Source organism: Callionymus lyra, chromosome 10, assembly GCF_982586985.1.
Source record: "Callionymus lyra chromosome 10, fCalLyr1.hap1.1, whole genome shotgun sequence".
NCBI classification, from domain to species: domain Eukaryota; kingdom Metazoa; phylum Chordata; class Actinopteri; order Syngnathiformes; family Callionymidae; genus Callionymus; species Callionymus lyra.
This window is the reverse complement of record NC_141827.1, coordinates 28,844,641-29,132,998: the sequence shown is the minus strand read 5'-3', so window position 1 is coordinate 29,132,998 and position 288,358 is coordinate 28,844,641. Positions and strand designations below refer to the sequence as shown.

Here is a 288,358-nt window from a genome sequence, read left to right as displayed (position 1 = left end):
TACCAGGAAAAATATAAAACTATATTTATTTATGTTTATAATAGAATAGTTTACTTGAAAGGGTATTTTGGAAAATACAAAAAAATACCCTAATCTGTACCATGTTACTTAAAAAAAATGTCAGAAAATGAGAATGAAATAATTTGCAACAATCTTTTTTGTTTGTTTGTTTTTATATTGACAAACTTTTTTAAAAGGATCATATTCTATAGAGAGACAACTACGAAAACGGGAACCGGACAAGCCTGTGATTGGTGCTAAGGCCATATCCACAGATTTAGGAGGTGATGATAATCTGGTGTTTAACATTAATTACCTCAAGCTTACGCGAAAGACTAATAAATCCCCTTGTAATCCACTTTTTCCGTGGTATAAAGCTACCACCTGAGCCAGAGCGTGTTGTACAGAGTCTTGATAACTCTAAGCCACTGTTCACGCTTGCAAAAATGGAGAACGGAACCGAAGGCAAGAACTTCTACATCCCCATGAACAACAGGACTGGACTGGTCCGGAGTCCCTTTGAGTACCCGCAGTACTACCTGGGGGACCCATGGCAGTTCAAGCTGCTGGCTTTCTACATGTTCTTCCTCATCTGCACCGGGTTCCCCATCAACGCCCTGACTCTGGTGGTCACCGCTCAGAACAAGAAGCTCCGACAACCTCTTAACTTTATCTTGGTCAACCTGGCCGTAGCTGGACTCATCATGGTTTGCTTTGGCTTCACCATAACATTCACTACGGCTATTAACGGCTACTTCATTTTTGGGCCAATGGGCTGTGCTATTGAGGGATTCATGGCCACACTTGGAGGTAAGAGTTAAAGGGTTTGTTTGTTTTGGAACATTTAGTGACTGTTCTGTGGTCTCCCTACAGGTCAAGTGGCCCTCTGGTCTTTGGTGGTTCTGGCTGTTGAGAGGTACATTGTGGTCTGCAAACCCATGGGAAGCTTCAAATTCACTGGCACCCATGCAGGTGTTGGCGTTTTATTCACCTGGATCATGGCTTTAGCCTGTGCTGCCCCACCACTTGGTGGATGGTCCAGGTAAGAATATATGGGACAAAACAAATGCTAACAAATGTACCTCAAAATGTAGAATAGTTCTAGATCCTCTTTAGCTACAGGATATGAGCAAGTTTAAAAATATACCTGTAAAACCGGGAACTCCCTTAACTCAGACACAGATTCTACGTTTGTGCAGCGGACTTACACAATTTACTCGGGGAGAAAAACTAACAGAAAGTAAAAGTGTAAAGGAGCTGACCAGGCAGAGGATAAATCCACTTAAAGTCAAGGAGGTCAAGAAGACACAGCATCTTTTCACTTTCAATTAAGAGTCATCGGCTTTGTGTTAAAACAACAAGGTGTTATTTTTTATTTGATACACGGCACAGATAAATAAGTGACCAGCATGAGCAACATGGTTCCGGACTCTCCTCACAGATACATCCCCGAGGGTTTGCAGTGTTCCTGCGGACCGGACTACTACACCCTGGCTCCAGGATTCAACAACGAGTCCTACGTCATATACATGTTCATCTGCCACTTCTGCTTCCCAGTTTTCACCATCTTCTTCACCTACGGAAGTCTTGTGCTGACAGTCAAAGCAGTGCGTTTGTTCTCTTCTTCTTTATTCCCTCATTATTTTTTATTTCCGAAATGTAACTGACTTATAGAGAGATTGCCGCCTCGTTCGAAAAAGGAGTCTTTACTAGAAGGCTTTTATTTCCATCAGATGCATAAGTCCCGTTTAAAAATAACTTAGAGGTCAAGTTTATTTCTCGGGTTCTTTGCAGTTCCACAGAACAGCCTGCGATACAGATACAGAGAGTTAGAATAAATAGATTTTTTTTGTCTATGTTGGACTTGGATGAACTTGTCATCATCATGTCAGTTTTGTTAGTGTTTTGTTATCGTTCAACTACTTTTTTTGGATCAATACTTCAATAAATCAATTTTATCCGTTGTCTCTCCTAGGCAGCTGCTCAGCAACAGGAGTCCGAATCCACCCAGAAAGCGGAGAGAGAGGTGACACGCATGTGCTTCCTGATGGTGCTGGGATTCCTGACGGCTTGGACACCATATGCCAGCTTTGCTGCCTGGATCTTCTTCAACAAAGGAGCCGCGTTCTCAGCCACTGCCATGGCCATCCCTGCTTTCTTCTCCAAGAGCTCGAGCTTGTTCAACCCCGTCATTTACGTGCTCATGAACAAACAGGTGTGTTTTCTGACAAAATATGAGAAATCTTGACTCCTTCACCTCCGTCTACACAGCGAAATAGGGCTGTAGCGATCGCTTATCTCACCTTAATTCGATATGATATAATCAGCTCGTGATATAATTGGATACAACATATTGTGCTCTTGATATGATAGATTTCGCTACACTTCATTTTCGGAAGAATTTTAAGGAACACTGAATTTAACTGACATCCATAAGTTTGAATATTTACATGTTAATTCTAACTAAATAAATCGAATTACAAAAAAACCCAAACTTAATAATAATAAAATATATATACATTTTAAAATTTAAAATCCATACAGTGCTGTTGAATAGACAAAAATATATTGCTTTTTTTGTGTGTAAATTAAACCCCTACAGCAAAACTAAAAATTATTCAACTAGAGTATCCTCAAAATTTCCCCCCAAAACACTAACACAACAATACTTTTTTTTTCTTCAATAAATCTTTCATTTTAATGTTTTTAAGATTATAATTTGTATGTGTGCTTTTCCCTAATTTTCTGGGACTCCTGTGTGTGTCTTATACATCTTGGCCTTTAAAAGTATATATTTTAACTGTGTATTGCTTTTGATTGTTAAAGCTCTTTGTGACCCTGCTCTAGAACGGCGCTTTACAAATAACCTTTACTTACTTACTCAATTTAAGAATTTATTTTTACATATTCCATGGTTTTCTTGGTCTATACTACAAAAGTATACACGCAGGAGTTACAATGAACAAACAAGTCTCATCTTTGTTTACATTAAGTTCTTAGTATTAGTCAGTGAAAACAAACTACCATCACTACTCCAATACATCTACATCTTATCTTTTTTTCTGATGCTACAATTGGTTTTGAATACTTTCTTTTTTTTTCCATCATCCAGTTCCGTAACTGCATGCTCAGCACAGTTGGAATGGGCGGGATGGTTGATGATGAGTCATCAGTATCAGCCAGCAAGACAGAAGTCTCTTCCGTCTCTCAAGGATGATTTCTCCATTGCTCCAGAGGTCTTTCCCATCCCAATTATCCTCTTTCTGACGGATTAAATCACGGCTCACAGCGACTAACCAAAAGAGTGAATGGAACAACATCAGCAGCTACTCACAGGATCCTTCATGAACTCATCCTGACACATTCCTCAGTGTTCTTGAACGAATCATGACGCTCGTCATGTGTTGGGATAACCGTTTGTACAAGAATTATATTTGTATATTAATGACATGGGAGGATCAATGTCTCTGTCATAATATTCTGTATATATTTTATAAACAAAAGGAAACTAGATACTATTAAATGCATGCATAAAAATGTTCAGTGTCGCCTGATATTTGATCTTAAGGTAATTTAGGGTTATTCTTTGAGAAAAAACTCCATTGAAAATGTATGTAAAAGAAGGTAACTGAAAAGCATATGATGCAACAATCCCTGAAAGTACATCTTTTTTAATAACAGTGTTTTTGACTCCCCCTTGTGCCGTTATAGTATATCAGAAAAAAATATATATATCTATTTTTGTTGTTTCTAATTAGTACAACAAGAAACTGTCTTGTTGAGTCAGTTTATCATTTGATCTGCATGGCAAGTTTAAAAAATCCCTCAGTACTACTTATGAAAACACCGTCTCAGTTTCATGGACACTTACAGACTCGCCCACACAAAGTTGTGTTGCAGCCTTTTGGGTTTGATATCTTATTAAAGCAAAGTAAGATTTTAACTTTAAAAAAAAATTTTTTTTTCTATAATGATAACTTTCAGGCCAGTGAGGACTCAGCGGAACTCTCTAGCTAAACAGTGTTTTCAATCAAAGTACTTTTTGAAGTTAAACAGTAAAATGACCCAACAAGCAACTTTCTCTTGTCTTTTACACAAATGTATACTCCGTGTCATGCAATCGCGCAACAAGGATTGAAGACATTGAAGTTTAAATGATAGTTCACTCAAAATTCAATGTAGATGAAGGGTTGCTATGATTTTCGGAGTAATCTGTCATAGACAAAAATGTTTGTTTATTTGAATGTGGCGAATGATCAGAGCGTCGACGAGAGAAATTATTATGTTATATATATAGTACTTTCTGTCTGTATCGCATATAATATTTTAAGACTTCTGCTACAACCGGCCTAAAATACAGTATCGTTAACATTTTCCGGAACAATTTCTCATGCCAAAGGCTTCAATACAAGATGGATGTTACAGACAGGCAGTGCAGAGGTATTTGGATGTTTTAAAGTGTCTTTTTGGACGAAGATGAAGACAACTGAGCATCAGTCGCTACATTAAAATGAACCCTTAGTCGACATGAGGGCGAGTAGAAAAAAGGTTGCAATCTTGGGTGAACTATGGTTTTAAGCCAGAAACAATAATTACAAACTTAAGTATTGGTGCTTTTAGGATAACAAAATATTCATAAATCTTTGATATTGTTTGTTTTTTAAGTACTGTACATACAAATGATCAAATACTCAAAGTTTTCTAAGAAAAACAGGAGACAGATGTGCCATCACTAAGAAAGTGTTTAAATAAACATGGAAATCAAACTGGATACAAATTACAGGGTTTAAAAAAAAATACTTACTGTCTCACATCCCACTAATGTTTAAATTCTATCACACAAAAAAGAACAGTAAACAGTTGTTCTTCATTAAATCCTTATAATGGAAAGAACTTGACAGTCATTGAGTCAGTCAGTTGTTACTTGACAGTCATTGAGTTAGTCAGTTGTTTATTTTTGTATTTAGGAACTGAAAGAGGAAACATGTAAAATGAAATGTAGGAATGAAACAACACATCATTTCCAATGGGTATAAAAAACACAATTTCATATTTTGTAATCTAACCATCTAAAGATATATGAAGTCTTATTACTGGATTACATTTTCAATAAAATACCTAATTTATTGAGTGAATATAATTAAATTACCCATGATATTTTCACATTATTATGGCACTCCTGGCTTTTCATGAGGTTTGATGGAACAATGAGGAAAATAATCCTTTAAAAAAAATGGTGGTTATTCGACACTTTACTCACTCTGCTGGCTGACTTTGAGAAAGACCAGCCGGTGTGTGTTGAATTCCTCCACCAGCTCTGGTTAGACTTTCTGTACCGAAGGTGACAAATAATCTGCTCACAGACGCAAGACTGAGTTCACCGGTACCTACGTGATGACTTCACACGCTGCATATGCGAACGACTATTAAAAATATTTTTTATGGGTTAAAGAAATAGCAAGAAATGTTAGAATATTTCCCTTTCAATAACTCATTTTACCTGTCTGTAGTTCGGATTATAAACACCTCAGTATTTATTTAGTTTTCATTTCATTTTTATATATAATGTTAAGAGAACAAATCACAATAATATCATGAAAATTAGAAAATGTTTATTGCCAGTAGTGTTAGAAAAACACACGATTTTTTTGTTGTTGTTGTAGTGCATACATTATACACATGGAACACATTAAATAAAAATAAAATGACTCGTCCAATAAAGTGGGCATTTATACATTTAATAATTGATTTAAATCTGGGAAAAATCGAAATGAAAACTTAATGAATAGGTAGAATGAGTTATAGAAAGGGGAATATTTTAACATTTTTGTTATTTGAAATCATCCCGTAGGAAACCGAAATTGTAGAGGAGACCGAAATTGTACCTACACCGGCATGACCCGTTTCTGCCCTCTAGCGGTATTTCCGAAGTGTTGATCACGTGGATCTGCGCGGCCAATAGGAGGCGCTGTACCCAGAGCGACAGCAGCGTGAGCGCTTACATGGACGAGCTCGAAGATATTTCCTCGAGGATATCAGTCGAAATAAATATTATATCTGTAAAAGCATTACTGCGAGAAGGTCGTAGGTTCTATAACAGCCCTATAAGATGCGTTTTTTCTAAAATTAATAGTACCATAAAGACTGGTCTTTATGATCAATAACTTTATAACAATAATTTATAACTTTCCATCATTTCCACGTGTTTTTTCAATTTTAATTTACTTTATGAAATCCTTTTTTTTAATTTCATTCGCCTTTGATGGAGTCTACTGACTCCTTCAGGAAACATCTTAAGACTTTCTTATTCGTGTAGGCTTTTCCCTGTTTATCTGGGACACCTGTGTTTTTCTTGGGGTTATCTCGATCTTTTTAGTATATATTATTTTAGTTGTTTTTTATTTATTGTTTAAGTGCTTTGTGACCTTGGTCTAGAAAAGCGCTCTATAAATATAAATTACTTCCTTACTTACTTCCTTACTTTAATTCTAACTACAGTCTGTATGTTTTTCCGCATGGTGGCGCTATTGAACATTGCACAATGTTCCCTCTTTTTTTAGGCACGTGGATCATGCTGTTGAAATGCTACTGTGAGTCTAAATTAAGAGTTTAATTCGGTAGGATGTGATCTTTTCACTAAAGGATTATTTTATGACAGGCGCTGTTTAGTTTACATTATTTGGTCAAGGGTCCTTGAAAGGCAGGTTGTAAGTAAGTAAGTACGTTGTGTTATCTTATGGAAATGTGTGCTGCAATACCAGCATGTACTCTTGCAACAGATAATTTTTTTGAGACTTCATCACGATTAAAAAAAACAAGACAGATTTCCTCATATGATTTAAAAAACCTGACAAATGTCAATGAATATACAGTAACGTTGCCTGCCAGTGTTCTCGTTGTTTTCAAAGTGTCAAATCTTTTCGATGGTTGAGACCATATGCACACATTTTATGTCTAATTTTCATCCCAGGAATAGTTGTGATAAGGCCATTAGCTGTCCAGCTCACCGTTATCCCCGTGACCTCCCCCCTCCTGTGCAGGAGAGAATCTCTTGATGTAAGTCACTTTGTGGAGTGTGACCAGTCCAGCTCATGAGAAAATGAGATTATACACCTTCTGACGTACACAAAGTTTTAAACATTTAGGCACAATTAGCGAGTGTAAGAGCTTTTGAATGAGTGTTCTTTTCCAAGAAGGTGACAGATTAGTGCAGCTCAGCGAGATGTTTTATATTCACCCACAAGGGCGTGCATTTCATCGTTTTTGCTTTCGTTTATGAGCCACATACGGTGATATTTCTTTACTTTTTGTGTGAAACCTGATTTATTTTTCATAAATATTTGTTTATTCATTTATTGTATATGTTTTAATGAACATGAAAAAACTAGTTGAAATGTATTATTTCCTGCAGCTATTTTATTTAAATAATTATTTCTTCTGTGTAGAATCAGATGCTGCTGCTCCCTTTCGTCTCCCTGTGGCAACTGTAGCAGGTACTACAAAACTCATTTCAAGAGTATGACATCTAATTTTCTTAAATATATATATATAATAAAATAATTTCTAAATCTTAATAACTACAATAATTATTTAGGGGAAGTTATAAGTGTAGAATTTAAAGACATTTTCTGCTTCATTAGCTGCTACGCTAATATTTGTCAAAGCAATCCACTTTGCTGCTTAAGTGACAACATTTTCAACGAAATATAGGTTTGTATTATCAAGCCCAGACTTTCACAGAGACACCTCTAAGCTGGCCATACGGTTAACCAGCGTGGCCGTCACCTAGTAAGATTTACAGGCTTCTTCTTAGCCCAATCCTGTCTGCCTAAGTGGATTGAGGGGGTGGACCGATATCACCTTCCGGGGTGAGCGGAATCAAGAGCACCAATGATCACATAACAGGGTCGCGGTTTTTGTGTACAGTGTGTTGTTCGAAAAGGTATTTCAGTCCTTGTAAAGTTGAATATGTGTTAGATTACCCACCGTTTTCAATTCTAATGAAAAGACTTTCTAACCATAATAACTAAAATCCTTAAAACTCTCCTATATAGATGGACTAAAAGGAAAACTCTTTAGCATTACTCTTGTGTCTACGCTACTACGGTTGGTATCTGGGTCCAGATTTACAATTGTTACCCGTTCCTTTTCCTAGTGTTTATCCCTGAGCAAGTGTAAATTAATACGTATTTTATTTTGACAGTGTATAGTTTGCTTCATTTTCTATTGAAAGATACTATGTTTGTGTTATTTATTTACTTAATTACTCGGTATTATTATGAGGATAAAGTATGTTCACGATGTCATGAAGAGTCTCAACAGGTGAAGTCAGGTTTGGAGATAAAATTGGTGCTTCATATATCTGATTGGGATTTTACTCTTTTTGAATGTCAGTATTTCCGATCAATATTTTCCTCAGGATTAATGGAAGTCCAGAATGCAATACTATTACGGCACCTAATGGTACCTGTAATCCGTACCCCATCTCTACTCACGGGAGCCAAAGATAAGACAGATCTTCATTAATTTAGATGACTTATACTGGTTAATAGGTTTTTAAGCGCCTTGTTGGATTGTTTGGACACCAATCAATATTGCTTCCATTTTTGCCGTGTTAATGTGAAGCAACATTTAAAAAAGGTTAACACAGACTTGAACAAATCACGAGTATGAAGTAAATACAGATTCAAAAGCGTTTCTTTATGCATGCATTTATTAATCTATCTTATATACAATGTTTTCAGCTCATTTGATGACTTTGTCCTGGTTCAAAGAAGAGTACAAAATATTTTTCAAAGCATTTTCTGGATGGACAGAATGGATTTTCTGATGTGAACAAACAAAATGAATGACAGTTGTTATCCAGGCTTGAGATGAATGGTCCTGAGCTCCGACCATGCGTGGTGGGTTAGGGTTAGGGTTAAACACGTAAACCTAACCCTAACCCTCAATTATGGGTCCCATCTTCTGTGGATAAAATCATGCCTCTGATCTTCTGAGACATCCTGCTGAATTCTTCCTTCATCCACTCAACAAAGGAGAACTGTCCAGGTATATGAAAATATATACATCTTAAGAGACAGAAGAGACTTCTGTCTTGCTGGCAGACACTGAGCTCTCATCTTCCACCATGCCGCCCATTCCAATAGTGCTCAACATGCAGTTACGGAACTGGGAAAGAGAAAAAGAAAGAAGATTTAAACAAGTGTTAAATTACAGATTATTGGGTTCTGCTGAGTCAACCTACCTGTTTGTTCATCAGAACGTAGATGACTGGGTTGTACAGAGCTGAGCTTTTTGCAAAGAAAGCGGGAAGAGCAGCAGTCATTGCAGTGAAGGAAGCTCCCTTGTTCATGAAGATCCAGCCGGCAAAGGAGGCATATGGCACCCAGGCCACCAGGAATCCAAGAACCATGAGGAAACACATACGGGTCACTTCCCTCTCAGCCTTCTGGGTGGATTCAGACTCCTGTTGCTGAGCAGCTGCCTAAAAATGTTTGACCAAACAAGGATCAGACTTCTGCTATGCCTTCAACCCAATGGTGACGTTGCCGCACTTACAGCTTTGACTGTCAGCACGAGACTTCCGTAGGTGAAGAAGATGAGGAAGACCGGGATGAAGAAATGGACGATGAACATGTAGATGACGTATGACTCGTTGTTGAATCCTGGAGCCAGAGTGTAGTAGTCTGGTCCGCAGGAGCACTGCATGCCCTCAGGGAGGTATCTGTGTCAGACACCAAATGTATAAACATCCTCAATATATAACGAAGAATGCTTGGGAAAGAATGGTTTCTTTACCTAGACCAGCCAAACAGAGGAGGTCCAGCACATGCGAAGGCCATGATCCAGGTGAAGATCACGCCAGCCGCTGCATGAGTTCCTGTGAATTTGAAGCTTCCCATGGGTTTGCAGACGACGACGTACCTCTCAATAGCCAGAACAACCAAAGACCAGAGCGCCACTTCACCTGGAGACACAAAATGTGCATATGAGTGACTCCGTCAGTTTCACAACCGAACAGCAAGATCATTTCCCTACCTCCAAGTGTGGCCATGAATCCCTCCACCGCGCAGGCTGTAGCTCCGAGAATGAAGTAGCCGTTGAGGGCGGATGTGATGGTGATTGTGAATCCGAAGGCGCACATGATGAGACCGGCCACGGCCAGGTTGACCAGGATGTAGTTGAGCGGTTGCCTGAGTTTCTTGTTCTGGGCCGTCACCAGCAAAGTAAGACCGTTGATGGGAGTCCCCGTGCAGATCAGGAAAAACATGTAGAAAGCCAGCAGCTTGTAGATCATCGGGTCCACCATGTAATACTGCGGGTATTCAAAAGGACTTCTGACGACCCCGGTCCTGTTGGACATGGGGATGTAGAAGTTCTTGCCTTCTGTGCCATTGGGCTCGATTCCTCCGTCCCAAACCATTCTGAGCCTTGTGATTGAAAGAGTTCTTTTGACTGAAAACCGACTGATCAATGGGTGTGGACTTATTTATACTGCTGTCCTTCACTGATCCACATTATGTCAATTGGGATTAAAGGATTTTGCCAAGTCAAAGGGTGGAAGAGGTCACCAATTATTTTAACCGGATGACAGTAATAATGCTCCACCCGCCAGCCAAGATGATCTTAATCCCGATGAAAGAATTGAAATCAGGTAGTCTTAGCACCTTGGAGGATTTTATCTTGTAAAGGCAACGGATCCGGATCCATAAGACCATTTTGATGTGTGAAAAGTGTTGATCTAGACTCTTAAGGTAATTTAAAGCTCAAAGATTTAGTTTCCCTCTTCAGTTTACCGGTACAGATACAAGGTTTCAGGTTAGAGACACATTCGGGTAACCATAGGAGATTTAATTATGTGACACAGGTTTTCGAAGGAATAAGGTGACCTTTCTTAACGCTCAATTAGGATTTTTCCGGAAGAAGATTTGAGTTAATTATATTTGTTGTTTGTTCGAAACCAGTTAAATAGTATTTACAGTATGTTTTCAGTGCTTTATAATTTGAAAAGACTCAAAACACCAAATCAGTTTGATTCGGGAACCTCTGTTGTCCGGCTTGATACGTCACATTTAGCAAACCCGAATCTCTCCACGCATACCTAAGTGTGTCAAGTTCTGCCTTACATGAAACCAGGAGGACTTAAGAGTGCATTCGGTGTTAAGATCATTAAGAAACCTCGGTTTATCTGAGGCCCTCCTGAAACACTTGTGTCCCCAACCTGCAGCTTTTGTGTCTATTACAAGGGGATAATTTAATTATCCTGGAGTTTCACATTCACGTTTTGAAGCATTTTAAAGACATCAGGAGCTCCTTATCATTGGAAGCAGCAAAATGTTATTTTAATGCCTTGATAATTTCACATGTTTTGTACTGCTTGTAATCATGGTCCCAAGCGAAAGCCACAGTTTTAAACTCACTTAGATCTTTGCACAGCCAGGCCTTACAAATCCTTGATCAAAACCTTGGCGTTACCACCATTGCTTCATCAAATCTTGAGCTTTGACAACTTGATAAGGTTCTCCAATATCCGTCTTGTACATAAAGCCCTGCATAATGCGTACAAACGGCCTCAGACAAACCTCCGTCAGACTAAACCGTCTCAGGCTTTAGCGAAGGGTTACCATAAACAAGTACTTATTGTATTGCTATGAACTGTTCACCCACTTGTTTATTTTTACCATTAAAGAGAATCCCTCAATGTTTTAAGATAAAACTTTTTGCAAATGAGTGTTTATTGGTATAAGATCCTGAACAGTTTACCAAACAGACACTGGAACACTGAGCACACAATATCTTTGCAGTGTCATTCTTCGTATCTGAGTAAAACCATGCCAATATAATGCTTAAATATGAGACACCTTCAACAGTAGTTATCATCTGATGTATTCATTTTTGCATTGCTGTGAAGATTCATTTAGATGTTAACGACACATATATATTAATGACATTATTGAAAGACACAGTGGCACTGTTCATAAAACTTTATTTACATAAAACATCCACACAACAAAAAGTTAAATAATAAACATGTTAAGTAGAACCCGAATTTTAAATACTTACAACCATATCTCACCATCAGTATGAAGACTCCACAGTCAAGCCCACCAATTTGTTGTGGAGTGTGCTATATAAATATATATTAAAAATTATATAATATAGGTAAATGATGTGAGCTTTACCACACTTTTTTTTTTTTTGCCAAACCTTGTTTCACATCAGCTGCCAGGACATACTTTGGATGTCATCTTACTGCAAATATAACAGATGAATTTGTTAGCATTGTATAAAAAGGGCCATTGTATTTTTAGTACTGAACACACACCAAAGAGTATTAATACTGAATACATTTTTCTGTTATTCAACATGTTTTAAAGATACACACATCCATGCAAAATGCAACCATGACAGCTGTAATACAACACAATACGGAAAATGGACGTGAGGTTCTGGTCTGATGCCCACATCTGTGAATCGTTTCATCTGTCAAACATAAAAATGTAAACGGTTAGACTTTTATGATGCAGCATATGAGGAACTAACTAAAGATATACTGTACACACCTCCATGATGATTGCCTTTCTGAAGTGGCTTTGTATGTGCTGTTCAATTTTGTCCATCCGTGCTGGTCTGAATTTGGTGACCTCTCATAAAGGGCAGTGATAGAACAAGCAACACTTGTTGCATTTCTCAATGGTCATTTGGTTGTTCTCCATTTGTATTGAGATGTGTAACTGAATGGATTTAAAGATAGTAAACACAAATTAGGAAAATTAAAAAAACATACAACAGTAAGAAAGTAAGTAAGTTATTAGTATTTTTACAGAGATTTTCTAGACCAGGATCACACACAGTGAAGTAATAATAATAATTATTAAACGTTTCGTCTATGCTTATTTGGTGTGTGTATATATATCTATATATATATCTATATATATAGATAGATAGATAGATAGATAGATAGATAGATAGATAGATAGATAGATAGATAGATAGATAGATAGATAGATAGATAGATAGATAGATAGATAGATAGATAGATAGATAGATAGATAGATAGATAGATAGATAGATAGATAGATAGATAGATAGATAGATAGATAGATAGATAGATAGATAGATAGATGGATAGATAGATAGATAGATAGATATTGCTTGAACCTCAATTGCTTTACAAATAATAATAACTCACTAACTTGCTAATTAATAAACATAAAACAAAGTTAACAGAAGCATTGCTGAAACTACGTGGAAACGTTATGACATTAAATGACAGTAAACATTTAAAAGAAATGTAAAAATTGTCATTTGTTTATTTTACCGTGTTTTCCGCCATGGTTGTCACAGTTTTAACTATTTTTGTGTCTTGTAAAAATTCTTTGTACAGTTCACGAAATAAAAAAAGGCGTAGTTAGTCTGAGGCCACTTCCTGAATTGGCCACGCCCCCAACGCTCGTCTAAACCGACTTCATGTCTGAATCGACGTCGGTCTGAATCGGGCTTCAAAATAAAAGTCACCAGACAAAACAACATCAGATAGCATCTGGAAAAAAATTAACGAACCGGTTTATTTCAATTGAAAACGTAAATGCACGCGATTACGGCGTGATTTAGACACGGAATTCTTCCTTCATCCACTCAACAAAGGAGAACTGTCCAGGTATATGAAAATATATACATCTTAAGAGACAGAAGAGACTTCTGTCTTGCTGGCAGACACTGAGCTCTCATCTTCCACCATGCCGCCCATTCCAATAGTGCTCAACATGCAGTTACGGAACTGGGAAAGAGAAAAAGAAAGAAGATTTAAACAAGTGTTAAATTACAGATTATTGGGTTCTGCTGAGTCAACCTACCTGTTTGTTCATCAGAACGTAGATGACTGGGTTGTACAGAGCTGAGCTTTTTGCAAAGAAAGCGGGAAGAGCAGCAGTCATTGCAGTGAAGGAAGCTCCCTTGTTCATGAAGATCCAGCCGGCAAAGGAGGCATATGGCACCCAGGCCACCAGGAATCCAAGAACCATGAGGAAACACATACGGGTCACTTCCCTCTCAGCCTTCTGGGTGGATTCAGACTCCTGTTGCTGAGCAGCTGCCTAAAGATGTTTGACCAAACAAGGATCAGACTTCTGCTACGCCTTCAACCCAATGGTGACGTTGCCGCACTTACAGCTTTGACTGTCAGCACGAGACTTCCGTAGGTGAAGAAGATGAGGAAGACCGGGATGAAGAAATGGACGATGAACATGTAGATGACGTATGACTCGTTGTTGAATCCTGGAGCCAGAGTGTAGTAGTCTGGTCCGCAGGAGCACTGCATGCCCTCAGGGAGGTATCTGTGTCAGACACCAAATGTATAAACATCCTCAATATATAACGAAGAATGCTTGGGAAAGAATGGTTTCTTTACCTAGACCAGCCAAACAGAGGAGGTCCAGCACATGCGAAGGCCATGATCCAGGTGAAGATCACGCCAGCCGCTGCATGAGTTCCTGTGAATTTGAAGCTTCCCATGGGTTTACAGACGACGACGTACCTCTCAATAGCCAGAACAACCAAAGACCAGAGCGCCACTTCACCTGGAGACACAAAATGTGCATATGAGTGACTCCGTCAGTTTCACAACCGAACAGCAAGATCATTTCCCTACCTCCAAGTGTGGCCATGAATCCCTCCACCGCGCAGGCTGTAGCTCCGAGAATGAAGTAGCCGTTGAGGGCGGATGTGATGGTGATTGTGAATCCGAAGGCGCACATGATGAGACCGGCCACGGCCAGGTTGACCAGGATGTAGTTGAGCGGTTGCCTGAGTTTCTTGTTCTGGGCCGTCACCAGCAAAGTAAGACCGTTGATGGGAGTCCCCGTGCAGATCAGGAAAAACATGTAGAAAGCCAGCAGCTTGTAGATCATCGGGTCCACCATGTAATACTGCGGGTATTCAAAAGGACTTCTGACGACCCCGGTCCTGTTGGACATGGGGATGTAGAAGTTCTTGCCTTCTGTGCCATTGGGCTCAATTCCTCCGTCCCAAACCATTCTGAGCCTTGTGATTGAAAGAGTTCTTTTGACTGAAAACCGACTGATCAATGGGTGTGGACTTATTTATACTGCTGTCCTTCACTGATCCACAATTGGGATTAAAGGATTTTGCCAAGTCAAAGGGTGGAAGAGGTCACCAATTATTTTAACCGGATGACAGTAATAATGCTCCACCCGCCAGCCAAGATGATCTTAATCCCGATGAAAGAATTGAAATCAGGTAGTCTTAGCACCTTGGAGGATTTTATCTTGTAAAGGCAACGGATCCGGATCCATAAGACCATTTTGATGTGTGAAAAGTGTTGATCTAGACTCTTAAGGTAATTTAAAGCTCAAAGATTTAGTTTCCCTCTTCAGTTTACCGGTACAGATACAAGGTTTCAGGTTAGAGACACATTCGGGTAACCATAGGAGATTTAATTATGTGACGCAGGTTTTCGAAGGAATAAGGTGACCTTTCTTAACGCTCAATTAGGATTTTTCCGGAAGAAGATTTGAGTTAATTATATTTGTTGTTTGTTCGAAACCAGTTAAATAGTATTTACAGTATGTTTTCAGTGCTTTATAATTTGAAAAGACTCAAAACACCAAATCAGTTTGATTCGGGAACCTCTGTTGTCCGGCTTGATATGTCACATTTAGCAAACCCTAATCTCTCCACGCAAACCTAAGTGTGTCAAGTTCTGCCTTACATGAAACCAGGAGGACTTAAGAGTGCATTCGGTGTTAAGATCATTAACAAACCTCGGTTTATCTAAGGCCCTCCTGAAACACTTGTGTCCCCAACCTGCAGCTTTTGTGTCTATTACAAGGGGATAATTTAATTATCCTGGAGTTTCACATTCACGTTTTGAAGCATTTTAAAGACATCAGGAGCTCCTTATCATTGGAAGCAGCAAAATGTTATTTTAATGCCTTGATAATTTCACATGTTTTGTACTGCTTGTCGTCATGGTCCCAAGCGAAAGCCACAGTTTTTCCACACTTGGCGTTACCACCATTGCTTCATCAAATCTTGAGCTTTGACAGCTTGATAAGGTTCTCCAATATCCGTCTTGTACATAAAGCCCTGCATAATGCAGCACACAATATCTTTGCAGTGTCATTCTTCGTATCTGAGTAAAACCATGCCAATATAATGCTTAAATATGAGACACCTTCAACAGTAGTTATCATCTGATGTATTCATTTTTGCATTGCTGTGAAGATTCATTTAGATGTTAATTCATTTAGATATATTAATGACATTATTGAAAGACACAGTGGCACTGTTCATAAAACTTTATTTACATAAAACATCCACACAACAAAAAGTTAAATGATAAACATGTTAAGTAGAACCCGAATTTTAAATACTTACAACCATATCTCACCATCAGTATGAAGACTCCACAGTCAAGCCCACCAATTTGTTGTGGAGTGTGCTATATAAATATATATTAAAAATTATATAATATAGGTAAATGATGTGAGCTTTACCACATTTTTTTTTTTTTTGCCAAACCTTGTTTCACATCAGCTGCCAGGACATACTTTGGATGTCATCTTACTGCAAATATAACAGATGAATTTGTTAGCTTTGTATAAAAAGGGCCATTGTATTTTTAGTACTGAACACACACCAAAGAGTATTAATACTGAATACATTTTTCTGTTATTCAACATGTTTTAAAGATACACACATCCATGCAAAATGCAACCATGACAGCTGTAATACAACACAATACGGAAAATGGACGTGAGGTTCTGGTCTGATGCCCACATCTGTGAATCGTTTCATCTGTCAAACATAAAAATGTAAACGGTTAGACTTTTATGATGCAGCATATGAGGAACTAACTAAAGATATACTGTACACACCTCCATGATGATTGCCTTTCTGAAGTGGCTTTGTATGTGCTGTTCAATTTTGTCCATCCGTGCTGGTCTGAATTTGGTGACCTCTCATAAAGGGCAGTGATAGAACAAGCAACACTTGTTGCATTTCTCAATGGTCATTTGGTTGTTCTCCATTTGTATTGAGATGTATAACTGAATGGATTTAAAGATAGTAAACACAAATTAGGAAAATTAAAAAAACATACAACAGTAAGAAAGTAAGTAAGTTATTAGTATTTTTACAGATATTTTCTAGACCAGGATCACACACAGTGAAGTAATAATAATAATTATTAAACGTTTCGTCTATGCTTATTTAGTGTGTGTGTATATATATATATCTATATATATATATAGATATATATATATAGATAGATAGATAGATATTGCTTGAACCTCAATTGCTTTACAAATAATAATAACTCACTAACTTGCTAATTAATAAACATAAAACAAAGTTAACAGAAGCATTGCTGAAACTACGTGGAAACGTTATGACATTAAATGACAGTAAACGTTTAAAAGAAATGTAAAAATTGTCATTTGTTTATTTTACCGTGTTTTCCGCCATGGTTGTCACAGTTTTAACTATTTTTGTGTCTTGTACAAATTCCTTGTACAGTTCACGAAATAAAAAAAAGGCGTAGTTAGTCTGAGGCCACTTCCTGAATTGGCCACGCCCCCAACGCTCGTCTAAACCGACTTCATGTCTGAATCGACGTCGGTCTGAATCGGGCTTCAGAATAAAAGTCACCAGACAAAACAACATCAGATAGCATCTGGAAAAAAATTAACGAACCGGTTTATTTCAATTGAAAACGTAAATGCACGCGATTACGGCGTGATTTAGACAAAACGACATCGTATAGCATCTGGAAAGAAAACAACTAAACGAACCGTTTTATTTCGAAGAAAACCGGAAATACATGTGATGTTATGTGATGATTATGCGATTTTATTGTGAAGCGACCTTTGGTTTCTTGAAAGGCGCCTTTAAATAACATTTATTATTGTTGTTAAACCTGTCAAATCGCGCCACGGTTTTTGAGTTCGTTGACGCCACATATATTTCCGGTTTTCTTCAAAATAAAATGGTTCGTTTACATTCCCAAAATTAGCAAAACTTTGTATTCTTGCTTAAAAATTTTGAACGGACTGATTTTGCAACATTCTGTCGGAGACATTTGTAAGTAAAGAAATGGTCTCACAGATTCTTCTTGGAAGGTAACAGAACCTGAAAAAAAAAATCTGTTTCTAATTTTTTAATAATGATTTTTATTAATTCTTAACCATAATACTTAAAGTAACCCCAAAAAACAAGCTTTTAAAGTAAGCCGCGCACATTGCTAGATTTAAAATTAAGTTAAAAATATAATTTAAAAATGTCAACTATTAAGTGTTAATCTGATTCTATCCTTTTTGTGTGTGTGCGTCCATTGTATAATCTGCTGGATTTGTAACTCCAACGGTACTAATGGGATGGATTTAAACCAGAACTTGGAGTTGTGATGCCACGGCAATTCCCCCTCTGCCTTGCACCCTGGGTACCTGGGATGCTCAGCAGCCATTATAGCGGAATTGGAAGTTGAAGAATCTGTGTGAAAATCTGAAATGTAAATGATTAATAATTGTGTAATAATAATAATAATAATAATTTAAAATGGGTCAAGACTCAAGATGTTTCTTTGAGAGCAGCACTCTCATGGCAATGATAAAGCTAGTTTAAAGGGGCACCTAATGTGCTGATTTAAGTGTCTCTTACATTGTTCTAGGACCTCTATTATACTAATCAGTATGTCTATTTTTGCACAAAACTCACATTTAATAAAGATATTTACATTAGAAAATACGCTTAAGCCCCGCTCACTTAAAATGCACTGTTTTGGCTGAGAAGAAGTCTCGTCTAAGCAACCATGCCCACTCTGCTCTGATTGGTCACAAAAACACGAGTTGCATTAAAGAACGCATGTTAATTTCAAACTCAGCTCTGAAACTCCCATTTTGTACATTAAAAAGGAATAATAAAAAATAAGGTTTGCTGCTTAATGTACACATTACAAAAACACCTAAAGGCAGAAGTAACTCTCACCATGTCTATATAAATATTTATTTTGTTTAAGATTAACATGTAGGTACTAAACTGATTTAGGGCTTCTAGGGGAGGACACCTTCACCAGAGTGACTTCAGAATGTTTAATCTAAAACGTAATCTCAGTTGGCGAGATTTGGTGAGAGAACTTTATTAAATAATAAATTCAATACAGTGCAACGTCATGATGAATGATCTACTGCATTTTGAAGAAGATGACTTGAACACTTAGAACATTTGAATAAGTCAGGAGAGTTGGGTTTTCACATTAGGTGCCCTTTAAGGATCCATGCCATTTCTTTCTTTTTAATGTTCTCTTATTTTATTTGTTGTTTATAAAAAAAAGATAAAAAAAGGAAAGTAATTTTTTTAAATATGTATGTCTCTGTATTTAAAATACATTTAAAACCACATAATATATTTAAATATATATAATCAGTATTATATATATATATAATTCTGATACTATTATTTTATTGATTATAAACTAGCTAGTGATGAGGTGGATTTAATATATATATATATATATATATGTATGTATATATCCCTTTCTATCCATATTTCCTTTCATCCATTTGTTTTTATTGAATCATTTATTTTTTGTATGATTTTTTCTAAACGTTACAATTCATATTCAGAGAAGTCCCAAGAATGTTGCACTTTGACAATAAAGACATTTTCTTTCTCTAAAAATGTTTTCTACATGTGCATTTTTTTAATTGAATATAAAATTTGTAAAACCAAAATAGATACGCACTGAATATTGTAATATAATAAGGTTCTTTTGAGTAGGAAAAAAATGGAAAATGTTGCAAATATATACTTGATTTTATTAACATAGTTTGTGACAAAGGCTCATTCTGATTTGACAACTTATCAATTGCTATCGTCAATAGTTTGTATAAATAAAGGTGTACAGTAATGTTCTTCTTTTTTCCAGGTGCTAATTACCATCAGAAGTGATGCAGAAAAACGAGGACTCTTCTCTCCGATCTACCAACCGTGACAATCCAAGCAGCAATTGAACTGGACTGACAACTGACTCGTAACACAGCAGTGTGTGAAACCATCAATATCTCTTGCCAGTCAAGACTCTGAAACAAGCCTCAACATAATTTAGTTTTAATGTTTGCCGTCTGAATAAACATGGCTTTAGTCACCAGACGCGCTTCATTGAGTCCTACAGTGATATGACCCGTATTTAACCTACTTGAGCTCTTGAAAAGCTAAGCTATAACAAACTGTCTGTTTGAGATTCAGAAAAAAACAAAACAAAACTTGACTGGTGTCTGCGTCAACGAAGACATGATCCTATGAGGGATGGCGTCGTTTCATCCACAGGCCAATATATATCCAGGCTAATTGTGCGGGAAAGATAAGAATCAGGTGTGGGTTCGAGCTGAGACTAAAGCTCCATTATCCCTCAGGGTGGCTGGAAGCTCCCATTACTAATCTAGTCGGGAAACCTAATACGAAAGAGGTGTGATCATAAATGAATGAAGGATTTTTGTTTTTTTTACTAATGTACCTTTTTTTGTGTGTTGTGTCATTTTATTAATGGGAAAGCAAGAAAAGGTGGGATACAATTATTAGTAGGTTGTATGATGAAAAATGAGGATAAAAAAAGAGAGGTTGTTACATCTTGTGATCAATATTCCATCCTTATTCAACAGAGAAAGATGTGCGACTCCGTAACGCAGAAATGATCTAAGTCAGGGGTCTCAGGGGTGGTGTAGGTTTTTGTTCTAACCGATCAAGCATGTACAGTTAAACCAATGAGGTTTCAGCTTAAACAAGCAACACCAGACTGACAATCTACCGATTACACTGTGAAGACTCCTGATTGGGTTAAAGGGGTTGCTCTTGATTGGTTGGAACAACAACCTGCACCACCCCTTTGAGGTCCGGTTTGGAGACCCCTGACCTAAGTCAATTATCAATGATCCTGAAACTTTCTTTTGATCCGCTCCTAATCTAATTTTGCCAATTTAAGGATAACCCGAGAAGAGGTATATAACGACACCGTAGGTGCTGATAAGCCGTTCATCTCCTGGAGCATTAACCCTCAGAGCGTTGGCGTTGCTCCTCAGAGACAGAAACCATGGTTTGGGACGGAGGTATCGAGCCCAATGGCACAGAAGGCAAGAACTTCTACATCCCCATGTCCAACAGGACAGGGATCGTCAGGAGTCCCTACGAGTACCCGCAGTACTACCTGGCAGACCCAATTTTCTTCAAGCTGCTGGCTTTCTACATGTTCTTCCTGATCTGCACGGGGACTCCCATCAACGGTCTTACTTTGCTGGTGACAGCCCAGAACAAGAAACTCAGGCAACCGCTCAACTACATCCTTGTCAACCTGGCCGTGGCCGGTCTCATCATGTGCGCATTCGGCTTCACCATCACCATCACATCCGCCCTCAACGGCTACTTCATTCTCGGAGCTACCGCCTGCGCGGTGGAGGGATTCATGGCCACACTAGGAGGCGAGAGGAGAGACATATTCGGGATCATTAGATTGAAAGTCTGACTTCTTTCTTCTTGGTGCAGGTGAAGTGGCGCTCTGGTCTCTGGTGGTTCTCGCCGTGGAGAGGTACATCGTCGTCTGCAAACCCATGGGAAGCTTCAAATTCAGCGGAGCTCACGCTGGGGCTGGCGTGGTCTTCACCTGGATCATGGCCTTCGCATGTGCTGGACCTCCTCTGTTTGGCTGGTCCAGGTAAAGAAACCATTCAATCACAAACTTTCTTTGTTATATTGAGGATGTTTATACATTTGGTGTCTGACACAGATACCTCCCTGAGGGCATGCAGTGCTCCTGCGGACCAGACTACTACACTCTGGCTCCAGGATTCAACAACGAGTCATACGTCATCTACATGTTCATCGTCCATTTCTTCACCCCGGTCTTCCTCATCTTCTTCACCTACGGAAGTCTCGTGCTGACAGTCAAAGCTGTAAGTGCGGCAACATTACCATCTATGTTGAAGGCGCAGCAGAAGTCTGATCCTTGTTTGGTCAAACATCTTTAGGCAGCTGCTCAGCAACAGGAGTCTGAATCCACCCAGAAGGCTGAGAGGGAAGTGACCCGCATGTGTGTCCTCATGGTCTTCGGGTTCCTGATGGCCTGGGTGCCATATGCCTCCTTTGCCGGCTGGATCTTCATGAACAAGGGAGCTTCCTTCACTGCTCTGACTGCTGCCATCCCAGCTTTCTTTGCAAAAAGCTCAGCTCTTTACAACCCAGTCATCTATGTTCTGTTGAACAAACAGGTGAGAGCCAAATGTTATCTTTTTAAAGTGTATTTTCAACATTATTTCAGACACTTTCTATCAAAATAAGACTTAATTCAGGAAATGGAAAACAAACTCAACTATAAGAAGAATCCCTTTTCAGACTGTTGACCACTTCTGTTTCTTACAATTTCTTTCTTTTTCTCTTTCCCAGTTCCGTAACTGCATGTTGAGCACTATTGGAATGGGCGGCATGGTGGAAGATGAGAGCTCAGTGTCTGCCAGCAAGACAGAAGTCTCTTCTGTCTCTTAAGATGTATATATTTTCATATACCTGGACAGTTCTCCTTTGTTGAGTGGATGAAGGAAGAATTCAGCAGGATGTCTCAGAAGATCAGAGGCATGATTTTATCCACAGAAGATGGGACCCATAATTGAGGGTTAGGGTTAGGTTTACGTGTTTAACCCTAACCCTAACCCACCACGCATGGTCGGAGCTCAGGACCATTCATCTCAAGCCTGGATAATAACTGTCATTCATTTTGTTTGTTCACATCAGAAAATTCATTCTGTCCATCCAGAAAATGCTTTGAAAAATATTTTGTACTCTTCTTTGAACCAGGACAAAGTCATCAAATGAGCTGAAAACATTGTATATAAGATAGATTAATAAATGCATGCATAAAGAAATGCTTTTGAATCTGTATTTACTTCATATTAGTGGTGTGTTCAGGTCTGTGTTAACCTTTTTTAAATGTTGCTTCACATTAACACGGCAAAAATGGAAGCAAGATTGATTGGTGTTCAAAAAATCCAACAAGGTGCATAAAAACCTATTAACCAGTATAAGTCATCTAAATTAATGAAAATCTGTCTTATCTTTGGCTCCCGTGAGTAGAGATGGGGTACGGATTACAGGTACCATTACTGACATTCAATAGTATGTCGCTAAAAGATTAATATCCCAATCAGATATTTGAAGCACCAATTTTATCTCCAAACCTGACTTCACCTTCATGAGACCCTTCGTGCCAACGTCAACATACTTTATCCTCATAATACTACGGAGTAATTAAGTTAATAAATAACACAAACATAGTCTGATATAATAGAAAATCAGGCAAACTATACTTTGTCGAAATACAATATGTATTCATTTACACTTGCTCAGGGATAAACACTAGGAAAAGGAACGGGTAAAAATTATAAATCTGGACCCAGATACCAACCGTAGTAGCGTAGACACAAGAGTGATGCTAAAGAGTTTTCCTTTTAGTCCATCTATATAGGAGAGTTTTATTTTTTGGCCCAATAATTTAAGAATTTTAGGGTGAAGACAGCAATTTTCTCTGGGTTTCTAGCAATGAATAATAAAGGAATAGAAAATCGGTTGGTTTTTTTTTGGAGTCTGGAAGAGATGAAGGGATAATTGGAAGGAAGAGAACTGTTGGCACTAGGATTAGTGAGGTAGGTGTTGGAATGTTGAATTCAATTTCTTCCTTATTTGTCTCTGTCCCAGTTCCGTAACTGCATGTTGAACACAATTGGAATGGGCGGCATGGTGGAAGATGAGAGCTCAGTGTCTGCCAGCAAGACAGAAGTCTCTTCTGACTCTTAAATGGAAGACTCAGAGGAATATTATGGACACATTTAATAATTACCTCCTCATTTTTAAAGAATTCACTGAAAAATGTTTTTTTGTTTTTTTTCAACGTTTGCCAAAAAATGAGTTTGGAAAAAAAAAAGGAATACACATTCAAACACACAAATAAAAGTTGGACTTTGTGCCGGACCGAAGGTGAAAAGTACGACGACGGTCATCTTAAAACAAAACAAAGATTTAAAAGATGAAAAAACTGTAGATAATAAATGCATACATAAATATACATACTTGTTTGGTAGTTATTTTCTCACTTTGAACCACACACAACACACAAGCAATGGAGCAGAGGTATGAAGATCTAGGAAAATACATAAACTTCTCAACCCTTGCGTTATCTCAGGGTCAAGGTGACCCGGAGGCTGGGAATAAAATGTGTTTGTGATATCCCTTGATGCGTCTCTGGGTCAAGGTGAACGACCTCCCTGGCTTCCAGAAAATACATGACCAGACAACACTAGGGATACCACAAACACATTTCTTTTTTGGTCTCAGGGGTTAAGGAGGGCCAAGGCTGTTTTGATTGGACGTCAAGAAAAAGGGCTTTAAAATAAATACAACAGTAAAAAAAGTAAAGAAAGACAAAATAAAAAAGACAATTTTATACCTCCATAAGGATGTACCGCAATATAGATTTTCAGAGAATAACTTTCAACATGCTACGGAAACTACTTATATCTTCTCCCACTTTACTTTGAAAGTTTGTTGGCTTGAACATTTCAGTAGTGGATACCAATACTAGTACATTTTTTGACACTTTGATATAATTAATTTACTATGATTAAAGAAATAACCCTGTACTTTGATGAAAACTACTTATATAACTTAATATATTATTATATTATTATATACTTAATAAATAACAAAAAAACAACAATCTGATGAGCACTTTAAGTATAAAAAAGAGAAAACGTTAGTCTAAAAAAAAGTCCAAATAATGTCATGGAAATTATATTATATTATCATCATCTTCTGCTGTGTCACCCGACAGATCCTTTAAAGAAATATGGACAAATAAAGTTTTGTTTTGAATAAGCTCAGAAATACTCATAAAAACATCTCATAGTGTTCGATTACATAAAGGTATCGTCTCATTAAGTTAAGCATCAATGCAAAGAATTAGAAAATGTAATGTATAAAGAAAATAAATATTGAACTGAAATCAACTCACCTTGAACTGGTTGAACAAGTCCGGATCAATTAAACTGAACGGCTTCCATGATGCCTAGTTTTGACCAATCACAACTGTCAATCACTAAACTATTTACCCATTAACAGGGTTAAACCACAGAGAAGCTGTGTGTTGAAACTCTTCTAAAAAAAAGAGGCTAAACATTTTTTTTTAAAAAAGGTTCCAAATAAAAAAGTATAAACCCTTGTTTGTTTAATTAGTAATTTTATCTTTCAAACGAGCCAAAGGTAGAACCACCCCGTGGTGCTATATCGCCATCTAGTGCACATCTAAAAACGCCAATATATATTTCCCCCCTTCACTGTACCCTATTGCAGTTTATCAAAAATATGATTCAACTGTTCAAGACTATTTCAAATTTTTTTTTTTTAAGTGTAAATTACAAATATAAAACAAATAATAAACGGTCGCTTATGTTAAAGATAATGTGGTGGATGATGCCCCCTGCTGGATCGTTCAGTAGTGCAGAAGTTGAAAATAGAATCCACAGATGCACCAAAGAACCTTCAACAACAGGATATTAAGAAACCTTAAAGGCTCCATTAACCTCACGCCCCCTCGTGTTCCCGCCCACTAGATGACTGTAATCGTCCCCCTCTTCTCTGCCAGCCCATAATTTCCTCAAGAGGATCTGCAGAAGCAGCTGCTGAGGCTCAGTGTGTGAGTCAGGGGGCAGATGAGGGTTCTGTCAGGGCCTCCATTGTGCGTCTGGGGGTCTCGATAACAAATCAGCTCAGGGGTCTTCAACTGTGTTGGCTCTGCAGTGGTCGGTGGACTCAATTAAACACCAATATTTGTTTCTTAAGTTTCTTAAGATAATTTTCCAACTCAGCGTCATAAAGGCATGTCTTTACATCATGGTGCTTAGTTCAAAATAAATAACTTTATTTTAAAAGATATTGATTCAAAAAACAATTCACACAGTTACAAATTAATAAAAAAAATAAACATATAGTTAATGTTCGCGTGTATAATCAACCTTACAGGAATTATAAAACAATGCTTAATTTGTTAAATGGGTTTTGTTCAACTTTAAACCTTTTTTCAAATGCAATATTGTTCACTTCTTGGCAAATAATAATAAAAAAATATTTTCATTTTCTTTTGCCCCTTTGTTATTGTCTCTGCTCAGATTAATAAGACCGGATTGTTTCATTTTGTTCAATTCAATCGATTTTAAATCAGATTTTGTTACAAAAAACATCTTGAAATCATTTCTTTTTAAAGGAACTAAATCAATTACTTATTCGTAATAAAATGATTTAATTGTAACACAACCGTTATTAATTGAGTCACATGACCTTGATCAATATATTTATAGATGGATCAAAGAAATGAATGAAAGCGCCATCTTTCCTCCACTCACACGTCGGTGTGACTGGCGAGTCGAGCGGTGTTTGGGATCAGATGTCGCTCGCCAGGATTATCCAATTTACCTTTGAGTTAATCTGGTGGAGCGCTGAGATAAACAAATAAACACAAATAAACAAACACACTTTTTTATATAGATTTTACATTCGCACAATCAGCAAAAAGAACCCTCTTTTTGTGAACACACGTCACTCTAAACAATATAAATCAAATCTCCAGTGGCAACAACAGCAAGAAAACAATGATAGTATAAAAAAAAGCTACTTAAAAAGGATCATTATACTTATAATTTCAATTTTAATCTTTAATCAGCTGGAAATATAAATTCAAAACAAACACCATGGATTCAAGTAGTATTATTTCCTAATCACGTAATTTCTCCATACATTTCAAGAATTTTCATTCCATGGATGTGTTTATAATCACATATACTAGCTACAGTTCATTATATGTATTTATATACTAATAATAATACAAAAAATACTAATTATTTTAGAGTTTATTTTGTTTATAGTCACTAATACTAACTGTATACACACCACAGTCAATTAAATTTAAAAAAATTACATTTATAAATAACAATATTTGATCATTAGTTTTAGAATCTGTATGCACACAACAGTTCATGGTTTTTAAACACAACCAAACACAAATATTAAAGGAGCTCACACAGTCTCCATCTTGATTTTCATAGTGATGTATCTAAGGATATAAACTGGATTAAAAAAAGTTACTTTGTGTGTGTGTGGGTACGACTTTGTGTGCACATTCATCAAAGTTGACTTAGCAAATGAAATTTATGATGAAAAACAAATAAACAAATTTAAAAATCTGATCCTAGATTTTTTTCAGATCGTGTTTTAAAAACGTTACTTTATACAAAATACAGTTTTTAATATTTACAAATGTATTCTTTGTGTAACATATTTGTTTGCAACTATCTTCAGTTAATTATCATGTATATATTTATATATATTTATTTTAAAACATTTTGTCACAGTATTGATAAATACATATTGCGTATTTAACTTTTAAAACTTTCCATTTTCTTAAAGTCTACATTTATTTTAATTCATTTAATGATTTTTTCTTCTGAAAATGTCCAACACACAGTTTTACTGAAGGTCCTGTTGAATTCAAAGGATAACAATGTGAACAATAATGATTGTGTAACTGTTGATCAGTTTAATTTCAAGACCATTTGACTAATAGAATCAAAACTAGTTTCTATTTTTTCAAAAATAATTATTTGAATTGGTTTTCAATTAAATAATCCAATTATATTTGTGTTAAATGTTGAATCGACTTCACAATGTATGGGAACTGGTTCTTATTTAAGCTCTTTACATTAAGTCGACCGTGCACACAAGGATGGGAGTAGGCTGCGAATCAGCTTTTAAAGTGTCTTGCTCAGGGACATGATCGTATCTGGAGCTGGTATTGAACCCGCAACTCTTTCGCCATCCTTGGCTATATTGAGTTTAGTTTCTTCATAGCTTTATTTTGAAGGACCGTTGTGTTTGAGGGCTTCCTCTTCCTATTTTAAGTAGGTTTTCTTTTAAATATATTTAATGTGTCACTGTGTTCTGAGTCAACTGTGGGAGGATGAACTCTCTTATATCTCATCTTACATTCTGTGCTGGTGTCTAAGGTCAAGCTTCGTGGACCAGGATGGTGGGTCCGCTCTGAGCCGGTGTCGGGCCGAGGTACGTCTGCGGTAAGCTGAAGCTCACCTGCGACTTGTTAAGGCTGCCTTGTCTGAACACCTGCTGAGCAAATCCTGTTGCCGGCTCGTTAAAACTGTACTGCCTGGTCAGATTAGGATAAAGACTCTCGTCTGGAAGGTCGAAGCTGCTCTCCGTGTAGAGCCGCTGCCTCATGTCCCTGGAGCGCTTCCTGGACGAGGTCCGCCGGGTCGGGTACCTCTGACCCGTCTTGTACCAGCCGGTCTCTTTGAAGACGAACCAGATGTTGCCGACCCACAGAACCACGTTGACGAAACCAAAGACCTGGAACAGATGGGTCTTTTTTTATCAGGTCTTGGTTGGATTTTCGGGATTTTCGGAAGACTCACCACGGACGAGTTGAGACGAGACCAGAGCGGCCCCTGAGTGGCCGAACATTTGTTCTCTGGAGCTCTGCAGGCCGAGATCAGCAGCAGAACCGAGGTCGGGTCCGTGGCCTTCTTGATCTCGTGGAGGGTTTTGGCCCAAGAACAACTGCCGACGATCCACAGGGTCGAGAATACGACTGTGACGAAGAAGTCCTGCTCAGATCAGAGCAGGGCGAGAAAGAAAAACCCCGTGAAAAATGATGTAGTCAGCACTTTTTTTTTTTTTTTAATCGGTCGCAAGTACACGTGTGTTACCGACCACAGTCGGACCTCGGTTGTTCTTCAGGTACTTGTTCTGGTAGAAGATGTAGACCACGGTAGCCAGCAGAGAGTACAAGAACGCGAAGACGCCCACGGAGACAAAGAACTGCGGGACGAAAGAGAAGTCTCCGTCCAGGAAGAGAATCTCGTCTCTTTTGGTCTCACACAGAGGGACCTTGAAGTGGACCTGGTGGAGTCTGAAACACAAGTCCAGGTTTAGAATGTGTATAAATGAATATCATTGTTTTTCTTTTTAACACAAGTGTTATCTAGGGGTCAAGGTGACCCAGTGGCCCGAAAAACAAACAATACCCGTTTGAGGTATCCCTTTGTTGTCGCTAAGTCATGTGGGTGTAAAAAACTAATCAATTTAGGAAAATATTTGATTAAATCTTTTCCTAATCCTAACCTTTCAATATACCTTTTTTAATTCAAAGTTACAACATTTTTAAATGATAAAAACGACCATTCAATATTCTGATTGCACTGATTTACTTTGATAAAACCACAGTGTTTATTTCCAGTTTCTTTCAGGATCAACTTTAAAATTCTTGTTCTTACTTTCAGAGCTATTCACGGTCAGGCTCCTCCTTACATCACTGTTCTGATCCAGCCTTACACCCCAGCTCGGGCTCTGAGGTCTGTGGATCAGAATCTACTTATGGTTCCTCGCACAAGCTTCAGGACCAGAGGAGACAAATCCTTGCAGGCTGTTGCTCCTAAGCTTTGGAACGATCTTCCTCTCTCTTTGCGCTTGATGGAGTCTACTGACTCCTTTAAGAAACATCTTAAGACATTTTTATTTGTTCAGGCTTTTCCTTGATTTTCTGGAACTCATGTTGTGTTATCAGTTTTATCTTGCCCTTTAAAGTATATACTTTATTGAATATTGTTTTGATTGTTTAAGCGCTTTGTGACCCTGGTCTGGAAAAGCGCTATACAAATAAAAATGACTTACTTACTTACTTACTAATTCATGACGTGAAAATGTCATCACGTATTATTGTGTTGCTGTTTTTTTTAAAGGTTGTAACCATGTGAGCTTTCACTAATTCTGCCCTTTAGTGACAGATTCTTTATGACAAATAGTGTAGTAAAAATTATAATAATAAATCAGATAAAGCTTTCCTCAGAAAAGTAGTTACATTTTAAGTTAGTAAAATTGTTAGATTTTTAAATAAAAGTTTACTGATTGGAAAACTTCTGCACTAATCAAGTTTATTTACCACAAATAATATTATTATAATGGTATCACTGCTACGGTCTTCTTCACTGCTTTTGTGAGAAAAATGCTAATGACGCTGTGCAAGGTACAATCTTTGAGGATCTTATTCAATTTGTGTTTGGTTGAAAACTTTGCATTAAGAATTAACAGCTTGTGAAAACGTGACAAAGATATAACAACGAACTAAAGTCTCTGTGCTTCAGCAAGGATTCAAATTGATCCTCTTTTTTTCCCTGTACAAGTAAAATGTGCGATTCTAAACCAAATCAGATTAATGTTCCATGTTTAAGTAAAAGCGTCAGATTCCTATTTATTTATTATTTTCAGTTTTAGTTGCCCGCTTTTATTAACAAGTCACTATGTACAATTTTATTTTGTTTTGTATTAAGACAAAGCTTCATTAAGTTTCATCAAACTCTACTGTAAAAATACAATTTCAACCGAGGAACAAAGGTGGAGATTAAAGGAGCTCTTGTACCTGAAGGGATATCCGAACTCTACGTTGATGCTTTGGTTGCTCGGCCGCGTGTCGCCACAATCCATCTTAACCCGGAGGAGACCAGAGTAGCCTCCACATGTTGCAAAAGCACAAATGGCAAAAATCTGTAAAATAATTTGAAAGATAAATAAAAGGACGATGCTATATTTGTAGAATACCTGACGTGTCTCATGAATAACAAGAGTAAATAACAAGTGGAGTAAAAAAAACAAAGCCTGAATAATTGAAATGTCGGAAGACAACTAAGAGACTCTGACTGTGCACCGGAGGAGGGTCTCAGCAGTCATGCAAATAATAGATCATTTAAAGACCTCCACAGTGTTTGCTTGTTTTAAAAAAAACACCTAAATATATTAAATTCTTCATGTAAGAGTCCAAAAAGTGAAAACAGAAGTTCCTTCTTTGATGAGTAATTTAAAGAAATGGAACTTACCGGAGCGAAGATGACCATACACATTGATACCCGAGAAAGTCCAACTCAGGAGGCTCTGGTCGGTGAGTTTGACAAAAGGCTGAGAGGAAGAGCGTCTTTTCTAGTGGAGCGAGGGAGGGAGGAGCAGTGAGGAGGAGGAGGAGGAGCAGTTCTTCCATCGATCAACTGATCAATGTCCACGTTTGAAAAGGCGACAGAGTTAAATCACCGGTCGGAATGACTAGCAGAGGCTTTTGTGTCGTCTTCTCAGGAGCATGTGCGCTTGAATGAAGATGAATACTGTACTTTTGTCAAGTTTGTCTCTAAAAATATCAAAGTGGGTCAATGTTTTGTCTGTCGAGAGCAGACGTTTCAAAGGATTCTTGTCTGTCCAGCCAGGAAAAATAAATTAATGTAAGGAATCATCAATCGACAGACGACAGAAATAAAAATGTAATTCATGAAACAAATGATTTTATCCATGAGTCAAAGTAGATCAAAAGTAGGGGTTTGTATTGCATCTGGCAAACGTATCATGACACAAAGGCAACGATAGGCTATATTGCATTACTATAGTAATAAGGATATATTTGTAGTATTGTCGAGTACTTGATTCTGGTGTTGCAGAATTTACAGACCACATGACTCTTGATGAAGTCATAACTGCTTTAATTTTAAACTAAAATATTTCCAAATATAATCTTAAAAAATCTGCTGGAGACGACTGTATCCTCTCGTCCACGGTCATCTCATTCCCTTAGCTCTGGACGACATAATGACTGCTGCCATCTAGCGACCGTTTAATTGCAAGACGCAAATGAACATGGTGTAAATATTAGCAGATCAATTGCAAATTCAAAAAATAGAATAATTTTATTTTATACACACTTGAGTGAAATAATAACCATAACAGAACTATAGTAGACAATAAAATATGTTGATACAGTATCATTGAAAATAATATTGCGATATATATATATATATATATATATATATATATATAGCTCTGAAAAAAATTAAGAGACCGCTGCAAAATGATCAGTTTCTCTGATTTTACTACTTATAGGTATGTGTTTGAGTAAAACTAACATTTTAACTATAAACTACTGACAACATTTCTGCCATATTCCAAATAAAAATATTGTCATTAGGGCATTTATTTGCAGAAAATGACAAATGGTCAAAATAACAAATAAGATGCAATGTTTTCAGACCTGAAATAATGCGAAGAAAATAAGATCATATTCATTTTAAAACAACACAATGCTAATGTTTTAACTTAGGAAGAGTTCACAAATCAATATTTGGTGGGATAACCCTGATTTACTGGCTGAGGGATACAGTAAGTGTCAGGGTCCTTCCATCCTTAACATTTCTAAGACAGCGGTTCATAAGAACATGGTCAAGCAGCAGACACTGGGGACAACAAAGCTACAGACTGGAAACGACTCTCCACTGACGGGGATGACCGTCAATGTAATCGAATGTCATTTAGAAACTGTAGGATGACATCAAGTGACCTACAAAAAGGATGGCAAATGGCAGCTGGGGTGAAGTGCACAGCAAGAACGGTTCGAAACAGTCTCCTAGGGGCTCAAGTTGGGTAAAGCTAGAAAAACGCCCTTCATCAATGAGAAGCAAAGAACAGCCAGGCTGAAGTTTGCAAAAGACCATAAGGATTGGACCGTCGAGGACTGGAGGTCATCTTCTCTGATGAGTTCAATTTTCAGCTTTGCCCAACACCTTCAGCAAGGCTGGAATTAGACAGATTAGTCTTTGCGAAGGACGCAAAGTTGTCTTGGAATAAAACTTTCTTCATTCTGCTCTGACAGTGTTCCCCAAATCTGAAGATTGTTTTTTCCAGCAGGACAATGCTCCATGCCAAACAGCTAGGTCAATCAAGGAGTGGATGAAGGACCACCAGATCAAAACCCTGTCATGGCCAGCCCAATCTCCAGACCTGAACCCCATTGAAAACCTCTGGAATGTGATCAAGAGGAAGATGGATGGTCACAAGCCATTAAAAAAGCTGAGCAACTTTAATTCTTACGCCAGGAGTGGAATAAAGTCACCAAAGAACAATGTATAAAACTGGTGGAGAGTATACCAAGACGCATGACAGCTGTGATTAAAAATCAGGGTTATACCACCAAATATTGATTTGTGAACTCTTCCTAGGTTAAAACATTAGTATTGTGTTGTATAAAATGAATATGATCTTGTTTTCTTAGCATTATTTCAGGTCTGAAAACATTGCATCTTATTTGTTATTTTGAACATTTGTCATGTTCTGCAAATAAATGCCCTAAATGACAATATTTTTATTTGGAATGGCAGAAATGTTGTCAGTACGTTATAGAATGGAAAAAAAATGTTAATTTTACTCAAACACATACCTATAAGTAGTAAAATCAGAGAAACTGATCATTTTTCAGCTGTCTCTTAATGTTTTCCAGATCTGTATATATATTGCTATCATCATCAATAACATCCGGCTATGTGCCTCAGATTTTTAAAGTTGCAGTAATTAAACCTCTGCTTAAAAAACCCACTCTCGATCCAGAGGTCCTCACTAACTATAGGCCTATCTCTAATCTAGTATTCATTTCAAAACTTCTGGAAAAAGTGGTAACGAGTCAGCTCTGTGATTATCTCCAGGACAATGATCAATTTGAGGTGTTTCAGTCTGGTTTTAGGGAACACCACAGCACAGAGACCGCCCTGGTAAAAGTAAACAACCTACTGATGGCCTCTGATCAGGGCCATGTTTCAGTTCTTGTTCTTCTAGATCTCAGTGCTGCATTTGACACTGTCGACCACCAAATCCTTCTACAGAGGCTAGAAAACCATATAGGCATTTGTGGAACTGCTCTTAACTGGTTTAAATCTTACCTGTCGGATAGAACGCACTATGTACATGTCAACCACCTCTCATCGACACACACTAAGGTCAGCTATGGTGTCCCACAAGGTTCTGTTCTTGGTCCAATACTATTCACAATCTATATGCTCCCACTAGGGGACTTGATTAGAAGACACTCTATAAACTTTCACTGTTATGCTGATGACACCCAACTTTACTTGTCCATGAAGCCAGATGAAAGAAATCAGCTAACACATTTACAGTCTTGTATTACAGATATCAAGTCATGGATGACCAAAAACTCCTACTGAACTCGGAAAAGACTGAGGTTTTACTAGTTGGTCCGCAACATCTCAGACAATCATTAACTAATGATCTAGCTTTACAAAATGGACTTGCTCCTGCTACTAGCACCACTGTAAAGAATCTGGGTGTATGCTTTGACGAGGACTTATCATTTAACTCACACATAAAACAAATCTCACAGACTGCTTACTTCCACCTTCGTAACATTTCAAAAATTAGGCACTTCCTTCCTTTAGATGCTGCTGAGAAGCTCATCCATGCTTTTGTAACCTCCAGGCTGGACTATTGAAACTCTCTTCTCTCAGGATGTTCTAAAAAATCTCTCAGAACTCTTCAGCTCATTCAGAACTCTGCAGCTTGTGTCCTGACTAAGACACATTTCCCCTGTACTGTCTTCCCTACATTGGCTTCCTGTAGAATTTAGAATACAATTTAAAATCCTTATCCTAACCTATAAAGCCTTACATGGTCTAGCACCAACATACATTAAAGATTTAATCCAAACTTACCAACCCTCAAGGACCTTACGATCCTTAAACTCTGATCTATTAGTTATACCACAAATCTCTAAATGTAGATTCGGAGCCAGGGCCTTCAGTTTTCAAGCCCCTCTGCTGTGGAACAAACTACCGGCTTCAGTCCGGAGGGCAGACACCCTCTCTATGTTTAAAAACAATCTTAAAACCTTACTTTTCGATAAAGCCTATAATTAACTTGACTGTTTATCTTTAGCTGTCATAACTAACACAACTGTTTATCTTAGCTGCTATAGGCTGAGAATGCTGGAGGAGTTTTACGTGTGTGATGGGCGGGGCCTCTGCACCTTAGAGACCGTGGACCGCCCATGAAATACTGCTGGCCCCCCAAACTTCCCTCATGACATGGGGGAGGTGGGCTGTGGCTGTTGGGGACGGTCTACAGTTCAAAGATTGGGGGCCGTTCCCGGACGGCTGCAGCCCCATTACCCCCGCCCTGCCCGCACAACCGTGGCTCCCTGTGACCCGGGGGACTCTCACCGGAGGACCTGAGCCGGTGCCTGGCCGTTGCTCTCCCGGGCTCATGCGGTGGCACTCGACCCGGCTACTGGCCGTGTCCGCAGGGTATTGGGGGGGGCTCCGCTGCCGCTGCTGTGGTGGATCCCTATCTCCTTGGCTCGATCCCCTGCTATGGACTTGGTGGCAGCCTGACGGTCTGGGGGTCTTCCGTGGCCCGGCCTGGCCCCGGGGCTCTATCCCCTGACTGGTTCTTCTGGCTGTCCCTCTGCCTCCGTGCCTGCGCCTGGTGCCTCCCCCTCTTTGCTTCCTCGGTCGTCCTCGCCTGTGCTTGCCCCCTCGCGCCCCCGGTGGTGGTCCGCCTTCTCGCTGGTGTTTGGGGTCGGCTCTGGTGGTTATCTCGCCTGCCGGGTCCTGGTCTCCCGCGGGTTCCTGCCGCGGCTTGGGCCCCTGTGTCTGGATCCTGCTGTGCTAGGTATGTGCCCTCTGGCCTGGCTATTTCAACCCCCCCCCCCCCTCTCCCCTCTATATATCTTCACCCGTCACCGGAGTCTGTATACCTGTGTATTGTATACATTTGTCCCAAACCCACACCTTTTTATTTCTCTCCCGGAGCCCCAGGGATCCACCTCCAGAGCTGCTGCTGATCCAGGATCTTCACCACGTCATCAGATCCCGAGTTCTCTCCAGCACCCCCATGGACTCTCCTACACTCTCCTCTTTTCTCTCACTATATCCTCCCTCACTCCTCTCCTTATCCATCTGTCAACCCCCCCATCCTTCCTCCCAGCCGGTCAAAGCGGCAGGCCGTCAACAATGAGTCTGGTTCCGCTCGAGGTTTCTGCCTTCTAAAAGGAAGTTTTTCCTCGCCATTGCTCACTGTACAGCTCACTGTACAGTGTTTTGTTTCTTGCTCTTTGTTGAATTGCTGGGATCTATTTTTCCTTAATCAACTGTAGTCTTATTTCAACTGTATAGTGTCTTGAGATAACTTTGTTATGATAAGACACTTTAAATAAAATTGAATTGAATTGAATTGAATGGTGTGAACGGAGAAACCCAGGCGCAGAGGTAATTTGCAAAGACTTGGTTTTATTCCGTGGGGAAGGCAGAGGCGTAGTCAGACAGTCCAGTAATCGGCAACAAAAGGCAAGGGTAAGGCAAACTCTGCGTCAAGGGGCAGAAACAGGTCGAATAGCACAACAGGTAGAGAAGAGTCTTGGTTGGGACAAATGTAAGAGACAGGGTAGGAATACTTAGCTGCAGGATATAGGTACTAGAAAATTGTGATGACAAGACAAGTAAGTAACTGACCCATTTCTAAGCTCCCTTTCTTGTCCAAGATCTTGGAGAAGGTGCTGTCTGAGCAGCTGTCTTTGTTCCTGGATCAGAGCGACATCCATGAGAAGTTTCAGTCTGGCTTCCGTAAACATCACTCTACGGAGACAGCTTCATTGAAATTGTCCAGTGACATCATGATGTCGGCTGACTCTGGTCAATTCACTGTTCTGGTTCTCTTGGATCTGTCCTCAGCCTTTGACACAGTTGATCACCGGATCCTGCTAAATAGACTAAGGGCGCCTTTCTGGGCGCAGTTTTAGTGTATCTGCCAATCAAATGAGGTCCGAATCGGCAGATCTGATGTGTGGAGTCCCTCAAGGTTCTGTTCTGGGTCCTTTATTGTTTTTGCTGTACTTGATTTCCCTTGGTAAAATCAATTCAGAGATTTCCTGATCTTTCTTATCACATTTTTGCTGATGACATCCAGCTCTACTGCTCTTTTGATCCAACTGAGCCCCAGAGACTGAACAGCTTAGTCAATTGTTTGCTAGAAATCAAACAATGGCAATAACTGTGGACAAAACTGAAACTCTGGTGATTTCTCCTGATGATAAGGTTCCAGGGTTGAGTCAGTACTTGGGTGACGTAGGTCAGTCTGTCAAACTGAGCCTGAGAAACCTGGGTGTTGTATTTGATAAAGACATGTCTCTTGTTCAACACTGTAGAAAACTGACCAGAAACTGTTTCCTTCAACTGAGAAAAATCTCTAAACTTAGGAAAATGTTGTTGGAACATGATCTGGAGCTTGTAATCCATGCGTTTGTTACTTCTCGTCTGGACTATTGTAACAGTTTGTTTTCATGTCTTAACAAGCAGGACCTATCTCGCCTGCAGTTGATTCAGAACTCTGCAGCGAAAATTCTAACCTTCTCAAGTAGAAGAACTCACATTTCTCCGATCCTTAAAACTCTTCACTGGCTTCGAGTTTCTTTCAGGACGAACTTTAAAATTCTGGTTCTTACTTTCAGAGCTATTCATGGTCAGGCTCCTCCTTACATCAGTGTTCTGATCCAGCCTTACACCCCAGCTCGGGCTCTGAGGTCTGTGGATCAGAATCTACTGATGGTTCCACTCACACGGTTCAGGACCAGAGGAGAGAAATCTTTTCAGGCTGTTGCTCCTAAGCTTTGGAACAATCTTCCTCTCTCTTTGCGCTTGATGGAGTCTACTGACTCCTTTAAGAAACATCTTAAGATTTGTTCAGGCTTTTCCTTGATTTTCTGGAACTCCTGTTGTGTTATCAGTTTTATCTTGATCTTTAAAATATATACTTTATTGAATATTGTTTTGATTGTTTAAGCGTTTTGTGACACTGGTCTGGAAAAGCGCTATACAAATAAAAATGACTTACTTACTTACTTACTTACTTACAAGGACGTGACAGAGAGTGGAGGCTTAAGAAGACAGGGGAGCAATCAGCAGCAGCTGGGGGCGGGACTAACGAGACACGGCTGGGAACAATTACTACTCAGACATGGGGAAGTAAGATTAGCACAGACACAGAAGGGAGCGGATTTCACAATAAAACCGGAAACACAAGGAGGAACATGTAGACCCATGACAATCGGCATACAAATATTTTCTAACACTCCTAACGAAGATTATATTAATATATTTAAAAATATATAAATAAAGTAGTAACATTTTGAATATTATTCACGTACATTTTACATTAAAAAAAATTAGATATTATTAAGATTCTAAATATCACTTGCTTTCTCATTTAATGTCCCATTAACTTACATTCGCCCATTTTCATTCATTTAACATTTCATTGGAATTGAATTCCCTTCAAAAATAAATAAATAACTTTATTATTTTGAGGGAAATTGCTTTTTTATGGCGAATATTTTCAACTTTAGCGGAAAGTTGCGAAAAAATATTGATTTATCATGACAATCTTTGATTAAATCTATAATAATCTGAGCAATTAATAACCAAAAAAACATTTGAATAGTGTCGCTTCTTCTTAATAACTTCTTCTGGAATATTATTGCCCACCTTCACCAAACCGCAATGGTGATAATCAGTGACCTTGAGATGGAACATGCAATTCAATAACTAACCAGCAGAGGGAAGTGCTTGCCTCGTTTAGAATGCGAGCTGTAGCAGCAGCACAGAAAAGGAAAGTCTTCACATTCCTGATTCTTTTTATCTCTTGATTCCTCTGTTCAACCATTATCTGCACTCTTTCATTTAGATTCCAACCGCTCGAGCGCTCCGTCGTTTCAATCTCGAGCAGAAAAACCAGAGCAAGTGTTGGATTTATCAAGGCAGTCCATATCCTTCTTCTCGCTGCATAATTAATGAATCTTATTTTGGCATCAACTCTAGCACACAAACTGTGGCAGGAACAGACAAACACACTTTTGGTGGCTTCGTTAGCGACTTTCCCTGATCATGTACATGTACCACGACCAACTCAAAACCTGCATATGAATAACATAAAAGTGCATTACTACTGTGTCAGTGTGTGTAGCTTGTTGTGTGCGTTATGTTTTTGTGTCTCTGGGGAAAAATAGGATTCAATCCATTTTTCTTTTCTTTATTTATAATTTACATTTATATTTTGATTTAAGTTTGTCTTAAATAGAAGTTGTGACTCTATTGTATCATCAGTGTCTGTTTGTAAAAAACTCTCTTTTCATTGAAATATTGACATTAGAAAATGATCTTTAGCCCCGCCCACTGAAAAAGCTATGTTTTTATGGAGATTAAATCTTGTTTACTATAACCAAACCCACTCTGCTGTGATTGGTCAAGCATCGAGGTTTGTCACTGGGCGTCATCAATGCCAGAAATCTCCACCTCCAAGGAACTCGTTGTGTAAACAAAGCGGGGTGTGACTACAGCTGGCTGGAGGAGGAGTGAAGCCATTATTATGTCGTAACGGACTCCGCTCTCGTAACCTCTCGTAACCTCTGGTTCGCCCAGATTTCAGACGTATTGCCAGATCTGCATTAACTTTTTTCAGCCCTAACACAGAACCCTCCCAACCTTCAAACACAACATCCATTGAGCCGAAGACTCAACCTTGAGTTACCTTACCAGAACACCTTTATTTAAGATATTTATTATTTCACTTATTTTGTTTAAGTAACGTGACTTTAAAGGTGGCAATAAGGCCGATGAAGCTTCACAAAGCATTTTTTTAGAAGCCACACAATGGCGCTCTTTGACCTTGATCGTCTATCCAAATGAAACAACAAATTTGCTGCTTTGTGAAGCTTCATCTCCAAAGTTTTCTGTTAAATTACAAATTTTTCATCAATTTTAACAGGTTCCACCAACTTTTTCTGTTTGATTCAGGCATTGTATTTATGGACCGATTTCAAAAATAAATTATATCGAGTTTGTGTTTCACTCATTTTCACCAGTTTACAGGTTAATTTTTTTGAGAAAACTCGAATGAAACGATAAACTAGTCACAAACTAATGTTAAGCGAAAATACCATCTTTTAAAAAAAAACAAAAAAACAAACAACTTTCTGACAGAAATAATCAATAGATCAAGATGATGTCATCTTTTTTATTTGGGCCCAGTTACAAATGCCTCATGGACCGGTACCAGTAACCAGACCGGGAGTTGTGAACCACAGCTTTATGATGAAGATGTGTTGACCTTCTACCTGGGGAGGTCAGGAGAAGCAGGTTTAGCAGCAAAATTTCAGCGTCGAGATAAAACACTCTGTCTCTGCTGCTGCTGTGATGTCAACACTGACCTTATTCCATCAATCTTACATTAAGAAAACTGCTCTCAACATTTAAATATTTCAAAGACCAGCGAACAAGCTCAGAGTGTGTGTGTGTGTGTGTGTAGGTGTGTGAAGTCTACACTTCCCTGCTTCTGAGTGTGCTTTAAGTAAAATCAACGTTTCTAGCACACTAGCTCACAGAAGGCGAACTGAACAAATACATTCAGTTTTAACCATAAAATGATGGTTAAAAAGAAGAGAATTTGCCGAAGAAATCCATGATTATATTTAAGTATTTGAATGATATTCCCGCCGTGTTTAAGGTCAACCTTAATCTTAATTCAACGTTGAAATCTTCCAGGTGTGTTTCTAGGGCAGGTCTGCTCCGATTGTCCTTGAAATCAATAATGTATTATCTTCCAAGAGGTCGCGTTCAGTTCACGATGATGGCAGAATCACAGCGAGAAGTCATTACGCTCGATCGGTGAGTCACAAATGTGACTTGACAACACGTGACTTCACCTTTCAACGAGTCGTCATTATCCGAAGGACGAGTGTTCCGTAACCTGGCGCTGACACACCAGTTATCATCCTCGCTTACACTCACACTGAAGGTCAGAGTTTCAGTTTCTTTGTTTGTTCATGTTTGTATCATAGCAGAATTAGCATTAGCATTAGCAAACATAGTTAAGTGTAGCAGTGTTAGCATAACATATATAAGTAGTAGTCGAAAACAAACGCATTTTCGGGCCTTCCTGTGGGTCATCTTGACCCTGACACAAGCGAAAAGTGTGACACTTCATAGCAGTACTAGCATTAGCATGAGCAAATATTGTTTTTTTTTATCAGGTGTTGATATGTGCTACCAGAACGTAAAGTAAAGGAAGGAAAGTGCTAATGCTAATGCTGTTGCAGTTATACTAGTAGTAATGTTGGTAGAACTAGCAACAGCAGTATTACCATCAGAAACAGGGGTTGGAATAGTAATTGCAGTAGCTAGAGTAGAAGTAGTAGTCTCAGTAGTCTTATTGGCCGAGTAGTCACATTATCAAAAGTAATAAATGTAGTGTGAGTAAAAATAGACGTAGCAGCCGTTGTATAATAATACTATCACTAATTTTAGTGAAAAACTAGATAAAACTACTATATATATTTTAGAGCAAGGGGATTCGAACTCAACTGGCTGGGGGGGGCACTGGAGACGGGGCCCCAGACTGGGGGAACTTTCAGAGTTTTTTTTGCTGAACGTTGTTTATCCATTTGATTAATACTTTGTTGTTTAATTTTTAGTTGTATCGTGGCCCGCTCTTCCATCTTAACTTCATTATCAAAGCTATATAAACGATAACATAGGATATGATGATCTTTAATCCTTAAACATCTGACATTAAAAATAGAAATAAGCATGATATCTGGGAAATGATCTTTTGTCCCAGTCAGCCATGACTGTTTAAATAATATGAATTTAAAGTAAATCATGATAGGAAATATGAGGAATAAAACTTACTTAGTGCTGCTTTAATAATAAAAGTGATAGAAAAAGTAGAGGTTTTAGTATCGGCTCACAAATAACCCTTAACAGTCCAATTAAGATGAATTAAATGTTATTTTTCTGTATTTGTCCGTCCGTCGATTTGTTCTATGTGACAACAATAATATCGTGGAGACTTTTTCATACTCATAAGTCGAGGGACGGTGCTAATGAAAGTAGCTTACGATAACTGCGGTTCCAATGAATTGTCAGGAAGTTGAAAATTAATTTGTGCTCCAGTGATGAAAACATTCTAATTGAATTCTGCCCACAGTCGGTGAACAGAAAAAGCTCGACATGGGCCTCGGTGTTGTTCAGCCCTTGAAGAACATCAAGATTTAATACGTACACACTCCTGCCGAAGCATAGAAGTAGCCTGAAAACATTGGTCAATTATTCATGTCTGAAGGCATCGGAGAGAGGGAGCCGGACATCTCTGGAGAGAGAAGAAGAAGCGAGTGAACAGAACCGTCTCTCTCATTATTCGCCCGCCATGACTGCGAGCGTCCCAGACCGAGCTCCTGTCGTGACACACAACCACTGCCGAACTCTTTTCCCAAATATTCCAGGTCGCAGCAACCGGGATTCCGGCGAGCTTGAGTTAGGAACGAGTGGTTCTTAAAAGCCCCGTCACCTGCAGGGGGGTCCGCTGGGCGGCAAAGCAGAGCTTTCACGCTGAATATCATCTGCACGAACATGAATCCGGGTCGGCTCTTCGTTTCACAGTGCGAAACGCTCTCAAGTGTGCGCCGCACTCGCGGTGATGTAACATGCTGGAGGGTCGAAGGCCGAGGAAAACAAAAACAGCCGAAGAAAACATCAAGTTATCTTTTCTTTTTCTATTTTTTTCACACAATGACTTGACAAAAGTAGTTCATATCAAATGTTAATCTCTTGTTGTCATCTTAAGAATTCTTGCCTAACAGAAAATTACTTACGCAATGTGACTTTTAAAAGAAAAAAAATTCTTAAACCCATAAGAAAGTTACAGTGTTTCCACCGAGCTCACATCATTAAGAATATCCTAAACCTTTTTTTTTTTTTAAAGGTCAACTCCAACTCCACTGAATCACATGTTTGAAATATTAAAGTCTTCCTCTCCAAGATACTAAATCCCTAATCATGATCGTGTTTTGAACTTGTTATAAAGTTCTCCCCCGTCTGAAATCTGGGCGAACGAGAGGTTACAAGAGCGGTGTCCGTTATGACGTAATAATGGCTTCATTCCTCCTCCAGCCGGCTTTCACCACGCCTGCTTTGTTTATACAACGAGTCTCTTCGATGTGGTTTTACCAATCACAGCGGAGTTGGTGTGGTTATGGTTTATCTCCAGAGAAACAAAGCATATTCAGTGGGCATGGCTTAAGATCATTTTCTAATGTCAATATTTCAGTGAAAAGAGAGTTTTGTACAAACACATACTGATGATACAATAGAGTAACAACATCTAGTAAGTTGACCTAAATATCAATTTTATTTATACTAAATAATTTTCTGAATAAGGTCGCAAAGAAAGAAGCCCAGACTTCTTTCTGTTCCAGGAAGGTTTTTTTGTATTTTTATATATATTTGTATTATCACATTCACTCATTTTTACTAAGAATACCATTTCCGATGTTTGAAAGTCCAACATAGAAAAAGGAAATAACAATATCGATCAATCACTAAACGTTTAATGAATTCATTAATTAAAATTATGCCCTGGATAGTTTCTTTCTTAAAAAATAAATAAAATGTAAAGATAATTTCTTATGTTAAAGTCATAACTTATATCCGCCCTGACGATTTATATATCGACCTGTAATGTTTATGCATTATGTCTCAAGTGTAAGATATGGTTGATAAACATGAATTTATTGAATTGAATTGAATTATTGTTTTTGTAATCTGAACCGAAAAAAGTGACTTCTTGTATCAAAGGTCACACAGTAGATTACTTTGCAGAAAATGGGATATGTTTTTAAAATTAAAAAAAACTTTTAGACTGTAGTAAATACAATTATTTTCTTTTTTTTCCGAAGGTAAATAAATTCATAAATATTTAAATAAAAAGAGTTTTGTACAAACAGACTCATACTGGTGATACAATAGAGTCCAACATCTACACACACTTAAATCAACACATTAGTTGAACTTTTAGCCCACAAAACACTTGTAACAAACAAGTAAAAAAAAGAAAAGTTAAGCAAGTACACTGGTTAAGCATGTACTAATACGACGCCCTTAAATTTGATGTTCCTTAACCCTTGTGTTGTCTCTTGGTCAAGGTGCCCCGAAGGCCCAAAAACAAACGTGTTTGTGGTATTCCTTGTGTTGACTCCGGTTTAAAGTGGCTTCCATAGACACATATGCGGTGAAGTGTGAAATGTTAGAAAATGACTGTTTTGAATCAAGTCTTTTAAAAATACGAGTCCACTACTGTGCCAGACCCGGAAACCAGTGTCCATCTCGGATGGGGGGAAAAGATGATTATTCATTAAGGGAGAGAACTTACTTAGATCATTTAAGTTAAAATGTTTCCAAGTTGAATCCAAATCTTAAAAAAAATATTCACAACAGGATTGGAGATCTGGTACTCGCCTATTGGTAGTGTAGCACTTAGCAGAGAAATGGCATTATTATTATTTATTTCCAAATTAGCCCAAAATGGAACTCGTTTTTCCCGCCATGCACCAACCCAAAATGCAAATTTGCACTTTGCTGCCCAGTAATAGAACATAAAGTTAGGTAGACCAAGTCCTCTCTCCAACCTTGACATTTCCAGAAAACATTTTTTCTTTCTTGGCACAGATCGGTTCCATATAAATGCAGAAATTAAACTGTCTAGTTCCTTAAAGACAGATCTGGGTAAATAATAAGGAATCATTTGAAATAAAGAAGGAAACGGGGAAGAACTAAAACATGAGACATTCTAAAGATTAATCAATCATTCCGGTGAGTTCTGGAAGACGCAGCGATCTAAATAAAGTAGAATGATTGGACTGGTGGGTGGAGAACTGGTTTCAGCACTAGATTTAGTGGGCAGAGCAGAAGGGAACCAGTCACACCCAGGAACACATGCTGAGGCACAAACAGGAAACAGAAGGGAAGAAAAAAGGGGGCGGGACAATCATGAGTAACAACATGATGTGGAAACTTGGAACTCCCGTGACCGGTTTTAAATGGTCATCTTGTGTTCCGGTACATCTTGAATTTTCCTTCTGAGGGATCTCAACGTTCTCCTCGAGTCAGTGAAAAACCCCTGAGGTCGCTCACCTGTCATCTTTATCTGCCCACGACAGCTTCCTGTCACTTCAATCAGGTCAAAAGGTTCCCATGTTTGGGGTCAACTCTGGTGTGACTCATCGACACTTTACAACGTCGTCTCTGATCGCGGTGGAACTGTAGCCTGAAAAGTGACTTTGAAATGAATGTTCATGTTGATATGGTGACTTATAAAGATGTCGGTTTAAGATAAGATAAGGGACAGAAAACAAGGATGTCAACAATTAGATTAAAACTGATGTAAAGGATTATTTTGGTGGAGGACAAAAAAGAGATATTTAAGATGAATTGAGACTTAAATAAGACTCCTACTTCCTGTTGTATATTTTGTTTGGCTCTCGACTTAGAATGTTTAAATATTTTGGCCCCTTGTGTGATTGAGTTTGACACCGATGCTCTACAGGGACTGACTCAGGTCAGTCCTACCTGCCAAAACAACGGGGTGAGGGGAATATTGTTCATTTGTTTTCACTTGAAAGCCTAGAGGATTCTTAAGGATGTGGTTTACAAGGACACTTCCCAAGAAGACATGATTATGTGTGAAGTTCTATCTGAGCTCACTCAGTTTTATTTTTTGGAACAATCATGCAATTAGTTGACTATTGGTGAAACAAAAATGAAACATTTTCAGTACCCATGAAAAATCTAGTAAAGAGAGAGAAATCTGGCTATTTGTTAGTTGAATAGACTGTAGAAAGAAACTGCTGATGGGAATAAAAATTGTATGATAGTTTGTTTTAATCCCTTTAATCTTAAATTATATCCAATTATCTAGTATGATAAAATAAAATGTATTAATTAATAAAAGAGAAAAAAATGAATAGAAATAAATAAATAATAATAATAAAACAATAATAATAAAATAAAAAAATTATAAAAATTACAAAAGCCAGACCAACAACAATAATAACTATTAATATAAAAGCATGATTATCTAATTAAAATAATTACAATAACAGCAACAATAATAATAATAATAACTATATATTTATATATATAAAACTGTGATTATATAACTATTATAATAATAACAATAATTATAATAGAAACAATAATAATAACTATATATAAAACTATGATAATATAACTGTGATAATAATAACAATTAATAATAACAATAATAATAACAGCAACAATAATAACAACAATATTAACTCTATATAAAACCATGATTATATAAATATGATAATAGTCACAATAATAATAAAAGCAACAATAATAATAACTATATATAAAACTATGATTATATAACTATAATAATGATGATAACAACAATAACAGCAATAATAGTAATAACTATATATAAAACTATGTTTATATAACTATAATAATAATAACAATAGCAGAAACAAAAACTACAACAACAACAACAACAATAACTATATACAGTATATTAAACTATGATTATTTAACTATAATAATAATAACAATTAATAATAACAATAATATTAACAGCAACAAAAATTATATCAACAATAACTATATACGTTAAACCATGATTATGTAACTACAATAATAATAGTAATAATAATGATAACAACAAATATAATAATGTTACTTTCAGAGGTGTCCTCTCTCTTAGTGCGTACTTGGAACAGGAACCAACGACTGATCCGATAACTAAGGCGAGGAGGTTCCTACTTGACAGTTGTGTACTTGCCAAATGGTGAAAGGCTCTTCTTCAGGTGTACTTCCACCGCGCCCTCATAAAGGATTAAGTTTCACGGAAAATGAGTGATGGCATTTTTTTTTTGAAGGCTCATGAAATGGACCGGGACCAGAACAGCTCCTTCCACCATAGTGTTGCCCTCTCCAACCCACGTCAATCTCCCCATTTCCCAGCGACAAAAACCCACAGGAAAAAGAGTGGCAGCCATTTTAGGTGCAGCTGCTGCAGGGACGTGTGTGTGAGCTCCAGGAGCGGCTTCTGATCCAGGACCCCGGACAGCTTCTCGCGTCCTGCACCCGACAGCGAGTCCGTCCACTTCCACACACACACACACACACACACACACACACCCCCCCCCCCCCCACACACACACACACACACACACACACACACACACACCCCCACACACACACACACACACACACACACACACACACACCCCCACACACACACATCTATAGCAACCCCCCGTCCCCTCCCCCGTCCCTCTCCTCACCCCCTCCTCGCATCCGCAGCAGCGATCAGCCAATCAGAAGCGAGGCTCCACGTCAGCGTCGACGCGTTCCTCGGCGCAGGCGGAGGATGCTCAGTGTGAAGCAGACCCCTCTCTCTGCTCGCATCACCCACCACCTGGCTCCTTTATTATTCACCTCCAGGTACATGCAGGAGTGAGGAGAAGATCCGCGGCGTCAAACGGTGCGTTCAAAAAAGATTTAAATCTAAAAAAAGAGGAAAGAAATCGCTGTTTCTAGCTCAAGATGTTAGACCCGTCGTCCAGCGAGGAGGAATCGGACGGGATAGTGGAGGAGGAGAGCAAGGAGGTGATGGCACCCCAGGCCGGATCCCGCATCTCGCCCAGCCGGACCAGCGACAGCTCGGGCGGGCTCGCGCCCAGCAGCAGCAGCCGCGGCAGCGCCCGGCCGACCAGCCCGAGCCCGTCCGCCGCCAGCGAGGAGAAGGAGGACCTGGAGAAGATGCAGCGGGAGGAGGAGGACCGTAAGAAGAAGCTGCAGCTCTATGTGTTCGTCATGCGGTGCATCGCGTATCCCTTCAACGCCAAGCAGCCCACGGACATGGCGAGGCGACAGCAGAAGGTAAGGCCGCTCGTTGAGAAGCACATGAGGAAAAAAAACAACCTTCCTTTCACATCGCAGATGTTGTCATTGATGACCTACATAGGATGGAACACAAGGGGGGGGGGGGGGGGGGTGCCACTAGGCCTATCCGGTAGCGACAATTCTAGCCCACTTCCCGTGAAGGCATCTTGGATTTTGACGCAAAAAAAAAATGCAGGAATGTTCCCAGCATGACAGGAGCTCACACTGGAGTGTGTAGTGGAGAGACACATGGCACTGCAGAGCTGCAGCGGGTTCACTGCAAAGAAGAAAAAAAATCTCATTCACAAGTGAGATCATTAATGGAAGGAGATTGAACGAGACATTGTCATTGACCTTGTTGGTCAAAAAAAGAAAAGTCCAGCTTGTTACCACTAACGCGGTTTTTGACCTCCTTGTTGGATCCTTTTTGCACCATCATTTATCCTGTCAAATTGGCCTCCCAAGGTGACTCTTATGCACAGACCTCTTGAGGGAGAGGAGGCTTTAATAGCTTCTTTTCTGCAGATGCTACTCAGGGAAAAAGGAGGAACATGTTCGCTTTTAACAAATGTCTGCACAAAGAAATCATCAGCATTTTTTAAATGAATGCTGTTTATGTGAGGGAGGTTCAGGCCCTCAGCCCGGTACCGTGATACATTGATTGTGGAGTCAGTTGTGGGTTGTCATGCTGTTGTTGTGTATTGGATCTGACTTTCCAAACCTCGTTTGAGTCCACGGTGCTCCCTTTATCGCTTCATTACTGGCTTTAAGACTTATTAGTCTTGAATGAAAATACAATAATAACCATATTTATTAGTATTTTAGCCAAAATACTTTTTAGTTAGGAAGTCATGAATGTCAAGATTGGAAATTATTACGATCATGTTAAATTCAAATGATGAAAGCAACATTTTGTTTGATTTAAAAAAAAGTGAAATCTGTTATTTAAGGAAATTTATAGATGCAGATGATTGGTAAAAAGAGAAGAAGTGAAATTTATTTGTTTAGTCAATTTCATGTATAATTTCATGACCACGATAGTCAAAATTTTGGCATCTTTTTATTTTCGATTTAATACCTCGTCAGACACGAATTGTTTTTTTTTTTGATGATTTAGTAGGTTATTATCTGTAGAAGAAATTAAAGAAAATAGTTGAGAGCCAAATGTTAAGATGTGTTTTTTAAATGACTTATTGACCTTTAACTTCCCTTTTTCTTCTACAATTTCAGTAATTTTCAATGTATCTAGAAACCATTGACAGACAGCAAACCTCTTGTATTATGTACATATGAGAATTAAAACAATTACTACGACCAGCATCGAAATCTGAACTGGTTAACTAGTTAGCATAGAATCCAATAGAATCTGTAGTTGAACGTCCTCTGTCAGCCATTGACCCGTCCGTCTCTTCCGGACGCCGTTGAGCAACATACACATTTTTCTGCTGACTCATCGTCTCAGCTCCATGTGGGAGTTTGACACCAGTGTTTCTATCTAGTAGTTAGTTGGTTGTGGCGGTAGTGAATACATGTCTCGGACGGTCTGCTGCCTTCTGAGAGAGTCAGTCATTTTATCTGCCTACTGTCTGACTCCAGAGTTGGACCTGGTCCAGATGTGTTGCGTGTGGACCTTTGAAAAGAAAATTGACCGTGAAAAAATAGTGCAATGATGCATTAAGAGGATATTCATCAGGTTTTGTCAGATATAGTTGGATTAAAAAAAAGAATAAATACAGGTATATTATAGGTATACATTTATTAATTTATGTTATATAATTATATATATATATATATATATATATCATTTTTATTCTTTTTTGTATCCAACTATATCTCACACTAAATATAAATATAAATATGTATTCATTTATTGTGAGATATAGTTTGATTTAAACCTAAATCAATGTATTTATTATATATACTGTATATATTAAAATATATCTCACAAAACATGATTAAGACATATTTTTAAGGTATTTTCACTCATTGAAAAGCAAAGAAAATATTTAGAATAATTGCAAGAAAAGAAAAGTGTATATTTTTTACATAAATTATCAAAAATGTATTCTCGAGTTTTCTCATTTTTTACTTTTCTTTAAGCCTCAGTTTATTGAAATACTTCTAAATATAAGATAAATCATTATTTAGTTCAAAAGAAAAATCCACTTTTCTAATCCAATACTGTTACATGATTTTTTTTCCCGTGTTGGGAGGAAGTCTGAGTGAAAATAGAGGACACAAACCACACCCAAATTAGAGCTTCCTCAAGCTATAAGCAAACCAAAGATCTTTATGAATTAAAAAAGTGTTTTATTTCATGTTAAAATGAAATAGAAACATTATTTTTAACCTCTCTATTGTGAGTTAAGATCCCCTCTCTGTGTTGTATCACTACGAGTGAAGATGGTCAGGTCCACGACCGAAAGAATGACGGCCGCGGACGATCAACCTTGAGTCGAAAGGTCAATCTAGTCTCATCACCGTGTATCCTCTCACACATGACCTACCAGGATGAAGCTTCAAATTACACATCATCCACGAGCCTGAGTCAACCAAGACCATTTGTATTATTTGTGGAAGGCAAAAAAAAAAAAAAAATTGTTGCTACTTAAAGGCCAGAGCGAAACATGTGCAGCCGCTCCACGATAATCCGCTATTAGAAGCTCTGGCACCAGCAGCAGTTATGGGCTATCACACAGTCACAGGCTCTGCTGCAATATGGAAGCTCCATCCTTCAAATGTGCCGCTCTAACCTTGTGCGGAGGGTAAACACAAAAGCAGCAGTTATTGGCTTCCAGTTGAAAAGAACAACAGAAGCAGGTCTCTGTTGAGAAGCATGTTTTTAAAGCTGTTTGATTGTACACGTTAAGCCCACCTGACACGTGACGTACGCGCTAATTGTCTCAGGGCGCTCTCACGCTAATTGCGCCATCCCGGAGAATTTGATTGGAGTAAATTGTTTCAGGTGATTGACGGATCGTGTTGTTTATGGGATGGCGCCCGTCTTTGTTACGAGTGCTGGGCGGCGACTAACGGCGCTAAGCTGCCTGAGTGCACACCGGGATTAAACCTTCAGTACCGTTCGTATGACCTATTGATCGGAGAGTGTTCCGCTCATATCGTATTAAAACTGTTTACAAAACGACTTGAACGCACCTCGACTGCTCTTTCATTCTGTCAAGCGGCTCAAGTCTAGTATAGTGATGGCGACAGTTCTGTCATGTAGCTTGTACAATGTACAAATTGTAGGCTTTAGGTAAATTTTTTTGAAGCACTTGAAACATTTAATAAAAAAAAAAGAAGTTTTTGTTTGCAGGTGTAACAGAAGAGGTTACACAACGGAGATTTCGGATGTCCGATATGCCATTTTTTCCATCGCAGTTTCCCTATACAACCACTAGAAAATTCTGTTTACATTCAAGCACGTCCGACTTAATCCCATTACAGCAAAGCCCTTCCAGTAGTAAAACAGAAAAAAAAAATACAAATTCTAGTAGACTCATTTTAAATAGGTACTTAATTATAGCCGACATAACAGAGAAATCACACAACATAATTTACTGTATTTTTCTGACTATAATGTGCATCAATAATCCTCTAATTTTCTTAAATATTAAGAGTGCATACTGTATTAGCTTTTGAGTATATCCCGGTTCTCGTATTGACGGATTTTATGCTGTACACAGTGCTCAGAAATCTGTCAAAATGTTGATTAACTACGAAGCCACACCACAAGTTACTCTGAAAGTGACCAAAGTATAACTCTGCGAGTCACTGATGTATTACTCTGCGATTCACTGTAGTATTACTCCATGAGTCACCGTAGTATTACTCCTTGAGTCACCGAAGTATTACTCCACGAGTCACCGTAGCATTACTCCTTGAGTCACCGTAGTATTACTCCGCAAGTCTCGGTAGTATTACTCCACGAGTCACCGTAGCATTACTCCTTGAGTCACCTTAGTATTACTCCACAAGTCACTGTAGTATAAGTTCCTGAGTCACCGTAGAAAAACTCCACGAGTCACTGTAGTATTACTCCTCGAGTTACTGCGATATCACTACGTGGGTCACCGTAGTATTAATCTGTGAGTCACTGTAGTATTACTCCACGAGTCACTGCGGTATCACTATGCGAGTCACTGTAGTAATACTCCGCGAGTCACTGTAGTATAAGTTCCTGAGTCACCGTAGAAAAACTCCAAGTGTCACTGTAGTATTACTTTGTGAGTCACTGTACATTTACTCCGTGAGTCACCGTAGTATTAATCCACAAGTATCCATAGTACAACTCCACAAGTCACAGTTGTATTACTCCAGAAGTCACCAAAGTATTTCTCCACAAGTCACCGTAGTATTACTCCGCAAGTATCCGTAGTATGACTTAACAAGTCACAATAGTATTTCCCCACAAGTCACCCTAGGATAACTCTGCAAGTCACCTTAGTATTACTCCATAAGTCAGTATAGTTGTTCTCCACAAGTCACGGTAGTATAACCCTGTGAGTCAGTGCAAAGTCAATACTGGTTCATGTGTGATAACAAATAAAAAGCAGTAACCTGTCAGACGTCAGCCAATCAGGAACAGTTGTCTGACTAGGAAGTGACAAAAAGAACAGAAGCTTATAAACCAAATTAATATAATTAAAATGGTCCTTTAATACTTAATTTGAATTATCCTTAACACAAAACAAAATCCAATTGTAACCTGAAGCTGTGACATCACTAGGTGACAGCCCTTAAAAGCTCTGTATGTCTGACACTCTCAGTAACTACAACTGTTAAGTTGATGAAAAATCAACGTATTAACCCCTTAACGCCGAGTGTCGCGTATTCGCGACATACCGCTTCCATTAAGAATGCGCCAGAGATCGTGCGCGAGTTTCCCTAATGTTGGTTCATGCCTCTTCGATAGGAACCTAGGAAGGTTTTGCAATCACTAGTTTCTCGTAGGACCAATAACATTTAAAACCACGTCCGGTTACGATCGTGTTTTCTTCCTGGTGTTGCGCAACCCATTCAAAGTTGGAAGCGCGAAAGGATCGTCTTGTTTGAGGTAAGTTACCGTAAAAAAAAATACACGTCTGCTTATTGTTTGTCTGTGGAACTAGGAAAAGTAAAATAAAGTCGTTTTGAATGTAATTTTTGAAGATATTTCAAGTTTTCGGTTTGTCGCGAATTCGCGATATTCGTCCATAAGGGCTAAATTAATCAGTATGGCCAGATGCGCAATGGCGCAGTACACACTAATATATTCAAATGGATTTTAGCCGTCACACGCTTTCTATAGCAAAAACAATTCTTGTAACAATCTGTAATCATGTAGGATGTTTTATGAATTAAATTATTGACGTTTATTTTTCCTCAGGAATGTTTTATGGTAAGCGAACTCCTGTAGAAACCAGAGTTCACCAGCTGAGAGTGAGGACATCTGTCTCAGTGAGAGTGGAGAAGTTGATGAGGAATACACACCTGCACAAGGTGGTGAAAATAGCAGTAATAATGCTATAATATTGTATTGTACAGACTTTCAGCTTTTGTGTTGTAAGCCACATATTTAGGGCGTCGCTTTGAGAGCAGGTTGTATAAAGTTCTACCTAACCTTACCTTAATAGAATAGTCTGCACTTTTCAATGGTGTTTTTTTTTTTAAAACACCAGGTGACAGCAGTGAGGAAAGCTTCACTGCTGAAGAGGATGGTGAGCTTCCTAGTGTAGCTACTCCTGAACAAAAAGACAGAGTAGAGTGGGAAGAAATACAACATTACATCCATTTCAATGACAACATGGCACCAAACAATGACAGAATTTTCAAAATAAGGCTACTGATTGATGCACTTCTTCCCAAATTTCAGGCTCTTCTACAAGAGCAAATGCTCTGTGTTGACGAGCCATTGGTTCCTTTCAAAGGAAAATCAAGTTTAAAACAATATGTCCCCAAGAAGCCACATAAATGAGGATACAAAATATTTGTGCTTTGTGACACAAAAGGGCTGGTGCATTCCTTTGATGTATTTGAAAGGAAAACTGACTGTATTCAAGTGTTCTAAGTGCAATGTTCACTTGTGCCTGAACAAAAATAACAATTGCTTCAGGGAGTTTCATGAGTAAGGCACCCCACAATTGAAACAGCTCAGTTATCGTTGTTATAGTAGTTGTTGTTATAGTATTAGTTGTTGTCGTTGTTGTTGTTGAATATTCAGGTACTGCATATCATGGTGTTAGCTTTTACTCAGTGCACCTGACACCTGGGGATTCCTCGCAGCAGAGAACAAACTGTGGGACCAGAAACGACCAGCTTATTAGTGACATGTCTGCAGCACGTCAGGTGACGCTTCTGAGGAAGACTTGAGTCACTTTTTTTTTTTTATTGTTGTTTTCTTACCACTGTAATGTATATGTTGACATTAAAAAATAAAATTTCATGCCTAAGATGGGAAATGTGTTTTTATTATTTTTTGATCCTCGAATGCCTGTTGTCGCTAATTTGCGACATACCCAATTTTACAATAATTTTCTTCACTTAATTTAGTCTCTGCTTGAAAGCAAAAACACACATAATTATTTTTTTTGAACAATTGCAAATAAATTCAGGCGTCAAGGGGTTAAGATTATTTTTAGTTTTAAAAACAAGAAGTTTACGCACACTCTCATTTCCCCCCCAAAATAATACTGACAGAATATCTATTTTTGTTTTGGAAACAAAGGCAAAGAAGCACTAAAGGAAAACATTTTCAATTCTGAATAAAGAGGTTTGACACTGATATCAGATACAACCTAAAAAATCCTGCAATCTTGATGTCAGAACATAAAACATTAGCTTTAAAACATAAAAAACACCACATTCGAGGTGGAAAGTGAAAGACAATATTTGTTCTTTCTCACTGGAATGTTGTTTATCTGATGAAATGATAATCTCTAGTGTAATAGTGAGTGTGTTTCCATTATCGTGTTGATGGTTTGACGTGTTATAACCTCGGGAGATGCTGGAGTTACTCAGGATTTACTCTTAATGCGTCGTACTTCCATCATGACAGAGTGGATTTCCCCACAGATTAATTCTGGACGACATTGAGAGAAGGATCATCACACTCATTAAACCTGAGGCCTTAACAGTATAAAATACGTGGACATGAATGTTCCCATCATGTTCCACCATTTCAATTTCTCATAATGTACTGCAACAGTAATCAGGTCCAGTCACAAAACATTTTTTACATTTTTTTATTCCTGCTAAATTCTAATCTCAGTCATTATTTTTGTCTCTTTATAACTCCACCAGTCACGGTAGTATCACTCCGTGAGTTTCCCTAGTATTGCTCCATAAAGGTACTCATGGAGTAATACATTACTAATGGAGTAATAAAAAATCTTTAGAAAACAACTCAACCATTACATAATGTACTGCAACAGTTATAGGATATCCATAGTGACCAAAATCTTAATCAGATTTTTATTCCTGCTAAATTCTGAAGATTTAAAACATTCATTTTTAGTATTTTACTTGTTTATTTCTATTTATGACTAGTAATAATTCATTATTATGAATGTTTGTTTTAAGCCATGAATATTTCCATATATTTAACAAGTGTAAAAGCAAGAAAAGTGTATTTGATGTGTTGTCACGTTGGTATGTGTGTAACTGTAGCAGGATTCCTCTGCGTTTAACCTCTAGTGATTCATCCTCACGGGGGCTGCTGAGGTCACATGACCCCCCCTGGTCCAGACAAGAACTTGGTCTCAAAACCAGAGGCGGTCGAGTGTCACCAGAATGTCTTTAATTGCTGTGGTCGGAACGAGGCGCCACTCTCTTGATTGGCAGGAGTTTTTTTATTCCGACATATGTTGTCTTTCATTGTAAGAGCAGTCGACAGGGAGACGCTGCAGGACGTTTGACTTCTGCTTCAGCAGATTTATTTCTCTCAGTTTAGAATGTTTACCAAGCAAAAACACCTCAAATATTGTCTGACAATGGTCCAGGCATGAGCTGAACTGAAAACTGAAAAGTATATTTATTATATTTTAATTTGAAATGAGGTTGAAAACAGGAAGTAGTATAAACATTTCAGATTCCAACATCAATATTAAAAGATATTGCTTATGTAACTTCCTGTTTGTGTGAATATGGAGCTTTATTAAAAAACACAGGCACGAGTAATAATAATAAGTAGATTCAAAATTTCAAACATTTTTATAGAAATGTAATGTTTAATACGTTTTATAAAAACTGTACAATTATGAACCTAAATGTTAAACTAATAAAAAAATAATAATTAAACCGATTATTTAAATTAAAAGTATTATTCGATTAAAGTAAATTTGAAAAATACTTCATATCCCAGAATGCTTTGCTACTTTTATGCATTAAATGACTTTAAAAGTACTTTAACTTTTCTTATAAAGTGTAATATATAAACCATCAAATTCTTCTGATAAACTAAATTTATTAAATTAATTAATAAGAATTATAACTGTTAAGAATCATAGTTTCAAGTGAAGGAAAAATGTCTTAGTTGTTGTATTTTCCCTTTTATTTTCACCACTTAAATCTCAGATGTTTTATTTGTCTCTGTCTCTAAATCCAAGAAAGTCAATTCAATTCAATTCAATTCAATTCAATTCAATTCAATTCAATTCAATTCAATTCAATTTTATTTAAAGTGTCTTATCAAACAAAGTTATCTCAAGACACTATACAGTTGAAATACGACTATAGTTGATTAAGGAAAAATAGATCCCAGCAATTCAACAAAGAGCAAAAAGCGAAACACTGTACAGTGAGCTATGGCGAGGAAAAACTTCCTTTTAGAAACCTCGAGCGGAACCTGACTCATTGTTGACGGCCTGCCGCTTTGACCGGCTGGGAGGAAGGATGAGGTAGACAGATGGATAAGGAGAGACAATAAGTAAATTATTCAATAAGTCAATTTATATTGTTTCATATTTTCCTGAAAAGTATATTGATTGTATCAAAAAATATTATAAACATTATATTTCTTGGTAACATGAGCAGCACGATGATCCACTCATAGATGATCATTTGAAAAAAGGTGTTAATATAAATTGCAGTTTTAAAAGATAAGGAGGTTCATTTATAAAGGAGCCATGAGTCCAGGGATGATTAGTTTGGTTTAGTCATTAGACAGTTGCCTGGAGCGACTGATCTGCATGATTTCTTAATAGACTCTTGACTCAGTGTCCATCCATCCATCCATCCATCCATCCATCCATCCATCCATCCATCCATCCATCCATCCATCCATCCATCCATCCATCCATCCATCCATCCATCCATCCATCCATCCATCCATCCATCCATCCATCCATCCATCCATCCATCCATCCATCCATCCATCCATCCATCCATCCATCCATCCATCCATCCATCCATCCATCCATCCATCCATCCATCCATCCATCCATCCATCCATCCATCCATCCATCCATCCATCCATCCATCCATCCATCCATCCATCCATCCATCCATCCATCCATCCATCCATCCATCCATCCATCCATCCATCCATCCATCCATCCATCCCATCCATCCATCCATCCCTTCTCTCTTTAACTATTCTTAATATAATATAATGACTCCCAATATTAGTTAAAAGCTTTATGTTACACAAAACAAAAAAAATACAAAAACCTTTTTTTCTTTTTTTGTAGTCTTCTATTCAACATGTTCCTGCTGCAGAATTCACCTTCAGGAAGATAAAAACATCAAATAAGAGAAATGGAACTTTAAGGAAATGGAACTTTTATGAAAAATAGCAGAGAAGCTCCAGATTTGGTAATTTGAGATATTTTCCGAGGGTTAAGCTCTAACTGGATACAAACAATCTTAAAGATTTCACCTCATTCTTGACTATGAAAACCTGAGTATGCTTTGAGTTATTTGACGGACAGGATTGTTTTAACCAGAGTTTTGGTTTGGGAACTGTAATCTGTGGTTTCTCGACCGTGCTGAGATTTTAATCTGACTTCAATCTTGTGTCGTTTATCTCCGCAAACAGTAATCTCTTGATCTTAGAGCACGTTTGCTATTCAGGGATGACGAGAGAGAGAGAGAGAGAGAGAGAGTGTGTGTGTGTGAGAGAGAGAGAGAGAGAGAGAGAGAGAAAGAGATAGAGAGAGAGAGATGCCTATGAATATCCCAATCTTGTCCATCATGAGTCGCATCACAGCGTCATCATGATCAACGGCGGCTCCAGATGTTGCTGTCAATGAAACAAACAAAATGGCTGTAACTAAGCCTTGTTTGAATCAGACCTAAGCCATATGTTTCTCTTTTATCCAGCTCAGTGTCCGACTGTCCTCGCCAGAAATACTCCAGAACTATTTCCACGTCTTCGCATCCCTGCTGCTCCTGATTCATCGCGTTATTCCTGTAGTTGCCTTTCATTTCTTTTTAATTAAACAAATATATTCACCTTTATCTATTAAGAAGCTCTCTTTAACATACGAGGGCTCTTTCATTTGTATGTCTTTGTGTAAAATCTGAAATGAAATATTCTGTCTGAATTAAAATAAATGGAAAATCACATTTAATTAACAAAATAAAATAATAGCAGAATAATATTTCCTGTCTTGCAAACATGTTGAATCATTACATAATGTCTGTGTTTTATAACTATTTTAGAATAATAATAATTTATAATATTGTACCTTTTGACGAATGTAAATATTTATTCTGTATTAATTGTTCCCACATGTTTTATAATTGAAACTTCTCTTTTTTTTACTGGTAAAATAGATCTTTAATATTAGTATTTTATTTTTTAATTATTAATTTCTATTTTAATAAATATAGTTACACATGTAAGGCAGTCACAATAGTTTACATGTATTTTTCTGTGTAATTAATCTTTTTTTTTATTATTATTTTATCAAAATATAAGATGCATTTTTTTTTCTCTTTTACTTATTTCACTGTGTCCTTAGTTTCAACGAATGATGGTTTGATGAAGCTTCATGAAGCAGTGTCATCCTTATTTTCAAAGTCCACTAGATGGCGTCTTTGCACTATTTTCCTTTGTTTTGAACATGTTCTAATGAAACATTATTTTTAAACTAACACTTTTCTTAGAAAGCTTTTATTATATTTCATTCATTGCCGACTTAAACTGAGGTCCCCATGTTGCAAAAGCTTTTATTTTCCGCCCTCTAAAAGCTTTTTCTCATTACTTACCCTCGCGATCTTCCCAAGAATTGGACTTTTCTCTGAATCACAGAACCCCAAAGCGATAATAACCGATCTATGAAATGTAATTTGTTGACTGATTACCACTGAGATTGCTGAATTACCACACAATTATTCTCTGTCCTGCAGGTTAGAACGCCGCTCGTAAATATTCTCCATCATTTCAAGGACAGAGTATTGAGGAGAGAAAGATCTGCTGCGCGACTGCAACTAAAAAAATAATCTTAAAAAAAAAAGGATAAATTGTAATGATTTTCAACATTAAAAGAGAGAAGACAGAAGTCTGATTTATGGCCAGATCATTACTGCTCTACGCCTCTCGCGCCTGATGACTCTCTGAGGCATAGAATTTACAAACAGCAGCAGAGAGAAGATCTCATTTAGGAGGAGAGTCGTCTTTTACTAGTCTTTTAATGTCACTCTCTCATTCTGTGCAAAAACACAAACTCTGAAGGTTTGCAGCACCTAACAGTTTGTTGGTCTGTGTGTTCGTACGCAACATAACCCTAGAATTGTGAATGTAGTTCACGGGACTGGTAGAAATCTGATTTTTTTAAGGTAGTTCCATCTGGTTTTAAGAAGGTTTTGAAGGTTTTGTAAATCACTTGTAAGGCTTGTAAAACAAAAACAGAAAACGAATAATACATTTACAGCCTGAAACTTGTCTTAATAATACACATTGTATAATAAAATAAATAAACTTTTACAGGGCTGTAGCGACAAAACATGGACCTTAGGTTTATCTGACGCACCTCTTGAACATCAGTGTTTTAACAAGACATTAGCTCCTTGGCAGAGGTATTTGCTGTTTCAGCACTATTTACACTAACGATCAAAAACAAATACAAGAGTTTCAGAAAATCAGGGAAAAAGCCTACACAAAAAAATGTCTTAAGATATTTCTTGAAGGAGTCAGTAGATCCACCAAACACAGAGGTGAGAGGAAGATTGTTCCAAAGCTTAGGAGCAACAGCCTGGAAGGATTTCTCTCGTCTGGTCCTGAACCGTGTGAGTGGAACCGTCAGTAGATTCTGAACAACAGACCTCAGAGCCCGAGCTGGGGTGTAAGGTGGATCAGATCACTGATGTAAGGAGGAACCTGACCATGAATAGATCTGAAAGTAAGAACCAGAATTTAAAAAATTGATCCTGAAAGAAACTGGCAGCCAGTGAAGAGATTGAAGGATCGGAGAAAGCAAGTAGACGTTACCCTGCGATAAATTACGTACTTGTTTACTCACAAGATGAAACTAAAACGAACAATTAGATTAAATATCTGCCTCCGTGATATGTCATAATCTTTTTTTTAACTTTTGTAGAGGATTCTAATAAATTATTCTTTAGATATTCAGATCTTAAGTCGTCTTTTTCACGTTTGATTAACAAACTCATGATGGTTCTTTGATCCTAAACACCAACAAAGATGTTTTATGGGCAGCATTTATGGGGGTTGAGTCTGTGGTGTTTTTAACAAATGGCTTTTACAGCCCCGGGGCTGTACCCACGATCCACGCCGACAAAGACTGGATCCACGAAACATGAGCCTCCCTGTTTGCCGAGCATACATCGGCCTGTTGACCAACTTTTCTTTGTGTCAGACAGCAGCTTTTCAAACGACTGAGTGCTGTGTTTGTTCAGATGTGGGCGGGCGATGACATCTGCAAGACTGATAGAGACAAGCTTTGTCTGGTGAGAGCATCCTCTCATACCGTGTTTGCCGTGAGCCAACAGCGCCGGGAAGCTGCTCTCCGTGATCGCCGTGATATTCACGTTTGTGTTTCACGCCTATGATCACATGAAAGAATCAGAATCTATCAAGTGAAAACAGAGTAAATTGCACTCAGAGCTACTTATTACATTTGTTTCATCATGATTTAAGAAAGGTTCTTCCAGGGTGATTATATGAAATAACCATAAGTTCTTCGATAGATACTGAATTTTCTTTATCTTCGTGTTTTAAAGTGATCGACAGATAGAATTTTTTACTCATTATTCTTCATCTTATTTTTTGTTGCCACAGTAGGCTGTGGATTGCATTCCTAATCCCAAGCAAATTTATAACTGGCTACATGCCGGCTCTTGGGACACCATGGAAAGGTGGCGTTGTACAAACAACCCATCACACCTGAAGACGATTCAAACATCACAAACACTCTAGGATCTCCTGAAATGGACATGTCCCAAAAATAAGTTTTGAACTTGAATCAGAAGAATAGAGAATGTTTATCATCACAACTGGACTAAACAAAAAAGACAATAACAAAAAAAAAATCGACAAAAACGACAGCATATTAGAGAAAAACATCAATAACAGCAAAAACTCAACATTAGGATCAACTATACAAAAATAATAATATCAGAAACAGAAGTGACACGATGACAACTAACAAAAATATTGCAGACAAAAACAGTAACAACAACATAATTATCAAAGTTTAAATAACATGCAGGAAAAAACAATATCTTGATGATTTTTAATGATTTTAATCTCACCATTATTTTTATATTTTTACAAAATCAAGCCAGACAAGGATTTATTTTTAAACAATTCTAGTTTTTTTTGCTTCTTCAAATATTCCTGATTTTCTGCTTCATCGCAAGATTACAGGGAGTTGCCACGTACATATAACAAGGAACGCTATTGGCTAAGAAACGAGGGTCAACCATTCGGAGCATGAGCTCTGTATCCTGGTTGCTGATTGGTTAATAGATCTCACTTCGCTTCAACAAAGTTTGTAGTGAGTTTTGAGGTTTTCTTAATCGCGATCATTACATTGCAGAGGAAATATTCATCACAGTCTCCCATGTTGAGTAGAACAATTGTTTTCATAACAAGGTGTTTGTCATTTAAAATATAAGTTTGCTTCTCTGTCTATTCTCACTTCTTGCGGATGTTCCTGGAACGTTACCCTGCGATAAATGACGTACTTGTTTAAACTAAAACGAACAATTAGATTAAATTAAAATGTCTTTGATCAAGATCCGCTCAAATCTCCAAATAAAATCCATCCATTGGTGAGAGATAAAAATGTTACAAATACAGAAACGTTTTGGCTGAATTGAAAGAAAAGAAGATCCTTTATCTGCTGAAGGAGAAATAGTTTTTTGAAGGGTGAAAGTCAAGAGAACTCAATTTCAAGGCTGCTGGAGTTCTCGAATAGTTTCCGGTGACTCACGGATATTTCTCTCTGGAGTCAGATCCATAGTCATTTTGAAGCGTAGCGAAGTCGCTGCACTTTATTCCGATGCAATGTGCATATGCCTTTATTGATATGTGACGCTTGATTAATGCCAGGGGCTGCTTTACTGCAAGCAAATAAATCACCTTGTTAGACTGCAATCTTGATAAGAGCCAAAGAAGGAAGATCAATAGCGAGCAAAGCAGAAAAATATGTCTGGGTTTTCTGGCAGGAGTGACGGGGACCGAGGCATTTCCTCTGGATCATCAATTAAGTTGCTAATCACGAGAGTTCTCCGAGCCACGATTGGCGGCCAAACAAGTAAATTAGGAAGATGCAGGAATGATCTTTTTTTGACTCACTGCAGGGCTGTCACTCACTTTCGTTAATACACTGACTACAAGTGTGTCACGAATGTCGATAAATCTCTAACGGAGGAAGTAAAACAGGTGAAGCATCCAAACTTCAGTATGGCCGTTAGCTAGGATAGCATTGCTGCTCATCGCAGGTACATTTGTTTATTCATACATTTATTAAGGGGTTAGGGTTAGGATTAGGGTTAGGGTGAGGGTGAGGGTGAGGGTGAGGGTGAGGGTGAGGGTGAGGGTGAGGGTGAGGGTCAGGGTCAGGGTTATGGTTAAGGTTAAGGTAAGGTTAGGTATACGGATAGGGATAGGGATAGCATTAGTTTTAAGGTTAGGGTAAAGATTAGGGCTAGGAATAGGAATAGGAATAGGAATAGGAATAGGAATAGGAATAGCAATAGGAATGGGAATAGGAATAGGACAATAGATAGGGTTAGGGTTAGCATAGCATGCTGCTCATCGAAGGACCATTCGTTCATTCATTAATCTATTAACCTTCCTTGATTTTTGGTGCCAGGGCCAGTACTTACAATTTTGAATATTCCAGGGAAAAGAAGAGCAAGAAAAGTCACTGGATGCAGTAAACGAAGAGAGGGAAAGAAGTAGAAAAAGACTCGGGAATTCTTACTCCAAGTATTCAAGAGGTTTTGGAATCCTGGTTTGTTATTGGTGGGTGTAGAAATAATGGGATTGTATAAGAAGAGCCTACAGGAGAGTGTACTTAGTGGACTGTGAGAGCACTAAAGCTTGAATCTGTACTTGTCTCTCGTCTGTAAAAGGTTGTTTGTGACTGGGAGAACAGAATTCTGTACACTGAACAAGATGTTTCTGGTACATTGTGGGTCTTCTGTAGAGAGCCAGAGCTCTATATTGCTGGTCTTTAGCGCTGTTGTCATCTCTACCTGGTCTGAAAAAGTGCTCTATAAATACAAATTACTAATTTACTTACTTACTGTTTTGTCCCTGACGAATTAGGGGGGAAACAACATCTCAATTCAAAGGACACAATAAAGAACACTTGAACTATATGGCTTTTTGGTGTTTATCGCATCACTTACGTGGCCGAGGAAAGTGTCAGATATTGATGCTCTTATGTGCCACGACATGATGAGACCAGCCAAAAACCACAATACCAATGAAAACCAGCCATGAGTGCTTAAGGTCTTAACCATAGTTGGCTGTGATAGTCTTTCTTTTTTACATGATTATGTAGCATTTTTGACCACTAATGGAGGGTGTTGGGATGGAATGATGGGCTTGCAGATGGTGTCGAAATTGCCTCACAGGCACGATATGTTGTACTTTTCTATCGCACTCCTACACGACAGACTGTCACTTGGAATGTGTGACTGAATGTACAGAGACACAAATGTAACCAGCATGTCCCCGGGCCTCATTCATATACACAACAGCTTGAACTGTGGATCGATAGCTGTTCATCGGGGTGGGCCGGAATGTCAGTCTTGTTAATCTTATCTCACTGACTCTGCTGAGAAGTCAGCTGATGACCCTGGTGAGCGAGGGCCAGAGTCACTTCTGGCCTTTTGCCATTAATGTTCAGAAAGCAGAAGATCAAGGGCTCACATCACTCCAGTCACTAACTCAGATCATAGCAATGCCAGAATGCTGCAGGTCTGAATCCCCTGTTAGACCACATTTCAATGACCCTTTGATGAAGAGAAAAGGCTTTTAGCGTATACCTTAGGTACCGTTTGAATGTTTTGTGTTCAGTGCTGCCCCTGTCTATTATACTTGACAGGGTTAGGGTAAAAGATAGGGATAGGCCTTAACGGTAGGGTTTAGGTATAGGGGTCCAGGACGAGTGTTAGGGGTATGGGTTAGGGCTTGGGCTAGGGCTAGGGCTAGGGCTAGGGCTAGGGCTAGGGCTACGGCTAAGGCTAGGGCTAGGGCTACGGCTAAGGCTAGGGCTAGGGCTAGGGCTAGGGCTAGGGCTAGGGCTAGGGCTAGGGCTAGGGCTAGGGCTAGGGCTAGGGCTAGGGATAAAGATAGAGATAGGGCTAGGGCTAGGGCTAGGGCTAAGGTTACTGTCAAGGTTAACTGTTAGGGTTAGGGTGAGTGTTAGGGTTCGGGTTCAGGTTAGGTATAGGGATTAGGGGCAATGATTATTCAGCAAAGCGAGCCAACTAGTAGGCTCTGAAATTAACGATGATGCTTCATAAATTAGGTATCGGTTCGGTTGACAACCCTAGGTTCTCTGAAAACCTAAATAAATTTTCACCCGAGATTATCAAGAGTAATTATCCACCGTGTTTGTTTGAATTATTCAAAAAAAGTTTGCTTGATGCTGGGAGCTTTAGATAAACTAGATCTAAATTCACTGGAGGAATTTGTAGCTCAGTGTTTAGAGGAGAATTTAGGTGTCTTTGGTTTTTATTCATGAGCAGTGATAAAAGGGGAATTGTAAGATTGACTGCTGTTTACTGGCATCACTGTTTTTCCTGGGGCGAGCTGAGACGGTGGGATGCGGTTTGAACAATCCATCTAGTGTCACATTTTGACAAACTGTGTACATTAAACATGTCTTTTATTTATGTTGAGAAGGAGACCAGTGCCGATTGAAACATCCCCCTCCAGTGAATCAAGTGAACAATATTTAAAATGTAATCTAATATTGTGTCCCTCAGCATGTTTTAAAACTTTGTCTCCACTTTTAAAAGGGTAATATAACAATACAATTACAATTTCATGGTTAAGGTCTCAATTTAAACCCATCAAACTAATGAATAACAGTGCAGCTTCTACTTCCTGTCGTTGATCTTGTCATCACTTTCAACACAATTTTGTACTCATAGTGTGACATGTGTTTGACAACAAGCCTTCTGGCAGCATCGTTTCGGGGGCGAAACACTAAAAAGAATTTCATCATTGGCACCGTGCAGATTTGAGACCACCAGTGGGAATAGAACTCCCATCTGGCGCGGGAGTATTTGTGTTCCCCTCAGGTGGGGAGATGTTTGGGTTTCTCGGTTGTTGTAGCAAATGTGAACTTAACCAGAAAAATTGAAGCAGAGGGAATCTTCTGCGTTTAAAAATATGAGGTAAATATGTTTGGCTTTAATACTGATGTGTCCGCTCGTTGCCCTTCTTTCCCTACCCAGATATCCAAGCAGCAGCTCCAGCAGACCAAGGATCGCTTCCAGGCCTTTCTCAACGGAGACACACAAATCGTGGCGGACGAAGCGTTCATCAATGCCGTGCAGAGTTACTATGAGGTACGTAATGAGCCCAGAGCGTTTTTTTCTCATCATATAATGAGTCATTATTGTTGAAATTAAATTAATATGACAATAAAAATACATTTCAAGATTTAATTAAAGAGTCATTTTCTTTAATTTGAATTCCATCTGCATTTGTGTTTGTGTGAATATAGTTAAAAAACAGTCATGACTGGATACTATTTTTACAAGAATATACTAATTATAAATCCATAAAATATATTGCAAAACACAATAAAAGAAGTACAAATTAAAAAAGGGATTTTTTTTTTGTAAAAAATACAAAGACGTAAAATAGGGAGCAAAAGGACTGCTTCAATGATAATACATTAAAATGGCGAATAAAAAAAAATTTACAAGTCATATAAAATATATTAGAGGAACAAAAAAACTGGGGGTATAATAATAATTAAAAAACATGTTTTATCTGCAGTTTGTTGTTGTTGATTTAATAAAATAGTGTATTTGAGGGGGTAAAAATAGATAGATATTTTTAAAAGATAAAGATCAATAGAATATTCTGAAGAAAAGCAGGAAAAAAATAATATTTTCTGTAGAGAAATGCATAAAATAAAAATATAAAAGCAAAATAATTAAAAAAAACTTTATTTAAAAAATATGAATAAATACAATATAATAATATTAAAAAAGGGTAAAATAAGTTTTTGATTACATTTTATATGCAATTTAGTTATTGTTGATTTAAATAAAAGTCTATATAGGCAAAAGCTCAGATGTATTATTTTTAGAAAAATTTACAAATCCATTACACAACATAAAATAGAATATCTTGAAAATATGAGAAAAATGGAAACATTTTCTGAACAAATTATAATATTAAAAACAGCTGAGGGAATGTGTCAATGACAATAAACTTAAATATGTTTTTAAAGATGCATAGATTAAATGTAATGATTTTTGATGTTAAAAAAGTGTATTTTGAAAAGAAAAACAAACCAAAAACCATATCTGGATAATATTATTATTTTTTTTTACAAAAACATGCTTGATATGAATCCATTACGCCATGTAAAAAGATCAATAGTTTATCCTGAGAAAATGGGAAAACATATTTAAATTTATGTAAAAGGAATACATAGAATGCACAAGAGAAAAAGTATTAGCAGTAAGAGAGAAATCTCATTAATAATACGCAAAAATGTAAATATCTTTTAATATAAAACGTGTTGAAACTACATTAAAATGAGTGAAACATGAGACTGAACAGTAGCTGAATCGCAGTAAAATAAAACCTCACAAAGAGCCGATACAAGGCAGCTGTGGCAGGAAAAAATAAAAAACTGACTTTTTCATTTTGGGGAAGAAACCCTGACTCTGAATCAAGGAGAGAACACAGAGATGGAATAGCGAGGAAATCTGAGGGGACGACAGTCACTTTTTAAGACACGTATTTCAATGATCAATGAAGGTATGAAGATATTCTCTGCCTCTTTCAGGATTCCATCTCAGAATGTTTGGTTACAGGCGGCCGTGTGCTAAAATGGTGGCGGAGGCTTTGTCATTTCTCAGATTATGAGTCAGAGCGTGTGGCTGACAAAGCCTTTTTCCAACTCCAGCGTTCAATCTGCAGATGGAAACGTGGTTATTAACGTCCAGGACAGATAGAAGCGCATGTTAGAGGCCGGTGCTGGAAGCTCTCGGCGGCTCGTGGATACAGTAGAGAGTGGAGGTTATTCACCAGACGTTTGTGGCAGACACCCACCGACATATATCAACGCGTTTACGCTGATGAGTTCATTTCAAATTAGCGCTAGAGAAAGACATCCTGTCAGCAAAGAAGGGCCGCTTGCGATAAAATGTCCGGATAATTAAAAAACACCATTTGATCTTTCAGCATATTCTTAAGTTCCCTTCATCCTTGACAGTTAGATGGACTTTTATAATTAAGAATGAATGATTGAGACGACGCCGGAGACGAGTAAACACCGTTTTTATCCGTGAACGTCAGTGTAAGAGTCAAGAGAAACATATTGAACTACAACTGTTTGTTTTTGAAAATTCAAAAATGTATTTTAATATAAGTCATAAATCTATAATTAACACTCCAGACAACATGATCTGATCTTTTCTTTCATGTTTTTCCTGTTGGATCTCTGTCGTCATGGAACATTTATATATAAAAAAAAAAATACTGTCAGACTGCTCACTCAGACTGTGAGATGAACCAAAAGAAAATCAATAAGGACAGTTAGCAGTGAGAGGACATGAGAGTGAGTGAAGAGGCGGAAAGGAAAACAAAATTAACTCTATCTTCTATTCTGAAATCTAAAGTGTTTAATGATTATATTATATATGATTTAGAAAAAAACAGCATTTGACTAAATCAAACCATAAAAAAACGAAAAAAAAATGAAATTATTACGTTATATTTTATATTATATATTAGGTAGCAAGTAGGCAACATTATTTATTAGAAATCAGAAACCTTTTACTGCTAGTGTTGTTTTGTGGTGACAATAAAATAATGAAATGGTAAAAATTAATTAAAATGAGATAACTTATATATGTTACTTATATAAACTTATATGAATAATGAATTAACACAATTAAAATAAAACACATTTAACTAAATAATTAACTATAATGCACATTTTGTATCTGGTAGTAAAGGTTCCATGACCTTGCAGTTATACAGTCCTAGCACTGGGAGGAGCCGAAAATAAAATGGTAACTTATTCAATTGACTACTTGTTATTTAATTTTACACTTGATGACTTCTAGATAAACAAAGAGAGACCCTCGTTCTGCCATATAATACATTTTTTTTAGTGGTTTCAGAGAGATAAAGACAACAACAAAACAAAACAAAAAAATGTGTATTCAAATTAGCAACGAAAATGCTTAGGTACTAGCAAGGACCACAGCGTATGTCCCAGCTAGTTGGGTAAATGAGTTTCATTAAATCATCTTTTAACTCAATTGAAACATTCACATCTTTACGGGTCATCAACACGAACATTAATCTACTTATATTTTCTGGCGGGCACCATTGAAATGACTTGGCGGCCTGGATTTGGCCCGTGGACCATGAGTTTGTAGTTTTCTTAAGCGACCTGACCGTCTCGTCTTCCGATCGCAGGTCTTCTTGAAAAGCGACCGAGTGGCGAAGATGGTCCAGAGCGGCGGCTTCTCGGCCTCCGACTGCAGGGACGTCTTCAAACGACACATCGAGAAGCGCGTGCGGAGTTTGCCGGAGATCGACGGCCTGAGCAAGGAGACGGTGCTCAGCTCCTGGATGGCCAAGTTCGACACCATCTACCGCGGCGACGAGGATCCGCGCAAGGCCCAGCAGCGCATGACGGCAAGCGCCGCCTCCGAGCTCATCCTCAGCAAAGACCAGCTGTACGAGATGTTCCAGAACATTCTGGGCATCAAGAAGTTCGAGCACCAGCTGCTTTACCAAGCTTGTCAGGTAACTCGGCTTGTTACAATTAGGAATTTGAGTTTGAAAATAATGTAGCAGCACAATGTCTTGAATAGAAATAATATTAATTTATATTATGTTAATATGTTCATAAACAAATGACATATACAAATAAAAATACATTTAAGATATAAATTCAACAAAAAAATAATATATCTATCACTGTATGTATTATTTTCCATTCAAACAAAAGAAATGCTAAAGAAAATCAAATTCCAATTTTATTCGATATTTATGTGTTCAGCATATTTGACAAGATATATAAATGTACTACCTATACATGTATATATCTTATTAAATATACAGAACACATAGAACGCAAGAGCAACACTAGAAATCCAATGATGTAGAAATTACGTACATTTAACCTTCTTATATTTAAAGCAGCAATATGTAAGATTGAGTGTATTGTTTTTGGCTCCTCCCAGTGTTTAGACTGTGTAACTGCAATATATTTGTTTGAGTTACAATACTATTTCACAATAGATAAAAGAATGAATAGAGGAAATAAAACAACAGACCTATCACTTTTATAATCTAATAAACAATTAAATGATGAATTATTAATGGAGAGGCTTTTGGAAACATGAATTTGAAGTTTGTAGTTTAACTCTGAATGAGTTATTAGTGCTCACGATTAGCGTTCACTCCTTCCGAAGATCTGCATTTGCCACATTCCTCTCAGAAGAAGTGATTAAAAATACCAGTGATACTAATATTAGAACATGAGTAGTTGGTAAATATGGAAACATAATATTATTAAACAGGTCATAATCTGTCCCTCGAAACGCACTATGCTGAGGTTTGTGCGATAGTGTAAAGTAAGAATACAATTACACACAATCTGAAGCTAAAAAAAAGACAATAAGACGTCAACAACAGAGGTCACTGAGACCTTTTTTTAAACTCGATCCTTCGAGAAACCAGACACCTCAGAGAGCTTGAAGTCAGTCACTGCTGTGGTTGGAGGAAGGAGTTGTGGACGACACACAGCTGAGAAAACATTAGATGTTAACAAAAAAAAAACAGTTGTGAGGGGCCAAAAAGAAAGAAGGGTCAAGAGTAAAAACATAAGTGACGAAGACAAATGGAAAAAAAAAGACGGTAATTTTATTTATTCTAAAAAATACAATTTATGATCCACCTATAACACGCTTTCTTCCAATTAACTACATTTACATTTATTGTTATTTACATTATTATTATGAATAAATGTAGTTTAGCTACAATTAATGAATCTATTTTATTAATTTTCCATTATGCACGAATAAAAAAAGGTGGAAAAAAGTAATACTTAACAAATAAGACCTTTCTTTCTACATGTATTGTATGTATCAATACATACAATACAAATTAACAAAATCATAATCTAATTTTATCTAAATTGTCCCAAAAGAAATACTCAAAGTATAAAGAAAAAAAAACATTGTGAGATTTCTACGTGAGCAGAATTCACTCTTGATGACCTTGAGATAAATTGAAAGGGCCACATATGCCCCCTGGATCAGCCATATAGTATCTAGAAATATTTTTATTTTTATTTGTATTTTTTTTACAGTAGATCCAAAGAAATAAAAGAAAAAAACATGTTGCTAACTTTTTCCCGGGGAGTGCCAGGAAAAGCGAAATCAAACCAAGAATTGTCTCATTCAAAACCAAATTAAAGCTCCTATATCTTCTTCAGGTTCAACACAACATTGAAGCACACAGGAAAATCATTTTCAGAATTCTGACATGTCTGTTCAAGCCATTCACACAAGTGTGATTCCAAATCTATGGATAGTCAATCACAGATGGTTGTCCATTCAGCGCCGGTACTTGTTCTGTTACGGCGATATTGCGAAACATGATAAGACGTTGGAGCCTCCGAACTTAACTGGCATATCCATCGAAATAATGAGTTCACTGAATCATCTCGTCCCTACTTACCGCGCCTTTCTCAAAAATTCCCCCGCCGACATATTTCATTGTAGTGGAGATTGCGGGCGGATAATAGTAGACACCAGGGTGCTGGTGTCGGACATAACTCTCCCTCCGTCTCTGGCTGTAGCGCTTTAGTGCTCACCGTGAGAATGCTGAAGACAGCACTAATGTATTCTCTCTCCACGAGCCTGATTAGAAGTCATATCATGGCACCAATCGGAGCAGGGCGCTGACACATTTACATTTGCTTAGTGTTTAATGTGTGGAAAACATACTTGTTCATTAATGGCGGCCCCCTCTGAATGAACGCTCCGAGCTGCCAATTCTTCACGTCATCCCCTTCGTATACGTCTGTTTGCTGTTTAACAAATGATCTCGGTTTTCAAATGTGTCCGTCGGCAGAGATCAATATAGGCTCCGTCCTGTGGTGTTCATTAGCTTTTCCTGCTGAATGTCATGCATCACATTAACCTCCGAATCCTCTGTGAATTTCTTTTTTTTTCTTCTTCCTTTGAAGATCCTTGACCTACTTTTTTGTTGGCAGTGGTGCTCATGTTAGGCTCAGGAAATAATCCGAACTCAAACCATTAGTTCTTAGAATTCAGATGAACTGTGGATTCATTTTGATTAATCATGATTATATTTGGGGAAATCATGTTTTCTTTTGCAAGATTCAAGATTCAATGATTTGTTTGCGCAATAATTGTGTTTTTTTTTTGTTTAGTTTTTTTTTTTAGAATCCCTTATTAGTCCCGCGAGGGGAAATTCAACCATTCACACATACTGATGGGAGTAGGCATGCACACTTGCGCCAAGTTCACCATCAGGAGCAATCAGGGTGAAGTGTCTGGAGCTGGGATTGAACCTGCAACCTTTTGGACTGCAGGCAACCACTCTACCATCTGAGCTATGTCGCCCCTTAAAAAATTATATATTTTTTGGAAAATATTCTTTCACTTCTCCCAATACATTTTGATTGAGAAAGTAAGATTTATATACAAATTTAAGATTTTTGATTTGTGAAATCTTCTAAACCAGGGATCCTGCAAAGCGTTGCTATTATTCCACGAGGTGCCTTGGTATCATTTCAAAAGGCGGCATAGTATTACTCGGCTAAGCACCTAGGTATAATTCTGCCAAGCACTGTGGTATTGTTACCCGAGGTGTTGTGGTATTACTCTGCGAAGCGACTTTGTATTATCCCCTAAATTGCGTGGTATTACTCCACAATGCGCCCAGGTATCATTCCGTGAAGCGCCGTGATATTACTCTGCGATGCAATGTGGTATTACTCCGCAATGTGCCGTGATATTACTCCGCAAAGCACAGTGGTATTACTCCGCGAAGCACTGTGGTATTGCTCTGCGAAGTGCTGTGGTATTACTCCACAAATCGCGTGATATTACTCCGCGAAGCACTGTGGTATTGCTCTGCGAAGCACTGTGGTATTGCTCTGCGAAGCACTGTGGTATTACTCCGCGAAGCACTGTGGTATTGCTCTGCGAAGCACTGTGGTATTGCTCCGCGAAGCGCTGTGGTATTAATCCGCAAAGTGCCATGGTATGAATCCACAATGTGCCGTGGTATCGTTCCACAAAGCATTGTGGTATTACTTTGCAAATCGTTGTGGTATTACTCCACGAAGCACCGTAGTATTATTCTACGTAGGGCTGTGGTATAGCAAGACTCTTGTAAATATAAGTAATTTATGCTTTGGATGAGGCTGTTTATAATTAACACTCTTTTCTCACACTTTTCTTTCTCTTTGCACATGAAAACCATTGCAAACCTCAACTGTACACACTCTTATAATAGATCATCTAATATTTGACGACACAAACTATTCCTGGGTCAATGCAGGCTAAAATGAGACACCGCGCTTATGCGCCTCATTAGGTATGCTATACATATATAATATTTATATATAATTGATTTATAATCCAGTGCACCTTGAAATATATTCAAAGCTATGTTATGAGTTGATGCATAATTATTAATGCATAATCAATATTATTCTTTAACTAATCCTTGACATGCAAAACAAGAATGTGTTAATAAATAATCAGATTAACGGTAGAGATGATTTCATCTGAAGAGAAATGTTCATCTGATCACAACTACGAACAGGTTCATCTGAGTTTTCTCACCCAAAAATGCTCTGAGTTTAATATGTTTCTCTCAACAGAGCTCAGGCCCGTGAAGTGGAATGAGCCGGATGTAATTTAAAAATAATACTGTGCACTCCGAGAGCGATTTAAAGTCACATGCTAGCTTTGCTCATCTGAATGTAAACACCGAATTAGCATACTGGAATTCTGTTTTCCAGCTGCTTAGCCAGCTATTTTTGAAGTCTGCTCTTATTTTATTTGCCGCTGTAATGAATATATTAGGCGGCGCTAATGGTGATGCTCGGCAGATTCTCAGTAGGTGACCAGCAGCCACGTACCCGACTCACTTAAATGATAAAATCCTCAGTGAGAAGCCAGGCAGTCGGCGTGGCTCGGAGCTGCCGGGATTTAATGAAGGGTTTTTCATGGATCGGCTCGGATTCCGAGTCTATCAAATTCTTCGTACGTACGGCAGGGATTTACTTTGCTTCGCAGTCGTCTACAAATAAGAAAAGTGTTGGTGAACGTCTGTATCGTGCTGAAGTTTGAGCTGAAGGTAAAAAAGAAGCTCGATTCAGATACAATTTAAATTTAAAAACATTTAAACGCTTCATGGCAGCAGTCCAAACTGACAAAAAACTGTTTTTTTTTCAGGTTAATTAAAGAGAAAATAATCCTAATGACCTCCTTATGTCTTCTGTCTATTTCATTTAATACGGTAATTTGGCACCGATGAGCACAGGACAAATATTATTTCACAGTTTAATAATCATCTGAGCAGATTATCTCATCGCCCAACGCTGCTCTGCCAAATGGTTTGCTCTGAATTTTGAACGACTCATGTTTCTGTTCACTTCTGTGAGATTAAAAAATGAACATTTGGTAATTTAATATTGACAAGACTTGTAATTTAACTCTTAAAGTAGGGTAGGTGTTTTTCAAAACATTTCAGATTTTCAAAAGTCAAGTATTTATTTTTTTAAGAATAAGAAAATATATCCTACATTACCTCTTATTGTGAAAGAGAAGCCTTATTAGGACTTGAAATTGATAAAAAAAAAAACATACTTCAGCCAACGAGCTCATATTACATGACTTAATAAAAAATACAAAATCTAATTTATTCAATACAATATGCAGTATTTATGAGCAGTTATATCTTCTTCCACGGCCTCAAGGTGCATTTTCTACATTTGAATGTTTAAATATATTGTAGCAAACGGTCACAAACACATGATTTATATAAACAGCAGATACACTTAAACCACAGAATCCTCTGGAACACATCAACTTTACTCCCATGATGCCTTTCTACTCACTTTCAGTGACAGCTTTCTGGTCACTATTAAACTGTATTTAGGTTATACAGTATCTATGTTGCTATGTCAAAAGTTATCTGTGATTGGTTGGCTGGGCGGCAAAGCATTGTGGAAGTTGCTCAGGTCACTGTTACTAAGAGGGTTGTTGAGTGGGATGGCAATTCATATGCAATGTTTAGTTTGAAAATCCAACCCCGTCAATAAACGAGGGACCACAGTTAAGTGATAGTATAGAGACACCCAAACAATTAAAGACATATTTTGACCAAACTATTAAATTAGATAACTGTCAAGCCCTGAAGAAAACACGATGGATACAGGTGAAAGAAATATCTTGTCAAATGATCACCATTTTCATAAAATCTTATTGGAATGTGTAAAAAATGTCTGAAAGACCAATGAGAAGGTTAAAAAAAATCATAATGTTCTTGTTGAAAGGGTAAAAAAAATGTTCCATTTTGGTTTTGGCGTCACGATTATTTTAGTTTTCACCAACATTGTCGTGGTCTATTGACTCATAATGCTGCAATCAACATGACAATGGACCTCCTCACACCCCTTTTAAACACACAAGAACACCGTCACACACCGCGGGTCTAAATATAGAGCAGCTGGTTCCATCGCTCTCGGTCTGATTCAGCTGTCGCTTCGTTCTACAAGAGCGAGTCGGGATATAAATCTGCTGCAAGTGTCCCGGCGTCCACCTGGGGATCCATCATTAGTCATGCTGTTGACCGACCACCTGCCCGCGCTCACCTCCGACCCGCTGTCAGTTCGGCTGAAGCACGAGCACCTTTATGAAGCTCAGTTCCTGCCGTCAGCTCCAGTCAGACGAGAGGAACTAAACATTTAGCCACTTTTATTTTCCATGAGAGGTCCTGTCGGGATGAGTCGCTGTTTTGGACGCATAACAAGGTTGACCTTTTTCAAGCTGCAGGTCTAATTAGACCGGTGTGTTGTGGCACACAGCTGGGGGGTTAGACCTCTGGTCAGGACCACCTCAGTCGACACCAAGACACTCGTGATAGGCTGATGAAGCTTTGTGAAGCCTCGCCCTGATTTTGATGTGCTACACAGACAAAGAATAAAGTCATTAAAGACCCTATCCACAGTGTTTTTTTTAAAGGTGCTTCTAGCTCCCCCTAGTGTTTGAGTAGTGTTTTTCTGAATTTGTTTACTTATCATGAGAAAAGGTTTCTTGTTGCGTCAGTTTTCTAATTTTATCTTTCTGGTAATGTCAAAAGTACCAGGGGTAATACTACAAAGGCCTCACAGAGTCATATTAAATAGGCTCTCATAGTACTACTACAGAACCTTACAGTCATACTACAGAGCCTCTCAGAATACTAAGATATAGAGCAGCTGTTTCCATCGCTCTCGGTCTGATTGTCAGTGACGTCATCGGTGCTGAATGTGGGACTTCTTAATGTTCGCTCCATTACTAATAAATCCTTTATTCTTAATGATCTTTTCTCATGAGTTAATTTGGATTTATTGTGTCTTTCTGAGACTTGGCAGAGAGAGGAAGAGTTTATTCATCTAAACGAACACTGTCCAGTAGGGAGCACTGTCCTGGGGAAGCCTCGCCTCTCTGGTCGTGGGGGAGGTCTTGCTACTGTTTTTAAGGAGAATTGTTCTTGCAAAGTGATTCAGACTCAGTATTTCACTTCTTTTGAGTCTCAGATGATCTTGGTTGGTTCCACAAGACCTTTCTATTGTGTGTCAATCTACCGCCCGCCTGGTCCTGCGGCGGTGTTCTTGAAAGACTTTAGTGACTAAGCTTTGGAACGATCTTCCTCTCTCTTTGCGTTTGATGGAGTCTACTGACTCCTTTAAGAAACATCTTAAGACGTTTCTATTTGTTCAGGCTTTTCCTTGAATTTCTGGAACTCCTGTGTTGTTCTCAGTATTATCTTGATCTTTAAAGTATGTACTTTTTTGAGTGTTGTTTTGATTGTTTGAGCGCTTTGTGACCCTGGTCTCGAAAAGCGCTATATAAATAAATATTACTTACTTACTTACTTACTTCTTATCTTCCATTATTCAAATGGAATCTTTTCTTATTCTTGGAGACTTTAATCTTCATGTTGATGACGTCACATCTTGTTCTGCTAAAGAACTTTTAACTTTAACAGAAGACTTTAATTTTGAGCAACATGTTTCTGAACCCACTCATCAAAAAGGCCACACTTTAGACTTAGTTTTTACTCTTGGCCTGGACATTTCTAATGTATCTGTACATGATGTCCTTCTGAGTGTTCATTCTCTTGTCTTGTTTAACCTGGACTTCATCCCTGAACCTAAGCCTTTGAAAGTTAGGTCTCAGAGACGTGTCATCTCAGCTGATACTGCAGACAGTTTTTCTGCTATGTTTGACACTCTTTCCTTTGATGACTGCCCAGACGTGGACAGTTTGATTCACTGTTTCACTGATCATTGTGTTGAAATACTGGATCAAGTGGCACCTGTTAAATCGAACTTGAAAATTCAGAAAAAACGGTGCCTTTGAACAAATGAAGATCTCCTGAGTCTGAAGAGACTTTGTCGAAAGACTGAGCGTCTCTGGAAGTCCACTAAACTTGAGGTGCACAGACTTCACCTCAGGGATCTGATGTCTTCTTACAATGAGATGGTAGAAACTGCAAGATCTGATTACATCAGAAAACTGGTAGCAGCAAATAAGAAAAACCCCAAAGTTTTGTTTGACACAATTAATTCACTCGTGTCTCCTGCTCCTCAAATCATGCCTGTCTTCTGTGAAGCTGACAGCAATGCATTGTTGAGATTTTTCATTGACAAAATGAAATTGATCAAAGAGAAAATCTCTCCCCCTTTATTTGGAACCCCTACTGTGTCTGAGCCCTTCTCCTCCTCTTGGTCCTCCTTCACTGCTGTATCTTTGGGTGATATTTCAGCATTAGTGAACAAGATGAAACCCTCCTCTTGCTCAGATGACGTCCTTCTTTGTAGGCTTTTTATCAAAGTATTTGATGTAATTGGCCCCTGGGTTACCAATATGGTGAACCTCTCCCTTTCCACAGGGGTTTTTCCCAATGCATTTAAACATGCCATTGTGGAGCCTCTGCTCAAAAAAACAGGCTTAGACCCAACTGACCTCAGTAAATTCAGGCCTATTTCTAAGCTCCCTTTCTTGTCCAAGATCTTGGAGAAGGTGGTGTCTGAGCAGCTGTCCTGTTCCTGGATCAGAGCGACATCCATGAGAAGTTTCAGTCTGGCTTCCGTAAACATCACTCTATGGAGACAGCTTTATTGAAAGTGTCCAGTGACATCATGATGTCGGCTGACTCTGGTAAATCCACTGTTCTGGTTCTCTTGGATCTGTCCCCAGCCTAGTAGACTGAGGGATGAAGTGGAACTGTCTGGGTCTGTGTTAGAATGGTTCTCATCTTACCTTTCTGGGTGCAGTTTTAGTGTATCTGCCAATCAAATGAGGTCTGAATCGGCTGATCTGTTGTGTGTAGTCCCTCAAGGTTCTATTCTGGGTCCTTTATTGTTTTTGCTGTACTTGATTCCTCTCGGTAAAATCATTCAGAGATTTCCTGATGTTTCTTATCACATTTTTGCTGATGACATCCAGCTCTACTGCTCTTTTGATCCAACTGAGCCCCAGAGGCTTAACAGCTTAGTCAATTGTTTGCTATAAATCAAACAATGGCTGAGTGAAAACACTCTACAGCTAAATGTGGACAAAACTGAAACTCTGGTGATGCTCATGATGATAAGGTTCCAGGGTTGAGTCAGTACTTGGGTGACTTAGGTCAGTCTGTCAAACTGAGCCCGAGAAACCTGGGTCTTGTATTTGATAAAGACATGTCTCTTGTTCAACACTGCAGAAAACTGACCAGAAACTGTTTCCTTCAACTGAGAAAAATCTCTAAACTTAGGAAAATGTTGTCACAACGTGATCTGGAGCTTGTAATCCATGTGTTTGTTTCTTCTCGTCTGGACTATTGTAACAGTTTGTTTTCATGTCTTAACAAGAAGGAGCTTAGCTGTCTCGCCTGCAGTTGATTCAGAACTTTGCAGCGAGAATTCTAACCCGCTCAAGTAGAAGAACTCACATTTCTCCGATCCTTAAAACTCTTCACTGGCTTCCAGTTTCTTTTAGGATCAACTTTAAAATTCTGGTTCTTACTTTCAGAGCTACTCATGGTCAGGCTCCTCCTTACATCACTGATCTGATCCAGCCTTACACCCCAGCTCGGGCTCTGAGGTCTGTGGATCAGAATCTACTTATGGTTCCTCGCACACGGTTCAGGACCAGAGGAGACAAATCTTTTCAGGCTGTTGCTCCTAAGCTTTAGAACCATCTTCCTCTCTCTTTGCGCTTGATGGAGTCTACTGACTCCTTTAAGAAACATCTTAAGACTTTTCTATTTGTTCAGGCTTTTCCTTGATTTTCTGGAACTCCTGTTGTGTAATCAGTTTTATATTGATCTTTAAAATATATACTTTATTGAATATTGTTTTGATTGTTTAAGCGCTTTGTGACACTGGTCTAGAAAAGCGCTATACAAATTAGAATTACTTACCTACTTACTTACTTACTAAGACAGCGCCTCACTGAGTCATACTACAGTGCCTCTCAGAGTACTACTACAGAGCCTCACAGAGTCATACTACAGGGCCTCTCAGAGTACTATGACAGAGCCTCACTGAGTCATAATACAGAGCCTCTAAGAGTACTACTAACGAGCCTCTCATAGTACTACTACAGAGCATCTCAGAGTACTACTACAGGGGCTCTGAGAGTAATGCTAAGGAGCCTTTCTGAGTAATACTATGGGGCCTCACAGAGTATACCTAAGAAGCCTCACTGAGTTATACCACAAAGCCTTGCATGGTAATACTACAATGTCTTGCGGAGTAATACTACGGAGCCTAGCAGAGTATTACCACAAAGCCTAGTGTAGTTATGCTATGAAGCATCTGGAGTAATATTACAAGCCTTGTAGGGTGCTAATACATAACCTCAGGAATTAATACTACAGAGCCAAGCGGAGTAATACTACAAAACATTGCAGTGTGATACTTTAGAGCTGTTGACTAATATAACATCACGGTATAATATTGAAAAGCTCTACAGTACAACCATAAATAATACATAAGGTGCACTTTTTGAGAACATTTTAGTTCGCCTTATTGTCCTAAAATGAATTAATAAAAAATATTGATGTTACATATTGCTGCTTTAAAGGAAGTTTAATTTTTTTACTTCATCACTAAATTATTTGTTAGCTACAGCTTTAACCAAGAACACTAACAAGTAGTTCTGGGCTTATGTCGAGAACCACAAGTCATTCTGAATCTTGCTTCATCGGTGAAACCGACTGCACATCTCTACCTTCAACCCACAGCTATTTTTTCCTGTCACTGCCGGCACAGGAGATTTCAGAGTAATCGAAGAAACAGCTCCCATCCCCCCTACGTTAACCCTCTCAGCCACTCCCCTCGTGGTGGCCATTTTGCCTTTGAACTATTGTTCGCACACTAGTTCAATCACACAATGAGTCGAGTATGGGTCACTTATCTGAATTGACAGATTTGGGATTAAGCATTACCTGATGGAGAACTTACACTCTTCCATTATCACCACCAGGATCAGGATAGTTTTAAACACTCTGTCTTTTTGTGTAATTTAAAAAAAAAAAAATGTATTTACCGTGGCGGTACTAAAGGTTTTTCTGCACCGTTCTTCCATCAGTGTATCACAGGACGGGACTCAGAAAGTGCTGCAAGTGCAGACATTTTGCTGCAGCTGGTGGCAATATCTGATTATGTGCTCTACTAACCAAGAACTCTCGGTTGTGTTGGAACGGTGGCTGTTCAGCGGCCAGCACTGGTAACACACTAGTTTTGACACTTCACACTCACTCCATCTGGCACATATCGCTTCATAATGTGCACATCAGCAAACAGAATTAATGAGAAACAGAAAAAAACAAAACCTCGTCTGCTGCGACATTTAAATGTATATGAATGAAAAAATGTATAAGGAAACATAATAACCACAGATCCGAATGTTGCTCTCACCAATATCCTGCCCCCCGCCCCAGCCCCCCACATACACTCTCTGCACCGCTATTTCTCCTCTGTTAAAAGGAATTGCTGGAAGGGGCAGAGAATCAATATGTTAAGACCTGAAAGACAAGGCCTGTTAATGTAATAAGAGTTGGTGAAATACCATACGGCAGCGAGAGGTCAGCGCTGGCATGAATCCCAGCCGGAGACAAGATGCTCTGAAGCGCCGACAAAAACAAGGAAGAGAGGAAATACACGTCGTCACAACTGGTTTGTTGTGGGAAGGATCGTGTTTCCTAATTGTAAGGTTTACATGATGTTAAACCGGATCCTAAGAAGCTTTTTAAAACTTTTATTCTTAGTGTCTCTTTGGTGGTGTTTGTTTCTAAGTAGAGACGTATCTAAACAAACTTGAATATTTAACCAACTCCAATAATTAACATGTTTTCAAGTAAATACTACAAAGAATTGCGGAGTGATACTACAAAGCCGCATGGAGTATAACTAAGGAGCCTCACGGAGTAATACTACAAAGAATTGCGGAGTAATAATACGGAGCTTCCTGGAGTAACATTTGAACAGATGTTTTAGCGCTGTGTGACTCATTAAATCATTAAATGATCTGTTTTTGAATGACAACAAAAATAAATATTTGTGGACAACAAAAATGTGTCTGACCCTCTAGCGATATTTACTGTCACAAAATTTATGCCAGAGTTAGCATAATAATGTCGGCATACTTCACAAAAAAACGCTTGCAGGATTAATATGTCACTTGTACCTGCACAAATCTTGAATTCTTAAATAAGGGGGTCACTTGTTGTTCTTCACTTTTATTGGACTTTAGTTGAGTTGTTGTGGCGTTCGCGTTAGTTCTCCCTTTCCATGCCACCATACCTGATTTCAGCCAATGAATTAAACATTAACAGGACAATAACAAAACATTTCAATTGCAAGCAGTTTGGACGGACCAACCAAACATTCAGTAATAAACACAGATAGAGGTGTAAGTTCCTCATTACGCATACTCTAGTCACACACACTAGTTTGTCTACTGCTGGCGAGCACAGCCACACAACCTCCACAGTTTCTTTAGGTTGTACTGTATTGTATTTATACACCATTTCCTTTTTTTTTGCGTTGTGAAGACGCTGAGACTCCCCAGGTGCTGCTGTGTTACCGATTTGTCTCAATTAGTTGTCTGTGCTGTTGAAGGAATTGGTGTCGACTGGTGAGTCACAACATCGGATTTGACAAGAATGTGCTGTCCTGTCAGGAGAACAACGGAAGTCTCAGAAAAAGGAAAGAAAGAAAGAGGAGACGGCTCCCTCCTTTATTTTCCCGTGTCAGCTGATATAAAACCTGCATTAATTATTGATGCGAGCGAGCCATGAATTTATTAGCGTTTCATTTCTTCTGGCGATACAGCAGCGGAAATATGACTCGCTGTTACGTAAAGCTGTGAACATACAATGGTCCACGTGTTTGGATAAGATTCATAGATGTGTCAATAGTACATTAAATATTACTTCATTTTTTTTTTCTTCTTTAATTTTCGCTAGCGATCAATTCTAAACTGGTATCTGCTTATTATACTCACTAATGTGTGCACGGAGATCGATATTAACAATATTTTTAACAACTCAAATAATGGACCATTTATTTGATGCTGTTTGTACGAGTAATGTGTTTTTTTTTTTCATTTTCATTATCAGCATGTTGTCATCGAAGGACATCTTCAGACTGAACAAAATGATACTGAAAACCATTGGAATTGATTTAGAGTTAGATTTTGGGAAATGCTTGAGATAATAGAGCAGATTAAAGACTCTCTCCGCTCGATTAGGAACTGTCGGTGCTAATCTTAATACATTCTTTCCAAAGTACCAGAAGGCAGAGAAATAATTCCGTCTTCAGTCATGGTGCAAAAGAATAATGTAAATTAAAAGCTAAGGTTCATTCAAGTTAACCGTCTATGCCATGTGATATTAACCTTTGTAAGACCGGTCACGACATTCTTAACATGTTCATCTCTTTCCATCAATAGCTGGACAACCTGGACGAGCAAGCTGCCCAGATTAGACGAGAGCTGGACGGTCGTCTTCAGATGGCTGACCAGATTGCCAGGGTGAGTGAAACACTGCAGGGGGTTTTACTGTAGCGTCAATAAATCAACAACTTTTGGACTTAAAATCTGAGCTTCTTGTATTCTGTTGTCTAATGAGTTGCCATCGTTATATAGATGGATAGTGAATGGATGCAAACATGGATAGATGGATGGATGGGTTAATAAAGGGTGGATGGATGATGGATGGATTTATAAATGGATGGATTAATGATTGGTTGGATGGATGATGGATAGTTTGGTGGATGATAGATAGATGATAGAAGAACAGAAGGGTGGATGGACAGATTAATGGATTGATAGATGATGGATGGATGAGTGGTTGGACGGATGAATTAAAGATGGACGAATGGTTGAATGATTGGATGGGTGGATGGACGGAAAGATAGATGGATGGATAGAAAACAATTTCCAGAAGGAGACCTCCAGAGGGATCAATAAAGTTTTATCTATCTATCTAAAATGGATGGATGGATATATGGATGGGTAGATGAGTGATTGGATGGATTGATCTAAAGATGGATGAATGAGTGAATGGATAGATAGATGAACGAATGATGGATGGATGGATGGATGGATGGATGGATGGATGGATGGATGGATGGATGGATGGATGGATGGATGGATGGATGGATGGATGGATGGATGGATGAATAAATGGATAGTTGGAAGGGCGGATGGATGGATGGATGGATAATTGGTTGGATGTATGTATATCCAGATTTATGGATAAATAATTAGATGGGTGGATGACAGAAAGATGATTGGATGGAAGAATGGCTGGATGGATGAATAAATAGATGGATGGAGAGACAATGGATGGATGATGAGTGACTGGATGTATGTATGTAAAAATGAATAGATTGGATGGTTGAAGATTGAAGGATGGATGGATGGTTGATGGGTTGATTGATAAATAGGTAATGGGTGGCTGGATGAAAGGATGGATGGAGGAATGAATAGATGGAAGGATGGAGAAACAATGGACGAATGGATGAGTGATTAGATGGGTGTATGGAAAAATGGATAGATGAATGGATGGATGGATTGATGACTGGATGGATGACTGAATGGATGGATGATGGCTTGATGGATAAAGAGATGTATAGACCATGGGTGGATGTATTGTATTGCAGGGATGAATTAATGATTTGATGGATAGATAAGTAATGGATGAACGTTTGGATGGATGAAAGAATGGATGGATGCATAAAGAGATATCCCGACACTTATTCAACGTGTATTTTGTCTTGGACAGGGTGGGAAGTTTCCCAAGTTCGTGTCCAAAGACATGGAGGCCATGTACATCGAGGAGCTGAAGTCGTCCGTCAACCAGCTGATGGCCAACCTGGAGAGCATGCCGGTGTCCAAGGGCGGGGAGTTCAAACTGCAGAAGCTGAAGCGAGGACACAACACCTCCATCATCGACATGGGCCAGGAGGACGAAAACACGCTGTCCAAGTCGGACGTGGTTCTGTCCTTCACTCTGGAGGTGACCGATCATGTGACCTGTTTGAGAGCAAACGTCATGTGAATAACAGCCCGTCACAAAAAGAGCTCTTACCTGCTCTTTTGCAGAGACTGTGAGTCATCTGTTTATCGTCTGAGACGAGCGGCGAGGATTCACACCTCAATCCTCGTCTTATTGTGCTATTTCAGAGGCAGGAAGTGAACGATGTGTGGAGAGACAGCTCCGAATCCCTGAACGCACCAGGCTCTTCTCAATGAGAACAAGAGTCACTTTTTTTCTTCGGTCTTTGCCACAACAACACTAAAAATATGTTTAATTAAATAAAAAAATAATATGTTTTAAAACACTTAATATTAAAGAAAAAATGTTATATTTTGTATTTTTTTTAAAATCTTTTCATATCACTCTAGTCCAGAAATAGCCGTCAAGCCTGATGGATTTTTGTCATCCCCTCGTTCCGTCTGTCCTCCGTGACCTCATTAAAGTAATGAACAACTGCTCCTCCGTTAACCTTGACCTCATATGTGTGTTCGTGCAGGTGGTGATCGTGGAGGTGCAGGGGCTGAAGTCCTTGGCTCCCAACAGGATCGTCTACTGCACCATGGAGGTGGAGGGAGGAGAGAAATTGCAGACGGACCAGGCGGAGGCATCCAAACCAACGTAAGTGACTGAAGATTCACTTTGAAAAAAAAAAAAAAAAAAGATAAAAACACAAAGTTTGCCGACTCGTAACTTTATTTTTGAGATGTTTGGAGATATTGTGGTGACACAACTATTGGATAATAAATTTAACATATTTGTCAATTTGCATCAACAACATTTTTTGTTATTATCATGTTTTTCTTCATCTTGATGTAAACAATAATGCACAGTCCTATCTTTTCATCATGAATACTTCTTTCAAATTTTATTTTTTCCTTCATTCTAGTTCAATCACTAAGTATTTCAGGATAATGTCTACTTTATGCGTCGAGCCGGGGGGCCAAATTTGGCCGGCCAACTCATTTTGGGTGGCCCTCAAGAGCTTAAAACTGAATTGGTTGAAAGCAAATTAATGTCGGAGCTTTATGGCGTCAAAAAAAAAAAGTGTTGTTTGAAAAGAAAACTATTTTTGAAACTTATTTTTAATACATTTTCAATGTATTAGAAGCTAATTAATGCTAATAATATAAATAGGGTACAAAGTGTAAGTATAAAGAACAAGGATACAAAGATTAACATAGAATAGAATAACATCACTTTCACTCCACTCCTGCCCCCAAACTCAGAATTATACAATCCAATAGCACGATGAATGAATGTGTCCCTGAGTCTATTAGTGTTGCACCATGGGAGGAGCATTCGTGCACTGTTTATTCACCGTTTCATTCACGATTGAACATGTATAATTATTTTTGTATAAAGACTTGAATAGAGTTTTTAAATATTGGCCCCCAGACTCACCGACACCCCTGATATTAACGATTGATAACCTGGTCTTTTAAAGACACTGTAGAACATGAGATCAAAGATCATGTATTGAATGATACATAAATTGAATAATTGGACTTAGAACATTAAACTGCATATGAAAAAAATGAGATCCAAGATCATGTAGAAACCAACTAGTGTATTCAGAATTATTATTTATTTACCCTTTTTTACTTTTTGCTGCTTTATTTTGCCCCTCATAACAGCCACTGTATAAAAGTGCTCTCGACAAAAACACTAGAAACTAAAAGTTACTATTTTTTAATCGACTTAAATCATATTCAGCTGACGCAGTAACAACTTTTCTCACAAAAAGGAGATTATTCATAATTTCAGGAGGGAAATATTACATATATACATTCTATTTTTAATTTTGTTATAGGTAAAATAATACCTGCAAAACGAAAAATAAAAAAATAAAGAGAAAAGTGTTTCTTTTTTTGTCCTGTAGAAACGTCACATGAGCTCCAGTCGAAGTCTGACCTTGAAAGATTTATGGCTACACCAGATATTTTAAGATCTTAATGTCTTCCTCATTCAAGAAGCGCCGCTACATGACGGGAGTGATGGTGGACATAAATGAGAGAAAGGATTAGAGACCCTTTCTGCCTTTATACACCTGACCTTGATCGTCAAGGTCGTTCAGCACGTTGACACAAAGTCCTCTTGTCTCCATTTTGGAGGCTTCAACTCGCCAATCAATTCATGAACAAGAGCATAATATATGTTCACGAGATAAATAAAATAAACTACAACCTTAAGTGTGTAGCTATGGAAGCTCAGAACTGCCAAAAAGGAAAGAAAAAATTGAATTTAAATCCTGTTATCACGGAAATGATCACCCGATAAACTCATAATTTCACAAGTTGAGGCCTTTTTTTTCTTTCCCAGATGGCAGTTGTAAAATTCCGTACCTGATTAAAGTCTTGTAGCATATTTTAAGACTAGTGGATTAGGAATATTTGTTGCTCTTTAGCAGAGACACGTGGAGATATTTGGTACTACATCAAATGTACTTTATATATGTACAAATGTACTTAGTACTCAATATATTTAATTAATTAATTTAAGATGCTGTGGGTTTCTACTTTTAGATGATAGGTTGATGGATGTATTGATGAATGGATGAATGAATAGATGGATGGATGGCTGGATTGAAGGATGGAGGGATTGATACATGAATGGATGGATAGATGGTGGATGGTTAAATGGTCTGATGGATGGATGTGGAGATGGATGAATGAGTTGATGACTGGATAGATGGCTGAATGGAAGGATATATGAATAAATAGATATATGGATGGTAAATGGTTGGATGGATGTATAGATGGATGGATGACTGATATATGGCTGAATAGACCGATGGATGGAGAGACAATGGACGGATGGATGAGTGATTGGATGGTTGATGGATGCAAGATGAATGGATGGATGGATGGATTGATACATAAATGGATGGGTAGATCGGTGGATGGTTAAATGGTTGGAAGGATGGATCGATAGATGGATGAATGAATGGATGACTGGACGGATGGCAGAATGGAAGAATGATGATGGGTTGATGGATAAAGAGATGGATAGTTTTTTTTAGCCTTTTAGATTCAATATAAAAATGTTAGTATGTCAGTTCCAACGTTTTTAAACTGAGGCTTAAAGGCTATTAATGAAATAATATAGTCATTAAATATTCTTACAGCACTAATATACTTCCAAATTACACTTGAAATGATACATAAAGATGACAAATAATTGAAATAAGGAAAGAAAAATTGTGAGCAATGAATCATGACATTTGTTGAAGTCGATGAAGCGTGGATTCAGGTGTGCGACCGTTTGTGTTCAAAGCGGGGTTTTTTTAAACAACTCTCAGCTCCCGATTGCTAATTTCACATGCTCCAGTGATGTCGGGGAGGGAGTCACCCTGGTGTACTGTCATGGCAGCGCTAACCTCTGGAGGATCTTCTTCTCTGCGTTTCAGCTGGGGAACCCAAGGGGACTTCACAACCACACACCCACTGCCGGCTGTCAAGGTGAAACTGTTTACAGAGAGCACTGGAGTGCTGGCCCTGGAGGACAAAGAGCTGGGCAGGGTAACACTTTTTTTTTTATTTGAACGATTTATTTGAACCTTTGGAGGCGGGATTTTTGTTGGGAAATCCTGAAGTGAGGGGTGATGGACTTTTAGGAACATCTTAGTTTTAAATTGGGGATTTGGTCTTAAGTAGGTTGTGAGTTCAAGTTCATAAATCAAGTAGGAGGTGAAAACATTTTAACCTTCTACCCTTTTCACCTCACAGTGGACGAGTAAGTAAGTAACTAATTAAGTAAGTAATTTATATTTATAGAGCGCTTTTCCAGACCAGGGTCACAAAGAACTTAAACAATCAAACCAAACTCAATATATATATATATATATAGTTAAAAGGTCAAGATAACACAGAGAACAACACAGGAGTCTAGAAAATGTCTTAATTGTCTTAATCTCACTTCTAGAGCGCCGTTAATTTTAATCACACAAGTCCCTCAGAGCGTAAAAAAAACCCACGTTGAAATGAGATGTTTTATTTTCTAATACTAATTACACGCATGGATACATGAGCTCTTATAACATACAATTACTAGACCATATATTGTGCGAAGAGGAGGAACTGGTAAGATTCGTGAGAAACAAATCATTTTGGTTTAAAAAATATATAAAAGGGTCTAAAAAAGAACAAATTCATTGACACATTTTCGGAGCCTGTGAAAAAAAAAAAATCATTGAATGGTTTTACAATTTAAAAAAACATGTCTAAGAAGATACCCTGTATAGATTTTGATGTAGTCCCCTGTGCATCGGTGAGTTTACTCCGGCTACTCCAGTTTCCTCCCAAAGTCCTAAAAACAAGGACGTTGATTGAGGACAACGACCGACAATTGGGCCTCAAAAAATGAAAATAAAATCTCAAAATCAGATTTCCTGTTTTAATTAATTAGATTTCACTTCATTATCACCAATCCTCAATTATGGATTGAATTTTCCTTTGTTTCATTCTTTATTGAATCCGTTGTGTTGGTCATAATGTTTCAGCTACAGAGTCCATCGGGCTGGAGCCGATTCAGGAACATAGAAAATATAGCGAATACAGCAGGAATCAATAACAACCCAATACAAAAGTTTTAACAACCGCAGCGCAACTTCAGGAAGTGAAAATAAGGCACACGACTCCCTCTGCCACTTAGCAAAACTTCCCTTCTGTTGTGGCAGAGCTGCTTATCAGTGTTTCTGGTAATCTTGCTTCTCTGGAAGTGAAGTGAAGTCCTGATAGTCGCCTGTTGGTCTCCGAGGGCCTGGCGTTGAGTCAGTCTGTCTGTCTAGATAAGTCTGGGCTGTCTGAGTGAATACAAATATGTCTGACTCTAAACTCATTATGATGCCACTCTTTTCTTATTACGGTCCACATCTGTGCAAGAATCTCACCGACGGTTTAGAAAAGCTGATTCAACCACTTCTTTTTTTTCCTGAATATATTTGATATTACTTTGTTATTCAATTTTCTTGCTTCCCTTTTTCATGCACAATTCATTTTATTTGATTACCAAAAGCTTACTGGTGTATTGAGCCAATATGATTTAGTTTATATTGAGTATAAATATAACAGTTTTTATTATTGTTTATTTCAGTGACATCGTGGCCAGTACGTTCCATATAATTGCATGTTTTAAGCCAGTTTTAACAGTTTTTATACTTTATTTCAAACACATTTCTTTCTGTTACCCGTGTTTTTTATGGAAGAATATAAGTGCCATCAGGATATTGAAAGATTGAATTTAATACAAATGTTGAAACTGCTAAAATTATTTAAATTAAACTTAAATGCAAATTTAGGCAGTATTATCCCAAAATTTTTATATTGAATTTAAAAGTATACAAATCAAAGAATATTCAATTTTTGAATTATTAGTATGAGACTATAAACACGGTCTAAAAATGCATTATTTTTATAATTAAATTAGTGAAAAAAACAAAACATATTCAACCTTTCAATATACAAATTATTGAATTCAATTATTCAATATTCCAATCTGGAAAGTTTTTCGTTTAATTAGAGCTTGTGTGTGAAAGTAAAAAACAAGAACACACGATCATTGTGGTTATTTGGCTCCTTTGTCTATTGATGACCTTGATGGTCCTAAGGTTTTCTTAATTTGGCATTGAAAGATCTTTAATTCAGCCAATAAGAGATCAGAATTCCTTACTGGGATGTTCTGTTGCTCTGGCCTGATGGTTCTTATACTGAGAATAATCACTGGTTCCGTTCACAAACCACTGGATCAGATCAGTCATTTCTCCCCCGGAGCACAACCAACACACCAGTTTGACTTATCGCCATCTTTCTTTTTTTTTCACGCAGGTTGTTCTCCATCCGACTCCAAACAGCCCGAAGCAATCCGAGCTGCACAAGATGACTGTGACCAAGGCCTGTCCTGACCAAGATCTAAGGATCAAACTGGCCATTCGCATGGACAAACCACAGAACATGAAGCACTGCGGGTAGGACTGGCTTTGATGCTCCTCACACATGTGTCTCCATATACTCCATGTGTTTGCTGACTTGGCCTCATTTCTTGTCACGTGCAAAACAAATGCAGAAAAGCAATAACTCCCCCTGGTGGAACAGAAAGGGAACTATAAAGTCTTCTGCAGCAGCACAAACAAATCTTGGGGAAACTTTTTACAATTTTTCTAAATAACAGCGTTTATTTATCGACTATAATTCCACCATTAAATATTATTTTAATGTCCCACTTTCACCAGACTATATCTTTGTTTATATATATGGTTATAGGGAAAAATTTATGTCCATATTTGTCCAAATAACATCAAAATACCACCCTTATGTATAGACACCTCAACAATAAAAATAGTCCTTAACATGTTTTACAAGTCTACATTTCAAGCTTGTTTGTAGCAGAAGATAAAATGCTAACATGCTAAGACTCTGAACAATAAATTGAACCCTGTTCTGATTGTGCAATTAGAAGAAATGTGTTGTTTCTTTTGAAATCTATAGAATAAATTCATTATATTTTATTCTTAAAAAATAATGTAAATATTTTACATGCATTTTAGACCATGGTTCTCAGTTGATAAAAAGGTGTCCTGGTGGAGGCCCAATCCCATGTTCCCCCTTTACCCTGAATCTTAACCTTCAAGATCAAAATACACAGTCCTTTCAAGTACTAGTGACGTCCCAATGCTCTAAAGGAATGAGCTTCAGGGTTGAGATGGTATTGGACCTTAAGCCATTTTAGGTCTTTTTGATGATTGAAAAAATACTTATCCATCGGCCTGTCTTGGTAAAGAAAATGAGCTGAGCCTAAATACGTGCTGAGCCAAACTACGTGCCCACTGGTAGCTTTGGTCTTACGGTAGTGGATGATAGAACAATATTGCGGATACAAGCCTGAATCAAAACCTGCATATTAACGCATGCTTATGTTTGTGTTTTCTTTAGGTACCTATGGGCATTTGGAAAGAATGTCTGGAAACGCTGGAAGAAGCGTTTCTTTGTCCTTGTCCAGGTAAGTAGTTTACACTGATGACAAAACAAATGATTAAAAATCTTATACCAAAGGTTTGATTTAATTGTGTGCAGGTGAGTCAGTACACATTTGCCATGTGCAGCTATCGAGAGAAGAAGTCTGAACCGCAAGAGCTCCTCCAACTGGACGGCTACACTGTGGATTACAGTGACCCACAACCAGGTCAGTCAAGTCTTAAGGATGCGTGACACAACTATAGACACATGGAAAGAATACTGTGATGCCATCAGCTTTAAAAGCTGCTTGAGAATGTATCCTCTCGTCCTCAGTTCTCTCGCGGTATATCAATGTCCATTTAGCTACGGAGAATGTATGGACTGCTGCCATCTAGCGATCAGAGGTTTAATTTCAACAGAGAAAAGAAAAACGATGCAAAGTTTAGAAGTAAAGAAGATGCCTGCACAAATAAAAATGTCTTAAGATGTTTCTTGAAGGAGTCAGTAGATCATCTAACACAGAGGGAGAGGAAGATCGTTCCGAAGTTTAGGAGCAACCGCCTGGAAGGATTTCTCTCCTCTGGTCCTGAAGCGTGTTCAGGGACCATCAGTAGATTCTGATCCACAGACCTCAGAGCCGTAGCTGGCTCAGATCACTGATTTAAGGAGGAGCCTGATCATAAATAGCTCTGAAAGTAAGAACCAGAATTTTTAAATGGATCCTGAAAGAAACTGGTAGCCTATGCAAGGATTGGGGAAATTTGAGTTCTCCTACTAGAATACAGAATTCTTGCTCAATAGTTTTGTATTAACTGCAGGCGAGAATTAGTTAAGGAATTGGACAAGAGCGAGAGAGAGAGAGAGCGCCAATAAACTTTTTTCAATCAATCATTTTATCGTTTCCATTTTTTAATAATACAAATAACATGATATTTTTAACAACCACATCACCCCAATTTTTGTCAACCACTATTTTGACTATTTTGATTTTTTATTATAAATGACATTCCTTCCAGACAAGCAATAAAGGTTCTGAAATGCTGGTTGTCATATGTTTAACTTTGCACAGTGTTAAACTCCAAATTCAGTGTATTATTTTAGTGGTATTATTTATTTTCTTTTTTTTTTCTAAGATAAATCAATGAATACACTTTTAAAACACCGACACAGTGTAGCCTCTGGGATGATAAAGCATCTGGTGGTGAAGGCCCAAAATTAAATTTTGCTTAGGGCCCCATAATGGGCCGGCTCTGCCTCAACATCATTTCTCCCTACGGTTGAAGTTCTGAGCTATCATTAATCTGACGTCTCATTTCTGCTTTGCGATCCAGGCTTGGATGGCGGCCGGGCTTTTTTCAATGCAGTGAAGGAAGGAGACACTGTGATCTTTGCCAGTGACGACGAACAGGATCGCATCCTGTGGGTACAGGCCATGTATCGGGCCACCGGCCAGTCCCATAAGCCGGTCCCGCCCACTCAGGTCCAGAAACTGAATTCCAAAGGGGGTGCTTCAGCCCAAATGGATGCTCCCATATCCCAGTTCTGTAAGTAGCCTGAAACACATCATGGTCACTAAACCGAGAAGGCAGTTTCATCCACGAAGCAGCAAACAGCTCATAACTATCTCACGCCATGCGCTCCACAGTCCGGTCACAAATGCGCTGCTAGAAACTCACACACAAGCACGCACACACATGCCTTGATCTCTCACAGATCCCTCCAGCATCTGATGGACTCCCACTCATTGTCACATCTCCAACAGTGTTTAAAGGTGCGATATCATGCTACTCCATCAGTTCTCAAGGAACAACCAACCAGAAAGACTTTGAAGATTTTGTAGGTCGCAACATGAAAGACTCAAACATTCAAGCCTGCTGGGGTTGAACTCGAGCAGACAGTCCCCAACGTGTGCTGCTTTCCTCCATCTTTTTTTGAAATTTAGAAGCGCAGAAAAAGCTCTGAGACCTTTCCTAGACAAACGTTGGCCAAACAACCAACTATTTAGTACGCTTGCATCTCTAGGTCAGATAGACAAGTCAAGGTAAGACTACAGTAAGACTGTCTACAGTCTTGTGGGTTTTTTTTATCACGTTTTGTCACAACTTTCTTGTCTCCCACTTCTATAATGACTTTTGCATGTAATGCTAAACATCAACTCCAAACATAGCAACACCTACTTTTCTAGCTGTACTGTGAATAATAATAGATCCTGCTATTCAGTCTCATTTTTTGATGCGTGCAATTTCCCAATAGAAGAACGTATTTTTTCCAGGTGAATTGGCCAGTCATATTGAAATATAAATATCCAGCTCAAGCTCCTCATCTTACGATCTTCGTGAGGAAACAAAATGGACATGAATTTGGAAACAAGATCACAGAAATTCTATGTTGTTTCTTCATCGGTTTCTTTGTCCACGATGTGATTGTTCTTGTGGTTAGTTGACTCCTCTGATGCCAACTGTTGCCATTCAAAGCCTCCTCACATTGGCACAGACCTCTTCCCCCACCCTCCCCCCTGAAACATTGTGGCACACCACACATACATGTTTCACCCCATGGTGGTCTTGAATGGCACTGGTACCATGACATAAATAACTCTCCTGACTCTGCTGCAGTGCTTGCTGGGAAATCTGAGACTCTTTCACTCAAGACAGTGGTTCCCAAAATGCGCAACGATAAGGGAGTCTGGGTGCAAACATTGGGGCAAGTTGGGGGGAGGGGGTTGGCAAATAAAAAATAAATCCAGGGAGAGATGGAAAGCAAATATGCTAAATTTTATGAACGAAGCAATGATTTTTCTTTTACCAGTTTTACATCAAAATATTCAAAGTGTGTCTTTAATCAAAATTGTTTTTCTGCATTTAGCAGCTAGACATTTTGAAAACACAGATAAAGAATTATCTTTATCTTTGATATGTCAATGAAGTATGACTTGTTTTTTTGCTAGGTGTCTTTGAACGCAGCACACATCAAAAACTTTACAATTTTTCTTCTTAACAAACTTTTTTTTCTGGAAGTATTTTTGCTACATATAACATATGTGTTTTTGACCTGGGCATAAATCCAACTTGTACCAAAGGGTAGGGCTGGGTAACGATTAGAAATTGTTGAAATATTGGTACTAAAAGCGATACCTTCCCTTCCATGGTAGTACCTGCACAATACTTTAAACCACTTTTATGAGATCAACTCGAAGAAAACGAAAATGACGAGTTTTATTTCTCAGCTTTAGTAAATTTCCCCTTTTTTTCCCTACTGAGAAAATGAATAAACTAACTTTCAGTGCAAAATAACACTTTCTAATAAGAGAGAAATCTGTCTTATGATTTTTTCAGAAAAAATCCACACATGATCAAGTTTGTCACGTTTGGTACCGACACTTGGCAATTGGCAACTTTTATTAAATTAAGTTAAAAAAAGAGACCTGAATTGCTTGTATGAGTAAAATAAACTATTTTATCGCATTGAATTTTTTTTTTTTTTTTTAATTTTTTTACCATAATCAGTAATTCTGGCTTTTTACTTAAAATACATTTTTACTTAAAATACAACATAAACAATTTCAGTTCTTGCAGTGTATTTAAGTTAAGTCGCAAAAAAAACCTTCATATTCCGACAAGTTGATTTCCTCTCATAATGTTGTGCTTTACAACATCACCTCGATACCTTTTGAAAGCTTTCACTGTGATTAGTCGGAGTGACTACTTAAGTGCAATGGACTGCAGTGGAGTGAGGAGGATTGTAATTCTTCGTTTCTGTCTCTCTCTCTCTTTCTCTGGCTTCTTTCCTTCACTCTAAAATATGCCTCAGCATCTGTTTCCTCACATGGACTCACACTCCACCGCCCACAAACTCTTGTGTCGGTAGACGTTGTTGTTTTTGTTTTTAAGTTGTGTTTCGTTGTTCATGCTTTGCTTGTACCCTTTTTTTAAGTGATGCAGCTGCTAGGTCAGGGTCACTCGTGATTGCTCTCCTCCAGCCTTGTTGCTAGTCTTTATGTTATTCTGGTTTGTCCCTTCTTACCCTGCTGTCTTCTAGCTGGACTCAAGGGTAAGTGCTTCCCAGTAGCCGGCACAGCTCAGATAATCCCCGACGATTATCTGACAAATGCAACGTTCTCTCTCTCTTCTATTCTCCCTCCTTCCCCCCCTTTTTCACTTCTCACCTTCATGTTTTAGGTTATAGCTGACTTTTTTTATTTTTCTAAGACCTCAGATTGAGGTTCAGAGATAATATGAATCCATCCGTGCCGGATTAGGATGCATGTTTTCTTTTTGAAAACCTTTTTTATTACATGGAAGTTGATGAATTTTAAAGAGTTCTTACTGCATAATTGCCTTCTCTCTTTTTGTCACTATTGGTGTCAGGACCCCTCGTTGTGAAGCAAATACTCAAAGATTTTGATGCTTTTTATTTTGCCTTCTGTTTTAAAGGAATCATTATTTCTTTCCGGTTCACAAAAGAGGGCTCAATTTCATAGCTGATGTTCAAGACGTTTTCTGAGAGTTGGCAAATATGCACACGGAGTATTCTGAATGCCAAAGACAAGGAGTAGCTTCTGCCGCCCCTTCTTATTTTAAAATACTCCGCCCACCCCCCCCTCCCTCCCGCAAGAGTAGATAGGCCTGTAGATGGAACCAGGCAGTGCTTCACCTCCAGATAGGACCGATTTCATTCCAGAACAACTTCTGAATCCTCTAGATTTGCTTGAATAGGAGAACACCTGTGTCATGTGAACATACCTTTTTTGTCCAAATACAGGAGTATTATCCATTCTCCCACCCCTCACCCCCCCATCTCCCAGAGAATGACACGGTTCTGCCTCTGTCGGCTTCATGCTGTTTACCCATGCACCAAACTGAATTGCTACCCTACTAGTTTTCTCCGGTAGTCATTTGCCTGTTAGTTTGCTGTGTAGCCATCATGAATACACTGCAACATATCCGAGAATTGTCAACTTGCAAATGCATAAAGAATAAAAAAAAAAAGGAATGCAAACAAGAGATAACAAATGAAATGGGTCTGCAGATGTGCATGACATTTAAAAGCTCAATGAAAAGTCACACTTTTCTCACGCATGTGATAATTTCTAAATGTATATTTTGTGCTTTCTAACTAACTGCTTTCGTTCAAACAAGATATGTAATAGAAACCAGGATTTACTCATAAGATATTTCTCAACTTAGGAAACATAGACTCTTTAAACATGTTTAAACTCCATGTTCCTTCTGTTTACTCTCTTTACTGTGGATATACCTCCTCATTCTATTAACACGTTTCTGCCCAATATCACGTTGTTTTCTACCGGTATATTCCCTCGGCATAGTCTACACTTACATCGGCATCTGTTGCATCTCAGACTATTTTAGGATCTTAGATACAGTGACATCTTTGAAAGATGGGCTTCACAGCTGACTTATAATAGCAGATAGGCCTGGGCGATACGGTTAAAATTATTGTCAGTAAATATCAGCAAATATCAAAGAGACAACGAGTCACTATTTTTTTTAATCGTAAATAGACAGACAGGTAAGATATCCATGTAAGTGTAGCTTGTGTTTATTTAACTGCACGGTTCCTCCATTCAGAGTTTCATCTTTATATACAATTAGCTCCAGTTTGTTCCTCATATTCAACCTTAGGCTCCTCTAAGTTTTTCTTGGATTGCATTAGATTCATTTTTCCCCAAACCTTAGAGATTCACCTCTACCACGGATGTACAATAGTTCCTGTATAATAGCTTCCTTTCCTTCATTCTTTCCATCCTAGAGATTGATGGATGTCAGATGTGTTTTTATCTAGTAAGAGTGGACCCTTCCTGGACACATCCCGCTCACTCCCACCCTACTGGTCATCATCACTCTTGTCAGTGTCCCATAGACATGACACCTGTCACTCACACTTAAGCAACGACTGCATCTTCAATTGTAGTTTACATTTTGTGTGTCTATCACGTTGTCTCTTACGAGTAAAAAATAAACAAACACTGATATATTCAGAAAATCAAGTTTAATGATGGTTTAACATGTAGGTTAAATAAAACCCTTATTATATAATTCCTCAAAAATAATAATCTTTTGACCACATTTTCTATCACAAATGTGAATGGCAGAATCTATTGAGATTAATTTAAAAAAAAATACAATTTTATATTACCTGTATTACCTCAGGGAATGAAAAAGGAAAACATACATGCATGCACATGAAGTTAAAGCACGCACCCTTTTGATCTCATTAAAGATCAATAGAAGCTCATCCACCTGATACATACTAACTTTTGAGGCTGGCCGACACAATGCAAGTTGACAATGTGAGCTGTACTTGTTTATAATTTGCCAGTAGCTAGAGCAACCAAGATCCCTAATGTGTGATGAAAGTTTGGAGTTGACCTCACTTATGTCCTCTCTTCTGAACCATGTGCTTCTCCCTGTGCCGTCTGGCCCCGATAGATGCTGACAGAGCTCAAAAACATGGCATGGATGAGTTTATCTCCGCTAACCCCTGTAGCTATGACCACGCCTCGCTTTTTGAGATGGTGCAGCGGCTCACGTTGGACCACAGGCTCAATGACACCTTCTGCTGTCTGGTGAGTGTGACCGGTATCATTGCCGTGCTAATGCTTAGTAGCTAGTTAGCATGGTCAATGAGATAAACAAATCTGTGAGCCGCAAAGTAAGCTAAGAAATCATCCATATTCTCTCCTTCCTTGATAAGGCGGTCTTCATTCTTGTTGTAGAACTGGCCATTTGCAACCTTAGAAAAGTTTTAGGAGGACTTTAGGGATGGGGTAAAAACCGGTAACTACTGTGAAGATATTTGGCCCCTGTTAATGCTAAAGTTCAGCACAGAATCACTATCTAGGTCCAACAACACAAACAAGATATAGCTATGCATCTCACTGCCACTAATGCTAACGAGCCGACGCTGGTCTACAGAACATCCAGCCTATAAGTAGAGATGTGAAGATTGTCGAATTGACGACACCCATGCATCTCCATAAACCTTTCCCTCGTCAATTGTCAGCAAACTTCAGGAAGAAGAGAGCAGGACAGGAAGAAACAAAGCAAAATGAAATGACCACATATTGCAATATCGATTTATATTTCCCACCCCAAGAAGATGTATATGTCATAACTTTTTTATTTCAGCGTCTGATGCTTTTTCATTATTTTGGGCAGGGATGGTTCAGTCCTGGCCAAGTGTTTGTCCTGGACGAGTACTGCGCCAGGAATGGGGTTCGAGGTTGCCACAGACATCTGGGTTACCTGCGTGATCTCCTGGAAAGAGCAGAAAATGGTGCCATTATCGACCCCACTCTTCTCCACTACAGCTTTGCTTTCTGTGCCTCTCATGTCCATGGGAACAGGTGTGACCCTAAATGTGCAATTGTTTACAATAGCGTAATATAGAACAGGATCATTTAGTTTGACCACAGTTGAAGACAGAAACTCATTAAACAACTATTATTTCATTTTATGTTTGTCATGTTTATGTTGTCCATCGTTTTATTATTTCTGTTAACTTTTAACTGCATTTTTCTACATATGTTTTTGTTTCTACCATTTTCTGTTCTTCTTTTTCTCTGTCCTTTGTTGCCATAGTCTCTTACTGTCCATATTATTCATCCTCCCATGCATCTAAAAAAGTCAGAGAGGGATGCAATTACTGGGGGCCGCTGGGCTATGAGCCCCTTCTTTCCCCAAAGAGTTCCCAGGGCCTGAATCCAGACTCTGCTAAACGAGCATGCATTTTCAAGTTTAGAAAGAAAAGAGAGTCCAAAAACCTGCTATTACAAGGCCCCAAAAGGTGAGCTGTTGTCATTTACTATGTCTTTAACAGAAAGGGAAGTCATTTAAAGAGACATTGGAATTTGAAATTTTTCTGTCGTCCTTGTTTGTTGGAAGATTCCGTCCTCTCGTACATATTGGTTTTGGCGACGCGGAAGTGTTAAATCTCTCATGTGCGGTTCCCACAGGCCAGACGGTCTGAGCACGGTGAAAGTGGACGAGAAGGAAAGATTTGAAGATATCAAAGAGAGATTGCGAGTTATATTGGAAAACCAGATTGTTAATTTCAGGTAACGTCACCTTCACAACATTTATTTATTTTATTTTGTTAACTTGTGTGTTCTTTTTTCCTCGACAGATATTGTTTCCCCTTCGGCCGCCCAGAGGGAGCACTTAAAGCTACTTTATCTTTGCTGGAAAGGGTTTGTATAAATTACCTACTTCAAAGGGCGAAGCAGGGGAATTATTTTTGATTCATCTTCAAACATAGAAACGAGAGGATCAGTCATTTATGCTATATTCAAGTGTCTTTAAGGCTTCCTTTGTAATTTCCCTCCATCAGTCAGGAAATAATTACAAAAAGAAACTTGTTGGTAGGAAGCAACATGCTTTTGCCAAATTATGAAGCTAACAATGTTTCTTTGTCCGTTGATATGTGCTAACTCATCAAAAATCTATGGCAGCTTTCCAACAAAGTTCTATTTCTCAGGTTCTGATGAAGGATATTGTGACACCAGTCCCACCGGAGGAGGTCAAAGGAGTGATTCGTAAATGTTTGGAACAGGCGGCCCAGCTCAACTATCAGCGGATCAAAGAGTACGCCAAAATTGAAGGTAAAAACCACAAAGAAGAGCTGACAATGAAAAGTGTATCTAAGGAATTGTCGATGCCGGTGACTTTGTTTGATTCCAGGTTGCTCACCAGTGAGTGAAGAATATATTTATGACTAACTGCATGTGTTTGATCAAACAATATTATGTGTGACACTTTTGTGGGTCACTTTCTGTCTGTCGGTCCAATAACTCTCTGCTTCGTTCCAGGCCTGCTTTAGCTCTATGCCGTTCTGTAGCTTAAGTTATGTGTAGATGTGTGTGAGTAAAAATGCATTCAACTCCAAAGCCCTGAAATCTGTCAACGTGCTGATCTTTCACTTTTTGCCTGGAGGGCTGAAGTGCTTTTGCTTTCCAGTCTCCTGATATTTTGGATGGAATTCAGCCTAACTGAATGTCCTATCCCCCTTGAAGTTTTGAGATGATGCACACTCTTCCTACCCCCTTCTGTCATAGCCTATGATTTCTTCCGTTGACACTGGTAACTCCCTTTTTAAAACTCCTGCCTGATCCACAAGTAGTTCTTCTCAGTCTGTCACTGGAAATCATTCTATAGCCCCTTTTAAAAAATGTCAAACAAGTGGAATAAGTAAGCCAACGAGATAATATGCATGGTATGAAACGGTCAAATGACTGCAATGAACCTCTGGGTTTATTGACTAAACCGTGGTCTCAGTGGTGAGGAATTGCCTCCCACTTTCACCAATGAATTCCGTAAGGTCTACACCGTTGTACGCCCCTGTCATAATCCGATTTTGTCAAATTAATGTTTATGCTTTCGAGTCGAACATCGGTCCAGATGAAAGTTTGAGATTCAGTGTGAATATATGGCTTAATGCTAACACACTGTCGAGCAAATACTGTCAGTTGGAACATCAAATTGTTTTCGGATAGCTAAGTATGGGCGTCATTAAATCCATTACACAACAGCAATTTAAATAACCACGAATATTGATACACAACAATATTAGTAAACACAACAATTTTTCTTTGTCATTACCCTTTCTTGCATTGGGAAGCAGAGATAGCAAGAATAGTAGGAGGCAGCCAAGCAGCCACTCAGCTCGTGTAGAGGATCTGCATTATCCGACGTTTTGCTTTATTATGTTGAGTGCCTTAAAATGAAGGAATCATCTTGGTGTGAAAGAGGTGCTAGTCTGCCTATCCTGCTTCTTCCTTTCTCCTACAGTTTGCAACACCTATCTTTACCTTTAGGTGTGTCACAACTGAAATGTATGCTGGAATTGACCTCATGTGCCTCAGCATCAACCACCCTGCATGTGCTGTGAATAAAAACATGGGCTTTCTTTACTGGCATACCGACACTTTATGTGCACAAAGTAAAGCGTCGGGTATGCCATAAAGAAACACCGAGTGTAAAAGATACTCAAGGGTTTTAGTATCTTTTCATGCCGTGACCCTCCTCTGTCCTTGTGAGGCAACTGTTACAAAACAAGCCTGAGATAAAATTGAGCAAAGATATGATGTTCACATGGACAGCCCTATTCCCATCTGACCTTTAGCATTCCCTCCTCTGATCCCAGCCTCTTGCATGCGCCAATCCTATTTTTTTCATAGGGAAAAGGAGAGAAATGTATGAGCACCCTGTCTTCTGCTTGGCGTCTCAAGTGATGGATTTAACCATCCGTGAGTACCTTCATCATCCCTCCCCAGTGGCTAACACTTTTTTTTTTTTCCTTCTCAAAGCCCTTTCACTTCATCCTTCCTTTTGCCTTCAAAAAAAATAATTTCCGGCACCATGCTTTGTCTTCTCTGTGCTCTGTGAGTGAGTTGAAAGATCCAGGGGGAAAAAAACAAAGTTTTATCTGTGATGGAGATGAATGAGCTGCTGTGTCAGCTTTTTATTTTATTTTTTATTTTGGACGCTCATTCCTATGAATTGAATGCATTTTTACATCGCTTACATTGTTATCTTCCTCAGTCTTTGGTCTGTGTCAGTTGTGTGAACAGGTAGGATGTCTTTTACCCCTGAAACATCAGAGATAGCAACACGATGGAAGCGCCTCGTGCATTAAACAGTTCCGCGTTGGTGAAGGTTCAAAGCCGTGATGCTCTGACTCAACATCTCGTGATCAGTCTGTGATCTGTTTGTCTCTCCCTGTATAGTCTGAGCTTTCTCTGTTTGTTAACCAAACATCTCGTCACTTTATAATTTACAGTTTTTCCTCAAGGTTTCAACGTGTCGAATTTTTGACTGTGTTTGTTACGTTGTGTCTTTTGTCGTCTTAATCCCTGCAGCACGGTGGCGAAGAACAAGCTTGTAGTCCCAGTAAAGATAAAATAGATATTTTTTAATTCACAATATGTCTTCTATCTTCTCTCTCCCCCTTTTTTTTATTGCTGAAGTTGAAAAAGGGCAAAAGGATCAGAAGGATCCAGGTGAACTTAATGTTTAGCTTGTGACCTACTTTAATTTAACACAAACACACACAATCACACACTGTACCTATAATGCATATATGTTTTATATACAACTGTATTATATATGGAATATAACATGTATTATATGAAAATGTATATGCATAACATGCATGCAAGTCTGACGTTGAACTAGTATCAGAAAAAAAAAACCTTTACTAAACAAAGAATCAGTGAGACTGAATTTCTCTATATTTAACCCAAATACAAACCTTAATTCTAAACAAACCATTGTTCATTTAAAAAACAAACATCTGTTTGGTATGGAAGTCTCTGTGTTATCTTTTTATGACTTTCAATTATATTTGTGGCAAAAATATTTGTTATAAAGATGCTTATAGAGCAACACAGTCTCACTGTTGTTTCACAAATATCATCCAATACTTACCTAGTATTCTGTCGTTGTATATACTATACAAAGGGGGGTGGTACATTTTATCTTTATACTTTGTGGTAAGTTGAGGCACAGCAACATTATTTCCTCAAACGATGATCAATATAGTTTTATTAAAATTCGGGTTAAGTCTGAAGATAGTATTTGTGTTTAACTAATTATCTATATGTTGTAGTAGAAACCAACGTTGAAATAATGATGGCTGCACAATGGCAAAAAAAAAAATCACGTTCAACACAGAAAAACAGCAATTCATGAACCATAAATTTTAGCTTTTTCTGAAAAACAAGAATCACATGAGTTTAAAACCCCTATTTTTTTATATTTGTTGTGCAAATTTACCAACTTATATTTTTCATTTAAGTCAAGAATTTTTAGCTCCTCCCATTGATTTGACCGACAACAGCGACTATAGATGTTAATGCAGAGTGTTGGTTTTTCTGTCGTAGTCGCGTATTTATGTCCCTTTTTTTGATTTCAGATTTATGTAGCCATTCAGCATTTGCGTTCAAAATGATATGCATAACCATTCCACATGGCTGTGCTGCTTGTCCGAAGACATTTCATGACATTTAACCGTTTCATCCATTTGTTTGCAAAAGACGGTATCATTGGATGATTGCTCTGTGTGTTAGCTCAATACACACTATAATATAAAACAGGAAATATATATTTTATCAAAGCAATAAGTGATTAAATCAAAATCCTGATTATTTCACACTAATACTGAGGCCACTGAGTAGGTGGGTGTATCTTAGCAGGTCTGATACGCATGTTCATCTTCATCGCACATCCTTCTATGTCTGTGTCTATTTCTGTGCTCGCCGTTTTCTCTCTCGCATCTTGTTCTCCTGCAACAAACCTTCTGTCACTCTGTGTCATGTGGCCCTGAAAAATGCATATAAACTTATTTGAACTTGTTACGTGGAATACCATCACGGAGCGTCACAGTGTAGCCACTTGTGATTGTCGCTCAGTCCAAAAAAAAAAAAAAAGTATTATTAGAATATCATAAGAAAGAAGAATCCCCCTTGGACTCCTGCTCTGTGCTTGACTAACCACTCATCCCTCCGCCTCATCCTTTTGTCTCAGAGAACGTAGGCCGCTTAGTCACACCGGCCAAAAAGCTGGAGGAAACAATTCGCCTGGCGGAGTTAGTCATAGAAGTCCTCCAGCAGAACCAGGAACACCACGCAGAGGTGAGTGAGAACCCTATCCTCCTCTATACCCCCCCTCCACCACCACCCCTCGACCCTTATCTCACTCCGCCTGACAACAGGGATTTTGTCTTATTACCTCAAAATAAAGCGGCCTTCTTTTTTGGGCTACATTAAAAAAAAAATGGGCGAAATTAAAATGTACTGTTGTAATTGGAGGTCGCCCGAGCGTGGCAACATGATTGAGCAAAGAATGCAAATTAAGCAGGAACTGAGGAAGTTGTTTTTTTTTTCACTTTTTGTGGAACCACAGCTCAGGGTCAGGGTCAGATTAGAATACACTTTTTAATTAAATCCTGGACATTATTTAGACACTTGACACAATTAGATGTTTGAATCCCACCCTCCTCTCTTTAGACCTGGAATTCAAATGTCTTGAACTGATGTTCATGGATGTTGTCGGACAGAAACGTGTGCGACTAGATTCAATTCAATTTTTATTCAAAGTGTCTAATCATAACGAAGTTACCTCAAGACACTTTACAATGTAAGTAAGACTTTATTGGAGAAAAGAAAAACAGATCTTAGCAACTCATCAATGTCTCTCATTGTTTGGCAGTGGCGAGGAAAAACTTTTAGAAGGCAGAAACCTCGGGCAGAACCAGACTCAGTGTTGAGACTTGAGAGGATAATCAAGAGAGGTGAAGGAAGGTGATGAGAAAAATAGACAAAGATATAGTTTCCTGCACGAATAGTAGTTGTGTTAACGCAGGCATATAGTATAAACAGTATATATATATAATAGTGATGAACTTGTGAAGCTTCATGAAGCATTGTCCTTATTTACAGATCTCTTTGTTATACAATTTTAACAGTTTTTTTTAAACTATTTTAACTGTTGATCACCTTAAAACAAAAACAACGCTTCATGAAGCTTCATTTGCATTTGTGACAGATTTTACATTAAATAAAAATGTGATCTAGGGTCGGCTAATGAAGCCTCATGAAGCATCTAGGACATCTAGATGGATCTCTTTCTTATATATATATTTTTTTATTTAGCAATTATTATATGCAACATCATTTTACAAGAAAGGTGGCAAACTGTCATTCTCTAAAAGTGAGGACAATGCTTCATGAAGCTTCATCAGCACATCACTGCAATAATAAAACATCCGTTAGAAACATTTAAGTGTGTCTGTGACAGATTTAAATTAAAGAATAACGTGGTATATTAGCATTGTTCGTTTTGCTTCGTGAAGCATTGCCTTTTTAGAGGCCACTAGATGCCACTACTTGCTGTGAAATATTTGGCTTTGAGCAACATTTTTTTATTTAACGTCAAATCAGTCAAGTCGAGGGCACCACCTACACAGCGCTGAGAATGATGCTTCATAATGCTTCTAACTCCATGAAAAAGTAACTTATTTTCTTGAGTTATAAAAACTTTAAAAATTACAAAATGAGAAGTGGTTTATGTTGTTTTTTCGATTTGTTAAATTCTGTGCATGTGAAGCTTCATGAAGCATTGTTCTCATTTTCACAGCCAACTAGATGGCACTACTGTATAATACTGGCTCCGCCAAAGATTTTTTTCATTTAACGTCAGAGGATTATTAAGTTAAGATCAAACTGCTCTAAAAATAGAGAACGATGCTTCATGATGCTTCACCTCTAAATAAACCTGACATCAATTGTAACAGCTTCAACTCAGTTATACAATACCCAACTTTAAAAATACGAATATTATGAGGAAGTACAATTACAAAATGAGAAATTGGTTATGTTGGTGTTTTCATTTGTTTAAATCTGGGGTGGTAAAGCTTCATGAAGCGTTGTTCTCGTTTTCAAGTATTTTAACTGCATCATGAAGCTTCACCACCATCTATTAGACATTAACTCTATAGGATGTGTTTGAACAATGAGTACAATCTTTGCCCTAAAAATATGTAACATCATTAGTTGGAACAGTGAAAGGTAGAATGACATGTGTCTAAGAAAGTTTTAGAAGGATGTAAATGCAGTATTTGAGGCAGCAAATAATTCAACATTCTTTCACATTTCAATTCCAGGTGTAAAGAACAACTCGGTTATTTCTACTTCCTTCCCCTGAATACTGAGCTGATATCAAAGCATGATGTGTTGGGAAGATACTCCGTTTGTCAGTAGATAAAGCAGATTTATTGTATCTCTTTGAATATGCTCGACAGGCGGCAGTCACAAGTTCTGGAGATCAATCGGTACAGTATTTTGGTTTCTTTTCCCCCCCTTTTTCAGTCCCCATCACGACACCCTGTCTGGCATGTCTGCCGCTATGGCAAGAGGCTCCCACTTAGAAAATATACTCCTACGTAGTGACGGGCGGGTTTGATGGCCGACCTGTGTGTTTAAATGAAAGTTAATCAAGTCATGAAGCATGTCCATCAGACGAGGCCTCGTCCTCTCCAAGCATGCTATACCAGAACAGGCTCCTGAAGTATGCTCCATGTAAACCTCTGTAGATCCTCCATGAGTACTTTTGTTTCTCCACCATCCAGCGATTATTTCCACAGTCGGCACTGGCTCGAGCATTTCTTCCCAGCTTCTTCTTCCATTCCTCTCCACTGTCTATTCTTACGAACCTCCAAACTAAGTACATGACTGCTCACCTTTTCTGTGTTTCCACTATCATATTTAAATATTCTCGGTGACTGTCCGAGCAGGGAAAAGAGGTATGTAGTTTGTCGAATGAGGGGGATTTTGATCTTTGCATGTAGTACGGTGCTGTTCTATTGAGACGGAACTGCATCGACTGAATGAGCTTGCGGTTGATTGACCATCAGATATGCTTGACGAAAACAATTATCTTTGGGTAGCTCGGCAGCTTTCCTTCATACTTGAAAATATTTACAGAGGAATGTGATGCGAAAATTTTATTTGCCTGCTTTAATGAGTTTTAAAACCTATATATGGGTAAGTTAAGGTAAGTGTGGTGTTGACCGTCACAGATGATCAGATAAAAAGGTAAAGAGATTGAAGCATGCGACAGCTTCTGAACGGCCTTAAAAGCCAAGACTCCTAGCAAAGCATCGTTGTTCATTTGTTGTTACTCAAAGCAAAGTCCTGACTGAGTTTCAAAATAAAAGCTCAGTTAACAACTGATCTAATTGGACCAGGCGTGTTGCAACATTAGAGATGCTGTTTGCTGCGGTTGTTGGCCTTCCGAGTCAAAAACGCTAACACGCATGAGTCGTATTCACATCTCCTAAGCGTTTTTGTCGGCGATGTGAATCGTGGGAGCGCTCGTCTCCTGGCTTCAGAGGAAAGCATGCAAGTGAGTTCCACTGGTGCATGTGCACACGTAAGAAATATTAATAGACTTTCTTTGCAGATCTGAGAAATCAGAAAATTATCAGTATTTTACAATTATGTAATTATATGAGAAGATAACAAATTAAATAAATTAAACAGTCACTACTGTTTAAATTTAATGCAAATGTTATCAGAACATAACCCCCCGCATTAAAAAAATAACCACTGCTCAATAGTTTTAGTCAAAAGTGCGAAATATCAATATTGATTTGTAAACCAAATATATACGATGGGCTGGTAAAGCTTCATGAAGCCTCGCCTCGGTTCTGAGAACCCCCTAGATGGCGCCACCTACTGAGCCCTGAAAATGAAGACACTGCATCATGAAGCTTCGTCCACCCAACAATACTAAATATGCAACAACAACAACCACAAAGTATGGATAACATTTTGGTTCTTTAGGAATTTGCAAAAATGAGTCAGATAAAAGTACTTTTTCCCAAATACAAACAAAAATAAATTCTCCGCCTGAAAACAAAGTGGTTACAAAAATGGTGCATCAACATGGGAATATTTATAAAATAGTGTTTTTAGCGTTTTTTATCATCTTTCCTGCCTTTTCTCCTGATGTCTCTGTAGGCGTTCGCTTGGTGGACGGATCTCATGGTTGAACATGCAGAGAACTTTCTCGCCCTTTATGCCATCGACATGGACGCAGCTCTGGAGATCCAGTCCCCGGAGAGCTGGGACAGTTTCCCCCTCTTTCAGCTCCTGAACGATTTTCTCCGAACAGACTGTAGGTATCTGGTCCCACCGATGCCACTCGCTAACAGAGACCCCTGACGCTCTCCTCTTTACCCACACAGATCACTTGTGCAATGGGAAGTTTCACAAACATCTTCAAGATCTTTACGCCCCTCTGGTGGTTAGATATGTGGATCTGATGGAGTCCTCCATCGCCCAGTCAATTCACAAGGGCTTTGAGCGCGAGTCCTGGGAGCCCGTCAAGTAAGAAAGTCGGCAACGTTTGAGAATATCTGGAAAGTTCAGATCCGTAAGGACAAGGACTTTGACAATCTGGAAGCTGCTCGATCTGGAGCTCACGATTATGCTTCAACGTCATCGTTTTTACATTTGTTTCTCTGTGAATATGATTGAGTCAAACACACTATCACGTCATTTGTTTCTCAAACTAACCTTCATAGTAGGACTGCTCAATTATCCCTGTTACAACCTCACAAAACAACAAAAATGTAGAAATGTTTTTTTCTTCTGAAATTCACCAGAAACTATTAAAGATTATATGATATGTGCAAAAAAAGATTAAAAATGTATTTGAAGAGTCAAACTTAAATCGCTTATATCATAGGTCTGCAATACAATAAAAAAGAAAAAAGTTTGTCATAGAAAATTAGTCCAATTACATCTACTCTTTGTGACTTATGTCAATTTAATGAAAGTTGTAAGTTAATTTCTTTAAAAAATATGTGTTTTGACAGTTTTGTGCTTCGTGGTTAAATCAATTTAGGTTAGGTGGAATTTTATTGATTGTTTTTTTTTAAGCTTTAATTTGTGATTAATTTAATTTGTGAATAGTTCTTCTCCATCAGAATACATTTTAAATTATATTTTTATATGAAAAATGTGTTACAATTGTGTATCCAAAGAAATACTGGATTTAACTTTATATTTATTATTTTAACACATTTGTAATTAGTTGTTTAATGATGTTAATGAAGTATTCTGGATTACCATTATCCTTGCGTCTAGATATAATACAAAGCCGTCTATTAATAATCTTTGAGATATGTATATCTCAAAGATAAATCATTCTAAACAAGTAGAAGCTTTCTCGCCTGTAGGAGAACTCACATTTCCCCGATCCTTAAAACTGCATTGGCTGCCAGTTTCTTCCAGGATCAATTTTAAAATTCTGGTTCTTACTTTCAGACCCTGGTCTAGAAAAGTGCTTTACAAATAACTATACATACATACATACATACATAGATATATAATTGAGTAGTTCTACGTCATAACATGTGCTCTGCCAGTTAAAACCAAATATGTGTCTATCTAGCTCATTTTGCAACAATTCATATTTAAGTTATGTATTCGACAAAGATCAATACTTCTCTGTAATCATTTACTATCTAAATTGTGCCTCCATTCCACCGTACAGGTGTCCATCCTACAGTCTACCTCTGAAATGTTTTTTCTGTTTTTAAATGTACATCTTTGAAGATCGTTTTGTTTTCTAAGTGCTTCTGTTGAGTTCTGGTTTATTTAACGATGAATGTCACATGGCTTTTTTCTTGCTGCTGTCACGCCACTGTTATGGATTCTTTTTTTTTTCTTTTTGTCTGTCTTTTCTGCAGGAGTTTAACAAGTAATCTGCCCAATGTGAATCTACCAAATGTCAACCTCCAAATTCCCAAAGTACCAAATCTGCCCGTGCCAGTAGCAGGACTATCAGTTAACCTTCCAACAATGCCTAGCTTTTCTACCCCATCATGGATGGCTGCTATATATGACTCTGAGTGTGTATTCACTTGGTTAATTCTAGACCTACCCAGAATGCAGACGTTGCCTTGGTATGAGGATGTGGTGTATAATCCATGAAAAAAAATCCAGTTTGGCCTCTAAAAAAAAAAAAAAAAACGTTAAAAAAAAAATGACGAGTCATCAAATAATCGGTCATGTTCATGCCAAGGAAACTGAGCAAGTTGTCAAGAGTAGAAAGGCCTCAGCGATCTGAAATGAGAAGCTTCAAATACAAAAAGGCTTCCCATTTGTTTGGTCTCAACATGCATGTTGTTGAGCGAGGTGGAGATGTAGGCCTTCCCAAATTATCCCGTGGATATATAGACACTGGTGTCAATGTGTCCATATATACACCAGTTCACTTGCATGACGAGTTTTTCTTTCTCTCTATCCGGGCCTTCACCTCATCTCTGACCTCGACTTCCTGCTTGTAATCTGATTGGGGCGCGTAGATGTTTTGCTTTTAAAAACATGAGATAGATTCCCGTTTACCCACTTTCAACCTCACGTCTTTCCCCGCAGAATCAGAATTAGAATCCTTTATTTGTCCCGCGAGAACTTTTCCTCTCCCGATTAGCTCCCGGCCAGATTGACCCGGGGTCTGCATGGTCCGACCGATTTTCTTCTTCCTCAAGGTCCCTCGATCCGTGATTCGTTCAATAATCAATTGAGAATCAAAGTATAAGTTGAGATGAAAAGTTGAGAAGAAAAGTTGAGAATCCGACGCCTCAAAAATCAAAAGATCAATGGTGAATCTTTAGAGATTTCTGGTCGACCTTAATCAACTTTTAGATCAATAATTCAGATTTTCTGTGAGAAATGGAAAATTATCTCAGCTAAGGAGTAAACTCAGATACATAGATATAAATAAATAATTAAAAAGTTGCCAAAAAAACGTAAAAGTTCATGTCAAGCATAACATAGAGATCTGTTGTAGCATCTTATGGCAGAAGGAACAAAGGACACTGGCCTGAGGGCCAAACATGGATCGCCAAGTGATCGCATTTGGACAAAAACTTTTTTAAAAGAAATAAAATCCTCCTACAGTTATTACCCAAGAACTTCCAAGTATTTAATCAAAAGTTTTTAAGAAGAGTTTTCTAGTGAGGTGGACGTAGGTTTTTAATTTTAGATACGGTTGCAGAGGCAATAATAATAATTTAAAACTCTGCGGTTGCTTAAAACAAAAAAGGTTAACATGTTAAAACTTTGTGATTTTTTTTTTTTTTAATGTTTTGCTTTTCAAAATTAAAGCATACCATTTGCGGTGCAAAGGTATTTACTAGTAAGAGACTTTCTCTTAAGTCCTGATAGTTATTTTTTTTTACGATTAATAAAAAAAAAAAAATCATACAACTTTTAGCTAAACATCTTTTCATCCCAATTTCTTTAAACATTCATCATATTTTAGTAAATACAAGCAAATACTGCACAACAACAATTCTAAACAAAAGCAGCATTTTGTTACTGAGAGAACCAGTTTAAATGGTTTAAATCTGCATTTTATTTTCCCAATAATAGCCTTTGCTTATTATACTTTTCATTTAATCGATCAAATCAGCTTTTTATACATTTGTTCTTGTCAAATCAAGTGTTTTACAAAAAATATGAATGTAACTTTTGATTCTGATTTCATTATTGAAAGAATGAGTGATGCACAGAGCTGTCTCTGGGACGAATGAGACCGACTTCTGTTTATCTCTGACCTGCAGCGACTTGACCTGCATGCCCGCCCCCCCCCCACACCCCCCCATCAATAATCATACTGTCCAGCATGGTTATTGATGAGTCACAGCTCAACCTCCCACCCATGCACTGACTTTCACCAACACGAGAAGACGTCAATGTGTACAGGCAAGTCAGTGCATGGTGATCCACAAACACTTGTGTTTAGACGACTAGTCAACCCTCTTGCACCTCCCACAATCCCCCCCCCCAATCTTGTGACAAGTTTTTGACTGATGTCTCTTTCTGGGCCGATGTCAGTAACGGCTCCGGGACGTCGGAGGACCTCTTCTGGAAGCTGGACGCTCTCCAGACGTTCATCAGGGACCTGCACTGGCCAGAGGACGAGTTTGCCAAACACCTGGAGAGTCGCATCCAGCTCATGTCCAGCAACATGATCGAGAACTGCGTGAAGCGGTGACTGAACTTCTCCTCCGTTCACCTTCTACCGTGATGTTTGACTGAACTCATGTTTGTTTTTAAAGCACCAGGATGGCGTTTGAGTCCAAGCTGACCAAGAGCAGCAAATCCACAGATTTCCGTATTTCACCGACATTATGCACCATGTTCAATGTGATGGTGGATGCCAAGGACCAGTCGGCCAAATTGTGCGCCATGGAGATGGGACAGGAGGTAAGCATGGACCGAACAACATATAGAGTCGGTGTCTGTGACGTTACCGAACAACAGATTGGACAGTATACATTAGGATTGGGTGATGAAACCAGACACATTTAGATGAGGTTGACTTGTTTGTTTTTTTGCTGGGTGTGTACAGTACGTGACTTCCTCCATTTCAACAGAGAGTTGCTTTGATAGTCTTGACAGGCACTTTTATGAAATTATATCAGTGTCATTAGAATATTACCTGTTTGAATTTAACATTTTCAAATGTTGAAACTTAACTTAAATTCTTTATTTTTGAGCATTTTAATATTTTATTGCAATATTTTCTTACTTTAATAATTTGTATAGTGACATTTTCGTACAGCTTTATTTTTTTAGCCCATAAAAATGTTAATAGTGCCAATGTACCATCATTTTATGTTGAATTTAAAAGGAAATTATTTTAATATATGTATATATATACATACATACATATAATATTTATATTTGCTATAAACATTTATATGAATAAAATATTTATTTATATTTATATTATTTTGGGGCTAAATGTCAACTCTATTGTACATATAACTAAAGATCTTGAAAAACTCTTTTTCCCAATTTTTTCATCCTTTAAATGGGTATTTCTTAAAAACAAAGTCTTAACACTTGTTTGCATTTAGTTTATTTTATATGTTATATTTTAATATGTATAAAAATGTGCACCTCTTTAGAATCTTTAATTAAAAAAAAAAAAAAAGTTTATTCAGAAAATAACAATATTTCAACATTCTGATAAAGAAAATATCAAATTCAATTATTTAAAGGATTTTTGATGCTTAGAAAACAAAAGCATTTTATTAAAAAGTGATTGAATATTCTGATGGCACTAATATATAGTTCCATACACATAACTCTTCAATTTGAACAATTCTACTTCATGCATGTACTGTACAACCAATATCGCTTTCACATTGAACAATATCTTGTTTCTTCTCCAATCTTGTTAAAAAAAAACTAAAAAAAACAAACACCTAAAATATTTATCAGCCATTTTTATAAACCAAAAAAAAACCTTTTGCTGTTCAGCAGCTATTTTAATGAAACCTCACATCATTTTTGAGCTAAGAGCGCCACCTATAGATACATCATTGAGCTTCATCATTACTAGGCAACTGATGAATTTAAGTGTTGACTTGTTTTATTCTGGTTTTTGGAAGATTAGAAAAGCCAAATATAAAACATGTGTTTTACCAATTTTTCTGCCAACACTTTGACATTTGCTTCTCATTATTATGAACTCTGAAGGAACACATTTTGAAAAGAAAGATGAGACATGATATGCAAAAAGTGACAAAAACAGGGAATTGACTTCACAAAAGAGAAATGAACAAAATCTATAAGGTTAAAAACATCACGTGATAATTTCTTTTGCAGAAACAGTTTCACACCCAGATCGATGAACTCATCGAGGAAAGCGTGAAAGACATGATCCAGCTACTAGTCGCCAAGGTTAGACGTTTAAAAATATATAATTATAACTTGTATTTTACTCACTTTTTAAATTGTGATGTTTGCATCTTCCCTCAGTTTGTTGCCATTCTGGACGGAGTTTTGGCCAAAATCTCCAGATACGATGAAGGAACTCTATTCTCCTCATTCCTGTCTTTCACGGTGAGATCGAGCTTGAAGGAAAATTGAATTGAAAATGAATAATGTTTGATTCTGACGTGGGTTTGAAGAGTTATAGAGTTAGATAATAAAATAAAATAAAAATAAAACGATCTTAAAAATATACAAATTATTTACAGTAATAGAGAATTAGCACTATTAACAGAATAAAATAAAGTAAAATATAAAATAAAATAAAATAAAATAAAATAAAATAAAATAAAATAAAATAAAATAAAATAAAATAAAATAAAATAAAGTAAAATAAAAACAAAAAATAAAAACACTTGAGAAGAAAAACACACTACGGATTAGCATCAGGATATTTAGAGAGTAGAGAGTTAAATATCCTGACACCAGTTGGGATGAAGGACCTTCTATAACGCTCCGTCCTACACTGGGGGTGCCTGAGCCTGTCACTGAAGGAGCTGGCCAGCTCCTCCACAGTCAGGTGCAGTGGGTGGAGAGTGTTGTCCCTGATGGAGGATAGTCTGGAGAGTGTCCTCCTCTCTCCCACCTCCTCCACCGAGTCCAGCGAGCGGCCCAGGACAGAGCCGGCCCTCGTGACCAGCCTGTTCAGTCTCTTCCTGTCCCGGTCCGTGCTGCCTGCTCCCCAGCAGACCACAGCGTAGTGGATAGCAGAGGCTACCACGGAGTCATAGAAGGTCCTTAATAGTGGTCTGCACACTCCGAAAGACCTCAGTCTCCCCAGGAGGTGGAGGCGACTTCGGCCCTTCTTGTACACGGCGTTGATATGTGTAGACCAGTTCAGTTTATTGTTGAGGTGAACACCCAGGTATTTGAAGCTGTCCACCAGCTCAATGTCCGAGCCCTGGATGCTCACCGGTTGATGTGGTGGGGAATTTTTCCTGAAGTCAATCACCATCTCCCTTGTCTTACCGGTGTTTAAGCACAGGTAGTTGCTCTCACACCAGTCTACAAAGTCCTTGATGACTGACCTGTACTCCAGCTCGCTCCCCCCAGACACGCAGCCCACAATGGCCGAGTCGTCAGAAAACTTCTGGACTTTTATACTTACTGGACCCGAATGTGCGTAGTGACTTAAGGCAGAGAAAGTCAACACAAGAAAGGAGTTTGTGTTCAAGAGTTTAATAATAAATACACAATTAAATAACACAATGAGAACAATGAATGAAAAGAAAACAAAAAGGAATGAAAAGTTTACCAGCAGAGGCGATCAGAGGCAGCAGAATAGACCAGGAAGCAGCTGACTGTAGATCAGTTTAAGCTGGTGTCAGACAGAAAGAAACAACAAAATAAAAGCATGACAGACTTTATTTGGTATTTTATATTTGAAGATCCGCTTTATTAATCAATATATATTTTATATTTTAGGGTTTTTATACGTGCAGTTATATATAAATATAATTATTAAAAAAAGATTTTATTATTTCTATTAATACACCAATTTAGAACAGTTTCAAATACCGGTAATGAAGAACATATTTTTTTTAATTAGTTGTATGAAATATATATGTTGGAAAAGGTGGAAAAATATTTAGGATTAAAATAGTAATTAAAATATGGCAAAAAAAGTAAGAAAACTATTAACAGTCAGAGTAAATAAAGGGTTTGTGCTTAATCTGGGGTCACATTACAGGCATCGTTGACTCATAATGCACTGCAACGCCCGAATATTTAAAAAAAAACAATTTACTTTTATTTAAAGTGACATTAAATACACCTTACAGTTTGAACTACACAGAGAAAAAATATCAAGATTGGCGACAGTGGCGACGAAGACTTCCTTTTAACAGGCAGAAACCTTGAGCAGCACAAGACTAGATGGATGGAGGGACGGAGGGAGGGAGGGAGGGATGGATAGCTAATAACACTAAGAAAGGGGGAAGGACGGGAAAGACTGAGGATGAAGGTGTCACGAACGAAATGATGTTGAAATAGAGAATAAATCCTGGATTATAACACACGTCTGTTCCTTTTGATTTCAGGTTAAAGCTGCATCAAAATATGTGGATGTCCCTGTAAGTAAAACCAACCGCTCGACAGACTCTTCCCGCAGATATCATGGATTTATTTACTTTATCCTCACAAATTAATCTTAAAAAAACACACCGACACTGCTTGCACTGAAGGTTTAGCTGTTACTCCTTCACCTCTGTACTCTCTGTGTTTTTACAGAAACCAGGGATGGATGTCGCCGACGGCTACGTGACCTTTGTCCGCCACTCTCAAGACATGCTCCGTGATAAGGTCAATGAGGAGGTGTATATAGAAAGGTTATTTGATGTAAGTAGGATGCCGTCTCCTCCTTCGTAAGAAGGGAGGGCCTTCGAAAATGTGGCAAAACAACAGGGCAGAGAGGGATAAGTCCCATTTTTTGAGTCCAGGAGTGGTAATTCCTCCTGGCGGAAGAGGCTTTTCTAGTCCTCTTTTTCCATTTTTTGTTCTTCTTTCTCTCTGTCTCTTCTCTCTGTGAGCCTGAGCTGCTGCCCTGTGCATTCTGGTGTGCATTGCCACAGTGCTTATGGGCCTTTGTGTGCTAAAAAAAAGGAAACTTTTATTTACAAAGAGTCCATAAAAGCATATTTCCAAATGGATTATCCTAAGCAGTGCTCTCTGGAGAATAATAGTCTATCACAATCTATTTTTTTTTAGCTCTCGTGCCAACACGATGCATGTGGACCCTGAATGACCTCAGTTTACTATGAAACACATGGTTTTTTGTGTCTTCATGTGAGCAGAGTCTCTGTGGAACTGATCTCAGACATGCATGTGAACGTGTTTTACACCGTCTATCACAGGGGAGGGTAGTTCAATATCCTAGGGGCCCGTGTTATTTACTGTGGCTGTCGTGAGGGGCCGTCAAGCCAAATTCAAAAGATAAAAAAATAATTTAAAAAAAATCAACAAAATAAAACCCAAGTATTGCAATAAAATACCAATAAATAATTTATTTTAGAATTATATGAAATATATGATCTCAATATTCAGTCGAATATTAACTAAAGGACAAGGAAAAAAGTTTTCAGAAAACTATAGAGTTAATACGATAATAAGTATGAAAAACTGATCAGTTTTACTCTTTGTCGACAACAGTATTCACCAAAATTGGTCTGTAACCTGTATATTTGAGTTCTTTAAGTTTGAAGGTTATTAAAAGTAAAATATAAAAAGAACACTTGTGTTTAACCTATGAGCTTGTGCTATCAGCTAGCTTCTCCATTATAATTACTAATTTAAAGAAATTAATTTTATTATGTCAGCATATCAATTACCAAAACAAGTAGAATTATCAAAAGCTAGTCATTTTTTCACATCCATAGAAAATAAAAATAAAATATTACAAAGAAATTAAGGTTTGAGTTTGGCCAATTAGCTTGAGCTAACAGCTAGCTTCTTTACTTATGGAACAATGCAGATCAAAGGAAAAGAGAGAAACACTTCAGAAAACACATATTGCGTATAAAAAAACGACGTATTTCTGTGTATTATAAAGCGTATTACTGAGTTGTTTATCGATATAAAGCCTTTATTAGCATATTTTTGGACGCCAACTAAGAGTCACTTCTAACAACACTGATTATAAAACAACTATGACCTTGTTAAAAGCTAGGAATTGTTTCACATTAATAAAATAAGACTGCCTAAAAGGTTACCGTTTGAGTTTGGCCAAATAGCTTAATTATATTCATATAAATATATAATATAAAATCCGAAAACGAAATAAATAAATATATTCCTTAAGCTATCTTAAGGAATCCTGCAGACAAAAGAAAAAAAAAAAAAAAAGTAAAACACATGTTGCGTATAACTATTTATGCATGTGTATTATAAAGCATACAACCCAGTTATTTATATATATAACGCTGGTATTAGCATCTTGCTAATGCTAACAAAAACACAACTGAAAGACGCTCACAAAAAACAAACAGTGTAGCATGTATTAAATATAAATAACATCTACTATATAAGGTCAGCGTATCAATTATAAAAAAAACACATTGTTAAAAGCTAGTCATCGTTGCCATGCCGATGGAGAGAGCACTGTCTTACACCAACATAATCCTCACTGGATACATCGACAGCGATGTGTCCTCCATATGTGACACCAACGACACATAACGCTGTGATGTGTGTGCTTCATGTCATTCAAAAACAATGTGTGTTGCGACTCGTGTCTCTGCAGGCCGTTGCCGACCGTCAAGAGGGTCCCCCCCCCCCCCCCCAAAAAAAAAACAACAAAAAACGTCTCTATATTTGTGTTGGCCGATGAAAAAGAAAAGTCCTGTGCTGATCATTTTTTGTGTCGTCGTACGAGGAGAAATGTTGTGACGAGGGCCACACAATGTTCCCTCCTGTGTCGTCAGTTCTTATAGTGAGACAGGTTCATCCCTAAACAACTTTTTTATTTTTAATCGCTTCATGTCAATGTTCCTTTCATTTCCATCCGTCGACCTGCATGTGAAGAAACATTCCTGGATGTTGCATAGGCTCTACTTGACCTCTCTTTCTTTCACTTTAACTGATTTGTTTTCTGATTAACACCATTTCCTGCTGCCTCCTCTCTTGAGAAAAAAAAAGAAAAGAAAAAAAAAAGTGGCACTTATCTCTAGTGTTGCGTTGCGTTGTTTTATCACATTATGTTGGTTGGCATGATTTTAGAGTCAAATAATCTTCCTGTGTACATCTTCTAGCATGACCCTCTTCCTCAGAGTTCTGCCTCATCTTGCACTTAGGGCAGCTTTTTCCTCCGCACGTGTTCTCTGCCTTTCGCCCGCCAGGTCTGCATGCACTGCACGCTCAACTCGACTGTGACGTGGACAGGCATCCGCATATCTTTCTAAAAACCTTTATTTTAAACCCCCCTTCCCAAAAATATACAGTGCTGTGTCTCAAATCGTGCACTTCTCTAGGTGCACTGCACTGTAAGACAGTGCACTTACTTGCGCAGTGCTCAAATTTAGACAGGGTAGTACCGTCCAAAATCCAACACTGTACTAACCGGAAATGACTCGACAGCTTCTTCTTCTACTACTTTTTAATAGTGTTTGCAACGAGCCATTAGATCCATATCGCCGACACTTGGCAGCGAAGTTGTGTTTTTTGTTAAAATGAGTGTTTTCTCAAGACATTTACATCGGTATCTGCTCCAAAGCGTCGCTTCTGTTTAGTGTCATCTATGTCACTAAGTCGGCAGCCGTTAAGGGTGGAAAGTTTCATCGATCCATACTCAAATTTCTGGCTGTTTGAGTGCGCCAATTGAGTGCACTACAGTTTTTGCAATCTGCTCATCGGAACCCACTTGTGCACTCAATATTAAGTATAAGTTCAAAAGTGTGCGATTTGAGACTTAATATTTCAAGCACATAAGTGCGTCCCGGAGAGCAGTGTACGAAAATGTAGTGCACAAAAAAATGGCCAGAAAATTGAGTGTGGATCGATGGACACTTTGCACCCTTATCGGCGGCCATCTTAGTGACGTGAAAGACGCTAAATGGAAGCTACGTCGCTGGCGACGCATCTTTTAGGCGTAAATGTCTCGATAAATAACACTTATTTTACCACAAAACAACACAACAACAATAATAAAATACAATAAAAAAATAGTGTCGGGATGGTGTTCAAACAGCTGGTTGCGATCATCCTTAAAAAGTAGTAGAAGAAGAAGCTGTCGAGTCATTTCAGGTAAGTGTGTAGCAGCAGTGTTTTTTGAAAGTACTACCTGTCGAAATTTGAGCACTGCGCATGAAAGTGTACTCTAGTGTACTGTAAAGCAGTGCACTCAGAGAAGTGCGTGATATGGAACACAGCCCAAGTGAATACTCGAAAATTGGAGCCATTGCTGCGTTCCTGCCTCCTCACATGTTACAAGTTGATTTAAAAAGTGGATCTAAACATCTAAACTTCTCTATGATGTGTGCCTGCTGTTCTCTTGTGACTTCCAATCTGAGGCCGAACGGAAATGCGAGACAACAGCAGCTGCTGCACCTGCCTGCCCAGCCATTAACTCACTCATTCTCCTGAGTTTTTCAATTATAATTTGTTATTTGTTATTATTATTTATTTCAGGTAGTTTCACTCATTTTTTACAGCAAACACTTTAATAATATCAAGTAACAATTGATTTTCTTTTAAATTATTTAAAATATATTTGTTTTATTATGAGTTAAAAGCAGATACTTTTGTCAACACTTTAAGTTCTCTCACAGACACGTTTCACATTTTCAAAAGTGCTTTCTATGCAGTTTGGCGTGGATGTAAAAAGTGTGTGTCTACATGTGTCTGTGACAAAGAAGGACATTTAAATCCGTATCAGCACTAAAGATTTTACGGGAATAATGTCATTTAATCAGATGTTTATCAATATAATGCTGGGTTAGCAACTTTTTAAATGCTTAGGATTTTTTAAGGGTCAATTAACATACTAAAACAAAAACCCTTTCGTCATATTTAAAGACCAGTAAAGATAAAATAATTATCAGGGTAAATTTAAGAGGGAGGCATTTTTAAAGGGTATCTTTGTAACATTTGGACCAAAAGATTCACTGCTAAGTTAAAAGTTTTGTCCTCTTGAATAAAGACGTTTACACCTGCATTAGGTGAAATACCAGATTTCGAAGCAAAATGATGTGTAGACAGAAATCTAAATCACATTGAAGATCATTTAAAACACACAAAAGTAAATTAAATATCATGGCGGGTCAATCCAAAAGATTGAAAATCAAACAACTGAGCTAAGCCTAAAAGCTAAGATCTGAAGTTGTTTTTTGAAGACGAATAGAGTGAGTGAGTGAAGCCAACTGGTTGAAAAAGGAGGTCTAGCTCCTCTCAGTCAAGGATTATCCACCATTTTTGCACCAAAGACCTCAATAACTTGGACCATCATTTTCACAGACCGTCCTTCAAAGTGAGGTTAATAAATAGGCTCCTCTTCGTGTTACTTACTCTGACTTTCTTTAAAAGGCATCTCTCCAAGAAAGACCTTTTTTTTTTTACTACGATCCACTTGTTTGACGTCTTATTTTATGACTATCATGACCAGTTATGTGTCTTGACTGAAGCAAATCACATCACAACATTAAAAGAGATTTAATTGAAAAAAAGTAATTTACATTATAAATCCTATGTTGTTTAAGCCTCATGGTTTTGGACCACTGCACCAGAGGCTCGGTACCAGAGCACCAGTCTTGAAAGGGTTAGGCCAGTGAAACGAGTTTAAAACTATTGTTGACTGGGAGAATTTGGGCAGTATTGTGGGTGTATGTCTGGGCCCTGTGCCACCTAGTGGATTAGAAGCGCCTTCACTTGTGCAACATGGACATGTCTAATAACGGCATCGGGCCCGGATGTTTAGGAAAGGGCATAGAATATTGGAGGGTCAAACCCAAGTCAAGGTGCTGGATGAAATTGTAGTTACTTCAAGTTTAAACGAATGTCTAAACCACCAAACACGATATACGTGGCCAAAGCTATTAAGTTTAATGTCAACGTAGAGCTGCGACAACATGCTGCGATATAGGATTAAAAAAACTAAACAACCATTTTAACATTCCACTAGCATTAGACCAACCCGAAAGAAGTACCTGGTTAAAACCTGACAAGCTATCTGCTATCACTAATCTTGACAAGTGGTTACCCGCCATCATCCAACACTATGACCCACACATGCTAAAGAGATGAAGAGGCGTAGTCACAAAAGGGCCCAGTTTGAAGAAAGGGCTGGACCATGGATGGAGAGTGATTGACTAAGATTCTGTGAGCAAATGGAAATAGGTGCAAAGTTGTAGATACGCGTCTATTTGAACCATCGTGTACATGTCACATGGTTAGACGCAAGCGTAAATGGAGATTTACCTGATAGGATAAGAGGTTTCGGTCCGTTAAGCAGAATTAATATTTATAAAAACACATCAAGACACAAGATTAAGGACCTAAAATAACTGGAAATATCAACTGACGCTGAACTTTGTCATCGCAAATTCACACAAGGATTGAAGATGCACTTACTGTGTGTGAAAGTGACTTTCACAGATGTGACATCCTCTTTTCTACTACAATCACTGCAGCCATGGCTGCACAATTACACATACACACAATTCTCTGAAAACATGATTATATTCTGCATTTATTTTTTCCCCAAATTGCAGCAAATGTTCCAGTACTTTTTCAAGTTTGACAGACATAATTTTAATGAAAAAAAAGTGTTCATGACACCTTGACTTTTTATTAAAAGGTCTCGGTTTTTTCACGTTTTATGATTCAAAAAGTTAGAAGAAGAAGTTAAAGCTAGACTTTTGTTAGCACTTGTAGGTTCTTAAATATGTTATTCAAAGAGACACCAATATACCGAATATCATTCCTTTATTTTTTCTTAAACAAATGGCCAGAAAATACACAAAACGACAACAATTTGCGAACGTCAAAAAAGGTGCTAGTAGCTGTAGGATCACTAGATGGAGACAGAGATGTTTTAAAATGCATGTATAAACAATCTACTGCCCTGAGATACCGACAGCTCGTCAGAACCTTCCATGTCGTCAGTCGTGTGTTTTCCTCCGTCCAGCCTGCACTTGTCTCGAGTCCATGTGTGTGAGTGTGTGTTTTGCTGGAGAGCGTTGTGTCTCTGTGTTTCAGCAATGGTACACTGCCACCATGAACCTGCTGGGCACCTGGCTGACCGAGCGCATGGACCAGCAGCTGCACGTCTACCAGCTCAAGATCCTGATCAGGATCACCAAGGTCTGGAACCACGATCCTGGACGTCCTTGGATGCGATTACTGATACTTTTTTTCTGTCTGTGGCGTAGAAAAAGTACCGGGACTTCCGTCTACAGGGTGTGCTGGACTCCACCCTGAACAGCAAGATGTACGACACGGTGCGAAACCGGCTGACGCTGGAGGAGGCCACCGCCTCAGTGAGGGAAGGAGGAATGCAGGGCATCTCCATGAAGGACAGCGACGAGGAAGACGAAGAGGACGACTAGAGCACCTTCATCCCGTCCACACTTTTGACTTTAGCCTGGTTACCAATGCATGTACCAACTCAGATAGCCACTCTAGGACCTCTTGTCAGCTCGAAAAATGCCTATGATGGATCTATTAACTTAAAAAAAAAAGAAAAAAAAAAAGAAGAAGTAATAATAAAAAATAGTATACTTATTCCGAGGAAATAAAATGTTTAAAAAAGATTGGCAGATTTAGCTGTGATATGATACAGATAGCACCGATCTTCATTTTTAAATTCATTTCTATGTGTTACTAAGCAATATGGAGAACCATTTGTTTGACGATGTTGAGTGAGATTATTAGGTGTGTCCCTGTCCAATGCAAACCTATATGGCGCTTCTTTGTCGTAACCTACATTCATTAATGGTACATTGTTGTGATGACGAGCGTGTGGACCCTTCTTTTCTTTCTGTCTTGTCTGTTTTTAAGTGAATGCCAACTGCTTGGGAAAAATAAAAACCTCTGTATTTGTTTACGGCTGTTGCGGATACAGATCTCCTGCGTTTGTAACCATGTGTCGAGGCTACGTGATGTCACTTCCTGTGAATAAACTTCGGACACGGGTTTCGGCGCGGACTTTCAAAGTGAGAGATGCAATATGCTCCATTTTAGCTCCTTTTTGATAACTCGGGAGATTCTATTTTTATTTCAACATTACGAAAAAGAAAAGCTTGAAACAGGTTCTATTTTAATTGAGTTGCACTTTTACACGAAAAAAAAAAAGTTTTTTTATTCGAGAACAAAAAGAAAAAAAAAAAAAAAGTTGGTTTGTCTTTGTTCCGTAACTGTAGAATGAGATGTCTGGCATTCGTTTGGGTCTCACTGTTGTTCTGTATATATGATATAAATATATATATATAAATATAAAAATGCTGTACATTGCATTCTGAGCCATTGCTGCATGCTCATGGGTTCCCACCCTCCCCAACGCTTTCTGTTTTCTGTGTCGATTAGCTGGTGGTTTAATTCTTGCTTTTGCCTTATGAACGCCAACAGTTGTAATATGCAAGAGCTGTGGCCTCGAAATAAAAATTACTGTACATGTGCATTATTTCTCGTGTGGAACAGAAACTCCTCTTCTGGGAAACGATCATCTGATGACGCTTCATGAAGCTTCGTCCATATTTTCAGAGCCACTGGAAAGGACGAATAAAAGAAGATTTAAATTCTTGGAAAAGCTTAATATATATATAAAACATAGAAAAAAGACATAAGAAAGGCTTAATCTTTATTTTGATTGTATATATAATATTTTAATATTCATTTAATTTATGTGATGACATCATACGTCAAATCTGAATAAGATATTTTATTATGTGGTATTTACAGACATGGAAAGCATCCCCCCAAAAATGGACAAACTAAAAGAAAAAAAAATTCTAAAAGATCTTTAGTAATTATATAATATATCGTTTTTGGTGGTTAGTTCAACAGGGAATATATACTGTATAGATGGATGGATGGCAGGAAGGAAAGATGGATGGATATATGGATGGATGGATGGATGGATGGATGGATGGATGGATGGATGGAAGGATAGTTTGATGGATGGATGGATGGATGGATGGATATATATAAATATATATACATTATAAAAAGGTAAAAATGTAATTTGATTGTATATTATGTACTTTTCTATTCATGTATTTCAAAAATCCTTAAGAAATTCTATCATTTTTATATTATTATTATTATATTTATAAAACACTGTTTTCAAAAGCACCGCCCCTCAAAAATAAAAGACATGTAAAAGAAACAAAAATAATATTTTTTTTATCCTAAAACTAAGATCTTTTATTACCTAAATTAGTTAAATAAGATTTTGAATTTTAAATCGTTCAATTTAGAATTATGACATAAAACACTCTTTTTTAAAGTATTTCTCCAATTAAGGTACAGGTCCAATGATGGATAAAACAACGAAAATATAAAATATAAACACTATATATATATTTAAGTACTTAAATAAAGATATTTAAATTTTTATTTATTTTTAATTAATTTTTATTTTGAATTTTAATTCGTTCAAATTATAATTATGACATAAAACACAACATTTTTAATTCCGTTATTGAAGGACGGATAAAGGAATAAAAATACATGTTAAAACTCTTTGTTGATAATACAATTGTTCACCATCAGAAAAATGTACCAATTATGATTTTTGTAGTTTAAAGTTATGCAATGACGTCATAAAATATATCTAAACTAGCTATTTTTGTTGGGTAACACTTGATTCTAAACACATTTAACTTTACAATATGAATATTTGCCCAAAAAAAGGATGGAGAAAAAAAAAGTCCTTGAATTAATTCAATATTACAATTTTTCGCCATCAGAATCTAATAATAATATTATTGTACTAGTTTTACTTATGAATAAATACAGTCAGAGAGTAGAGTCACCTACTGAAAGTGATGCTTCACAAAGCTTTCGTCAGACAGACGGACCAGAAGGAATCATCATTTAGAAATCCAGAATTTATTGGATGTATAGAATACAATATAGCTATTAAATAACACCATTACACTACAGTAAGATATATGAAAGCATCTTGGGAATCGTCCACCCAGACACCGTCGGTAAAATAAGTGAGATGAGGGAGTTAAAATCACCAGTTTCCTTCATTCCCACCACAAACTAGTGTCCTGGAGGTGAACAGGTCCAGAGTCTTCTCAACATCCATCAAGTCAAACACCAGTGCGGAGCTCAGATAAATTAAAAAGTCTCTACCTGGTGATAAGATGATTTTTTTCTTCTTTTTTTTGTTTAAAGAGGGCACTTTACAAACCTCATCTTCGTAGGAAAATATAAACCTTTACAGTATATCTTCACGAGCTGCTCGTGCTCCAGAGTCCAACAAAAAAAACCATCAACAATGAAGCAAATTAAAAGCAAAAATAACTTTGTGTGGCACAAACTTCACACGGTGGACATGTCTCCAAATGTTGGAGGGTTTCATCAAGAATAAGCAAAACTCCTCTTCACCGAGAAGTTACAACAAAAAGAAAATAAATGAGTCAAAGAGTCGGGAGTCTGGAATGTTGAAGCAGTACAAAGGTTTGGTCATTGAAATCAAATCTAAAATGTGTGGATTTTAGTGATTCCTGAGGACGGATTAAAAACAAGCGGTTTGATTGACTCAACTTCAGAAAAAAAAACAAAAAAAAACACATCTTTGGTTGTAAATAAAGCGTAAAACACTCGACAAACCGTACATCCCTTACTTTGATTTCCTTGTCATGACAGAAAATTAAATGTCAAAGCTTTTACTAAAAATATACATTTAGTTTTCTAGTAAAAATTAACAAAAACTTAAATTATATTAAATGTAATTGTGTTGGAAAAAAAACCACCTTGTCAAGTTTTCTATTATTTGTTGAATTTTTGTATTTGTATGAATAAATATAACAAGAAACAAGTTAATTTCCTTAAATATAAAATAGTTTTTTATCTAATTCTAGTGATAATTTGGATCATAAAATAGAAAGAATAAAAAAAAAAAGTTTTTTAATAACAGATCTTTTTGAATTATTATAACAAAATATGTACATTTAGGAACTTTAATTAGATTAAAGTTCTCGCTTCGACAATTTAATTTCTGTTGAGTTAAAAAAAAAAAAGAAGACAGAAAGTGTTAAACTATTCAGTCGTCTGCTTAAACACAAGTTGTTTATTATCAGTAAAAACAGCGTGATAAAAAAAATAAGTAAATAAAGCATGTTTGTGCACGTTAAAACAATATCAATACACGTGAGTCGACTGCAGGGGGCGCTGGACAAGCGTAAATCAAACAAAAACAGCGGGACATTGTGAGATCGCAGTAACAGTAACAAGAGAAATCTTCACACTTTACTTTACAATTCCACCCCCTGAAAAGAAACGTTTATCAGCAGCAGTGGGATCGTGGACGCCGTGGTGAAGCCGCAGTGGTCAGTGGTCCTCGTTTCCTGTGGTGAGAAGAAAATCCTCCATGACTGGATTCGGGCAATAACACTGATAGAGAACTGGACGAAACTGCTGCTGCTTCCTTCAGTCAAGAATGGGTGCAAACACTCGGCAGGATCGAAACAAAAAAAATGGACGAAAACTTAAATAAAAAAAAAAAGTATAAAAAAAAGTTATTCTTTTGATCAAGTCTGGCTGAAAAAAAGGCCTCAGGATAGTTTCTTTTTACAAACTAAGTGCTGGGCGGACTCAGACCAGAGACTCCATGCTCTCGGCCGGGTCCGACTCATCCGACATGGCGGCGCCGTTCGTGTCCGTGTGGGCCGGACTCGGGCCGCTTTCTTTGTTCCCGACCAGGCTCAGCATGGCTTTGTAAAGGTACTGGTACTGATCCTGCAGAAAGAAAACCACATAGATAATATATTAGTTACATTAAAATGACATTTTTCAACTTCAAATTTTATAAAATGTAACATTTAACCCCTTGACGCCTGAATTTATTTGCAATTGTTCAAAAAAAATAATTATGTGTGTTTTTGCTTTCAAGCAGAGACTAAATTAAGTGAAGATAATTTTTTTTACTGTAGAACATAACATTATTGTAAAATTGCAAATTAGCGACAACAGGCATTCGAGGATCAAAAAATAATAAAAACACATTTCCCATCTTAGGCATGAAATTTTATTTTTTAATGTCAACATATACATTACAGTGGTAAGAAAACAACAATAAAAAAAAAGTGACTCAAGTCTTCCTCAGAAGCGTCACCTGACGTGCTGCAGACGTGTCACTAATAAGCTGGTCGTTTCTGGTCCCACAGTTTGTTCTCTGGTGCGAGGAATCCCCAGGTGAACATTGCACTTAGAACACTTGAACACAGGGTCAGTTTTCCTTTCAAAGACATCAAAGGAATGCACCAGCCCTTTTGTGTCACAAAGCACAAATATTTTGTATCCTCATTTATGTGGCTTCTTGGGGACATATTGTTTTAAACTTGATTTTCCTTTGAAAGGAACCATTTGCTCGTCAACACAGAGCATTTGCTCTTGTAGAAGAGCCTGAAATTTGGGAAGAAGTGCATCAATCAGTGGCCTTATTTTGAAAATTCTGTCATTGTTTGGTGCCATGTTGTCATTGAAATGGATGTAATGTTGTATTTCTTCCCACTCTACTCTGTCTTTTTGTTCAGGAGTAGCTACACTAGGAAGCTCACCATCCTCTTCAGCAGTGAAGCTTTCCTCACTGCTGTCACCTGGTGTTTTAAAAAAAAAAAACACCATTGAAAAGTGCAGACTATTCTATTTAGGTTAGGTTAGGTAGAACTTTACACAACCTGCTCTCAAAGCGACGTCCTCAAATATGTGGCTTACAACACAAAAGCTGAAAGTCTGTACAATACAATATTATAGCATTATACTGCTATTTTCACCACCTTGTGCAGGTGTGTATTCCTCATCAACTTCTCCACTCTCACTGAGACAGATGTCCTCACTCTCAGCTGGTGGAACTCTGGTTTCTACAGGAGTTCGCTTACCATAAAACATTCCTGAGGAAAAATAAACGTCAATAATTTAATTCATAAAACATCCTACATGATTACAGATTGTTACAAGAATTGTTTTTGCTATAGAAAGCGTGTGACGGCTAAAATCCATCTGAATATATTATTGTGTACTGCGCCATTGCGCATCTGGCCATACTGATTAATTTAGCCCTTATGGACGAATGTCGCAAATTCGCGATAAACCGAAAACTTGAAATATCTTCAAAAATTACGTTCAAAACTACTTTATTTTACTTTTCCTAGTTCCACAGACAAACAATAAGCAGACGTGTATTTTTTTTTTACGGTAACTTACCTCAAACAAGACGATCCTTTTGCGCTTCCAACTTTGAATGGGTTGCGCAACACCAGGAAGAAAACGCGATCGTAAACCGGACGTGGTTTTAAATGTTATTGGTCCTACGAGAAACTAGTGATTGCAAAACGTTCCTAGGTTCCTATCGAAGAGGCATGAACCAACATTAGGGAAACTCGCGCACGATCTCTGGCGCATTCTTAATGGAAGCGGTATGTCGCGAATTCGCGACACTCAGCATTACGGGGTTAAAAGTATTTTTTACAAAAAAAATATAACATATTAATTCAAAATTTTCATTAAAATGTTTCATCTTTAAGAAAAAACTTTCTTTATAAATCTTTATGAAAATAAAATTCGTTTTTTTGAATAAAAAAAGAATGTAACATAGAAATCACCTGTAACACTTACATGTTTATTCTATTATGAAGACACTGTTTCATTAAGCCAAGGTCTTGAGCAGGCAAGTTCCCACCCAATTTGATTTTTTTTCCCGTTCATTTTAAACATAAATATATGTAACATTTAAAAGCTGTTTTTTTTTTACCAAAAAATATAAAATATCTATTTAAATTTCTAATAAAAAATGTTCCAACTTAGAAAATGTTTTAATTATTTAATTATCTCAATTAAAATAAAAGTTATTTTTTTGTATTATTTTAAAAACTTTTTTTGTGGAATAAGACGGGAATTTATCACACAACAAAATCACCTGTAACACAGGCTATTACAAAATGTCATTGAGTAACACCGATAGCAGATGACATCACTCAAACCCCTGGCAGGAGCCAGTGTCTTAAGCAGGAAAGTTCCCACCCAATTTCATTCATTTACACAGATGATGTTTTCAACTGTTTCATTTAAACCGAAGGACATTTAAAAATGAATGCTATACATGTTAGCTTAGCTTGTGGCTAACACTACCACCCCGTAACATTTAGAAAATTAACAGAATTAAGATTCAGGAAATCGTTAAATGTATATTATGGGTTCATATGCATTCTAAATGTCTTAAAGGTAACAAAAAGTGCTTTCCAGAGTTTCCACGGAGGACTCCCGCCTCACCATTTCAGTGAAGACGCCGGGCCTCATGAGGTTGATCATCTTGGCCACCTGATAAATGTCCACCACGCCTTCGCTCTCCAGCTGCTGGGACAGCGTGGTGAGAGCGCAGAGCATCCCGGCGGACACGCCGCCGTACCTGCGCACAAACACCTGTCAGGTACATGCTGATGACCCACTGCCCGCAGCTAGAGGGCAGTGTTTAGGCGTCGGTGTCCAAAAACAGGAAGAAGATTTGATGTAGAAATTATATAAATAAATAAATCGAAAGTTACGTATGTAACTACGGTTCTATGAGTCCCGGATGACCGCCAGAGGCGTTGCTTCAAGCACTGAATGTATCCATCTTGCGCATGCGCAGTTCGAGTTTAATACCAACAAAGTCACCTGTGACCCCTGATGACCCCGGAAGGGGTATAACTTCCGGTGACATCAGAGGATCTGTTCCTGCAGAATCTTCTCGCGAAAACACAATGATTCTGAGTGACAGAACGCTCTGGCGGTCATCCGGGACTCATAGAACCGTAGTTACATACGTAACTTTCGTTCTATTTCGTCCCTACTGACCGCCAGAGGCGGTCATCCGGGACTCATAGAACCGTAGTTACATACGTAACTTTCGTTCTATTTCGTCCCTACTGACCGCCAGAGGCGGTCATCCGGGACTCATAGAACCGTAGTTACATACGTAACTTTCGTTCTATTTCGTCCCTACTGACCGCCAGAGGCGGTCATCCGGGACTCATAGAAACGTAGTTACATACGTAACTTTCGTTCTATTTCGTCCCTACTGACCGCCAGAGGCGGTGCTTCAAGCACTGGATGACCCATAACAACAAGGTCACAAAGAATCCCAGTACATACCTCATTGAGGGGAAGCAACAGAGTCGGGCAACAGGACCACACCTAATGGATGAGGAGTGGTGACGTTCACCCGATAGAACCTGAAAAAAGTGCTTGGTGAGGCCCATGATGCTGCCTCACAGATGTCCTCCAGGGGTACCCCGCGTAGGGCTGCCCATGATGTAGACATCGCTCTGGTAGAGTGGCACCTCACCCCGAATGGCAGGGGGTGACCACTTCCTTTATATGCATGGGTAATCACATCCACGATCCAGTGAGACAGTCGCTGTTTGGAAAGAGCACAGCCTTTCCTAGGGCCACCATAGCAAATGAAGAGCTGGTCCGACCGTCTTAAACTTGCGGTTGCAGCTACATAGGTTCTTAGAGCCCGCACAGGGCACAGCAGTTCCAACCTGTCTTCCCCTTCCGGGGGAATAAATTGTGCCACTTGAATGGGACGGTTGAGGCTCGATAATGACAGAACCTTTGGGAGAAAAGCCATATTTGGCCAGAGGGTAACCCCTGAGCCGTCTGAGCTCCACCGCAGACATGACTCACTCACAGACAGGGCATGTAGTTCCCCAACACGCTTCGCTGAAGCGATGGCAAGGAGAAAAGCAGTCTTAGCAGAAACCCACTTCAGCTCTGTCTGAGCCAGGGGTTCAAAGGGAGACAGACACAAAGCGTCGAGCACCAGGTGCAAATCCCATGCTGGGGCACGCTGTGTGCGTGGGGGGCGTAATCGCCATGCGCCCTTTAGAAAGAGGGACACCAGTCTGTGGGACCCCACTGTGTTATCATCTACCCGAGCATGTTGCTCGGGTAGAATGGCTGCTGCGTATACCCTCAGTGTGGCAGGAGACCGGCCACTGTCCAATAGTGACTGGAGGAACTCCAGAATCTTTGGGACTGAACAGTGCACAGGGTCCTCACCCCTGTCTGAACACCATGCAGTAAACAGTTGCCACCTATTTGCATACTGCAGCCGTGTAGAAGGCGCCTTGGCGTTTAGTATAGTGTCGCAGACAGCATCTGAACACTGCGTCAGATGCGGGTTGGGCCCTGCAGCGGCCAGACCCATAGTTGCAGGTGAAGAGGGTCGGGATGCCAAATCTGGCCCTCTAGCTGAGACAGGAGATCGTTCCTGTCGGGGAGGCGCCATGGTGAGCTGCGGCAGAGCCTGCGCAGCAGTGGAAACCATGTTCTCCCTGGCCAGAAGGGGGCTACCAACAGCAGCCTGTGACCCTGCTGGAGGACCCTCTGCAGTGTTGAGAATATCAGAGGTATTGGGGGAAAAGCGTAGAGGAGACCTTCTGGCCAGTCGTGCGCAAGAGCATCCTGGCCCAGAGGACTGCTTTCCTCCTTCAGGGAGAACCAGAGGGGACAATGGGTCGACTCCCTTGTGGCAAACAGATCTACCTCTGCTCTGCCGAATGTGTCCCAGATATTGAGCACCACCTCTGGGTGAAGCCGCCACTCCCCCGATGGGGGCTTGCCCCGAGAGAGCAGGTCTGCGACCTGATTCCGGTCCCCGGGCAAATACATTGCTCTTAGGCTGGCCAGGCGTGGAGCCGCCCACAGCAGGAGGTCCCGGGATGCTTGCAAAAGCTGTGCAGACCGGGTGCCCCCCTGGTGGTTTATATGCGATACGGTCGACACATTGTCTGACCACACAAGCACATGTCGCCCTCTCAGGAAGGGAAGAAAGTATTGCAGGGCCATATACACAGCTCGTAGCTCTAGAACATTGATGTGCTCCGAGCAGTCTCGAGCAGACCACAGCCCCTGGGCTGTACGGTTTTGCCACACTGCACCCCACCCTGAGAGGGAGGCGTCTGTTGTGATGGCCTCTCGGCGGAATGCAACCAAACCCATCTGCACGCCTTGGAGGAGAACACCTCTTTCTCTCCACGGAGCCAGAGCAAGAAGGCAACGGTGTGAGACCTTGAGTCTCCTGTGCCGGTGCCACCTGACATCCAAATGAAAGTCGTTCAGCCACCTCTGAAGGGGGCGTAGCGACAACAGCCCCAAAGGGACCACGGTGGCGGCAGCCGTCAGTTTGCCTAGGAGTCGTAGGAACTCCACGTATTGAACCACGTGCCCCTGCAAAAGAGGGGAAGGAGGCGGACGATGTCGTCCACCCGCTGTGGTGAAGGCCAGGCCTTCATTGAAACTGTATCGAGAGTTATCCCGAGAAAAATTGTCCTCTGTGAGGGAACTAGGCAACTCTTTGTAGAGTTCACCCTGAGACCTAGTCGAGACACATGGGAAAGGAGGCTTGTGGTGTCCAGGGTCGCCCGAGACCGGGACAAAGCACAGATGAGCCAATCGTCTAGGTAGGGCAGGATCTTCATGCCCTGCGACTGCAGGGGCGAAAGGGCTGCCATTACAACCCTGGTAAATACCCGTGGCGAAAGGGAGAGGCCGAACGGGAGCACCCTGAACTGAAAATGACGTCCCTGAAAGGCGAACCTCAGGAACCGTCTGTGGTGTTGTGCTATGGGCACATGAAAGTAAGCATCCTTCAGGTCTATTGAAGTAAACCACTCCTGCCTGGAGACAGTGCGCAGAACCTCTGCAGGGCTGAGCATGTGGAATCTCAAGACTTTCAGGAACTTGTTGACTTCCCTTAGGTCGAGGATAGGGCGGAGTCCGCCATCTCTCTTTGTAACCAGAAAATAAGTCGAGTAGACCCCTCCTGGCTGTAACAGGGGATCTAATTGCTCGATTGCACCCTTGTCCAGGAGGACGGACAACTCCTGGGTGAGGGTTTGGGCTTTTGCCGGGTCGCATATGATGGTCATCTTGACCCGGCCAATGGTTGGGGGCCGGCGTCGGAACTGAAGCTTGTACCCGTTGGTCAAGGTGGAGAGCACCCAAGGGTCCCGGGTGGAAGCAGCCCAATAGCTGAGCTGCTGTTGGGAAAAACAGCCGACCGCTGACCCCAATGCCTCAGCGCTGGGTCCCCCGGCCTCGAAAGGCTCTGGGGGTACGACGGACCGTATGTGGGGCCTGAGGTTGCCTAGAGGGCAGGCTGTGGGCTTGGGCGCTGAGACCTGAGGTAGCCTCTGGGGTAAGCCTGTGGCTGAGAACGGCGCTGGGGGGGAGCTGAAGATCCCCTAGGTCTGCCCGGAGGAGGCCGACTCCTGCGAAGCCCGGACAGCTGCTGTTGAGTTTGTCTGGCTTGGACAGTTCGTTCAAGTGCCTCTAGCGCTGCAGGTCCAAACAGTTCCCCCGGTTCCACTGGAACACTGCGGAGGGTTCTCCTGCATGCCTCTGTCAGAGGTCGTCATAGGTTTTGGAGAGCAGGTCATCTGTCACCCGACACTGGGAACGAGGACACCTCACATCCGGTCTCAGCGCCTCATCAGGTGAGACAATTAACGCAGCTATTGCCGGCTCGACCGCTGGTATGCGGCCCAACCCAAACTTGGGTGCATCCTGCATGGCTGCCAGGGTCCGGGCGTCTGAGTTTGCACGAGAGAGGGCTCTTGAGTCCCTCCAGCATGCATGCAACTCCCTCAAATATTCGTTAGATGGAGGCACAGTAAAGTTGACGGGAGCTGATCCGCATCTGAAAAAGGCACTGGCCGAAGCTGGCTGAGCCTGCGGGATATCCAACTGCAGGCGAGCCAGGGCCGTACGAATGATGGCCCCCATAGAGCCGTCTCCAGAACCGACAGTAGAGCTGTGGGCTGAAGAACGGGAGGCCGCTGCAGAGGCGTGGGAGGCTACACGCTGTGGTACCACCTCCTCTCCATATTCGGCGAACTCAGTGGCTGAAGCTGCCATGGAGATTATATCTTCCTCCGGTTCCAAGATGGCTGGAGGAGGAGCAAGATCACCCAACTCTCTTTCACCAGTCCCAGACTTGAAGGCCAGGAAGAAGGATCTCATTTGATCAACTTCCTCCGTTAATTGGTCCACCTTGGAAGCAAGTCCGGACTCTCTAACCTTCTTCCTAGAGGTGGGGCCTCTAGTCTCAGCAGCCCGCCGTTTAGATCGGCGGGATTGAGCTGGAGTCTGCCGCTGGGCTGAGGTTAACTGCTCGGGCAACGAAACGAGGCCCAACAGTTGCTCTACCTCAGCAAGTCTGGCAGCCCTTATTCCCTGGGGCATGAAGCTGCAGTTCATGCAGGGATCTTCTGAAAGACCTTCCCTCAGATGTTCGAGACCAAGGCATGAGGGACACATATCGTGGCCATCTTCGGGCTGCAGAGAAGCCATACAGACTGAGCAGGAGTGGCCGCCAAGCATGTTAGCAACGGGCGAAGGCCACACAGAGAAAAACAACAAACGCTGGGAGCGGGGGCGAAAGCACAGCCTTCACCATCGAGTGTTTACATATATGAGAGGAGTATACAAACGCTGGGAGCGGTTGCGAAAACACAGCCTTCACCAACGAGTGTTTACATGTATGAGAGGAGTATACAAACGCTGGGAGCGGGTGCGAAAACACAGCCTTCACCAACGAGTGTTTACACATATGGGATAGAAGTAGCACAAATGCTGGGATAGGAAGCGAATACGCAGTCGTCCCCAACAAATATAAAGGAATCCACTTTGGTAGCTGAAAAGGCAGCAGTACAAATGTTGGAAGAGGGAGCGAAAACACTGCCGTGACCAACAAATGTTAGGAACCAAGAGTGAAAAAGTTGCACCGGCACTCAAGGGCAGGTTGTACTGATATATAAACAAAGAATACAAAGCCGGGAGAGGGAGCGAACACACTTCGTCACCGAAAGAAATCAAACTACAACCAATGGCGAGTACAACAGGTTGCACTGATATTCAAAGATATATAATAAAGAGTACAAGTCGGGAGAGGGAGCGAACCCACTTCGTCACCGAAATAAATCAAATACAACCAATGGCGAGTACAGCAGGTTGTACTGATATTCAAAAATATATAATAAAGAGTACAAGTCGGGAGAGGGAGCGAACCCACTTCGTCACCGAAATAAATCAAATACAACCAATGGCGAGTACAGCAGGTTGTACTGATATTCAAAGATATATAATAAAGAGTACAAAGTCGGGAGAGGGAGCGAACCCACTTCGTCACTGAAATAAATCAAATACAACCAATGGCGAGTACAGCAGGTTGTACTGATATTCAAAAATATATAATAAAGAGTACAAGTCGGGAGAGGGAGCGAACCCACTTCGTCACCGAAATAAATCAAATACAACCAATGGCGAGTACAGCAGGTTGTACTGATATTCAAAGATATATAATAAAGAGCACAAAGTCGGGAGAGGGAGCGAACCCACTTCGTCACCGAAATAAATCAAATACAACCAATGGCGAGTACAGCAGGTTGTACTGATATTCAAAGATATATAATAAAGAGTACAAGTCGGGAGAGGGAGCGAACCCACTTCGTCACCGAAATAAATCAAAATACAACCAATGGCGAGCACAACAGGTTGTAATGATATTCAATGAAAAGAAAATTGGTACTCAGCCAAACGAAGACGATCTCCGGACGTTTCCACGGCGAACCGCTACAACTTCTCCGGGTCGAGAGTTCGTTGCAGTCTCTGGAGGGCGAAAGTTTCGCAGCTCCGACAGAAGTCGCGTGACTACCGGCAACGAAAGAGCTAGTCCTTGAGCTAGCTCGGTGACATGCTACTTGCGCAGCGAGAAGATGAAAAGGAACAGATCCTCTGATGTCACCGGAAGTTATACCCCTTCCGGGGTCATCAGGGGTCACAGGTGACTTTGTTGGTATTAAACTCGAACTGCGCATGCGCGAGATGGATACATTCAGTGCTTGAAGCACCACCTCTGGCGGTTAGTAGGGACGAAATAGAACAAGATGTTGAAGTCAATATATGTTTGTGTTGTTCAGGATGTCAAATAATATCGAAATATTAACAATAAATATATATATACTGTATATATTTTTTTTTAATGAAATAAAGTAACCAATAAATATGAATCATAGTTTATATTTGAAATAAATATTTAACAATATAGATTCTTTTTTTTTTTTTTAGCAATTTTGGATTCAAGAAAAAAAAAAAAAAATTAGTGGTGATGACAAGAAAAGATAAGAATAAACAGTAGTTTGTAAAATAAAAAAACAAAACACTGATTCATTAAAATATCTAAAACATTTTTAACGAAAATACACACGAATAATGCTAATAAAAAACATAAATATTTCTGATCTGGTTCATGAGGGCCACATTGGGGCCCCTGAGCACTGCTAAGGTCTACATTCTTGAATGCATTATTCCACTCTTCCATTCCTCCCTCCATCATGAATCTCCACTCACTCGTCGTGGACGATGGTCGGGCCATCGCGGGTCAACGCCTCCTCCTTTATGACCCGGATGAGCTCGAAGGCGCTGCTGAGAGGGGCGTCGGGGTTCGGCCATTTGGGGCACTGAAAGTGTCTGACCTCCAGCACGTAGTCATCCTGTCACGCACCAGTGCAACAAATGGGGTCACGGCACCGTCTTGGGCGTCACACGGGGATGAGAGGACACTTACCTGAGTCGCCTCCAGGATGAAGTCGTGGATGATGATCTGCTCCTCATTGGACAGACAAAGTCGGTCTTTGCTGATGAGCGTGACGGTGAAGGCGATGCAGTTCATGGCCTCCTCTCGACTCGGCCAGTAGACAAACTCATCCTCCGCCTAATAAAATACACAGTTTTAGGTTAAAATAGATATAGATATAGATAGACATATAGTTTATGTCTCCCTCCAGTGTCTGAACAGTGTAACTGCAATGTAGTGAAACCTCTGTTGCCAAATACAGCATGTGCAAAATTAGGAACAGACCCTTGGTGGGTCGGTTTTAACCTCATGGTGACTTGGGTCTTCATTAAAGACATTTATAGACTCTGTGCTGGTTGCTAAGGCAACACTGTGTAGTTTAAGAGCATCTTAATATTATAGCCTGAGAGTTCTACGGAGACTTCATGTAAATCAAACCAATAATTACAATTTTTTTATTGTGGCCATGAAATACTAATTTGTGGTCACAAAATACTTAAAACTGTAACAAAATACTTAAAAGTGGTCACATAATACTAATCTGTATTTACAAAATGCTAAATATTTGCTAGAAATACCTATTTGTGTCTAAAAAATGCTTAATCATAATAACAACATATTTAATTGGGGTAAAGGAATACTTAACCAAGGCCATGAAAGACTCATTTGTGGTCACAAATACTTCATTGTGATCACAATATATTCAATCTGGGTCACAAAATACTTAATTGGGGGCCCAATATTTTTGTGGTCACTTAATACTTAATCGAAACTATGAAATACTAAATTGTGATTGCTAAATACTTTATCAAGGACACTACATTTTGGTAACAAAATAATTAATCGTGGTCGTTAAATACTAATTTGTGGTCACAAAATACTTGTGAATCCCTTTTTTTTTACCATGTCATGTCCAGGGTCCTGTACAATACTGATGTTTTGTAGAAAGAATATCCTAATGTTATCTGAGAAAAAAGAGCCTTTCAATCCCTGAGGTGAACAGCAGGGGGCGGTGTAACATTTCTCTACATACGTGTTCAGCTGTTATGAGAGCAAAGATTAATCCACATTAAACAGAACAAGGAGACCCTCACCAAGCCCTGGTTGTCTGGCAACATGACAATAATCTGAGCGTTATGATCCCAAATCATTCTCCAGAAATCTGTGGTGGTGTGCGGCAAAGGATGCTGGGTAATGATGAACTCGTTGCTCCTGTAGTAGCCCTGCCAATCACAGAAGACCAGTTTTAGGATTTCAATCTATTCCTGTACGAAGGTTGGATTTAAAACCCGTCCATAACGGTACCATGATGTAGGACGCGTTGATGTAGTCGGTTCCCTTCATGCCGGGCAGGGTTGCGAGTCCGACTCTGGCTCGTTCGGCTGCGAATGGAAAGATGGAAGAGACTCAAGAACAGAAGCTCATTATTTAAGTCGAGATAAAACACGCTACGTATTCTGTTTCCATGGCAACTGGCTTCTGCACAGCAGGATTAATTTATCAGAAGATGGAAATGGGTTTTTATAGAAGTCTCAGTGTGAATATTCCAACTATTCTGATCCAAAAATGTATATTTTTTTATTATAACTCACAGGGAACCACGGATGAGTTGCGGTTCTTTTCCTTGTTGCTGTCCTTGTGTGCACTGAAACACTCCACGAAGCGAGTGTTGCACTGAGTCAGCAGCTGAGAGAGAAGAAGAGACGGTTTAGGAATGTTTTTGATTCCAGTTCAGCACCTTTAGAAACCACCATCAGACGCCAAACAAAAGTGGATCGCTTGTGCTCACTGCTGCCGCCTACAGTCCAGCAAGTGTATCGCAAGCCACTTTATCTTATTTTTAAAGATGAAAATCGACAAAGACATGTGAACTCACCCTGAACTGCTTCTCCAGTCGCGTGTTACTGGCGGGGTTGGGCGTGAGGATGCTGCTGACGTAGGTGTGAAGCTGCCAGGCAGGAACCTCCGTCTCCCGACTGGAGATGGCTTCCACCAGAGCGTCGTGGATGAAGACGTACTGCTCCTACGAACGATACATCGCGTTGAAATATGACAATTTTTTTGGACATTTCTTATTGCAGATTGTTTGAAATTGAGCTAAGATCCTACTGGAGCACAACTTTAGATTCAACACTACAGTAGGAAATTATTTATGATGGTTTTGTGTCTTAAAGTATTCGATAATCCCGTCGCTACATTGTTGTTAATACCCGGAGGCTGTTGAGAAAACTCAAAACGTTTCATCGAAGAAAACTGGATCTTTTTAGCTAAAATAACTGCTGATACAGTAAAAAAAAGAAAAATTAGTCAATGCCCGCAGCTAAGTTCAATGAGAGGGAGTGAGATTGCAAACCCTTCAAGTTAGAGTTGGAAAATGAGTCTCCTTTGAGAGACTAATAAAGGAATTTTGTCTCATTGTACTTTAGCTTGAGTTAAATAGTTAGCCACAAATGCTAGTCTCAACAATTAAAAAAAAAAGAAGATTATTTTCCGTTCAGTTCAGTATCAGATTTAGGTGCTAACAAACAAGCTCAAAAAGACCTGGATGTTGTGCTTATCATTTGGTAGAAAAGTGACTAAAAAGACACTGGTTATGTTTGGTTGGTTTGAAATATTAAAAATAGTAAATCAACTCATCGCTTTTTAAATGAAGTTTAACTTATTGAACATTAACATTGTCAAAAGTTTAAGTGATGTTGACACTATTTCGACACATCAGGAAGTTTATTTTTCATGATATAGTATCAATATTAAACAGTCCTGTTATAATTTTTAAATTCTTATAATAGTTATATTATGGTTTATATTTCAAAAAAGTGTGTATGAAATGAAATAATTCGATTTTTTTTTACTATTAACATGCAAATATTTATTGCCTTTTTTAGTTTTTGTGTTGCAATTACACTTCAGGCCACTAGTCAATAGATCCTCCGCAGCTAAATGGACAATGAAAATCGCGAGACATCTTGGCGATGGACTGAGGACGACAGGATACAGTGAGTCTAGCAGCTTTCAAAACCTGATCTTTGGACATCTTTTGGTTTAAAGACAAATTAAAGCAGTTACGACTTCGTCAAGAGTCATGTGGTCAGTAAATTCTGCAACACCAGAGTCAAGTACTCGACAATACTACATATATCTTGGTTCCTACTGTATCGCAATATATCAAATTATATCGTTTCCACTGTATCGTGATACGTATCGTATCGCCAGATTCTTGACAATACACAACCCTAGTTGACACTTCCTGAAATTGAAAGTAATCAAATTAAAAAAGTAGAAAAAAAACTGAGGAATAGAACATTTTTAAAACATTTGACAGTCGTTAAGTCAAAATAAATCCAGGCGCCACATGTATGTAAATATAATCAAACCTGTTTAAGATTTTAGTATCTTCTGTTGAGAGTCTGAAGTTGTGTTCATTTTCGAGTATATGTCTAAATACAGTTGTTTAAAATATTAATTTCAAGTCCTACTTCTGTCTGGACCAGGTAGTTGCGCTGAGTGCGGATGTGTTTGAGGAAGTCCAGGATGCTGACGGTGCTCTTGTCCTTGATCTGCTGCAGCATGCTGTCGATGACGATGTAGGTCCCTGTGCGACCCACGCCGGCGCTGAGGAACTCAACGTTAGACCATCTGAACCCATTCGGGAGCGAGACGTGGTTCCGTACCTGCAGTGAACCAGCACGGGCCCCATGTTAGCGGCTCGGGCCGCCGACGACCGGTTGATGAAGGTGAGGACAGGAAGTGTGTACTCGGGAACTCCCATGTCGGGCCACTGGGTGTAGTGGTACTGGACCACGATGCGCTCGTTCAGCTTCCCTTTTGGATTCCCCTTCTGACCCTGAAACATTAAGAAACGTATTTAATAACATGAATTTACCTTCAATAAAATTTAATTTTTACCTTTTTTACTTTTGTATTGCGGATGAAAAAGTGTCTAAGTGTGTAGCAGGCGTGCACTTTGGTGCTTTTCAGTGTCACCACGATGTTTCCGTACTGCTCACTGTTCTCCATCGGCCAGTATTGGTCACACTTTCTCTGTGAACGATGACGCAGAACTATTGACTTTATTATCCTTACCAAAACGCTTTACGTTTCCTAAACAATGGCCGCCGTAAGCATCTTAGCACGTGCTAGTGAAAACCCACCCGTCCTTTCTCCACAAGGTTGGTGATCATGACGATGATCCTGGTGTTCTGCTCCCACATCATCCTCCAGAAGTCTTCGAAGGTGGACTTCAGCGGACCCTGAGCTGCGATGTACGCTCTCGGACGATTATAACCCTGAGAAGAAAGAACATTAGAAACACCATGTTGAGGTTAAGTGTGTCTTACATGTTGGACTCTACTGTATCATCAGTCTGTTTGTACAAAACTCTCTTTTCATTGAAATAGTTCCATTAAAAAATGTTCTTAAGCCCCGCCCACTGAAAACATCAAGGTTTGTCACCACGCGTCACCAATCCCGGAAGTCTCCAGCTCCAAGGGACTCGTTGTATAAACAAAGTGGGGTGTGATTAGAGCAGGCTGGAGGAGGAGTGAAGCCATTAACACATCATAATGGACTCCGCTCTCGTAACCGCTCGTTCGCCCAGATTTCAGAGCAACTTTATAAAGTAATACGTTCAAAACATGGTCACTTTATGAGGGATTTACTGCATCTTGGAGAGAAAGACTTCAACATTTGAAACATGTGAGTGAGTTTTCACAGTAGTTGACCTTACAATGAGATGGTGGAAACTGCTAGATCTGATTACATCAGAAAAGTAGTAGGAGCAATAAGAAAAACCTCAAAGTTCTCTCGTGTCTCCTGCTCCTCAAATCACGTCTGTCGTCTGTGAAGCTGATAGCAATGCACTGTTGATATTTTTCATTGACAAAATTAAATTGATCTAAGAGAAATTCCCTCCCCCTTTGTTTGGAACCCCTACTGTCTCTGAGCCCCTCTCCTCCTCTTGGTCTTCCTTCAGTGCTGTATCTTTGGTTGATATTTCGGCACTAGTGAACAAAATGAAACCCTCCTCTTGCTCAGATGATGCCTTCCTTGTAGGCTTTTTATCAAAGTATTTCATGTAATTGGCCCCTGGGTTACCAATATGGTGAACCACTCCCTTTCCACAGAGCTTTTTCCCAATGCATTTAAACATGCCTTTTTGGAGCCTCTGCTCAAAAAACCAGGCTTAGACCTAACTGACCTCAGTAATTTCAGGCCTATTTCTAAGCTCCCTTTCTTGTCCAAGATCTTGGAGAAGGTGGTGTCTGAGCAGCTGTCTTTGTTCCTGGATCAGAGCGACGTCCATGAGAAGTTTCAGTCTGGGTTCCGCAAACATCACTCTACGGAGACAGCTTTATTGAAAGTGTCCAGTGACATCATGATGTCGGCTGACTCGGGTAAATTCACTGTTCTGGTACTCTTGGATCTGTCCTCAGCCTTTGACACAGTTGATCACCAGATCCTGCTGAGAAGACTTGGGGATGAAGTGGGATTGTCTGGGTCTGTGTTAGAATGGTTCTCATCATACCTTTCTGGGCGCAGTTTTAGTGTATCTGCCAATCAAATGAGGTCTGAATCGGCAGATCTGTTGTTTTGAGTCCCTCAAGGTTCTGTTCTGGGTCCTTGTTTTTGACTATACCTGATTCCCCTGGGTAAAATCATTCAGAGATTTCCTGATGTTTCTTATCACATTTTTGCTGATGACATCCAGCTCTACTGCTCTTTTGATCCAACTGAGCCCCAGAGGCTGAACAGCTTGGTCAATTGTTTGCTATAAATCAAACAATGGCTGAGTGAAAACACTTGACAGCTAAATCTGGACAAAACTGTAACTCTGGTGATAGATCCTGATGATAAGATTCCAGGGTTGAGTCAGTACTTGGGTGTTTTTGGTCAGTCTGTCAAACTGAGCCTGCAGTTGATTCAGAACTCTGCAGCGAGAATTCTGACCCCCTCAAGTAGAAGAACTCACATTTCTTCGATCCTTAAAACTCTTCACTGGCTTCCGGTTTCTTTCAGGATCAACTTTAAAATTCTGGTTCTTACTTTCAGAGCTATTCATGGTCAGGCTCCTTCTTGTATCAGTGATCTGATCCAGCCTTACACCCCAGCTCGGGCTCTGAGGTCTGTGGATCAGAATCTACTGATGGTTCCACGCACACGGTTCAGGACCAGAGGAGAGAAATCTTTTCAGGCTGTTGATGATTTGATGGAGTCTACTGACTCCTTTAAGAAACATCTTAAGATGGTTTTATTTGTTCAGGCTTTTCCTTGATTTTCTGGAACTCCTGTTGTGTTATCAGTTTTATCTTGACCTTTAAAGTATATACTTTATTGAATATTGTTTTGATTGTTTAATCGGTTTGTGACCCTGGTGTGGAAAAGCTCTATATAAATAAAAAATACTTACTCACTTACTTACTTATATTTAGTTTAAGGTTATGATACATATAAAAACAAACATATTCTCTCTCTCTCGCTCTTGAAAACAAAACTGAAACAGTACATGGGTCTCGCAAAGATAAATTCCCACAAGCTTCTTACACATCTATTTAAAAGAATAAGATCAGTGATTAAATTAAATTAAATTTCGGGGGGTTTTCCAAGTTGATATTAGATCCTAGTAGAGAATTATGAAAAAAAAATGTTTGTGATAAAAACTATCATAAAATAGTCTAGACATTGAAGGCAGGGTTGAAAAACAACACCAACTTAATTTAAAAAAAACTTTTATTTTGTGTCATTTTTATTAAAATGCATGTAACACCTGGTTTTTGCCTTAACTCATGCTTATTTAACAGATGTTAATTGTTCTGCATTCTGATTATTTTTCTAGTTTCTAGTTATATTGTGTACTTTTAAAATATTAAAATAAATAGAAAAAAAAGAAACAGCAGAGATCACAGTTTTCTCTCAAACTATTTTCAATTTAAGAGATTCATTTTCTTCAAATACGGCTACTTTGTTGCAAAAGCTCAAAGATCCAGTTGAGATCGACGAGCAGTGAAGTTGTACCCTTTGTTTTATCTCAGGGTCAAGGTGACCCGAAGGCTTAAAAAAAACATTATAATTATTGTGTTTAAAAACTGAAAAAAACAACTTTCTTTTTTTACAACAATTTTCTTGTTGAAATAACTGGAAAATATGTTGTCTTAGTGTTGACAGTTAAAGTTGTTCTCATTACAAAGTCTAGACTGTATCAGAAAACTTTAACCTTGTTTCACTTCCTGGCAGGATGCAGTCAAATATTCATTTGCTGCAGTTTTTAAATTAATAAACTCATCTTCTAAAGTACAGAGAAATCTTCCAAGAATCCGGGTGATACCAGAAGAACCTGTGTCGTGTCCTGGTTTGGCTCCAGAGAACTCATCTCTGAGGTCGATGATGGATCTGGTCTGAGCCTCTCCCTGATGTCTACTCTACTCTCTCTCTTGGCCGCCCAGAAGGGGAAGCTAACATGGGCCGAGAGTATCTGGGATCTTGTTTATTTTTTCACTCTCGTGACCACATGTGAGGGTAAGAATGTGGATCGACCTGAAAATCCACTTTTTCATTTTGGTTTCTTTGTTTTTTTTCCACAACCACACTGTGTTTATGACTACACAGACTAGTTTTGTATAGTACTGCAATAAGCATCTAGACCAGACTTGAGCACTGAGGCGTAAAGCCAAAAGAAGGAAAAGACAAACACATGATAGAAAAAAATAAAACAGTATTAATTTTATTTGATTTCGCTTTTTAAATCAATTTAATTTAAATAATCTAAAGACCAGAAGCATTTCATATATTTTACAAAAAAATGGTATTTTGCCATAAAATTAATTGTGTAATATTTTATTTTCAAAATTATTTAATTTTACATGATATAAAACATAAACCAATACCCATGAAAAGGGATAAATAGAAGAGGCTTCAATCAAATAGACAGTAGTTTCATTAAAAACAAGAACAAAGTTCAAAAAAGCAAAAACAAAGTGCAAAGAATGACAAAGTGCAAATATTAACAACATAGATCAAAGGAAGTAACGCAAATAAAGTAATACTTAATACTTACATTATTAAATAAACATAGAAAACATTTCTAAATCATCCATTTTATTGTATTATTTTGATCATGTGGTTCGCATAGATGGAGTCAGAGGACCTTTCTGATCCAGACCGTCCATTACTCTGACAATGACCTCATTTCATATGAAATTTAAATGACAGTTTACCGCCAAAAATGAAACAATATCCACCAACAATTTTAAAACCTAGACCAGAAACATTTAGTAAGGAACATGAATGAAAAACCTCTTAGTACTGTTTCTGTCGTATTGATATTCAAGCCTTGTAAGATTTTTTTCAGATTTTTTTTCATTTTGCTTTTCTAACCGACAAACGCATAACCTTGTCGTCAAAAGTAATAAAAGAAGCAAGACTCACGTCCACATAGTTGGCGTTGATATAATCTGAATGTTTGGCGTCTTTTCCTGCCAGAGCTCGGAGTTTGACTCTGCTGTGGTCGTCTGGACGAAAAAAAACAACTAAGAAACATATTTAAAACAACATCGAAGAAAAAATATTGCCTTTGTGTGAAACGTACACGCCACGATGTTGATGTATCTGTTCTTGTGCTTGTTGTCAGGATGGTTGGAATGTTCCCACGTGATCTTCAGGTCGCTGGTGGAACGCTGGACTTCCTGGAGACACATTCAGTTTCACAATAGTAAGAAAACCCCAAAAAAAGAAAAGTAGAAAAGAAGGATCCACTGTGTCGACTTCGTGAAGCTTCAATATTAAGAAAATATTAAGGCAAAACCTCATGTTATTTGTGGGCCATGAACGCCCACTACTGAGCTCTGACAATAAAAGGGATTTATTAAATGCTTCATGAAGCGTCATCAGGAGTTTTTTTTATTTGATCAAAGAAAAAAATGATACACTTGTATTCATAACTCGACTCTAATCAGATTTTTTGTGTCGCAGTTAAAAATACCAACAAAAAGTGTACCTCGAATTCCTCAGAGAAGCCTTGAAGGTTGTTCTTGTACAGCTCCATGATGTGTTTGACAAACTGCTTGACGGGGATGGCTTCCATGTCGTCTAACAGACACAACGAGAGGACTTTAGTTTACGATCAGAACATTCCGAACATAACAAACGGATGGTTTTGGTTTTTTTTTTTGCAACAAAAGGGTCTCGTCGTTCAGCTCTTTGTGTGATTTGAAAATCCCACCCTAGGGACGAGTCTGGTCACCAGCACCAACAGTAGAGTCTCAGCTGTGAGAGCATGAACCTCACGTCGTCTCCAGCTGCGTCTCATCCTCACCTGCTTCCACAGAGTCCAGCGGATTTTTACACCACGTTCAGCAGGAAATTCATTTTGCCACATGAACCCAGAGAACGAGTCGTTTAACGTTTTGAGTTATAATGTTATTTTAAACCGTGTGATACAAACCTTTAAGACAAACATGTTGCATTATTCCCCATCATTTTTGTGATTATTGGTTAAATTAAACAGTAAAATAAAAATAAAGAAATGAAGGCGAAAAAAGGGAAATAGTTACTTAATTTCATATGATCTAGTTTTATAGTATATTTATTTAGAATATGCAATATTAATGCATTTCATTTTAATGTATTTTCAAATCATTTTCAGGGACCAGAAAGAAAAACAAAATACAAAAAAAAGAAAAAGGAAAAATACCAAAAAAAAAAAAAAAAAAATTAATAAGAATAAAATAAAAAAGGTTTTAGTTAAATATATATGTAGTTAATATATATATAGGAACAAAGCTAAATAAACGTTTCGTATCAATTACTTGATAATAATAATAGTAATACATTTAATTTATGCAACGCTTTTTCGACACTGTACAAAAAAAGACTAAAGCATAATAATAATAATAATTCTAAACAGCTGTAGGAAGTTTTGAACGTGTGAATTGTTGATCTTTTCTCGACGCAGATAAATAAACAACAGTCAGAAGAAGTAAAAATTGTAGCAGTATGTAAGTGTGTATAGTATAGTAAGTAAGTAAGTAAGTAATTTTTATTTGTATAGTGCTTTTCCAGACCAGGTTCACAAAGCGCTTAAACAATCAAAACAATACTCAATAAAGTATATATTTTAAAGATCAAGATAAAACTGATAACACAACAGGAGTTCCAGAAAATCAAGGAAAAGCCTGAACAAATAAAAACGTCTTGAAGATGTTTCTTAAAGGAGTCAGTAGACTCCATCAAACGCAAAGAGAGAGGAAGATGTATCCAAAGCCTGGAAGGATTTCTCTCCTCTGGTCCTGAACCGTGTGCGTGGAACCATCAGTAGATTCTGATCCACAGATCTCAGAGCCCGAGCTGGGGTGTAAGGCTGGATCAGATCAGTGATGTAAGGAGGAGCCTGACCATGAATAGCTCTGAAAGTAAGAACCAGAATTTTAAAGTTAATCCTGAAAGAAACTGGAAGCCAGTGAAGAGTTTCAAGGATCGGAGAAATGTGAGTTCTTCTAGTGGAGCAAGTCAGAATTCTCGCTGCAGAGTTCTGAATCAACTGCAGGTGAGACAGCTCCTTCTTGTTAAGACATGAAAACAAACTGTTACAATAGTACAGGCGAGAAGACACAAACGCATGGATTACAAGCTCCAGATCATGTTCCGACAACATTTTCCTAAGTTTAGAGATGTTTCTCAGTTGAAGGAAACCGTTTCTGGTCAGTTTTCTGCAGTGTTGAACAAGAGACATGTCTTTGTCAAATACAACACCCAGGTTTCTCAGGCTCAGTTTGACAGACTGACTTAAGTCACCCAAGTACTGACTCAACCCTGGAATCTTATCATCAGGAGCAATCACCAGAGTTTCAGCTTTGTCCACATTAAGCTGTAAAGTGTTTTCACTCAGCCATTGTTTGATTTCTATCAAACAATTCACTAAGCTGTACAGCCTCTTGGGCTCAGTTGGATCAAAAGAGCAGTAGAGCTGGATGTCATCAGCAAAAATGTGATAAGAAACATCAGGAAATCTCTGAATGATTTTACCAAGGGGAATCAAGTACAGCAAAAACAATAAAGGACCCAGAACAGAACCTTGAGGAACTCCACACAACAGATCTGCTAATTCAGACCTCATTTGATTTGCAGATACACTAAAACTGCGCCCAGAAAGGTAAAATGAGAACCATTCTAACACAGACCCAGACAGTCCCACTTCATCCCTCAGTCAGGACAGATCCAAGAGAATCAGAACAGTGAATTTACCCGAGTCAGCCGACATCATGATGTCACTGGACACTTTCAATAAACCTGTCTCCGTAGAGTGATGTTTATGGAAGCCAGACTGAAACTTTTCATGAATGTCGCTCTGATCCAGGAACAAAGACAGCTGCTCAGACACCACCTTCAACAACATCTTGGACAAGAAAGGGAGCTTAGAAATAGGCCTGAAATGACTGAGGTCAGTTGGGTCTAAGCCTGTTTTTTTGAGCAGAGGCTCCACAATGGCATGTTTAAATGCATTGGGAAAAACCCCTGTGGAAAGGGAGAGGTTCACCATATTGGTAACCGAGGGGCCAATTACATCAAATACTTTGATAAATAGCCTACAAGGAAGGACGTCATCTGAGCAAGAGGAGGGTTTCATCTTGTTCACTAGTGCCGAAATATCACCCAAAGATACAGCAGTGAAGGAAGACCAAGAGGAGGGGCTCAGAGACAGTAGGGGGTTCCAAACAAAGGGGGAGAGATTTTCTCTTTGATCAATTTAATTTTGTCAATGAAAAATCTCAACAATGCATTGCTGTCAGCTTCACAGAAGACAGGCGAGATTTGAGGAGCAGGAGACACAAGAGAATTTAGTATTGGAAAAATAGTAATTGTTAGGGTAGTAGTAATTATTATTAGTATTTGTAAGAGTAGAAATAGTAGTATAATGTAATAGTATTCAGGATAACTAATGTATTAGAAGTATTAGTACAAATAGAACTAGCAGAAAGAATAGTAGTACCAGTAGTGGCCGAGGTAGTAAAAATGACTAGCTAATTATTTGTATTTTTGGTACCAATAATAGTACCTGTAGTGAGTAAAGTAAGTAAGTATTTTATTATTGTTGTTTTTTTCCAAATATGTTTATAAAAGACAAAAGTACTAAAAACAAGAATAGTTATGCGTAGTGACTAGTAATAAATACTAGGATACTATGCATACTAGGTAAAAGACTAGACGATTCCCCGCCGGGGAATGGCGAGAGTGGGCTGTGCGCTTCACCCCGTGCTGGTAAAACCATGAAAGCTACAAAAGAATCAAACCCCACGTTGATAATTTGGACTTTTATCTAAATTTTTAAGTTTTGACGTTGTTTCCACGTGAATGTATGCCCGAGCAGTAGATGTTTGGGGAAAAGCTTCATAGATTTGCGACTTTTCGGGCCTCGTCCCAGTTTTTTGCAACTTACGTCGCTAAAAATGTATATTCTTGCGAGAAAAACTCTAGCAGCGCGAGTCCAATCGAGCCTCACGTTTTGATGTATTTTGTGTTTGTATGCGTTCAACGGTGCAGGGTGTGAAAAGTTCCAAAAAAGAAGCAGGACGAATAATAAGAAGATATAACAATATTAATTAATAATAATAACACAAATGAATCAAAAATAATTGTTGGTCTTTACATGATCTTTCCACGTGAACATTTTGGCGATGAAAGAACTCACCTGGAATGGGGATGAACGGAATGCTCTCATTGGCCACGACTCTGGGAGAGTTGCTCTCCTCCACGTAGAAGTGAGCCGTCTGGAAGAACCTCCTGCAGGGACACAGAAAGAAACCCTGTGAGCAGGAAGTGGGCTTCAAGGAAGAGACCCGACCGGCTGAGGTGGGATCCGGATCGACGACATTTACGTCCTTGAGACCAAAACACAGAGTCTCCAGTAAAACGACAAACCTCTCAGATCTAAAGACACTTTGACAAAACTTTTACACACATGAACACACACCTGAGGCCTCACCTGTACTTGATGCAGAGCAGTGAGCAGGTCATTGTCACTCAAACTCTAAACACATTTCAAATGTGGAGGTGAGACAGACAGGGGGGGAGGGGAGGTAACCTCATGACAACGTCACCTCAGAGCACCAATCACAGCCCTCCAGAGGAGATGATGAGTTAACAGCTTCTGGAGTGAAACCAACAACCTTTAGAAATGATCAACGATGAGCTTCATGAGGCTTTGTCCTTATTCTCTAATGAAACCTTTTAATGCCAAGATCGCCACCTTCTGACTGCATGGACAGAAAAAATGATGCTTTACTTACTTACTTACTTATTGGAATTATTTTTGAAATTAAACGTTTTATTCTGACACTTATTTATGACATTTTCTAATAAATTCACATTACACACTCGGATTTCTGGCATTAAAGTGAGATTTTTTTTTTTTTTTTCCATATGGTGAACTGTAATTCTGAGGATTTTAACTTTGAATTTAGAATTCTCACTTAATAACGATAAATATTGTGGCCTGGATCAAGAATCTTAATTTAATTTAAGAATAATTCAATTTAATTTAATATATTTTATTAATTCATTCTGAAGTAAAAATGAAAAGAAAGAAATGCTGTTAATTATAAATAAAATAATAATTAAAAAAAACATAAAAGATAACAATGATATAAATAAATTACGATTAATTTTAAATATAAATAATAAAATACTACTTTTAGTAGTAGTGTACATTATATATATATATATATATATATATATATATATATATATATATATATATATATATATATATGTAGAGGTAGTAAAAGGACTATTAGTATTATTAGTACTAGTAGTAGCTATAGTGGTATTAATAGTTTTTGTAGTAGTAGTAGTAGGAGGAGCACTAGTCATAGCAGTAGTACTAGAGGTAGTAGTAGTAGTAGTAGTAGTAGTAGTAGTAGTGGTGTTGGTGATAGAAGTAATAGTATTAGTAGTACTAGCAGTGGTAATAGTTGTAGTGGTACTAGTTAAAGGCGCTTTACAATAAAACCTTGCTTACTAACTTACTAGGGGTGGTAAAAAGTAGTACTAGTAGTGGTAATAGTAGTCGTAGAAAGGGTAGTAGAAGAGATATTTTATTGTACCTTTATACCAGTATATATGACAGTTACCTAGTTTTCTTCTTATATTTTTTGACATTAGAAAGTACTTTGGTTTTAAAATGGAGGCTCCAGTAGTTCAGGAACATGTTACATCACAAGGCCTCAAAAGTTTGTACTCAACGGTGTATTTCATAAACCTCTGTTGTTCTTTTGTCCTTCAGAAAGAATATTTTGGGTTGTTTGAGCCGGTCATAATCCACGTGACAAGTCCTGCCAAAGCAGGCCCAGAGAAAGTCAGAGCTCGACACAGAGCTGCTCGGTTCCACCGACATCACGGCTTCGCCCCCGCGGGAGAGAATACTGTCCGGAAATTGTTGCCACAACAACAGCTGGGATAATCGCGTCCGCTGCTCTGCCGCGTGAATTCCAAACTCTCAGAGAGTCTGAAAGTTCAGCCGAGGAGAGAAGAACTCTGTGTTCCGGTTTGAAGTCATCAATGTTTCACTGACGTTTCATCTCAGAGCAGATTCGACATCAGAGAGTTTTTCACAGCTTCAGACGTCACTTGGTTTCTACGCATCTGTGTTTACAGCACTTCATTTCATACTTCCTCAAGAAAATACTATATTAGTTATGTATGAGCCTTCCTGTGCCAGCTAGACAGGGTGAGAGGCAGCACTAGTAACATCTGCTACCACTACAAGTAGCAGCTGTACTAACACTATTACTAGCATCAATCATAGGTTATGGAGAAAATACTATTAGATGTACTATTAGAGAAGTTTTAGATGTAAAAGTTAATTAGTAATATAAAATTAATAATAATAATAGTAGCTATCAGCAGTACTAGTAAGTATGGATTTTATAGTAGTTGTAATAATGTAACAGTATTTTTAGTGATACAAGTAGTAGAACAATTAGTACAAATAGTATTAGGAGAAAGAATAGTATTACTAGTAGTAGGTCTAGTAGTGGTAGAGGTGGTAGGAGGACTATTAGTATTATAAGTACCAATAATAGTACTATTAGTAGTGGTAGTGGTAGTAATAGTTCTACTAATAGTAGGAGGAGAAAGAGCGAGAGTAGAAAGAGTACTAGGAGTACTTATAGTGGTACTACGATATTTGGTAGTTGTAGAAGTACAATTAGTGGAACTAGAAGTATTGTTTTGATTCTTTAAGCGCTTTGTGACCCTGGTCTGGAAAAGCGCTATACAAATAAAAATTACTTACCTACTTACTTACTTAGTATTAGTAGTGGTACTACTACTAATACTACTAGTAGTCATAGTCATAGTAGCAGCACGGGTAGTGTTAGGTAGTAGCAGCACTAGTACTAGTAGTAGTACTAGAGATAGTATTAGAATAAGTAATAGAGGTAAAGGCAGTAGTAGAACTAGAAGTGGTAATATTTGTAGTGGTACTAGTGAAAGGCCCTTTTCCAAATACATCTTAATTACTTACTCACTATTGGTAGTAGCAGTACTAGTAGTGGTAATAGTGATAGTAGAAATATGGGTCATCATGATAGTTTTCAATAAAAACGTATTTTAGGAAGATAATGTATTTAATTGTTATTATCAGTTTAGTTATTGTACCTTGAGACATTTAAATCTAAATATTAGTAGTACATTTTGGCAGTGACCTAGTTTTGTACATATATTTTTGAGTATTTGAAGTACTTTGATATCAAAATGGAGGCTTCAGTAGTTCAGGGACATGTTTTGACAGTAGGTTCACAGATAAAGCTTCTGTTAAATAAAGTCTTCAAAGTCCTGACATAGAGCGACCAGCTGGTGACACTCAGAGATGTTTGTTACTCATTAACCAGCCCACATGTGACGTGTAATTACTGGGGGGCATGAAATGACACAGCTGAGACCCTGAGATTTGTCTCTGGGGGAGTCTCCGTCCTCTCACCTAAACACCAGACTGTTAGCATAGCAGCGAGTCTGCTCCACTAGCTAACCAACGATCCCTAGGGAGAGCGTCTGGTTCCACCTCGAACCAACATGTTTTGATTACTGTGGAACAAAGGAGTCGGCCATCTTGACTCCTCGTCTTCCTCACCTCCAGTAGACCATCACGATCAGCAGCATTATGAGGCAGAGAAGTGTAAGAGCCGACACGACCACCAGGGGGACGATCCACACCATCCTGCCCATCCCAGCGTGAGGGGTTCTGGTCACGTTGGACAAAGTGGTCCGGTCTGAAACACAAAATATATATATAAGTGAGGCGAAAAATGTTGTCCGCTTGTGACATCAGCTCCTGCGCAGGTTTAAGTAAGGTAAAACTAGTGAGCGTTACAGGGTGCTATGGGAAAGTTACGAGCCATGATTTGTATCCTTAGAAACCATTTTATATTATTTTAAAAAGACTTTCAAATACTTAAAATAGTACAAATTGTCGTTAAATTATCTGCAGGTCTTTTCCAATATTGTTATAACGAAAAATGTCCATGTTTATACTTGCTTTATACTTACTTATAAATTGCTACTGTTGAAAGATTTAAATTGTAAAAAGGAACATTTTTTAAATACTTTTGTTATTTTTGTCCCATTTTGATTAACTTTTTGATGTATTGTATTTTTTTTAATCTTTGGTTCGATTACTTTCTATGAACTCAATAATAAACTCATCATACAAGTTGGATTTTATTTAACTTTGTGATCCAAGCATCGTTCCCTGAGGCACACACACACTTCCTAACACTTTTAAATGAGTTTACTAGTGTGTTTTAGTACCAAGATTAATTTAACAATAAAAATTGTTTTTATTTTTTGGGTCATTTAAACGTTGTTGTTAATTTTTTGTGTGACTTTTCGGATTAGTACAAACTATTACTAATATTACTAGTAGTAGTAAAAAAAAAGTGCCTTTGTCTCAGATTTAAGTCATATATATTCAAATAAAAGATTAACTAAAGCATATAAAGCTTGATTTCATTACTTTATTTTATACTTTTCGCTTTTTAATTTTTGCTCTTTGGCCCCTCGCAACAGCCGCTGTATAAAACGTAGCCCCCGAAAAAAATAAAATTGCCGACCACTGGTATAAACAGAGAAATGAGTTGTTCAAAATCAAAGACATTTGTTGTTAAAGAAGCTACTTTCTTATTGAACCTTGCATTTTAAGCGTCGGCCCCTGAGGGCCACACACTCCCAGTGGTGTTGTGACACATTTAAATCAGTTGGTTTTTCTTAATTATCACCTTTATCCGAGCAGACCTCAAGTCGCCCTTTTAAAAAAATGTCTCACCCGTGTGGACGGAGAAGGGCCACAGACGTTTGCCGTCGCCGCCGATCTTGGGCGACACCGTCGAGCTGTGGGGGATCTGGATCTCGGCGCTGTCGTTCCCAGGCTCCTGGGTCGAGACCACGCTTACCACGTCGGTGGGTTTCGATGTGGGTTTCGATGTGGGTTTCTTGTCGGTGGTGCTCGAGGGCACCGCGGTAGTGTTGACCCCGCCGCTCTCCTCCAGTTTCTCTTGGGCCGACGGCGCGGGAGTGGGCGCTGAAGGATCCTTGCCCGCCGTGGTATTGGTCGGCGCATCGTGGTTCTTGGTCTTGTCCTTCTTTTTCTTTTCCTCCTGTCCGTCCTTCTGCTCGTCCTCCGTCTCGGCTTCTTCGTCATCCTTCTCGCCCTCGCCCGCCGCCGCCACCTGCCCGTCTTTGGACTCAGCTCCCGTCTCCGGCGCCGCTTGCTCCGGGTTGGACTTTGCATGGGTAGGTTTCTGCGTGGCCTGAGGCTTCTGAGTGGGCCAGATGGAGCCCGGTAGAGTAGAGATGACCCCTCCGCCCACGCCCAGGCCTGCCAACAAAGTGCTGGTGACCACGGACGACATCGTGGTCTGACTGCCACTGGAGGAGGGGCCAGTTCCCGTCGCTATGGACACCAAAGAGAAGTGGATGCCGGAGGACGTCCAGGTGGAGGAGCCGGAGCTTATCGGAGCCATGTCCGCTGACGACACCGGCGATATCGTGGGCTGAGAAATTAATAAAACAAAAAAGTATTTTTTACTCATACATGGACCACAAATATAACCGTGTCAAGACTCACCATCCCAGTCTTGACGATACGTGAACCTTCGAAGATTCTGGTCGTATTCGCTGCAAAAGAAAACCTCTCTTGAGCGACACTAACATACCGAGTCCCGGAGGTGACATGAACGTAATAGTTTATGTTGTGATATCAGTACCTCGAATATATTCTGATCTCTTGATATTCATATACCATAATATTTATATCTTGTGATATTCCCATCTCGTTACATTCATATCTCTTGGTACCTTTATTTTGTGATATTCCCATCTCATGATATTCCTTTTTGGTGATATTTGTATCTCGTTTTATTCTTATCTAGATATCTTGTGATATTCCTATTTTGTGATGTTATAATCTTGTGATATTTGTATCTTGTTATATTCGTATCTTGTGATATTAGTATCTTGTGATATTCTTATCGAGATATTCCAATCTCATAACATTCCTTTCTTGAGATTATCATGTATTCTGATATTCCCATTTTGTGAATTTACCATTTCACAATTTCTCTCTGTGTTTTGTATCTTGTGATATTTATGTCTTGTGATATTCCCATCTCGTTACATTCATATCTCTTGGTACCTTTATTTTGTGATATTCCCATCTCATGATATTCCTTTTTGGTGATATTTGTATCTCGTTTTATTCTTATCTAGATATCTTGTAATATTCCTATTTTGTGATGTTATAATCTTGTGATATTCAAATCTTGTGATATTCGTATCTTGTGATATTTGTATCTTGTTATATTCGTATCTTGTGATATTTGTATCTTGTGATATTCTTATCGAGATATTACCATCTCATAACATTCCTTTCTTGAGATTATCATGTATTCTGATATTCCCATTTTGTGAATTTACCATTTCACAATTTCTCTCTGTGTTTTGTATCTTGTGATATTTTTATCTTGTAATATTCCCATCTCATGATATTACTTTCTTGCTATGGTCTTATCTCTTGATATCCATATATTGTGATATATTCATCTCATGCCATTTGTTTTAGGGAATATTCATATCTTGTGATATTCCAATCTTGTGATATTCCAATCTTGCAATAGTCCTTTTTTTTTAGATTACCGTAATGAAGCTTGAGGTATGATTTTCTCACAATATTCCTCTGTGTGTGTGTGTGTATTTTGTAGTATCTGTATCTTATGATATTTCTTTCCCTTGTGTTCCCATCTGGTGATATTTGTATCGTTTGATATTTCTTTCCCTTGATACTCCCATCTGGTAATATTTGTCTCTTGTGATATGCCTATTTCATGATATTCCCATCTTGTTACATATCTTCTGACATTCAAATCTTCCCATCTCATGATATTAATTTTTGGTGATGTTTGTATCTTGTGATATTCGTATCTTTTGATATTCGTATCTTGTGATATTCTTATCTAGATATTCCAATCTTGTAATATTCCTTTCTTGAGATTATCGTGTCTTCTGATGTTCCTATCTTCTGATATTACCATCTCACATCTCTCTGTGTTTCATATCTTGTAGTATCTCTATCTTTCCCTTGATATTCCCATCTGGTGATATTTGAATCTCATGATATTCCCATCTCATGATATTCCTTTTTGGTGATATCTAGTTGCATTCTTACCAAAATATTCTTATAATATTCCTTCCTTGAGATTATTGTATCTTGTGATATTCCCATCTCATGATTATCATCTTGTGATATTTGTACTTGTGGTATTCGCATCTGATGTTGTTTTCGAAGCGCCAGTTCATACTTAACCAGATCAGTGATATTCTCCAGTCGGGATGACAAACAGTTATTTTTCAGTGACATCATCTTTTTCCGAGTCATGCATTAAATGTTCATAACGGTAGTTCTTCAGTTTAGCCACTAGGAGGAACATCTCAGTCTTACAGGATTTGATGGAACTCAAAATAATACCATCAATAATACCATACGAATATCACAAGGTACGAATATCAAAACATATGTATACCAAGAGATATGAATCTTCAGATACTCGTAACCTTAAAAAAATGACATTAATGTCTCCTCTGGGGCTTCGTACAGACACAATGAAAAAAAGAAACAGCTTTTGTGTTTTTACCGTTGAACAACAAAGTTTGGCTGAAGTCACTGCGCATGTCTCGCTGGCACACCGCCTGCACTCGGAAGAGGTACAAGACATCGGGCGAGACGTTGGTGATGACGGCTTTCTGCAAGAGACACAAACAAATTGGAGCTTAAGTGGTATTTACGCGGCGCCGGGACGCAATATTGTCAAAGCATCCAAGCACGACCGTTTAATAACCGGAGGGGTTGCCGGGCCAGAAATCTTTTAAGGAAACACGTCTGGCCGTGCCAGGATCTTGCGATGCATCCGAGTGCTGCTGAAGGACACGTTTGGAAACTTAAATCAAACAGAGCTGAACCAACAACTTATCATTTCAATTCTCATGACAGAAACTGCCTTTTTTATACCTTGTAATGTTGCTGAGTCTAAGTCAAGGGCCAAAATAAATCCTAGCTTTAACGGTCTGTAACAGGAAGGATTTTCTGTATGTTTTGTGTACTTTTTAGTGTGAGAAATAAAAAATAAAAATTGGTTCTCTTGCAAAACACAAGTCTTTTAAATCTGGAAACTTCCATCAAATTCCAAATCAAATTGATTTTTTACTTAAGTAGCAGTCGTTACCTCCTCCATAGCTAAAGGAGCAATGAAATCCCGGCAATGACTGAGGACGAGAGGATACAGTCGACTCCAGCAGCTTTTAAAGCTAAAGGTAAGACATATTTTGGTTTCAAATCAAACGAAAGCAGTTATGACCTCTTCAAGAGACATGTTGTCTGTAAATTTTGCAACACCAGATTGAAGTACTCGACAATACTACAAATATATACCTGTATCTGCAGTATCACTTTATCATATTGTTGTCTTTCTATCATGATGTCTTATTTGTGAACAAGTATAGAAGAGATTTCAAATTACAGTTAAATCAGATCTTATTTGCAGCGGCTACGCTAATTGCTAGCAAAACAACAAAAGCAGTTTGAGATGGAAAGCCGATGTTTTGAACTTCAAAATGAGATCAACATGTTCCCGACTCTAGAGTTAATGTCAAATGATGTTGAACATTTCACATATGCATTCAGCTCGCTCGAAGCTTTTTCAGGCCACATGACCTTCAGATAGAAGATTTTTCCAAGACAAAACACAAAAGCTGCAAGAGAATTTCTGTAGTAAAAGGATCTGTTGAAACATTATAAAAAAAAAAGAAGTTTTCACCTCATTTATCGTGGCTCGTCTTTTGAAATTCAATTTTTTCACATTGGTATAACTCTTAATTAAACTTTCTTTTGTCCTTTTTGTGAATATTTATTCCACCTTTATACATAATTTGAGTAAATATTAAGATCCTATTTAGATAAATATATATTCTTTTTTTTAGGAAAGGTTTACATAGTAATTGTTTGGCATATTTAGGTTTATATTAAGTTGATATTTTTTACTCTTGTTACTTGCTTTTTCTTCCATCATATTTAAGCTTCTATTTTGGGTGAAAATGGAAAACAGTCAGAGTATATAATGTGGCCCCTGAGCAAATGTAATTGGCTGCCCCTGATATACACCCTTTAATAGAGCACTAAAATAAGTTTTATCACCTGGTGGATTTAATGGGATATAGGGTGAGTCATTAGAGGAAATTAATTCCCTTTTAATTTGAGATAATAAACTTCTTCTTGCTCCTCTTGAGAGGATTATTAAAGAAAAGTTATTTGATGAAGAGTAACAAGAACAATTGATAGAAAAAAGGAAACAGAGAGAGATAAATAAGAATAAAAAAAGTATAATAATAAATTAATATCACATATCAAGAGAAAATAATATCTTGAAGGAAATGCATCAAAATGTGAACATGTTTCCTACAACTGAATGTTAAAATTGTTGTTTGAATAAGTTAAATATTAGTTTAAAAAAAGGACACTCACATAAGAGATTGAAGAGCAGATCTATTTGTGTAAATTGAAAAAAGCTTCAAGTTAACATAGGTAGTCAATGTTATTTTCTCTGAGCCAATCAGCAGGCAGGATACTGAACAGTGTCACATTTTCCAACTGCACAGAAAAAAAAAATTCAAACTATTTTTGTTCTCTATATAATTACTGTCCTAAATGTCTTATTTTGATTTGACAGATTTTATCTGTAATAAATTCATCATCTGATTCTTGAAATGTAAAGACGCTTGTTTAAGTGAAATTTTCAGAAAAAAAAGGTTAACGTTAGTCAGTTAAAGTTAAAATAAGTAAAACAATAAATTCCACCATCTTGTTGCAGAGAAAACAGTCATTAGCTTTTTCTGACTTAGCATTATACAGATATGTATTTTTCAATACTATATACTATTTATTTTAGCAGTTAGTGTAAATTTATTTTACTTTTTAATCCTCTGAAAATATATATGTAATATAAAATAAATATGAATAGATTGCAAGTCCACCGTGCAAAAAAAAAATGCTTTCAAATCTCTCCATTAGTCACAATTAGATCATTTTGGTATCTGTAATAATGTATTTTTGTCGTGTAACAGGAACACGATGAGTTTATTTCCCGTCGACTCCGTGTTCAGAAATAACACCGACGGTTACGAACTCTGGTTGAAGGCAGAGAGGTGAAGATATCAGAGGTGACAAAGAGTCTCACGATGTCGAACAGCTCCGTGTCTCAGAATAGCAGCTTAGAAAACAGCCAATCGGATCATTCACCTGAAACCCATTAATTGATTTGTGAGGAACATTCCTGGAGGCTGTGACGCCAACACAAACTATGGTTTCTATAGAACTTATTTATAATTAGACAAGATCAAAAAGATGTAATAAAAGTGCAACAACCAACTTAAACCCCAGGAGATTGTTGTTTTTTTCCCCGACGTTCGAGTGAAAACAATCTGTTTCTCACTCAACACTTCAGCCACAGCTCTGCATAATAAATAGAGGCAGGGAGCAAACTTGGATATTAATAGTTGAAGTGTACTTGTAAACTCACACCCACACAAACACATACACGATGAGCACGAGTTCCTATGATTTCAAGTCCAGAATAAGTGAGATAGAAAATCCTCCGTCGAGTCATTTTGCAAGAGCTGAAGCTTCGCGAAGCATCGTTTTCACAGCCCACTAGATGGCGCTCTTTCATTCACAGTGTCTATATTTTAAATGAAACCACACAATATTTTATGTACTATTCAAAATTATAGTAGTGTGTCGCATTTGTAGTAATTTTCTTTTTTTTTGGGGGGGGGGGGGTTCTCTCAAAATATAAGCAGCATTTTTATTTTTGCATTTTTATTTATTTTCTGTCCGAATTATTTTGGGTTTAATTTTTTTTTTCCTCTGATGGTGTCTGTCAAAATTATTCTGGGGCTTAATTTTGTGCGTGTGTTGTGTTGTTTAAGTTCAGAGAAGACTCTTTTTTTTAAAAATATATGCTTAATGTTTATATTTTTACATTTTATCAATGGCAGGACCAGCAGAAACCCAACATTAAATTCCATAAAATACTTTTAAAATAAAACACAACTCAGAAAGAAATAATCAATTCAAAGAAATTAAATATATTTTTTCTTTCAGGGGAAACTGGTAACAAATGCCTTGTGGACTGGTACTGGGTCCCGGCCTGGTGATTTTGGGATCACTGTTTAATCTAAAGATTTTTACGAGAAAAAATTAAAATTAAACTACATAATGTATGTCCCTTTCTGTCTTCCTTACTTCCATTTATATCACAACTATCAGTACCAATCGCCACTCACCTTCAACTGCTCCTTAATATTTATCAGTCTGATGTCAGAACCATTTGCCAAAAGCGATCACCAAAATACTTGACCTCATTTGCTTGCAAGATGTTGACTCTCTACAGGGACCTTCACCTCAATTTAGACCAGGGATGTCAAAAATCAAACACACAAATCATCGTGTAGTCCAAGTCATGAGTCATAAAAAAAAAAAAAGCTTATTTACCAATCTGTCTGTCACTGAGCCTGTCTCCAGCCTGTGGTCCTCCTTGAACCCTGTGACTGATTTATCGTCACTGGTACGCAAGATGAAACCTCTCCTAATCTTCTGGGACTCCTGTGCTTGTTTTAAGTTGTCTTGGCCTTTTACAGTTTTTCAATTTGTCGGTTTTTTAACTTTGTATTGTTTTTGATTGTTCAAGCTCTTTGTGACCCTGGTCTAGAAAGGCACTTTACAAATAACTATACCTTACTTACTTAAAAAGGTAACCATAATAAACTGAACATTTATTTCTACTTACCCTCATGTTGATTAAGGGTTGAAATAATTTTTGGAGTTATCTGTTTCTTTTTGGAGTTACAGGCAAAACAAATGATGTCCTTATTGTAACGCCCCACAACATTAGAATTTTTTTCCGAAAAATCTGTGTTTTAAGCATGATAGTAGCAGAAACTAAAAGGCTAACTTGTTACCTGTCTGTGTAGCATGTTAGCAATTTAGCTTCTGCTACAAACAAGCCTAAAAATAGACTTATTTAAGTTTTTTCTGAACCATTTTCTCTTGTCGAGGCTTTAAATCAAGATGTACGTTGCAGACCAGCAGTATGGAGGTATTTGGAAATTTTTAAATGTCTTCTGGAAGAAGAGAAGTGGGCGACTATAACTCTAAAAAGAAACGGATTACTCTGAAAATAATCCCAACCCTTACTCGACATGAGGGCGAGTAGAATAAGAGTGAAATTTGAATATATTGATTTAACATACTCTTATTTACAGCCACAAAAAATGGCCCTGAGTTTGACACATCTTGACACTTTTGGCACCTTTAAGCTCTCGTGGTAGAAAAAGTGTCAACATGGATTTGAAGCCAGCTGGAGTCAGCAGCTTGTTACGGAAACACTCAGCAGGAACTTTGGGTGGAAAACTGGCATCTGAGAGTGTGAAGTGTAAACTCGGAGCGACTCTATTATCTGTGAGCGGATGTAGTGGAAAGAGCAGAAGGATGATGGAGATCGTCTCCATGTGTCGCCGTGGATACCAGCTCTGCCGAGGTCTCATTTTTCTACCTGACTTAATGGCCTGGTCGTGTGTAAAAATACTTCTTATTTTAAGAAGCCTCAGGATGAAACTCACCGTGCTTTGATCGCCCGTCTTGGTGAAGGTGTTCTCGTCGGCGACGCCCCGGCGCTCCCAGCTGTAGGAGACCATGTAGCCGGTGATGGGCGGGTGGTAGACGGTCAGGGGTCGCTCCCAGCTCACAGTCAGCACCGTCTGGTTCAGAAGCTGGACCTTGATGTTCGGCGGGGCGCTGCTGCAGACTGGAGACGAGTGACAAAAATAAACGTTCATTACTGGAAGCATTCAAGTCTGTTGAGTGACGGGATCAAGAAAAATCTAACAAAACAGGGGAAAAAATTATACAGATAACATATGTTTTATTGTTTTTTAATGAATTAATCTATCCCTATTTTACTTCAGGGATATTATCTATTTTTAAGGCTCGTTTATTTATTTCATTTTTAATTATTTATCTTCTACATTCATTTAATAATATTCTGTATTTATTAATGCATTATTTTCATTTAAAGATTTCATTTTTCATTCATGTGCATTTTCAGTTTTTTTAATTTAATTTATAATAGAAATTGTTCCTGTAAACAATTCCAAAAAACATATTAAATTGATCATTATTTATTAGCTTTATGCATGAATTAAACATTAACAAATTTAAAGTTATTTTTAACATGTTGGACCACAGTTTTTTATTCCATTTTCTTTTCCCCACCGGCCATTACTAGAAATAATAATGTTTATATTTAAATAATATGCTTCAAAGATGATTTTTTTTAATCATATTTATTTTTATTGATAAAATAACTTTATTATCATGAATGAGTTATATGTAAAATATTATCCAGATTTTGTTTTTATAAAAATATCCTTCCTTAGCTCTAGTCAAAATGCAGCCCGGGGGCCCCACATGGCCCTTTAGCTCCATCTATGTGGCCCACATGATGTCAAAATAATACTATAAAACTCAAAAAATAGAATCAATAGCTATCTAACAACCCAACTCTTCTTGTTCAAGAACTTTGGAGTACTTTTTCTCCTCTTTTCTCCCTTTAATTTGTCCGTTTTATGGGTATTGGTTTTAAGATTTGTTTGTTTGTATAAATTAATATTACATATACAATTACAATATTTTATGACAAAACAACACTTTTTGGAATTTTGAAGTTAAAATATAAATATATAAATGAACAATTTAAGTCATATTTTAGAATCTCATTTAAATATAATTTTTTCATAATATGTTAAGTGATTTATTCCGCATTCTTTTTGCTTGATGGCCCCGTTTAACAGTCACATAAATCATAGTACTAAATTCTTGTTTTTCTACTCTTGTATATGATAAAAATCTATTTAATATAAGAGATTAAAATGAACTCTAAACATTTCGGAAGAAAAAATTCTAGTTTAAAATAAGTCAGATATTCACTATTACTCATTTTTAAAACGTCATAACATGATTTTTGTCAGTCGTCGGATATGGCATTTTTAAAAAAGGATCTTGAATTTCCCTTTTTATTTTTATTGTTTACCATATGACTATTTTAATTTTTTTTTAAAAATGACTGGATTGGATTTAAATAATTTTTTTTTGGAAGGATTATTGAATAATTTTTAATTTCCCGACCATGTCTTTTTTTTTTTTAAACGATTAAATCAAGACAAAGAAAGTGGAGCGTCTCGAAGAGCCTCTAGGTGGCAGTAGAGGATGCCTTTTTCGCCACTTCCCTTCCCTGTGAGGTGCATTGTGGGAGAAGCTCATCAGGGAACCGACAGTCAACAAGAAATGTGAAATGATTACGGGCTCACAGAAAACTTGTCAAATTGAAATTGTCACCATCGTTTTATTAGCAGAGTCGAACTGCAGCGGCAATTATTCACCATGATTGGTGAAACGGAGACGGGAGGGGAAGTAATAAGTCCTGGGCTGGAGGGGGGGCACTGGGGAAAAAACAAGAGCAGGAAAAAAAAAAATCCCAGGGTGTTGATGAGGTGAGAGAGGGGTGAAATGCATCATAAACCGATCGGATGTTTGTTGTCAACTTAGGCGACTCAACAGCAGTTGTTTAATGAAAGCTGAAGACTTCATGATGGTTTTATGCGTCTGCCTAACAGTTATGGTCGGAATCGCACTCGTCAGCTGCTGGAAAATGAATATAAATCTGAGGCGTGATTAACACGTGCCGTAAAAAAAAACAACATCCCAGTATCTCACCCGACAACTCTCACGCGTTCAAACTCCCGTGCGTGCTCATTGATTAGCACTAAAATGGCCGACTGATGGCGTCATCAACGCGCGACTCATTACAGTTTACGACCGTTAGGAGAAGATTCACGGCTCCATCACAGGAAGGAAAAACAAGCCCTAAATCATCCTCAAATGTTTTACAGGATCTGATGGTTCCCCGATATATCGTCTTTTTTTATTGGTAATTGGATGACGACGCCTGAGTCGCCTTTTACAGATGGTATTAAAACTTAACAGGCGTTGGTTTCTCTGGTCGGCAGACAGGAAAGAAAGTGCTTATTAGACGTAAATGAGCGGATTTAGAAGCAATCCAGATCACAGTTTGCAAAAAATGTTGACACCAAGAGATGCCTGGAAGAACGTGGAATTCTGGGATCTCAACCAGAGCCTGGAAAAAAACGGCCAATCAAAGTGGCTCATTCTGTATTTACAACTTTTCTGATTTTTTTAATGAAAATTTTGATACACGTAAATATCAAGTGCTTTTTTTCCACAATACTGTATCCACTCAACAGCCATTTACCATTTTTTTGGCTTTAAAATCATGTCTTGATGGCGTTATTAACGGCTTTTGTTAATTTTTTTCTGTTGCAATTACACATCCGTCAGCTAGATGGCAGCAGTCGTTACGTCCTCCGCAGCTAAAGGAGCAATGAAATGCAGTTGAATCCTGTCAGTACACCATCCGGGAATTACTGCGCCATCCGGGGACCGCATGCGGAGTGACGTGTTACGATCCTCCATGTTTGTACGGCAACTAAATTAGGACGTATAAATATAACATGTAACACGATCTGGGAAATCAGTGATTCCTGTGCGTTGCATTCAAAATACACAACTTTAATTATATAGCTGCTGAAATAACGTCTCTTCGAGTCTCAAATTCGATTTTTATTTAAGATAAGTTGTATAAAAAAAATGTATATTTGATTTCCTTTCATCTTTTAAGTCAATGTTTTGAGACTCAATGAGACGATACATTCTAAGCTATATAAATAAAATTATGTTTTTATTTTTTTACATATACTCTGAAACATCAGGAATTTTTCTACGAGTCCAAGATCGGTTGAAATATGCCAAAATATTTAGCCTGCGATAAACCAGGAGCTTCCAAAATAAACCACTGTTTTGCACGGAAAAATGTTTTTAACTATGATCATCGACATAAACAAACAACTTAAATGGACGTGCTGGCCAATAAAAAACTGGAATGTGTTAATAGTTGATAATATCTTGATTTTAACCAGTAGGTAGTATATACACGATAAATTAGTTTCCTCTTATATTTAATAAAATGGATTCTTTGAGCAAATGAATCGCTGATCGTGTTCCATGCTATATTTTTGTCCTAATTTAGTTGCCGTCAAACATGGATGATCGCAATATGTCATTGTGCATGGGTTCCCAGATCGTGTACCAACATACCCCAGCGATGACTGAGAACAAGAGGATACAGTTGACCTCGAGCAGCTTTTAAAGCAGATGACTATATTTTGGTTTCGGAACAAACGGTTAGAAGTGGATGATGGTTTCGGGCAAAACTGGTTTTGGACGGGTGATAAGTGTGGTCATCCGTGAGGGGCCAGGATGATGCTGCGGGGACTCTGTCTCACACCTCAGGGTACCTCGCTAAGAGCTGGATCATCAAGTCACAGCTGCAGTGATCTGACTATGGATAAACGACGATGACATTTTTGTTTGTTTTTCAGCCTGAAATATCATTTAATGCTAGAAAGAACCAGGACAACAAACCAGTCCTATGAACAAGCTCTAGCAAAACCATGGATCTTCAAGATCCGACTCCCTTAAATGAACCAACCATCCCATCTCCACAGTGCTACTCTCCCTCGTCTTCACTTTAAAAGAAATAATCCACTTTTTTCTTTCTTGATAAAAAAGCCTGACTCAACTTAAATCGGGAGCACCAGCGTCGCTCCGTGATTTTCTCCTGTACACTAGGAGGTTTTTTTTTTCTTAAATAAACTTCCACAGCGCTCCACGGGGGGTCCAGCGCGATTTTTTAAAAGCCTCTTTAAGGTTTCCTGGTTCCATCCTTATGAAGGTCCCGACCGCATCCGACCCCCATCACAGTGGAGAGGCAGTTTTCAAACTTTAACTCCCAGAAGAATGACCGAACCTCCACGTCCTACATTTGGGGCAAACACCCCCCCCTTTAAAAAAGCGCTGATTGCTACCACTTGTGTCCTTGACCTTATTCTTTCAGCCACGGCCCACACAGAGTTTTGGACGACAGATAAGGAGGGACTCAGGAATTAATTTGAAAATGCTAAGTTTCTCCTTACAATGGTGCGAAGTAGTGAATGTAGTCAATTTCATAGCCCATTGCTCCCACGCTTCAAAGACCCCGAGATAGAGGACACACTTAACAGGACTGTATTAGATATGTCACCATTATTATTTCATTAGGTCCACTACCACCGGCACGTCGATAAATAGCGTGTCCACGATCAAAAGTCCCATGATGCACTGCAGCGAATAAGGCTTAAATGGAAAAGCCAGTCAATTTTGGAAAAAAAATACTATAATTCACAATTCATACAATTAGAATTTACTGCTCGAAAACAAATGCATTCGTGGTATCCCTTGTGTTATCTCAGGGTCAAGGTGACCCAAAGGCGCGTAAAACAAATGTGGGTGTTATCCATTGTGTTTCCTTTTTTTTGAACGACCTTTGCCACCGTGTAAGTATTTCTGGAAGCCAGGAAGGTCTTTGACTTTAACCCAGAGGCAACACAAGGGATACCACAAAGACATTTGTTTTCGAGCCTTTGGGTCACCTCGACCCAGAGACAACACAAGGGATACTAGAAAAACATCTGTTTTCGGGCTTTTAAGTCACCTCTACCCAGAGGCAACACAAGGTATACCACAAACACATTTTTTTCCGGGCCTTCGGGTCACCTTGACCCAGAGACAACACAAGGGATACCACAAACACATTTGTTTTCGGGCCTTCGGGTCACCTTGACCCTGAATTAACACAAGGGTTCATTTTACGGACAAGATGCACTTCCTTACAAAACTAATACCAAATTTAAATTCAAAAGAATTGTGTCATAATTGATTTTCTTACATTACTCATGTTAATTTGACGTTAGAAGTTGTGATGGTTGATGGCGCCTCATAAAACAACTTTATAGTGAAGTCACTGTATTATGACGCTGGTATTATTTACCACTAGACAGCACTTTCAGTTTGAAAACAATGTTTTTTAGTAAATAAAAATATCAAAGCCAAATATAAGAGAGCAAATAGTGCCATCTAGCGGCCTTTTAAAAGAAGACCCTGTGTCATGATAAGTGTCTTCACTACATAGCTGTTTCATGAGGCCTCATCAACCCGTCACGAATTATACGATTTGTTTTTGTTATAAAATCAAACTAAATATCTACTACTACACAAAAATGAACAGCTAAGCTAGCAGCCCTAACTTTATTTCTGTTTAAAAATAAAAAAATATAGCAATGTTCTTACGAAGCTTCGTGAAACGGTATCGTTGTTTTTAGTAGGTGGGTTGACTTAAATGTAAATTTCATTTATATAGTAACTCACAGATAGTTTATAGCTTAATATAGTGGACTATGAAAGTGAAGCTTCATGAAGCTTTGTCACTCAGTATGTGAGCAAAGATAATTTTGACAATTGATGCTTATTGTTAATATTAAAAATGACTCATTTTTTATCTAAAATAAATAATTTTCTTGATTTGAGAACTCAATAAAGTTCCATAGAGCAGTTTTAAACTTGTTTCTTTTCATAAATCCTGACTCACAAAGATGCCGTCATAGAATAAAGGCGTTTCGACTACAGTCTGAAGCAACAATGTTACACAAATAAAGAGTCCAGCCTCTGCGTAATTAGTCTGGTCGACGCGGAGGAAGAGATTAAAAAATTCCATCAGCTCTGTTCGCATCCGACGTTTTCCTGCTTAGAATCCCACAATTTCATTTGTATGAATGTAGTTTTGGCTGCACCACATATTAATGATGATTGCTTATCACCAGCGTTGGAGTGCTCCAACTTCATCACAAGCATGGCTAATCAATTTCTCCGGAAGACAAAGAACTAGCGCCACTTTAACCAGCCGCCGTTTTCCCATTAGTCGCCATCGCCGCTTCTGTTTTCACAACGCATTAGTGAAAAATAAAAAGAGACAAATGCAGAAAAAGCCCGGAGACAGTGTCTGAGCCAGTGTGACGTCTCTGTTTTTCCTGGACCTTTTTCTTTATTGATCATTTCCATCTTGGAAACTGTTCTTTTCTAAGAATAATGATTTCACATCAAATAAAGATTTAACTGATTTTCACACATTTATTTAGATTATGATTGTGGTTGAAAATCAAAGTGCATTATGGTGCTTGTATTACGAGTGGTGAGACAGGACTCAGAAATAGAAAATTGTTTTTTCATCTAGATATTATTACTTCCTATCCTTTCAAAATATTTTTCTTCAATAAAACATCTTAAATCAAAGAAAGAGTTCCGACTACTTCCTGAGTCGTGGCTTGTCACTGGAGTTTGAAAAGGTCAGAATCCCCATAAGGATCCCGTCCTTTCCATTTTTGACATTTTGACCAATCATAAAGATGAGAAAAATCTGTCAAAATCCATTAGAGAAAATTAATTTGTATTTCATAAAAAAAAGTTTTATCTTTGGAGGAACTTACTACTTAACTATAACGCTACCAGGTAATTACAACACACGAAAACTTTGGATGGGATTAACTTCCCTCATGACATGGGGGAGGTGGGCTGCGGCTGTTGGGGACGGTCTACAGTTCAAAGATTGGGGGCCGTTCCCGGACGGCTGCAGCCCCATTGCCCCCGCCCTGCCCGCACAACCGTGGCCCCCCTGTGACCCGGGGGACCTGGGCCGGTGTCTGGCCATTGCTCCCCCGGGCTCATGCGGTGGCACTCGACCCGGCTACTGGCCGTGTCCGCAGGCTATTGGGGGGGGCTCCACCGCCGCTGCTGTGGTGGATCCCTATCTCCTTGACTCGGTCCCCTGCTATGGACTTGGTGGCAGCCTGACGGTCTGGGGGTCCTCCGTGGCCCGGCCTGGCCCCGGGGCTCTATCCCCTGACTGGTTCTTCTGGCTGCCCCTCTGCCCCGGTGCCTGCGCCTGGTGCCTCCCCCTCTCTGCTTCCTCAGTCCTCGCCTGTGCTTGCCCTCTCGCGCCCCCGGTGGTGGTCCGCCTTCTCGCTGGTGTTTGGGGTCGGCTCTGGTGGTTATCTCGCCTGCCGGGTCCTGGTCTCCCGCGGGTTCCTGCCGCGGCTTGGGCCCCTGTGTCTGGATCTGCTGTGCTAGGTATGTGCCCTCTGGCCTGGCTATTTCAACCCCCCCCCCCCCCCTCTCCCCTCTATATATCTTCACCCGTCACCGGATTCTGTATACCTGTGTATTGTATACATTTGTCCCAAACCAACACCTTTTTATTTCTCTCCCGGAGCCCCAGGGATCCACCTCCAGAGCTGCTGCTGATCCAGGGATCCACCTCCAGAGCTGCTGCTGATCCAGGATCTTCACCACGTCATCAGATCCCGAGTTCTCTCCAGCACCCCCATGGACCCTCCTACACTCTCCTCTTTTCTCTCACTATATCCTCCCTCACTCCTCTCCTTATCCATCTGTCTACCCCCCCATCCTTCCTCCCAGCCGGTCAAAGCGGCAGGCCGTCAACAATGAGTCTGGTTCCGCTCGAGGTTTCTGCCTTCTAAAAGGAAGTTTTTCCTCACCATTGCTCACTGTACAGCTCACTGTACAGTGTTTTGTTTCTTGCTCTTTGTTGAATTGCTGGGATCTATTTTTCCTTAATCAACTGTAGTCTTATTTCAACTGTATAGTGTCTTGAGATAACTTTGTTATGATAAGACACTTTAAATAAAATTGAATTGAATTGAATTGAATTACTGTATTTTTCTCAACTAAAAAAAAACAACACATGCAAACATTTCAATCAACCCATTGAAGATTGTGGGTTGGACGTTGATATTACTATCATACTCATCACTTTCCTCACGATGCTACATATGTCTGTAATTTGGAGGCGTGGCTTCAGGGGAGAATCTGAAGAAAGGGGGTTTGACATTTGAATTCAAAAGGATAAACTTAACAGGAATCCATTAGATATGTCTTTATTATTATTAGATTATATCCACTTTCTTTAGCGTGTCGTTAAATAGCATTTCTATGATCAAAAGTCCCATGATCCATTGCAGCTTATTAGGCTTCCATGGTTTGCACTATGAACCGCTGTTTAATTTCCAAGAATAATGTAGGACAAACCTTTATATATTATAATTGACAATATGAACTCTATTAGAGACATAGAGCAACATTCAAGTACATGGGTTCAGGGGAGTCTGAAGAAAGGGAGTTTTACTTTTGAATTCAAAATGCAGCTCTCGCCCAAACCCTTTCCCAAAACGTTCAGCCTTTATTTCACAGCATTTAAGTAAACATTAATTCTCAACACTTTGAATACTAGCATGATTAGCTTGTATTTTTAAAAGAATATTTCACCAAATATTCAAACAATGTCTCTCAATTTCAACTCAACCTCAAGTTAATTAAGGTTTCGGGATTATTTTCAGTTACAGAGTAATCTGTTTTTGTTTAGACTGGAGGCTCCCGCGATATTTACCCGGAGAGTTTCATGTCTGTGTAGCATGTTAGCCTTTTGGCTAACATCTTAAAACAAGCTTAAAATATAGACTTGTTTATTTTTTTAAAACAATTATTTTTGTAGAGGCTTCAATACAAGAGGGACGATACAGACGAGCATTGCGGAGGTATTTAGATGTTTTTAGTCTTTTTGGATGAAGATGAAGACGAAGACACGTTAGCATCGGTCACTTACATTAGCATGGACATACATTTTTGGCCTAGAACTTTAAAAACATCTTCACGATAGACTTTCTCCTCATACAAATGTACAGTGTATTGACTGAAAGGAATCGGTCCCAGGAACCGATTAGAAGAACCCAACAAATGAAAAAAAAATAGACGCGGTGATTCTTTTGGAATCGGAAATTTGAATCGGGTCGTGGATGGCCCTTGTCATGATACGCCGCGGACGAGAACTTATTTATTAAAAAAGGAATCTAATTAAACTTGACTCCGACTTTAATTAGCTTCATGGCACTTTAAGCTGGAGGAGCACGAACACCACCCTCCGGGTGTTGCATTGTGTCGAGTCTTCGCTCACTTACCAGATGGAAGCCATACAGTTATGAAGCGAGTATATGTTAAAAAGGTGTCAAATCGGAACATAAATGTAGCTTATGATTATAAAACCATTGTGAGTCATGTGACCAGGTCGACACCACTTCCTGGACTTGTGTCACATTTCTAGAGAATCTATTGCTCATCCTCAACCCTTGCGCTACCTCTGGGTCAAGACCCGGTGGTCCGAAAAAACAAATGTGTTTGAGGTAATCAGGGGTCACTCGAACCCATTTTTGTTTCACCCAGAGATAACACAAGGGTTAAAAAACGCTGGGGGATGTATTTGTCTCGCAAAAGCAAAGTAAATGAAAGAAAAACAAATAAAAATATTTCAAAAATGTCGAGACAAGAAATATGATTGCATGTTATGAATAGCAAATGGGTCCAAAAAACATTTGAGGGTTCAGCAGCAAAATCTCCTTGATATTTTTTTACTGTGTCTGTTGTAAATATGATATTTTTGGAATGCTAAATGGGTTATTCAGATAATATTAATAAATAATAATGGGTTGAGTAAGAATGACAAGTGAACGAGCTGCTTGGCAGAGGTCTACTTTCTTAATTCTGTTCTCGATTATATGGTTAATGTTGTATATAAATGCATATTTACAGAGCAAAAATATGTTGTTTTCTTTTACAAATGATGTTGAGTTTCAAAATATACTTGTTTACTTTTTTTGCTGCGCGTGTTGTTTTCATAATATTTTTCAAATGCTAAAAATGTCACACGTTATTCCGATAATTCAAATAAAGAATAATGGGTTGAGTCAAGTAAACGAGCTGCTTGGCAGAGGTCTACTTTCTAAATTCTGTTCTCGATTATACATACAAACACAACTAAAACATGTTTTGTTTTGTTTTTTACAAAGAGCTTCAGTTTCAAAATACAAATATTTACTATATTTATATTTCACGTCACATCATTCCAGTGACAAATTCAGAACATTTGTTGGTTTTAATCACCGCTAACAATGGTAATCACAATGGTAATTTACAGCAAAAATGACTAATTCAGCTGAGTTATTGAAACTGGAGAAATAATTACAGGGTTTGTCAGGTTAGGCCAATTAGAGTCTCAGTGAAGTGCAAAGCATTTGATGTTTTTTCCAGAGAAAAATAACTCAGCTTACTCTTTGAAGCCTCGGTGCCCTGAGTGCCTTGATTCTCGGTCAAATCTCTCTCCCATGCGTCTTTCACCGCCGACTTAAAGATTTTTCTGCCGTCGAGGCTCTGCCGGGGACGGAAGTTGTTCCACAGATACTCGACGGACTTGACGTGGTCCTGCTGCTCGGTGGTGAAGATGGAGTAAAAAGCCTCCAGCTGCAAGAAGAGACAAAAATAGCTATAAACAGAATAATAATCACGTCGGCGCCAGTTTACGCCACGACTTCTGCTGCTTTTCGTTCGCCACCGGTCCTTTTAGGCGAGGAAACCTTCGCCGTCACGCCAGGAAACGGACGAGGACTCAACTGGGTTAATTTGTGGCCATTGATTGCCGGGAACGATCCCCTGCCCCGCGCCGTAATGACTGCACATTATGGATAGTGTGAAATCAACGTGTCCTTTGGTTGCTTGGAGAAATTAATTACGGCTTCATAAAAGACAATTTGTGAGTGCGGCCGATGCGGGAGGACAGGTCAATAATAATAGGGCAGATGTCATCGTCAGAGTTAAGATTTGTGACCTTGCGAGAGGAGGAAAGTCTGTTGTCATGTCTGCTGCTTCATGTGGAGGATTTTTTACTCAACGGAAGCTCATCAGAACTTGAGTTTTCATATTATGACGACAAATAGTGGAATTGTGACACATTTCTCACACAAGACACATTTTTACTTATTTATTTTTAACACGTATAGTTTAATATCCTAATTCCAATCATTCCAAAATAAATTGTCTTGGTACTTTGGACATGTATGTAGTGGATGGACACACATCTCTAAAGTGTATATGTTGTTTATCTGAAATAAAAAAAAATGTAAATGCACAGAAAATTAGGAAGAAGGCTTGTGTATCGTTGCATGTCAACAAACCTTTTTTTTATTTTTTTATTTCTAACTTTTAACTTTATGACTTTTTATCATTTTCTTGTGAACCCTCAAATGTTATATTCATATCGAAATGTTTTTCCATACTTTTTTTTAATAATCAAATTCATTCAATTCTATGTTGAAGATTACATTAAGGTTAAATCAATTTTGATTTAATATTTAATAACTTTTTGTTTTTATTAATTAAAAAAATATTTAAAAGAAATGTCACATAGTTTAATTTTCTAATTCCAATAGTCAGTAAATATATATATTTGCCAAGTTCAATTTTTTTCATTTATATATATATTTTTAATTCAATATAAAAATGTCAGTATCATTTTGTTAACGTTTTATATTGAATATAACAGACTAAGAATTAAAATATATTGAATTTAGAATGTATATTTTCAAACTATTGGACCTAAACTCTATGTGTAAAAAAAGGAATTAATTGAAACATTTATTCAATTTAATTGCACCTGATCACTGTGTTATGATAATGTGTCTTAATGTTTTTAATTCTGTTCTATCCTCCATCAGGGACAACACTCTCCACCCACTGCACCTGACCGTGGAGGAGCTGGCCAGCTCCTTCAGTGGCAGGCTCAGGCACCCCCAGTGTAGGACGGAGCGTTATAGAAGGTCCTTCATCCCAATTGGTGTCAGGATATTTAACTCTCTACTCTCTAAATATCCTGATGCTAATCCGTAGTGTTTTTCTTCTCGTGTGTTTTTATGTTTTGTTTTTATTTTATTTTATTTTATTTTTTATTTTACTTTATTTTATTCTGTTAATAGTGCTAATTTTTCTAATACTGTAAACAATTTGTATATTTTTAAGATCGTTTTATTTTATTTTATTTTATTATCTCTTTTACTATTTCTTTTTTTCCATGCACTTTATTTTCATTGTCCTGCTGCTGCTGTTGTAAAAGTGTGTTTCCCCTCTGGGGATGAATAAACGTTTTCTATTCTATTCTATTCTATTCTATTCTATTCTATTCAATGCTTGGCTTTTTTAATTTCATGTAAGGCGTCCTTGAGTGCCAAGAAAGGCACCTCTAAATAAAATGAATTATTATTATTATTATTAATTCAATCTTGCAGGAAAAAAAAATAATTAAAAAAAACAAAAAAAAAAACTAGTACTAACAAAGCAAACAAGTAATATTTAACCCTTGTGTTGCCTCTGGAAATAAAGAATAAAAGAAAAAAGCAAAACGACTTTTAGATTTTTGACATTCAAACAAAAAAAACAAGAAAACTTTATTTTCTACATTTAATTAAATCGACTCTTTACGGAATCTTCCCTGAAACTTCAAAAGATGCATCAATACCAACTTCCTCCCAACACAGAGAGGAGAGCGGGAGAAATTGGGTTTGATCAACAGGTGACAATCATCTTAAAATTAAAATTTAGAGTTTGTATTTCACAAATGACTCAAATGATTCATTTTCGTTCTAAAACCTTCAACCAAAGTTTGAAAAATAATTTAATTAATACAGTACAAGTATCTTCTAACCTTCTTTTAATAGAAAATACTGCTTTAAAACTTTTCATTTTAAACGTCCTACATTAAGATCTTATTGTGTAAATATTCAGCTTCATTATCTTTCATTAATTTAGTAATAAATTACTTTAATAATATAATTTACATTGAAAAAAGAAATGTACTTTCATTAACTGACGAGAATCCCTCAAATAGTAAAACAGGATGTTGACGCTTGAAGCACTTTTTTTTTCCAAAACTCTATTGTGAGAGGCACCAGCTCACCTGGGTGTGGGACAGATACACAGGTTTGGAGAAGACGATCCACTCGACCACTTTGCTGCACGGCGGGGTGGTCAGAGAACCCGTGTATCGGTAGTAACTGTCCACCGACGACGGCAGCAGATCCCTCAGGACGAACGAGCGGATGTTGGTCTCCTTTTCTAAGAGTCGAAAAGATTTTTGTTAAGAACGTGCATCACAGGAGCTCAAGCTCTTCTTCTGGAAAACATCACCGTGGAGGATATAATCACTATTTGAATCACAGGGGAGACGCAGCTGCTGGGTTTTGTTGAAAAGAGAAAGACAATAATTTAGTTATTAGTCGTTCAAATCCGAAACGTACCCGGCGTACATTTGCTAAATTGATGGACCAAACTTCATTTTCCCTGGATTAACTCAAAGTGCTCCACATATATAGGACGCCGGCCCCTGAATCAACGCACAGCTGGGAGAGCCAGGAGGGCACATGGTGTCCATTAGGCTTGTAGCCACGCTCCGACAACGTCATCCAAACGGTGTCTATAGATGCGACTTCCACGACAAAAACGAAGCAGGAGGAGCTTCAGCGTTCTTGCTCTTCCTCATGTTCTATTCTGATCCTAGAAGCTGTTCAATTAAATATCTCCAGAATTAAATAACCATCTGTCCTCATGTGTCATGACAAGAAGAAATAAAGGGGGTCGCCTCATGGAACCTTTCTTTAAAGGGCGACGAAGTTAAGTGTGTCTCAAATAGATCTTGTAAAACTCTCTTTTCATTGAAATATTTACATTGGAAAATTATCTTAAGCCCCACCCACTTAAAACACTTTTTCACAACTTTTTCTGGAGATAAAATCTTTTTTTACCATAACCACACCCACTCAGCTGTGATTGGTCATGTATGAATGTTTGTCAACACCAGGAAGTCTTCTCGTCCAAGGGACTTTTTGTATAAACAAAACCGGGGCGTGATCACAGCTGACTGGAGTAGGAGTGAAGCCATTATAACGTCATAATGGACTCGCTCTCGTAACCTCTTGTTCGCCCAGATTTCTTATCAAGTAATTCATTCAAATCATGATCATGATGAGGGACTTACTGCATCTTGGAGAGGATGACTTCAACATTTGAAACATGTGAGTCAGGAGAGTTGGATTTTCACATTCGTTAACCTCTAAAGACGGGTGTCAAATAAGAGCTCGGGACACCCTGGAATTCAAATTCCATTAAATATACAGGATGTCCAAAAAGTTTCCTTAAAAATAAAAATGTTAAAAAGCAAATTGATGACATCTTAACTCAAATGTACATGTTTTAGTTTTGTTTGAAGAAGAAAAGTCTGATTAGATTGATTTTTAAATGACCTCGAATTACAAAAAAAAAGACACTTGCTTGTAAAACGTAAAAAAAAATAATCTTTTAATTAAGTGAGAAAAACACTTTTAAAAGACAATGTGGGTTTTTTTTATCCATTGGCCTATTTCTTTTAATATCAACAAGTTATTAAGGTGATATTGTAACATCTTTAAATAAGACCTATCTTATCTGGAATCATCAGGTGAATTTATTTTATCATTGGGTCAAAAAAAGATGAAGATTTCTATTAAGATGAGACGTAAAAACATACTTACATTTCAAATGTATTTATGATAGAGTAATTTATCAATTTACTCTGAGAACATAGTGTTCAAAACATCTGCATTAAAGTGACACAAATAATGACCAAAGAAACTTTTAGACTTAGATAAAATGTTTCTGCTGCTGAAGCAACAAGTAGTTGATTTTCCATGGTTGTCGGCCCTCATGCTGCCACACGGCTTGGATGTTATCCAGCAGTGTTCGGAGAGAGGAACACAGCGACACAAGTCAATAACGCTGGCCTGAGCGGGTCCCCGAACAACAGCACGCCGCCAGACACAACCTGAAATCGTGATTCGTGCTGCATGGAAATGCTCCAATAGACTCCACAACTCCCGACCCAAGTCGTGAACAGTTTTGGTAAAAAAGAGGAAAATGAACTTTTCTCTGCGTCCGTCAGGGAGTCGCACAAGTTTCAACACCTCCCGTCCCAAATCAAAACAGCGTGTAAACGGTCCGGCTCGGAGCGCGTCGGGTTTCAACGCCGTTTGCTTGTTAGCGTTGACTTGCCGAACCCCTATGACTTCTGGGGGGAAACAATCATTTGCTTCACGTGGCGCGGCTTTTATGAAATCCCACAGAGACGTCTAGTCAATCTGCTCGGGTCGACTCCTTTATTTCCATTCCCAGTCTAGAGTCCGTGATTCTGTCTTTACATCCTTTTACTTTGGACTCGCAAAAATCACCTGTTGAGAATCTTAAAATAAGAAGCTAATGGTTTGTGTTCATTTAAAACAGTCATGAATGCATCAAATCTTTTATTTTGTATTCATTTATTTTATTCATGATAAGTCTCTAAATATGATTACATTTGTAGTACTGACTGACCATTAAAGCATTAAATACAACAAAATATTGGAAAAAAAAATGCTAAAATGCCTGATTTTAAATGTTATAAAATACAATGTTATAATTATTTTTGCATATTTAGCTTGATTTTATTCCATGATTTGTTAGTGGTTTTGAGGTCACAAAATCCACTGTATTTAATCAGTTAAAGAAGAAGAAAGTGTTAACATGTCTCTTTCCTGTTCAGATTACAAGAGCAAACTTGACAGTTTTACTATAAAAAACTTGTAATTAACTTGTAATTGAACTACATCTCGACGCACAGCACTTAGTGAAGAAACTTTGTTGAATGCATTCCATAAAAGATTCTTCAGTAAGTAAAAATACTCCCGATCGAAGTCAGTGACGAGAAAAACATTTTTACTTTATTATTATTTTAAAGCATTCAGTTTCACGGCCAAACCACCGAGTGTATCATGTCTTACTCAATATGGTGACTTTTACATGGTACAGATAAGAACGTGAAGAATTTAAACAGAAATTCAACAGTATTCTAGCTGCAGTTCTCAATACTTTTTTTTTATGATATCGATTTAACGGAAAACCCCTCAAAAAAACAAAAAACTAAATGTTTGGTGAAAGTATAATAAAATGGGTGTTTGAATCTAAATTGAGGTAGTAGTTATTGTATCTTCTTTTTGTAGTTAATTCCCTATAGATGTACTGTGTATCTATCTATCTCTCTCTCTATATATATATATATATAAAGAAAGAAATAGTATAGTATTAGTATTCAAAGTAAAAATGTATTGAAACAGTTGAAATGATGGCATAAAGAAGAAAGACTGATATGAAAACATTGAAATGAAGTGAAAAAGGTTGAGAAGAGAGGGAAAAAAAGCATAATTTGTGGTAGAAGTAGAAGAAGTAGTAGTGGGAGTAGAACAAGTAGTCAAATTAGTAGTAGAAGTAGTAAAGTTATTATTAGAAGTAGTAGTAGAAGTAGTATAAGAATTAGTAGTAAAAGTAAAAGTAATGAGAGTAGAAGAAGAAGAAGTAGTAATAGAATAATTAGTAGTAGATGTAGTTTCAGAATTACAACTACTCTCTTGTCTTAGTGTCAAACAGAGTGTGAAAAAAGGGTTGCGGTCGTAGAATTAGTAGTAGAAGTAGTAGTAGAAGTAGAAGTAGAAGTACTAGTAAAATTAGTAGTAGAAGACGTAGTAGTAGAACTAGTAGTGGGAGTAGAAGAAGTATTAGGATTAGTAGTAGAAGTAGAAGAAGTAGTTGAATTAGAAGTAGAAATAGTAGAGTTATTAGTAGAAGTAGTAGTAGAAGTAGAATATGTAGTAGTAGTAGTAGTAGTACAAGAAGAGTTAGTAGAAAAAGTAAAAGTAATGAGAGAAGAAGACAGAAGTAGAAGTAGTAGTAGAAGTATAATTAGTAAAAGCAGCAGTAGTATTACAATTATCATTCACACTATTAAACAATCATAGCTTGTTCTCAGAACAATAACTTGAAACTCAAGTATTTTTTTTTAAGTCTTATCTTGTGTGGTACAAATAAATTATTCTTGCACAACACAGTCCTTTTCTTCCTATCACCCTGAGACATAATTGCTGGAGTTGATTCTGTGTATCTTACAAGGGTCACAAATATTGTACCCATTCCGTACAAGCCATTCTGGTCATTACATTATGTGTTAAGGTATCCTGGAGGCTCCTCCGGCAGGAGAGGCAGCGGCCAGACTTAAATGGATTGTTATCACCGCCGCCAGATCTCTGCTCCCACACAAGCAAAGGGAAAAGGAAAGGGGGCGGGAGGCGAGGAGGGGAGGCGTCTGATAAAAACGGCTGGCGCTGACAGCCGATCTCGGGGCCCGCGCGGTGGCCTCCGACTGCTGCGAGGGGGCCACGAGGACCAAGATGGATCCCAATGATTAGCGGCTCCGTTGTGGCAGATAAGAATCAAGCAAGGTCGTGTAAAGCAAACAGTAAACACAAATCCATCCGTGTTACAAAAGAAGATCCATTTAGTGGTACAGAAATCACTGGGATTTAGCTCCTCTTGGCCCGACAAGACATAATAAATAGAAAAGCGTTATCGCCAAGTGGATGTCAACGCTCGTCCGGTGTGTGTGAGTCAGTGGATGAGTTCATGCCTCATCTGTACTTGGCATCCAGCTTCAAAAACGCTTCTTTTTTTTCTCGAGTTCAGACTGCGTACGTGCCCCGTCGCCCATGTGCCGCTCATGGATGCTGATGGATGGACGACCGCGGGATAACGAGCTTGTGGAAAAACCAAGCAGCATAACAGGGAGGTGCAGAGAATTAAGCAGCCCGTCAGGAAAAGGGAACACGGAGAAAGGGAAGCGGCGCTACGCTCCATCTTACCTCCGACATGATAGATCACAGGATGTTCAAGCGTCGAGTCAGAATGCTAATACCTTCAGTTTGTTGGTATATGAGCGGTTTATTTGCTTCTGAACGGGAATATAAATGATGTAGATACATTCCATGTCATGGATCAGAAGAGTTGCTCATCTTTGTGGGTTTCACATGGTTCAGAAATATACATCTTTACATCAAGTGTTGACATTTATTTATCTTGATTATATAGTTATAGTTAGATATATAGTAATGAAAACGCATCAAATAAGACAAAAATGTCATAAATACACAGTAAAACAAAACTACAGCCTACAAAATAAAAAAGCGTATTTTGAATTCAAAGAATAAAGCATAATGTACCTCTGGCGGCCTCTAGAGGTGTGTATTGGAAAGAATACCATATATATCACGATACAGGGACAACTTTAACCTATTTTCTGATATACTATGATACTGCAGTATCATGGATATATTTGTAAAATTGTAAAGTACTTGACTCTGGTGTTGCAGAATCTACAGACCACATGACTGACAACTGCTTTCATTCGTTTTGAAACCAAAATATGTCCAAACATCAGCTGCCGGAGTCTACTGTATCCTCTCGTCCTGAGTCGTCCTCGAGGGATTTCACCGTTACTTTAGCAGCGGAGGATGTTTTGACTGCTGCCATCTAGTGGCCGGAGATTTAATCGCAACATACTTTTATGTAGCTTGATTATATAGTTAAAAAGAAAATGCATCAAATTAGACAAAATGTTCTAAATTCACAGTTCGACAAAAATCCAACCTACAAAATAAAAATCATATTTTGAGCAAGGGAAAAAAACCTGTTGCACGGTCTCAACAAAACATTTACATCTGATTTAATCCTTCCCAGCTACACAGGGTCAAAGAAGGAAGACTCAACCGTTTCGAATCTTCATGTATCGCAGTGATCGCTCTAAAAAAAACAAAAACACTGTGGACCACTGCTGGTTTTTGAAGGTCCATATTTCTTGGTTCGGGGCAATCTGTTCAGAGCTCGGGCACTGGGACTTGAAAATACCCAAATAGAACATGAGTCCAATTATTCAGTCTATGCATGAGTCACGGTGTCGCGGGAGGTTATCAGTCCATTCAGTGTCTCAGTGCTGCTGTTTCAGCCGCCAAAATAATACATTTATTGAAGCTGGTTGTTTTTATTGACACCAAAAATCATTCACCACATAATATGTTTTTGGAGCCTTCAGAAATACTTTGAAGGAATGTTGAGTTACACACTGACGTGTGATGAAAATTGAGTCCTCGCATATAACGAAAGAACTGTACAATGACATCTAAAACCCTTGAGAATATATATTTTTTGTTCCTTGGCAAGATGAAAAAAAAAAAGAAACCCAACAAATACTCACCACATCTCTTGTGATCAAAAGACTGAAAACCACCAGGTGACAAAACCCTTCATACAACAACAATAATGACTCTCCGGCTTGAAGCCCGGCTCGTCTCAAACATCCAGCCGTTCATTATTTCCCGTCACCGTGTGTGTTGTTTGTGTCCTTGGTGTCGACTTATCTGAGAAAAGTAGCGCGCAGAAAGACGGCGGCCGGAGCTGCGTCTGAAGCACTCGTCCATATAGACGTTCTTGTTCTTGGTGTGGAGCTACAGCTGTGAATGACTCTTGTGTTTGTGTCGAGCTAACAGCTGCTGTGAAGGATGACACTCTTTTCTTTGTCGAGAACATCTGTTTATACGAGTGTGGGGGGGAAGACGGAAGTAAGTTTGATGACAAATCTATTCACGGATGATCTAAAGCAATCTCTCAACTGGTTTGAAACAAACAAAAAAGACTTTTTAAAAACCAAACTCCAAATCTTATTAATTTAAAGTGCAACAAATGGGTTGATTTAAGTAAGTAAGTAAGTAATATTTATTTATATAGCGCTTTTCGAGACCAGGGTCACAAAGCGCTTAAACAATCAAAACAATACTCAAAAAAAGTGTATCTTAAGTAAATGTGTGACTCTATTGTATCATCAGTTTGTGTGACTTTGTCTTTTCACTGAAATATTGACATTATAAAAAATATCTTAGGCCCCGCCCACTGAAAAAACTTCCTGGACATTAAATCTTGTTTGCCATAACCGCAATCACTAGGCTGTGATTAGCGTCATACAAAGCGTCATCAATCCCAGAAGTCTCCACCTCCAAGGGACTCGTTTTATAAACAAAACGGGGCATGAGTACAGCTGGCTGGAGGAAGAGTGAAGCAATTATAACGTCATGATTGACTACGCTCTCGTAACCTCTCGTTCGCCCAGATTTTAGACCAACTTGATAAAGTAATAAGTTCAAAAGATGGTCATGATGAGGGACTTACTTCATCTTGGAGAGGAAGACTTCAACATTTGAAACATGAGTCAGGAGAGTTGGGTTTTCACATTAGTTGACCTTTAAGTATATTTAAGACATAAAGTTGCGTAAATGAGAATCATCAGTCAAGCTCACCATGATGTACGACGCCTTTCAACCCCTGGATGATGGGCTCCACGGCCGAGTTGTCTTTTGTCCCCAACTACAACAAGGAAACAACAACAAAAAATCAGAAAAAAGATGAAAAAATACGACCTGTGTATTGTGGGGTTTCTTAGCTGCAATTAAACCATAACGTATGTGTTCTTGGTAAGAAACGAATCAATATCAATATTTAAATACATTTTGCGATTTATATAATTGTACGTATTCTTTTTAAGTCATTGCTTGTTATTATTTAGTGTCGTTTTTTTTATATGTTTTAGGCCTTTTTTAGGGTTTTAAAGCCCGATTTAAAAAAACAAATGTGTTTGTGGTATCCCTTGTGTTGATTCTGGCTAAAGATGAACAACCTCTCAAAAAGACCTTAAACAAAAGGCAACACACGGGACACTACAAGCACATTTGTTTGAGGGCCATCAGGTCCCCTTGAGATAATACAAGGGTTAAACATTTTTTAAGAGAAATAATAAATATATATTTTTTAATAAATATATGAACTTTGAAGTTTTGTTCATTCAGAAACATTTACAGAGCTTTTTGTCTGGAACATAATGTTACTTTCACATGTTACTTTATCTGATGCGTCCTCATAAATCACATGACGTGTTTTATGAGGACACACACAGGCCTGGCATATGTACTACATCATTTTCCCAGGGACCCTGAAATCTCCTTATTTATAAAGAGCATTGCTAGGGAAGAAAGATCTGCGGACGAGCCTACGTCGATGCCGTCTTTATCTATTCGCTAATTTGCGCGACACACTTTAGCGACAAATCGCGCAATATTACCGATGTCCTATTTAAAGACGAAGAAAAAAAAAAAAGAGTGTTGGGACACAGGGAACAATATTCCTTTGGCAAACATTTATTCCAGTCGGTAAAGTGGAGAATAATTTTGGGCGTGAATGCTGAATGTGGATAATACTCACACCTTAGAGGCCATTAACGGGCCTGTGGGGAACACAGCGGACTCCTCATTGATTAGAAATGGTAAATCTTGGCCGCTGTGTTTTAAGAGTAAACTGCTCTTCAGTAGACTGTGTACGCCGGCGTAATTGCGGTAAGCAATCGGACTGTCGGAACCCTGCCGAGGCGTTTAGTCGAGTCTACGCACACACTTCGTCATTGTCAGCAAGAAGACCTACATTAAAAACACCTGTGTCCCCATTCCTACCTACCCACCCCCCCGTCTGGAAGCTGACCCCCACATATATACTATTAAGCAGAATGTTAGCACACATTGATCACCTGTCATCAATTGTAAAAATACTGCTAATAGAAAATTAGGGTGTAAAACTGGAACAGCGCCCGGGGCTGTCTCGGCTGCTATGTGCTTTTCATGGGGCATAAATCTCTGGGGGGCTTTTATAGTTAACATAAATTAGGGTCCCTCTTTTGTACATTAGACGCGTTCACGCTCAGCCCTTCAGGCTATGATTTAGAGCGGCGGCTGCGAACACTGGTCATAGAGGGTGTCACGGCACGTCCACTAATGGATCACGCCGAGCGGTCTTTCGGCACAATGACAAAGATATTCAGCCCAGAACGGCTGGAAGAGTAGATTAGTGTTTTTAATGGCAACAACTGCAAATCATCAGATTTGTTGGATGTGGTTCGCAGTTGCTTCCTCCGGGACTCTTGTCATTTCAATGAAGCTCTTCAACTTCCATAGAGTGTTTGTGAAGAAGCTTCTCGTGCGTTACTGTGAAGAATAAATCTACACATGTCAAACACATAACATTGTTACAGCGACAGCAAATTCCAATAGATATTTACATTGTTAAGCACGTATGAATAAGGATGGGTACCGTACTTTGGTACCGACTATCGAAACATGCTTCGTCTTTCTATACAAAACTTGATAACGTGTGGATTTTTCTGAAGAAAAACTAATAATGTTATGTAAATCTTTGTATCCTTTCCCCTTTCCCCTCCTTTCCAATTAAAAAATACAATGAAGATCAAATTGATATGTTAGCAAGTGTTTTTTTCACTGGAAACTATTGGTAATTTTTTTTATATATATAAACAGCCTTGAGTGGAAATTTAACAAGGATGAAAAAAAATAATTCAATATTTTTACTGTGTTTAATTTCATTTTCTTGTTTGAGTTGATCCTTTAAAATTGGTATCACAAAAAGTATTGTTCAGGAACTGGTATCGAAGTGGAAGTATCACTATTGGCACTCGTATCGGAAAACCTTCTGTTTTCATTTTAACAAAAACTGGTGATATTTTATTAATAAGACTCACCCGCACTGAAGGAAGGAGAGATTTCGCCGCAACTCCAACTTTTTTTTGTCTATTACTTTTTGTTTTTTATCAATACTTTATTTATTATTGGATATATTTAATCATTTTATTTTTTATTATCATTAATATTACTATTGTTGGGTATTTATTATTATTTCAAAGGTTTTATTGTCTTTATTATTATGAGTTAATTTGTGTGTTATCATTTTTAATACATGTACTGTAAGTCTAAATATAATGTGTACGGTTAATCATTGTATACTGAGCTGCTTTTACAACCTCCATTTCCCCAATGTGTGAAGAATAAAAAAGGCAACAACAAGATATGGATTTGCAATATAAACTAAATAAACTGAATCTATATTAATTATACTGTATACTGATGCAGTACATAGTTTATATCGATGTAACTGGATATTTTAAAGAAAATTCAAATAAATTAATGTTTACAGACACGTTTAACTTTGTGAAAATTTGTGAAACTATTATAGTTATATAGTTATATATGGAATAAGTCTTCTGAGCCCATATAAAGGAGAAAAACAAATGCATTCACCAACTTATTTGAATATTAACTTCATATAGCGGAACATTTACTAACAGTCAACATGAGTCATAATTTCATGGGCTACAAATAACAGTAAAAAACATTAAAAAACATGGAGCTATGAGGCCGTAAATGTGATTTTAATGCAGGAGTTATCGCTGGAATAAAAGAGTCTGTTTTCTGTTTGTTTTGACACTTCTCTGATGTAAGGAGATCAGAGCGAGGAACCATCTTCTAATAAGTCCAACAACTTCAACATTTATCACGGAGTAAATTTTCATAATTTTTCAAGTCTTTTCACATCTTTTCATGATTGACTCTTTTAATAGCTCGACTACATTTTAAAACCCATCAATATTTGTATCAACTGAGATGAAAAACCATCATCAAAACGAAGCTGAACTTGTAAACATAATAATTAATAACAGCATGTGTCAAACTAAATAACATGAGTGACTTAAACACTATATATACTAAAACACTGTAACTGGCTCTTCTGTAACAAGAGTTAAGAATCCCAATTAAAGAGAAGTTGTTGATGCTGTATTCTTATTAAAAGCTAATTATAGCATAAAAGAATCTCTGTGGTTTAATTTCGCTGAAAATTCTACTGCTTCAGCTTTTGACACAAGGGACTCTGGTTTCCTCCCTTCAAGCACAAACATTACATCCGCCTTTCCATCTTTCATCATCCATTTGAAGTCATTTTCCTTGTGGATTCCAGGTTATATGTTGACTACTTAAGTTTTAGCTCCTTAGGTCAAAATCGAAGTAGATGAATGTTGATGTATTGACCTATAAATATGTGAGTGTTGAAGATAAGATAAGGAATCGAGATTATGGATGTCAACAATAAAAGTAAAACTAATGTTTAAGTAAATTAATTTGTTCGGTGTAAGAGGACAAACGCTAACATAATATAGATTATGTTTGGCCCCTTCATTGAGTTTGTATATACTCTAGGTGGACTAGTTCACTTTAACTTAGTCTGATTCTAAGCCGCCTCTATTTATGAGGTAATTAGTTTATTAGTGAAGTAATGATGTTATTCTATGTTAACCTTTTTATCCTTTTTTAATCAATTTAAGTTATATTTGCACTTTGTTGTCCCTTTTTACTTTCTTCTCTTTATTGGCACTTTCTTGTCCCTTTGCTCTTTGTTCTTTTTATTTGTACTTTGTGGTCCCATCGCACTTTCTTCTCTTCATTGGCACTTTCTTGTCCCTTTGCACTTTGTTCTTTTTATTTGCGCTTTTTTTTCCCCTTTGCACTTTGTTTTTGCTTTTATAAAACTTCTGTTCCTTCTACCTAAGATGTGGCCCAATTGACTTTTCTTAAAATAAACAAATCAATTGACACAATGTAAACATATTTTGTATAATAAAGGATTTCATGAATGTTTGTCAAAACTATAAACATACAATTTAAATACGAAATAACTATTTATACATTAAATTAATGAATATGCAACCGTCAGAGTTAAATTAACTTATTTTACATAAAATGAAGCTATTTTATATTCAATGACTGTCTTCGTTGTATAGAGAGGACCTGGATACTTTTATCAAATAATTGATATTTGATCTATGTTCTTTATATTTTGATCTTTTCTTTATATTTGCACTTTTTTTTAATTGTGCTTTGTTCTTGTTTTTATGAAACTATAGTCTGTTGTTTAAATGGAAACCCAATTTCAAGAAGGAGACCTCCAGAGGGATTAACGAAGTAATAGAGTTAATTTTGTCCTTTTTGTGAGTATTTATTTTTCCTCAAATTAAGTTGTTTTAGAAAAACATGCCAATTCTAATATTTTATATATATATAAACGTTTTATTATTAATATAGTTCATAAACTTTGCTATAAAAATGTCATGGATTATTAACCGTTTTATTTCATTTTTTATTACAACCCACATATAATATGGCCCCTAGTGAAATTTAGAATTCCTTAAGAAATAAAATGGAAAGTGGAAAGTGTGGTTTGTAAATTCTTAAAAGCATTTAAGTTTTGAATGAAAAAAACAAACAAGAAGCTTAAAGAAGCTGGAGTGTTTTTAAACTTCTGGTTGTTTACCTCAAAGAAAACTGTCATGGCGGCGATGATGCGTCTCTCCTTGATGGCGACGCTGAGGCTGTCGAAGTCGTCAGAGTTGTACAGGTAGATCTGCATCTGCGAGGGAAACGGCAGCATCAGCAGTGGACGGACAGAATGAAAAACCATGAATCAAGCGCTCGCGGAGCTGATGAAAAGATTTTTTTTCTTCTTCTTCTCTGTATTTACCATTCCCATAAATCATCCATAATCTGCGTCACTCCTTCTTTGTCTTCTGTCACATCTGAAGGATACTTGAAATATAACATGTCATACCTCAGGGCTAGCGTCCTGGCGGGGAAGGAGCGAGAGGGACGAAGAGGAGTGTGAGCGAGCACTCATCTGGGTTGAAAGATCTGAAGGAATAAAGGCCTTCTAATCATTGCTAACGAATACCTTAAATCACCCACAACACAGTGGTGGATGCTAAACGTGAAGCGCTCATGAAACGCGTAGCTTCAAACACGGCTGTGATGTCATCGCCGCGTGACACTGATCGAACTTTAAAACCGTTGAAATAACAGAAGCGTGAGGAGAAACATGTGTGAGATGTTCCTCGGAACGTTTTCACGACCTCATCATCGCCGCCTGGTTTGATCTTTTTAGAGAATCTCTAAATTGAACCTAAATCACATTTTATTCATCGATTTTCTGCCGCCTGTGCTGGTGCGAGGCCTGCGGGCGGGGCTGACATCTGAGCCCGGTACATAGTGGGAGAGGTGGGTCCCAATCCATCACCGGCACATGTAGCAGGACAGGCACTCAACACTAGTTTTAAGAGTCATCAATTAACCCGTGTGTTTCTGAGCAATGCTACCAAACTCCCCGGAGACACACAGAGGAAGAAACTCTGACCAGGGTTTGTGCCTCGAAAAAAAAATGGTCAAAAGTATTTACATTAGTACTCGGAAAATATTAAGGTGTGTACGGGAAAGGCTAATCTGAACTCACACCTAGTTTTTTTGTAAGAAATACCTTGCGTCACATGGCCGTGACAATGCTGATTGGATCTTACTGAGAGGAAACGAGTTATAGAAGTAAAGTGCACACTGTGAATTTACAAAAACAAACATGAATTAACAGGAGTTACATTGCTTTAAACTCATAACAAAACTGCATGTAACAACTCATCAAAACATTTTACTAGTTTAAAGTTCAACTAAATTATTGATTTAAGTGTGTCTTAAATAGATGTGAGACTCTATAGTATGTTTCGGTTTTTACACAAATGTCTTTTTATTTAAATATTTAAATTAGAAAAGTATCTTAAGCCCCGCCCACTGAAAACACTTTTCTGGAGATAAAATCCTGTTTACCATAAACACATCTACTCTGTGGTAATTGATCATGCTGGGGAGGAGTGAAGCGCCACAATGGACTCCGCTCCTGTACCTTCTCGTTCACCCAGATTTCATACAAACTTTATAAAGTAATAATTAAAAAAAATATATATTTTTTGCGATATCTTTATTCATATTTACCATCACTGTATCGATTTAAATGATTATTGTTGTCATTATTATTTTCTTTCAAATCATTTACATTTTTTTTTTATCATAGTCCTTTTGTGGTTAATATTTTAATAAGTGTATTTGAATAAAATATATATTTTTATACAATTAACAAGCAAATATCCACAGCGTTCATTTTGTGTCGCAGTTAAACTTCCTGCTGCTAGATGGCAGCAGTCATTACGTCTTCTGAAGCTATAGAAACAATGAAGATCCCGGTGATGACTGAGGACGAGAGGATACAGTCGACTCCAGCAGCTTTTAACGCTGATGTTTGGACATATTTTGGTTTCAAAAAAAATTAAAGCAGTTACGACTTCATCAAGAATCATGTGGTCTGTAAATTCTACAACACCAGAGTCAAGTACTTGACAATACTACACATACTGTATATCCTTGTTGTGACTGCGTGGATTAAAGAAATGTGCAGTCTCATCCCTCTCTAGTAAATTAAATGCGAGGTGTTGAAGGCGTCTTCTGCTAACCTCGTCTTCTTTGAGCGCGAGTCCTGTCTCAGACTTTTGGGGCCCGAGATTGAGGTCAAACGAAGCTCAACTTTAATTAACACACAAGTATGTTTTAGCACAAATATGCCCTGGAAGGTGAGGAAGAGACTTCAGAGTTAAGTGCAGTCTTTTCTCAGGATGACAGTTCTGTTGGTTTAATGTCTTGTGGTGTGTTTAGCAACACTTAACCAGGCCAAGGTCAACAGCAGTCTGCAATAAAATCAAAGTTACTTTTATGATGCTCAAGTATGAGAAGGAAAACTATTTTAAAAAAAAAAAGGTTTATTGATTGGTTAGATCAAAAATAAAACCTGTAGAAAAATGATAGTTTTCTCCAATTACATATTTTTATTGAAATAAAACACAATAATTAGACAGTCTAAAATAACTTTTTGATCAGTTTTTTTAAAACCATTACCTTAATTATTTGATATCTATACTCATGGATTAATAATGGATTTTAATGGATTATTTTCCATTTTTACAATAACAATATTGCTATTCTTCTGCTGATCCTTTTTGTTTTGCCGGCCTCACACAAATGTTGATGGCAAATACATAAAATTGTTGTAGTTTTTGTAGTTTAAAAACTAACCACAGTAATGCTATGGCTAATGCTAAGGCTAATGCTAAAAATAAACCTCCAAACGTGTTTTTTTGTTGTTTTGTTAGGATCTGTTGCAGTGCATTATGGGACTGAAGAACATTTCTAATATAATAGTTAGAAATTAAGAAAATATATATCAGATACCATTACATCTGTGGTTAAGACGCATATATAACGAAAATGTACTTTTCTGGTATTTTGGTTTGAATTTATGATCTTTGGTACTTCAGCATAAGGAATAAAAATTTAATATGACAATAAAATAATACTACTAATAACAATGACAATCTTAATTAAAAATAAAATAATTAAAAAATATATAATGCAAGCAATCTGCTGGTTTTTACCGTGTTATGACATGATAGCATTAATGACGAAAAATTAGCTAATTAGGGCATTAAATAAATAACTATCGATGCAGCAACAACAAGTTCAATGAGGCACAAATTGACTCAATGCTGATCATTTAAGTTAATCACTTTCACTCCGAGCTGATTCCACAGTTGCCTTTAATGGAACTAATTTGTTGTCTGAGATCTCGGCAAAGACCAAGCCGCGGCCATTCATCAGCCGTCAGCTGTTATTAACTACATCAACCAATTAAGGTCCCAGTGGACTTCATTTACTCGCCAAGAGCTGCCATTTTGACCCGCTCTTGTTTACAGAGGCTCTTTGAAAAATGTGCTGTTTAATTATCAAATTTCCTTTAAATAGCCAATAAAAATAAATGTTGCCCAGAGCCGTTTGAATCACTTGACTTCACGCTTGGTTTCACTGGGTTTTTAAAGATCTTGCAAAGAATTAGCGCAGTTAATAGGAAGCCACATCCGTTTTTTTATGCCAAGTGTTCAATTAAAGCGGGAACGACAGGTTCTTGGAACAATTCTGAATCTCTTTAAAGGCATGCACATGCCTTCATGTGTACTTCTTTACATTGCTACTAGATTTATGAGCATTTAGGAACTGCTGGATACAGAAATAAAGATGATTTCTACAAGACAAACTTCCCATTCTTCTCTTCTTTCCTCATCCTCTTTGTTCCATTATGTGCTTCTTTTTCAGGCATTCAGCACAATAGTCAAGAGATCTTCCATTTTATCAGAAGGTTGAAAAACATTCCTGCTATGCATCATTTCCCAAGATAGAAAGATGACTGTGATGCAACACGATGGAGCGGAGTGACTGATGCCTGGATCAAAAGTTTGGGTATCGTGTAGTGACGGACCACTCGCAAACAAATACACACTCCAAGTAAATGATACCGAGTACGCGGTTCTGAAAATAGATTGTGGATCTGCAGTTTCATTTGAAAGCAGCATGTATGAAAGAACTACATGATGTACAGTACAAGATGTTTTTTTTCCCTAGAGTAAACATTGTCACTACAAATACAAATTAAGTCTCAATCAGTGTCATGATGAAATTAAATTTGAGAAGTATACATTGAATGATTGTGTCACTCCCAAGCAGGTATATGAATGAAGTACGTATATATATATATATATATATGAATCTCAAGAGTCAAATTAAACACCACAAAGAGAAGTGTTGATGCTAGTTTCTAAATACTGAAACTTACAGTTGTTGAATATGAAGAAGCTTTTATTTTGCATAACTCAAGGTGTGATGTCACCGTTTATATTTGGCCTTGCTCACTTTCATAAAACATCAAATATTAAACATTTATTTAAAAATAATTATGATTATGTTATAAATATGTTTCATATAAAAGCTAGGCTATTTTTTAGCTATTGGTTAGCATAGTGTTTACCTTTTCTGCTGAAACACAAATAATATACTGTATGTTTCAATATATATATATTTTTTGAGATGAAGCAGCAAGTATGTTTAAAAATATATTGAATATGTTAAAAAAAATATCAGTCCAATTATCTAGTTTATTGTCCGGCCACAATCACTGTTTGGTACTCTGCTGCAACAATGTGATTTTGTGAGAATGGTTTTGAACTCTGACAAACAATAGATACTCTTGTACGTTTCATTGTTGTTGACAACTAGACTATATCCATGTTGCATAAGAAGTGTTTATGAGATTATCAAAACACATAAATTAAGTTTTGTTTATGTTTGACCTCCCGATCAAGCTTTTAAAAAGTTTAGTCTGTTCCAATCTTTTAACGAAAATTCAAACCAAAAATAGTATCTGTGACGGCACATGTTTAGGCAGGCTGAATTATGATTGAGCGATGAAGCTGTGCCAATTAGCGTAAAGTCCACTGCACAATCCCTTATTTTAAATATTCAGGAAAACTGATTTAGTATAAAACCAAAAGTAAATTGTTAAAAAAAAGACGGCTCGTGAAACTGGGATGAAGATATAACAGCGACCTAACAGCCCTGTTTCAGAATTCAGACACACATGTAAACTCTGTGTTGTTCTCCTTGTATACAAGTAAAACGTCTGGCTTTAAACCAGATCTGACTTCTATTCTTTGTTCAAGTAAGTAAAAGCGTTGAGTCATAATCCTAACCTGACAGTACCTTTGTTCTTTTTTATTTAAACCACCATGTTTTTTGATTTAGATAAAAGCTTCTACCATTGTATTGAAATGTAACGTTCACGCTACGTGTCTTCCGAACACAATAATGTGGCGTCTTCCTCTTTGCCTCAATTATAAACTGTGAGAAAAAACAACATTAATGTTAAAGATGACATTTCGAAAGCTTTTTTTTTTCTAACTCAGTCCTCACTCGTTCAACAATAACTATTTTACAGGGAGGAGCTGCTCAGCGCCTATAAAACACATTCAGGAGGGCGAGCAAAGAAGTTCCATTCTCAAGCTGTGATTTGTAATATCCATGTATAATTAATCCAACTCCTGTGACAACCCAATATATTATTTGAAAAGATCTCCCTACAGTACCCTGGAGGAGAAAAACATCTAGACCTTCATTTTTCATTTCGCTCTTTGAGGGAACAGGTGGTCCATCCATCGATTTCCCTACTTCACTCTCACAAAAAAAAAAAAGGAAAAAAAGGGCTGCGCTTAGATTAATGTCAAGATCTGGAGCCAGAAGCCGAGAAGCCTTTTGGTTGTATTAGAGCAGCAGTGCACTCGCCTTCCTCTGTGCATATTTACAAATTTGTGTTTAAGCTCAAAGGCAGGTCTATACTGTCTTTTTTTCACTTCGCCATCTGTAGGAGAGGCCACTTTCCAAAGGCCCACAGCTGTGTGTGTTGTGTGTGTGTGTGTGTGAGTCATTCTGGAAACAGAGCTAATTGGACATCAGGTTGAAGAAAAAAAACTGTCTTGGCTCAGCGGACATAAACAAACCTAAAGCTAAACCTTCAAGGTCAAGCAGAATCTGTACACAGGACCAGCACATATGCAAAACCAGCTCTCAGCCTGAGTAACAGATGACAGAGAACATCAATCACGCGGTCATAAGCATGTGGGGTCCCCGCCGCACATGCTGCTGCATGAAACATGAAGGCTGATTTACTCCAGCTTCGCAGGTGCTAAAACATGAGCAAACCCATTGCTCATACTCGTGATTTATCAGGAGAGCGCAAGATTGGTTTAGCGTTCTTCAAAGGTGCAACTATTGGACGCCCCGGTATGTGTGGTGCAAAGATTTGGCTTCTCTGGTAGACTTTTTTTTTTCTTTTAGCAATTTTCAAAGTGGGTTCCATAAGTTGCCATGACGTTGATTAATGACATTTTATTCTTTATTAAGTTCTGTTTTTCATTTACACAGCTAGCATACTTGAATATCATGTACCGTATTTTCCACACTATAAGGTGCACCGGATTATAAGGCTCAAGTGCAATGACTGGCCTATTTAAGAACTGTTTTCATAAATAGGGCACATAGAATAAAAGATACAGTCAAACGTTTGACTGGGATTGCTTTATGAATATATATATATAATATAAAGCTGTGCTAAAGGGAATGTCAACAAACCAGTCAGATAAAGTCAAACTTTATTAAGCGTTCTGAAAACTCCATTCACTCCCATGATAACGATGTTCAAATGATGTTTAAAAGGCTTCAAGCAGCAGCTCGTGAGACTGGTGTTGTGAGCAGACAGTGAAGTTGAGCGCGTGTATGACAGCTAGAATGCGTGTGTATGACATGTTGAACGCACATGTATGACTGGTTGAGCGCGCAGCAAGACACACGCTTAAACCGGTGGCAGTAATATCACGCCATAGACGTCCGCCATGATGTGACGTGGGTCGTAAATCCCAACCCGTGATGACGCAATGACGTAATCCCGCCAACGGCGTGTCGGCTCAGTTGGCGCGGAGTCATGAAAGTGTTTGTAAACAAGTCACCCTCCAGGTTGTTCATATATAAAGCACTCCGGATTTGAGGTGCACTATTGTTTTTAGAGAAGATTAAAGGCTTTTAAGTGTGCCTTATAGTGCGGGAAATACGGTACATGAGGTGCATTTCAATTCAGTTGGTTCGATTATTACTGTTTGAAAGGGACCAGATTTGACTCTTCAAGATGCCGGTTTTGGTCATTAATACGTTTATTTTTGGAGTTATAGACAAATGTATGTTCATGTAAAGGTAGTGACTGGAGCTCAGATGTCTTCGTCTTCATCCAAAAGACACTTAAACCATCCCAATAGCTCAATCCCAATGAATTGTTCTTAAAAAGCTAAAACAGGTTGGTATTTGAAGCTTGTTTTAGCGGAAGCTAAAAGGCTAAGATGCTAAACAAAAACCTCCAAATACCTCCATACTGCTCGTCAGTAACGTCCCTCTTGTATTGAAGCCTCGACGTGAGGAATTGTTCCAGAAAGAATTGCTCCAAGTTTAGGTCAGGAGCGACATTTACCCAGATTGTTTCCTGTCTTGGTGTCTTTTTGGACTAAGCCGAAGACAACTGAGCTCCATTTGCAACATATATTTAGTGAGAAGATGGTGAGTAAAAAATTAGTAAAGATAAATGAATTTTGGGGTTCCATCACTTAAACCTTTTTCCAGTGAGGCCATTTTATTTTTGCTCTTTTCATCTGAAGGTCACTACATGAAAATAATAGCCACGTTAAAAGTGCAAAAAAAAATGGTGCAAAAAAAGGTCACTTTTAGAGTGTTACACTGAACCAATTGTTTGCCTTGTTTCATATAATAATACCAAAATAATAACGAAGATAATAATCATAATGAATTCGGATGATGTTATGAAATTCAACTCCGAAAAAAACTTTTCGTTTGACTCAGATCTTAACAATTCTATTTCTGTTAATCATTCGCTATAGTTGTAACACAGTTTTCCAAACTTTTTGCGATTCATGCAAACCCTCTGTTTAGATTCAGTTTTCAAAGAGTGTTTTGATTACAGTTCATTTCTCTTCATTAGAGCCGGACCATCAAAAGCCCTACAATGTTCCCTATACTGTTCAGTCGATGTTTCGAGCCCCGCTGAAAATGAATTGGTGAGTGTAAAGAAATAAATCTAATTATATGGCCTCACCAGATCAAAAGGATTGACTTCTGAGAACGATTCAAAGAGAGGGAACCAGAAAACCAGCACTGTTTGTACTTTAGAGCTACATTGGCTCCAATTATTGGTCATTTGACCGACACCCATCTGACTTCAGCTTCCTGGGCTGTGGAATGAAAGAGTGAAATATGAAAGAAAGTGGACCGCTCTGCTTGGTATCTTCGCATTAGCAGACAAACATAAATGATATACTCAAGTAAACTACATATGACATATGATTAAACTATGAAATAAAACCGATTTTTAAACAAATTCCTATTTGGGAATATCATTTTTTGCAACCGTTTTTTTTTTTTTTTTAAATGTCTTTCCATAATATAATTGTATATGAAATATGTAATTTAATACCCTCCATTAAGCTGCTTTCTAGTCATTGTTATTTATATTTTTATACAATACGATTTTTACTTTGTATTTATTTAACATATCTCTTCAAGATTTCATCCTGTTTAAATGTCTTTAGATTTTCATTATGGTAATCTTTATTTTGACTTTTATTTGCCTGGTATGATCCGGTCAATTTAGAAGTCAAAACACTATTTTACAGACATTTAGATGCTTTTAACTCCGTTAACGGAAAAGTTTAATCCGGCGATCTTTAGAACAGTGATGCACTTTTACAGTCATGCACTTTTATTTGACGGCTGACTGCTTCAATAAAAAGTTGATGGGAAGCCCTTATGACAAAGAATTTAGTGAATTGGTTTTCTACAGGAATGTTCCGATCAGACCTGGACTTTCACAAACGTCGTTCAAAGGGCCGTCTAGTGTCAGTAAAGTTGTAAACGCACTTTCATTAACGCGATTAAATACCCACATTTCACCAGAATTATGTAAATAAGGGAACTGATCTGTTGCAAAACTCAATAGCGTCCATTTTAATGTAGCGACTGGAGCGGAGTTGTCTTCGTCTTTGTTCAAAAAGACACTTAAAAACATTAAAATACCAACATACTGCTCGTCTGTAACATCCCTCTTGTATCTCAAATATCGCTTCCAGTGTACTGTCTACACAGGAAGTGCTCGCGATATTTACCTGGAGAACTTCCTGTGTGTGTAGGACGTTGGCCTAGCAGCTAGCCTAGCAGCTAGCCTAGCAGCGTCCACTAAAAGCAACCTTAAAATACTAACTTGTTTAGGTTTTTCCGGAACTATTTTTTTATGCCGAGGCTTTAATAAAAGAAGGACGTTAAAGACGAGCAGTACGGAGGTATGTGGATGTTTTTAAGTGTCTTTTTGGACGAAGACAACTGAGCTCTAGTCGCTACATTAAAATGAACAAACATTTTTGTCTATAACTCTAAAAAGGAACGGATTACTCTGAAAATAATACCAACCCTTAGTTGACAAGAGGGTGAGTAGGAAACAAGTGAATTTTAAATTTTGGGTGAACCATATCATTGTTTTGTAGCGAGGGAGTGTTGCAGGAACTTGTCATCTAACTTTGTTACTTTAAAAATCAACTTATCGGTAAAGTAACTAAGTTACTTTTCATGTCAGTCATCAATGACTTTCTCATAGTGACTGTGGCAATGCTTTTTAGTGTTCAGAGATCAAATATGTACGACTTTCACTGATATCTATTAAAATCATTATGAAATGAAAGCTTAAATGTTTGTACATCTAAAGTCTCAACAACACAAATATATCATAAAGTCTTTAAAAAAAAAAAAAAAGGGTTCGCTGCTTCAATGGATCATAACATCTGAGCAAAGTCAGTTTAAGAAGTAATCAGGCAGAACAATGCGTTTTTCCAAAATAACCTTTAAGTCAAAGCGTGGAGCCACAAAACTCCCGTGACACAGCAATGGACCGCTGCCCAATTCCATCCGCCGTCAACCTCTCTGTCCTCGGGCACAAATGCAGCTGTGAAAGGGGGGAACTGGAGCAGCTGTGCTCCATAAAACCCAAGTCACGATGTTTAAAGTTCCAGTGAATCACTGCAATCCTGAGTCATTACCTTCAACCCTCCTGTTCCACGGGAGTCAAGTTAGGAAAACTATTAGTTCGAAGTAAGTTTTTTGCTAACAAAAGCTTCACGGAACGGAACATTTAACAATGTCTTTGTTCCCACGAATGAATGCTTCGGAAAAAAAAAAAAAGTTCTTTCAATTTCCCTCTTATGTGCGTCTCCAACAAAGTTTTCAAAGTTTAACTCTGATTTCTTGATGAAATATTGAAGTTTTTGAACCGTCTTCGTGGAGACTCATCGCTCAGACTCTTGCACTCGTCGGCGGCGGATGATTTACCTCGACAGGGAACCTCCTGCCGTTGATGCTGTGCTCCGACCCGGCCGTGACGCTGCTCTGGCCCCAGTGGAACTCCATCTTGTCCGCCTTGAAGCGTCCGGGCAGCCCCGCGCCGCGGACAAAGTAGTCGTTCTTCAAGAAAACGGCGACTGAAGATCCAAAGAGGAAAAACGTTAAGAGATACACACAAGTGAAACACGATTGATCTCATCAACAAGGCAAGATAAAAGGGAGTCTAGAGCAGCCGATTTACGATCCCTGGATTCTTTTATTTATGGATGAATACAATAAACCGATGTAGCAGCTGCTCTTTGTCTTTCCCTTTTATTTGACGCGCCTGTAATTTGTTGGCAGTATTTACTCACGTTAAAAGGCAGGAATTGCCATCATTCATACATTTTAATCAGGTTTAATACCTCATAACATATAGAGATATATAAATGGGATTTGACAAGGAGCGATAAAACAATTCCACCCGAACGTCGGATCGTTTACGAACTTGTTTTACGCTCTTATTTATGTCTTAGTCATTAGGCTTTTAAAACATCGACTTGAATTCATAAGAAGACATCGCAACCTGCAGTGGGACCACCTCATGAGCTCCAACACATTTCTGGCATCAACGCCTGATGAAAAAGATGATAAAATATCACTATGAGATGGGAAGTGGTCGGCCATTTCGTCATTAATTTAGAGAAAATAAACGTTGATTTTGAGCAACTCGGGGGTCATTCACAGAGAAGCTCATTTATTGAATGATCCGACTATTAGTTATACAAATTTGATTCAAACCATTGGCTCGTATAACCCTTAATATGATAAGAGCTTCGTCCGCGATTCCCGACTTTGACCGGCGGACCATTAATGACAGACATTATGTCTCGTCATGGACCATATATAATTATGTGTTCGTTGAAGTCCTCCTAGTGTCGTGCCTGGGTAAGCAAAGTAGAGACGCTTTAATCCATTTAACGGTTAGCAGGGAGGAAGCTAATGCTAGCCTCGACTACTGTGTTCATGTGTAGACATGAAGTCGATTCAGGTATCTAAAATAAAGGTAACACTAAAAATAATTGATCATTTTACTATTGAAATTAACCAGTTAAAAATTCTAATAAATGATACTTTAATAATAAAAGTGAAAAAAATAACAAGTTACTTGAATGCATATTGTTGTTGTAAAAGGTGACAGAATGTAGATGGAGAAATAATAATGCAAGGAAGGTTTATTATCTATCTCGTTCCAGTAAAATTACAATAGTGAATTAATAAATAAAATATTCTGTGTACAATTTCATTAGAACTTATTCATTTTATCATAACTATAACCAGTATACTTATTTATATTTTTATTTGTCATTTACATTTGTCTTTTTGTGTATATAAAGGTTTTAAAGACTTTACTTAAACACTGTGAACATAATAACCACTAATCAACAGCTTTTCCCCATCGGAATTTATAAGGATTTATATTTATTTGTCTGTAAATATTGGTGTTAAAATATTATTAAAAACATAGAATGGAACTTCTAGAACTAAAAAAAACAACTAGGGAATTAATAAAGATTAAGATAAATACATGTTTGACATTTAAAAGAAAATACAAATATAAAATTAAATTGAAAATCTTATGAAGATCTATCTGTCATTAATCTTTCATTGTGCATCAAAACAATGGGTTATATTTAATATACATAACCAAAAGGATATAATAAATTATCCGATTTTATCAAATAAATAGTCAAAATAGTTTTTGTATGAACTTCCTTTTTGCAAAAAATATTTTATCGAATTCCAAAATAAGTGTATTAATTAAAAGAGATTGTGATGCATAAATGTGGGTGATTAGAATGAAAATACAAATAAAAAATAAAAAACTCGCTTTTATCCAAGACAAGGGATTATATTTAATATTTTTTACATAATCTGAGATTATACTGACCCATGTTACGAGATAAGATTGTTTTTTATAAAAGCATTTTATCATTATAAAAAAATATATACAGTATATCTACTGAATTTTTATAAGCTTTTGATCGCGGAAGTAAATTAATTTCAAAATGCATTCCATGCGTTTTTTCCCTGTCTGGGAATTTACGATTAAATCTACTTGTGGCCCACAAACAAAGGAGAAGAATGAAAGGTATATCCAAGATGGCATCAACCTAATGAAACAGGTGAGCCATGAGCTTTGCAGCACAGATGACAAATAAGTGAAAACAAGGGATTATTGGTTGTTGTGAGGAATGGCGAGGGGACCGGAGGAAGAAAACAGGGTGTGATAAGGGGTTTAGCAGCAACCCTCCCCAAGGCAAGATAAAGCCTGCTGGAAGTATTAACATGCCAAAGCTGCTAAAGCTGAAGGAGAACAAAGCCTTCGATGCAGATTTTCCGGATGGAAATGAGCAGGTCAAAGTGACTATCAGCCGGCGAGATCAGCCGCATCAGCACAATGGTGGTATTCATTTACTTAAAATGCATATAAACATTTACAAAGATGCTGATAAATCCACGCTGCCTCTGAAGTGGTGTAATCCGGCGTGCAACACGAGTAAAGTCAGGAGAAAGTGGGATGCGAGCCGGCCCTGGGAGTTTCATTAGGGATGCAGCGTTGGGTGTGTTTGAACCCTCCAACAGCTGAGCAGGAATTAGAAGCTAAGCCAAAAAGACCTTGAATCACAGCCTGTGAGAGAGGGGGAGTGCGTGTGAAAGTAAATCCTTGATCAATGCAGACGTCTCTGGGGCCATCTGATTTGCCACGAATTTGGTTTTGAGAGTTGTTTGAATTTTTTTTTTTTACAGAGGAATGTTTCGTCGGAGCAAAAGGATGGATGACAGGCGGCCAATCAGCTCGCTTCCCGGGCGGCCACGGGAGGATTGTGAAATCGAGTGCAATGAACTTTTAAAGATCTCCGGTCTTAATTAAAATGTTGACTTTCAGTCCAAAGTGAGTCCTTGTGAGCGTCCACTGTACGTCACAATTAAAGTCAGCGAGACGGAGTGAACATGTTCAGTGCTGCGGAGACTGCAACACCTCGGATGTTGAGCTGAAACTTCCTCCGCGGAGAGAAGTTCTTTCACCTCAAGATTATTTCAAAGTACCCACGGACATGTCTTTGTTTTTTGTAATAACACTAAATCATATCTTCATATGCTTCATTTCATTTACTGACCAGAAATCCCATCAATAAAAAATAAAAAAAATTCACACAATATATTGTCAATCGATGGCCTTGGTTTTCACAGAAGTAAATCTAACACAAGTTTGAGAAGAAAAAAAAACATGATAAACTAGAGAACAAATGTTATTCTTTCTGCATGAATAAAACACTTGGATAACAAAATGGATAGCAATTCCTGATTTTTAAAAAAATGTTCATAGCCATGATTAAACACACTTCTACTGTGAAAAGTATAGAAACTACTGATGAAGCTTCATGAAGCCTCTTCGTCAGTAATCAGTAGGGGGCGATCTTGGCTTAGAAATTGTGGTGAGGTTTCAACGTAACGGTTTCTGAAAGCTCAAGATAATACAAGAAAGAGTGCCATCTAGTGGTCTCCAATTTCTAAATACCATGCTTCATGAAGCATCATCGGAACATCACTAGTTAACACCCGGTTTTTTTTCATCTAAACAATTTGTGTTTGGTCTCGGTCCTCCTTATTAGTTGACATTAACTTCTACTGCAAATAGTTGAAACTACTGATGAAGCTTTGTGATGCCTCTTCGTCAGTGTACAGTAGGTGCTGATCTAAGCTGATCTTAGAAATTATGGCGAGGTTTCGAACAAATGGTTGGTGAAAGTTAAAGAAAATAAAAGGAACAGTGCCATCTAGTAGTCTCTATTAAATATGGTCGATGCTTCATGAAGCATCATCAGCAAACCACTAGTTAAAACGCATTTGTGTTTCTTCTTGGTCCTTCTAATTGGTTGACATGAACTTAGCATGGTCTCTAAATCCAGATTTTTGGAGCTCAACAATAAAAATAAGGAGACCAGAGGCCAGATGGGTCAGCCATCTTTCAGTTCCTGGTGGATTTACACGTTTCAGTCATTTCAAAAAATGTTACCGTTTCATCTTAGTTTTAAAAGAAAACACATAAGTTACAACAAACAATCGTAATTATTCATTTTGAAGCCCATTAGTGCTTTTCCTTTCTGCCTACCGAGTTTGTTGTACAAGTTCTACAATGCAAATCCCATTTGCTGTCCATACTCTATGCTGAATAAATTATCCGGGAATATAGATAAAGAGAGTGGAAATATACCAAGAGTGGTTTTCTGGCCAGTTCAGAACACACTTGGAAGAGGAGATGGTCGTAATGTTTTGAACAGACCTGTTTTTCCAGTGTTCTTCATGGTGGTCTGATTAGACGACTGAGTGTGGAACATGTCAAGCACCAGCTCCTGGTACTCATCCAAGACCAAAGCCTGTTCATCCGCGATGTCCACTGGCGATTGGTTCTTCGCCGCGCACTCTTGGTACAAAGCTGACCAGCCTCGAGGTCCGTGGCTTCCTGCGGAAACAAAAGTGTCAACAGCTTATTAGAGCCGTTGAGTTACTCCCTTTCGAAAATCCTCTTCTGGCTTGGGGAGGCAAAATTACAGACACAGTATTCAGCGGTGGCGGCAGAGATGTTTCAATATGCCCTTTACGGAAATTGAGAAAAAAAATAGAAGATTGTTTTATGTTCTGCTGCGTTGTCATCTGAACAACAGTTGGTGGAGCACGATACAAATGTACCATCTGGTTACAAGGCCATTCCCGGTGTCTATATATGATTTACGAATTCTAATAAAGCTCATTACGGTAGCGGCGCAATTACTGGAGAAGGGTTTGACAAAGAGCCTAATGCCAAAGAGGCTATTCAACAGGAACCCTTCCTCTTAAACAATTTTTATTCCGTCGATGCTACAAACTCACTTCCTGCTCAATCCCTATCCAGTGTCTGCTCTTTTTAATCCTCTAGTCCCCTACAGTTGCGCTTCTACAAAAGAATAATCCACGACCGACAGGGGTCCCCTTGATCCCTTCTCGGGCACAATGGGCCAATGAAACAACAAAAGCCAAGGGATCAGGGGAACAAGGAAGCATGCATGGATTTCAAGTTTTCTCTGTTACACAATATTCATGATTTCATTCCCTGGAGGCACTTTTGCCGCGGGCTTATGGAGATTCCTCTTAGCAAAATAACAGGGAATTCGTCCTTGTTTGGGGCGGTGCTTTGCCCGCTCGGGACATTGTCCTCAAGCAACTCACGGCATGAGTCAGATTACTTTGGACGCATCTGATGTTTTATCAATATTAACCCTCGACGTGCACGACATGATTGACTTCAAAAGTAAGCAGGATTAAAGTCACCAATCTGTGTTCAAATCTCTGATCACCGACTATAGCGAAAGCGGCAAAACTTTGAATACAAGCAGAGATTTTGGGACGTTTTTTTGGTGATGTTAATCACCAGTTGTTTTTTTTTCAAACCTTGATTTCTTTATAGGCAGATTTGACGATTGCACCCTCGTGTTTAAAGAAGGGAAACCTAATTTGCTTGAAGGGAAACAAATTTGTTTCACCTCAACCCGGAGATAACATGGAGGTTAACAACAATTTGGGAGTGAAAATGGAAAGTTTAGTAAAGAAAAAAAAAGGGTGAAATTTGCCACCATTTTTAACCAACAAGGACAAAGTATTTACACAAACAATTACTTTGACGTATAATTACTAAATTAAGGTCAGTGGCAGCCACGGCTCAACCGTTTATGCCGTTACGTGCTCATGTGTTCGAACCCCATGGGAAGCATTTCAAAATCATACAAGGTTGTATTTCACCATCAGTTGCCTCGTTCCGTGACCTCCAGCATCGTAAGAGTGATTCCTGCGGACATCTAATGGGCATCAAAGATGCTTTACAATAAATATCCCACATCCAACACCATTTGTCAGAGTGAGCGGAGACTACCTTTCCTGACCTGGGTTTGAACCCTGGAAAATTGAATCTGCAACAAGAGCTTGCTAGTACGACGTCGAATGGACTTGGATATGATATTGTGTACTATTCTTTTTATAACATTCATGTGTAAATGGAGGAAACTACTTTCCTTTTCAAGCTACTACCTCACTTGCTGTAACAACAATTATATGTTTTATTTGGGAGGAATAAAAGGTCTTCACATTAGAGGGCTTTTCAGACAAAACACAAGACTCCTGCTACTTTGTACCTCCTTAACAAAGAGGGCAACATGGGCTTCAAACTACAAAAAGAAGTAAGGGTAGGAGAAATAAAAAGACCAAAATGAGAACAATTCTCGTTCCCCAGTGAGCAATTTCAGTTGCAATTTTCTGGCTTTACTTCTCTCAACCCTTGAGTGGATTGTGGAAAAGCACAAAAACATCTTTTTGAAGATATGAATAGAGGAAAAACGGATGTGTGAAGTAGGGCATAGACATACACTTATCGTGTTCAAGATCATAGATTATTTATATTTTGGATTACAATTGTCAAAATACTTGTACGCTCCTCAGTACAAGAGGCTTGAAAGAAGACCGTCATCAAGGCATATTGGTCTCCATCTCATTATTCATCTGAGGTTTGGTTGTGGCGAAGAAGTCTAAATCACAGACCTAGATTATCTCCTCCTGAGAAACCTTCTCTTCTGGCAAGAAAACCGAACCGTTCCAAGGGATTAAAACCATCTCTTAAAACGGTTTAAGATGAGCCTAAGGGACTCCCCACAGCTGAACAAGACTATCTTATGAGGTAGGCTTCCAGGATGCATACTAACAAGAAGACTTTGATATACTCCGTTCTATACCAAGCATCTCCCAGAGTACGCTTATCACAAGTCATCGTGATTTATTAATCAGCAAGGGTAGGTAGTAGGTGGCAGAAGATTTTGTTTAGAGCATTAAATAATAATACTTTAATCAAATACATTTATGTATCAATCAATTCAATATGAAGACCTGGTGAATAGGGAAGGAGTTCTACATGTGGATTTTATCTTTTTTTTTAAATCCTATATATTTTTTTCTCTTTAAGAAACCACCCTTCTTTTCACCCTTCTTTGTAGTCTTGTTTTCTTCGGTGTTCCCACATTCCATCGCTTCCCAAGCTGGTGAATTTTTCACCGTGTAGGTGTCAGTCTAATAATAACAGAGGAAATCCCAAAATACCGCTTCAAGTTCCCACATATGAACGGGGTTCTGTCAATTGACGGCAGCCCACCCCACCACCCCCTTCACTAGCAGAGAACCCCCAAGATTACCGGAAGCAATCTGATGCGCAAGTTTAACTCCCAAGCTTTTGTTACACATTAAGACAAAAAAATATATAATAAATTTAATCCATTTTCCTTGATGTCAAAGTAACAAAACAACATTTGCGATTTTAATAATGCATTCTGATGTGGCCAGGAGGGAGACGACTTTCATCTTGTGTTAAGTCAAACAGGCACATGCTCCTCTCATCGAGGCGCTCTGAGCTCCAGGCTTCATCCCATTAACCTTGGGATAAACAGCCAGCCCCGTGCTACCATGGTAATGCTGACAGAATGGTGATTGCCTTGTCATTTCCGTTTTTGTCCCCGTGAAAGAAAGCATCCACGCAGTAAGCTGCCTGGCAGACCTCCCAGAGCTGGCACAACACGTCAAAAATGTACACACCGAACAGTGCATATGTCGGAGTATCACAGACGACAGACGACACCGTATTTTAGGCAGATACAGGACTGGAGCACGACTGCGTATCGAGAAACAGACGCTGTAATGGGATCAATCACAGTAAATGTAGGAGCATGAACCATTACGGTAGTTAATTTTAATATACTGGCAATAACACAGACACAGAGGTACATGGGGGGGAAAGCACTTAGCGGTATGTAATAGGTAGGGAGATCAATGTCCTGGGGAGGGAGTAAATAACAGGAGCGCATCAGTTGGGAAAACTGAAAAAAAAAAAAACCTTTGATTTGATCATGTAGAAACACGCCAGCTCCCCAGCCTCAATGATCCATGGATTTCTGTATAAATAATGCAAGTAACATGAAGTTGCCTGTGAGATGATTTATTTTCTGATCCAAGTTGTTTAAAAAAAAAAAAAGTCCAAACTACAGCAAAACAAAATACCTTTGAGACATCATGCAATGAGGAACTACTGTAGCTATCGTGTCCATTAGCTTTGCTAGTGAGCTATGAATACAAATATACTCGTATCCAAGAGATGTTGGAGAATTTGGATTGAATGACCTTTATCTGTGCTTTTCCACTACACAGTTCCAGCCCTAATTCTGAGTTTGGGGGCAGGACTGGAGTAAAAGTATCATGATGTTCTGTTCTATGTTAGTCTTTGTATCCTTTGTCTTTGTTATTTTTCTTTGATCTATGTTCTTTATCTTTAGACTTAGATTGTATCATCTTGTTCTTTCTCTTTATTTCTCTTTGTTCTTTTATTTTGATTTATTTTTTATGAAAAATTGTTTTATCTGCTGTGGCTAATTTGGAAAACAAACAAAAAAATCCTGATGGAGAGCTCCTGATGCATCAATAAAGTTCTACCTACCTACCTACCTACCTAATGGAATAGTAAGTAAATAAGTGAGTAATAGTTATTTTTAAAGTGCCTTTCTAGACCAGGGACACAAAGAGCTTTAACAATATTAACAATACACAGTTCAAATAAATAATTTAAAAGGCCAAGAAACATAAGAAAAACACAGTAGTCCCAGAAAATCAGGGAAAAAAACAAATAAAAATGTCTTCAGATGTTTCTCGAAGGGGTCAGTAGATCCATCAAACACAGAGAGAGAGGAAGATCGTTCCAAAGCATAGGAGCAACAGCCTGGAAGGATTTCTCTCCTCTGGTCCTGAAGCGTATCCAGGAACCATCAGTAGATTTTGATCCACAGACCTAAGAGCCCGAGTTGGGGTGTAAGGCTGGATCAGATCAGTGATGTAAGGAGGAGCCAGAATTTTAAAAATCGATCCTGAAAGAAACTGACAGCCAGTGAAGAGCTTTAAGGATCTGAGAAATGTAAGTTCTTCTACTAGAGCAGACTTCTGCTTACTCTTCAGTGACATCACTCTCTGATGGCCAACAGTTGTATCTTTTTAGTGCCGACTCAGCTTGCTTGGAACCAGAGCGGAGGTGGGTCTAAAAAGCAGTATCTGTTTCGACATACCGGTGGAAATGTAACACAAACCAGGTAAGGTTGAGTACAGTGGAAAAAACATTAATTTTTCAGTTTACTGCACAAACATGGTAGCTACTGGACTCACGGGGGTTGAAAATGCCATCACAAGAGACCGCATTAAGGTTCTTTATTCACACTGTTGGTACAACGACATGTCGCACAAGCGGTACGTTCCACCAAGACCTTAAGAGGCCTTTTACACATGGTGTGGCGGGTGATCAATCTGGCAAGACAATCTTGAATGACGATTATGTCAACCAGCCATCCACAATAGCCAAGACATCTGCTGGGGACAGAGTAAATCTGTCACTTGTCTATAATAGAAGATGTCAGCTTGTTACGATGTCTCCTGGTCGCCTCTGAACAGTGGAGGGACGAAGGAAGTTATGAAACAACATCACACTGAACTGGTGAATTATAATATTAAGTCCTCTAGAGGGGAAAGAAAGAGCCTGGAGGGAATCCATGGAAACGCAAGGGGAACATAGCAGGAAAGAAAATTAAAACCAAAAAAAAACACAGTTGCCTCAAGTTGCCTTCAAAAGGATGGTCATGCTGTGAGGCAGCAGCACCGACCACCACGCACATGTCATCACAGCTCATTTCAGAAATGAAACCACTCCTGCCTTGCTTGGTTTTTGTCATTGCCAAATTTTTATTATTGTGAGACACTCCTGGGAGTAAATTCCGCCTCACCTGCGTTCAACCCTCGATGCCTTCACCTAGAGATGCTCATTTCGTTCACGTCCGACAGCAGACGGCGTCTGTCTGCCGTGAAACCTCCGCCCGTGATGGACAGCGCCGGTGAAGGATGACCGCCTGCGTCTATATGTAAGCGTTAGCAGGGCGGAGGATTTTCAAATTATCCAGACTAGTCACACAAAATGTTTCCCTGATGGTCTGCTGGACACAGGTTTATCTGTCCACTGCACCGTCATCCTTGCACTTATCCATTTGTCTTCTCTGTATGCGATGTAGAAATATTTGAAGTATATTTCTTTTGTCTTTTACATTTTTTACATCTGTACATCTTTCCCTACTTTTAGAAGACATATTTAAACATTTTTAGTAAATCAAACTTATTTGTATCTAAAAAATGAAAGTGATAGCTCTCTCAAATTTCACTAATTTTCTACTCATCCTCATGTCGACTAACCTTTTCAGAGTCATAAACAAAAATGTTTGTTCATTTTTGTGTAGCGACTTGAGCTCAGTTGTCTTGGTCTTCATCTTCGTCCAAAAAGACAAATTGAAAAAAAATCATCCAAATAAACCAATACTGCTCGTATGTAGCATCTATCTTCTATTGAAATTGTTCAGGAAAAGATTAAACAAGTCAATATTTAAAGGGTAAATGCTAAAGTTCTGGTCGGATCAGGTAAATCTCTCTACCGTCTACTACTACGCAGATAATTCCAGGCTATCAATGTAAATTTTGCAGTTGCAACGTTTCAATGCAGGGAGACAGTTATATATATATATATATAATATAGAGACGTATTTAATTATTTTTACAAATCTTTTTTCTTGTTGAGGCTTCAATACAAGAGGGACATTACAGATGAGCAGTATGGAGGTATTTTGATTGGATTAAAAAAAAATGCTAACCCTTAGTAGACATGAGGGTGAGTAGAAATTGAGGGAAGTTTGGGTGAACTAATTATTTTCTTTTTCAAGTAAAAAAAAGTACTAGGAGGTGGCCACCTAGAAAACTGTAAACGCCCAGCCCTGCTCTACAGTACACCTTCATGTGAACGCACTAACCCCCCATCCTCCAAATCCTCAAGTGGCTTCCAATCCAACAGCACATCCAATTTAAAATCCTCCTCATCGCTCACAAATCCCCCTACAACCAGGCCACTCCCTGCCTCCCTGACCTCCTCCAACCCCTGAATTCCTATCCGTGGTCTCCATCCTTCTAATGACCCCACCACACAGGACCAGGACTTGGGTTGATCAAGCCTTCTCACCACCTCTGGAGCATTGGACTCCTCCAACAAAAACACAACCTCTCCACAAGTACCATTAAACTGACCCAATTATAGCTCTATAGTTGTATTCTCTTGTGTCTGTTCTCTTTTTAAAGGAAAAAGGCACAGATCTCCACGACGCCTCTGATTTTCGTGTTTTAATTCACTTTATTCTATTTTATATGATGCAAAAACCTTCATAGCCTTTAAAATATAAAGGGTTCTACATCTGTGGGTATCCAATATACATAATTTCGACTTGTAATTTGATAAAATCGCCATTAATGATGATTATAATGACAATAAAAAATATTGAATATACAAACATGTGCGTCTAAAATTGTAACTTAATAACTGCATTAGCAAAGTGAGGTGGTGCGACTTACAGCATGATCAAGGAACAGTATCCTGACGTAGAACCTTCTGTATTCGAGTCAAAAAATCTTTAAAGGATTTGTGGAACCAGATGGTTATTTTGGCAATTTCTTAAACAACCGTTTCTCTATTCATTTTAAATATTATATATATATATATATATATATATATATATATATATATATATATAAATATAAAATGTTCCTCTTTCTTTGTCACTAGCAAATGTATTTACATTTTTAAAACAAATAGTTCAATAAATAAAGTGATCACTTTATCCAATTTTGAACCCTTTTTTTTACTTCAAAGAAAAAATCTCTTAAGCTACTCCAACAACGAGCAACTAGAGTTCACATGATGCTTTGGCTATGAATTAAAACTTGCTTTGACTTGAAAAAAATATATATAAATGGTTCTTGATTTGTTTGGCCAGTGTTCAAGTAGGAACTTGGCAATCATTGTTGCGAGTTCATTGACATTTGTTACATTGTACTTTCTTAAAAAGTTGTGGCAGGTTGTAGAGTTTAACTTTTGTAAAAAAAACAACTCCACAAAAATGACTTTAAACCAACCAAGGCCTAAATAAACGTCATCGCCTTTTGTGTGTTCAAAACTTTTGTTCGGCTCTGACAAAAACCCTTGCAAAGAATTTCCTGCTTTTTTTTTTTTTTCATACTCTGTGCTCTTGTTTAATCCTGCATGTACTGTAAAAACATAATACATGTTCTCCGGTGGTGACCTAGTATTCTACATGCGCTGGGACAGAGGATTGATTGAGCCAAGATAAGCCAACGGAAATAATCACACAACTCTTCGTTAACAATAAACTGTGTCAAGTTTGGCCGGTACGTGCCGAGGTGCGGAGTTCGGAGCCAGGAGCGATTGGTTGAAGTTGGAAAAGTAATCCATTCATCCCCATAGAGGATTTGCAGATAATAATTCTGCTCTTTCTCCACATAAATCTGAATAAAATATATGCCCAAAGCCTGAAGGCTGGGATTGAACCAAGGTCTGTTGGATATGCTCTCGACTGACCTACTTCATCTCACTGTTTAAATATATATATCGGCACCGACGGAGAAACTGATATTTTAAATAACACAATTTATTTAAGTAATCATTCAATTCCGACATGAACCAATTCAGCCTGTGGACTAATCCCTTTTAACTGATCCCGTAATTGTCCGAGTAAAATAAAGAAAATCACGAAAGCAAGAATTAAAATGGGGGCAGCTAATTCCGATAGTGACTTCTCGAGTCAAAATAAGGTCACGCCGGAAAAAGCCGGAGAATCTCGGCAAATCAGAGAGAAATGTATAATTAACCGACGTCAGTTCAAACAAGGACACGTTTGTCTCAAAGTGCTGCTGCTTAACCAGGGAAATTAAAAATGTACAAGTCTCACTGAGTCACGGGAAACTTTTCAAGTCAGCCTAGAAACGAGAGTCAAACTTTCTTCGCACGTATCCGCGCGACAATCACGAGGCTCTGAGGACAAACAAACAATTTTTTTTTTTTAAAGGATCAAATGAAACCTTATCAAAGCAGCTTTATGAACGTTGGCGACAGACTCGTGATGAGCTTTTCAAAACCACTCAAACCAAAAAAAAAGCGCTCCTCAATGTTCCTTTTCATTATTTGCATTGTGATCCATCAGTGGCAGCATACATCCGTAAATGACCGAGGAAATGGAGCTTAAGTTGTCATGTGGGTTCTAAAGCCAGCATGATGAGCGTCGATTTGATGTGTTTTTTTTTCTTTTCTCGTCTCCCGTGGCTCTGTCTGTCTGACGCACACACGCCACTCTTGGTGTTGCCGTGAATTCTTTCGACCTGCCCTTCCAAACCCGTCTCGTGGAAGACGTGGGAGACGCGTTTCAACGGCGAGTGCAATATAACAAGGTGAGACACTTGGGAAGAGAAAACCTTCCAAACCAAGAGCGTGTTTGGTATTTAACGCTGGAGAGGAAGGATTAGTGGTGGAAAAAAAAAAAAAGAATAATACAAAGTCTGGCTGTCGTCTTCTCAGGTAAATAAGGTCTTGTTATCCAAAACATTCACTGAAACCATAATCACACTTCTGTGTGTGTATTTGCATTATATATTTGCAATATTTATATATATACAGTATATATATAATCTTTTCTTTTCAACACCACCTCCAACGTATTGTTTAAAGATTAGTTAGATTTAGATTTTATTTTTAGACTATAGAGGAATCAGGTAGTACATTAAAAGTAGTATAAATATAAACAGATTTGATACAAAATAACCCAAACAACACTAAAGAGTGAGAAGGGGGTGTAACATTCATGTAATACTGCGACGCTTAAAAATATGCTGCATCGCTTTGCGGAGTAATACTACGTGGCCTTGTGGAGTCTTACTGCTTCCCCTTATAGAGTCATAGTGTGGTGCCTCGCACAGTAATCGGTAACATTACCTTGCGGAGTAATACTGTGGTGACCTTTAGATTAATAATGTGGTGATTTACAGATTAATACACTGACTCCTTGCACATTAATTCTGCATTGTCTTTTGGAGTAATACTACCAAGACTCTCGGTGTAATACTGTGGCACACTTCACATTAATACTGCAGTGATTTACAGATTAAACACTGGCGCCTTGCGGAGCAATACTGCGTCGACTTGCGGAGTAATACTGCATAGACTTGCAGAGTAATACTACGTCGCCTTGCAGAGTAATACTGCATTGCCTTGAGTCCAAGTGTTATATTGTACCAACACACTTAATACTGTATGAAATTGTTCTTTATGTGCAACTGTGTTTTGCTGTCCATCCTGGCAAGGTCTCTGTTGTAAAAGAGATTTTTATCTCAATGAGTCTAACCTGGATAAATAAAGGATAAATACATAAATAAAAAAGTCTCTCGGAGTAAGATTAAACTCTGAAATACTGCATCGCAACAAAGTATTACAATAATGGAGTAATACCATCACGCCTTGTGAAGTAATGGCACCACACCACATTATTTAATATAAACATAATTCCAGAACAAGAGAGCAGGATCAAATAATTTCAATGCATACATGCTTTCAGTTCGATGCTTGAAAAACAACACAGGTGAGCATCAAATAGTTCAAAGTTATGTGTTTCACTCCAACTGTTACATGTCAAATGGTCTGTTGCCTTCTCATGATGTCTTAGTGAACCAGTTTCTATACCATGATATGCCTGAGCTCATATTAGTATTGTCGCTAGGCAACAACTCCCGTTGACTCAGGTTGAAGAGACCCATTTATTAATTATAAGCTCCAGCACGGTTTAATTTGCCAGACCAGTACTATTGAAGGAACACTCATCGTGGATGGGTTGAGAACTGCTTTAATAAGGAAAACAATTGTGTGAATTCAATATTTCAGACTATTTTTTTTTATTTCGATGTTATTTTTATTGTATTCAATCCTGTTATTATGGTTGTCCAGCCCAAGCTGAAAACTCCTTCAAGTGCCTTTAATTTATCCTTTTACAGCAGTGGTGTCAAACTCAGTTAAGTCGCGATGTATATTAAAATACATATAATTCAAACTTTTTTAATGGGAATTATGAGTCTGATAATGTTTCTTTTCATTTTTGGAGCCTCATTTCTTCTTAATCATCAGCAATCAAAAGTCTGTATAGTGAGTATAGTAGGAAGTGAGTGAAAAAATTAATAAATTGATACAACGATATACTTTGATATTTTTGTTCATGTTACTGTATTCAATACCACTGTTATAATGTTTTATTATAGATTTTATTGGTTCATTTAATTTAAACCAATTGGTTTTTTTTTAAAGAATCCTTTTTATTTACAATAAGATGAAAATATTAATTTTGTGGTGTTGCAATTTAACAGTTATTAGGTCCTGCGCAGCTAGAGCAACAATGAAATCCCGCAAGATCCCGGCGATGACTGAGGACAAAAGGATACAGTCGACACCAGCAGCTTTTAAAGCTGATCTTTGAACGTATCGCATCGAATTGTGAGCTAAATATATCTTTAAATATACCTCCTGTGGTGCAGCAATGGTCGCTTCGTTTGCATATCAAAATGAATCCACAGGGGTTTCCCATCCAATTGGCTGCCCTGTGGGTTTTATAGCTAGAAAAGCCAAACAGCTGTTCTATGGGACTTCTCATGTTAAGGGTGTGTGTTGATAAAAGTCTTGTGGTACAATGCAAACCATGAGACAGGGACAACGGTGTGTTATATTACGGTATATTGGATACAGTAGTAACAAGGATATATTTTTAGTTTTGTCTCATATTTGACTCTGGTGTTGCAGAATTTACAGACCACATGGCTCTTGATGAAGTCGTAACTGCTTTCATTTGTTTTTAGTCAAAATATGTGCAAACAGAACAAAAAGGGGAGGGAAATTCTGTTATAAATCTTGAAATGATTTTAGGGGACAGTGAATTTTAACTGACAAGTTTTACAAAATATGTCCAGTCTTTAGCTTTAAAAGCTGATAGAGTCAACTGTATCCTCTCGTCCTCAGTCATCACAGGATTACATTCTTCCTTTAGCTGCGGTGGACTTAATGACATGTAATTTAGTTTAATTGCGGCACGAAAATGAACAAACATTGACTTAAACCGTATATAAACAATAAAATAACTATGATGAAAACAGACTGGCGTCCTGTCCAGTGTGTCCCCTGCCTCTCGCCCTATGATACTGGGATAAACTCCAGTCTCCCCGCGACTCCGAAAAGGGATAGAGCGGTAGAAAATGAATGAATGAACGATCCAGTGCTGTTGAATATTTATACATTGTGGAAGAAAAAACATAATAGATTGAATCAGATTGTCAGTTAAGAGTTAACAGTTAGAGTTAAGTTGATTCGGCCCTGAAGCCACAAGTCTCACTTCTCCGAACTACTGTTCCTTTATAGACCAAAGCCGCATTAAGCTTTTTTATGCTAAAGAAGAGCGTTTAACTATCCATCTCCATCTTTTTTCTACACACATACTTGCTGCCATGAGCTCCTCCGTGCCCTAATACCTCATGTACGATTACAAACAAGCGGCCGGACTAAACCCACACACTTAGATTTAACAAGCCTCTTTTTAAAAAAAAAGCCTCGCTTCCAATATATTCTATTTGAGCTTTTGTGAAATTGCTACAAGCTCCCATGGCTCAACAATAAAGACCCGGACAGAACGGTCATCCTAATAGAGGCTATAAAGAAATTTGAGAGCGAAAAAAAAGAAAAAGCTTCTCTTAGTGGCTTCTATTGAGCATTTCAGACAGTCTAATGAGTAATAAGATGGAATGAAGCCAAACGCTCTGACAAGACGGGTGGAGGTTAAATGTCGCGTCACTAAAGAAGTTAATAATCATAATCTTGAATATGATGAAACCATAAAATAGAGTTACGGGGAAAAGGAGTTCACAGAATAAATCCATGTATATGGACTTGTGAGAGGTTGGGCTGAGCCACATTTTAAAGGGATATAAGGCGAAAGCAAAAGGGAATATCGTCCGCCGCTCTCGCACGAGCTCGACGAGGAAAAATGAATGCAAGTTGACAGCTTAAATCGTGCCTCCTATTTTTGTGTGCGAGCTCAGTTAGGGTCGGTAAATCATCTGAAAGCCTGTTAATGACACTTGATGGGATGAAAATGGGGGAAAGTTAAGGTTGTTGTTGGTGTCTTTTAAGTGGCATCACTAAGAGAAGGTTACGTTTGCGTGGTTTGAAAATTGAAAAATTATTTTGCAAAAAAGAACACGACGAGAAAGTTAATGAATTAAACCGACAGAAAAAAAAAACAATTTATTTAGTTTTTTCGATGTAAGATTTGTATAGTTATTAGATCACGCCGATTATTCATGGACGTGGAAAGTTTTTTTAAATCGTGAAACCACAAGTTAAAAAAAAACTAAAATAGATAGAAGTTCAACGAGTGATTTAAGTGTGTCTTAAATAGATGTGTGCCTCTATTGTATCTCAGTGTCTACTTCTCTAAAACTCTCTTTTCATTGAAAATTGACATTAGAAATTATCTTAAGCCCCGCCTACTGAAAACAGTTTTTCTGTAGATTAAATCTTGTTTACTATAATCACACCCACTCTGCTGTAATGGGTCAAACATTGAGGTTTGTTACCACGTGTCATAAATCCGTGAAGTCTCCACCTCTACGGGACTGGTTGTAAAAATAAAGTGAGGCATTATTACAGCTGACTGGAGGAGGAGTGAAGCCATTATTACATCATAATGGACTCCACTCTCATAACCTCTCGTTCGCCCAGATTTCAGACGAACTTTATAAAGTAATAAGTTCAAAACATGGTCATGATGAGGGACTTACTGTGAAGAAAAAGAAAGATACAGTTGAAAAAAAAAGACAGCAAGTAATGGTTATTTATAGCATTTTAAAAGTTTCACGTCCTCAAGTGTTTGGGCCTTTTTTCAGCACTTTGCAGATTCTGCTTATTTTTTCGTAATCCGTCACGATCGGGCACAAAATGAAACTCGCAATCTTTTAAGTCCATGCAAGAGTGTTTAAAGGGCGATAACATATTTGAAACTTAAAATGATTGTTCACCCAAAATTCAAATTTCACTTATTTTCTACTCACCCTCATGTCGACAAATAGTTGGGATTTTTTCAGAGTAATGTTTTGTATCTGACAAAATGACCCCTGAAAACACCAAGTATTTTGTATTGAATACAATAAAATAACAATTTTTATCATATTTGTTAAACGACACATTTCCTTGTAGTTAGAAACTTCATTTGCAAGGTTTCTTATCGTGTCAAATCTTTTTTTCTTTTGTCCCTCTTTTCTCTTGGCAACAACGATCCGAGTGTATGATGTGGCAACTTGTGTAATTGAATTCCCCTACCCTTCATTTACAGGTTAAAAATAATCTCAAATCTCACAAAAGACTTTAATGGAATTCACTCTCCATTAGTGCTGTCATCAGCTGATTGACCCGCGAGGAGCTAATGAAAGCTAATTCTGTTTTCCTTTCTCTTTGGAAGCCGACGCTCGACGTTGGGAACAATACCGGCCCGGGCAAAATCTCGCTTTGATCAGGTGCGCCACAAGACAGCAAGAATTATGTAGGAATCCATAAACTCTGGGCTGCTGACAGGACAAGCAGATAATCAATGTTCCGACATGCCCATAAGGTGGAGCTTAGACTGCTGAACTTTCAACTAATTAAAATGAATATAAGGTGCTGTAAATGTACGTGCGGGATTGATGCAGATTTACATTCACTCAGTGTGGGTTAGATTCTCACTTGGTCGTCACGTCTTCAGAAAAAATACACCAATTCAATTTTTAATTGGTGTAAATTTTATTTCCAATAAAAAGTCGATTGGAAATAAAGTGCTCACTTAACGATAGTTGAGGTGGTTAAAAGGGGAAGATATATAAACTAAAATATCTGGAATTCTGAATCAAATATCATTTTCTGGCGTGGCTCCATTCAACTAGTGCAAAGAACAATCAATAACCTTTACAATGAATTGCTCTAAAGGGCATTATGCACGTGGAATGTAGTTTTTACATAATGCAATTAGTGTTAGATTGATTATGGCAGCGTTCACCACCATTCATCACAATTATTTATAGATTGTGCCTCCCAGTCATGCACCCAACGTCCTGGAACTCCATATTATAGCTTTAAAAATAACTCCCAACCTTTTCGGGATGAAGTTTGCGATAAAAAAGAAAATCATCTTAAAAGGTTCACCGTGGTTGACCAGCTCTCACTTTAAACTGCTGACTGTGGCTTATTGTCTCCTTACTTGTGACCTTGTGCTGACGGATCAACCTGACTGAGAGGAGGGAGCCTTCTGTTATACTCGCAACCTCCATCCACTCAACACTTCGCTCTCCTAAATCGCATTTGTAGCCCCGGACACCTCCACAGTCAACCCACTCTGTTGCACTTGTTTTCCTCCCAAGATGGTGAGCTGCGAAGTGGATGAAAGACGAGTGAAGGCGTGGCGCATGCAAGCATATACGATGTTTAATAACCTGAGAATAAATAGACAACTACACGAATATGGCCGACAAAATCAAAACTGTATCGTCGACCATGAGGAGCATTTTATACACTCCGTGAATAAAAGGTTGTCGGGCGTATCCAACACAAAACTTTGCACATAAGAACAACACGTCATTAAATTGATAGTTCACCACAAAATTCAGAAATGTTGTACTCCACCTCGTGTCAACAAAGGGTTTTGGAATTATTTTAGAGTAATCTGTTCCTTCTGAGAGTTATAGATTAAAAATTAATTTAAATGTCACCACTAGTGCTCAGTTGTCTTCATCTTCATCCAAAAATACACTTAAAAAACTCCAGATGCCTCCGTACTGCTCGTCTGTAACATCCATCTTAATTGAAGCCTTAAATTGTCCCCCTAAAAAAACAAAAAAATATATATTTTAAGCTTGTTTGCAGCAGAAGCTAAAAGGCTAACATGCATAATAAACAGGAAGTACTTTGGGTAAAATTTCAGTGTAGACAGTAGACAGGAAGTTTGGATGTTTTTAACTGTATTTTTGGACGAAGACTAAGACAACTGGGCTCCAGTCACTACAAAAATGAACAAACATTTTTGTCTATAACTCTAAAAAGGAACAGATTACTCTGAAAATAATCCCAAGCCTTGGTCGACATGAGGGTGAGTAGAAAATAAGTGAAGTATTTTTCTCACCCGAAAAGGCAACAAAAAAAATCTCTTAAAGTAGCTCAAACTGCAAGGCGGCGGGTTGGAAGTGAAGTGAAGTGGAAAATCAAAATGTTTAGAAGAAAGGCAGAATTGAAGCTTTTAATTCACAATTTCGTATCCACAGTAGTAACGCCACACATCTTGTATGAACAAGTAATGGCTAAAATATATTCAAAATCTCAACTTTTTACAATGATATTTTCAGTTTCTATTCTCTTACCAAACACACAAAAGTATAAACTAAACACCTGCGTTACTTTCACACAACTAATGTTGCCATTGTTTCTGCTACTACTTCTTAACCCTTGTGATAGCTAAGAGTCAAGAAGACCCGAAGGCCTGAAAACAAATGTGTTTTTGGTATCCCTTGTGAATCATCTGGTTCAAGGTGAACAACCTCCACCACTGCATGTGTATTTATGGAAGCCAGGGCGGTCGTTTACCTCGACAACACAAGGGATATTTGTTTTCGGAACGTCGGATCACCTTGACCCTGACATAACACAAGGGTTGAATGTACATTTTTCATTTTACAATTTTCACTTGAGGACCAATACTTTTAGCTGGGGAAATAATGCAATAACCACATGTTTTTACTCTCAGGATATCAATATTTCATTTGACCTTCATAGTTAGGGTTTTTTGTTACTTTTGTCATGTCAGCACTTAAATACTGATGACGAGGCGTAAAATAGTGTTAAACTCGCAATCGTATCACATTTTTGCTCTCGGCCATAATTTTTTCTCGTCGTTACACGGAATTTTGAGACATTGCGTTTTCATTTTCCTCTCATTGTTTTTCTACCACAACAAATTTTTGTAAACGAGATTTAACGTCTATATACTTAAAAAAAAAAAGTCCAAACATTGACAATGGTGTTGCTAATTACATGCCATACTTCAACATTAGCATGATGTCATCACCCCGTGGAATTCCAGGTCAGTTTTACAAGGCTGTGGTCTGATTGCATCGTTGAATATTTTCATTTAAACATGTGGTTCGAGAAGACGGGGGGGAATCTTAGACTCAGTGGATGCACAAAAATAATGAAGAGATTCACCAGCATGGCAGGCTTCCTGTCACTGGTTAATCATTAAAGTTTGAGCTCCAGATATATTGTCTGGAGTACATTAATGTAATGTACCAAAGATGCACCGATGAGTGGACTTGTTTAAAATGATGATAATGATACAAATGCGTTCTATGAACCACCACAGAATACACATACATGGTACAATTCAATAATTAAATTAAATATAAATCAGTTGTTTAATACAGTTTAGGAATCTATTTTCAAATCCCACACTATTGAATGCACCATAGCCTTTCCTGCGCTATTGAATGCACCATGCTTTTCTCTGTAACTGGTTGTGTTACGATACAAATTTCATAGTATCTTCTCTTGTTTTTCTTAGATCTAAATGTGGTACCATTTTTGCATAAATATAATAATAAGTGTCAATTTGTCACCAATGGGACTAAATTGTCACTAAATCTTCCTACCTACCTTCCCCTTTGAATTAATTAAAGCAGTTGAATTCCTATAAATATTCTATATATTAAGTTGTAGACGTGGTTTGAATTTCATTACATTTTTATTTCTTCCGGCTCTTCGGGTCCTCTCTTTTTTAGTCCCTTTCCCATGACCTAATCGGGATGCTAGCTATTTTCAACTTATCAAAAGTGGACGTATTTTCATGGGGGTCTTCTGCCCCCCACCCCCCTAACCATAAACAAAAAGGGAGTGGAATTCTGGGGGAACTGAATTTTAAGTGACAGCCAAAATATCATCAGTTTTAAAAGCCGCTGGAAGTTGACTGTATCCTCTCGTCCCCAGTCATTTCAGGGAGATCTTGCAGGAAATCATTGTTCAACTGTTCATTCAATTCCTCCAGCTGTTTAGGAAGTAACGACTGCTGCCATCTAGCAGTCAGAAGATTTGCAAAACTAAATGAACAAACGCAGTGAATAGTTGATGTTAATTGTAAAGTAACATCAACTATTTATTTTACACAAAGTTTATTGAAATATAAACCAACTATTTATGGTAAAAATAAAAAACATGATTTGAAAGACCAAAAAAATTATTAATAAAAAAAAAAAAATCTTAGTCATGACCACAATTAGGACCAGAGACCGAAAGAGAACCTGATACCCTCAAGACCAAGGCGAAACAAAAGACCACAAACTATAGTCTTTGAGACAAAGACTGCTCTGGAGAACTACAACACTTGTGAAGCCATTAGAAAATGAGTCGATACAACTTGGATTCAGACCTTCACACCCATCACGCCCAAATTGGCATCAGATTCTTCCCATTGTGTTACCAGCCAAGATAACAAATAAAGTCCCTGAACGAAACACTGGCAGTTAATTATCACATCTCAGAGTCGCAAAAATCCACCTTCTACGGTTCAAGACAAATATACAAATAAACGTTGATGCAAACAGTGACGCGGACCAGGAACAAAGTGTGTGTTACATCAATGGGTGTGTGTCAAATTATGCGTCAGGCACAGACTCCCTGCTACAGAATAATGGTGCGATCGCGCCTCTGTTATCTCCGTTAATCCATTATTTCTGTTCCAGAACCATCTTATTAATTATTATATAGCTGAGTTGTCATTTAAGTGCAGTTAGCAAACTTTTAATGCACTTTTTAACTTAATGACTTTGTTTCCACTTATTACATTTTCTGTGGGAATAAAAAAAAAGGGTATAATTAACATTAGTATTGAGATTTAAAACTGATAAACATGATAATCTGCCGATTCCTAATGGAGACTTTTTTTTAGAGTTTGCGTTTCCCATTTCCTTCTTGACATTCCGGTTTCTTCCCACAGCAACACAAAAATATATATTTGATCCTTAATTCTATTTAAATGATTACATTTTGGTTGTTTTTAATGCTTCAATCATATTTATCCATAACGTAGGATTCATGACATTTTGAATGGAGACTGGCCTCTCGCAAATAATAAACATATGAAACAAAAGCTTCTGTAAAAAGGCCTTCCTCATGGTACGGAACTTTTTGTAGCCCTCTTCCTTCTCACAGCGGTCCACAGATTATTTTTACAGACTGGGGGATGTTGTACTTATGGAGGGGCCAACACCCACAGACAGGAAGCCACAGTTTCTATGAAAGTCCACGAGATGGAAGCAGATAGCGTCGAGGGAAAACAGTATTTTGGCTACGGCTTATTCTGCCGGTCAATTAGACTCTGATGCCTGTATGATTTAGAACTTCCTGTACCTGCTTTCTATGTGTGCGAAACACAATGACCTCTGATTAAAGATTGAACCGTTTGAAGGCTGTGGCGCCGGTTCTTATCAGATGACCACGGCGCAAAATTGAGCAGAGCCACATGAAATCAAAGTCCCACTCTCACATTAAACTGATTTTTTGTTATTTTTGTACTTTTCGGAAACTGATAACTGTACTTTTCCTTCTACAAAAAGGTTTAGTCCCAACATCCGCTTCCAGCAGACACACTTTTTTTTTTAAGATTTCTTTTTAGTGTAGGAATCTTAAAAGCTGCTTAACAATAACAACATCTTGTTCTATTAATTTAGTGTAGACTTAATGTGCGGAGGTTGACTATGAGGTCATTCTAATTGTCATCAAATTAGATCGGACTGAAAGTACCAGTGATATAATGGACCTAATCATGAAGGTTCTGCCGGTATAAAAGTTTGTTGTGTTGGTGGAACAATGGTAGTTAGTAGTTTCAATTCACATTTTGTCTTTAAAGTAGCAAAAAGTTACATTTTTACCTTTTTTGTTTCACATTTTCTGCAAAGATTGGTTTCATACTTGTTTGTTTTTTTGTATTAAAATAAAACTACTGAACATTTCGGACAGCGAAACCTCAAAGATCCCAGACAACATGTTAGAACTATGAATAAATAGTTGACATTTAATGTTATTGTATCGTCCAAAAAGTTTGACATGTGGAATTTGAACGGTAAAAGCGTAAAAATCCACTTGCGTGTGGCACTACTTGATGCCTTAGACACGTTTTAATGGCACATCGTACAAAATATCTGTTGGTTCCATATTATGAGAAAAATGTGGGAAGCTCCTGTGACACAAACAGTCACACAGAGACGGTCTACAGTTGGGGTCCCCAAACTTTTTCCTGTGAGGGCCACGCAACTTTTTCCTTATCTGATGGGGGGGCAAGGTCAGTTTAGACGTAAAAATGTATTGATGACAGAACCTTTTTGGGTTCTTCATGGATTACAAAAAGTCAGGAAATAAACAACACTTTATGAAATAAACAACAACCAAATAACCCTCTCTTGGTTCTTCATGAAAAAAAGTCCATGGAAAATTAAGTTTCTGTTGTACCGTACACATTTTGGCCCTAAAATTTTTACATCTTTAAAAAAAAAGGTATAAATAATTTGCGTTTATCGTCCTACCCTGACACGGGAGCCGCGGAAATATAATTAAAGGGCCGCATGTGGCCCCCGGGCTGCACTTATACTGTCGGTCCTCGAGGAAATCATCTGTTATTAATGACTCAAATGTTTATACAAAGCTTTAAAGCTGGAGTCGCAGGAGTGGCGACAGAAGTGAGTCAGGGAGCTTTGGTAGAATTTTAATTCAGGCGGTTTACAAAAAAAAAAACCCTGTGACTCAGGGTGATCGCCGTCCCCTGAACTGACGCCACTCCAGGAATACACTTGGGCCATTGCCAGAGGACGATATGAATGAACCAAAATAAAAAATGCCAAGTAGGAAATCATTTCAACAGCCGGTCTTTTTGAACAACCAGATTAATTTGAGCTTCTTAGAAGCAGAGTGTCCTGTTAAGAAAGTCCTTAGCTTTGGAATTTCAAAGGGGAGATCGTAAGAAAAATCACGTCCTGGTTTACGGAGACAGAAATGGGTTTTTCTGAGGGCAAGTGACTAGTGTCACACTCGGAGATAAGGTGATCAATCATTTGCCACGAGAGTCAGAGAAGACACTCTGCATCTCCACGAAGAAAGGAGTAATTTATTTCAGAATCTCTGAAGTTCACCTGGGCCCCTTCTTGTGGATGCTTTAGAAAAATAGAAAATCTCAGACGGTATGAGATTATTTGGCAAACAGGGCCAGGACAGGAAGACACTGTTTTCCCACTGACTTCAACAGGGTCTTCAGTCAGGGCTGACCGAATTAGTACCGCGAACAAAAGTCCGGGAATTCCTGATTAAAATGTCCCTCTACGTCATGGGAACCATTAAGTGGTTAAAGATTAATTCCATCGTTAACTACTTCAAACTAAACCACATCCCCGAGCACACCGACACCATTAGCCGGTACAATCATGGGGACTGTTGTTCCACAGTCTTCCTCCCTAAGTAGCCATTACTCTTGTACGTTGCATTTCTTCTGCAGGCTAAGCAGAGACAAAACAAGCACATTTCCAGTGCAAGTGCTCTTATAATTTAGAATCCAGACAGGAATCGATATTTTTTCCTGTTACACTGTAAACAAGAGATACTGGTGTATTGTAAGCAGACATCTGGAATTGAGGACGGATGTCAGAGTTAATGCAATCATCTGTTCCCGCTCTTTAACATCTGCAAGGAACTACATGGATATATAACTCCAATGCACACCTACCTGTTTCTTCCCAACAAAACCTCCGATTGGTGTATTTAATTTTATGTTTTAAAGGGTAGGTTTAGGTTAATGATAATATTCGATAAAGGTACTGATGCCGATATCTTCACTTCGGTTCATGACTGATCCTTCTTTTGATTCAAATGTTTAAGAATCTATTATAACAAAGAGAAAATGACATTACAGATAGTACAAATATTGAAGTTAATTCTTCTGCTTTGGTATTTCACATTCGATCACGCGTCAGTACTACAAAATAACTTAAGTTCTATACCCACCCCGGTCTCTTCCTTTTAGTACATTTTCCCCTGGACTCTACTTATTTAATTAATCAACTATTTTGTTTCACCACACCAAAACTATTCAGCAAATTTATACTATCACATTATTTAAGTTTTACGTTACCCCGTTTTACGTTAATCAGTTTTACTCTAACCCTAACCCATAAATCATAAAATAAATTTGTATTACACAAAAGCACTAGTGCACATTTCTAAATATACTTTTGTTTTCTTTCAATTTATTTTAATAAACCGAATTAAACCTGTTCAACTCGTTAGCATAAAAGCTAACTTACCAATAGAACAAGCATTTTGGGTCGTAGAGCATTCGGATACCGGCAACCGCAACAATGAGTTTATTTTCCACTTCTAATAAACTCAGACATCACAGTGGTCTGGGTTCTGATTTGCTAACAAAGTCCTAAATTGTCGCTAAAGTCCCGACTTTGAAACTTTAGCTTTGGAGGACGCCGGTGTCGCGACCGTCATCATGGAGGAATGAGTTGTTGCGCCGTGCTTGTTATGAAGTAATGCTAAGAATTAAATGTAAAAATTAAGATCTGAAAATTCATAAGTGCTTTACTTTTATAACTTGTTTCCTGCCTCGACTGTGATGTGACCCAGATAAAATCGATAACATAACAGCAATCCTACCTATCTTTGAGGTGCACGAAAAACGGGTTGCACCCACTTTTCTTGCAAGTCCTATGTTTGTATTTGATTCTCATTTTCCGGGCTGAAAAAAAAAGCTATTGGATCCAGTGTTAAGCTAACAAATCTACACGTCTATCTCTTCCCTGGTCTGCTGCATCTCTACACTCCACAAGTAAACCATTTAGGTGTGAACCTGCCTTAAGTGATCATCCTCAGGTCTATGAAAACTTAACCAGATTTGGGATCAAATTGGGAGGCTAATCCCATTTCCTGGAGCTTGTACACTTTGATTGCTTATGAAGCGGACGACAATACCCAATTTTCTTGACGCATGGCGGCTCCACAACACGATACGCCTTCAGTGAACAATCACAAATTAAACTAATAGATAAACTACTTCCGGACACAGAGTTGTTTTTTTTCTCCCTCTAATTTATTTAACTCATCAAGAGAAATACGGCAGATTACCAAAGTCGGTGGAAGGTGATCGGGTTCTGTTAAATTGCTAAATGTCAGCGTGATTCATCACAGGAAATTAAGATGCATCTCCCCTAGCAGAGAAACCGAAGAAGCCATATTGGCACATCTGCCAGGGATCCACCCCTGAAAAAGATGAATGGACCAATTCTGGCTCAGCCAAACTCTTTGGAATAACCGGGATAGCTCAGCACAAAAAAAGCATATGCTATGATTTGTGTTTTGACGCCTTCCCAAGAGGGATGCCACCCATCTGCCCCACTAAAGGTTCCACTTAGTATATGAACTAAAGTACAGCCTGGGTGGTGCTCGAGATGCTGAAGATTATGTGAGGAAAATGCACTGAAATCATATAAAAGTTACATTTAAATACCAAAATACATCATGAAATCCTTATAGGAATGTATTCCAGCTTTGATTTATACTTGTGTAGCATTAAGTTCATGCTTAAAAGGTTTTAAAATAAATACACGGCTTGAATTGATGTGTATGCTTGCCTTGGTAGGGTACAGTGAGGAAACATTAGCCCTCCTTAAAGGAATAGTTAGGCCAGATATTTTATTTTGAGTCAGAAATATATGTTCATATGAGGGTTTTAAAAAACACTTTTTTATTCACTTTTTGGACCGAGAGGACACACTTAAAAACATTCAAATACCTCCATACTGTAAAATCCCTCTTGTACTCAGATACACACAACATAAATTGTTCTATATTTTAAGCTTGTTTGTAGCAGAAGCTACAAGTCAAAAAAGCTATACAGACAAGAAACACAGAAATATATCGCGTGAGCTTCCAGTGTAGACAGTAGACACTCAAAACTTGATCATGTGTGGATGTTACTGAAGAAAAACTGACAAAGGATGTGCATTAGATTAACTTGTAACTTCTTCTTTTGCACTAAAGAATGACTTGTTTTTTTCAATAACAAAACAACAAAAAATAAAAAAACTAATCACCCAATATTTTTTCTATGTGTAATTTAATTTTCTTTACACCAGACCAATCTACATAGTAAGTAAGTAATTTGTATTTATACAGCGCTTTTCCAGACCAGGCTCACTAAGCGCTTAAATAATCAAAACAAGTATATACTTTAAAGGTCAAGATAACACTGAGAACAACACAGGAGTTCCAGAAAATCAAGGAAAAGCCTGAACAAATAGAAACGTCTTAAGATGTTTCTTGAAAAAGTCAGTAGACTCCATCAAGCGCAAAGAGAGAGGAAGATCGTTCCAAAGCTTAGGAGCAACAGCCTGGAAGGATTTCTCTCCTCTAGTCCTGAACCGTGTGCGAGGAACCATCAGTAGATTCTGATCCACAGACCTCAGAGCCCGAGCTGGGATGTAAGGCTGGATCAGATCACTGATGTAAGGAGGAGCCTGACCATGAATAGCTCTGAAAGTAAGAATCAGAATTTTAAAGTTGATCCTGAAAGAAACCGGAAGCCAGTGAAGAGTTTGAAGGATCGGAGAAATGTGAGTTCCTCTACTTGAGCGGGTCAGAATTCTCGCTGCAGAGTTCTGAATCAACTGCAGGCGAGACAGCTTCTTCTTGTTAATACATGAAAATAAACTGTTACAATAGTCCAGGGGAGAAGACACAAACGCATGGATTATAAACTGCAGATCATGTTGTTACAACATTTTCCTAAATTTAGAGATTTTTCTTAGTTGAAGGAAACAGTTTCTGGTCAGTTATCTACAGTGTTGAACAAGAGACATGTCTTTATCAAATACAACACCCAGGTTTCTCAGGCTCAGTTTGACAGACTGACCTAAGTCACCCAAGTACTGACTCAACCCTGGAACCTTATCATCAGGAGCAATCACCAGAGTTTCAGTTTTGTCCACATTATTGAAAATTGTTTTGATTGTTTAAGCACTTTGTGACCCTGGTCTGGAAAAGCGCTATACAAATAAAAATGACTTACTTACTTACTTACATTTAGCTGTAAAGTGTTTTCACTCAGCCATTGTTTGATTTTTTTAGCAAACAATTGACCAAGCTGTTCAGCCTCTGGGCCTCAGTTGGATCAAAAGAGCAGTAGAGCTGGATGTCATCAGCAAAAATGTGATAAGAAATATCAGGAAATCTCTGAATGATTTTACCGAGGGAGTCAAGTACAGCAAAAACAAGGACCCACATCAGAACCTTGAGGGACTCCACACAACAGATCTGCCGATTCAGACCTTATTTGATTGGCAGATACACTAAAACTGCGTCCAGAAAGGTATGATGAGAACCATTGTAATACAGTCCCACTTCATCCCTCAGTCTTCTCAGCAGGATCTGGTGATCAACTGTGTCAAAGGCTGAGGACAGATCCAAGAGAACCAGAACAGTGGATTTACCCGAGTCAGTCGACATCATGATGTCACTGGACACTTTCAGTAAGGCTGTCTCCGTAGAGTGATGTTTTTTACGGAAGCCAGACTGAAACTTATCATGAATGTTGCTCTGATCCAGAAACAAAGACAGCTGCTCAGACACCACCTTCTCCAAGATCTTGGACAAGAAAGGGAGCTTAGAAATAGGTCTAAAATTACTGAGGTCAGTCAGGTGGCATGTTTAAATGCATTGGGAAAAACCCCTGTGGAAAGGGAGAGGTTCACCATATTGGTAACCCAGGGGCCAATTACATCAAATACTTTGATAAAAAGCCTACAAGGAAGGAGGTCATCTGAGCAAGAGGAGGGTTTCATCTTGTTCACTAGTGCCGAAATATCACCCAAAGATACAGCACTGAAGGAAGACCAAGAGGAGGAGAGGGGCTCAGAGACAGTAGGGGTTCCAAACAAAGGGGGAGAGATTCTCTTGGATCAATTTAATTTTGTCAATGAAAAATCTCAACAATGCATTGCTGTCAGCTTCACAGAAGACAGGCGTGATTTAATGAGCAGGAGACACGAGAGAATGAATCGTGTCAAACAACACTTTCGGGTTTTTCTTATTTGCTGCTACCAATTTTCTGATGTAATCAGAACCAGCAGTTTCCACCATCCCACCGTTTTTTCAGAATTTTCAAGTTCGGACGGTAGATTGATACACAATAGAAAGGTCTTGTAGAACCAACCAAGACCATCTGAGACTCAAAAGAAGTGAATTCCAGTGTCTGAATCACTTTGCTAGAACAACTCTTCCTATAAACTGTAGCAAGACCTCCCCCACGACCAGAGAGGCGAGGCTCCCTACTGGACAGAGTTCGTTCAGATGAATAAATTCTTCCTCTCTCTGCCAAGTCTCAGATGACATAATAAATCCAAATAAACTCTTGTGAAAAGATCATTAAGAATAAAGGATTCATTAGTAATGGAGCGAACATTCAGAAGTTCTACATTCAGCACCGATGACGTCACTGACGACGCCGCGTCACTGACAGGCGCGCAGAGCGAGATCTTTTGAAGCGAACAGCAGCAGTCAGGTGGGTGACAGCTGTCACTCACGTTCAACTCTGTTGTAAAAGCCGAATTAAAGAGAGGAAATGAAAATATCTTACCACCTTTCGTTGAGGTCTGGGCAGACGGCAGCGTTGACGTGTCGTCACACTCTTCAGTGAGAGGAACGTCGATCAAACATGGATGACGTTCGATGACCTCAGAGTTCTTCAGAGCGATCGCGACTGCGCATCTCATCCTGACCTGTACTCCAGACCTAGTTGATTGCTTGTGGAAATCGCCCGGTACCCGAGAGATCAAACGATATTCCACAGAGTCCGAGTCGACAGAGTCTTGAGACATATCTTTAGTGATATGAGCATAATATCCAGACAAATAGTCGTTAAAACAACTGTTTTTGGCAATTATTGCAGGAGCTCTCGTCCGTAGCAGCCGATCAAAGGCTTACCGGAAGCGGTTGTACATAGTATAAAGACTTATATACAGTTAAATGTATTAAAAAACAAGCCACTTAAAAGGTTAAGTAAGCTGTAAGTTATCATGTCAGTTTTTTAAAGAGAAAAAAATAAAAAGTATATCCCAACCTAGACTGTATTTATAGCGACTGTATTATTTTTCAACTTATTTTAACTAGTTCAACTCTAGATCTTTTTTTCCTCAAAATTATTTGAAGGAAAAGAATGTGGCCCCTGAGGAAGTTTAATTGCCCTCCTCCGTCTCAATCAATGTGTTTTTATTTCTAAACTGAAGGGTCCACTTGGAAAATTAAAAAACAAAAAAAATCTATTATTTGTTTTTGTTTGTGTCCTACAAACATTTGTCTTGTCAACAGTGATTGTTAGGTTAACGCAAACGTACTATGTATTCATTTCAAGCATAGGAATGATCTCCAGTGAATTTGTGTGTCTTCATGTCTCACTAGAATACCCAGCAACCCCCAGGAGGTGGCGATTCTACCGTCCCACTATTGATCCCTGGAACAAACACCAACCACCTTTTACTCACATGATGTATTGCTTCTTTACAGATTTGGTCATCTCCATAAATTGTGTATCGATTACATATTTATCACTGACACGTGTGTTAGCATTAGCATACGACGGCGCTGACTGACTCGTAAAAAGCGAGTTGACCTATTTGCTAAGATCCGTCCTCCGAGTAAACAAGCGACACCGTCTGCAGCCACATATCAGCAGACTACAAAAATGTTAATTTTTAAGCAGCGAAAATACTTTTTAGACTTGACGGAACTCGGAATGGGAAAAATCATAGCTTGCTCCGGGAGTCGTCATTTAAATAAACAGCAGTTCAATAAAGACGGCTGACAGATAGTACTGACGTGTTCCTACAGCTGAGTCGCTAATATGACAAGATGAGTCTTTTCAAAAGGTACTATTTTTACATGCCGCTGCAAAAATAACCAATGGAGGCTTGTGATATTAAAATCAGGCTCTTTGTGTTTTCGACGGAGTCAAAAAGTGGATCTGCCGATACTCTCGCTGCACAGCGCGCTAATGGAAATCATGATTTACATTTATGGAAAACAACACAATAAAGGAGCTTAATATGAAGGCCCTGAGACCACAAAAGACTGTCCCTTTGAAGCCGAGGGAGACGAAGACGCACGTATTTTAGTGTTTTTTTCAGGTCTAATTACCATACGTTTGGTTCTCGATTTTTCTTTTTTTTTCTTGTTTTTATTTGGAAAATGACATACATTTTAGCTCTTTTTTAAAACTTTGATCTTTCAATTTACAGTACATGTGTTGTTATAATGCAGCTCTGGCATGTTATATATGTTTTTATTATTGATCAACGTAGTTTCTGAAGGATTATTGTGAGGGTAGTAAATAAGAAGTAAAGTCGACACCTTGCTCAGTGAACTCCTTTATGCGTGTATTGATGGGTTCATATATTTTTTTTTAATACTACATACATACTTTTTAATTTCTTATGGTTTTTCAATGTATGCATTAATTTCATTTTATAGTTTTTTACGGCACAAACTAACATGACTTTGAAGATTGTTTATCCTTATTTCAACTATACAAGGTTTCCATTTGAGCAATTTTCTTTTTTTCTTTATTTATCTTCTTCTTTTTTTTTTTTGAATACACTTTTAATTGTAGATTGGACTCTGGCTATTCCAAAAAGCCAGAACAATTGACCGAGTATGAAATCGTGCATAATTCAAATTGTGAATTTCTCTGATTTTAAAGTCATAAATTCACTGCAAAACTATCTAACGATACTGTATAATAAAGTCAAAATTACAATTCAAGACAGCGCAGAGAAGATTTTGTTAAAGAAGTTCTTCCGCTTTTCCGATGAATTGGGTCTCCAAATGGCTGATATCTATAAGGCAAGAGGCGGGACACCCTGAAAATGCAGCCGGTGTAACTTCCTTTTTGGTCCGCCCTGCTATTTTGGTCCGGGCACTTCCTATGTGAAGACATCACAACATCTTTTAAAAAGCTTTTTTATAAGTAAACGAAACTTCAATTGAGTGATAAAATGAAACTTTTAACCAACAATGGCACAGGTCCAAGGCTACATGTGACGACGCCACTGATTGGGTAAAATCCACGAGACAGACGGACGGATGCCTGGAAAATGATTTTACGAACTTGGGCTCACCTGATTATAAATTGCACCTTCAATCAATGGTCTATTTTAGAACTGTTTCATAAATAGGGCGCACCGAATTATAAGGCAGATAGAATAAAAGATACAGTCAAACGTTTGACTGGGGTTGCTTTATGCATCAACTAGATAAAGCTGTGCTAAAGGGAATGTCAACAAAACAGTTTGATAAAGTCAAACTTCATTAAGCGTTCTGACAACTCCTTTCACTCCCATGGTAACGATGTTGAAATGCAGCAGCGCGCGAGACTTGTGTTGTGAGCAGACAAATGTTGAGTGAGCAGCAGTGAAGTTGAGCGCATGTATGACAGCTAGAGCGCGCGTGTATGACATGTTGTACGCACACGTATGACTGATTGAGCGAGTGTTTTTGAGTATTCAACAACCAAGGCACACTCGCTGAAATCAGTGGCAGTAATCTGACCCCATAGGCGTCCGCCATAATGTGACGTACATTGTAAATCCCACCCAATGACGTAATCCCGCCCACAGCGTGTCGGCTCAGTCGGCGCAGAGTCATGAAAGTGTAAACAAGTCACCCACCAGGTAAGTTTGCCCTAAACTGGAAGCGAACCCAAAACCATATTGCTTTACCTCTAGTTTTAGATGTGAATTTAGATCCCTCAAATTTGATCAATAACTCTTTTAATGCAGATTAAATTGTTATTTATTTCATCTTTAAAATGTTATTTCCATGACCAGAAGTCATCATTTTCATTTCCCTCGCGATCCCACGTAGTCCCCGAGCTCTGCTTAGGAGTCAAGTGGTTGTTGTGTACGGAAAAAGTCCGGAGAGCTTAATCCCACTCTGCAAGGCTGAACTTCTTCTTCTCCTTCTCCTCGGTACCATGACAACATTACATCGCTCACTTTCCCTCCGGGCGGCCGTCAGAGGGTGTAAAAGCCACACGAGACAAAATACACCTCCTTCCCATGCACTCGGCCAAATTGAGGTTGTATGAATCATAAATTCAAGCATGTCAGACCAAACAAACCCCAGAGTCACATTTTGAAACTGACCCAGAAACATGAGCGCGGTGTATCACTCCACTCCAGCAGACCCGCGTCGAGGCGGGAGAGGCCGCAGAAGCTTCCAGAGAAAACGCATCTGCAGATTTGAAACTCCACCGCAGAGATGACGACCAGCGAGTTACCGTGGTTCTTTGTTTGTAATCCCCCAAGTACTAATTAAGTTGGATCAACAAAGCAATTGATTGAAAATGACACCTCATTCTCTTCATTATGTGAGACATGAGTGGAAAGTGGATCATTGCTAATGATCACAGTCAACCTCAGTGAGGTGGAATTAAACAGTCCGACTAAGGGGGGGTATAAGCCACATGAAGGAGAGAATCAAAGCTTTGCTCAACGGCTCCATCATCTTGTCACATCCGTTTCAATCCCAGCAACGGTGGCGACGTTTCATTAAAGACACGGCGCCACAAAACGTACTCGTGAGTCTCGCAGAAATGACAATTAAACACACAGTGTGAGGCGACGTGAGAGGACAGCCTTAATGAACGCACGTTTCAAATGTTGAATAAATAAAGATGAAGGCATCAAATTCGATTTTTAGAACCGCCGACTGAAACCTGCCTTTGTCTGAAGAAAAAGAAGAAAATAACCTGAATGGAAAATAGCAAATAACCCATACAACCCCTTACTTGGTATGTAATAAATATGGTTAGAATTTGTATGGGGGTCTTCTGCCCTTTTCTTCCGCCCCCTACAATTAACAAAAGGTGCTGAAATTCTGGAGATAAATGACATGCATTATGATGTATAAATATGGTTTAAATTTTGTGGAAATTGGACATATTCGAATGTTCTATCCACCCTTGGCGCCCCAATACAATTGACAAAATCGGATGGAATTCTAAAAATATTTTTTAATGGATTACGATACATATATATGGTTTGAATTAAATAAAAATTGCAACTATTTTAATTTTCATGGGGGTCTTCTGCCCTGTTTTACCCCCCCCTTTACAATTAACAAAAGACAGGGAAATTCTGAAGATATGTGATAAATTTTGTTGAAATTGGAAATTGAATTTTTTTTCATGGGGACGGGGTCTTCTGAACCCTAAAAGTTTACAAAACGAGGAGAAGTTCTAGAAAAATATGTGTAGTACATTGTGGCATGTACATTTATACATAGATGATTTAAATTCAATCAAAATTGGACATATTTGATCACTGTGGTCTTCTGCCCCCTTTTCTTGCCCCCTTAAAATAACAAAATTAACAGAAATTAGAAAAATATGTGTTATGCATTTTGACATGCCCTTTATATATATATAAAGATCGTTTAAATGTTATCATTTCATGGGGGTCTTCTGCCCCCCTTTTCTGCCCCCTTATAATTAACAAAAGGAACAAAAATTCGGAAGATATTTGTTATGCATTATGACATATAAATATATACTGTATACGAGAGAGAGATGGTTTAAAAGTTATCATTTCATGGGGGTCTTCTGCCCCCCTATCGGCCCCCTTGCAATGAACACAAGGAGCAGACATTATGTAAATCTTTGTAATACATTTTGATATATATGGTTTCAATTTCATTACATTGGACACATTTATATTTCAGATGGCAAGAAAAGGCGTACAAATGTCAAATGTAGTGATGCACTTCTTTATTCTACCGGGTATGCCACATTACTAGACGAACACACACACACACCTACACGCACACACACACACACAGAGTATGCTTGAAATAACCAAATCAAACTCCACCGTTCAGGTCACTGGTATCAAGGATCGTAAGAGCCTCTCAAAAGGAAGTCGAGACATCAGTGAGATAAGGATTCCAGTTCCGACAGCTGTGTTCTTGGTATGCGCCGTGAAAGACAAGAGCTCCACACAACGTTCACTGCTTCAAAAACACGCGTCTTGCCGTGTCCAAGTCTTCCTTCAGAACTATGTTAACAGCGTGTTTGATGTGACATCAGCAAGAGAGAGGCATGAAGTGGCGGCAGCATGACACGGGTTTGTCCGAGGCTAATCTTGATGAAGTCCATGAATAAGAAATGGGCGTCAGCAGCTTCACAAAGGATGACATGATGCAAACCTTGCAATTTTATTTGGATTTCCCTTTGTTGTCCACAGTTAGGTGGGTCGAGAGTTAAAATCCTAATCAAGTCTCTTGCCTTTTAATCTATTTTAATAAGTCATTACGCCGTTCCTGTGGAAGGGGGGACTTGCTTGTTGGTGCGGCCTATAGGGGGAGCTGTTGCGTTCTACTTTGGTGGAGTAGTCAAGACTATAGACTTTTCAGACGTACGACAAAAGAAATGTTTGCGACTCACTTTGAAAAATGTCAGGTACCACAGATTTATTTTAATACTTTCTACATACTAGGTATGGAGATTCACCGATTGGCATACATACAAATATTATGGTTGTGGCTGAATCGGCAGATTCAAGTTGAATGGGATTCAGTTTGTGAGATGCATCGGCTCTAGCCTCTTAGCGTCATAAAACACAATGGTAACATCGATTTCCGAGGCACCCTGAAAACACCTTTGTGTCCTGAGACACTCACAGAGAAGTTAAGAAGCAACAAACCTGAACAAAGATGGAGGCATATGAAAAGACTCACGGGTCAAATTTCGTGAAGAAAAGGGACTTGTATCGCGTCGTATCGTCAGGGGATTTCAGTAAATAACATTATCGTATAGCTGGCAGTTTATCAAAAGTATCGAACATTGGCCTTAGAGAGATATACACTTCCATACTACATACTAAATAAGAACATTTCAAGATTAGGCAGAAGATTAGATCCAGTAGTTCCAATTTCAAAATATATTTTCAATATATTTAGAACCTTTTGCCAATTGTAAGATTAACCCTTTTCTATCATCCCCCTTTATTCAGAGTTTTTTGTGTTATTTGATTTTCAATTTTATTTTTTATATCAGTTATACGATGGGTATTTCATCCGTTAAAAAACAAGAAGCATCATATTGTTTTTTGTATAGATAAAAAGTACATTTATTGTTGCATCACTGCATAAGAACTCACATTTCTCCGATCCTTAAAACTCTTCACTGGCTTCCAGTTTCTTTCAGGATCAACTTTATAATTCTGGTTACTGTCAGATATATTCATGGTCAGGCTCCTCCTTACATCAATGATCTGATCAAGCCTTACACCCCAGCTCAGGCTCTGAGGTCTGTGGATCAGAATCTACTGATGGTTCCTCGCACACGGTTCAGGACCAGAGGAGAGAAATACTTCAAGGCTGTTGCTCTTAAGCTTTGGAACGATCTTCCTCTCCCTTTGCGCTTGATGGATCTACTGACTCCTTTAAGAAACATCTTAAGACGCTTTTATTTGTTTAGGCTTTTCCTTGATTTTCTGGAACTCCTGTTGTGTTATCAGTTTTATCTTGACATATAAAGTATATACTTTATTGAATATTGTTTTGATTGTTAAAGCGCTTTGTGACCCTGGTCTGGAAAAGCGCTATACATTGTTTTCATACTTAAAGAAAACGTCAAAGACGAGGTACTACAGATGTATTTCCTTAGACAATCATACACTTTACGAGGTTTATTTATTATGATACTTACTTTCCATGTGAACCAATTATATATCAAATGTTTTCGGTCGGTCCCACGTTTCATTAAATTTTGCTGCAAATAAACATGTAAGCGCGGAGGCTCGTACATGATAGGAAATTGTTTTTCAAGGTTTATAATTTCTAATCGTTTTACTCGATCAAATTCAAATGTGTACGAGAGAGAAAGTACATATGATGGAAGCAAATGCCATCGGACATTGTACCGCGGGAAAAAAAAAGACTTGAAATGGTATGGGTTTTCAAATTCACCGATACTTTTTGCATTCCGAATTCTTTTCAATTTAAAATTCAGTTTGTTATGGATTCAATGTAAATAAATATTCAGTGTAAACAATTTAATGAATTATTTTTAATTAAAAAAAAAAATTGTAAAGAAATTACAAATAAAGGAGGAAATACAAGACAAATTTAAGAGAAAAATACGGTAGGAGGACAGAAGAGAGTAAATTCAGTTGGATTACAGTTCCGTACAATTAATGAAAGGAGCTGAAATTTGGAAACCATCCTTATTTAATATGTATTAATTTGTTGAAATTGGACATATTTGCATTTTGTAGGTAAAAAAGATTAAATGTAAATAAAATAATTTCAAGAAATATGCTGTAAAATAATTCAGTGTTAACATCCCACACATATGATGGTTACCCATGGTTGACTCCTACTTCCTGTGACCTGGCAGCGTAACCTGATGACGTGGATCAGTTACTTGTTACACTGATTCTCATGTTGAATTTTATACACTCATTTTATTTGAACACATATTGAATTCAACACAGAATTTATTCATGCATTGAAAAGAATATGGACGACAAATTTATCTTACGAATTTGAATTTTTTTGAAAATAATACGATCAAAGTTCAATGGTACACATTTACTTCCATAGAAAGCCTTTGGAATAAATGATTGTTATAAATCCTACATTGAAGTGATATCATACATCAGAACTGAGGATTTATTGTATTCTTAAGTCCTTCTTTTTTTCTCCAGGCTTCTTTTTCCGATGTTGTAGTTATTTAATGAAGGACTGCAGCTTTGCAATCTTTTGTTTGCGCAGCATCCAACTGTCAATATGTGCCCCCAGACGAGGGACAAACTTAACGCTTGATGAAAAGGGATTTCCAGGACAAGATTGGAAAAATGTTGTTTGTACACTTGTGTTTGAGTCTCGACATGGTTCTTTGGTGTGTTTAATTCTCAAAAATATGTACGAAGCTCAACAGAGTTGCTATGCCCTGTGTATGTTACGTTCAAACTGTTGAATCCAACACAATCTGTGCATCTCTTTTGTCTACACGAGTCCAGAGAAAATGACTTTAATAACCATTTAGCAGCGAAGGCTCACCCGTCAATCATCTATTCACAGCCATAGTGGCTTATTATTGTTCCAAGGCGGTGGACGATTCTGTGTTGCCTCTTTTTTTTCGGAGGACAAACAGACAGCTGGCTTGAGTGGCAAGAATTAGGCTCTTCAAACGAGTCCCAACGCTAAAACCCAAACATTCCTTTTGCGATGTATTTATAAACCACTTCACTATCAACATTTAACACATCAGAACTGTTGCTAAGTGCAGTGAAAAGAAGATAATTGCTGTGCACGAACAGCTGAAATATGAATACATTCATTTGCATAGAGTTTTTTAAGCGGTGGATTCCGAGAGTGGGTCATGAGAGGACAGTTTCTGGTACATTTATTAGCCTCTGGGGTTTTAACTTCTTTGTGCGGTTTGATCTCACATCTCCATGCAGGGAAAATAACTGTGTGCTTTTAGAACAAGCACTCGCTTTATTATGTAAATTATAATGTATAAAGTTTTGTGGGGAGGTTGTTTTTTTTCGTACCTGTACCACAACTAATGAACAGCAGTTTTATAATTCTCTTTGTGATCCAAGACTCACTCCATGATGCCTAAAAGCAGATCCTTGGAGAAACATTGTATGTGATGAAGAAAGTAGGAACTCTTATACCTCTGGTTATTATTGTTATAATACGGTTAGGAATGTGGATCTGCAAATAGATAACTTGATTTATAAATCGAGACACAGTTCCGCCATCACAACAAGTGATACATTTACAGACAAATCCTGTTTAGACATACACTAATGGTAACCACGGCAGGACAGGGCAAAAGTAGTCTTAGTTTTGAGATCTGTGTACATGTATTCGATATTAAACATTCATAAATTGAGTTGCGCAACATTCGTAAATTATGCATTTGTGGGTCACGGTACAAATACACAAATTTATGTAAAACCTTTAAGGAATTTGTGACTGTATTGAAGCATTAGTATCCCCTTATTATACACAGCATGCTTATAAATAGTCATCTTGCATATACATTTATATAGCCTATAGATCTATATTTATGTAGATGGATTCGTTCATGAATAAGAGATATGTTTAATAAATCATGTCAATATAATCTTGAACTGTATATCTGTTACAGTATATTCTGGTGTTTTTGGAATCCTGAGCCAGATTCGTAGACAATGTTTGTTTTGTAAACATCAGAAAATCGTATAATTTTCAAACACAATCAAAACATTTTAAGAGGCAATCCAACAATTCTAAGATTAAATCAAACAATTCTGAGATGAAATCAAGCAATTCTGAGATAAAATCAAATAATTCAGAAGATCTAATCAAACAATTCTTAGATTAAACCAAACAATTCTAAAATAAAATCAAACAATTCCAAGATCTAACCAAACAATTCTTAGGTTAAATCAAACAATTCTAAGATTAAATAAAACAATTCTAAGATGAAATCAAACAATTCTAAGATTAAATCAAACAATTCTAAAATGAAATTAAACAATTCTGAGATCAAATCAAACAATTCTGAAATGAAATCAAACAATTCTGAGATAAAATCAAACAATTCTGAGATAAAATCAAACAATTCTGAAATGAAATCAAACAATTCTGAGATAAAATCAAACAATTCTGAAATGAAATCAAACAATTCTGAGACAAAATCAAACAATTCTGAAATGAAATCAAACAATTCTGAGATAAATTCAAACAATTCTGAAATGAAATCAAACAATTCTGAGATGAAATCAAATAATTCTAAGATGAAATCAAACAATTCTGAGTTTAAATCAAACAATTCTGAAATGAAATCAAACAATTCTAAGATGAAATCAAACAATTCTAAGATTAAATCAAACAATTCTAAGATTAAATAAAACAAAGTTCAAACGAATACCACAGACGCCGTGATTAAAAGTGAAAATTATTTTCTGCTCTGCCAAAGCAGAAAACAGAAATCATCCTTCAAAAAAAAGGTCACAGTCCAGTCAAAGCTGTCCATCCTTAAGATGCAACCTCAACAGCTGTTAGAAGTTTAGATGCACGTCAGACTGACGTCTGACTAAATGCGTCTCTCTGTTGAAACTATCATCGAAATATTGTTTCTCTCTTTAGATCGTTACAATGAATTTCAAGATTCAACAGATGGTATCTTTCTGGTCTGAAATATGGGTGAAACAAATACACATTCATCAAGAAATAGATAGTAATCTAAATGATGGCTGTCAAAGGAATGTCATTAAAGGTAGGGTAGGTAATGTTGTGCTTGGAACTCTTATTCTCACACTGCCCGACATAGAAGGGGCCACAACAGATACAGTAATTATTATAAGGGGCCGTCAAGAAGAGCTAAAATATGATGGGACGACTTGGAAAGAAAAAGCAAGTAACCAAAAAAAACTCATTTTTGATAAACCTTTTGTATAAAAGAAACTGATAGAAAATACATTTCTAAATATGATCTCAATATTCACTCAACTCATCGTGAGAAATATTCACAAGAATTACAATTACAAAAAATACTTTATAAAATTGTTAGTTTCTATGTGATATTTGACCTCATAAAGGGCCGCACAAATACAGTCTTACGGCCGCTTGTGGCCCCCGAGGCTGCACTTTTTTCATCTCTATTAAATCCTATTCACAACAAGTATTTTAATGCTATGAAATTATTTTAAGGCAATATTACTAATGCGATCACATTATTTAAAGCTTTCTTAAATGTGTCCTTATTTGTGTTTTTTTCTGTGTTTCTCTAAAAGTAACTGCAGTTGGTCTTTTATTACGAAATTACATCTCATTTTTCTTCCTTGTATTAGTATATTTATACCCTTTAATTGATTTAATTTTCAGGAGAACACTGGAGCTCTAGAAATATTCGATAGCCTCAGTCCTCGAGTGAACGTTCCGTCCTCGCGGAGCTGGAAAAATAGGACAGTGAAATGATTTAACCGAGTTTGACAAGGACCAAATGGCGACGAGTCGGACACGTTTCAGAACCTCTTTTAGAGCGTTCCTGTTCAAGGAAGGATAAGCTGTGAACTGAAGACACGTTCCTGCACTTCCCAAAAAACAAAGAGCTGCGATGCAATTGGACAGAAGAATTTTGGCTGGTGTGGTGCGTCACAGTGTCTGCCGGGCGGAATGATTCAGACCATTTTCTTCTTGATCTAGATGCGTCACAGTTTAGAGCCGGTATCAACCATCGTTAGTATCATGATAAAATCCAATTGTACGTTTTAATCTTCTTTTTTTTTTTCTTTTAATTTTTACATTTTTTCAAATGTAACATTGGGCTTGTTTTCAACATCTTAATGTAGTCTTGTGTTGACTTTAGGTATACTCACTAATGAAGTTTCTAACCCAAGGTTAAGAAATTCAAAATCTTCACACATAATTTACTTTGATTTAAATGTAATAAAATGAACAAGGAATTTCAAAGTAGAATGAAGTAGGAGTTGTATCGCAAATGAGGTACCAAACAAAATAAAAGAGAAACGGTCATTAGGGCCACTTTAGAAAAGCGAGAGGGATGCCTGCGGCCCCCGGGTCATACACGTATTTTCTAACCTTTAACAACAACACAAACCTATTCCTAAAATAACTGAAACTCTTAAAGGTCAATCTGTCCCTTTTTAATCCTTCAAATCGCAGAACCTTCCATTTACCGTCAAAACACTTTTTTCAAAAAAGCACTTACAGTACTTGAAAGTCAAATCAACCTTCAAGAAAAAATGCCGGGGTGAAAAAAAGAGAGTGTCTACTTGAAGCATAACTACTCTTAAAACTTTGATTCCTGCAAACTTGAATTGCTTTAACTGATTTGTATTCCCGAGGATTGAGGCTTATACAGTATTTCCCCCCGAGTTCAAGTACTTCCTTGGTGTGAACGTTTCCTACGCCACAATGGCCTTAAAAGAGCAAAGAAAAATGTTTTTCTTTTTCTCCACTGGTTTCTGTTTTTAGCCCCTCAGAACCCGCTGAGGACAATTGTACCGAGACTCTCTGGCTCATCTAGTCAGGTACTTTTATCAAAAGCGCACAACCCTCCCTATTCCCTAAGGTCGGCCAGATTTGCAATGAGGTCTCAGGTGTGAATACTTGTACTTCTTGAATATAAATCAGCTCCAAAAAAAAAAATAAGGCACATACGTCCTTGTTAGAACTGTAACCGACTAGAACAGATTGATGATCCGTGTTCAGTGCTAATGAATAAGTTAAATTAAGTTAACTAACCTGTGTCGTTGTACTGAATAGTTAGCTCAGTATTGTGTATTTAACCCGCTGACACGCGAGGAACCTACGATAATTAATTATTCGAGGTCAAGTCTATGTCACGATTTTTTCCAAAACATTCAAATGTATTTAAAAGGGTTGAAAAACAGTGACTGATAAATATGTATTTGGTTTTCGCTTGAAAATCATTAAAAAAGGTTTTTAGAAACAACACAAGTGATGTTCAATTACAGTAAGTTTGTTGAAATGTCATCAGATAGATAGAATACATATATAAAAAAAAAAAAAATTAATCATTAGAACCTTGTTAGACAATTTTTGTTGGTTTGTTTTTTCCTTAGTTAAACTTAGACATCTCAAGCTGGCAAGTTCGCACACATTATTTATGTGTTCTTTTAGGTACATGGATAGTGTTAGTTAAGATAACTTTTTGAACCCTGTAACGCAAAATCGAAAATACAAAATAATAATCTGAATAATTTCATAAAATAGAATAAAGACATATTAAACCTGATATTGTACCTAATTTTCTTTTTTTTTTATCTTTACGATCAAATAAATTACATTTTTAAAACAACAAAAAGTGCTTTTGAATCATAAAATATGTCTTAATGTCAACATACTGTTTAAAAAATAATAATAATAAAGGGAAATATTCCTTTTTTTCTGAAATTGTTATGTTTATTTTTATATAGCTTGTTTGCTCTTTCTTATTAAAATTGAAATGTATGCGTGTACAAAAATCATGATTTATTCTCTTTCTATATTTCAACACCATAATACTTATATAGTGTATTTAAAAAAATAAAAAACTGTGTTCACGTTTGTTTTCTCCAAGTCCAAAAACATACAGGGGTTGATTGACAAATCGTCCTTATGCGTGTGACCATAACACACTGGCGACTGTTGCCTCACACCCGAAGTAGCTGGGACTAAATGAATTAAATGAAAATAAATGAATTGTCGTTGTTTCAAGTGACATCACAGACAGCATATGACATCACAATGTTCGCACAGAAATAGTTTATCTTCTCTTTTAGGTACTTTGATAGTCTCAGTTAAGATTACCCGTAGCACCCTGTAACGCTAAATCGTCAAAATAAAAAAAAGTCAAGGATATTTTTTACTGAATTTCAAATGTACTGTTCTACTTAATTTCAATTGTTTGTCTATTTATTTAGCTTAAAAATCATGAAAGAATATATATTTTAAACAACAAAAACACTGTTGAATTGCAAATGTACTAAATGTTCATCTTTTACACTTTATTTTGTTTTATTGTTTGTTTTTAATAAAATATGTTTTGCAGTCAAATGTTATCTAGGTGTCAACAGAGTGACGTCGGCCATCTTGTTTGCGGCTCTCAGACAAATTCTCTGAAGAGCCAGAGCAGGTCTCGTACACGAGCGGGAGGCGACTGTGTCTTTCTTCATTTGCCTTCTCACTTTCGGTTTGTACCTCGACTCTAAAGCTCTTCTTCAGAGCAGCATCGTGGTCTTCCTGCTCTCAGGACCAGCACCTCCTCAGCCTCCCCTCCTTCAAGGTAGCTTTTCCCAGCAGCTCATAAGACTTCCTGGCTTTGTCTGAAACGTGGACGGCGGACACCAGCCGTCTGTACCTGCAGCTCACGCTGAGGCCCGGCAGGCGGAGAAGGGGGCGGGACTGGTGGTCTCATTACCTCTAAGTGGAGCTTTTCTCTCCAATTAGCTCCACTTTTTACACCAACATCTCTCCAATTTCCCGCTGTGACCAAAACTCGTCTTGTGAGTCTCATCATCGCCATTCTTTTTTCAGGCGGGATCGAAATCCGGGACGACGCGCGGTGGGATTTTTTTGTTGTTGTTGGTTTGAAGACGTGGAACTTACCTGAATACGACCAGTAGGGGTCGACGGCGGCTCTCCTGCCTCTCATCTGCAGCCTGGGGTCGTCATGCTGGACGTGATCGACTGTGGGACGAGACAGACAGATTTAGGAAAAAGTTAGTTTAGAAAGTTTTAACTATCTGTTAACATCAGGTCAGCTACATAAAAATGTATACACTTTAGTATCGCAAATCTGTATTTTGGATACCGTATAAAAATATATCTTTTATGGTATATATTTAAATTAATTGCGTACAATTTTGCATAACACATTTTATTTATAAATAACATTCAAATATTTTTGTGTTGGAATTTAACTTCCAGCCACTAGATGGCAGCAGTCATTATGTCCTCTGCAACTAAAGGAACAATTAAATCCTTGATGACTGAGGACGAGAGGATAAAGGTGTGCGCTTTCGACTCCAGCAGCTTTTAAAGTTGATGTAAAGTTTTACTGACAGTGACAAATCACAAGCTTTAAACATACAAGAAGTACATAATTTCAGTCATACATAAGTTTTTATTGTTCTTGTACAGGAATTTAAAGTTTCATTAAACATTTTAAAATATAATACTGCTTCGAAGATATAATATAATCATACGAGACATACATTTTGACAGGTTTTTGAATGACATGCACCAGATTAAATTTGGTTCAAGGTCACCAAGTAAAGAAAACTACAGAATTAATACATAAGGCATAGTGACGACTTCTGAGAATATTAAATGATGTTAAGTGTGCTTTTATGTTCGAAAAAAAGATGAAATTAGGTCATTTTATTGATCTGGGTCTGATAACTACTAGAAGGGGTTTACTGTAATGGGATTAAATGGTTGTTGAATGGAGAGAGAACCTTCTGTGTGTTACCTGTCACAGGTCGGTTACACATGTAGGAAAAATGTAAATGTTGACATCCCATAATCGTGATACAAAGCCAATACACACCCCTAAGATACACAAGCGGGTTGTTGATCAGAAAAACAAAAGATTTCAACAGAAGACACTTCCTGTTGCTTTAACAGTAGAAAAAGAATAACGTTCCTCCTCTGGTGCGCCGGGACTGTGGATTGTTAATAAAATCCCCTAAAGACTCGGTTATAGATGGCACACACAGGAACACAAACAAACCCTGCGAGCGTACACAACAAAAAAAAACAAAAAAACAACAACACTTGGCAACGATTGCATCACGCTAGGAGAAGATTAAGAAAAGTTAAAAGTCAACGCACCACAAACGTTTTTAATGTTGGGGATGCGACATGGCTGGAGTCTAGTTCTAGTTAGACAAGCGTGTGTGTGTGTGTCGGTAGTCGACACACTGAAGGAAGTGTTGCGAGATCACGGGCGGCATCATCTTTGATCAGAGAACATAGGCGACAGCACCATGTCAACGCTTTACACTCTGCCAGACGTCCCCCCGGGGGCCAAGGATTACAGACACAGCGTCGCGGTCGCCTCGGCGCCCGAAGCCAGGATGTGCTGCACTTCCTCATATATATATATATTGCATTAAGACAATCGAGGTGACATTTATGAACAGCTCCGAGATTCCCCGACTCGGGCTAAATTAATTGTAGCGTACTTGGAAGAGTTATAAAACAAAATGTTTGAAGGCTCAAAATCCACTCCTGCGTTTTTGTTCAAAGCCCCTCCGGTCAGTTAAATCATCAACCTGGCCATTAGGCTCAGCTATTTGTGTCACTATATCACACTGAACAAGAAGGCGAGAGCCCACGAGGGCCCTTAAAACAAAACAGGCTAACAATAAAAGCAGAAGCGTTTAGCTTGAATTGGTCATTCGAGGCTTCGCAAAACCACTTCCTCCTCTCACCTTCTCTCCGCAAAAGGTTTTCAACGACAAAATTAATTCGCCCGTTGTGCTACACAATGGTTTTTTAAAACACAAAAAAATGGTGATAAATACAGTAAGACATTGACTTGGTTTAACAGACTGCATTGCGTTCATGAATCTTTACAGACACTTTATATACAAATATAGACAAAACGACGTCATTCCAATGTCCTTTTAAAATGTTTTTTTTAAAACCAACGGAAGGAATTTAAACGTTCACTTTTTTAAATCATCGTATCATTTAATATCAATCTTACAAAACTCATATTCAGCTCTTAAAAACAGAAAATGTATTAATTTCCGTTATGCTTAAGTGAAGATAATATAATCCTTTGTTCATCCTATTGTAAATAAGTAAGTAAGCATGTAAGTAATTTTTATTTATATAGCGCTTTTCCAGACCAGGGTCACAAAGCGCTTAAGTAGATCCATCAAGTGCAAAGAGAGAGGAAGATCGTTCCAAAGCTTAGGAGCAACAGCCTGGAAGGATTTCTCTCCTCTGGTCCTGAACCGTGTAAGTAAGTAAGTAATTTTTATTTATATAGCGCTTTTCCAGACCAGGGTCACAAAGCGCTTAAACAATCAAAACAATACTCAATAAAGTATATACTTTAAAGGGCAAGATAAAACTGATAACACAAAAGGAGTTCCAGAAAATCAAGGAAAAGCCTGAACAAATAAAAACGTCTTAAGATGTTTCTTAAAGGAGTCAGTAGACACTATCAAGTGCAAAGAGAGAGGAAGATCGTTCTAAAGCTTAGGAGCAACAGCCTGAAAAGATTTCACTCCTCTGGTCCTGAACCGTGTGCGAGGAACCATAAGTAGATTCTGATCCACAGACCTCAGAGCCCGAGCTGGGGTGTAAGGCTGGATCAGATCACTGATGTAAGGAGGAGCCTGACCATGAATAGATCTGAAAGTAAGAACCAGAATTTTAAAGTTGATCCTGAAAGAAACTGGAAGCCAGTGAAGTGAGTTTGAAGGATCGGAGAAATGTGAGTTCTTCTACTTGAGCGGGTCAGAATTCTGAATCAACTGCAGGTGAGACAGCTCCTTCTTGTTAAGACATGAAAACAAACTGTTACAATAGTCTAGACGAGAAGAAACAAACGCATGGATTACAAGCTCCAGATCATGTTGTGACAATATTTTCCTAAGTTTAGAGATTTTTCTCAGTTGAAGGAAACAGTTTCTGGTCAGTTTTCTGCAGTGTTGCACTAGAGACATGTCTTTATCAAATACAAAACCCAAGTTTCTCAGGCTCAGTTTGACAGACTGACCTAAGTCAGCCAAGTACTGACTCAACCCTGGAACCTTATCATCATGAGCAATCACCAGAGTTTCAGTTTTGTCCACATTTAGCTGTAAAGTGTTTTCACTCAGCCATTGTTTGATTTCTAGCAAACAATTGACTAAGTTCAGCCTCTGGGGCTCAGTTGGATCAAAAGAGCAGTAAAGCTGGATGTCATCAGCAAAAATGTTGTAAGAAACATTAGGAAATCTCTGAATGATTTTACCGAGGGAAATCAAGTACAGCAAAAACAATAAAGGACCCAGAACAGAGCCTTGAGGGACTCCACACAACAGCTCTGCCGATTCAGACCCCATTTGATTGGCAGATACACTGCGCCCAGAAAGATATGATGAGAACCACTGTAACACAGACCCAGACAGTCCCACTTCACCCCTCAGTCTTCTCAGCAGGATCTGGTGATCAACTGTGTGAAAGGCTGAGGACAGATCCAAGAGAACCAGAACAGTGAATTAACCCGAGTCAGCCGACATCATGTTGTCACTGGACACGTTCAGTAAAGCTGTCTCCAGTGTTTACTGCCGTTTACAGTGGGAAAATGTGTGTTCTGACAGCAGAGTAGAAAAACATTGCACAAAATAAATAATAAATATGTAATAAAAGAAAGGAAAGAAGCGAAAAGCTATTTTTTTTTTTTTTTTTTTTTTAAATAGCAAACGTTTTAAAGCTATGAAATACATTTTAAAGTGCAGGAGGACCACACTGACAAACAATAAATAAATAATTCTGCATCCATGCTTTATACTGTATATATAAAAAAAAGACGATTTTTGTTGTTTAATGACAATAAACAATAATTGAAAACACAGCTTTGATCCATTCAAGTACGTTTGACTAGTGGAACTGAGCGAACACAAGCAGCACTGGTTTCAAAGAATGAGCCATTGTTTTGTTTTTTAACACTTGATCAGCAGATTCATTCATCGTTCATCAACACAGGGTCGAGTCTGTCCCTGCTAGCTGGGGTAAGAGGGAAGGGAGGGGGGCATGTTCCTATCATCATGACGCACAAGGACAGACAACAACTCTCACACACACACAACTAATTCACACAAAAAAAGACTTTGGATTTTGAGATTTGTCTCAAGCTGGATCTGAACCAAGAACCTTCTTGTTCTAAAGTCTTGCTGACCTTCATAATACAGTATTATAAGTGTTTATATAACACAAACTAAATCCAACTATAGAAGCTCTCAGAGATTGTAATAATGACATTTTATACTTAAACCTCGCCGAGATACCACAAAAGAAGAGAGTATGTTCAGGTGGATTATGGGATTAAGGTTTTGATATGAGCGGAAAGTATGGATATGATGTATCATATATATGTATTAAACATTAAAATGATAATATGGTGATATATCAAGACACTGTACTGCTTTATCTTTTGAATAATAAATATAGATTTCATTTTTTTGGCTTCTCTTTTTTTTTTTAAAAATATTCACATTCTCATTTTTCTTTCTTTCAATTTAATTTCAGACGACTTGATGGCATCGCACATCACGTCCTCCACTGCTAGAGAAACAAGGGAATCTCACGAGATCCCTGGGATGACTGAGGATGAGAGGATACAGTAGACTCCAGCAGCTTTTAAAGCTGATGTTTGGACATATTTTGGTTTCAAAACAAATTAAATCAGTTACGACTTCGTCAAGAGTCATGTGGTCTGTAAATTCTGTAACACCAGAGTCAAGTACTCGACAATACTACAAGTATATCCTTGATACTAAAGTTGGCAGCAATCATCACGTCCTCCGCTGCTAAAGAAACAAGGAAATCGTGAGAGATCCCGGGGGTGACCGAGGACGAGAGGATACAGTCGACCCCAGCAGCTTTTAAAGCTGATATTTGGAAATATTTTGGTTTGAAAACAAATGAAAGAAGTTATCTCAATACACATCCCAGTACACATTTCAATAACAACAACAATTGTTTTTATTATTTGATATTGATACACTATATTATATATATAGAAATAATTAGGCGTTCAGCGTATGTTATATATATATATATATATATATATATATATATATATATGTTGTGTAATATATTGGTTGTGATTTTTAAAAAAGTATGATTTTAATACGTAACTTTTCTTCTACTTTATCAATTTTCTTTGATTAAATGTTATTTCTTGTCCTGGAGCCCATTTTATCTTAACCCATGTATTCTTTCCTTGACTTTTAATTTTTAATTCTACTTCAATTCCCTTGTAAATGACATTTTACACTCGAGTTGTCGAAAGTCTAGTCTCCTTAAATCAATCAATAGCTGAGAAATTCCAGTTCTCTGCAGCGGCCGGAGTGACGACTCAAGCGAAGAGATGAGCTGCTTAAACTACTACTGCTGTTATAATGAGTGGTCGTGTCGATCCTCTCATATCTGGGCTTTGAATTAAACATGTTGAGGTGAAACTCAGGCCCTCCGTGGATTCAGCGGCAGATTCAGAGAATGGCTATTGTGCTGCAGTCGCTGCAGTCTCTGCTGGTATCATTCACTCACTGCCAAATATTTTCTGCAATGCAAAAAGCGGGATCTCTCCCGCAGACGCAGCCACATTAAGCCCCGATAGTCACAAGTCAGCATTTCGTAATGGTGAACTCCATACGTGGGAAACTGAGCCGCAGCAAAACCGTGTGTTTTAACAGGAAGCTCGCTGTCCAGGAAAGAGATTTCAGCACGAAAACTCTATAGATACTTATAAAATATGGATAAAATATACACAATATTGTTTGTTTTAGATGCACATCTTCAGCAAAATGAGATAAGATAACTAAATTATATTTTAATGATAAATATTTGATGCCTAAAATATTCCTTTTTACAATTTTATTATTTCACATTTCATGTAAATAAAACAAATTCTAAATTTTCAGATGGGCTTTTTTCATTGCTTTTTTTTAACTACAGTTTTGAAAAGTAATATTAAATAATTGTTCAAAATATGAAAGACTCAAATCTTTGAATATTAACTTTAAGTTGTTTGTTTTAAACTGTTCTGGTCTCATTCTATATTGTCTATGATATTTGCTTTTGGATGTAGTTGAAGTTAAAAGTTTGGGACTATTCACGTGACTGTACAAGCCATTTACTAAAACACCACCAATTTTACTAAATTGAAAAGTTTCTCTTTTTGTCATTAAATTAATAAAAAAAAAATTTAAAGATTCAATATACACTTGAGAAACATAGAAGAATTGTTGTTATCTGTGTTAATATTTATAAAAATGTAATTTAATTCAATAAAATTTTGAATTTGTAAATACGATAAAAAGAATGCGCTTATATAAAATGAAAACATTTTTGAATATCCATTTTTTGGTGTTTTTAAAAAATCGAAATTTGAACTTTTTTTGTACTTCCAACTTTTCTGGCTCACATACACATTCATAGTCTGCATTATAATTTAATTGATGCTCCAAAATATTAAAAAAAATCTGAGAACTTTCATGTCACTTTACAAGAGTTTAACGTACATAAATTATTTAAATTATACGTACATCATTTTTTTTTCATTTTTAAATTTAAAATATTTCTTTATTCCATTGATTTAATTGAAACTTATTTAGTCGTTAAATATATACTTGTGTGCTCATGATCATAGAAAGTCATTCAAATCAATAATAGCCAATTTATTTTAACCATTTTTGTTAGTTTTTACCAACATTCCCAAAAGACTAGGCGTGGTCTTGAAAGAGATTTTAAAATGCACTTTTTATTCCATTAATATTTTAAAAGGATAATTTGTTATCTTTTATGTTTAAGTAAGAAAACTGTAATCATTTTACAAGAAAATACCATTATGTACATTCAACTGCAGTTTAAGTTGATATAAGGAGTACAAATGTGTTTAAAGGAAATTAAAGCTGGAACCGTCGAGGATTTCAATAGTTTTTTTCTGTCAAATCGAGCCATAATGTGTGATAATGAAACAAATTTGATGCGCTTTAGTGGTCGTACATCGTTGCCATGGCTTATAAATCCAATCTCAGAATAGTTGCATCATTATTGAATCAGTCTGAGGAGCTTGGGTCAAACTAAAAGGTGGTCACAGTGTGAACCTCCCGAGCCTTAAACAGGTGGTGTCGTTGGAAATGTGTTTGTAGCCCATTTCTTTCCAGCTTCATTTGCCGAACACGGGTCGGTGCTGAGAGCGAGGACCTCTGGAACATGACAATGTTCCGCCAGCGTTATTACACACAGCGGGTCGCGCCTGTGGGTTGGATGTCATTCTGCGAATAACAAAGCAATAACACAAATCCCAGTGAAGGTGTTTAGGTTTACACAGCTCGGAGCAAACACGGAGCTTCAGCCAATATGACTTCAACGCAAACAAGCAAACCTCACAAGAAGAACAGACATTCTACGATCTTCAGTGAGTGAGATTTAAAAGTATACATTTCTAAAACTTAAACGCCATTTTTATTGTTGTAAAAGGTGAAATACTGTCAGTCTGGTATGTAGTCAAAAAAAGGGGTCTTCTGCCCCCTTGCGCCCCGTTATTATAAGCAAAGGTAGCAAAAATTACTGAAATCTCCCTCACTTGGTATTTAATACAAATGGTTCGCACCCCCCCCCCCCAAATCAGACACATTTTAATTTTCATGGGGGTTTTCTGCCCCCCTTGTGCCCGCTTTCCCTTTACCATATTAAGTTCCCCTCCACCCTTAAACAGTCACTAAGAATTCCGTAGAAAAATGAAATGGGTTCATAATCAAATTTAGCCAATTTAATTTTCAATTCTAATTATTATCTAATAATTTTCTTCTGACCCCCTTGTGCCCCCTTAACCTTATCAGGTTTTAATATGAACAATTGCTGTATTTTCTGTGGCTATTGGAAAAAAACAATTTACCTTACCTTAACCCTTCTGTGAGAGGTAAGTCGTTAAACATGTTTATTTTAAAGCAAATTTTTCATCATAAAAATTGGAAAGGTTTTAAATATATGGTGGTCTACATGCTAATTTCCAAGAAGATTTGTCAATTTGAGATTTCAATTTTCATGGCGGTCCTCTGCCCCCCTTGTTCAACCGCAACCCAATTATCAAGCAATTTTATGTGCATAAAAATGGGATGAATTTGAGTTTTCATGGGGGCCTTCTGCCCCTGTTGAGCCCCCTTATCCCCACCTAAACCCCTTCTCTGATAGGTCTGAGAGGTCCCTTTAAACCTTAAAACCTCCATTGTTTTAACCATATTTTTCTAACATCAAAGTTAAACATACTTATAGATTATTACAGGGGTCTTCTGCTCCCTCGACCTGATTCATTCCCCCCCTTAAAACCTTCACTGATTCAATACATTCTAATTAGCTTGTTAGCCATTTCTAGTTATCCCAAACTCAAATTTAATCCGTCAAATTAACACCAATGTTTGCGAAGAAAACCAGCGCTGGCTCGTCATGTCAGGAGGCAACAGTTGACAAACGACTAACACAAAGAGCCCAGAGCCCTAAAACAAATGTATAATTAGCAAAGAAGTTGATATGGAGGCTCAACGAAAACCTGCATGTGTGTGTGCGTGTGTGTGTGTGTGTTGGTTTAAGCGATCGTCAGTCACGGAAACAATTATATTTGTATTTCATTAGAGAACATCAACACTAAAACAAAATTAATTAGATAGAGGCAATGATGCTTCACTATTCATTTCCCTGAGCTCATCCAGAAGTCCACCCCCCCCCAGAAATGCTCAAAATTCCATGTCATTACAATCTCGTCAAAATGTGTCACAGATATCCGGCAGGTTTGAACGATGTATGTTGAAAGAAAATGTACCTGGAGGCAACATTAAACGTTGAACCTCTGAGGAAGGTCTAACTTGAAAGTCTCCAGGGAATCAAGACTTCCTTGAATTTAAATTAAAACTTCCTGCCATTTTTTTTTTTTTGGCTTCTAAGTTAAAGTGGAACTATTGTTCTATTGTGTGAGCAGAACTCAATCTTTTTTTTTTTTCTTAATCAAAAGTGACTTTTTCCAGGGCAGCCACTTCGCTTCCAAAGAGAGCGCGTCGACCGATGACACCTCGTCTCCGAAGACGTGAACTTGCTCGAGGAAATGAAGGTAGTTTTGCGTTGCGATGCTCAAGGACAACGCTGTGAGCGAGAATTAGGTCCATTTAATAGCTGGAGAGTTGGACGAGAAAGAGAAACAATAGAAAGATTAAACAAACTCAGGAGCTCATGACCTCTCTGCCATTTCTTCTGGCAAATAAAAAATATCAATTGTGTTTGTTCGAGGAGTTTCAAACGCAGCAGAGCGGAAAAAAGTATTTCGCTAGATGAGCCAACTTTTGTTTCGGGATTTTTAAGAAGAAGGATTTAAAGGATTAACTTTTTACTTTAATGAAGTAACAATTCTTACAAAACATATACTCACAATGAGGTCACGTAATTAGAACGCCATGAAAACTAAAAAGGATTTTTGTATTTAATCATTCGTTAATATTTTTTTCTCCTTAAAGCTCAACTGATGTGAAAACTCACTCATGTTTGAAACGTTAAAGTCTTCCTCTACAAGATATAGTAAGTCCCTCATCATGACGTGTTCTGAACTTATTACTTTATTAAGTTTGTCTCAAATCTGGACGAACGAGAGGTTACGAGAGCGGAGTCCATTATGACATAATAATGGCTTAATTCCTCCTCAAGCAAGCTATAATCATGCCTGCTTTGTTTATACAATGAGTCCCTTGGAGGTGGAGACTTCCAGAATTGATGACGCACGATGACAAACCTCGATGTCTGACCAATCACAGCAGAGTGGGCGTGGTTACGGTAAAGAACATTTAGGGTACACTGAATTTTAGTGAAAGTTTGTGATAGCAACATTCTAGTTTGGTTGCATGAATAGAAGAACTGAAAAGCCAACATTTTTCCAAACATCAGCTTTGAAAGTCGACCGTATCCTTTCGTCCTTAGTCGGGATCTCACAGGATTTTTATGTTTCTTTAGTTGCAGAAGGAGGTGCTGAAGAGAAGACTGCTGTTGTCTAAAATCAGGAGGAATAATTATAAATTATAAAAATAACCAAACGTCATGAATAATTTTAAGTAAGCAAGTCATTTATATTAGTAGAATAAAAATTGGAATTATTTTATACAAACTTTATTGAAATATAAATCATAAAAAAAGTAAAAATGTAAATATTGTGATTCATATTTGTGACTAAAAGATGTTCGAAAAAAATAATAAATTACTTTTGTTAAATAAAAAATAAAAATTCTGATCATCGTTTTAAATACAAATAATTCATAATATATTTTTTATTTTAGACACACTTTAAATCATAAACAAACATTTCAATAAAATATGGGTTGAAAGCCCCAAAAAATGTTGAAAGAAATAGATCGATACAGTTCTATAGAATATCGATAAAAATATTGATATTTAAAATCAGTGTATTGATTTTTTTTTTCTTCATGTACATGTTCATACATACATATTGTATATATATATATATATATTTATATACATATTGAAAAGCTACCTTAGATAAATTTAAATTTATATTTTCTAAAGTAAAAAAAAAAAAATGATAGTAAGGTTGAATTGGTAAAAGTATAAATATACTTGAAAATATGAATGTAGAAAAAAGATATAATGCAGACAAAAATATGGAAACATTAACATCAAATTTTCATACAGTTCAGTTCCGCATATATAAAAAATACGTGGTTACATGTGGAGAAACTACATGATTATGTAGAACTCATAGGTATTTGTCGGTCATTTCCGTCTAAAAGCACAATTTGAAAAATCGTAAATTATTTCTCAGAAGCTTGAAGTAAAGAAAGAAATCTCTTTGTTTTCCGCTTGTTCAATGCTTTCACGTACAGTCATGAAGGAAAGAACAAGAGTGATGGAGGATAGAAGAATGAAATGCTTTTCTTAACAAGACAAGATGAAAAACAATCAGAGAGAGTTTTGGATGGAGATTCTACACTTTGAGTTGGTCTTCTTCATCCTGGCATGAACGCAAGGCCTTTCCTTTGACGTCTTCTTTGTAACGAAAAACCAAAAAAAAATGTTCGCAGGAACTAGTTCTTAAAGATCTGCTGGTTCTACGGCGTCCCAAAGCGTCCAATTTAAAATTCTTTGAAGATCATCTTCAACAAATGCAGCATTGAGAGATGGACAGGGGAGCGTCTCCTGCCGATCGATGCCGTCCCGAGGACAAAAAGAGGTTTCAAGGACAACGCACAAAAGGAAGAAGAGGTTTTAAATAAGACGACAGGATCTCGTTAAAGCAAAATGTCTCAATACATACCACAATACTCACTTCTTTGGTCATGTCTATTTCTATGTCAAATAACCTAAAACTATTTTTATTTTCAAGTTATTTTGAGATTGATTTTGGTAGGAATCCTTTAATCTTTGTCACTTTCTTTAAAGAAAGAACGACATCCTTGTTTCGTGTATGTTGTACGAGCGAGTTCCATGAATGCTGCTGCCATCTATTGACCATTCTCTTGATTATTAATGACTAAAATGAGATTTCGAGTGCTAAATAAGAGAAACTTATCGATAAAACCACTGGACTCCAGTTCTTGCTTTTGACCGACCACAACAAAAGTAGGCGTGGTCAGGGCGAGAAGAGGATTAAATACCGAGCGAACTAAGGCACTGACTTCATCTTTACTCCACGTAATTTAAGATTCATGGAGGATTTTATTAAAGGAAACCGACTATAGTGCTTCACTGGGATCTAATATCAATTTAACAGCCCCTGAAATGAGCTTAATACGAGACCTTTAAGAAAATGGTTCAAGCCTCCAGACCGTAATTGAAACACTTCGTAATAAAGCTAAAGCATATAAGCCCTGCGGGTCCCCCAGCATTATTATTGAGGGCCGAAAATATCTACTTAGAGACCACAACAACAACAGCTCCGCTAACGTCCATCTTTGTCTCTGATGTTGCAGAATTTACAGACCATATGACTCTTGACGAAGTCGGAATTGCTTTTATTTTGTTTTCAAACCAAAATACGTCCAAACATGAGCTTTAAAAGCTGCTGGAGTCACTGTATCCTCTCATTCTCAGTCATCGCTGGGATCTCGTGGGATTTCATTGTTTCTTTAGCTGCGGATTATGCGTTTATATAAACTTCATTGAATTGTTGACTACAAAAGAACAATGGTAAAAATGTAAATATGATTTGAAAACCATAAAATATAAAGATATAAATATATCGATACCGTGCTGTCAAATATCAAGACAGTATCGTAAAAAAAAAAAAACATTGCGATATATTGCTGTAGCTTTTAACCTATTAAAAAACATCATGTAACTCAGAACAATATTGGATAAAAATCTTGCATCTTTTATCGGACCAAATGTGCAAATATTTCTATTACATTTATTTATTTACTTTTTTTTGCAGAACCTAATATAACCTCATAATGCTCATATTGGTAAAATGACATTACAATTACACAATTGATCTGCGACTTGCTGGACACACCCCTTCAACAGACAACTGTGCCAACAAAATAAAAAAAAGGAAACACATCCGCGGTAGAGCTGTAGTGATACACTGGTTTTACCAGACGATATGTTTGGAAACACTTTAGGGTTAGCATCATTTACGTAACAATTTTTAGAAACCGTTGGATGACAAATTCTATGTTTTTATTATTTTTATTTTGATCCATGTTATTTATACTTGCACGTTGTCATCCCTTGCATTTTGTTCTTTTATATTTACTTTGTTCTTGTTTTTATGAAACTATCGTCTGCTGTGAACTGTAAACCCAATTTCCTGAAAGAGATCTCCATAGAGATTAAAAAAGTCTATCCATCTATCAATGCATCCATCCATCCATCCATTCATCCATCCAACCATCCAACTCTTGTTTTTATAGTTTCCATGCTTCGTAGTTCCCCCTTCAAAAATCTTTCAACTTTGTATTTTTGTTAACTTTTAAAACTCATCACGATTCACCGTGAATTTAATCTGGCCATATGCTCTGTGGGCGCCTTTATCTAAAAAAAAAAGAATTATTATTATTTTATTGTTAATAAATGCTGGACTTCAGCGATTGATATTTTGGTTGTTCACCACATGTTTTGGTTGAATTGACCTGAAAACCAAAATATGTCCAAACATCAGCTTTAAAAGAAGCCAGATGTATCTTTATTCTCGGGATCCTTTGTTATTTGACTATTCAACTAGTGTGTGTCGATGTATCGATTTTTTCCCCTCGCATCCCTAATTCCGAGAAGACTTTTAAGGGCAGCAATTAGCTTGGAGACGGGAACACGTCATGTGAACAGAGAAGATATATCGCCTGACCACACTTCATTTGCTCTTAACTACATTTGCATTCAGCTCAATAACTCCCCGAGAAAATCCCGGCAACGCTGGGATCAAACACGTCTGACCGAGGGGAGAAAACCCATAAAATGACTCCACATTAGGCGCGACAGAGCTCCAGGAATGGGCTTGTATCACTATCAAACATGCTCTTGATGCCGGCCCTGGGCTACACAGGCCGTCAGACCTTCCCCTTTAAACGCTGTTTGATGTCAGGCTTTAATCAATAGACGACGGTTGCTTTTAGAAATGATAAATAAACGCAGCTTAATACTGACCGGTCATTCTTCTTTTTAAGTTAAAGTGGTATCGTAGCCGTTCAAGAAAATGATTTTTGGGGATTTTAAATCATATTTTATTTGTATTGTAGTCATTTCATGGTTAAAATTTTGTAAAAATAAAACATATTTTAATTAATTTTAAACATTATAATAACCCAAAAAATAGAATTAATATGCAAATATTTACAGCGTTGTGTTACAGATAAACTCCAGACAGATAAAAAAGTCATTATGTCCTCTGCAGCTAAACAATTCATTCTTGCAGGATACCGGTGGTGACTGAGGACGAGAGGATACATTACCACAGCTTTTAAGGCTGATGTTTGGACATATTTTAGTTTTGAAACAAACAAAATCAGTTACGACTTTGTCAAAAGTCATGTGGTCTGTAGATTCTGCAACAGCAGAGTCAAGTACTCGACAATACTACAAATATATCCTTGTTACTACAGTATCATAATGTATCGCAATACACCCGTGATGTGAGATCTATTATATTGCCAGTTTCTTTCCAATATTCACTCCTAATTTAAATCGTTTTATATTGTGTGTGAATGCGGGACGGACAACCTACGTTTAAGGGTTGCAAAGGACACACAAACCAAAATGTGACACTTGTGTTAGAGCGGATCCAGACGAGCTCTCGTCCTGAATCGTCTACGGTGCAAAAAGTGTTGTGATATTTATAGAATAATCATCATAAACCTAACTTTATCACCGCAGTGTTACTATGCTAAACTGTGTTTGTTTAATCAAGACAGTGCGGTGCCGCTGCCCGGCGCCCCAAATCTGTCAGGAGGACTTTAATGGATCCATCAATCTTGGAGTCGCCGTGTACATGATTGTCTTGAGAGCCCATATGGTGGTTCAGGTGGAGCCGTTGCCAGGTCCTTCACGTCTGCGGGCTGCTGACTGTTGCTACCAATATGGGTCTCGTGATCGGTTGCTACCCTGGGAGAGGAATCCCTCGCGGGGGTTAAACACAGACGCTACAATAACACGGGGAAACTCTTAAGATCGTTAACGAACAGAGAAGCCTGACGGTTTATTATCGGCATGAGAATCCATCATCGTACTGACCCTGGAGGTGAAGTGGTCGCACTTCTGGTGCCTTCTAGTGCACATGAGAGGTGCCAGTGTGACAGGAGTGGAAAGAAAAGTCTTCCCGGAATATGAAAATGTCACGGAAAAAAGGCCACAGCATTTATATCTCTAGTTAATTAGGGTTTTGCTACCGGGAGGGTGTTTGTGTTGAAGACAGGAAGCATTTGCATTCCCCCAAAGGGAACATGTCAACAGGATCGATAGGGTTGTTGTTGTTGTTTTTTTTACCTCGTGTAACTCTGCTTAAAATACAAAGTCAGCAATTCCTCTTGCTGTGAGCTCCTTGAGAGGTACTGGCATCAAATTATTACAGCTGCTGATTTAAATCGGCGCAGCACTTCTGTGGTTTAGTGCCTCGGCCTCTCATTCCGTTAGCGTGTTCCGTATCGACGCCGTTTCTATCGATTTTTAATGTTAAGCTCTGAAATTGCCATGACGTAACGCGGGGGGTCCAACTTTTTTCATGGCTTGCGAAACTTTCCACACACTTTCCTAAATAGCTTTTACAATGTATTTGTTATCGAACAAACCTGCGGTAGCACCTCGTTTCAGAGCAACATTGAAAATTCAGAAGGTCTAAAGGCTTTTATTTAAGTTGAAGTTTCTAGTGTTCTCACCTCTTTACCTTAATGATCTACAGGTAGATGAATAAATATCTGGTTTCATAGAACTCTCAGCATATTTTTAGGCATCTGCTGAATGAAGTAGTATGTTATGTACCTATAGAGCACTGTTGTGAAAGAGGAGACACTTTTGGTACATAGCTGTCAACACCAATACCAAAAAACACACGTCAAACTCGAGGTCCTGGAGGGCAAAACACAGCCTGTCCTGTTACCTTATATTGCTAACCATGTGCACGATTGACTTGAAAATGAATTAGAGAGCGAACAGCGACCAAAAACTGATGTTAACGCCAACAAAACAACCTGTAGGTTAGGGTCCAAGATTAACAATAAAAAGAGGGAGTTTAATGAAAGAAGGGAAACTTGATATAGGTTTGTACGTCGTAGCGGGTTAGCGTTGATGTTAATACTGGTCTTAGCCTCGTTCACGGGTATTAATGCACCGATCTGATCATGGTATGGTGTATTGGTCGGATCCAGCCTCTCAAAGTAAATAAGTAAGTAAGTAAGTAAGTAATATTTATTTATATAGCGCTCTTCGAGACCAGGGTCACAAAGCGCTTTAACAATCAAAACAATACTCAAAACAGTACATACTTCAAAGATCAAGACAACACCGAGAACAACACAGGAGTTCGAGAAATTCAAGGAAAAGCCTGAACAAATAGAAACGTCTTAAGATGTTTCTTAAAGGAGTCAGTAGACTCCATCAAGCGCAAAGAGAGAGGAAGATTGTTCCAAAGCTTAGGAGCAACAGCCTGAAAAGATTTCTCTCCTCTGGTCCTGAGCCGTGTGCGTGGAACCATAAGTAGATTCTGATCCACAGACCTCAAAAGTTGTATCGGGATTCCTTTAACGAAGGTCTGTTCCACAAACCCGATCCAGGCACTGTAGATCCACGTTTGCGCTGATATTTCTGTGTTTACTTGAAGAGCTGTAAACTCGCAGGGTTGTTTGTCTTTCTCACAAAATCGTTCCCTTTTTTTAATAGTATATTGTTACACAGGCCAACGTTTATGATTAAACTGGATTTTCTTCATGTTTTCATAGTGACTTTGAATAAAAAGAAAAAAATAACCACATATTGAAGTGTTATTTCACAGAAAGTCAATAGTTAATAGTTAAAACTGGTAGATACTTTTTTGAATAACAGGTATCTTTTTTTGAGCGATATTTTCTGGGACAGACCTCCAAAAAAAAAAAAAAGAATCAGCTCAATTAAAATAGCATGAAAAATACATTTTACTATAATGCTGAATCAGGACATGCTCTTGGCAAAAAGTTTGTCCCATTCTTCCTTTTCTCTAAATGTTTAGGTTTACTTGAAGGATGCTCATCAACACTCTTTGAATGTATTACAGTTATAGATTCTGTTATTTGTTTGCACGTGTATAAGACACATTTTTCAGTTTGTTATTAAAATGGAAGGCGGATCAACACACTTCATGTAAAATATTTGTTGGTTTTGTTGTTTAATTGTTCATTTATACGATTAAAACAGTTATCATCACCACTCTTTTAATGTAAAATTGTTTTTTTTTTTAATAAAGTTGCGTACTTGAGTATTTTTTTGGTTTTAAATCATACTTTCTGGTATTGGTATTGGGCTATGTCAGTATCATCGCAACCATATTTCAGAGGGTAATAGCCGATTCAACAGAATTTTCTTTTCACACTTACATAGTTGAATAGCACTTATCTAACAGATTAGTGACTTGTGTTTCATTCCAGAATACATTTTGAAACTTAAACTATACAATAAATCAGAAATCTACTCTTCCATTAAACTTAGGCGTATATTTCTGTCCATTTTCCGATGTTCAAACGCATCTTGTGTTGACATGTTGTCCTCCAGAGTACTTAATGAGGTTCTGTTATCATACTTGCTGGAACACATTGTAATAACAGGCTAATTACAGTCTTCACTAATCACTCTTAATGGAGGGTTTCAAATAAGTGGCAGGATAATCAGGACAACCCTAGTAGAAGCAAGAGTGAGGAAGGGTTTAAGTCTAAGTTAAGGCCATTAATTCATGCAAGGGAGAAGAACCGATTCATCAAACCCAACGTCCTTATTCAACGTTATTTATTACACACTACACTTGATAAAACACACGCAGCACAAAACCCATATCTCCCGTGATTGTCTCCATAATTCACGAACAGGGGGGGGGGAAAGGAGCCTCTTGGATGGGATAGCCTACTTTGAAAAATTTTACTTTTTTCCCACTCCCCGAGAAAAAGTCCTTCTCCGAGCTCAGCCCACGAAACAATAATGAGAACAGAAACAGCGCCGTCGGTGCCCAAACAACACAACAGGAAGAGAGCGCCTGAAGCTCCCATTGTTTCCATTCTCGCCGAGGCAACTTTGACTGACGGCCGAGCTATAAGTGAAGCCGACACCATATTACATCAGGGCGAGATTGTTTAAGGGGGAAGAGGATGTGGCAAGTGAAGGACAAAAGACATTTATCGATTCAGCCGAGTCCTTGAGTACAACTGTAGATGTCCTTTGGTGACGGTGCCTTAATGGCTGGACATTAATCACGAGTGTCATGATGAACAGGGAGAAAAGTGTAAAAGCATACACCCCCCCCCGAACCCCCTGTCCCTCCTTTTTCTTTTTTGCCTTTTAGAGTGTGTGTTTGGAGATGAAACTACTCTCGGTCGAGTATATTTGAAGTTCCCTCAAACATACAAATGAGTTGGCAAATCATACAAAACTTATTACAAAAATAATTAAAACATGATTGATTTTTAGCAGCGGCCATAACAGCATGTTGGTTTTTCTTTAAATAATACTTTTTTACACTGTAAGGGGGCAAATATTGATCTTTATTCATGGTTTTATTTACTCCAAATCCATTGTTTGAACTTCAATAACCTCCCACAGTTTATATTAACCAGGCGCTGTTTTAAGAACAAAAGGGCGTGCCGGGGGAACTTCCTGCAGACACTGAAAGATCATTTAAAAGTCACACAAGTGGAACAGATGAATTACTTTGTCGTAAAGGAGTACTAAGTTGGAAGTGGACTCAAAATAGAATATCCGTTTTTTTTCTTTGTCAGATTATTTGCTTTTTACTGGAAAATAAAAACCGTCTTGATTAAACAAACACAGTTTAGCATAGTAACACCGCGGTGATAAATTTAGGTTTATGATGATTATTCTATAAATATCACAACACTTTTTGCACCGTAGACAATTCAGGACGAGAGCTCGTCTGGATCCGTCACATTTTGGTTTGTGTGTCCTTTGCTGCCCTTAAACGTAGGTTGTCCGTCTCATATTTACACACAATATAAAAAGATTAAAATTAGGAGTGAATAAAATAATTATTTTTTTTTCTCCAGTTTTTTCATTGCAATGTGAACATCAGTGTTACCGTTGGATTGTAGTCCGTAAGAAATCGGACAGACGGACCAGAAACATGATGGAAAGTCATCCTCTGAACACCGTCATCAGTGATCAGAGAATGCTCCTCCCAAGATGCAACACTAATAGACCCAGGGACTCATTCGTTGCTCGTGCTATTAGACTTTAGAGTTTGGGGGCAGGAGTGAAGTGAAAAGATGATTCTATTCTATGTTAATCTTCGTATCCTTTTTCTTTTTTTCTTTTGTTTGCACTTTGTTCTTGTTCTCATTTTTATAAAACTTGCTGTACAGAACTCAAAATCCAATTTCCCTAAGGAGATCTCCAAAGGGATTAATAAAGTCAATCCATCTATCCATGTTCCAGGCCTTTGTTTTGAAGACAAATCCACGTTTTATTGCAGTTATCGTGTTCACTAGTGAGGGCGGGGACTTGTGGAAACTAAAGAGAGAGAAAAAAAAGAGCTATCATTGTGTTGTTCTCTGTGTTATCTTGACCGTTTAAGTATATATTTTATTGGGTATTGGTTTGATTGTTTAAGTGCTTTGTGACCCTGGTCACATTGAAGCTGGAGCGGAGAGACCTGTATCTTTCTCAAACAAACCTAAAATATAGACTTATTTATGTTTTTTAACAACAATTTCTCATGTTGAGGCTTCAATACAAGAGCAGTAAAGAGATATGTTGACGTTTTGTCTGTTTGGACAAAGACGAAGACTAGTTAGCGCTTGTCGCTAACTATATTTTAAGACTGAACATTAGCATAAACAAACATTTTTTGTCTATAACTTTAAAAAAGAACAGATAGCTTCAGATGATTCAGATGCTTAAGAGCGTCAAATGTTGCAGTGCATAATGGGACTGCTTTCATTAATAATAGACGCGATATAGACGTTGACGTCAACGGACAAGTGCAAAATTTACCGCCGCGCTTATCATCATAACTAATGTAAACCGTGTTCGTATCTCGTGAAAAACATTCTATACCTCGACATCCTGGGACTTCCCGTCATACATTCATCGGAAAATAATAATTTAATCTCACAGTAGAAACTTTCTCACCCCGACCCAAAGTCCTCGGTGTCGGATCAATGGGGGGTTTTTGTTCAACTATGACAAGGCAATTAAATCGTTCCACCATCAAATACCAAGTTTAAGTGAAACTAATTAATTTAACTTTTTTTTTTCCCCCCCATTTCATCGCTTCCTTTTCACTGTAATGATTCAATATTGCGTCACATATTCATCCAACCTTACACGGGTGTTCGGGAAACAGGGCAGCGTCGCAGGAATTGGGGCCAATCCCTTCTTGCATTAGATGAAATGAAGACTTTACCCCTGGAAAGGTCAGTGGTTTTGCACGAAAGACCCACAGGGCTCTGCTGAGGCGCTCACACACACACACACACACACACACACACATACACACACACACACACACACACACACTCGCTCAAGACAAGCACTTGACCAGCAGACCTACTGACAGAGTATTCGTAGAAGAGATGTCAACAGTTCTGCGACTCCAAGGTAAGAATTGATAATGAAAGTGAGGGTGAAGGAGAAAAACAAACGTCAAAATATCTCCTTAAACCAACTGTTTCTAAGCTCATTATCACAACTTGTGGGAACGAACCTCACGTCTCAAGGACGCGTCGACAACAAAGAACTCGCACCGATACACTCGGTGATATATCAAACCTGTCTCTTGTACGAGCCATTATGACGGGAGTCAAAACACTAAAGATAATGACACGTTGACAAGTGACAAGTTAACCAACATGCAAGAAATGAATAAAAGGATAATACAACTTTCCCGGTTTACTTTCATGAATACGTTTGAAAAATACCTTCATAACAATGTATAAAGATGATACTAACTACGAAAAAATATTATTCCCATAAATAAGATTCAACTAAATATGCTTGGCATTCATGTAGCAACAAAAGAAAAATGGATATTTACAATAACAGTAACTTGTTACTGTGAATCTCAATGTCAAATGTCTCTTTATATGATCAAAGTGACTGATTATGACTTTATTTGGTTGAGTTAAAAACACAAAGAAAAAAGAAATTCAAGTTTAAATGTGTTTTTGGTGAATTTACAAACATGTGTAAGTATAAAAATGCGACTCCCACATTAAAATACTAGTGAAAGTAAATGTACTTAAACAAGGTTAAACTGATGTAAAATTAAATAAGTATAATATATTTATGGTTAATTGGGGAGAGGTTTTTATCCTCGTTTTTATGTCTCTTTTTTAGTCAAACTTTTTATATTTACAGTAAACGATCAAGACTGATGAATCCTGGTGCTGATATTCTTAAAAACTCTTGAATAATTTGAAAAACAAATTGAGGGATCCTAATATCAAAATCCCTTATTATTGTTCAGGAGTAAAAACACAAAGATAATAGTAGTTTTTATGACCACATTTCTGGAAATTCCACCAACATGCGACAATACAAATGTGTCTCTCATAGTACATTACAACAGAAACGAATATTTTGAAAACATTAACAATGATGATGGAGAAATATTTATTGATACTGCGAGTATTTACATTATTTTAAATAAGGTTTTTATGATATTTCTGACCACTTTTATTACAGGAAGTATAATAAAACTAAAACTTTCCCTGGAAATGATGTTTTAATACTATAAATGTTATGAGGGAAAAAAAGAATTCATCCTTTGTTTGTGTCTCTAGTAAAAAAAAAAAAAGGCATTGAAACTGTTGATAAATAATGGGGAATTGAACTTTGATCCAAACCATTTGCTGCAGTGCATTATGGGACTTGTAGTGTGAGTTTAAGATCTAGATTTACATCCATTAATAAATAATATCATGAGATTATTTTCCGTCATCAGCAGTTCTTATTCCCTTAAATTCAACGCAACAGGTTCAGAGCAACCATTAGCAGTTTTATAAATATTTCAACTGCTGACTGATGAAATCAATCATCTCTTTGATTTATTCTCTTCCTCCAAATGCTTTGTCAGCAAATGTTACTAAAATGTGGAAGAGGAGCCAAAAAAAAAATCCATAATCTTAATCATAATAACTATAATCTTTTGGTGCGAACCCAGGACGGAATTTGATAAAGGGATAAATGCCTTTGCGATTTCACATCCAACCATTTCACCATGTGCAACGACCTGCTTAGCATTCGATGTAAAAGCCTTTAAAATCATCATCGCACATTCCTGACTACAATCTTCCGCAGAGATAGAAGAGTCAACATGTGATTTTTTGATTATTCACTAAAGCTTGTTTCAAACCATCTTGACTGACTTAAAGACAGAAGTCTTTGCGTCATGAATCACCATCAAGCCCGTAATACAGTCCACGTGAGGGAGAACGCCACGACTAAAAAAAGATTGAGGTCAATTCTCTTCAAATGATGGAATGAAAGGATTTCATCGATTTTTTTCTTTTTCACCCCCTCCCTCGTCAACCCGTGACAAGATAGCTTCGCCTACTTCTTCATGTATCTCTGCTCCGGTCATGACTACGCTGAGCTGCTTCAACAGCTCGTCCAATTAAATGACAAAAGATTTTTGGGGGTATTTCGGGGTCGACTTGTTGAGGAACAGCTTCTCTTCTGTTGCATCACTGTCTCCATGTGGAGGGCCGTCGCTGCCACGGAGGGATGAGAAACATGCAACAGTGTCTAGAGCCATGTGACAGATTTTCACTTAACATATGTGTGGGTTTGAATATATATGATGAATATGCTGCGAGTGTCTAAATATGTTTTTATATTTATATTGTACATTATCATTTTTCGATAATTCAATGAATTTTATTTAATAAGCACAATAAAAATCATTATTTTCACAGAAGATATCCCATTAATTTTAGTTAAAATCTCTATATCTTTAACATTATCATGGTTTATTGCATTTACTTGAAGAAGCAAAAAAGTTTTTTATTTGTGGTAATATTTCATTTTTCTTATCCTAAATGTCCTAACTATGTGTTAACTAGGTTATATTTTTTATATGTTTATAAAAAGAAGAAATTTAATCTTCAAGGTTAAAATATAACTCCCAATAAGGAAAAGTTGAACCTCCCAAAAATTATAAATATAACCTCAAAAAACTGAAAGATTAACCCTCAAACTAAAGATATATATTAGATACACGTTAAAAGAATGTTACCAACAAATAAAAAAAATAATAACCCCCCCGAAAAACTGGGAGGAAATATAACCCAAAACAGAGGATAACAAACACAAAACTGAAAACAAATGTTATTCTCAAACAACCTCCCCTCCAATAAAGGATAAAGACGTCAAAAAGTCGAAAAAGTAACCCTGAACCAAAGAAAACAATAGAACCCCGCCTCAGAAAAATATTATTACCTGAACACGAAAAAAACAGATGGTACACCCCTCCCCCTTCAACAAAATACAAAAAGGAAAAAAAAAATTAAACCCCCCAGAAAAACTGTAAAATTAAGATGTGCAAAGTTTTTTCGACTTGTTTTTACGATTAATATTTCTTCCTAAATTATTAAGATATTTTAAAATCCTTCGCATCCCAAAGGAGAGAAAGTACCTGCAAACATGCCTCAACTCCTGCTGCAGGAAACCATCATGTATTTGGGAGTAAAAGCAGTTTTGGAGAAGAAAAAAAAACATACAAAATTTAGAAAGTAACAATATTTCCCAAAAAATAAGATAAATTACCCCATAAACCTTCTTTTTCTTCTTTAAGTGATTGCGCTAAATTTTTGTAAAAATTAAATTAAAATAGTTTAAAGCTCGGAGCACAGACTTCCGCTTCCGGTGAGCCTTTGATCGGCTGCTTGAACGTAAGCTCCTGCAATATTTGCCAAAAACAGTCGTTTTAACGACTACTTGTCCGGATATTATGCTCATATCACTAAAGATATGTCTCAAGCATCTCGGATCTATGATCGTGATGCTCTTTTCAACATCGGAGAGTCGATGGAGGATTATAACCGCGACCGTTACCAACGTCCGGTGAATATGTTTCCGGCTCCGCTTCTCATCGACTCGGACTCTGTGGAATATCGTTTGATCTCTCGGGTACCGGGCGATTTCCACAAGCGATCGAGTCAGTCTGGAGTTCAGGTCAGGATGAGACATGCAGTCGCGATCGCTCGGAACAACTCTGACGTCATCGGACGTCATCGATGTTTGAACGACATTCCTCTCGCTGCAGAGTATGACGACACATCAGCGCTGCCGTCTGTCCAGACCTCAACGAAAGGTGGTAAGATTTTTTCATTTCCTCTCTTTAATTCAGCTTTTACTACGGAGTTGAACGTGAGTGACAGCTGGTACCCACGTGACCGCTGTTCGCTTCAAAAGATCCCGGTCTGCGCGCCTGTCAGTGACGCGGCGTCGTCAGTGACGTCATCGGTGCTGAATGTGGGACTTCTTAATGTTCGCTCCATTACTAATAAATCCTTTATTCTTAATGATCTTTTCACAAGAGTTAATTTGGATTTATTATGTCTTTCTGAGACTTGGCAGAGAGAGGAAGAGTTGATTCATCTGAACGAACTCTGTCCAGTAGGGAGCGCTGTCCTGGGGAAGCCTCGCCTCTCTGGTCGTGGAGGAGGTCTTGCTACTGTTTTTAGGGAGAGTTGTTCTTGCAAATTGATTCAGACACAGGAATTCACTTCTTTTGAATCTCAGATGATCTTGGATGGTTCTACAGGACCTTTCTATTGTGTGTCAATCTACCTACCGCCTGGTCCTGCGGCGATGTTCTTGAAAGACTTTAGTGACTTCTTATCTTCCATTATTCAAATGGAATCTGTCCTTATTCTTGGAGACTTTAATCTTCATGTTGATGACGTCACATCTTGTTCTGCTAAAGAACTTTTAACTTTAACAGAAGCCTTTAATTTTGAGCAACATGTTTCTGAACCCACTCATCAAAAAAAAGAAAAAAAACATACAAAATTTAGAAAATAACAATATTTCCCAAAAAATAAGATAAATTACCCCATAAAACCTTCTTTTTCTTCTTTAAGTGATTGCGCTAAATTTTTGTAAAAATTAAATTAAAATAGTTTAAAGCTCGGAGCACAGACTTCCGCTTCCGGTGAGCCTTTGATCGGCTGCTTGAACGTAAGCTCCTGCAATATTTGCCAAAAACAGTCGTTTTAACGACTACTTGTCCGGATATTATGCTCATATCACTAAAGATATGTCTCAAGCATCTCGGATCTATGATCGTGATGCTCTTTTCAACATCAGAGAGTCGATGGAGGATTATAACCGCGACCGTTACCAACGTCCGGTGAATATGTTTCCGGCTCCGCTTCTCATCGACTCGGACTCTGTGGAATATCGTTTGATCTCTCGGGTACCGGGCGATTTCCACAAGCGATCGAGTCAGTCTGGAGTTCAGGTCAGGATGAGACATGCAGTCGCGATCGCTCGGAACAACTCTGACGTCATCGGACGTCATCGATGTTTGATCGACATTCCTCTCGCTGCAGAGTATGACGACACATCAGCGCTGCCGTCTGTCCAGACCTCAACGAAAGGTGGTAAGATTTTTTCATTTCCTCTCTTTAATTCGGCTTTTACTACGGAGTTGAACGTCAGTGACAGCTGGTACCCACGTGACCGCTGTTCGCTTCAAAAGATCCCGGTCTGCGCGCCTGTCAGTGACGTCATCGGTGCTGAATGTGGGACTTCTTAATGTTCGCTCCATTACTAATAAATCCTTTATTCTTAATGATCTTTTCACAAGAGTTAATTTGGATTTATTATGTCTTTCTGAGACTTGGCAGAGAGAGGAAGAGTTGATTCATCTGAACGAACTCTGTCCAGTAGGGAGCGCTGTCCTGGGGAAGCCTCGCCTCTCTGGTCGTGGAGGAGGTCTTGCTACTGTTTTTAGGGAGAGTTGTTCTTGCAAATTGATTCAGACACAGGAATTCACTTCTTTTGAATCTCAGATGATCTTGGATGGTTCTACAGGACCTTTCTATTGTGTGTCAATCTACCGTCCGCCTGGTCCTGCGGCGATGTTCTTGAAAGACTTTAGTGACTTCTTATCTTCCATTATTCAAATGAAATCTGTCCTTATTCTTGGAGACTTTAATCTTTATGTTGATGACGTCACATCTTGTTCTGCTAAAGAACTTTTAACTTTAACAGAAGCCTTTAATTTTGAGCAACATGTTTCTGAACCCACTCATCAAAAAGGCCACATTTTAGACTTAGTTTTTACTCTTGGCCTGGACATTTCTAATGTATCTGTACATGATGTCCATCTGAGTGATCATTCTCTTGTCTTGTTTAACCTGGACTTCATCCCTGAACCTAAGCCTTTGAAAGTTAGGTCTCAGAGGCGTGTCATCTCAGCCGATACTGCAGACAGTTTTTCTGCTATGTTTGACCGTCTTTCCTTTGATGACTGCCCAGACGTGGACAGTTTGATTCACTGATCATTGTGTTGAAATACTGGATCAAGTGGCACCTGTTAAATCGAACTTGAAAATTCAGAAAAAACAGTGCCCTTGGACAAATGAAGATCTCCTGAGTCTGAAGAGACTTTGTCGAAAGACTGAGCGTCTCTGGAAGTCCACTAAACTTGAGGTGCATAGACTTCACCTCAGGGATCTGATGACTTCTTACAATGAGATGGTAGAAACTGCTAGATCTGATTACATCAGAAAACTGGTAGCAGCAAATAGGAAAAACCCCAAAGTTTTGTTTGACACGATTAATTCTCTCGTGTCTGCTGCTCCTCAAATCACGCCGTCTTCTGTGAAGCTGACAGCAATGCATTGTTGAGATTTTTCATTGACAAAATTAAATTGATCAAAAGATAAAATCTCTCCCCCTTTGTTTGGAACCCCTCATGTCTCTGAGCCCCTCTCCTCCTCTTGGTCCTCCTTCACTGCTGTATCTTTGGGTGATATTTCGGCACTAGTGAACAAGATGAAACCCTCCTCTTGCTCAGATGACGTCCTTCCTTGTAGGCTTTTAATCAAAGTATTTGATGTGATTGGCCCCTGGGTTACCAATATGGTGAACCTCTCCCTTTCCACAGGGGTTTTTCCCAATGCATTTAAATATGCCATTGTGGAGCCTCTGCTCAAAAAACCAGGCTTAGACCCAACTGACCTCAGTAATTTCAGGCCTATTTCTAAGCTCCCTTTCTTGTCCAAGATCTTGGAGAAGGTGGTGTCTGAGCAGCTGTCTTTGTTCCTGGATCAGAGCGACATCCATGAGAAGTTTCAGTCTGGCTTCCGTAAACATCACTCTACGGAGACAGCTTTATTGAAAGTGTCCAGTGACATCATGATGTCGGCTGACTCTGGTAAATTCACTGTTCTGGTTCTCTTGGATCTGTCCTCAGCCTTTGACACAGTTGATCACCAGATCCTGCTGAGAAGACTGAGGGATGAAGTGGGACTGTCTGGGTCTGTGTTAAAATGGTTCTCATCTTACCTTTCTGGGCGCAGTTTTAGTGTATCTGCCAATCAAATGAGGTCTGAATCGGCAGATCTGTTGTGTGGAGTCCCTCAAGGTTCTGTTCTGGGTCCTTTATTGTTTTTGCTGTACTTGATTCCCCTCGGTAAAATCATTCAGAGATTTCCAGATGTTTCTTATCACATCATGTGGACATAATGTGGACAAAACTGAAACACTGGTGATTGCTCCTGATGATAAGATTCCAGGGTTGAGTCAGTACTTGGGTGACTTAGGTCAGTCTGTCAAACTGAGCCTGAGAAACCTGGGTGTTGTATTTGATAAAGACATGTCTCTTGTTCGACATTGCAGAAAACTGACCAGAAACTGTTTCCTTCAACTGAGAAAAATCTCTAAACTTAGGAAAATTTTGTCGGAACATGATCTGGAGCTTGTAATCCATGCGTTTGTTTCTTCTCGTCTGGACTATTGTAACAGTTTGTTTTCATGTCTTAACAAGAAGGAGCTGTCTCGCCTGCAGTTGATTCAGAACTCTGCAGCGAGAATTCTGACCCGTTCAAGTAGAAGAACTCACATTTCTCCGGTCCTTAAAACTCTTCACTGGCTTCCAGTTTCTTTCAGGATCAACTTTAAAATTCTGGTTCTTACTTTCGGAGCTATTCATGGTCAGGCTCCTCCTTACATCACTGATCTGATCCAGCCTTACACCACAGCTCGGGCTCTGAGGTCTGTGGATCAGAATCTACTGATGGTTCCTCGCACACGGCTCAGGACCAGAGGAGAGAAATCTTTTCAGGCTGTTGCTCCTAAGCTTTGGAACGATCTTCCTCCCTTTTTGCGCTTGATGGAGTCTACTGACTCCTTTAAGAAACATCGTAAGAAGTTTCTATTTGTTCAGGCTTTTCCTTGAATTTCTCGAACTCCTGTGTTGTTCTCAGTATTATCTTGATCTTTAAAGTATGTACTTTTTTTGAGTATTGTTTAGATTGTTTAAGCGCTTTGTGACCCTGGTCTCGAAAAGCGCTATATAAATAAATATTACTTACTTACATCTTCTTCTCTCCACATGTGATCCATGGGAATTAAACCTCTCTACGAACAAGTTCATCTTATACCAAAGCACTTCCAGAATCATCTCCAGAGACTGATCTGTTGCCTGGTTAGAACCCCCTCCCCCTCCCATCATTCCTACCGAAATATATAAAAATCAGAGACGCAGATATATCAGTGCCGCCGATCGGCCCTGATACATCTTTTAATCCCCTAATGTTTTCTGCCATGCTCTCATGTAATCTGCAGAACCCACGGCAGATTATTCAGATCTAAATTTAAGACTGTTTTTTTGGCTCCGAGCTCCAGAGAACAATTTGAGACAATTATGGTTCACGATGGTTTGTGAAGCTAACGATAGCATTTTTGAGAAATAGATTCATTTAAGATGAAGAAATAAGTTGTGGTTCATTGATCCGCGTCACGCTCTGGGATTTATTAAGAAACGATAACTTCCCGCGAGGACGGTGACAACAAAGATTCTGATGAGATAATGCTTGTAGCGAAAAGAGCTAATAAGTAGAAACATCTCTCCTCCTGAGATTTGGGTTTGTTTAGCACTTAAGGCGAAAACTGTTCATTTCTCACTCGCTTCCTCCATCAATACTTCTCTTAACTGAACAAATCCACTGCGACATCAATGTTTTTTGCTTTAGTTTTATGCCATTTCTCGCCACCTATGTCGTTTTTACCATAATTTAAAAAGGTATGTTGTTTCATTTTTGTCTTTGCAGCCCGATTGCTGCCAGTTGATGCAAAGTTTTTCCATAAAAAATGAAACTTTTTTTGTCACCTGTATAGCGAACCCTGTCCAATCTTTTGTAAACGTCCAGATCTAAAATGACCAAACAATCAAACAAAGACCTGGGTGAAGCTTCATGAAGAGTTTTCGTGATTTTAAGAGGCCACTAGATGGCACTCTTCGCTATATCATCTCAAGCAACTACTTTTATCGATCATGTCGTTTTTGAAGCCTCATGGTCGCTTCAAATGAAACCATTGTTTCGTGAAGCTTTGTCAATACATCATCCATTTTTCACTCCCTGCACTAAATTACTTCCATCTTCTTTGAATGCGTCATGAAGCACGGATAGTACTAGAAGTATCTGACACTACTTTGACAAGGTGAGGAACAAGTCCACAAAGAAAGTCGGTTCACATTAACCATTTCCAAATAAATATATTTATTATAATCACATTTGACACAAGTTACTGAACCGATTATACAGCGTGTTTTCTTCTTCTTAAAAGAACAACTAAATATTTAAAAATCCTTGTTTTGTGTATTTTTTTTAAAATAGGAAATCTTGTATAGCATTTTGGAATAAATACAAAAAAACTTTGCGAAATACTTGAGCCAAATAATTGCCAAACATCAATTTTCTTTCCATTTAAAAAAAAAAATCAATTAATTCAAGCATTCCTCAATTCAAAAGGATATTTTTTTATGCAGGTTTCATCAGAACAAGTTTGCAAAAGTATAATCCTAAATATGAGATTGAAGTTGACATTCTTTCAGTTAAAATCTTTGCCACTGCAACTGTTGCAGTGCATGATGGAACTAGAATGATAGACCGACATGCACACGTGATACGTAAGTGATGCCGTTAAGGATATTTTACCCTTTCGTTTCGGTCGCAGAAACATGACGGTGGCATTAACCACCAGCCGTACAAAAACAGCTCCCTAAACATGCCTTCAATCGTGTCTACTTCACGGACACTCCGTGTGTCGGAGAAGTCAGACACGGTGTGAAGAAAGTGTAAAAAATACCACATGTGTCCCGGGTCATGTTGCATGATATCACCGGTGCATTGTTGCGAGGGTTTGCTCAAGAGCGATAGAAGAAGAAGCATGTTCTTTTTTCGGAAACGTCACGCCGACGAGACCGGATGTAGCGTTTTTTTAACAGCGGATTTATTTCCATTTACGTTTGCGCCATAATCCACGTGAGAGCTCCATTAAACACGGGAATGCTGCGTTAAAAAAACAGATTTAAGAAAGAGAAGAGAGAGAAAGAAAAGAGCAGCGGATCAGGGTCCACGTTGCTGAAGTACTCACCAGGATGACAGGCTTTGTGCTGGATCAAGGTTAAGAAGGAAACCAGGGTTAAAATCCACCGGTAACTCGATTCCCGTAGTCCCTGCATGTCCGACCGCTCATGGGGAGCAACAAGGAGGCGATCGGTGGCAAACTTTCCAGTGTTTCTTTCTGGCGTTGGAAGGGGGAAAAAAGGGGGGAAGTTGACACCGCAGCCACGAAGGCAGGACGTTGAACCAGCAACTGTTTTTTTTGTGTGTGTTGTTTTTTTTTCTTATTCCTGTAGCGAGGACGCGTGAATCAGACACTTGAGAATCCTCCGCGTCTGGAGCGAGATTCCAGAAAGCAACATTCCCAGCAGCGGTCAGTCCGTACCCGGGAGGAGGAGGAGGGAAAAAAAGTGGATCTCATGGAGTCTTTATTCACCGATCATCTGCGTCAAAGTGTGTGTTTTTATTGTCAGATGATTCTTCTCGTCGCCTGCGCTGCTGGTTCTTCTTCTTCTTCTTCTTCTTCCACCGGACAAGAGCTGCCGAGGGTCGGGAGGCGGATCCTGGAAGTGCTCACCGCTGAAATGACTCAACACACACACACCAGAGGAGAGAGAAAGAGAGAGAGAGTGTGTGTGTGTGCGTGTGCGCGTGCGCGTGCGAGCCATTAACGGTTCCGATCATATTTGTACCCAAGTGTGTGCGTCATCATTGGATCACGTTGTTACTTCAGGATGATCTTCATCTTCATCATGTGTTTGTTTCTGAACCATTTATCAACCTGGTGACCCAGAAGTGTGGCCCTTGACTGTATTTATAGATAGAAATCTTTTCTTTCTTTTTTTTTAATTTGATTTATTCATCAGTTTAACACGAATTATGACGCGAGAGTTTTTGTTTTTAGGACTTTTTTGAGTGTATATAAAAATTAAATCAGAGTTCTATAAAAATAATAGTTTTAGCATTTAGCGTCATTTTATTATATCTTTGTTTTTTTCACAAATATATTTTTGCTTTATAATATATACTGTATATATATATGTATATATGTATTTATTTAATCGAAATAGGATTAAATAAAATAGTTATATATATTTGTAATTTTAACATATTTAGCCTGATTTCATTAGAATTATTTTTTTCTACATTTAGTTTTATTAATTTGTTTTATTATTATTTCTGTACTAGTTTTCTTTTTAGTTATTCAGGTCGAAATGTTGTGTTATTTTCTTTCATCAGTTCAATGGTTATTGCCCCTAAAATATACATTTATTTCATCGATTTAATTTTTTTTTGTTTTAGTTATATAAATTAATAATGTTAGCATATTTTGCTTGGTTTTATTAGACTATCTTTTCTAAATTTAGGTTAATTATGTTGGCTTATTGTTCATTCTGTTCTATCCAGTTTTATTTTTAATTATTCAGGTCCAATCTTGTGTTATTTTTTTTCCGTCAGTTCTATGGTTATTTATTGCCCCTAAAGTATTCATTTATTTAATCGAATCAAGATTATGATATAAAAGTTGTATAAATAAATATTTTTTACATATTTAGCCTGTTTTTATTAGAATTTATTTTCTACATTTAGTTTTATTTAGTTGTTTTATCATTATTTCTCTGATAGCCAGTTTTTCCTTTAATTGATCAGGTCCTAAAAAAGATGTATTTATTTAATTTGAATAAGATAAAAATATAAAACCAATGTCAGTTCATGATTTGAGGATACTGAGCCTGATTTTATTAGAATAAATTTTCTACATTAAGTTTTATTTAGTTGTTTTATTATTACTATTTCTGTTCTAGAAAGTTTTCTTTTTATTTATTCAGATCCAATCTTGTGTTGATCTCAAATGTCAAGATCAAGATCCAGGGGCCAAATCTATGCCTTTGACAACATTGAGGAGGACGTCAACGTCATGTAAAAACTGGTTTCTTTTGCATTTATTTTCATTATTAATTACTAGTTCTTCTCTAAATATGACTCTGGAGTGAACAGTTCTGTCAAATCTTTTGAAACATCCTAATCCAAAATGACCAAACAGGGATGTGTCAATCAAACTCAAACGTGTAAATGAAGTGTCTTCCTGATTTTGTGAGCCCACTAGATGGCACTCTTTGCTCTATTACATCAATCATCTACCTTTACAGATCATGTCGTTTTTAAGCCAAGAGCGCCACCAAATGTCCGCTTAAAATGAAGACATTGTTTCATGAAGCTTCGATGATACATCATACATTTTTCACTCACTGCACTAATTTATTTCTTTGAATGGGAAGCACTGACACTACCTTGACAAAGGTAAGGGACACGTCAACAAACAAAGAAAGTTTATTGTAAAAACTTGTTTATTTTGCATTTATTTTTTAGGATTAATTATAAAATAAATAAATATTCCCAGGATTAAATGTAAATTTCCAACAGACAGCAGGAGACGGATCATGGTTTGATCTTCATGAGACAAAGTGCTGAAGGACAGTCACAGTATCAGACACGATTATGATCATTTTAACGTCCAAAATAAATAAAAGGTGAATATAAAGCATTCTGCTTAGTGCAGGTTATTGATATTTAAGCCTTTATGATTGAGTTCCAAAATCTCTGACCAGTTTTTCTTACAGTCAACACTGTTAGAATACTAAGAAGATTGAAAAATAATGTTGTCTTCGTTAAATAGTTTAAACTAGTGTTTTGTTATGAATATATATATATATATAGAGAGAGAGAGAGAGAGATATTTTGATTGAAATTCTCACATAAAACTAAAGTAAAGTCCTGAAGCTTCTATTAGGAGAAAACAGGAAGCGCCTTTGTTTTGTTTAGCAAACAAATGCTGTAGGGGCGGAGCTAGAGACCATTCAGTTTTCACGACAGCTTGTAATTACAGACTTCTATCAGTGTGGGGAGCTACAAACATATGAGCCCTTGAGTCGTTACAAATGTCTACTTTCTGAACACTGTTGTTTATTGTGTTCATCTCTGAAACAACTCATACTAACTCAAAAGTAAAAAAAAAAAAAAGTTTGTAGATATATTTTGCTTCAGGTTATGCAAGTTATATTTTTAGATGTGATTTAATTTAGAGGGCAGCTCAGAAATCTGCCTTTAGCAAGTTTTATTTCAACTTTTATTTCGCCCAGATACCAAAAAGAGTGAGTTTGTACTGGATGTGAACTGAAATTTGGTGATTAAATATTTGTTTTGCTTTTTATAAACTGTAAAAGAACGTGACTTTTTTTTGCTTCCAGCCAGTTTCCAAACTTTCAACAGGAAACAGGAAGTTCTACTTCAACCTTTGAATGAAAAGACTTCAAATAACCAGAACAGTGAGTTTGTAATGGACTTTATATGAAAGAAAAACATTTTCATGCACTTTTTGTGGCAGATTTTATTGAACTGAAGATTTTCATATCATAACATCCAATAATCCAACAGTTCAACGGTCAACCAACGCAGTTTTAGGAGCAAAATTCCGACACTTTTCGAACGGCCGCTTCAGCCGAATCCCCGCCAGGAAAAGCTCTCAACATGTGACAGGCATCCGAGTTCAGTCGATACAAGTAGGAATAAAAAAAAAATACCCCGTGTTGCTACATCCTATCAATACAAAGTGTAGCGTAAAGGTCACTGACGTCCGTCGCACACGAGCTGCATTACTGAGAACCGGCCGTTAGCACAAAATCTAGTACCAAAGAAGAAGAAAACAGCAGTGGATCAGGGGGTCAACAAACACATGGTGGTCAACACCCACGCTGGATCAAACTATTGATACACACTTTACTCGGTCGAGTTAACCACCGCAGTTGAGACCGTGACCTTGAGCCGGTCCATCATCTGGTTCAACCGTACGGACCCGCGGTCTTTGGCCCGGCATGAAAAGACCCCTAGGAAAGACGGATCGGCCCAATGTACGTGTCGCGCTTCTGGTACTTGAGAAGTGCTTCGGCACGGCGGAAGGTTTCGAGCTAATCAATCGACTCGGGAGCCGCTTGAAAAGATGTCGATAATATGATCTCGGAGAAGTCGATCAGGACCCCACGCTGAACTACGACGGATCTCCCCCAAACACCCTCCGTCTTTCAAGGAAATAGAACCGGCTCGGTTTCATTCATCCGTTCCTCTCCGTTCCACTTCCTTCCCTCTCAGGCCCCATAATAATTAAAATGGCCGTCACACAGTTATGTCCCCCTTGCCTCGTCCTGGCAGGGCTGTGAATGGAATTCTTTAGCACGCAATCATCACCTGGAAAAAAAAAACCCTCAGTGAGGACCGATGGGAGGGTTGTGCATCAACCCCCCCGCCCGACCCCCTCCGAGGTGGGATCGTAGTTCTAAAGGAAAAAAAAAAAAAAAATGTGGAGCAGGACATTTAATTTGATGAATCTGATTCTCATTTAGTAATCCAGATCTCTGGCGAGGTCATTTGCGACGGCCACGAGGGTCCTTTGAGTTAAACACAGACCATCTGCTTCCCTTCCAAAATGACTACCTTGTCAAAATCCCAGTCTCCATGGACACCTTTACGTAACGTTAATCACTTTGAAACATCCTTTTACGGCTGCGCTCGCTTCAACAAGCCACGGATGACAGATTCAATTGAGTTTTATATTCAGGATGAAAGTATATTTGCTTCATTTTTTGTTGTTTGGTTTGATTTCCTGTTACCGTTAGCACAAAACCACCTCCGCTAACCACATCATTCTTTTTATTTTTACCCTACATTTGAAGCTAATTTGAGATTAAAATGTGATTGTAGCAACCCCAAAACAATTTGTAAAGAAAATCATGAGAACGGCAGACACACACAGTTGGTTTTTCGGCTTTTTTCATCCTTTTTTTGTTTTGTTGTATTGTCTCGATGCTTCAGCTTTCTCTTGATAGAGTGACCAGCCAGTCAAAAGATGGTTAAACCAGGACGGTAACCCTGGAAAACCACCTCACTGAAATCACCATTTCTTTGTCCTGTTATCAAAATCTTGTGAATAATTACATTTTTATTTGACGTCTGTTTTAGACCTGTGGTTGAGAAAGAGCTGAGCCTAAGGACAAACCTTTCCATTTACCAGTTCATCTATGTTTGTGTGAACCAAAGATTTCGGCCAATACAATCAGCCCGAATGATTTTTCTCCATCGGAACTGTCCTTCAGAGATAAGTAATTCAGGAGAGACTCAAGGTAGAACCGCAGGAAGTGTTCTGGGTGGAGACCTCAGGGCAGACCCAGCACACGTAAGAGAGAACAACATTGTTTTCTCCTAGAAGTTAATGTTCCAAAAGAATATGTTACACAAAAAAAGCAAAACATTTAAAACAATACATGGAAGAAAACAAAAATATTTTTACAGTTTTCATACTTAACAACTTTATACTTTTCAGAAACAACAAAACATGTTTCTTTGGAAAGATCATTTTTTATTTAATCCCTGTGTTATCCCAGGGTCAAGGTGACCCAAAGGGCTGAAAATAAATGTGCTTTGGTATCACTTGTGTTGTCTCCTTAAGCTTCCATAAATACGTGCAGTGGTGGAGGTCGTTCAAATTGACTCAGAGACAACACAAGGGATACCTCAAACACATTTGTTTTTGGCCTTTGGGTCACCTTGATCCAGAGACAACACAAAGGATACCTCAAACACATTTGTTTTCTGGCCTTCGGGTCACCTTGACCCAGAGACAAAACAAGGGATACCTTAAACACATTTGTTTTCCGGCCTTCGGGTCACCTTGACTCTGATACAACACAAGGGATTCCTCGTACACATTGGTTTTTGGGCCTTTGGGTCACCTTGACCCAGATACAACACAAGGGATACCACAAACACATTTGTTTTCGGGCCTTTGGGTCACCTTTACCCAGAGACAACACAAGGGATACCTCAAACACATTGGTTTTCGGGCCTTTGGGTCACCTTGACCCAGATACAACACAAGGGGATACCACAAACACATTTGTTTTCCGGCCTTTGGGTCACCTTGACCCAGAGACAACACAAAGGATACCTCAAACACATTTGTTTTCCAGCCTTTGGTCACCTTGACCCAGAGACAACACAAGGGATACCTCAAACACATATGTTTTCGGGCCTTTGGGTCACCCTGACCCAGAGACAACACAAGGGATACCACAAAAAGATTTGTTTTCGGGCCTTCTGGTCACCTTGATTTAGAGACAACACAAGGGATACCACAAACATATTTGTTTTCGGACCTATGGGTCACCTTGACCCAAAGACAACACAAGGGTTAAATAATATACTTGATCAATTACTCATTCAAAATGTATAAAAATATGAATTTAAAATATTTATTTTTAACATTATCATCTTTCTCTCTAAACTGCTGTAGTCGCGACAACAAGTCTTTGAAGTTTAATTCCACTAGATATGCAAATCCACGATTATTTCCTCAAACACAAGTTGTTTTTTTCCATTGATGACAAATCAGCCTCAAAATCTCACCGCACGTAACTCTTCTGGAGCCGGGGCGGGGGGTTCCAGGGCGGAGGGCTCCGGGGGCCCGACAGTCCTCGGCTGATTGCTAAAGACTGGCTGAAGGGACCAACAATCACTGAGGAGTCCAGTGGAGTGATGCGCGAGGACGCTGATCCAACCATATATTTACAATTTTTCCCGACTTCTCCGAGTTATTGCTCCGAAAAACAAAAACAAATCAAGCTTGAAAACGCTTCCGTATGATCTGGAGGATACTATTAGGAACGCGGCTCTCGGCCGGTCCTCAGAGAAATAAGTTGTCGGGAAAAAACAGCGCATCCAAATATGTGCTCGACGAGAAGAGTGGTCTTGAGATTGATTTTCAAGCCTCGTCTAAAACATCGTCTGCACAAATTCTTTCCTTAAAAACTTTTTTTTTTTAATAAGCTACGAGACCTTGCGACGGAGGGAAGCGTGAATTCTTATGCACTCGTTGTCAGAGTCATGTTTCTTTCACAGCTTCAGAGAGAGGCTCAACGGAACAGCAGCAGTTTTGAACGAGTTGACCTGTGATGACCCGGAAGATCCCGGAATACAATAGAGAATATAGGAGAACAATTGTGTTTGAGGTATCCCTTGTGTTGTCTTCGAGTCAAGGTGACCCAAAGGCCCAAAAACCAATTTGTTTGAGGTATCCCTTGTGTTGTCTCCGGGTCAAAGTGACCCAAAGGCCAGAAAACAAATGTGTTTGAGGTATCCCTTGTGTTGTTTCAGGGCCAAGGTGACCCAAAGGCCCGAAAACAAATGTGTTTTAGGTATCCCTTGTGTTGTGTCTGGATCAATATGACCCGAAGACCGGAAAACAAATTTGATTGAGATATCCCTTGTGTTGTCTCTGGGTCAAGGTGACCCAAATGCCTGACAACAAATGTGTTTGAGGTATCCCTTTCGTTGTCTCTGGGTCAAAGTGACCCAAAGGCCCGTAAACCAATGTGTTTGAGGTATCCCTTGTGTTGTCTCTGGGTCAAAGTGACCCGAAGGCCCAAGAGAAGAAATTATAAAATTTAGCTCTTCTAAACATCTTCTACACAAATTATTCCCTTAAAAAGCTACGAGACCTTGCAATGGAGGGAAAGCGTGAATTCTTATGTGCTCGTTGTCAGAGTCGATGTATCTTTCACAACTTCAGAGCGCGAGAGGCTCGAACGGAGCAGAAGCAGTTTTGAACAAGTCGAGTCCCACATCCGAGCTAAACGTGCGATGACCCGGCAGATCCCAGAGGCGTCCTCGTCCTCTCTGCCCTAAAGTGGTTTGAGAATCACTCTTGTACTATCTTTTCAAACCCACTTCACATGTTGACAGTCAGTTCATAATTCAGGACTTCAGGCATCAATTATGAAAAGGAATTGGGGCTACGACCATATATAATTCACTTGATTCTCCCTCTCTTACATTATTTAATCCAAAAAGCTATTTTTTATCATCATTACCCTTCCAAAATCTTTTGTTGTCTGTGATGTGCGAGCGCCGGAACCATCAAGAGTCCAACTCATCAAACAATTTCTTTTTTGGCCTAAATTCGTTTTTTTTACTTAACTTACTATTAATTGGGTCCTTATTCGACCCTAAAAACAAATGGAGTTAGAAAAAGACTGTCAAAAAGATCATGATAATAATAATAATAATGATGATAATGCAAGAAATTTACGGTTAAATAAAAAAAAGGTTGTTTAATGTGACGAGAGAAGATTTAAGTTTGGTGTAATTTCGTTGTATTCATTGTTATTTTAATAGTTTTCTTACTTGACCTTAAAAATGAACTGAAATAGAAAAGCAATGTCAACAAGTAAAATAATAATAAGGCAATTGTTTGGCATAATTTTCTGTTGTTTAGAGAGTTTGATGAAAGAAAATGTACTTATTTGGATGAGAAAAAGCAGAAACGTTGAGATTCTATGACAACAATCATGTACATATCAGAAAGTTTTTAAATAAAATAGTTTTTCGTTTTACCTGTTTCTCTGGGTCAAGGTGACCCAAATGCCCGGGAAAAAAAGTGTTTGGGGTATCCCTTGTGTTGTCTCTGGCTCAAAGTGACTTGAAGACCCGAAGACAAATGTGTTTGAGGTATCCCTTGTGTTGTCTCAGGGTCAAGGTGACCCGAAGGCCCGAAGACAAATATGTTTGAGGTATCCCTTGTGTTGTCTCAGGGTCATGTTGACCAGAAGGCCTGAAAGTTTGGAGTTCAAATTTTCTGTTTTTTTGTTTTTTTTTTAAGATATTTGTTTATTGATTTTTTACATAAAACAACCAGTACAGCTCAACCGTGTAAATGGAATGATACACAGAGAAAATAAAAAATATGAAAGGAGAAAATGTCAATCAGAAGAAGTGAAATAACATTTTTGCAGCTGTAAAAATAAAAGTATATATATATATACTGTATATATCCACACACACTCAAACATACAGTATATTCATAACAAAAAATAGAAAAGATGTAAAGATACATATTTGAATTGAATATTTGAATAATTAACAGAAAAGATAAAACAGAAGAACTAAAACAAAAAACACAAAATAAAAACAAAACAACAAAAAAAGAAAAGAAAAACACAAACAAAACAAAACGTGCCTGGTCCGCACACACACAGACACACCCCACTTGAATCTTCTGTTTTTTACAGAAAAAAAATTGACTTCTTTTAATAAAAAGAAATAAACAACAAAAAAACAGGCAGGCATAAAAACTGATTCATACATCAGACAGTTGTAGTAAACACAGTAAATAAAAAAAAAAAAACGGTCAAAAATGATGATAATAATGAAATCTTTTCCAAAATTTGCTGTTGGTTAGAGAAAAGTTGTTTGATTTGATGAAAGAAAACATGTTTCTGTTGATGAATACAAAAAATACCAGGATGTTATGATTCTACGCAGCCCAGGAAGGGACATGAAAACCATTTAAAAAGACATTTAGAACGGATTTTAGAGGCTTCAAGTCACATTCGAGGCTTTTGAAAGACTTTTTGTTTTAAATTGTATTCATGACTATTGGTAATGATTCTATATATATAATTCTATATATAGATATATAAGAATTGTCCTTGTTTGTTTCATGTCTTTATGGTCCCTCTAACCTGAAACTTTTCCCTTCAATTAGTTATTATTATTATTTATTTTGCACATGATCCAAAACACATTCTCCTTGGCAGAGGTAATTATCAAATACCACTTTTCAGTTCGATTAAAAGAAAAAACTCTTTGTTCTCACAAAAATACTTTTACATGTGTGTGTGTGAAGCCACGTTCCCATCGTCGTCGTCACTGTGATTCTGGCGGCTTCTTAAACGGGAAAGATTAGACGTGTTAAATCTCCAGCAGATATTTTCACACGTGGAAACAATTCAATCTGTCGGGAAATCACGTCGTGAACGCGTGACCTTGTTGAAGACGTAAAGAACAATTTAGATCATTCACAACATTCAGACAAAGAGTAACATTGAGATTTTTTTTTAAAATAGATTTTGCTTCAGAGCTAGAAATTATAATGGACTTTAAAAGGGTAGAACCGGGTTTGTGCGTGGGCACCGTGGATTCCACCCACTCTCCATAACATGTGGAGTTCAACAGGTGATTCTTTAATCATGACTGCGTGTGGGTTTGTCCATATATAAATATACATATATAAGTATATGTTTATGAACCGAGGAGATGTCACGATTTCATTGACACTACAGTCATATTACATATTACATATTACACAACATCATGAATTCATGATAACAATGTAGGGATGTGACGAATAAAACTTTTAGATGAATAAAAAATAGGAAAATGGATTAAAAATTGTAAAATTTAGTAAACAAAAGTTAGTATAAAAATTTGAATATATTAAATAATGTATATATATAATAGTCGTTGGTTCTTAGTCATGACTTGGGTTTAATAAGAACAATAATAATCCATCCATCCATCCATCCATCCATCCATCTATCTAAACCCAAAAGGGAAGTTTATTCAATTGGCTTCTGGTTATTTCATCAGCATTCTTCACACACATATGAAGTTTAAATAAATATATGATTTAATTAATAAAGTCTATATTAAATTGTTGTGATATGTTGTGGGATGTTAGTCTACACCCTCTAGATCTATGGCAGTCATCGATTGAGGATAAATATTGATTTATAGCTTCATAAACCTGTCAGCTTTGACATTGACATAAGAGTCATAGCTGAATTATTTTGTTTTAATTGTATGTATTCAAAATCTTTAACCTGTCATGTTTAATGAGACCTTTCAATTGGCTGATAATCTAAATTTGTTTTAAACAGTTAATGGATATAGAAAAAGATGAATGAACTAATGAATAATTAAAAAAAGGATTAGCAAACAAAGATTCAAACACTATAGAGTATGACTGTGATAGTAAAGGATTACAAGGCAGACGCAACTGATACAATGCTCTTGATTTGAAAGCCTGGCGTTTATTTCCTCCTATTGAAGGGCGTTTTGGGACTTTACCGTAATGTTTAGCGAAAATTCTCCAGATTTAAGTGAAGAATCCTGAACGACGGCGTTAGAAAAGTAGTGCTGTAATGACAGAAAGACTCGTCTTTTGTTTCTTCTGATTGGTTAATATTGCGTCCTCCCGTGATGGGTTGAATTAACACAAACGGGACCAATGCTTATTATCATGAAAAGATAAATATTGAGCATCAATATAATATATATATATATATATATATATATATAATCATTTTATTTAAGGCCAAAATGTAGTTTTTAAATATTAAATTGTATTTTTCAAAGTTTTATCTCTTTTTTTATAGGATTAAAATGAAAATCATTTCTGGTTTTATTCTAATCTGTAGATAAAGTCCACGCTCCTTTCTTTGTTGTAAAAGTCCTCCTTGACCCTGAGAAAACACAAGGAACTTACTAGCGGCATTTCAGTTAAAATAAATAAGTCTGATAAAACAGAAATTTAAAAATATGAGAAAATGAACTTCTGTTGATTAAAAAAAGAAGCAGGAATGTAAAGAAAATTCTTGGAAAATCTTTTCCCCATTATCAGAATCATCTTTTTGAAAGTCTTTTTCTAATTTTGTAATTCAGGTCGACACAAACATACGATAATCAGATCAAATGTTATCATTAAATATCTTCTGATTATAAATGTCATGAGTCTACATGTTCCTCCTTGTGTTTCCGGTTTTATTGTGAAATCCGCTCCCTTCTGTGTCTGTGCTAATCTTACTTCCCCATGTCTGAGTAGTAATTGTTCCCAGCCGTGTCTCGTTAGTCCCGCCCCCAGCTGCTGCTGATTGCTCCCCTGTCTTCTTAAGCCTCCACTCTCTGTCCCATCCTTGTCTTGTTGTCACCTTTTCCCATTAACCAGTGCCCTGTCGTTGAGTATTCCTGCATCCCTAACCTGTCTCCTTACCTTGTCCCTCTAACAGTGCCCCGGTGGGCTTCGCAACCATTCGTAGAACCTGAGATTATGATAGATAACTCAGGGGATTTATAATGAAACCAAACATAAAATAAGACAAAAACTCCATGGAAACCAAAAAATCATTAAACAAAAAATACAAATCAGTTAAGTTTCAAACCCCTTTCTTGAAGGAAAAGCGAGGATACTTTTTTCTTGTTTAATTTTTTTTTTTTTTACCATTATTATAAAAAAAAACTTTATTGCTAACAATTTCATTTCCACTAAAGTGAAACATTTCAGTTTTCTCTGGAGCGACGAAAACACACTTCCTGAAACCCAGGAACAAAAATAAATTGAAAAAAGATATAATTTAACTCAAAAAACGTCATATAAAGCTGTATTTTATTTGACTTTCAAATACATATTTCTTTTTTTTTTTCTCTGAACAACCAAACAGCCTCATCATTAGCCTGTCAAGGAAAACTATTACTGCTTGTGACGCAGCCCATTTAGAAGCTGCACTTCACGTCTCTTATCCGGAGGATTCTTCTCGTTGACAGATATGGTACGTCAGCAGTGTCAGACCCCAATTATTCCCGTAACTGTCTGAACTACGAAGAGACGAGAGAAAAAAACACATCATTATTCTCTGTCAATAGTCTCTTGAATTCCATGTAAACCAACCGCAACTGTCATGTTAGCGGTTAGCATAAACCCCCCCGCATAATACAACGGAATAAAATAGTGTTTTTTTCTATGTATTATTTTTTCAAAAGAAACATTTGCCCTTTTCACTCTCGTCTTACTTATCTTTACGCTCAACATTTCCTGATTTAAGGTAATCTGAAGCGGCATTAAGAGTCACAAGAAGTAGCGGCGGTCCACGGTAAGTAGCATGCTAACAGGCGTGAAATGTCACGAGTCCTTTTTATCCTCCAGGAAGTATCGACATGCATGATCATTTTGACAAGAGAAAGGTAATAAGACTATTTACGGAAACAGTTAAAAACCAATGTTGATCCTCAACACAATTTATCGAACAATAGTTTATGGACTAGTTTATATTTTGCGCAAAAGTGAACTTAAAGTAGTGTTTAACAATACAAACCGTAAATAAAAGTGATGAGTTGACGATGACATATTTCTAAAGTATTATGTTTTAATGATCAATTTTGATAAAATTCTACGTTAACTGAACTATTTCTAAACACCTGCATAATTTAACAATAAAAATAGTGTTTTCACCTTTTTTTTTTCAAAAGCGGCATTCACACTTGTCCTTATCTCAATTCTTAAGATTTCCTGGTTTAAGAAAATCTGAAGCGAAATTAAAAGTCACAAGATGTAGCGGCGTTTTAAGCGAATGCTAATGTTTTCTGTTTTTAATACGATGATAAATTGTGACACAAAAATTAAAAGTAAAACTGAAAAAATATTTGCTGTCTGTGGCTGTATATGTAAGTAAGTAATTTTTATTGTCAGTAGACTCCATCAAGCGCAAAGAGAGAGGAAGATCGTTCCAAAGCTTAGGAGCAACAGCCTGGAAGTATTTCTCTCCTCTGGTCCTGAACCGTGTGCGAGGAACCATCAGTAGATTCTGATCCACAGACCTCAGAGCCCGAGCTGGGGTGTAAAGCTGGATCAGATCAGTGATGTAAGGAGGAGCCTGACCATGAATAGCTCCGAAAGTAAGAACCAGAATTTTAAAGTTGATCCTGAAAGAAGACTGATCGACAGAGTTTGTTCAGATGAGACTCTGCCAAGTCTCAGGAAGACATAATAAATCCAAATGAACTCTTGTGAAAAGATCATTAAGAATGTAAAATATGCAGGAGCTGTGGCATACATTTAAAATATATATATATATATATATATATATATATATATATATATATATATATATATATATACGTATATATAAAATAAGAACTTTCATTTATTATAACTATAACATTTTTGGAGCGGTAAACTTTTGACATTTTTGAATTATGAAAGAAACTCGTTCTAATCATTGCGTTAACGCAGATTTCTTTTTTTTTTCCAAAAGCAGCATTTACTCTTGTCACTCTTGTCTTACTTATCTTCACTCAATATTTCCTGATTTAAGCTAATCTGAAGCGACATTAAGAAGAAATATCATTTATTATTACTGTTACATTTTTAGAGCGGTGAACTTCTGAATTTTTTTAATGATGAACTATGAACTGAACTAGTTCTAATCTCACATGTACTTATTTCCTTTCTTATATAGAAAAAAGTCTATAATTTATTATTACTGCTACATTTTTAGAGCGGTGAACTTCTGAATTTTTTAAATGATGAACTATGAACTGAACTAGTTCTAATCTCATGTGTAACTAGTTCTAATCTCATGTGTACTTATTTTCGTTATTTACATAGAAAAAAATCTATAATTAATTTTGACTATAACATTTTTAGAGCGGTGACTTTCTGACATTTTTGAATTATTAACTATGAACTGAACTAGTTCTAATCTCATGTGTAACTAGTTCTAATCTCACATGTACTTATTTCCTTATTTATATAGAAAAAATAAATATCATTTATTATTACTGTTACATTTTTAGAGCAGTGAACTTCTGAATCTTTTTAATTATGAACTATGAACTGAACTAGTTCTAATCTCATGTGTACTTATTTTCGTTATTTACATAGAAAAAAATCTATAATTAATTTTGACTATAACATTTTTAGAGCGGTGACTTTCTGACATTTTCGAATTATGAACTATGAACTGAACTAGTTCTAATCTCGTGTACTTATTTTCGTTATTTACATAGAAAAAAATCTATAATTTATTTGGACTATTACATTTTTAGAGTAGTGAACTTCTGAAATTTTTGAATCATGGACAATGAACTGAACTAGTTCTAATCTCACGTGTACTTATTTCCTTATTTATATAGAAAAATAACTATAATTTATTATAACTTTTACATTTTTTAAATTAGGAACTATGAACTGAA

General features: G+C 38.0%; 7 protein-coding genes and 1 long non-coding RNA gene across 21 annotated transcripts; 3 read left to right on the top strand and 5 right to left on the bottom strand.

Annotated features, from left to right (window-relative positions):
* The first annotated feature begins 443 nt into the window (after positions 1-443).
* Positions 444-3,242, top strand: LOC148071368 (green-sensitive opsin-like). The gene is made up of 5 exons (XM_087800428.1): positions 444-810; positions 874-1,042; positions 1,442-1,607; positions 1,976-2,215; positions 3,113-3,242. The coding sequence occupies exons 1-5, from the start codon at positions 447-449 to the stop codon at positions 3,215-3,217; spliced, it is 1,044 nt and encodes a 347-aa protein (XP_087656554.1). The 5' UTR covers positions 444-446; the 3' UTR covers positions 3,218-3,242.
* Positions 3,243-9,041: 5,799 nt separating this feature from the next.
* Positions 9,042-10,449, bottom strand: LOC148071367 (green-sensitive opsin-like). 2 transcript variants are annotated; one of them, XM_087800426.1, is made up of 5 exons: positions 10,042-10,449; positions 9,802-9,970; positions 9,562-9,727; positions 9,248-9,487; positions 9,042-9,171 (listed from the first exon to the last, which is right to left on the bottom strand). In XM_087800426.1, exons 1-5 carry the CDS (start codon positions 10,424-10,426, stop codon positions 9,073-9,075), a joined length of 1,059 nt encoding a protein of 352 aa, XP_087656552.1. In that variant the 5' UTR covers positions 10,427-10,449; the 3' UTR covers positions 9,042-9,072. The 2 variants fall into 2 exon arrangements, with proteins under 2 accessions (XP_087656552.1, XP_087656553.1); XM_087800427.1 differs by having other exon boundaries at positions 9,562-9,731; positions 9,806-9,970.
* Positions 10,450-13,653: 3,204 nt separating this feature from the next.
* Positions 13,654-15,058, bottom strand: LOC148071366 (green-sensitive opsin-like). Of its 2 annotated transcripts, none has more exons than XM_087801644.1 (5): positions 14,654-15,058; positions 14,414-14,582; positions 14,174-14,339; positions 13,860-14,099; positions 13,654-13,783 (listed from the first exon to the last, which is right to left on the bottom strand). In XM_087801644.1, exons 1-5 carry the CDS (start codon positions 15,036-15,038, stop codon positions 13,685-13,687), a joined length of 1,059 nt encoding a protein of 352 aa, XP_087657770.1. In that variant the 5' UTR covers positions 15,039-15,058; the 3' UTR covers positions 13,654-13,684. The 2 variants fall into 2 exon arrangements, with proteins under 2 accessions (XP_087657770.1, XP_087657771.1); XM_087801645.1 differs by having other exon boundaries at positions 14,174-14,343; positions 14,418-14,582.
* A 1,249-nt stretch (positions 15,059-16,307) lies between these two features.
* On the bottom strand, positions 16,308-17,577 carry LOC148071365 (uncharacterized). The gene is made up of 3 exons (XR_015712927.1): positions 17,476-17,577; positions 16,902-17,072; positions 16,308-16,821 (listed from the first exon to the last, which is right to left on the bottom strand). It is a non-coding gene; the product is annotated as an uncharacterized LOC148071365 (long non-coding RNA).
* A 3,520-nt stretch (positions 17,578-21,097) lies between these two features.
* Positions 21,098-22,579, top strand: LOC148071364 (green-sensitive opsin-like). Its single transcript, XM_087800431.1, has 5 exons — positions 21,098-21,494; positions 21,559-21,727; positions 21,800-21,965; positions 22,041-22,280; positions 22,456-22,579. The coding sequence occupies exons 1-5, from the start codon at positions 21,110-21,112 to the stop codon at positions 22,552-22,554; spliced, it is 1,059 nt and encodes a 352-aa protein (XP_087656557.1). The 5' UTR covers positions 21,098-21,109; the 3' UTR covers positions 22,555-22,579.
* A 5,510-nt stretch (positions 22,580-28,089) lies between these two features.
* On the bottom strand, positions 28,090-31,029 carry LOC148071363 (synaptoporin-like). The gene is made up of 5 exons (XM_087800772.1): positions 30,996-31,029; positions 30,542-30,666; positions 28,837-29,035; positions 28,539-28,730; positions 28,090-28,473 (listed from the first exon to the last, which is right to left on the bottom strand). Exons 1-5 carry the CDS (start codon positions 31,017-31,019, stop codon positions 28,117-28,119), a joined length of 897 nt encoding a protein of 298 aa, XP_087656898.1. The 5' UTR covers positions 31,020-31,029; the 3' UTR covers positions 28,090-28,116.
* A 16,212-nt stretch (positions 31,030-47,241) lies between these two features.
* LOC148071362 (calcium-dependent secretion activator 1-like) lies at positions 47,242-123,614 on the top strand. Of its 11 annotated transcripts, none has more exons than XM_087801804.1 (31): positions 47,243-47,729; positions 65,598-65,711; positions 68,815-69,147; positions 82,599-82,679; positions 83,935-84,168; positions 84,686-84,807; positions 87,596-87,707; positions 90,012-90,151; positions 91,116-91,182; positions 91,257-91,365; positions 92,471-92,683; positions 97,589-97,725; positions 98,318-98,505; positions 98,790-98,945; positions 99,115-99,216; positions 99,285-99,348; positions 99,636-99,759; positions 101,335-101,403; positions 103,682-103,788; positions 105,957-105,986; positions 107,677-107,833; positions 107,904-108,045; positions 109,413-109,574; positions 111,565-111,720; positions 111,789-111,936; positions 113,347-113,421; positions 113,500-113,583; positions 115,551-115,583; positions 115,741-115,848; positions 122,197-122,301; positions 122,370-123,614. In XM_087801804.1, exons 1-31 carry the CDS (start codon positions 47,394-47,396, stop codon positions 122,544-122,546), a joined length of 4,185 nt encoding a protein of 1,394 aa, XP_087657930.1. In that variant the 5' UTR covers positions 47,243-47,393; the 3' UTR covers positions 122,547-123,614. The 11 variants fall into 11 exon arrangements, with proteins under 11 accessions (XP_087657926.1, XP_087657932.1, XP_087657927.1 ...); XM_087801795.1 differs by lacking the exon at positions 101,335-101,403 and adding an exon at positions 102,124-102,156 and having other exon boundaries at positions 47,244-47,729; XM_087801799.1 differs by lacking the exons at positions 101,335-101,403; positions 109,413-109,574 and adding an exon at positions 102,124-102,156.
* A 1,416-nt stretch (positions 123,615-125,030) lies between these two features.
* On the bottom strand, positions 125,031-274,510 carry ca16b (carbonic anhydrase XVI b). 2 transcript variants are annotated; one of them, XM_087801891.1, is made up of 29 exons: positions 273,534-274,510; positions 243,123-243,203; positions 202,140-202,319; positions 197,801-197,949; positions 187,428-187,523; positions 182,525-182,591; positions 175,243-175,400; positions 172,568-172,757; positions 162,005-162,189; positions 156,967-157,075; positions 154,905-154,954; positions 154,104-154,830; positions 152,913-153,051; positions 149,472-149,563; positions 145,782-145,873; positions 145,374-145,470; positions 145,214-145,296; positions 140,944-141,078; positions 140,699-140,833; positions 140,464-140,636; positions 140,269-140,404; positions 138,669-138,815; positions 138,385-138,478; positions 138,098-138,174; positions 137,887-138,015; positions 136,784-136,930; positions 136,567-136,709; positions 129,442-129,577; positions 125,031-126,909 (listed from the first exon to the last, which is right to left on the bottom strand). In XM_087801891.1, exons 1-29 carry the CDS (start codon positions 273,619-273,621, stop codon positions 126,766-126,768), a joined length of 4,179 nt encoding a protein of 1,392 aa, XP_087658017.1. In that variant the 5' UTR covers positions 273,622-274,510; the 3' UTR covers positions 125,031-126,765. The 2 variants fall into 2 exon arrangements, with proteins under 2 accessions (XP_087658017.1, XP_087658018.1); XM_087801892.1 differs by lacking the exons at positions 197,801-197,949; positions 202,140-202,319; positions 243,123-243,203; positions 273,534-274,510 and adding an exon at positions 187,635-187,658.
* Positions 274,511-288,358: the final 13,848 nt, after the last annotated feature.

Bases quoted from the DNA above. Each gene is read 5' to 3' on its own strand.
- LOC148071368 (XM_087800428.1), top strand. From the start codon at position 447: ATGGAGAACGGAACCGAAGGCAAGAACTTCTACATCCCCATGAACAAC. The intron at 811-873 runs GTAAGAGTTAAA...GTCTCCCTACAG, and splicing joins ATTCATGGCCACACTTGGAG to GTCAAGTGGCCCTCTGGTCT. The intron at 1,608-1,975 runs GTGCGTTTGTTC...TGTCTCTCCTAG, and splicing joins TTGTGCTGACAGTCAAAGCA to GCAGCTGCTCAGCAACAGGA.
- LOC148071362 (XM_087801804.1), top strand. From the start codon at position 47,394: ATGTTAGACCCGTCGTCCAGCGAGGAGGAATCGGACGGGATAGTGGAG. The intron at 98,946-99,114 runs GTGAGCTGTTGT...CGGTTCCCACAG, and splicing joins CTATTACAAGGCCCCAAAAG to GCCAGACGGTCTGAGCACGG. The intron at 107,834-107,903 runs GTAGGTATCTGG...TTACCCACACAG, and splicing joins CGATTTTCTCCGAACAGACT to ATCACTTGTGCAATGGGAAG.
- LOC148071366 (XM_087801644.1), bottom strand. From the start codon at position 15,038: ATGGTTTGGGACGGAGGAATTGAGCCCAATGGCACAGAAGGCAAGAAC. The intron at 14,583-14,653 runs GTAGGGAAATGA...TTGTGTCTCCAG, and splicing joins ATTCATGGCCACACTTGGAG to GTGAAGTGGCGCTCTGGTCT. The intron at 13,784-13,859 runs GTAGGTTGACTC...TCTCTTTCCCAG, and splicing joins ACGTTCTGATGAACAAACAG to TTCCGTAACTGCATGTTGAG.
- LOC148071364 (XM_087800431.1), top strand. From the start codon at position 21,110: ATGGTTTGGGACGGAGGTATCGAGCCCAATGGCACAGAAGGCAAGAAC. The intron at 21,966-22,040 runs GTAAGTGCGGCA...AAACATCTTTAG, and splicing joins TCGTGCTGACAGTCAAAGCT to GCAGCTGCTCAGCAACAGGA. The intron at 22,281-22,455 runs GTGAGAGCCAAA...TCTCTTTCCCAG, and splicing joins ATGTTCTGTTGAACAAACAG to TTCCGTAACTGCATGTTGAG.
- ca16b (XM_087801891.1), bottom strand. From the start codon at position 273,621: ATGCAGGGACTACGGGAATCGAGTTACCGGTGGATTTTAACCCTGGTT. The intron at 140,405-140,463 runs GTACGGAACCAC...TGAGTTCCTCAG, and splicing joins CCCGTGCTGGTTCACTGCAG to CGCCGGCGTGGGTCGCACAG. The intron at 138,175-138,384 runs GTGAGTTATAAT...TTCCATTCGCAG, and splicing joins CAACTCATCCGTGGTTCCCT to CCGAACGAGCCAGAGTCGGA.
- LOC148071363 (XM_087800772.1), bottom strand. From the start codon at position 31,019: ATGTGTATGGTCATCTTCGCTCCG. The intron at 30,667-30,995 runs GTAAGTTCCATT...ATTATTTTACAG, and splicing joins GTATGGTCATCTTCGCTCCG to ATTTTTGCCATTTGTGCTTT. The intron at 28,474-28,538 runs GTGAGTCTTCCG...CATCTGTTCCAG, and splicing joins CTCGTCTCAACTCGTCCGTG to GTCTTTGGTTTCGTCAACGT.
- LOC148071367 (XM_087800426.1), bottom strand. From the start codon at position 10,426: ATGGTTTGGGACGGAGGAATCGAGCCCAATGGCACAGAAGGCAAGAAC. The intron at 9,971-10,041 runs GTAGGGAAATGA...TTGTGTCTCCAG, and splicing joins ATTCATGGCCACACTTGGAG to GTGAAGTGGCGCTCTGGTCT. The intron at 9,488-9,561 runs GTAAGTGCGGCA...AAACATTTTTAG, and splicing joins TCGTGCTGACAGTCAAAGCT to GCAGCTGCTCAGCAACAGGA.